At 41.4% G+C, this 274,869-nt stretch overlaps 1 protein-coding gene and 5 long non-coding RNA genes across 16 annotated transcripts, besides 10 other annotated features; 2 read left to right on the forward strand and 4 right to left on the reverse strand.

The window, feature by feature from the left end:
• Positions 5,000-6,158: an enhancer, noted in NCBI's record as "VISTA enhancer hs463". NCBI's record gives its function as "enhancer in: heart[5/6]" and the evidence as "EXISTENCE:transgenic organism evidence [ECO:0001131][PMID:17130149]".
• Positions 76,969-77,038: a silencer, noted in NCBI's record as "silent region_18095". NCBI's record gives its function as "represses an Ori minimal core promoter by ATAC-STARR-seq in GM12878 lymphoblastoid cells {active_cell/tissue: GM12878}" and the evidence as "EXISTENCE:reporter gene assay evidence [ECO:0000049][PMID:35858748]".
• Positions 114,627-115,127: an enhancer, noted in NCBI's record as "H3K4me1 hESC enhancer chr7:35614811-35615311 (GRCh37/hg19 assembly coordinates)". NCBI's record gives its function as "activates a minimal SCP1, AML or CMV promoter by ChIP-STARR-seq in primed H9 embryonic stem cells {active_cell/tissue: H9 hESC(primed)}" and the evidence as "EXISTENCE:reporter gene assay evidence [ECO:0000049][PMID:30033119]".
• On the reverse strand, positions 119,294-130,786 carry LOC124901614 (uncharacterized). The gene is made up of 2 exons (XR_007060283.1): positions 130,750-130,786; positions 119,294-120,375 (listed from the first exon to the last, which is right to left on the reverse strand). It is a non-coding gene; the product is annotated as an uncharacterized LOC124901614 (long non-coding RNA).
• A 2,632-nt stretch (positions 130,787-133,418) lies between these two features.
• LOC101928421 (uncharacterized) lies at positions 133,419-171,051 on the reverse strand. 6 transcript variants are annotated; one of them, XR_007060285.1, is made up of 5 exons: positions 160,535-171,051; positions 154,904-155,028; positions 149,096-149,217; positions 135,895-136,055; positions 133,419-134,176 (listed from the first exon to the last, which is right to left on the reverse strand). It is a non-coding gene; the product is annotated as an uncharacterized LOC101928421 (long non-coding RNA). The 6 variants fall into 6 exon arrangements; XR_007060284.1 differs by having other exon boundaries at positions 133,419-136,055; XR_001745169.3 differs by lacking the exons at positions 133,419-134,176; positions 135,895-136,055; positions 149,096-149,217 and adding an exon at positions 150,291-154,808 and having other exon boundaries at positions 160,535-163,602; positions 164,478-171,050.
• Positions 141,007-141,507: an enhancer, noted in NCBI's record as "H3K27ac hESC enhancer chr7:35641191-35641691 (GRCh37/hg19 assembly coordinates)". NCBI's record gives its function as "activates a minimal SCP1, AML or CMV promoter by ChIP-STARR-seq in naive H9 embryonic stem cells {active_cell/tissue: H9 hESC(naive)}" and the evidence as "EXISTENCE:reporter gene assay evidence [ECO:0000049][PMID:30033119]".
• Positions 171,052-172,084: 1,033 nt separating the features above from the next.
• Positions 172,085-234,561, reverse strand: HERPUD2 (HERPUD family member 2). 5 transcript variants are annotated; one of them, NM_022373.5, is made up of 9 exons: positions 234,227-234,561; positions 233,610-234,053; positions 212,627-212,704; positions 209,641-209,754; positions 206,860-207,014; positions 177,776-177,898; positions 174,561-174,884; positions 173,738-173,855; positions 172,085-173,277 (listed from the first exon to the last, which is right to left on the reverse strand). In NM_022373.5, the coding sequence occupies exons 2-9, from the start codon at positions 233,754-233,756 to the stop codon at positions 173,116-173,118; spliced, it is 1,221 nt and encodes a 406-aa protein (NP_071768.3). In that variant the 5' UTR covers positions 233,757-234,053; positions 234,227-234,561; the 3' UTR covers positions 172,085-173,115. The 5 variants fall into 5 exon arrangements, with proteins under 5 accessions (NP_071768.3, NP_001425001.1, NP_001424999.1 ...); NM_001438072.1 differs by having other exon boundaries at positions 233,610-234,561; NM_001438070.1 differs by lacking the exons at positions 209,641-209,754; positions 212,627-212,704.
• Positions 218,692-218,892: a silencer, noted in NCBI's record as "peak6479 fragment used in MPRA reporter construct". NCBI's record gives its function as "represses an SCP1 promoter by STARR-seq MPRAs in K562 erythroleukemia cells {active_cell/tissue: K562}" and the evidence as "EXISTENCE:reporter gene assay evidence [ECO:0000049][PMID:32103011]".
• Positions 233,700-234,587: an enhancer, noted in NCBI's record as "H3K27ac hESC enhancer chr7:35733884-35734771 (GRCh37/hg19 assembly coordinates)". NCBI's record gives its function as "activates a minimal SCP1, AML or CMV promoter by ChIP-STARR-seq in naive H9 embryonic stem cells {active_cell/tissue: H9 hESC(naive)}" and the evidence as "EXISTENCE:reporter gene assay evidence [ECO:0000049][PMID:30033119]".
• Positions 234,030-234,439: a silencer, noted in NCBI's record as "silent region_18096". NCBI's record gives its function as "represses an Ori minimal core promoter by ATAC-STARR-seq in GM12878 lymphoblastoid cells {active_cell/tissue: GM12878}" and the evidence as "EXISTENCE:reporter gene assay evidence [ECO:0000049][PMID:35858748]".
• Positions 234,632-238,839, forward strand: HERPUD2-AS1 (HERPUD2 antisense RNA 1). The gene has a single exon (NR_136255.1). It is a non-coding gene; the product is annotated as an HERPUD2 antisense RNA 1 (long non-coding RNA).
• Positions 238,840-255,862: 17,023 nt separating this feature from the next.
• Positions 255,863-259,138, forward strand: LINC03013 (long intergenic non-protein coding RNA 3013). Of its 2 annotated transcripts, NR_108082.1 has the most exons (3): positions 255,863-256,294; positions 256,457-256,554; positions 258,496-259,138. It is a non-coding gene; the product is annotated as a long intergenic non-protein coding RNA 3013 (long non-coding RNA). The 2 variants fall into 2 exon arrangements; NR_108083.1 differs by lacking the exon at positions 256,457-256,554.
• Positions 268,109-268,258: an enhancer, noted in NCBI's record as "active region_25839". NCBI's record gives its function as "activates an Ori minimal core promoter by ATAC-STARR-seq in GM12878 lymphoblastoid cells {active_cell/tissue: GM12878}" and the evidence as "EXISTENCE:reporter gene assay evidence [ECO:0000049][PMID:35858748]".
• Positions 268,709-268,808: an enhancer, noted in NCBI's record as "active region_25840". NCBI's record gives its function as "activates an Ori minimal core promoter by ATAC-STARR-seq in GM12878 lymphoblastoid cells {active_cell/tissue: GM12878}" and the evidence as "EXISTENCE:reporter gene assay evidence [ECO:0000049][PMID:35858748]".
• Positions 269,719-269,968: an enhancer, noted in NCBI's record as "active region_25841". NCBI's record gives its function as "activates an Ori minimal core promoter by ATAC-STARR-seq in GM12878 lymphoblastoid cells {active_cell/tissue: GM12878}" and the evidence as "EXISTENCE:reporter gene assay evidence [ECO:0000049][PMID:35858748]".
• Positions 271,388-273,135, reverse strand: LOC124901615 (uncharacterized). The gene is made up of 2 exons (XR_007060286.1): positions 272,165-273,135; positions 271,388-272,056 (listed from the first exon to the last, which is right to left on the reverse strand). It is a non-coding gene; the product is annotated as an uncharacterized LOC124901615 (long non-coding RNA).
• Positions 273,136-274,869: the final 1,734 nt, after the last annotated feature.

Here is a 274,869-nt window from a genome sequence, read left to right on the forward strand (position 1 = left end):
TTTTCCAAACACAACACTTCTAAGTGGTCTGTGCTATGCCTGGGTGGGCACTCCTAGGAAGGAGGAGGACTGAGGTGAAAATTGGATGAGATCAAGTGCACAGAAAGTGCTATATAAAGTAAATGTGCAAATTGAGTTCCCAGCACAGTGTTGGCCCAACAGTAGATGTTGATCACTGTCAATTGACTATTGATTGTTATATGATAAAACCGTCTTTCATATTCTAACTCTGGCAATCAAGATAGTGAACAGACAATCCACTATAAATAAAGTACAAATGTTTGATCTTAATTCATATCTTCATCAAGGTAAGGTGCAAGTTTCAGAACTTCTTATATCCCTCTATGATGAGAATGACTGAGTATTCATTTAACTGGAACATATAAGAAGATGAGCTTGGATTTTGTTGTTCTCTGCAATCAAGAGATAAATTAACCAGGAAAGTATTAAAATAGAAAGTAGTCTATTCCATCTCTTGATTATTGGTTGGCTTAAAGAATTGAATAGAATATGCCTGATTAAAATAATGTAGAATTTTAGATCTAAGATGCTATCTAATCCAGTATTTTCATTTAATACATGAGGAAACCAGGGTCCCAAGAAATTAAGAGACTGACTCAACAATACTAGTCTTTCAGAGTGAAGCCCCTGGTTTCCTGACTCCCAGATCTATGATCTTTCTTGTCGCCAGACGATCCCACAATTTTCTCTGTTGTGGATCTAGGACCTCAGCTGTACAGGGGAAAGCTGTGGTCATTTGCTATTAATTAGCTCAGCATCCATGGCTCTTTTAATGGGAGCCGTTGGTGTTCTGCCATCAGATGTAGGTAGTCCTTTAAAGCTGCTTCTTGCATCAGGATCTTCCAATGTGTTCTGATGGAAGAAACAAATTTGAAGACCTCACCAGGAGTGCCAATGGCCTGAGCTTCCACAAGCTCATGATATATGTGCTTTTGGAGGGTTCAAACATGCTCACCGGAGTCCCGCCCTTGATTTGGCCTGTTCAGAGAGAAACCAAGCCCTGGTTAGCCACTAAGAACCAAGGATGTCCGAAACAGTATTCCCTTACTAGGTTTGAACACCTATCTTCTCCTCAAGTTGAGCCTCCCCAGCGTGGAGTTTTGGAGACCTGCATTCTGTATTTCTTTATTATTCATCACAGTGCTATTTACTAAGACCTAATATGTAATAAGCATAATGTAAGGCCAGGGATAGAGAAATGGGTAAGCCATGACCTCTGCCCTGGAGAAACATGTTCTGTAGTTTGGAGACAGGCCTGGGAACAGCTCGTTCTATTGCAAGGGGTATGCACAGAGGAAGGTGCCTTTCCCTCTGCCTGTGAGATATTGGGCTGGTGTTTTTCTGGTGGACCAAGGTAGGGTGGGGATTCTGGGCAGCAGGAACAGCATGTACAAAGGCACAGAAGCATGCAAGAATGATACGTTGGTTGGATTGAGCCAATTTCATTTCTCAGCTATTCAACCCATGTCTCATAAATCTAAGGATTCACTGGAAAATGTGAGGGGCTGACATCAGACTCTGCAGAGCAGTCCAGAAGTCCTATGTTTACGTGGCCAGGACTACTGCCTTTTGCTGTGCCCATCCCTGGTGTCCATCCCACCACCATCAACCCATGAGAACAGAATATAGTGACAGAATTAACTCTGATCAGAATATGAGTAATGATTAATATTGCTACTTTGATCTGCCTCATCTGCTCCTTTCCCCAGCCCCAAGTGCTTGGGAACTCCCCTTCTTCTCCTACCATGCCCTCCTTCAAGGCTAACTGTTGACAATTCAATGTGGATTTAAGCCCTTATGTTCCGCCACTCAGAGCTATTGTTCTGTGAAATGAAAGTCTGCATATCCTTCCACAGGAGCTTCGGGGACCAAGGCATAAATGTGAGGGATGTTCTAGATAAGTGCCACCTTATATCCCCAACCTGCAACTCTGGTAAATCATGAATCTGGAGGGCAATGTCTATGGCAGCTTTGGAGTGCAGAAGGTCTAGGAGGGACCCTGGAGAGGGGCAGTGGAGCACTTGAGAAATGCAGGGGACACTGTTGGTCGGGACTCAGGGACAAGGAGTAGTTTTCACATTTACTCAGGTGATTGACCTAAAATCTTATTACTATTTATGAAACACCAGCCATGCTGAAAATATTAAATTTCACCATAGGAACTCGCATAAAAAAATTTTAGCAGAAAATATGGGTATATGCAACGGAAAAATCTGGCCAGACTTGGGGCCTAAGGGTATTGAATTTAATCAAACATTTTAAGGCATATATTTAAATGATCATATTGTTTTTATTTTTGATCTATTAATTACTAAATTACTATACTGTACCACTGACTGTGAGTTTTATAATAATAAATTTTTGCATATCTGAAATTAAATTTGTTTTTGTTATGATAGATAAGTAACTTTGAGTATTCTGTCAAACCCAACTTGCTAGTATCTTTAAAGGGATATTTGTACCTCTCCTTTTGGAGTGGAAACTCCAATAGGGTGAGGACTATTACACATTTGGCTTTGGTTCCTCTGGGATGTGTATAACTTCACGTCTGTTCTACATTCTCAAGCCTTTATACCTGTCTTATTATTATTTTTAAGGAGGGTTTTCTCAAGTTTCTTCTCCATATGACTGCTGTAATGTTTTGCAAGCTCTACTATTTTTCTTGCCATCTTCAATTGGATTTAATTCTGCTACTGCATTTGGAATTTTCTTGCCTTTTTTTCTTGTTTCAGCCAACACTTTTGCACACCACCTTCATCTCAGCCCATTCTAATTTTATAGCTTCCTGTTCCTGTTTCATAAAAGCCACACCACACCCTTATTATTGCAGACAGCAGGAAGGTTTGTTTTAGTCCACAATTCTCTATTTTATCTACTAGAATAACACTTTAGAGCCGTGAATCATCAGGTAAAGTCTCACTTTCCCATAATTTGTGGTACCTTTCTGTAGGCTCTTTATTGATTCTTTCTATTTCTTCATCCTTGAAAGAAAAGATTGTTATTTAAGCCTGGAATTTCCAGGAGCCCCCATCATTGCGTATTTAGCTCCTGGAACTTCCCTTCGAAGGTACACAGTTAAAAATCAGCCACTAACTCAATGTACAACACATGCAGGCCTTTGTTGTGAGTAATGCTGCTAGGTTGAAGTTAGATTTTCCTTGGTCCAACTATCAGGTTCTTTGGATAAGATACAGGTTTTATTCCTCTTGTGTACAGTTTAGAACATAAAAGATTACACCGCTTATCCAGAACTGTTCCCAGGGCTCTTCCTGACTCCACCCTGCTTCTGATGCTTCTCTTTAGGTATCTAAGTGAACCAAGATGCAATGTGCTTCCTCCATTCCCCTCTGCTGTGTGGGAACTATGGCTTCTGGATGGATGAAGATAAAGCTGGGCTGAAGGCGTGGTGTGAGGGGGAGGGGATGGCAGGGGACATCTGCGGAAAGACAGGACTCTGGCACCTCTACCTAACTTGGAAGATATTGGAAGAGAGACAGCCTGTTTTTCTAGTACTTGTCCCTGTGTCTCGAAGACAGGGGCATCAGCAGGAAGGTATTTAGGTTATTTCATATCTTCTCTTTTTGGATTTGGCAGTTTTAACTAAAGAAAGCATGCTCCAAAATTATTTCTCAATCCTTTCCTATTGGTATGGTAATTAATAGCAGTTCTCCCTAGAATTTAACATGTGGTCTTTGCTTATATTTTTAAAAATATCAGTACTTGCTTTTTGTTTGTCAGTTTATTTGTATTTACATGAGTTTTACACCAGCATTTCTGGGGAAAAGAGGGACATATCAGGCATCATAACACCAATTTAAAGCAGAAGTCCTTCCTCTAAATTTTAAATTCCATTGAATTTTAATTTTAACTTTTCTGGCTCAATGGCCATTGTAAATATACAAAATTGTACAGGGCTCTAACAAAGTGATTGTTTTTAGGCCATTAAAGTACAAAAGACAATGTCCCTACACTAAATTCTCCCAACCTATTGCTCTTTACAAAACTGTTTATTTTTTCTCTCTCCTCCCTAACATGTGTGTGGGCCTATCGTGTCTTATGGGTTTCCTCTAGAACCACTATGGCCCTCTTAATGTGAAGACCCTACAGGACTCTTGCTATTTCTGAAAGAGGGATCATAAAATCTCATGTGGGAAGAAATTTTTGGAAAAGGTCTAATACAGGCACCAGCATTATCCTTTCTCACCCAGTGGTCAGTTGTCCTCTGCTGCAACACCTCCAGCGTGGGGAATTCTCTACCTCCTGGGGCCATCAATTCCATCTCTGTGGGGCTCCGATTGTTACAAAGTCCTTCCCTATATTGAGCTGAAATGTGTCTTTCCTTTGTTATCCTCTTATTGCTCCTGGTTCCTCCACATATGGACTCAGTGTGTTACCTCTTCCATGTGAGCACCTGCCAGACACGGGGAGGTTTTATGCTCCTCCCCTGCCCCAAGTTCTCCCTTCTCTGGGACAAACAAGTTCAGGTCCTTCAATTACTCCTGCAAATCTCTGTAATGACTTAGTTGTGTCATGAGACTCATGGGAGTTCTTTGTTCATTTAATGGGAAGCAAGAAGAAGTTATCCTAAGCACCAAAAGGTGGAAGCACCCAAAAAGATGCCCATCAACTTGCTCTGGGTGTCATCAAAGGGCAAGACAGGACTTCCTAAATGAGATGGACAGGAAGCATTCCTGAGTAGCGCTGCTGTCCTCAATGAGATGAGATGGCCACTCACATTAGGTAAGGAAAGGAGAGTCCAATAAAAAGCCAATTCCAAAGGTGTGGCCAGGGTCAAAGGAAACCCCAAGGGAAGGTGCTGTCCTGGGGGCTGGTACTAATAGGATACCACCCCTAGGTCTGAAGGGGCAAGGGAGGCAGTGGTTACCGTAGAACACAGTACAAAGTTTATTGTTGGTCAAATGTTTCTATTACCCTCATTAAAATATATGAGCATGGATAAAAATTCTGTAGCTTATATTTTGCACCCTTGCTTTTAGACATTAATTGGCATTTGTTAAAACTGCTAAGAACACTTTGGTTTTCATTAAGCATCAAGCAAGACATAAACAAAGTAATCAAGATGGCTGAAGTGGGAGCAGGAGTGGGGCTGCTTTTTGGGACATATTTTAAAGGGGCCTGTGAGCAAGGGCCAAGCACCCTCCCCCTGCTCATGGAGGTGGCGATTTTATGTCCCTGTTTGGCTCAGGTCTGAAGCACAGCCTGGCTGAGAGGCAGCTGGCACGGGCCCAGGCACGATTGCATGCCTGCCCCTGTGGGCCCCACTTCCAGCAGGTCACCCGGTCTGTGTTGTCACCTTGAAACATTCTAGAGAGCTGTGAGCTTCAGAAGGTGAGGCTCTGGGGGCTGGGCTGGGGGCAGGGAAGGCAGCCACGCAGGGTGGCTGGAGAGCTTTTGACAGCCCCTAGCAGAGCCCAGCATCCCATTCCCGACGACGTGAGCCCCCCAGGCAGGCGCCGAGTGGATAAGAGTGTAGACAGCGAGGCCGGCCTGTGACGCTTGCCAGCACCTGCAGATAGCAGGCAAATAATTGGCACATGCTTAAAAAAAATTAAAAACCTCTTGGATGTGAGTATTTTCTAACAGCATCTGGCGGGAGTGCCCGGGAGGAATTTAATCAGCAAGAGTTGTTTAAATGGGGCTCCGCACAGGCCCCGGCCAGGCCCGCCATGAACTCGGCATCATGTGCCACCCCTGTCTGCTGAGAACATTCAATTTGTTAATTCTGCAGCTGGTGAGAGAGGTCAGATAGGAAAGTGACGATTGTTTTCTGACGTTCCAACCCCTGCTCACATCTTTCTAATTAATCCTTTTAGGAGCCACAGGAAGATTAAGAAGGAGAAAAGGTGAGGGAATCAAGTACCAGAGAAATTGATGGAAAGACAACGCTGCTGCCCTTCTCTTCTCAAATGGGATGGATGTGAGGAGCTGGGGGTGGGGAGAGAGAAAAAAAAATTGAGGACTGCTGCCTGCCACTCTTCTCGCTCAAAGGAAAATCATGCTCGGAAGACATGGGACCCAAAAGGGCCACTGGATCTTCTCCTATGGTGCCTGTCTCTTTTAAACAGGAGGCAGCAGCCCCTCTCCTGGTCTCCATCACTCAGTCTTGGACCATCAGGAGCCACTGAGGCCTCCCAAGCAGAGTGGCAACTATGCTGGGTGGGAACGTGACCTGCTGTTAAAGGCCCACAGTCATTAGAATTCTGTAAGAACATACCCTGGTAGCCAGAGGGCCTGGTTTGGTGTCCGGACCCCAACATGTCACGTTGCTCTGCCTAGCTGTGTGAGATGGGGCTGGTGTGCAGCTGTCTTCTGCTGGTCCTTCTAGATTCATTTTTCCTCCTGCTCCACCTTTTTTCTGCCATAGAGGCAGACCTCTGAGGGCCTCATCCATGGGCTCCTGCCCTCCAAGTCCGGCTGGTGGGGATCCCAGTAGATAGGAGGGAGAAACAGCAAGAGGCTGCTGGAGGCTGGCTGGAACTGGGGCAGGGACGCTCGTGCGCTTCCCCGAAGTCTCTCTTTTTAGGTCCTTTGCTGCTGCTAGCCCCAGGTCCTTGCAGTACCCCCTCTGCTTCCCCCTACCCACCCATGGCATGTATTTAGTGCCTTTGTGCATAAACACCTCTCAAATTATCCTGATTGAGGGTACTTCTTTCCACTGAGACATCAACACTGGTACCTGATGGATAAGGCAAGTCTGAGTTTGCACCTGGCCCCTATTCACAGTAAGGATGTGAGAAAGTTACTTAACCTCTCTGAGCATGGCTTGACTCATCCCTAAGATGGGGATGGATGATACTGAATCATAGCATTGTGATATAACCCGAACCAGGCACCTAATTAATACCCATTTCTTTGTTTATGAAAGTCTCAAGTTTAGGGGAAACAAAAAAAAAAGATCAGTAAAAGGTATAAAACAAAAGAATGCAATGAACACCAGAATCATCATCAAACCAAGACATTAAAATACTTTCCTGCCAGTGGGACCGCAGCCAAGTAGTGCTATTTGATACAGCATCCCTCTGTCCTGGTCAGAGGAGAGCCCTGCTCAGAACTGACTATCCATGGCAAGCATTGAGTGTGGAGCACCCACTCCACAGCCCCCAGTCCTTTCGCTCATGCTCCAACATAGTCATCCTGTAAATATTTGCTGAATCACCTTCTGTGTGCCTTGCCCTGTGCTAGGTCCTGGGGAACCATGGATCACTCAGACACAGCACCAGACTTCAAGGTGCTCACAGCCACTTGGGGAAATGAGCCCTAAATTCCTAGCTTTGATCAAACAATAAAATGCCACCAGGCATAAAGGTGGGAATGATTAATTCTGCTATTGGCATACGTGTGTGCATGTGGGTGTGCTGGGAAGGGAGGTCTGGGAAGGCTCCTCCAAGGCCTTGAAAGATGAGACTTCTGAAAACAGAAGAGCTCAGTGGGCAGAGGGAACCGGACGTGCAAAGGCACGGAGGCAGGAGAGAACACAGAGAAATCTGCCAACAAGTCCCAGTGGCTGGAATATGGAGTCCAAAGTACTGATGGCAGCAGGGATTCCACTAGAAGTAAAGATCAGTTTGCGAGAGGGAAAGGACCCGAAAAGCACTCTGAGAAATTTGGCTTTGATTCAGGAAGCAAAAAAGAAGTAGCAAGAATTCTTCATTCTGAGCGTTTTAGGGAGAAACGCTGGCACAATAAAGTGTGCAATTTTTGTAATCATCTGCCTTCTGATAGTAAGGCCCTATTCTCCTGGGTTGGCAGGAAATTTGTTCACAGCTATGTTTGAGACGACCCTCTTCCCAGCTCCCATCCAGGACCTTGTATGTTTTTGAGTCTTGCACAGACACAAGCCTCCAGGGGTCCCACAGAGCCATGTTCTCACAGTCCGGCCACCTCCCCAGGGGCTGCCATAGGGTGGGACTGGATCCCACACTATTTGTGCCATTCACTGACCAGAGACCTCTCCCCAGGATGGGGGTAAGCTTTCTCTTGTCCTTCTTTGACCCTTAGAATCCCTCTTTTCTCCACCTCCTCTACCCAATCTGCCATAAGCATTTACTGAACACAGGAGGAATCATAGACTTCCAGCAGTTTTTGTTTACGTGCTGCGTGCAAAAATTCCCCAAGGCAAGGAAATACAAGAGCCTAAGGACTCGTTTGGAATGTGCGAGAGGGCAAGCCCAGGGAGAGCTTCACAAATGAATATGTCCATGAAGCACACTGCCAGGCACACTTTCAAGGCTTTGATGTTATTACTACTAGGATAGTCCACATTCTGAGGCTGTCAAGTCATTATCTGGACAATGTCATCCCTCAAGGGCTTTTGGCAAAAGCTTTCAAATAACTGAAGTGACAGTAAGAATTTATAACATGAAATTTAGAATGAATTAATAGTCATCGCACCTAAAATATGTCTCTATCAGATCATGAACTTCTTCAGGGCAGAATATTCATTGTAATGGTCTTAGGCTTTAGAGTTTAAATTTTCATCTCTAAGTTACAAGACCTTGGGCACATTTTTTTGAATTCCCCAAGCCTCAGTTTTCTCATCAATGAAATGGGGCTATCCTTCTGGCATTGTGAGGATAACAGTACATAAAAGGGTCTGGCAGAGAAAGGCATCAAATAAATGCTGCCTGGAAGGATGGATGGATGGAAGGGCAGGTGGACAGACAGAAGGACATCTCAGCCCTTTGTTTTATTGTGGTCAGGCAGTACCAGCATCACATGCCTCAGTGTGTTATTTAAATATATGTTTTCGGTCATGACACCAGTGTGGGAACTTTGCACCTTGGAATAACATCTAAGCCTTTTGTGAGCTCTCAGTCAAGTGTAAGAAAAAGAAACATAAAAAGAAACACTGAGGGTGCAGAGAGAAGAGGTGGGGGTTCAATTACCTCATTATCAGGTGTAAGGACAGCACATTCTTCCATTCATTAGCACCCACTTGTGCCTGCCAGGAGAAGGCCAATCAGCTGCCATTTGCTGGGGCTCCAACAGAAGAGGTGACCCCAGAGATAGAAGATTGGGTGCAGGTTGCAGAGGACCAAGGAAGAAATTGTGGACTTGGACTTCCTTAAAGATGCAAAGGTCTGGTCCCCAGGGGCCTTTGCAGGGTAGCCTGAAGAAGCTGGCATATCATTTGGGCCATTGTTAATCATAATAAAGGTGCTCTTGAGGGCAATGAGAAGTCACAGAAATGGCAGGAAAGTAAATCTACCCAATGTGGTGGTGGACAAGTGGAGTAACTGTCCTGAGCAAGGAGTAGCAATCTCCAGGGCCCACGGCTGAGTGAGCAGAGCAGAAAAGGATTAAGATAGAGAGGGCTCCACCGTGACAAGCTGTGCAGCCTAAACACTGCACGGTACAGGTTATCAGGCTTTCCCTTTTTTCTGAAAAAAAGCATAAAATCTGGATATATATGCGAAATTTCCCAGGTTTAAGTGTTGGCTATGATTTCAAACATTTTCAAAACACCGTGTAGGTCAAACAAAGCACAAAGGCCATTGGTGACTCTCAGGCTGCCAGTGTCTCAATCAAACACCAAATCCAGGACATGAAGCAAGGGTGATGTCAAGGTCAAAGCCAGGGTCATTGTCGAAAATCACAGTGGAAGATGCCCTGCACCCACTGGAAAGAACTCCAGGGTCGGGAGCCAAGTTCAGAATGTAAAATGCACATGACATAATAGGTGATGGGGTTGTGAGAGGAGATTTAGTGAAGAGCAACTTATTTCTGGTAGATCCTATCTTGGCATGAAGGTGTGTTCCAAGTGTACCTTTCTAGTCACCTTGCAGCCTGGGTCAAATTTATTGCCCTAATAGGGCAATGGATTACCATTTTGTAGATGGTAATAATGAAGTTGTGGAGTGATGACCATTTTTATATATGTAGATTTTACCATTTTTTTTATTTCCCAAGGATACATATTTAGAAGTAAAATTACTAGTGCATTTGATTTATGCTGTAAATTGATTTCCAAAAGGGCTGTACCTTGTGTCAGAAATAGTGTTCACTAAATACTTAATATACTCCCTTACATTTCTAACCTCCTTGTAATTAGTTTAGGGTCATGTGATTAGTTCTGGCCAATGGACTATGAGGGGAAATGACACATGTCTAACATACACTTAAGAGAGGTGTTTCCATGCCTCCCTTCTACCTAGCAAAGCAGAACTAATAGCCATACATTAAGATAGTAGCATGGACCCCTGACTCACCAGATGGAAGACAGCTACAACAAGCACCCAATGGGCTTTGCAAGAGTGAAAAATAAGCTTCTTTGTTATGCCACTGATATTTTTATGTTACTTGTTATAGCGGCATAGCCTAACTCATCATGATTAACATATATTGCTTTATAATACCATCAGTAATAAGTATAAATATCATTTACACTCTACCTTAGCATTTGGCACCACCATTAAAAACATTTATTTTTTAAAAAAAGAAAAAATAAAACACAAAATGTATGCATTTACACACACACACACATACACACATATATATATATACACATACATATATACACAGGTATATACAGCTATGGAAAAAGCTATTCATATTGCTAGGATAATTTTTCTACCACTGTGTAATGTCATTATCCAACACTCCAAAGACCCATTCTCTCCCTTACAGAGAAGGAAAATCAGGAGTGCTGTTATTAAACTTAAAGGGATTCAGACTTAAGGAAAAAAATCCACTGAGTTCTAAGATTGTGACTACTTTTATATACCTAATTCTGGATTGTTTATAAAATTCTGAAGGAGGAACATTTTTTAAATTTTATTTTATTTTATTTTAAGTGCAGGATGTGCAGGTTTGTTAAATAGGTAGACGTGTGCCATGGTAGTTTGCTGCACCTATCAACCCATTACCTAGGTATTAAGCCCAGCATGCAGTAGCTATTTATCCTGATGTTCTCCCTCCCCCTACCCCACCCCCCGACAGGCTCCAGTGTGCATTGTTCCGCTCCCTGTGTCCATATGTTCTCATTGTTCATCTCCCACTTACAAGTGAGGACATGTGGTGGTTTTTTTCCTATTCCTGTGTTAGTTTGCTGAGGATAATGGCTTCCAACTCCATCCATGTCCCTGTAAAGGACATGATCTCATTCCTTTTTATGGCTGCATAGTATGATGGAGGATATTTTTAACATGGGTTAAATAAAACATTAATTATTCCTAAAATGAACAAAACTATTTATTTTAGCTTATTTAAGGGATGAAGTAGTGTTCCTAAGTTTTATTTAATCTTTCATTTCTGAGATCATTTGCAAGGTTAAATATTTTTTATGTTTATTAATTAGTTGCAATTCCTACTTTATAAATTATAAATTATTATTTGGTAATTGATGGAGTTTTTGATGTTTTCCATCATTAGATGAACACTTTATATAATAAAGATACTAAACTTTTCTCAATAAAATTTACTGACAATCTTTTCCAGTGTTTTTTGTCTTTATTTTGCATATCATTTTAATGGCAGTTGAGATTGTTTGCATAAAATCAATTGCAATTTTGACCTGTGAACTTCTTTCATTACTTTTAAATTTATAAATTCTTCCTCCACAAAAGCTCTGATAAATATTTAATTCAAATTTCCAATCTTTCCTAATATTTGATTTGAATTTATTTTGGTTTATAATAAAAATAATGGTCTAAGTAGCACTTTATTACAAAACGTTAATCTGTTATTTAACACATTGATAGGTAATTTTGGTTCTTTTTCTAAATTATAATGTCTATTTTATGAACTACTCAATTTAAATATAAAAGCTTATTTCTATACAATCTATTCCATTCTATTGACATTGCTATCATTGAATCAGTGCCACAATTTTAAATTATTGTAACTTTACCAGTGTGACTTAATACCAGGAAGGTATTGCCCCTTGCTCCATACTCTCCTTTTTCAGAGTCATCTTTCATTTTCCTGATTTAGCTCTTTTGTCATGTAAGATTTCGAATTGTTTTGTCATGTTGCCTGCAAAACATCCTGTATATGTTTTATTGGAACTGCATCTTGCCAATCTATGAATGGGAAAGGATAAACTATTCATGATACATTATCTTTTATTTAAAAATATGGTATGTCTTGCCATTTATTCAAGTCATCTTTTATATCTGTTTATAACCTTTTGTAATCTTATTTATATAGACTGAAGACTAAACAAATATACATTTAAATAATGATGTAAATTAACTACATGTATTTAAAGGACAGAGAATTTAAGCAGTGTGGGGGACTCTGCCCATGGTCCACTTACGGAGCACATCCTGGAGTGAAATGAGAGATTATTCTCAGCATCTCTCATGGTGTAGGCATCTCAGGGTGCTTGATGTGATATTGTGTTTATGTTGACTGTACAAGATTTCAGGTGAGAGCTCAGTTTGTGATTTAACTCCTATGTAACATATAGTTTTATTTGGGTTCATAAGCATCTGTTGTAAGGTCTATTCCCATGCAGTTTATATTTCTTTGGTTGCTATTCTAAGTGAGATCCCTTCTCATAATAGTCTCTTTCTCAGCAATTTTTACCTTTTCTCATTATAAGAGAAATTGCTGTTCTTTATATAAAATTATAAATACAGATATCAACAAGAAGACAAATTAAAAGCATTAGTTTAAAAAAATGACAAGACTAAGAAGCTTCAGGTATCATTTCCCCACAGAAACATTTAAAAAACAAAAAGCACCCAACTAAAATTTTGTGAGAGCTTTGGAAAATAGCCAAAAGTCAATGGCGACTAAACAAATGCCTGATCAAGAAAAAAAAACACATTAAAAACAGTTGGAAATTGTGTGATGTTTTTACTCACCCTAGTTCCCTCCTCTCCCCAGCATTGGTGCAGTCTTGGTCTGGAGAAGATAGCAACCCAGTTCACAATTCCCTCTCTGGAACCAGGGAGTACAGAGCAGAAGTTACTTGAATGTTTTAACCTGTCTGGGGGCTGCTGCCAGCAGGGCTGCACCCTGTGTTGCCTAACTTGGAGCTCAGGTGGAAAAGTGGCATAGCTTGGATCCGAGGCTAGGAAAAGTGGCCAAGAGTAGCAGGCATAGCTCATAAAACCTGCAGGGGGACTACAGACTTGCAGGTACCTGGGGCAAGAAAGTACAAATGGAGGCATACAATACATCACATAAGGCCTCTAAGAGAAATTAGGTGATACTCTTTGGAAAATTAAGACAGTGAAAATCAACTATGTTGATATGGTTTGGCTGTGTCTCCACCCAAATCTCATCTTGAATTGTAGCTCCCATAATTCCCACGTGTTGTGGGAGGGATCCAGTGGGAGATAATTGAATCATGGGGGCGGTTCCTCCATACCGTTCTCATGGTAGCAAATAAGTGTCACAAGATCTGATGGTTTTATAAGGGGAAACACGTTTCACTTGGTTCTCACTTCTGTCTCTTGTCTGCTGCCATGTAAGACATGCCTTTCACCTTCTGCCATGATTGTGAGGCCTTCCCAACCATGTGGAACTGTGAGTCCATTAAACCTCTTTTTCTTTATAAATTACCCAGTCTCGAGTATGTCATTATCAGCAGCATGAAAATGGACTAATACACATATACACAGGGAGACTGAAAAAGCCACACATTATGCTCAGAAAAAACCTGAGAGGACCTAAGCCTTCACCTTGGGCTGATTCCAAGGGTCAAATCATGCCCAGGTAATGAGTAGAGGAATGCCCTGGCACAGAGCCAATCTGCAAAGACTGTTAAAGGTGGCTGTTTTTCAACTGCCCAATTTTCAACAACAACAACAACAACAACAAAAAAATCACAAAGTATACAAGGAAATAGAAAAATATGACCCATTCAAAGGAACAAAATATACTTCTAGGAGCCATCCCTGAGGAAACACAGACATCAGACTTTCTAGACAAAGGCTTAAAAAATTTGTTCATAAATATGTTCAAAGAGCTCAAGGAAAACACAAGGAACTAAAAGAAATCAGAAAAATAATACATGAACAAAATAAGAATTTTAACAAAGAGATAGAAATTATAAAAAGAACCAAAAAGAAATCCTGCATCTAAAATATATAATAACTGAATTAAAGAAGTCACTAGAGTAATTCAACAGCAAATTTGAGATGGCAATAAAAAATAAAAATCAGCAAACTTGAAAATAGGACATTTGAAATTATCAAGTGTAAGCAGTTAAAAGCATTAAAAAGATGACAAGTGATCAAAGCCTAAGAGGACACCATTAATGGGCCAACATTTACATTCTGGGATTCCAAAAAAAAGAAGAAGATAGAAAAAGGCAAAAATTATCTGAAGCAATAATGGCTGAAAACTACCCAAATTTGAGGAAAGACATCAATTTACAAATCCAAGAAGCCCAATAAACACCAAGTATCATAAACCCAAAGATACACAGAGACACATAATGAAACTCTTGAAAGCCAAAGACAGAGAATGAGAATCTTGAAAGCAGCAAGAGAAAAGTGACATGTCACACATAAAGAATCATCAATAAGATTATTAGCCAATTTCTCAGCAGAAACCTTGGAGGCCTGAAGGCAGTGGGATGATATAGATAATTCTTTTTTTTGTTTGTTTGTTTTGTTTTTTGTTTTTTTTTTTGAGACGGAGTCTCGCTGTTGCCCGGGCTGGAGTGCAGTGGCACCATCTCAGCTCACTGCAAGCTCCGCCTCCCGGGTTCACACCATTCTCCTGCCTCAGCCTCCCGCGTAGCTGGGACTACAGGCACCCTCCACCTTGCCCGGCTAATTTTTTGTATTTTTAGTAGAGACGGGGTTTCACCGTGTTAGCCAGGATGGTCTCGATCTCCTGACCTCATGATCCGCCCACCTCGGCCTCCCAAAGTGCTGGGATTACAGGCGTGAGCCACCGCGCCCGGCTCTGTATCTGGAAAAACTGTCCAAAAAGGAGGGATAAATTAAGACATATTCAAATAAACAGAAGTAGATGGAGTTTATTACTACTAGGTCTGTCCTATAATAAATGCTAAAGGGAGCCTTTCAGGTTGAAACAAAAGGATGTTAGTAACTCGTCTCCATATAAAGATATAAAGATATCCAGTAAAGGTAAATATATCAGCGAATGTAATAGTATTATTATAATTTTGGTTTGTAACTCTACTTTTTGTTCTTATAGGTTTAAAAAAATCAAAAGCACAAAAGTTATTATAATTCTATGTTAACAAGTACACAATGCATGAAGATGTAATTTGTAACATAAACTGCAGACAGGGGACACAACTGTATAGGAATAGAGATTTTTGTATGCAATTTAAGTTAAGTAAGTATAAAATCAAAATAGGTTGTTATAACTTTAGGATATTTTATGTAATATCCATGATAACAATGAAGAAAATATCTGTAGAATATACATACAAAAAATGAGAAGGCTATCAAAATGTGTCACTTTAAAAAAAAAAACAACTAAACATAGAGGAAGATAGTAAGGGATAAAATAAGGAACAAAAAAGCTATAAAATATACAGAATACAAATAGCAAAATGACAAATACAAGTCCTTCCCCAACAGTAATTATTTTAAATGCAAATGGATTCAAGTTCCCAATCAAAATTGCATAGATTGGCAGAATAGAAAAAAAAAATCCAAATGAATGCTGCTTACAAGAGACTAACTTTAGATCCCGTGATACACTTAGGGTGGCTAAATTAATATCAGATATATTTTAAGCTGAAAACTGCTACCAGAGTCAATTCACCAAGAAGACATAACAGTTATAAAAATATATACACCAAACTTTAGAGCTCCAAAATATATGGAGCAACCAATGACAGCACTGAAAGGAGAAATAGAGAGCTCAACATTAGTAGTTGCAAGTTTCAATACTCCACTTTCAGTAATGGATAAAACAATGAGACAGAAGATTATAAGGAAACAGAGGACCTGAATGACACTATAGAGCAATTGGACCTAACAGACATATATGCAGAACTCTCCACTAAACAGCAGCAGAATACACATTTTTCTCAAATGCACATGAAACATTCTCCAGGATAGACCATATGTTGGACCACAAAACTCATCTTAATACTTTTTAAAAGATTGAAATTATAAAAAGCAATTACACAGAATTGCTTTTCTGATCACAATGGAATAAAATTAGAAATCAAAAACACAAAGAAAACTGGAAAATTCACAAATATGTGGAGTTTAGAAACACAAGTTTTGACATCCAAACCTTGTGATTTCCAAGAAGAAATCACAAAGGAAATTGGAAAATATTTGAAACCAAAGAAAATGAAAATGCAACACACAAAACTTACAGACAGTAGCAAAAGCAATGCTAGTAGGGAAATTTATATCTACAAACACTTATGCTGAAAAAGAAGAAAGATCTCAAATCAACAGCCTAACATTACAATGTAAGGAACTAGAGAAAAAAAGACCAAAAAGAAAAAGCCCTAGAAAACAAGAAAGAAGCTAACCCAAAAGATGGCAAAAAGAAAAAATAATAAAGATTAAGGTAGCAATAAATAAAATAGAGAAAATAGTGACTCCTGGTCTCAAAATGATAGCATAAAATCAAGTTGGCTTTACTCCCCTCTGTCTGCCACCCAGAAAACAAAAAACAAATATACAATCCTGAGATTATCACCAGCAATAACACAAAACTAATATATGAGAATGAGACACATTCTCCAAGACCACAGGGAAGTGAAAATACTCCAAGTAAATAGTAAGAGAATCATACTTCTGCATCTGTGACAACCCTTCCCCCATTCTGTGGAACCAAGCACAAGAAAAATTTCCCCCCAACTCATGGTTTCTATACTGGGAAAAGTGAGATCAAGATGGACAACCAATTTTTCCCAACATCTTAGGTTTCCCAGCAAGGCAACTGTCCCTGCCTTAACCCATCGCAAGTGCCAGAGGAGCAAAATGAGTCAAGGCAGCATAAGTCCCTCCTTAACCCATCACAAGTACCAGAGGAAGCATTGTAAGTGCCAGAGGAGAGAAATATCCCTGAAGACAGGCAGAGATAAAGCGGGGAGGTGGAACTACCAACCTCAGCTCTGACAACTCTGCTCTATAACTTGGCCAAAGGAGATGCCAAAACAGAGTAGCTATTCAACAACAACAAAGCCCCAGGGGCATGAACCCAGCCTTCCCACACTGCTGCGTTATGTTATTCCATTTCAGATCTCCCCCTTTTGGGTTGGGTAGCACTCTCGTAGTTCACTAAAGCCGAGACGAAGCTGGGATTAAGGTGCCACCTAGAGCCAAAAGACGCCAGTGACCTAGTGGTAAAGAATCTCTAAGAAAATATATCTAATAAAAACCGAAACAAGCCAGAGAGAGAAGCCTGGAATAAATAAATAATCCTTCAATGCAAAGACAAAGACATACAAAGAAGCAACAGCAAACAGGGACCTATGACCTCCCCAAATGAACAAAGCAAGGAACCAGTGACTGACCCTAATGAGAGAGTGATAACGAGAGCTCTTTGACAAAGAAATCAAAGTAGCAGTTTTAAGGAAACAGTGATCTCCAAGATGACACAGAAAAGCAATTCAGAAATTTATCAGAGAAATTTGACAAGGGGATTGAAATAATTTTTAAAATCAAACAAAAATCTTGGAACTGATAAATATATTTGTTGAACTGAAAAATTCATTAGAGGCTCTCAACAGCAGAATGGATCAAGCAAAGGAAAGAATCAGTGAGCTTGAAGACAGGCTATTAGAAAATACACAATCACAGGAGAAAACATGATGAAAAAAATAAAGACCACTTACAAGATATAGAAAATTACCTCAAAAGACCAGATCTAAGAACTATTAGTGTTCAAGAGAGAGTTAAGCAAGAGCAAGGGGTAGAAAATTTATTTAAAAAAATAATCACAGGAAACCTTCCTAAACTTCAGGAAGGTATAAATATCCAAGTCTAGGAAAGTCAGAGAATACCAAATAGATTTGACCCAAACAAGACTACTCCAAGGCATATAATAGTCAAATTCTCAAAGGTCAAGGACAAAGAGAAGATCCAAAAGCAGCAAAAAAAGAAAAAGCAAATAACATATAAGGGAGCTCCAATTCATTTGGCAACAAATTTATTAATGGAAATCATATAGGCCAGGAAGGAGTAAAGGACATTTTCAAACTGCTGGAAAACAAAACAAAACAAAACACACAACTGTCATCTAAGAATGCTGATTGCAGCAAAGCTTTCCTTCGAATATGAAGGAGATACAAAGCCTTTCCCAGATAAACAAAAGCTGAGAGAATTCACTACCACCAGGCCCATCTTATAAGAAATGCTAAAGAGAATTCTTCAGTTTGGAAGAAAAAAACACTAATGTGCAAAAAGAAGACATTTGAAAGTATAAAACCCACTGGTAAAGTTAAGTATACATGCAAGCCCAGAATATTATAACACTATAAATGCAGTGCACAATTCATTCATAATTCTAGTATAAAGCCCAAAAGACAAATATAGAAAAAACAATAACAGCTACAGCAACCTGGTAAGAGACAGGTAATATAAAAATATGTAAGTTGAGACAATTAAAAGTCAAAATGCAAGAGAGGGATGGAGTTAAAGTGCATTTTTTTGGTTTTGGTTTTTTCTTTGTTTCTATTCTTTTCTTTGTGATATAAGATAAGTTTTCATTGCTTTAAAATAACTCGTTATACCTACAAGATGTTTTATGTAAGCATCATGGTAACCACAGTGCAAAAAACCTATAATAGATTCACTAAAAATGAGAAGCATGAATCAAAACATACTACCAGGGAAAATCATTTAACCACAAAGACAGGAAGAAATAAAGAAAGGATGAGATGAGTTGCAAAACAACCAGAAAACAAGCAACAAAATGACAATAATAAAACTGTATATAAATGAACTCAATTCTCCAATTAAAAGCCATAAGGTGGCTGAATGGAAAAAGAAGCAAGACTAACTATCTTCTACCTGCAAGAAACCCACTTCACCTACAAGAAACACACTGCCTGAGAGTGAAGGAGTGAAAAAACATATTCCATGCAACTGGAAACCAAAATGAGCAGGAGTGGCTATACTTGTATCGGATAAAATAGACTACAAATGAAAGACTGTGTGTAAGAGACAAAGAAGGTCACTATATAACGATCAAGGGGTCGATTCAGCAAGAGGATGTAAGAATTATAAATATCTATGCACCCAACACCAGAGCTCCACTATATAAAGCAAACATTAATAGATCTAAAGGGAGAGATAGACTACATCACAATAATAGTTGGGAACTTTAACACTCCACTCTCAGTAATGGACAGATCATCCACAGAGAAAATCAACAAAGAAACAGCAGAGGTAAACTACACACTAGACCTAATGGGCCTAACTGACATTTACAGAAAATTCACCCACCTGCTACAGAATACACATTCCTTTCATCAGCATATGGAACATTCTCCAGAATAGATCATATCTTAGGCCACAAAATTCTGATGAAAATATTCAAAAAAGTAGGAATCATATCAAGCATCTTTTCTGATTACAATATAATAAAACAGACATCAGCAACAAGAGGAACCTCAGAAACTACACAAACACATTGAAATTAAACAGCATGGTCCTGAATGACCAATAGGTCAATGAAGAAATTAAGAAGGACTTTTTTTAAGTCTTCAAACAAATAAAAATAGAAATAAAACATATCAAAATCTATGAGACAAAGCAAAAGTAATACTAACAGGGAAGTTTGTAGCAATACACGCCTATCTCAAAAAGTAGAAGGTCGGGCATGGTGGCTCACACCCTGTAAGTCCTGTGCTTTGGGAAGCCGAGGCAGGAGGATTGCTTGAGGCCAGGAGTTTGAGACCAGCCTGGACAACATAGCAAGACCCCATCCTTATAAATTATTTTTTTAATTAGCCGAGTATGGTAGCATGTACCTGTGGTCCTAGCTAATCAGGAGGCAGAGGCAGGAAGATTACTTGAGCCCTGGAGTTTGAGGCTGTAGTGACTATGATCATGCCACTGCCCTCCAGCCTGGATGACAGAGTAAGACTTGGTCTCAAAATAAAATAAAATAAAATAAAAAATAAAGTAGAAAGACAGTATCTCAGTGGCTTGCACCAAGGCCACGGAGCCCTGCTGCCTGCCTGGGAAGCTGTAAGGGGCAGCATGTGGTTCACATTTCGGAGCCCAAAGTAGGACACACAGCTCAGCCTCTTTGCCAGGATGATAAAGGACAATGGGAAGAAACCAAAATTGCAGGGCCAAAAAAATTTCAGAGGCTTTAATAAAAACACAGGCTTTGAAGTTAGGAATGAGGCAAGCTCCGTAAGAGCCAAATCAAGACCCACAAATTGAATACATAGAAAGCGTGATAAATGGAGCCCCAATTAAAGAGCAGCTTGGCTGTCTGCTGGAGGCTTCGTGGGTGGCAGTCTTCCTTCCCTCTCCCTCTCTAGACTCTATTCATTCACCCCTTCCCTCCCCCAGCATTCATGGACATGCTCTCACCATGATGGATGGCTCACACAGGCTCTGCCCTCAACAGAGCTCAGGCAATTCACAGAGCTAAAGCTTCTTTGCCTTGCAAAAGAGGAGCAGTAACACATTAATAATAATAAAATAATTCATTTTATCATGCAAAAAGCAATCACCAGCACCTACCTATGCCAAACGCCTTCTGAGCCCTTTCTGGCTCCCTCCTTTGTGACCTTCCCTTTGCCTCCTCTCTCCATGCTTCTCCTACCCAACCTGAGCTCAGGCCATCCCAAATTCCTCCAAGCACATGCTTTTCCTTGTGCCTGCAATGCCCTCCCCTACCTTGTCTGAAAAACTCCCACCCACACTTCAAAACCTCACCTTGCAATCACCAGCCCCTGCCCCAGCCCCTTCAGCATCTTTCTATTTCTACGCTTATGTTGTATTATACAGCATCTACCTGTCCCCACCGGACCAGGAGCTCCTTGACTCTGAGGACCATGTCTTGCTCATCTCTGAATTCTCAGTGCCGAGCACAGTGCCTGGCACATGGTGGATACTCATTAAATGTGCACTAATAAATGAATAGGAAACACAAGGGTAAGATGTAGTTCCAGTTTGTTAGAAGAGGTATGATCCATATGCAAGTAACCACACCATAAGGAAAATGTAATGAAACCACAGGTGAACTATCTAGACAACTATCAGATTTCAGAGGATAAGAGAAATTATCTGAGCCTGGTGAGTAAGTGAAGGACACACATGAATAAAGCCATAAGAGTTGATGTAGAAGTTCCACAAGCAATTTTCTAGAACTCTCTGGGATGTTAGGGTCCCTGTTTGCCCTCTTGTATTCCTAGAGCAGGGAATGAATTTGACAGCTGGGGTGTGCGCGTGCTTTCAGGCAGTCTGGTCATGCTGGAGTTTAGGGAGAAGAAAGCCCGGTGTTGTGGGGAGAACGAAGGGACTAACTAGATATTGCAGAGTTTCTTTCCCCTCTGCTTGATAAAGGGACTACCTAGCATTGCAGAGCTTCTTTCTCCTTCTGTCCTGATGTTTTTTGCCTCCCTCATTCTTTCTGTTCAGGTGAAGCAGAGCAATTGGGCAGTTACAAGCTGACCCTTTGGAAACTGAATTCTGTCACAGATGGCCTGTGTCTGTATGTTATTTGAGGCTCAGATTCCTCCTCTGGAAGCAGGACATAAATGCCTACCTCAAAGGTATTGTAGGAATGAAACGGAACAGGCATGTCCTATCTGTCAGGGTTCAGAGCAGGAAGCAGAAACCACACTAGCCAGAAAGGGATTGAAGACAGGGAATTACACACTCACGAAAGCATGTGGAGGAGTGGGCTGGAGGCTGGGCCCTGGGGAGTTACTCCCAGAATGCACAACACTTGTTTCCCATGCCACAGTCAGGAGCATGGGGAATCAGAGGTCCCACCGCGAGAATGGTTAAGTTCCCAGCTATGAGGCTGCAGGCCAAATAATGGTCTCCCCTGACATGAATTCATGAGGGTGGGGGAGGCCCAGGTGGAGGTGGGGCAGCTTCCCATAGAAAGGCCTGGAAGGGGCGAGAGTGAGGACACACAGACCTGCATCTGAGCTCCATGGATACCAGCCCTTTAGGCAAGGACGAGGTGAGACGAGGCGGATCTCTTGTGTAAATCAAGCTAAAAGCAATACTGAACAATTCAAACAAATCAGTAAGTCCAACAAAGTTCATTTCCCATAGATGACCTATCAAATGCTTTTATTACAATACCAAATTCTTTCTCTGCAACCATTGGTTGCCCTAAGAACATGCTTGATCATCTACTGAGCACTGCCCAGAGACTCCAAGAACAAACTACATGAGACTTTGAGTGTTTCTGGAGGGCCTGTGTGTGGCCAGTGAGTGAAGCAACCAGAGAGATTTGGGCCCATCACAATTATTGAATATGATAAAAACCCACAGGGAAATGGTCTGGGGATATCTTGGACTTTATGGCATTTTAGACATAATTTGTGATGGTCTAGAGTTTCCTGAGGCAATATTTTTCTGCCTCATGAGCCAAAGGAGTAGACATTCAAGACCCTGAACTGGAATTACCCCTCCACTGTGAAGCTCCCCCATGGCCCCTGCAAGCCCCTCATCAGTAGTGAGACCAGTCCTTGCTGGGGAAGGCATTTGGCACAGAAGCAGCTGAAAACTGCCCCTGCCTTGCTCTCAACACTCACAACATCACTGTGCACATTCTATTCAGGCTTGGATTCCGGGAAAACCGTTCAGGAAAGAACCACACGGATAAAGACCCTGTTCTTTTCATTCACGTGGTACAGGGCAGCTCCTGAAAAACATGCAGAAAATCAATCTTCCCTTTCTTCCTTTCTCCTCCCTTCTTTCCTGCCTTCATTTTGTCTTCTTTCCTCCCTTTCCTTCCATCACTCTCTCCCTTCTCCTTTCCTTCTTTTCTTCCTTCCTTTCTCCAATTATTTTTTCAACAAATATTTATTATGCACCTGCTATAACCGAGAAATGTTCCAGGGCCTGGGCATAGAATAAGGCAAAAATCTATGTCCTTATTGAGCTTGCATTCTACTCTGGGTGACATGTCATAAACAAATATGGGACATCATACTGGGTAGTGATGAGCGATACAAAGAAACATGGAGCACAGTAACATGGATGGAGTGGGGCACAGAGAGAGTCTTTTAGATGAGGGCTTCAGGAAAGGCTTCTCTAAGGAGAAGGCAAGGCAGGGGGCAGCAGGTGCAAAGGCCCCAAGGCAGGGAAGTTCTGGCTAGGTTTGAGGAGCAGAAAGGTGGCCATTGTGGCTGCAACCAAATGAGTGAGGGGAAGGGAATACGTAGTTGGGCTGGAGGGCAACAAGGCTGGATCCTGCAGGACTTTATACTCCCTGACAAGGACTGGGCTTTTATTCAAGGGTAAGGAGCACTCTGGAGGTTATGAGCAAGGGAAGGAGATAATCTGACGCTCATTTTAAAAAATTCATTCTGTATACATGCTAAAGTATTTAGGGGGAAGAGTACTCATGTCTACAATCTACTTTGAAATGCGTCAAAAAACAAGATGGATTGAGGGACAGAGAGAAGAACAAAGAGATGGAGAGATCTATGATAAAAACAAATGCAGTAAAATGTTTGTAGTTGAATCTAGAGGTGGTATAAAAATATTCCTTAAAAAATTTATTCTTTTCTGTGTGAAAATTTTCATAATAAAGTGTTAAAGAGACATTCGCTCTGGCTGCTGCACGGGGACACACTGGAAGACAGAGTGGGTACCGGGAGGTGCCTGTGGCCACAGGCTATGGGCTGTGGACCAAGTAGGTGGCCAGGGATGAGGGGACTCATGAAATTAAAGAGCCTCCTATTTAATGGGAAATTACAATGGGAAAAGACAACAGAAAGTTTGTTTGAAAGGGCATTCGGGCATCAAGGAGTAAGTGGAATCAGTTGTGAGCTGGGACACAGCTAATGTAGGTGTGTAGGTGCCTCTTCAACCTGCTGTGTGGCCTTGAGCAAATGACCTGATCTCTCTGAGCCTCCATTTCCTACATAGTAAAATGAAGGTCCAGAATATACCATACAGTGTTCTTTTCAATAGTATCCCTCACATAATTGTACTAGGAGAAGGCTGGAAATGTAGTAGATACTTAATAAATGCGGGTTCTCCTAAAAGGGGGCATGGAGAGCACTTGAAAATAATTGGTGATATTAATAGCCACTTGAAACACAAACTCTGCTAGGTTAAAACAACAAAGATGACATTAATTCCACTAACATTAATTCCATATAATATCAATATTGTACTAAAACAAGGAAGGCGATCTGAAACTGCCATGATAAATTTTTTATAATTAAAAAAATCCTTAAATAACACAGGAGCCCTTAGTCAAGGAAGAAATAAAAGAAAATACATGAGGTTCCCCTTTAACCTCTGAGAGGACTCCTGGACATTTTCAAGCATAATGCATCAATCTGTATCCTCTAAGCCCTGCTTCCAGTCTATATAAACACACTTCGCTTCCAGTAGTCTTTCTGACTATTACTGACGTTAATAAAAAGAAGGAACAAATTTCAATCCAAAGCTTACAGTCATAGCCTCAACACTTTGTGATCTCACTATTGACTTTCCTATGTCTTCAAACTTTTAAATTTTGGCTAAACCCAAGAGTAAAAACTGCCAAAATGGTATAGACAATACATCCTTTTATAAAGGTATTGGAAAGTTCCTATGATATGTCCAGTAAATTGAAATTTCTGTGCCAAACCAGCTTGAATCAATTGATTACTCCAAGCTAAAACATTCCCTCCAATTCTCTTTCTTTCTCTCTTCTCATTCCTTTAACTCTCCCTTCCCCCAAATCCCCCTGGAATTGCCTCACTCTCCTGAAACCTCTGACTCAGCTGTATCAATAACAGGAAAAATAATTAGAAGTCAGGAGGTCAAATGCTCCAAATGCCCGTTTGACAATTTGCTCTTTTCCCACCAGTGCTTGGCGTCTTGGTTTCCTTGTGGGAGCAGTTTTTGTGAGTCCGAGTCACTCAGGTAGTGGAAAAACGGTCCAAGAGTGGCATTTTGAGCCTGGTAAGAATCCTGGTTCAAATTCCACACCGGGAGGAATGCTGTCAGTCAGGGCAGCTTGTCTGCTTTGCTACACAGGTCAGGGAACAGCGAAGAATCCAGGAGGCTTCTGTTGGGTACTAACTGAGATGCTTGCCCCACCCAACCTTGGTGATTTAATGTTCAGGGAGTTTTGATGTGTTTGATGACTTTAAAACACAATAATAATTACAGGATTAATTATCGTTTAAGATACCAGGCCCAGCGTTTTACGAGATTAACTCATTTGATCATCACAATAACCCCATAAAGTAGACACTAGTATTGTCTGTCTTTTGTAGATGAAGAAACCAAGGCACAAAAGGCAAAGAGACTGGCCCAAGATCACAAAACCAGTGAGTGGGAGGGCTGGGAGTTGAACATGGGCAGGCCAGATGCTTCACCACTACATTATATCTTTTCAAACTCAATCCAGTCTCCTCTTCCAGTACTGGTCACCCCACATTAGTTCCATTAACATCCCCAAGGCCAAGCCTCATGGCTGGTGATAAAACTGCTTACCTGTCCAGACACGGTAGCTCACACCTGTAATCCTAGCACTTGGGGAGGCCTAGGAGAGTGGATCGCTTGAGGCCAGGAGTTCAAGACCAGCCTGGCCAACATGGAGAAAACCCAGGGGTCTCTATTAAAAATATAAAAATTAGCCAGGCATGGTGGCACATGCCTGTTATCCCAGCTATTTGGGAGGTTGAGGCATGAGAATCGCTTGAACTTGGGAGCCGGAGGTTGCAGTGAGCCAAGATCACACCACTTTTCTCCAGCCTGGGTGACAGAGCAAGGATCTGTCTCAAAAACAAACAAACAAAAAAAACAAGAACAAAAATTGCCTACCCTGTGATCAGTTACATCTTCTGACTTAAACAGGTGCTGAGCATTTCCTAGCAATATATAAAAATAAAGTAATAAAAACAACAAACTTGAATCCTGCCAGAATTCAGACTTAAATGTCTATAGACACTGACAGACCGAGTTGGCCCCAATGAAGTCAGGAGGTCAAATGCTCCAAATGCCCCTTTGACAATTTGCTCCTTTTTCACCAGTACTTGGCGTCCTGGTTTCCTTGTGGGAGCAGTTTTTGTGAGTTTTGTGAGTCCAAGTCGCTCAGATAGTAGAAAAAAATAAATGATCCAAGAATGGCATTTTGGGCCTGGTAGGAATCCTGGTCTGAATTGAAGTCAGACCGTGGGAAAGACAGCAGAATCCCCTGAGCAAAACTTCATCATGAGGGGCAAGGAATCTGATGCTGCGGCCCAGCCCAGCTGTGGGACCCCACACGAGGAGTAAGTGAGATTCTGGGCACAAAATGACCCCAAATCCCTGACATATACATGCTGCTACTTAAGTGTCAGGTATATATCCTGGGATAAAAAAGGTGTGTCACTCGAAGGAGCTTGAAGAGTCTTGCTCTGCTCTCAGCTGATTTTAACATCAAGGGAGGTGGGGGTAGGTGTGGGAGTGGGAGGTGCTCGCACTCCCAGGAGAGCAACTTGGATTCCATGTGCAGAGCCTGAGAAGAGTTGCAGCTTTCTAGCACTGAAACTTGGGATGGCCTGCCAGCTGCAACTCCCCTGAGGGTGGTCAGGTTTCCTTGACCCTGAGCCTCAGAAAGCCCCAGTGGCCCAGCTCTTCCACCCTTGGGCAATGGTGTGGGCAGCAGGGTAGGGTTCAGCTCAGAGGGGCATCTCTGAGATACCTACAGGGCCATCTATTTACCAGCCATGGTAGCCAGCAATGACCAGAACTGATTCTCAGATGCATGCATGCGCCCCTCGAGCCTTTCCAGATAATGCAGCTCAGGGAGGGAAATTCTTCCCAAGACTGAAATGCTTACAGATCAGTTGGTTGGAACTCATAGCCTTCAAGGGCCCGTTTAATGCAGCCACCTCCCTACTCACTGGCTCGTGAAGCCTGAGTAGTCAGGACATGGACATTTCGAAGCTGGGGAATTCTGACTTTGATATTAAGTGGGTGCTGAAAACACAAGGCAAAGTGTCCATGTCTCTGGATTATATCTCTGGCCAGCTTCAAACCCCATGATTGTCTGCATGATACAACATAAGACTGGCATTAAAAAGCGCTATGGGAAAGAATAAAAGTGCTACAAGCACCTGCTCTTCTCCTAGGGACCCCTCCAGGCATCTGTTCATGCCAGTATGCCTCAGCTCCATGACATTCTGGGCACCATTTAATTCTGTCCTTGGCTCTTGCTCCTTTTCCCCCTCCCTGGATGAATTATCTGTTTTTGGCTGTCTATTTCAGTTCAATACTATGCACCACCTGTTCCAGTGTTGCAACTATGGGGGAGACCTTCCTGGTTCTGCAGCCCAGTGGGCCCTCCCCATGCCTAGGCTCCCTCCTTGGAGAGAAGGAGAATAGAATACAAAGAGCCTGGGTCTTCAGCATTTTAGAACCATCTTCTTGCATTGACCTGCGAATGCCAAAGCCTGCCCAGCCACACCCTGCAACTGGCAGTGAAGCCACTAACTCTGGATGAAGCCTGGTGTGGGTCTAGCTTAATCACAGGGACCATCTCAAGTCATCTGACTGGTCTTCATGTGCTGCTTTCCACCCGCCCAAACACCAGCTCACACAAGGCTCCTTCAAGGACTTGATTTAATACCTCTGCTTTACAACAGAGCAAAATGAGATTCACAGAGTCCATACAGCAAGTCAGGAGCAGAGCCACTGGAGTTACAATTCAGCTCTTAGCTGCTACAAACAGCCATGCTTATTCCTCTGCTTGTTTCCTCTGGGATTCAGTGAATGAACTTGAACCAGGCCTAGGAAGATCACCAGCCAAAAGGTTGTTTTCCACAGCATAACACACCTGGGAAGGGAAACCTAGAGAGCGGCATAGAATCTGCAAACCTGGCAGCCTGCAGATCTTTTCTCAAGTAGGAACCCTGAGGCAGAGGTGAAATCATTTTTATTTGGTCCTTTAATGCTTTAGTTTAGCTTTGGCATCAATCGTTCACCAATTTCCTTAAGTATTTGTGTCTCATATTTAATGAAATCATTTTCAATAACAATACCCCAGGATGTAGGATCTTGTGATGAGTCACAAATATAACCCTGTGTTTTAAATCTTTATTAGCAGCATCACAAATTATTGGTTCATTTACCAGGTGAAGTAAATTAACATCAGCTTTTATCATATTATGATAAATTATAAATAACTTACAGCTAAATAAAGTCTATCTCTTGCCAAGCTCCAATAACTCTGTAGTAAAATGACTGTCAGACCTCAATAGCTACCAGCATTGAACTATCTGATGTTGCCGACACGCTTCCATGAGGGAAACCCAAAACTATGCCCATTTCACAAGGTGACCTCTCCTATTAAATAGTAAGATGACAAGATCAGGTGAAATCCACATAGATAATCTTCCTTGCTCTGCAGACTGGCCTGTGCATTTATCTCCCCCTTGGAGACAAGAAAACATCCACAAAGTGAAGGTAAGGATTTGGAAATTGTATCAGTAGTCATTTCTGCTGTATACATCTTTTTTCTGCCATTCCCCTAAAGTCCTGGTAGGCATTTTCTTACCTTGACCTCAAACTTCTCCCTAAAGGGTAGCCAGCAACTTTTAGGGTCCAACTTTTGGATCAAACATGAGCACCTACACAGGTACCTCTGGACTCCCTGACACACGGCATCACCACCTCATTTTAGGGAGTTGAGACTCCTAACACCTGCAGGGCTAGTGTGAAAACCATGCTTCCATGCCCCTCAGCATCCTGGTACAAATTCCAGATTATTTTCATGGCAAAGCCTTTGGGGGTAAGTTTGGTGCTATTCCTGACAGTGAGGGATGCAGGATTTCAAAGTAGGCCTACCACCAGGGAAGAGAAGCCCCAGAGTTCATAAAGTCCCCTTAGTTGAGTCTTCCTGTGGGTGTGGCTGTCCCTAGACTTTCATTCATAGGCCAGGTTATAGGGCCTAACTTGGAATCTTCTGGTGTTTGAATTACCATGTGCAGCCCATCCCTTGTTGCTGACAGCATTATACCTTTGGGCTTTGGCCATGTGGCTGAGAGAAAACATACTGAGTTTCTACTATAAATTATGTACATGTTCCTCAAGTCTCTGGCTCTAAAGTCTAACCATCATGATCATTTTTAAAAAGTGTTTTTTATGTGTGTGAATTGGAAAGGCCAGGAATTTCCACAACGGTTCTGACTTTGAACTCTAATATATTTTTTAAATTAAACTAATTTAATTTTCTTTAAAGGATGAAAAGCCTCTTTTAAATCTAGATTTTAAAAAATTCTTATTTCACCATCTGTGATAGCTGTGTTACTTAGACCTTAGTTAATTTCCTACTTTTTTCCGTGTTTCTAAACAGTTGGTGAAAACATCTTCTTACTTTCTTACAAAATTATCTAATCATTGAAAAATCAATTTGTATATTTTTTGGCAAGTATCTTTTGGGTATGAGACATTTCATTTGTAATTTTGCTATAGGTCAAAAAGCTTGGTATTCCTTCCTAATGCCTCATATTTTTCTTAAAGTGAAACACGTTTCTTTCACTCTAAGAGAGGGATCATACTGACTTCAAATGGAGCTTGAAAGAATTCAATGAGATGTGTATACACTCCAACTACCAAAGACTTGGGCACATAATAGGTACTCCTGCCTTCAATATTTTCTGTAGCAAGAACATATTACCTAGTTGTTCTCAATTTCTGCTGAATCACCTGGGGATCTAGAAGGTGAAAACTGAGAGTCCTAGCAAAAACTAAGACTGACAGTGGCCAATCCCCCATGAATAAAGTTACTGGGATTGGGACTGATAAGTGTGCAAACCAAGTACCCACTGGGTGTAGATGTGATACCACCCAAAGGGACAGAAATTCAACTCGAGGAAAACACATTCCACATGTTTGATGAAAAACACTGAATTTCGCTAGATTTCTGCATGATGAAGGGTGAGTGCATTTTAAAACAGACCATTATGGAAAAACATGAAACAAATATTTGAGACCAAGAAAAAAGAAACACTGCATTGAATACTATGAGGAAGAGTGAACCTCTGAAAGGAATCTTCTGTCTGAACAAGAGGGCATTTTTCAGAGAGTGCTTGGCCTTCTTAATTAGATGTAAAAAAAGATTATCCATGTGTATGAAACAGAAAGCTAAATAAGGAAAAGACAGGCTGAGATAAAAAGACAACATGATGATAACTATAAAGGGAGATGAAAAAGACAATAGAGGAAACCCAAAAAGACAATGAAAGAATTAAAATCCTCATTGTGGGCAGCAGGGAGTAGATTAGAGGCTGCAAGAAACAGAACCAATATATGAAGGGTAAACTAGAGAAACTACCCCCAGAATGCAGAGGCCCACAAAGAGATGAAAATGAAAAAAGATATGAGAAGTCAGGAGGACAGGAAATTGACAATCACCTATAAACATTACAAGTGTCTTTGAGGTACAAAAAATTAAAACATTTTAATTAATGATATAATTTTTAAAGACATTTCCTGAGGGAAAGAGGATGTTCCACTGTTCAGGATGAAGGAGTCTTCACTAGTCCAAAATCAATGAAAATAAGCCCACGTCTACATATTTTTGGAAAAATATTTTAATTTCAATAACAAATTTTTAAAGTCCCACATATAGCTAAATTGCATGCAAAAGAGTAACACTTAAGCTGGCCTCAAGCAACTGTGCAATTCTGAGGACCAGAATACAAAATTCCACTACAAATTTCCAAGCAGGAAAAGGGTGATGGAAAATGCAGACAAAGTGTCTTTCATGTGGGAAGACATTCCAGTTATGTAGCATCCACGTGTCCTTACAGAGCAAAATGATTGAAGGCATGCACTAACAAAGACAGCAATCAAATTAGCAACCTTAAAGCATTTTCCTTCACTCAGTTGGGTGCAAGACTCAGGCAGTTATTTGGATTATGTGTTGCAGGTAGATTCTGCAAACTATTTGGTTGATGCAAAAGTAATTGTGGTTTTCATCATTACTTCAATGGCAAAAACTGCAATTAATTTTGCACCAATGTAATAGCATTAACCTGGCCTGTTAAAGTTCCTGCTTCTTTCCAATAATAGAAAATGTATTTCTAACTCCACATTCTTCCCTTCGTGTAGAGGGAAACCCCTTGCATTTCATGACCATGGGTTCCGTTCCATCACTTTCTAACAATGACAAAATGTTTTACACAGTTGGAATACTTTGTCAAGAGAAGCGTTCAAATAAATGCTTAAATGCAGCTTTGTGTAGCAGCATAGATGATCAATGCTTATCGTCCAAGAGCTGGAGTGATTTTGCATCTTTCAGAGTTATTTGTTTAATGAACTGAATCACTGGGCTTTCTAATTAATAAAGATCAGGAACGGATATCCTCATCATATAATCTTCCTGCCAGAAATTGTGAATTTCCTTCATTAAGTGTGCTTGAAAATCAAATACACAATATAATCTTGACTATGTTTAAAAATGGATAGAAAAAAAGCTGTCAAGACATATGCCAATAAATTAGCAGTGATTATACATCAGTGATAAAAGATGGGAAATCTTTTGCTTCTTTTTTTACTTTCAGTACATTTTCTAAATGACATGCACAATGTACCTTTAGCTTTATAATCAAAAAGAAATAAGCTTTTAATAACTATTATTTGTAATGTATTTTTCATCTAATTATAACTATGTGAAAAAATATGTAACTCAAAAGGATTAGCAATAAGTACACAAATGTGCTAACAGCAATGATATCTAGGTGGCAACATACAGGTTGAATTCGTTTTCTTCCTGCTACATTTCCATATTTCAAAATTCTCAATACTAGCAATAAATAACAGAAATTCAACATATGGATTTTTTTTTCTTTTTCTATCCTGGTCAAGAGCATCAAGAATGAAGACGATGTGGGTGAGCTGCACTTTTCGGGGTCTTCAAATGGGTCCTGCACTAGCGGCAGGAAAGCCACAGGCCTTCCTTCCTCCACAAAGTCTGGATGGCTACTGATCCAATCAAGTGGCTCCCTCGCCCCGAGTCCTCCTTTGTGGTCAGGACAGTGTCCTAGGATCTCCTGGCAAACAATTTCACTGAGCGTCCTTGAAGAATCCACAAGCCATGAGTACCTTCCTCATAAGCCATAGACTCCCCGGGACCCGCTCCGCTCAATCCTGGTGTGTGCCTCTCTCCTCCACCCAGGTCAGTAGGAGCTTGAGGAGGTGAGGGGGCCGGCCCTTGAGACCATCGCTGCAGTGTGTTTTCCTAAGCTAAGAAAAGCAGCCCCACTGACAGAAAGGTGAAATGTGAACTAAAAATAGAGTGGCGCTAGCCCAGGTCGTGGGGGTTGAGGCAGCAAACGGCAGACACAACAGAAGGGCTGGCTGAACTGAGGACAGACGGCTCCTCCCGCCCCCACATCTGTCTCCACCAGACCCTGTCTTCTGTGGCTTCCACCAATGCTTGGGGCGGACCTCAGAGCCCAGCATCTCTCTCTGTTTGTTCCAGAGCGCTGCTGGCATCCCAAGACGATTCCAAAGGGTTGGTTCAAGAAAGAGAAGCCACTCCTTTCTGTGGCTCTTGCTGGCTTAGGGAAAAGTCATTCTTACCTGGAGAATTGAAGAAGCCCTTGCTAAAACAGAACATTACCAGGGCCGGAAATGTCCAGTGGAGTTCCAGAAAAATGCATTCCACAACTGAAATCCCAAATCTGCTCTTGCTGGCCCAGCGAGGCTTTCCAGGAAAGAAGTCCCACTGGGCTTTGCTTGTACTATAAGCAGCAGACAGAATGGGAGCTAGTCTGGGATGAGACAGGCCACGCTTGAAAATTTCATTTTCTACATCTGTACACATGGGTGCGTTGCTACCACCGCATTGTAGCGCTGTGCCCGCTGCAGATGCCCGTGACTTGCTTCCTGTGAACAGCAAACACAAGTCACTGAAATTTCAAGATATAGCAGAAGGACCCAAATTATCCTTCGGGTGTTTGCTTTCTCTTTTAAAAAGTGTGCTACAGACTGATATCGATAAGCTAAAGATGCACATTGAAGCTCCTAAAAGAACTGCTTTTGGGGGTCTCAGCCAGAACCCCTGCAGCAAAGACAATTCTGTTTTGGGAGTTTCAATTGAACAGGTGTAGGTAGAGAGAAGGGACCCCAAGCAGATTATGAGGCCGCGCAGGACCAGCAATGGCAGAAGCCATGGTCAGCCCCAGCTCTGAAGGAACAGGAAGAAAATGCTGTTACCCACAATTTGTTACTGGTAAGGAATAAGAAGCAAGTAGGATTTCAAACTATTCAAATGCATGCAGAGCACAGGCCCATCACCATCACACCATACCACAGGAAGGCTAATGTGAGCAGGTGGCACAGGCTGCCGTGGCAGGCCACTCAGCTCAAATCCCTGTCTGCCCATCAGTGGTCCATACTCCAGCCCTCTAGCTCTGTATAAAAGTATCTAAAAGAAGCAAATCTATACACCTTGTTAAATCCTATATTGTCCCCATATAAATTCAACTTTGTCTAACTCAGGCCGCACTGATTTTCAACCCTGACTCAACAGTTTGAATCCACTCTATAGCTTAGTGATCGCAGAACCATTGTGAATTCTCTAACACTTCTGGCCTCAGGCATTTTGGATAAGGGCTGCTGCTTAGATTTTCATCATAAATCCTGGGAATGACTGGCTCCCGCCCCACTGCTCACTCCTCTTCCCCTCCAAGTTTCCAATCAGATGGAAACAAAGGACCTGCTCTATGATTATGGGGCCAGGTTTTGATATCCCTAATCCAGAGCTCTTTGGAAAAAGCTGAATTAGAGCTTGACCCTGAGGCTTAGGCCATTCATTCAGTTCCTGTTCTCTTGTCTTCTGATCGAAGATGAGTGGGCTGCAGGGTGACCCCAGGTTGCCTTGGCCACCAAGTCATATGGTCAGCAGAGGAGGAAACACAGAAAGACAATGTGGGTGGTCCACCCAGGGAATGCAGTGGGCTTACTATTACTATACGGGACAGGACCTAGAAACTGGGAGCATGGTGCAGAGTGCTGACCCTTACAGCCACCAACCCCAACTTAAAGTCAATAAGAGCCTACTAGGAACTCAGGTCTGAGACAAATCAGGTTAACGTTTTTCCAGGAGATGCAGTTAGTATGGGGGTTAACACTGGGGTGAAATCTTGGTAAGACAGAATTAAAGTTCCCTTTAGAACAGTTCCTTCCAGAGGCACCTTGCTTGAGCTGTTTAAAGACACACATTTAATTTCTCCAGCAGAAAATAAATTCATCAGGAGAAAAGAAAAGCCATGTTCAATGATGGACTACCCTTTTTCCAAGTCACCAAAGGAGATGGCCCACTTCTCAGTATAAAAATATACAATGTCTTACCTCCAAATGGCCCTTTACAATTTTTTAAAATCTTATCTTACTGTAGTAAGAACATTTAACATGAGATTTACCCCCTTAGCAAATCTGTGTTTTACATGGTGTCATTGACCATAGGCACAATGTCATGCAGCAGGTCTCGAGAATGGATTTATCTGCTTAACTAGAACTTGATGTCCATCAACTAGCAAACGCCCCATTTCCCCCTGCCCCCAGCCCCTGGCCACCACCATCCTACTTTCTGCATCTATGAGTTTGGCCACTTTAGATATCTCATAGAAGTGGAATCATGCAGCACTTGCCCCTCTGTGTCTGGCTTCTTTCACTTAGCATAATGTCCTCCAGGTTCATTCAAGTTGTTGCGTATTGCAGAATTTCCTTCTTTTTTATTAAAAGCACTTCCAGGGAGGTAATTTCCCACTGCACCTCTGACCACCTGCTGTGAAGTAGGCATGGCCACCAGTGGGGAGTAACGGAGAGGGGAGTGAAGGTCTGCTTTCCAGGCCCTCTAACCAGATGGCTGACCTCTGATCACCAGTTATGGTCTCTGAGCATCTGTTTCTTCTGTAAAATTAAGCGATTATATTAAATGCCACTAAGGTCTCTTCTGCCTTTGAGTGGTTACAATCCTGTGTGGATTAGATAATGCAGTGAACATGTGTCTAGGGGTGGTATCTATAGACATCCACATATGGATGTTTAAATGAATACATTTCCTCTCCAAGGTCTTTGACATTTGGGAAAAGAAGTTTGTTTAATGGTAGTTCCAACACTGAATTCCATAAGTAAAAAGCATTATTTTCAGCATCTTCCTCTGGTATGCTTTTTTGTTTTCCTTAGAAAATGCCATAATATAAATGTTAAGATCATTATAGAAAAGGAATCCTTCCTGATGAGCTTGGGATCCTATAGTAATTATATTAACCCGGGCCTTTTATTGCTGGTTAATGAAATTCTTTTAAAATTGAACCAGCTTCAAGTAAACTGATTTGCATTGATTTGGTGATGTATAGAGCTCAAGCCACTCTATGTATAAGCAAATTAAAAGCCTGAAGCCTGTATAGTCAGGCTGCATAGTCTCCGGCTGGAAAATTGATCCCATGATTCCCTCCAGGGACACTTTGCTTTGGGGTTGGTGCTGTTTAAAGGGACACAGTCAATTTCTTTGGCAGGAAATAAATTAATTAGGAGAAAAGAAAAATCTTGTTCGATGCTGGACTAAACCTTTTCCCAAGTCACCAAAGACAATTTTTCTAATGGAAAAATCATCTTGGATTCCTTCTAAGTCCATCTCACACCCCTGGAAATGACACAACAAAGGTGAAGCTTCTGTTGTAACTGAGCATCTTCCCAAGCTGCTCTCACTGCATATCCCACATGGCTCCTGGGTGGTTGGAGGTCTTGGGTAGGCTGGCCCTCCCCATCCATCCACCTGACGCACTGCAGCCTGGTGCTTTCTGTTCTCTCCTGCTTTCAGTGTCTCTTCTGCTCATGAGAATGGAGGGAGGACGAAGCAGAGAGCCTCAAAGAAGCCAGGACCAGGAACTGAGGAAGTAAGAGTATCACAGGAAATGCTCATATCCTCTCTCCCTCCCCAGGAGCATGCTACATGCAGGAACAGGAAGGAGAATTAGATTCAGTCCCTGCCCATGAAAATCTTGTGGTCTGCTATGGACTGAATGTTTGTGTCACCCCAAAATGTATATGTTGAAATCCTAGCCCCCAAAATGATGGTATTAGGAGGTGAGCCTTTTGGGAGGTGGTCAGGTCATGATGGAATGAGTGCCCTTAGGGAAGAGGCTCATGGGAGCCTGTTTGCCCCTTTTGCCCTGTGAGGTTGCAGTGAAAAGACGTCTGTCTATGGAGAAAGCAGGCCCTTGACAGACACGGAATCACCAGCACATTAATCTTGGATGTCCCAATCTCCAGAACTGTGAGAAATAAATTTCTGTTGTTTATAAGCCACCCAGTCTAAGGTATTTTGTTACAGCAGACCAAGCAGACTAAGGCATAGTCCAACTTGGGAGACAGATACGTAATCAAAAATTACAATGTAGTGTAATGAGGGCCATAAGAGATACATGTTTTATTAGTCTGTTTTCATGCTGCTAATAAAAACATACCTGAGACTGGGTAATTAATAAAGGAAAGAGGTTTAATTGACTCACAGCTTCACTTGGCTAGGGAGGCCTCACAATCATGGCTGAAGGTGAACGAGGAGCAAAGTCACGTCTTACATGGTGGCAGGCAAGAGAGCTTGTGTAAGGGAACTCCCCTTTATAAAACTATCAGATCTCATGAGACTTATTCACTGTCACAAGAACAGCATAGGAAAGAGCCACCCATGTGATTCAATTACCTCCCACCGGGTCCCTCCCACGACACATGGGAATTACGGGGCTACAGTTCAAGATGAGATTTGGGTGGGGACACAGCCAAACCATATTAAATGTCCAGTGTTCCATAAGAGCAGAGGAGAGAGCCAGAAAAGTCAGGGAACAGGGAAGTTTCAGAGAGGAGGCTACCTGGGGCAGGAAGTTTGGAAGGAGGACCAGGAATCTTCTGGTAGAGAAGAGGCAGGAGGAGTGTGAGCCAAGGGACCAGCAGGAAGGTGAGACCAGGGACACGAGGAAAGGGCCTGCTTCTCCGAGCTGTGGCCTGTTTGTGGTGCAGAGGGGAAATATATGAGGGACAGAGGCAGCCAGGCATGAAAGTATATGCACTCCCTCTAAGAGTTCGTTGAGCATTCTGACCAGTATTGCCTCCTTGAAAGAGAACTCCATGGGTAGAAAGATTGGACAAAGGAAAGCCAGCAATAATTTTATTTATATAAATATTTGCTGGGTACAGTGGCTCACACCTGTAATGCCTCCAATTTGGGAGGCTGAGGCAGGAGATTGCTTGAGCCCAGAAGTTCAAGGCCAGCCTGGGCAACATAGTGAGACCTTCCTTCTCTAAAACAATTTTTTAAAAATTAGCCAGGCATGGTCATCCATGCCTGTAGTCCTGGTTACTCGGGAGGCTGAGGTGGGAGGATCACTTGAGCCCAGGGGGTCGAGGCTACAGTGAGCTATCATCATACCACTGCACTCCAGCCTGGGTGACAGAGCAAGACCAGGTCCCAAAAACAAACAAACAAATTAAATAAATACTAGCCTTTGTTTGTTGTGCATTTATTTACATGCCCATCTCATTCTAAAAAGCCTTTGGAGTTTCCAGCCATACCCCAGACAGGAAAGAATGGTGGCCTGAAATAAACCACAGCAGTGAAAATGAGGAGGAAAGGCTGGATTCAACAGACGTCTCCAAGGTGGGTTTAATGGAACTTGGCACCCCGAAGTACAGGGCAAAGGAGAGGAAGGAGTCAAGTCTGGCCCAGTGGCTGGGGACACCATGAACACCAAGAGAGGAAATATAGCAGTGGCACAGGACTTAGTGGATGAGAAATAATAAAATATACACACATACAAAGAACAATGAGCTACACCTGGCATATACCAAGTCTGAGGTTTCCACAGGTCAAGGTAGTCAGTGGGAAGGTGTGGCTGAGGAGACTCCTGGGTGTGGGGGAGTTTCTGCTCAGTGGGGCAATGGAAACCACGAATTAACGGGCCCAGGAAGATCTAGAGAAAGAAAAGAGGAAGGCTTGGGCTGTGACTCTGTGAACTGTCAGGAGTTTTAGGGCAGACGAGAAGCTGAAGAAGACCCACCCATGGAACCCAAGGTTGGAGGCGTCGGAGAACCCCTGAGAGAGAGGATTGATTGCCACAGAAGCCGCATAGGGAGTTTCCAGCAGGACTGGATGATCACAGAGACCCAATAGGATCCAGACCCAACCTCGACCATTTGTGGTCACCACTGCCCATGGACAGAGCTGTTTCAGTGAAGCCATGGGTCAGAAGCCACACAGGAGAGCATGGACAGGGGTGGGAGGTGAGGTGTTGCGGGCCACAGAGCAGGGCTGAGAGTCAAGGGGAGCTGCGGGCAGCACTCCAGGGGAGGTGGGGCCTGCTAAGGACATTTATAAAAGGCCATAGGTACAAAGGTTAGCACAGAAAAATGATAAATGTTTGAGATTATGAATATGCTAATTACCCTGATTTGATCACTATACATTATATGTATTGTAACATCACAATGTACTCCACTAAGGTGAACAATGATCATTTGTCCATTTCAAAAATGTTTAGAAAGAAAAAGTTTTAAATGTGTTTTCAGATTTCTAAATTCCAATCCCTGGGCTGCCAGGGACTAGGTGAGTTTCCTTGGGAAAGTCACCTATGTTTTCTCAGCAAGACTCCACATTAACAGAGTGAGGGCAGTGCAGTACCTGCTTCCTTCGTTGTTCCAAGGGGTACATGAGACAACACACGGGAGTGCCTGTCTCTCAGGACGTGATGGACAAACGCCAGCCCTTGCTGCTATTACTAGGGAGAGGGCATTTAAGTATGTGTGCTGGTAAGGAGAACAAGTTCCAGATTTCACCCACAGACAGGGAGAAAATGATGGAAGATCTCAAAGGAGGTTGGACGGACTGGGGTCTGTAGTTTGGGTTTGGGAGTCTTAAAAAAGAGGGGGTGGCAGTTTTCAATGGGTGAAGGGAGTGAATCTGCAGGAAAAAGAACATATTAGGGGAGTTCATGCCTGAAGGCTTTGTTCTCCCTGGTCAAGTCAATGCAGGCACATTTTGGACTTCAGAGCAAATTCACCACTGGAGAACCTACGTGGCTGAAAAGCTGCCCCATGATGAGTCATGGGCCCCTCAGCCTACTATGGGGCTACCCCTGGCTCAGCTGCAGAAGAACCAGCTTGAGGCTTGCTCTAGAGTCCACAGCAGAAGTTAGAGCCTAAGCGCCCAGTCCACAGCTTTACCTTTTGATCTTCTCCTTTGTAAAGCTGCATTCATTCATTCCCTAATTCACTCACTCATTCAGTAGACACTTACTGAGTGCCTGCTCTGTGCCCCACACTCAAGGAACAAAAGTGCTTTTAAGAAGCTCACAGACTAGTAAGGAAGATTGACCTATGAACAAGTAATTAGTCCTGAAAACCTGTTTCTAAATTAACATACATAAGACTGGGAAGTGGAAGAGAAAAGTGATGAAAGGCAAAGAAAAGGAAGGAAGAAAGAGAAGAGTTTTTTGTTTGTTTTTTTTAGACAGAGTCTTGCTCTGTTGTCCAGGCTGGAGTGCAGTGGTGCAATCTTGGCTCACTGCAACCTCCACCTCCCGGGTTTAAGCAATTCTCATGCCTCAGCCCCCTGAGTAGCTGTGGTTACAGGCACCCACCACCACATCCAGCTAATTTTTGTATTTTTAGTAGAGACGAGGTTTCATCATGTTGGCCAAGCTGGTCTCAAACTCCTCATCTCAGGTGATCCGCCCACCTCGGCCTCCCAAAGTGCTGGGATTATAGGTGTGAGCCACCGCTCCTAGCCTGAGAAGAGACTTTATGTAGACTTGGGGAAGGTCAGGCAGAAATCACAAGTTCAGCTTTTCTCTTGGTTCTAGCTGTTTGCAGCTAGTGAGTCAACAGTTTGATCTGTGGCCAGTAAGAGTAACAATAAGCATCAGTCCATGCACCAGCTAGCATAGGTTCAATTATGCTGTGGTAATAACTACCCCAAAATCTCAGTGATGTAACACACTAGATTATTTCTAAGTCAAAGTTGCTATTTTCTCAAAGATCACACTTTTATGGACACTTTGTCCTTATTGACATGCCTAGATGAAAAGGACCAAGATGTGAAGGAGGAAAAGACATATTAGAAGTCAGCTGATACATAGGAAATACCTCCAAGTGATGAAAGACAGCATGAAATACAATTAAAGCGTCCTCAACATTTTCCTGTTAAAGCCAAAATGGGAGAGAATTGGCCTTATTTAATTGATTAGGACAAAGATACATAATTTATTGAAAAAGAATCATAGATTGAGCTTTCACTGTCACTTGTCATGATTCCTGAATTTAATACCTACTTTGTTCTCCATAGGATTAAAGAATGTTTTAAATTTTTATTCAATTTTCTTAGGGAATTGTAATTGTTATCTTGTTTATATAGTGGATTTCCATGGGATTACTCCCTGAAATTATTTGCATATGATTATATAGGGAAATTTAACCAACTAACCATATTTTAATGATTATTGTTTTGTAATACATAATTACCTATTAAAATTTGGTGTAAAACATACAGTAAATCTTGAAATAAAAACTTGAATCAGTTAGTCTGATCTAAATTCAATTAATTAATATTTTTTCTTTTACTGCCATTATATATCAACAATTTGGACTGCTAATGCAACTTTGGGAGGCTGAGGCAGGCAGATCACGAGGTCAGGAGTTCGAGACCAGCCTGACCAACACGGTGAAAACCCATCTCTACTACAAATACAAAAATTAACCAGGCGTGGTGGCAGGTGCCTATAATCCCAGCTACTTAGGAGGCTGAGGCAGGAGAATCGCTTGAACCCGGGAGGCAGAGGTTGCAGTGAGCCAAGAGTGCACCACTGTACTCCAGCTTGGGCAACAGAGTGAGACTCCATCTCAAAAAAAAAAAAAAAAAATACATTCACAAATAAAACTTTAAAAATGTGCATGCACATATTAAAAGTTAATTTGACTTAGATTTAAAAGTTTATGTATTTATCATTTAAAATGTAAAAAACAAGGTTAGTCTGGCACATGCATCTGGCAGTTCCCTGTAAGCAGTGTCTCAAAGATGTCGGTGGTTTACATCTTGCGTTTCCACCATCTCAAAACATACTTCTACCATCCCTAAGGCAGGGGAAGAAGACAGCCAGGGGCTCTCTCAGGAGTTTCTTCTGACCTCAGCTTAGAAGTGTCACCTGTCACTTCCACTCACAGTTGAATGGTTGCAGCTAGACACAAGGCCTTGTCCGACCTCAGAGGAGGCTGGGAAGTGTGGAGGATATTTGGCAAGCATAAATGTCTCTGTCACAGCCCTCTTCTCTCCTTCCAACCCTGCCAGGCAAAGCTTTATGCTGACCTTCCATGTTTAAGAAAACTCTCATCTTCTCCCTATAAATTCCCAGAGAAGTGCCCTGCTTAGGTTTATGCCCCACCAACTTTCTTTTGGCTTTAAACACATTGTCAAATTAATACATATAATTTGTATTAAAATCAGTGTTTGATCAGATATTGTATTATCATATAACATAGTATTAATGATACAGCATTATGGCATATATGTATTAGGATGGTGCAAAAGTGATTGCAGCCAATATTATTACATATGCTACAGTATTAAAAATTAATACTGAATGAATATAATTCAATTATTAACATAAAATTTATATATAATTAAATAATTCATATATAATTAATATAAAAATTTAGACATACTATACTTTTGGAAAATATCTGTCCTAATCATAAATTATTGCATTATACATGGGGAAAGCTCAGAGCAGAATCACAGAATTGGACCTAGAACTAAACTAGTTAAACCCTATAACTAATAAATTAATTCATTCAGTCCCCTCTTTAACACTCGCTAACAAGGAATTCACTAACACCTGGTAAGATGGGATGTTAGAACTGGTGCGAACTCAGAGAAAATTTTGAAGACAAACAAATTCATTTTTTGGATGAGGAGTGAAAAATGAGAGAATTTACATGGCTTCCTGAGACCTTACATAGTCACTGAGGCAGGCTGGAGCCACTGTTTCCAGCTCCTAGGCCACAGGGCTCCTCTCCAGCACCTGGAAAACCCTGCGTCAGAGCACACATGGTGAAAAAGGACGGCGAAATTCTCCATGCAAAGAGTGTTTTGAGTCTTGTATTTATATTCTACTCCAGGATGTGTCTATTTTCTTTTAATAGAAAATGTATTAAATCAGTTAAATTGGTCAGGCATGGTGGCTCACACCTGTAATCCCAGTGCTTTGGGAGGCCAAGGTAAGAGAATCACTTGAGGCCAGAAGTTCAAGACTAGCCTGGGCGACATAGCAAGACTCCCAAAACTACAAAAAAAAAACAAAAAAAAAAAACTAAACTAAACATTAGCCAGGCAGAGTGGTTCATGCCTGTAGTCCCAGCGGCTCTGTGGCAGAGGCAGGAGGATCACTAGAGCCCAGGCACTGGAGATTATGGTGAGCTATGATCATGCTGCTGCACTCTAGCCTGGGTGACACAGTGAGATCCCATCTGGAAAAAAAAAAAAAATTAATGATCTAAGAAGAGCTGCATGCTATTAACTTCATGGCTGCTGGTGGCCCTAGCCCACCTATGTACTATGCACCAATAGTACTCCTGCCCTCCTTGGAGAAGAAAATGTTAATCTCTGAATTAAAGCATTCCTCAGATTAATCCAACAAATGTTACTTTATGTACTCAACAAATGCTTCTTGAGTACCTACTGTGTGCCAGCTGCTGCCCTGAGCACTTACTGTCTATTATATTATCTTATTCAGCAACCCTGTACAGCAACCTGTACAGCAACCCTGTGAGGTATTATTTTCCCCATTTACAGATAAGGAAACATGTTTAAAGAAGTCAAACAAGTTGCCCCCAGGAAATGGGTGAGGACTGGAATTTGAATCCAGGTCTGGATTTACAACCCCTATCTGAGTCAAAACTCACTTGTTTGCAAGTAACATAGATCCAAAAAAACTCAGCTCCTGTAACTGGGGGAGTTAAAGCTAGCCCCAGTGACACATCACCATGTTTTGACTCAGCTTCCCTCTGACCTCTCTGGCTGCTGATGGCTCCCTTTGTACGGTGGGGACAATGGAGAAGGGGTTATGGGGGCCAAGGGAAATTCTCTCCCTTTGCATTCTGAACGTTCCCTGAAAATCACTAACAAGGGGCAAATTAACAGGAGAAAAGGCATACAGATTTACTTGGTCTTAGTTTTACATAACATGGGAGCCTTCAGAATGAAGACTCAAAGATACAGGGGAAATGGTCCATTTTTATGCTTAGGTTCAACAAAGTATGGACAGATGTGTGGAAATATGATTGGACAGAAAGGGTAGATTCAATGTGAATAGACAGAGCCAGGAAACCCACAAGGCCTGCCTGTCTAGATTCCTCCTGGCCTCTCTGAGCACACATTCCCTCCTTCTGGATGTGGGGCAGGAACCTCTCTGGAATGGGGTCTTATGACCTACACTCAAACAAGGTAGATGAGATAATTTCTTTATGGCCAGTTTTGCACAGAAAAGCAGGGGAAAGTTAGAGTAATACTTTTAGGTTTTGTGCCTGGCTTTGGGGCAAAGGAGTTCTGGTTTCTATGACCCGCCCTGGGGAAGAGGGATTCTAGTTTCTATGACTGTCCTTGAGAAACAATGAAACTAACAGACAAGGCAGCACGAGATGGTCAGAGAAAAACTCTTGCTTCGGAGGCTGCTGCTGAAGCCTTTATTTTGAGGTATTGTTTTCTGAGTCCCAACAGGGGCATAGCTCAATCTTACATCAAACCACCTCAACAGCCCAGAGGAAATTGAGAGGCCCGGAAGTCCACTGAATGATTCTGATTGGCCTGGGTCAGGCCAGCGCCCGTCTCAGAACCAATCATGGGGTCCAGGGGGTGGGATAACTGCACTTGGCCTGCCCTGGTCACGTGCCCACCCCAATGGCTGGAGTAAGGGTGAGTGGAAGTGGTTCTGGTCAGCAGCATTGCAGGACCATGCAATCCAATTGAGGGGATTGTTGGCAGATGATAAAGCAACAGCAATAGATGTCCTATCCAACTGTCCTGAGACAACTGAAAAATAACACTCATGATAAAAAAAAAATTGTATTGATCTTCAACGTCTTTCACTGCCCTTTGATAGAAGCAGGAAAGATTATTCAGCATACACCCATGCCTCTGATTTTACAATCACAGTTTTGTAGGATTCCCCAGGTAGCACAAGCAAAAGGGAAGGGAGTAAGGTGGGCCTCTCTCAGCACCGTCAACTGAGACCAGCCACTTACAGAGCTGAGCCCAGCTGCTGAAACCCCTGAGCTAATTTCCTTTGCAGGAAAACTGAAAGAAAGATTGCTTATCCCCATAATCTCTCCAAAGAGTGTTGTCACTCAGGTGCCTACCCCTCCCCTCGATGCCCCTTGCTCCAGGTGTCCCTTTGAGGGGTGCTCAACCCAAATCCTGAATGTGCAGACAGAAGGCAGGTAGAAGTTTGGCACCACTGAAGTCTGGGTTTCCAGGCCAAACTCCGCACTTGCCAATAACTATTTACATTACAGAAGCAAAAGCACAAAGCCCGGGGCCTCTCAGGGCTGCTTGGCTAACAAAGGGCCTTAATGAGCCCTGAGAATCCTGCTTTCCGAGCTGAACAAGTGGCTCAAGGTCAATATCGTCAGAATTCGGGGAGAAGACCTTGTTTTGACTGAAAGATCAAAGCAAGGGGCATTTTTGATCGGAATTGGCCAGACAAATATTTTAGCCTCCAATTTACTCTGATTATGCAGAACAGGTCTGAGAGGGTCACAGCCATTAGAAAGACGGTCACTCAGCCTGGCCAGGCTAAAGGGACAACAAGCCTTGTAGGAGAGTCCTGAGAGTGGAGAATGTTCCACCGGGTGGCCTGTGGGAAGTAACAGAGGCAGGGGAACCCCCAGCCCACTCGCTGAGCTTGTGACATGGTTGAGGAGGGGGTGCTGGGATGGAAGGGGCCTCAGGACCTCTGTTGTCCCTTAGCCGTGCTGCAGCTACCTGCCATACAGCCAGTTAACAGCCAGGTTGGAAGGACAATCAGGCCACCTGCTCCTACCGGGCCACTTGCACTTCTGCTGCTCCCTGCTGAAAATGCTCACAGTGGAACATAAAACCCACTGCACACTGCAAGCTCTAGGGAGACACTGACAAGAGCCTCAGGGCTGCCCCTGAGAAGCTGGTGTGAAGAGCCAGGAAAGGCCTGGAGAGGCCAATAAGAAAGGATGGTCCTCCAAGGGGCAAATGCACCAGGAGCGAGGCTCCCCTGGACGAGGTGGATGGAGCGTGTCCCTGGAAGATCCCCATGAGCACTGGATCCTGAGTCCGTCCTAGGAGGGCTTTCCTGACATAGCAGACATTGGCTGGACACTTACTCTGCAGCAGGCACCAGGCTTTTACATGAAGTTATTTACAGAATTCTCATAACCACTCTGCAATGCTGTCTCAATTTTATAATAAGGCACCTGAGAATCAAAGCTATACAATAACCTGCTCAAGTCAAGCCAGCAACTACGTCGCAGAAGCAGGATCAGAACCCAGACCTGTCTGTCTTCAGCGTCTTTGCAGAATCAAGCAGCTACTCTAACTTTCCTGTATAAACTATACCCAAAGGGTTGGTGCATTTTAGAAGATTCCAGCTAATACATAAAAAAGAAATGACAGATTTAGAATATCAGGATTTCACCACTCTGCAACCCCTAATGAAGAAATAGTTCTAGGCAATAATCATCAATGACTAAAGAAACTATTAGGCATAAAAACTGATGGGGAACCTTACATTGGATGGATCAACCCTAATATCACGAAAGAAGAAACTACCAGATGCTTCCCAATGTACTACAGTGGGGAGGTATGCACAATTACCAATCATCAAAAAATCAGACCTGGATCTAAACAAGATGCTAAATCTACTGCCAGTTTATAAGGAACCACAGGGGACAAAAGAACATCTTAAACTACACCACAGTTGATAAATGGAAAAATCCAAAATATGAGCAATTCTTCAGTTCAAAACGACCTGGCTCCTTCCACAAATAAATTGCTAGGAAGGAGGAAAGACAGAAGGAGCCACTTATAGATCAAAAGAAGCTTCAGAAACATCGACCAAATGAAATGTGTAGACCTTGTTTAGATGCCAATTCAAACAAATCTACTAGATAAAAGCATTTTTTAGACAATAGGGCATATTTGCATACTGGCTGGATATTCGATGACACCAAATGTATTAGTTTTCCATCGACATCATAACAAATGGTCATAATTTTAGCAGCTTAAAACAGCGCCCACTTGTTTTTGTTTTTTTAGACGGAGTGTCACTCTGTTGCCCAGGCTGGAATGCAGTGGCATGGTCCCAGCTCACTGCAACCTCTGTCTCCAGGATTCAAACGATTTTCTTGCCTCAGTCTCTTGAGTAGCTGGGATTACAAGCACGCGCCACCATGCCTGGCTAATTTTTGTATTTTGAGTAGAGACAGGGTTTCACCATGTTGGTCAGGTTGGTCTCGAACTCCTGACCTCAAATGATCTGCCCTCCTCGGCCTCCCAAAGTGCTAGGATTACAGGCGTGAGCCACCGGTCCTGGCCACTCGCTTGTTATCTCACAGTGCTATAGGTCAGAAGTGCAGGCACAGCATGGCTTGGCAGGGCCTCTGCCTACAGCTTCACAAGGCCACAGTCAAGGTGTCAGCAGGGTTGTGTTTGCTTCTGAAAGCTCCAGGGGAGAATCGTTTCGAGCCATTCAAGTTGTTGGCTGAATCCAGTTTCTGGTCGGTCTGAGTTGCCCGCTTCCTGGCACCCTTAGCTCTTCGAGGCCTCCTCTGGCTCTGAGCTCGGCCCCTCCATCTCAGAGCCAGCAGCCACTCAGCAAACCTTCCCCACACTCAGCATCCCTCCAACTTCCCCTCATGCTGCACTTCTCTCCTGCCTTCCTCCTCTTCTTCCAGTTGGAGATAGCTGTCTGCTTTTAGGGGCTCGTAGATTGGGCCTACCCAAATAACCCAGAATAATCTGCCTGTCTTTAAGTTCCCAATCTTCATTACATCTGCAGAGTCCCTCTTAGAAGGTATTTACGGTTTTCAGGGTATATGCTGTGGACATCTTTGTGGGGTGGGTATTAGGAACATTTAGAGATGAAATGATAAATTAACTGAGATTTGCTTAAAATACCCAATATGGGGGTCAGAGAGAGTAGGTGAAGCATGTTAGCCCTATTTGGATCATTGTTAGCCTGAGTGGCAGCTTCATAATGATACATTATTTATCTCCTCTGCTCTGAAATATGCATGAAATGATTTATAATTTATCAATAAGGTGGGAGTGCCTTCCATCACACCAGTGATCCTCAAACTTCAGGGGACACAGAATTACTAGAAAGCATATTAAACATGCAGATTTCCTGAGTCCTGTCTTGAGGATCTATCTGGGTTCAGCAGGTTTAGAATGGGATCCTGGGGATTCTGAGTGGAACTGACCAGGCCTTAAGAATCACTATACGATTACGGGAAGATTAATAAGAAAGCAATAAATATTAGGCACAAAAAAGTTAGAGACATTCAAAGAATAGACATATTGGATCAATAGGAGAAAACAAGGAAGTCTGCCTGAGAGGGATGATGTCTGAGTTAAGGACATCGAAGAGTGGACAGAATTTAATAGCATGAGATTTGAAATTTTCTTTTAAACCCTAGAGGCAAGAAAAGGCAGGGCACGGCTGAGACATACCAACTTGTCCAGCTTGGTTGAAGAATAAGATCAGGGAAAGGGAGGTGTAAAGTAGTGAAATTGAAGATGAGGTCTTGCTTTGCAGAGTCCTGAATGCTGGGGTTTGTATGTAAGTCAGCAAGCAAAGGAACTATTGATGGAGTCTGCCAAGTGGAATGACATGTTTGGTGTTATGCATTTTAGCTCAAATCCCCATTTCAGAATAAACCCCATTTGTTAATACCATCCTCTCTAATGTTGCTTAGAAAGTACTATAAAGCTTGGACATGGCATGGCTAATAACATGTTTGCCAAAACCAAGACCAGCACTCAGAAAGCCATGCACTTCTCTGTGGGGGCCTGCTGTGGGGTGGGGGTGGCTGAGCTTCAGTTCATTCCTTTCTGCTTCCTGCTTTTACAAACATACAGTGCAGAGTGATATGCTCACCTCCAGAGGGCAACAACCAAAGTGGCAAATGTATAACAGATCATCACGGCTGCTTTAAATCCTAACCAAATAAACTTCTTATTTTTCTAAGTATTGACTAAGCATGGTGTGGTTCAGGCCACTGTTTGGAAAGGTGGACTCAGCTTCACATTTTTCCTTGTATATTTTGACATTTCTGAGAGTGGACAATGGCATTGAGAAGGTTGGATCTGTGTTATTCCTCTGTGTAATGGAGAATGTAAATTATTACTCTTTCTTCTCTTCTAAAAGTGTCTCTTATGTGTCCAAGGAGAATCTTAAAGGCCCAGCATGCAGGGCAACATTTTTGCCCTTGTGAACTCAGAGTTCAGTGTTAAACAGTTATGTTTGTTACAAGTAAATAAATGCAAGAGGGCAGTGGACACACACGCATGCAGAGAAATACAAGCACACACACAGTTTTATCCGAATAGACAGGACCATATGTTTTTAATTGAATTGCATTGCATCTAAGACACTCCTGATTATAAGACATAGCATTAAACTATGATGTGGTATTGACTATAAAATGCACCATAATCTTAAGGATATTAAAATGTCAGTTGATGAAATACAGTATTTTTTTTTTGAGACGGAATCTCGCTCTGTTTCTCAGGCTGGAGTCCAGTGGCACGATCTCAGCTCACTGCAAGCTCCACCTCCCTGGCTCACACCATTCTCCTGCCTCAGCCTCCCAGGTAGCTGGGACTACAGGCGCCCACCACCATGCCCGGCTAATTTTTTGTATTTTTAGTAAAGACAGCGTTTTGTATTTTTAGTAAAGACAGTGTTAGCCAGGATGGTCTCGATCTCCTGACCTCGTGATCCACCCGCCTCGGCTTCCCAAAGTGCTGGGATTACAGGTGTGAGCCACCAAGCCCGGTTGAAATACAGTATTTTGTTAAAATTCTCCTCCAGAACAGGGCTCAAATGACACTTTCTGTAAGTGCTGTTATTAGTCATCTGCATTCACAGGAACGTGGAAGTTATCACCATTACCACAGCAAGGCACCTACCTCAAGTCACACAGCAAGAACTGAAATAAAGAGCACTGAATGTGGAATTAGGAAGCCTTGGTTCAGATACCAGCCCTGCCACTTCCTACTGTGCAAACTTAAGCCAGGCTTGCAAACTCCCTGGGTTTCAATTTCCTTATCTGTTACATGGGGATAATGATATTTACCAAACAAGACTGTTGTAAGAATAAAATCACAAACCCACACAAATTTTCCTAGCCCCAAATCTGTCATACACCAAGTGATTACAAAATGTAGAATCCAAATCCAAGTACTCATGCCACACATAATTAATGTCATGCACTGTGGAGGATGCATAATGGAATCAACAATCAGCAAAGTAAGTCCTTACTGAGATCTTACCATGAGAACTTGCCCTTAGTTTCCCATTATGTAACATGATGGTTCTCAAACTTGAGCATGGATCATGATCACCCAGAGGGTGATTGTTACATCACAGATTACCAGGCCCACTTCCAGAACTTCTGGCTCAATACATCTGAAGTGGGACCCAAGAATTTGCATTTCTAACGTCCCAGGTGATTCTGATGCTGCTGCTTCAGGTACCACACTTAGGAGAACCACTGATGTCAAGTGCAGTCTCTGCCCCAAGGAGCTCTTCGTCTAATTGAGGAAATAAGGAAAAACTCACAAGACATTCTAGCAAATAGCAAAGCCCCCTCTCTCATTATGGGTTGATGGGTGGGACCCAGATGATGGCTGCAGGAGGGGTTCAGGGGAGAGAGTGAGAATAGTGAAGGCTGGAGTGGCCATACCTCTGATAAGATTGGACAGGATCTTGGAGACTGGGCAGATTTTGTCCAGGATGCAGCAGGGTGAATCCTGACACTGTTAGGATACTGACTGGCTGGTGTCCATTGTGATTGGTCAGAGCCATGCCCATTAGGTAGCTTAGTTTGCTCCTTGATGGACAGATGTGGCAAGGGAGTCCAGGTAAAGGAACAAACACAGAGGAGGGAATGAGGGTTCTGGTTGGCAGGAAAACAAGCCAGATAGGGCAGAAGGCGGCACCAGGGAGAGGTGAAAGCAGCTGAGAGGGATGTTAGGAGGTGATGTGGTTGGGACTAGGGTCCATAAAAACAGTCTGGAGAGAGCAGTGCAGGTAGCAGGCATGCACATTCCAGGCACAAGGGATGAACTCCTAGAGTAGGGTCCTGGCAGTAAGACCAGAGAAGTAGAGACAGACAAAAACAATATTTAAAGAGCAGAAATCAACAGAGCTTACTGCATGGTTGGAAATGGGTTAAAATGAGGAGATTTTTGGCCAGGCGCGGTGCTCACGCCTGTAATCCCAGCACTTTGGGAGGCTGAGGCAGGCAGATCATGAGGTCAGAAGATCGAGACCATCCTGGCTAACATGGTGAAACCCTGTCTCCACTAAACATAAAAAAAAAATTAGCTGGGCATGGTAGCGGGCACCTGTAGTCCCAGCTACTCGGGAGGCTGAGGCAGGAGAATGGCGTGAACCCGGAAGGCGGAGGTTGCAGTGAGCTGAGATCGCGCCACTGCACTCCAGCCTGGGTGACAGAGAGAGACTCCGTCTCAAAATAAATAAATAAATACAAATGAGGGGATTTTTAAAGATAAGGCTGAATGACTTCAAAATGGTAGTGCCTTTGGAGAAAAAAATAACGACACTGGGAGAAAGAAGAGGTTTGTGAGGCATGAGGATGGACGCACGTGGTTTGAGATCGTGTGTGTTTGGGTGCTGACCACCAAGTGTGATCATCTGTTGGATCTTCTGAGATGTGCTGTCAAGCTCAGAGAAAGGACGGGATTCAAGGATATAGGAAGTTGTCAGTCTAGAGGTGTGAGCTGAAGCCAAGGAGGTATAAGGGAACCAAGGGAGGGACAATCAGGAGAAAACTTGACTGAATGTTGACAAATACCCAAAGTTAGGCAAGAGAAATACCAGGCAAAACCTCTTCTGATGAGCTCAACTACATGTATGAACTGCCTGGTGCGTGCCAGACCAGGAGAGTGATGCAGCAAAGAAGCTGATGTGGTCCCATCCCTGAAGGTACAGTTGCAAGGCAGGTGGATAGCATTCGTAATGTGAAAGATCTTAGATCACAAAAGTGGGCCTCCTAATTAGTGTGTGTGTGGTGATGGAGATCAGGGGAGGTATTCATGGATGGCTTCCTGGAGGACGAGATGTCTACACTGAGAATTGAAAGATGAGCAGAAGTAAGTTGATGAAGAACAATGAGAGGGCTTGTATTTTATTCAGAGATAAATGATTTTCAAAGGAAATAGAAACAATTTGGTTGGCTTTTAAATGATAGCATTTATTTTTGTTATTGCCTTTCATATTTTCTTTTTCTAAAATAGAAAAGCTTAAAAAATAAAACCAGGAGAATGTGGTATCAGCAGCCAAGAGAGAGTGGAGCTTTATAAATCGGCAGGTCTGTGTGCTGCTGAGCCTAAATGCACCCCTATACATCTTCTCCATGCATCTGAGAAAGCATTGGGCAATGAAGGAGTCAATGGTAACTTATGGCAAAAATCATCATTAAGGATAAAAGTGGCCATTACATAATGATGAAGGGAACAGACCTTCCAGCAAGATATAACAATCCTGAACTGTATGATCATAATGATGTAGTCTTGACTCATACAAAGCAACAATTGAGAGAATTACAGAAAGAAAAACATCAAAATCCACTATCAGAGCAAAAGATTTTAACATGGTTATTGAAGAAATACATAGAACACATGAACAAAAAATCAGCAAGTACACAGAAGATTTGGACATCCTGTGAACAAGCTAGATATGTATAAACCATGTCAACAATCAGAGAATATATTTTCAGATATGCATAAAACATACATATCATGTGTCACATCATGTACCAGGCTGCAAGGCAAGTCTCTCAAGGAATTTACAGTCTAGTAGAGAGATAAGTGACCCGTGGTCCACTTGACTTTGTGATCTGTTTCCTGATGAAATTTCAGGAACAAGAAACTAAAATCAATGAAATTGATTCACTCACTGGTGTGGTGTCCTCGAATGGCCTCCCTGGCCAAGCACTGGCCAGCCCTGCCTCCTTTTCTGGGCCACCTCCAGCCAGGGCTGGGTAGCTATCCCAGGGCTGGGTTCTGAACAGAGGCTGCCTCTGGGGAGGGGGGGACTCCAAATGCTGGGCCCACGGAATAAAATAGCCTGAAGGAACAAAACAGCCACTGACCCGATGGGAAAGAATAAAAGCCTCCTCTCCTCGACTTGGGCAGAAGGACGGTGAAAGAACATGCAAGCACAGTTGTGGATATTGTGATTGCTGATTTAATTTTTTTTTTCTTTTTTTAATGGGGCCTGAATTGTTTCCCTTCCCTGACCTGACCTGTACAATAAGAGTTTGCCGACCACAGGTCTAAAGAGAAAAAGTTCTCAAACTTTTAAAATCACTTTCATGTGGTGCTTCTAGTAACGTCTTGCAGGTGGAACACAGAAGGGAGGCATCTGGGCTGGGGCCTTCCCCAGCTGCAGAGCTGTTTATTTTTCTTCCCCCGATGAAGTTGACCTTGGCTTCATCACTTTCCATTCTGCACAGTTATTTAACTACTGCTCTTGTTACCATCAACATTTTCTCCTCTTAGACAAGATGCTCAAAATAAATGAGTTTTGGTACAACGACAAGAATCTAATATCTGTGGACATTTCTTCTCCTTGGGAACTTGCTGGTGATGTGTGTCTGGCCGTGTCACTCACCAGCATTGTTGTGATCCATCAGCATGGCCCTTGCTGCCATGGCAGCAGAGCAGAATAAGGCCCTGTCAGCCTGGGGGCCCCCAAATCCCATCCAGTAACCTGTTGCATAATCCTGATGAAAATACATTTCACCAGATTCTGCATCAACATGGGTGATGTTGGCCGGCATTTGGCTTTTCTTTGCAAACCAGACCTGAGAATGGGCCATGGAGTTCCCCCTGATGCATCCATACCAACCAATAAGATGTGCTAATTCTCCATGACAGAGATACTGACTGGTGGGGATTGAGGAGCTAGTGGTTGGGTGCATGGCAAGGAGTAACACACAGTAACCTAGCCCCCATCATGTGCAATCCAAGAGTGCCTTGTGTCTAAGAGGTTGTACCTCTAGGGCCTTTAGGAAAGTCTCAGGATGTCAGCACCCTCATGAATGACTCATGGTGTGCTCTGCCCAGCTGAAACATTAAAGATGATTTAGAGCTAGTGGGATGCATTTGTGGTTAGAGGGACCTCTTTAAGAGTCCAATTGCCAGCTTTTCTGGAGCTTTAAAACCTAGGGAGCTTGGACCAAGTTCAGATCCTTTAAAAACTGTGGATTTGATTTTTTTCTCCCCTCTCCCCACCCCTTCCACTGTTCCCCTTCTGCTTCCAGGTCTCCCTGCCCTTGGGCCTTCACGGGTCATCCCCATATGTTGTCTTCATAGCTCCCCCAAGGGTAACTTAGCAATATGGTAGACACCATTCGTGGAGTACCATTAACTGAACATGGTGCCAGGAGTCTCACAGACATACAAAATTTCTACATTTTTTATGTAGAAATTCTGCATTTTTAAAGATGAGGAAATTAGGTTACTTATCCCTAAACCACAGCAGTGATGAGAGAAACGACGTTGGCATCCAGGTTGGGCTGATCACACCCTCACCCTCCATGTTGCACTGTGCATACATCATCCTCCTTCTTGGCTTTTTCCTCCTCACCTATAAATGGAACTTCCTTCTCAGCTATGAATGAATCCACCTAAAGCAGTGGTTCTCAAAGTGTGGGCCCAGATCAACATCAACATCATCTAATAATAATACACATTATGAGACCCCATCCAAGAGTCCTACTGAATCAGAAATCAGGGGTGCAGCCCAGCAATTTGCGTTTTAACAAAACCCTGCAGAAGAGCTTGACATGTACCAAAGTTTGAGAACCACTGGGCCAAATTGTTCATACTACTATGTAGCTGATATTACCAAACTATGAAGCAGTTCTCTCTGGTTTCTATGAGAAAATACCTAAGACCCTAGAAGATTATAATTGTCTGGCTCTTCTGGCCATGTTTACAATGATTTTCCTTGGAAATTTGTCTTTCAGACAAATTTCACCCTCCCCTCATCAAGTTCAGCAGCACGAACTCAGGCAAGGACATGGGCCTCTTCTGGTCGACTGAGATGATCTGCCATTCTCAGCCACTGCCTAGAGTATTTTGTCACATCCATCTAGTGATTGAGGTTATTTCATTTGTATTGACTTTCTCAGTGGTAAATTATTAAAAATACCGGAAAAAAACATCTCCAAGAAAAAGCTTAGACGGAGACAGACAAAGTGAAATGGGGAGCGGGTGGGAGGGGGAGGAACAAAGAACTGGCTTTTTCAGGCAAATTGTAGGATGGGTTTTTATTTTATTTTGGTAAAATATACATAACATATATAACATTTTAACTATTTTAAGGTACAGTTCAGCGGCATTAAATACATTCACGATATTGTGTAACTATTACCACCATCCATCTCTAGAAGTTTTTAGCTTGCAGAATTGAAACTGTACCCATTAAACAATAATTTCCCATTCCCCTTTTTCCAGCCCCTGGTAACTGCATTCTACCTTCTGTTTCTCTGAGTTTGACTACTTTAGATACCTAATGTGGGTGGAATCAGGCAGTATTTGTCTTTCGTGACTGGTTCATTTCACTTAGCATAATGTCCTCAAGGTTCATCCATGTTGTAGTATGTGTCAGAATTTCCTTTCTTTTTATGAATGTGTAGTATTCTATTATATATGCCATATTTCATTTATCCATTCATCCATCAATGGACATTTGGGTTGTTCCCACCTTTTGACTACCATGAGTAGTGCTGCTATAATGTGGATGTACAAATATTTGTTCAAGTCCCTGCTTTTAATTTTTTGTGGATTTAAATATACCCAGAAGTGGAATTGCTAGATCATACGGTAATTCTCTAACTTTTTGAGGAACCATAGCTGCTGCTACACCATTTTACATTCACACCCAGCAATGCATCTGTATTAGTTAGGGCTCTGATTAATATAGAGAAAGAGAGAGAGAGAGAGAGAGTGTGTGTGTGTGTGTGTCTGCATGTGTATAGAGACAATATACATATAAAGAGTATATATATATATACACATTATCTTTCTGTATGCATATATATGTAGATAGATACATACATACATACATACATACATACATACATACATACATAAAGACAGAGAAAAAGATTTATTATAGGGAATTGGCTTACATGGTTATGGATGCTGAAAAGTCCCAAGATTTATAGTCAGCAAGCTGGAAACCCAGGAAAGGCAATGTGCCATATTTTGTAAGTTCCAGTCTAAAAGCCAGCAGGACATATAATAAAAGCCATTATAATAATAAATACAACAATAGAAGTCATTATTCAGACACACCCAGAATAATGTTTGCCCAAACATCTGGGGACCTCATGGCCAAGGCACATTGATGCAGAAAATTAACCATCACACTCGTAATTTTCTATTGCTTTTTTTTTTTTAATAATAGCCATCCAATGGGTGTGATGTTGACTAGTTTTTAAAGATGCTCCTCTCCACTTTTCAGGACCTAAAAGAAAAACATATTTGCTGGTGCCCCATTTTGTTTTTAAGTTCCAGTCCAAAAGCCAGGAGGATTAAGATCCAAGAAGAGCTGATATTTCAATTCAAGTCCAAAGGCAAGAAAAGATCAATGTCCCAGCTCCAGGCAGTCCAGCAGGAGAAGTTCTCTCTTATCAGCTTCTGGTTCTCTTCAGATCTTCAGTTGATGGGATGAGATCCAGCCACATTATGAAGGGCAATCTGCTTTACTCACTCTACTGATCCAAATGTTAATCACATCCAGAAACACCTCAGACACACCCAGAATCATGATTGCGTCTGGGGACCTCATGGCCCTGTCAAGTTGACATAGAAAATTAACCATTGCACTTGTAATTTTCTGTTGCTTTATTTTTTTTAATAATAGCCATCTAATGAGTGTAATGTTGAATAGCTTTTTCAAGATGCTTCTCTCCACTTTTCATGACCTAAAAGAAAAAAATATTTGCTAGTGCCGCATTTTGTTTCTTAGCATTTTAGACCTGAGGGTGCTTAAGAGATTGTCTAGCCTCATAGCATTCAAAGCGTTTTAACAGCAGAACTCCTTTTTTCCCCCCAAATTCAGTCTTAGTTGGAACTCTAAAATATAAAAGAGATAAAAGTAGAGGTGCTCTGGTTAATCCAAAGGTGGGGACACAGCCCCATCCCTAGCCTCCTTCTCTACCCCCAAACCCTGTAGAGCTCAAGACCCTTCCCCACCGCCTGGGGCTCTGCAGAACTCAGCTTCAAAACCACTGATCCAGGTGCAGGTGACAAAACTGAGGTCCATGTCTATCCCTCACCGGACTCCATGCTTTGTGAGAATGGGACAGCATTTGTCTCATTTACTTCTACAACATCAGCAGCGAGCACAGTGTTTGTTACACATAAGTGCTTCATATATCTATGTATTAAATGTCTGGCTGAATAGATAAGACCATGGATTGTCTAAAATCTAATGCCAAAGCTAATGCAAAATCCCATATTTGCTGCCTCTCATTTAGGGATCTATCTATTCAAGAGGTTCTCAAACTTGGGTGTAAATCAGAATCATACGGAGGGCTTGTTAAAACAGAAATTGCTAGGCCCCATCCCTAGAGTTTCTGTTTCAGTTAAGTCTGGGGTAGGGCCACCAAATCTGCATTTCTAACAAGCTCCCAGGTGATGCTAATGATGCTGTTCCAGGAAGGATATTTTGAGAACCACTGGCCTAGAAGAAACATCTAGTGACCAGAACTACAATGACATCTACAGCCTGCTTTATTTTTATCTCAAAATTCAATGTGGCCCCCTCAAACTATGATTAGATGCTGCAAATAATTATCATCTTTGCAATAAAGTCTCAATGCACTTTGAGAACCACTACTCTATATCAAGCTGCCTCAAATTCTGTATTTTATTTTATCCACATAAACCCAGGAAGACTTGCAGAGTTGGTCTTAAATTTGGCAATCTTCCCCCACTCTCATTTGCAATTAGATGGATTAAGAGCAAACCAGTTGAATTCATCCATCTTTCAGTGAACACTAGTATGCATCCCTGTGCAGATGTGAGGATATAAAGACCATAGGAACCAGTTCCTTCCCTTAAGAAACCTGATTTCTACCTTATCCAGATGCTTCTGGAATAAAGCCCCATCAGGAAAGGTGCACCCTATTTGATGTGAGCAAAGACTACAGAAGGGGAAGGGCCCAATTACCCTCTTGCATCCAGCGGGGTAGATGAGTACATGAGATGAGCGCTTTCCCAAGGTGAGTGGCCATGAAGGGGTGGTGGTCAGTACAAGCTGGAGTCCAAAGGCTAAAATCTCAGCAGCAGTGTGATAGTCACTCAGAAATTATAGATTCCATTCACTGGGGAATCACTAACCACTGACATGTGAAAATAAGGGATAAATGCCAAGGATCTATTTCAATGTAGGTTTTCATTTCAGGATCATGGAGAAGGACATATCTGGGCTCATTCATGTGGATGCATTTGGAGTCAGGGGTGGCAATCTGCACAGGAGAACACAGATGAGAGAAGCCAGGAAGTGTGAGTGCAGGAATGTGGGGGCAGGCATGCTGAGACAGAAAGAACCAGGGGACACTGAGAAGAGGCAGCAGCTACCTGTGTGTGGCCCTGCCTGGTTCCATCCTCCTATTTCTTCAAGAGAAAGCAGGAATCTAAATTTTTGTGTGAAATCTCCAAATTTCCTACTGAAAGCTCAATTTTTTTAACCTCTGCAGGCCAAATGGAATATTCAAGGGGCTGAACAGCACCCCAAGGTCACCAATTTATAAGCTTCATTCTCAGCGAAAGGCACAGTCAAAGCACATATTTAATAATTCCCACAAAAGAAAACCCATGCAAATGAAGACAATGAATATGAGAAGGATCCCAGAGGTGAGGTTCATGATGGTTTGGGGAAGAAAAATATTCAGGAGAAAGAGGGGCTATTTGGCTGAGAACTGAAAAAATTATCTGCATAGCCTGTCCACATTAATCAAATTTGCCAGATAATTGCTAGCCCTACTCCACAGAGCCTGTTAAGCATTCACTTTCACAGCTGTATCCTAAATTTAGCTCTGACTTCTGATAACTGAGACACTACTTTGGGTTTATTTTCTGAGCTGCTTCTGGCGAGCATCCAAGGCTCCGACACCCTCAGGGGTTGTGAAAAGAGACCACCTGAGTTCTGTCACCCCAGGACTGGCTTCCACGCCTAATGCTTCAGAGCCCCACAGAGAATGTGAGTGGCCACACTTGCCTGTGGCTAGTGGAGATGCCAAGAACTGGCTTATCCAACTACACAGATGGTTTGGAGCACTGATGGTGTATTTAGTCCATACTGTTAGTTCTAATTAATCCTCCATAAGAAATTCTTATTTTATGGAAGAGGTGATCAGAACTCAAAAATGTTCAACAACTTGGCCAAGGCTAAACCGCCAGGAAGTGGCACTGCTGGGATTTTTCCCTGGGTCTCCTGCATTTCTTTCGTACATCTCTACAGGCTGTTGCAGTGAAATAAATCTGAATTACCTCCCTACTAAAACGCTCTCAATAATTCTCTAGTAGGATGTATTGAAAACACAGCAAGATACAAAGTAAGGGGCTTATGGGCTGACAAGTTTAAATCTTGCAAACTGAAGCAAGTTACCCTATCACTTTGTTCCTCAGTCTTCTCATTTGTGAAGTGGAGATTGTATCTATGCAGAAGATGACATAAAGAATATATTAGTAACATATAAAAGAATCTAGCCCTGTGCCTGGCACAGATAAGGCACCCAATAAATGGGATTTTCTTTTTTCCAAACTTTAGGTGGATTGGGCAATTTCCACAAAATTGTGTTGGGCAAGCCACACACACACACACACACACACACACACCCCTTATGATCCCTGGCCACTCGGCAGAGTTGCCAAAGGTGGGCAGCCTCTGCCACACCCTTCTTTCACCCCAGAAAAGGAAAGAAGCCCCAGCTTCTTGTCCCAAACCTCAGAAATCTTGTAGACATCACCTCCAGGAGTTTTATTCCACAGAATACCGTTTGATTTGGTATGAGCAGGTCCTGAGTTCATAAAATTCCGAGTTAAGCAAAGTTAACCAGATTTCTTCCTACAGAACTTCTCAGAGCTTTTAAACGTTTTGTGATGCTCCAAAGAGAGCACAGAGTCTACAGCTTTACCCAGAGTTACTTCACCTCGGTGCATCTCTGTTGAGGTTAGACCATGCCACCCATCAGGACATCCCACCAAGTGGACCTTTTCCGGCCTCCCCTTATTTAAATGTCCATGGCTTACCCTTCTGCATGAATAGCATCCACTAACACTTAGGCCAGTGAGGTTTGGAGCTACATTTCACAGCCCCTGGCTCAAACTCCAGTAGAACTACCACGGGAGCCGAAAGACTTGGCAGCCGCTTCCGGAGACAAGGCGATAATAGGGAGGTAGAGCCATCTACAGGAGATGTTTGGTACTGCACAACAAGAGCTGCGAGGAGCGGGTGAGCAAAGGAACTGAAAGATGATTACAGGACATTCTACACCAAAAGTTTGGAAGCTCTTTATTAGAGCAACTGAAACTTCACAATGATTTCCCAGATATGTATTTTGTGTAGTATTTGGAACAACAGGTATTTCTCCAAAAAAAGTTAGGGCAATAGCATTTATGTCATAAGAACTCTGTCTGTTGGACCACATTTTGTGATAAAAAACAAAATGAGAAGCACGTTAATGTGCTTAGTAACAGATGTGCACAAATGTGTTCATGTTGATGAGAAGTCTCTCACAGAGCTCTCAGGGGTGAGGGTGAAGAGCAATGTGCTGGGGCAGATCCCTCCCGGCTCCTCTTGTTGCAAGGAATGAGGAGCCTGCCTTCACCCAACATCCAACACTATTCACCAGAGGCCTGGTACATACCAGACACTATGATACATGCCAGGTATAGCATGATGAGGATGACAGACCGTCCCCTGTTCCCAGCAACCCACAAGAGTGGGAGCAGCATTTCCAAGTATGAAAAATCTCAAAGATCATCTTATGAGGAATTCTGATTAAGAGGTTGTCTTAGTCCATTTTCTGTTGCTTATAACTCAGTGCCTGAAACTGGGGAACTTATAAGGAAAAGAAATGTATTTCTTACAGTTATGGAAGCTGAGGATTCTCAGACTGAGGGGCCTCATCTGGCGAGTATTCTTGCTGATGGGGACTCTCTGAAGAATCCCCGGATGGTGCCAGCTGTTACATGCTGGGGGGCTGAGCATGCTGATGTGCTAACTCAGGTCTCTCTTCCTCTCATTATAAAGCCACTAGTTCTCCTCCCACGATAACCCATTAATCCATTAACCCATTAATTCATTAACCCATGAATGGATTAATTCACTCATGACCCAATTGCCTCTTAAATGTCCCACCTCTCAATACTGCCCCACTGGGGACTGAGTTTCAACATGAGTTTTGGAAGGGAGAAACATTCCATTCGTAACAGAGGTCTTTCCAGATTTAAAGTTGAATTTTCCAACAAGAAGCAAAGGGGCCTGTTGCCTTCTGTTATGAGGGATAGTTGTACCCAAAGTAGTTATCATTTGTCTTTTCCAACAACTCAGCAGAAGGTGGGATCAGTGCCTTCTGAACACTTCCCATCTGAGAATATTTGTAGAGAAATTTAGTCTATTTCTATAAGAACATTTTCTCTAAGCCATTTGTGCATTTAAGACAAACTTCAATTATCTTGATGATTGATAGTTTATAATTAAATAAGTTAATAAAGGTTACAGTATTATCTGGAAATCCAAATATGAAGAATCTCAAAATGGTACTTATCATTTGGAGGGCTCTTAACCCATTCTATGCCTTGTTTTGTTTTCTTTCTTCTTTTACATCTATTTTGTGTTCCCACTATGACATATTTTATTTTTCTGTATAAGTTATCTTAAATCCTTTATAGAATAAATAAATAAAATATATGTTTTAATATTAAAACCTATTGTCAGAAGAGGGGCTTACTTGTATTATCTTGGATCATCTAGCTGAAGAATCTACAGAAAAACCTTGAATTCCAGCATTCTTATGTAGCCAGATCAACGGTAACACAGATACAGCCAAATAAAAGCTGGAAAGAACATTCAAATCCCAAAACCTCAAAGCACCACTTATTCCTGTAGTTGTGGAAAAGCAACATGGCTCTTAGTGTCAAAAGCCATAAAACTCACAAGATGACTTTGGCTCTAAAACAAGACAATTACAGACGACAAGACACTTTCTGGAGAAAAACGTTCAAGTCTAAATATCTTTTACCATTCATAAATGGAAGTCAGAAGAGTGGTTACCTTGGAGCTGGGGTGATAGATTGGAAAGGGGCATGAGGAAAACTTCTGGAATGCTCAGCTGTCCCATAGCTCAATCTGAGTGGTGGTTGCACAAGTGATGACTTAGTTTACAATCCAGTACTTAAGACTGGCACAACTGACATACTTTTACTATGTTATGTCTTGATTAAATTTATAATAATTAGATTTACTGTGTTACGCCTTAATAAAATTAAACGTGCTTTACTATATTATACCTTAATATGTATTAAGTTAATACATATTTATGTAGGATTTTAATTTCAGGAAACTTATTGAATCATAAGATAACCCAAAGAGAATTTTTAAGGGATTAAAATTCATTCATTATATTCTACATATAATCTATTTGCCAAAATAGGAAAATGAATACATGTTTTTTAAAAGTGTCCACTGAGACTAAGGATTAAAACCAAAGTGTGTCCTGCTTGGAAAGAATCAGCACATCTTGCCCCAAGTGAGGATCCCTCACAGACAGCCTAAGACTCTGCTCCCAGATGAGCGCCCCCGGGCTGGACACTGAGCCGCAGAGAGTTGGGCTACTGGGGGCTCTCCTCAGGAAGGAGTGGGAGCAGCTGGAGCCACAGGAGCAGCAGGTGTCCTGACAGCCCTACATCAGAGCTTTGTGTTTAGAAACTCCAGGAAGTCCTTGCTGCACTTGGAAATCTTCCCCTCGCCCCCAACTCCCACAAAGGGCCAGACAGCTTAGAGGGAGAGAAGAGCCCCTCCAAAGGCTCACCAAAATGTGCAGCTGTCTGTTCTTTACTGCTGTCCTGCGAGCCCTTAAGGCATTTCAACAATGAACATCTTGATTTTCTGTGAATTTATGGAAGAAAATGTGTCTTTTGAAACTGTACATAGTAGTATGCCCTTATCTGCAGGGAATAGTTCCAAGACCCCCAGTGAATGCCAGAAACTGCAGGCAGTACCCAACCCTATATATACTGTGTATTTTTACTATACATACTACCTGAGATAAACTTTAATTTATAAATTGGGCACAATATGAGATTAACAACCATAACTACTAATAAAATAGAACAATTATGACAACACGCTGTAATAAAAGTCATGTGAATGTGGTCTCCCTTTTTCTCTCTCTCTCTCTCAATGTCTTTCTGTACTGCATTCGTCCTTCTTCTTGTGGTGACGTGAGATGATACAGTGCCTATGGGATGACATGAAGTGAGGCGAATGACATAGGCATTGTGACATATCATTAGGCTACTACTGCCCTTCTGAAGATACATCAGAAGGAGGATCACCTGCTTTGGGTGATCACAGAGCATTGAGCCATGACGATGTAGATTGCTGTGCATCAGGAGCAGACAATGCTGATGTTTGGGGATCCTCGATAGTTGACGGGTTTTGTTGTTTTTTGTTTTTTTGCCATAACCTGCTGGAAGAACATTGCAATCAGTTGTTCTCTTTATTTTCAATTTATCGAAGTGTTGCTGCAGAGGTTGCAATCCTTCATTAAGAATATGAGGAATTTTAACACTGCATTCCATCCTAGGATCATATTCCATAATTTTGTCCTTTAATGTCTGTGTAATTTAAAACGCTTCAGCAAATTTCAATTATGACCACATTGCTGGTTCTGCTTCAGTTTTTTCTTCATCTTTCTCTGCAGATGACTCAAAATTCATCCATTTCCTCATCTGTTAACACTTCTTGATGGCCTTCAATATCTTCTTCCACTTCAGCAAGCATGTCAGCAACCCATCTCCACTAACTTGTCCTGCTGCACAAATGATTTTCCTAACTTCTCCATTGATCCCAGAGAAGCCTTTAAAATCATTCGTGACTTCACTCCATAAGTTCTTCCAGAAGGCATTTGCAATTTCTGGCTTTAATTCATCTGTTGTAGCTTTGATGAATGTTGTTCCATTAGCAATAGTGAATGGTTGTGCTGCAGTGTGTCTAGATTAACTTCTGCATCAATTGCTGATCAAATACAGTCATGCACCGATTAATGCTGTAGACACGTTCTGAGAAATGTGTCATAAGATGATTTCATCATTGAATGAACATCATAGAGTGCATTTACAGAGACCTGGATGGTAGAGCCTACTACGCACCTAGGCTGTATGGTATAACCTATTGCTCCTAGGCTACAAACCTGTACCACGTTACTGTACTGAATACTATAGCCAATTGTAACACAATGATAAGTATGTGTGCACCTAAACATAGAAAATGTACAGTAAAAACAGGGCATAAAAGATAAAAAAAAGTTGCACACCTGAAGAGGGCACTTATGATGAATAGAGGTTGCAGAACTGGAATTTGCTCCAGGTGAGTCAGTGAATGAGTGGTGGGTGAATGTGCAGCCTAGGACATTACTGTGCACTACTGCAGACTTTATCAACACTGTGCACTTATGCCACACTAAATTTATTTTAAGATTACTTTTATTTCTTCAATAATATATTAACCTTAGCTTACTATAACTTTTTGACTTTATAAACTTTTAATTTTTCTAAATTTTTTTACTCTCGTATTAACACTTAAAATACACATTGTACAGCTGTACAAAAATATTTTCTTATTTTATAAGATTCTTTCTTTTTTTGTTTTTTACTTTTTAATCTCTTTTGTTAAAAACTAACATACAAACACCTCCATGAGCCTAGGTAGGCCTACACAAGGTCAGGATTGTCAACATGGCTGTCTTCCACCTCCATATCTTGTCCAACTGGGTGGTCTTCAGGGGCAATAACATGCATGGAGTTGTCATCTCCTAGATGACAATGTGTTCTTCTGGAATGGACCTATCTGAGGCTGTTTGCACTTAACTTTTTCTGAATAAGTAGAAGAGGCACACTCTAAAATAATGATAAAAGGTATAATAAAGTAAAGACATAAACCAGTAACATGGTCACTTATTATCATTATCAAGTATTATGTACCGTGCATAGTTGCCTGTGCCTGACTTTTATGACTGGCAGCACAGTGGGTTTGTTTGTGCCAACAGCACTACAGCTTTGATGAATGTGAGTAATGCATTGCACCATGATGTTACCAAGGCTACAACATCACCAAGCAATAGGAACTTTTCAGCTCCAGTATAATTTTATGGGACCACCGTCATGTATTGGCTTTATTGTTGATCTAAATGTCATCACATAGTACATGACTGTACCAGGCAGGTGTACTTGACCTTGACAAAATGAATGATGCCTCGGTCAGGGGGCTGAAGAAATGAGGTTGTATTTGGAAGTAAAATGCAACATCGACATTTTCTTTTTCGTAGCAATCAGATTCAGGATGGCCAGGTGCATTGTCCATTCTTTTTTTTTTTTTTTTTTTTTTGAGACAGAGTCTCGCTCTGTCGCCCAGGCTGGAGTGCAGTGGCGTGATCTTGGCTCACTGCAAGCTCCGCCTCCCAGGTTCATGCCACTATCCTGCCTCAGCCTCCCAAGTAGCTGGGACTACAGGCACCCGCCACCACGCCCGGCTAATTTTTTGTATTTTTAGTAGAGACGGGGTTTCATCATGTTAGCCAGGATGGTCTCGATCTCCTGACCTCATGATCTGCCCCCCTCGGCCTCCCAAAGTGCTAGGATTACAGGCGTGAGCCACCGCGCCCGATCGCATTGTCTATTCTTAATAAGACTTTGAATTCCAACCCTGCCTTTTCCAAGTATTTTTTCACTTCTGGGATGAAGCATGGGTGGAACCATTCCATAAACAAGATGGTCATCACCCACACTTTCTGATCATGTTGCCAGAACACGGGCAAATTATTTTTGGTTGTGTGTGTGTGTGTGTGTGTGTGTGTGTGTGTGTGTGTTGAGATGGAGTCTCACTCCATTGCCCAGGCTGGAGTGCAGTGGCCTAATCCCAGCTCACTGCAACCTCCGCCTCCCAGGTTCAAGCGATTCTCCTGCCTCAGCCTCCTGAGTAGCTGGGACTACAGGCACGTGCCACCAAACCCAGCTAATTTTTGTATTTTTAGTAGAGACAGGGTTTCACCATGTTGGCCAGGCTGGTCTCAAACTTCTGACCTCAGGTAATCTACCCACCTCGGCCTCCCAAAGTGCTGGAATTACAGGCGTGAGCCACCATGCCTAGCCTGGTTTTGTTTTTTGACAGCGTGTGTATTCTTCGTTCTGTACACTACACCTGGCTTTATCATATGCCCTCAGCATTGCCACCTAATACCAGAGTCAATCTGTCCTTCCATGTTTTATGGTCTTGGTGCCTCCCTTGCACTTTTACGAATGTAGGTTCTACGGGACATCATCTCCCAGAAGAGCCCAGTTTCATTGCAGTTGAAAACTTGCTTTAGATGATATCCTTTCTCCTTAATTAATTTCCAACTCTGCCAGAAATGTAGCAGCATCTTCTTCATCTGCAAATGCAGCAACTCCAGCAATTTTTATATTTTTCAGTCCAAACCTATTCCTGAATCTGTGTAATCATCTCTTACTTGCAGTAAATGGCTTGGCGTCACCTGTTTCAGCGAATCCCTTGCTCATGTCTTGGTATCAGCTCAATGCTTTCTGGTGCAACCTGTTGCCATCGATTGCAACATATTTCTCCTCAAGTCTTCCACCCACAAATGTAACGCCTTTTTCATCTTAACTAAGCACTTATCATGCACTGTGGCCATAACTTTGGCAGTTTGAGGTGCAACAGAAAAATTCACACAAATTTCTTTTTCCCTCCTCACAATTTCATGGATAGATTTGTTCTTACCACAGATCTTAGTAATCTCAGCACAGGATTTCTTCCTTTCCTTATTAAGTTGAGAACTTTCACCTTTTTACACAAGGAAAGCACTTTGCAACTTCATTTTGGCATATCCGAATTGCCAGCATCAAGGAAGTCCTCCTTGCACTTGGAACTCCCCCGCCACACACAAAGGACTAGAGGGCTTAGAGGGAGAGAAGAGTGCTATTCTGGCGCTTTGAGGCATTATTAAATGAAATAAGGATTACTTGAACACAGCACTGCAACACCTTGACAGTTGACCTGACAGAAGCTACTACTAAATGACTGCCAGGTGGGTGGCATCTACATTGTGGATGGACGCCCTGGACAAAGGAGGATTTGTGTCCCGGGTAGGATAAAGCAAGACAGTATGGGACTTCACCACACGATCCAGAATGACATGAAATTTGAAACTTATGAATTGTTTATTTGGGGAATTTTCCATTTCGTATTGTCAGACTGAGATTTGTGGGTAACTGAAACCATGGAAAGCAAAACCTGACAGCAGTGAGAGAGGCTTCAATTCAAGTCAAATTAACAAGCATGCACTTGATGCCTTGGGCTGTGCAAAGTCCTGGAAAAACTGAGACCCACAAAAACACGGTTCCTGGGTACTGCCCAGTGTGGACTGCAGGCAGGGCAAATGAAGGATTACCTGTTGTGCTGGCCAGGTTACGTTCTTAGTGCTTGCTTGATAAGACCTGCATGTTGTAGGACATCCTACCATATTCTAACATAAAATATGATGAAGGCACTTAAAAAAAAAACTCCTCAAAATCCTGCCACCAGGGGCAACCACTCTTAGCCTCTTTCTTGCTTACCCCTTCCAGACCTCCCTGCTCAGCCTACATTCATTCATCATTGACCCTGTGCCTGGCACTCTGCTAAGGCTTTTTAATCTCACTGTATCCTCACCACAAAGCTGGGTGGCAAGTACTATTAGAAAAAGTGGTATTGATATGGGCATTGACAGGAGTGTCAACCCAGTTTTCCAGGCAAGGAGACAGAGAGGTTTAAGAAAGGTCATTAACTTGCCCAGTTGCCCAGCTGGGAAGTGGCAGGACACACTACCAGGACTTTCTGACTGCAAAGCCCAGCTCTTAGCCTCCACAGAGGGTGAGTCCTATTCCCAGTTCCAGCTGGGCCTCCAGGTGACCTGGAGGAGCTTGGGTAGAGAGAAGCAGATGGTTAGGGCAGGAACTGAGGCTGGGCAGAGAAAACATTGACGCTTTGTTAAGAAGTTTATGCTTCACCTGGAAGGCAATGAAGCACCTTCTAAGATTCTTAAGCATCAAAGTAACAAGGCCTGTTTTGTGTTCCAGAAAGATCCTGCTGGCAGCCATGGGAGTGGTTATGGGGCAGTGCCCTGCAACAGGGTGGGTGCTTGAGATAGTCCAGGTAGAGAAGCTTAGGGAGGGAGACCCAAGAAACCTGTCCTAAGTGGTATCACTGGGCTCCACAGCAGAATGGATGGATGTGAGAGACAAGGGAGAAAAAGAAATCAATAAGAGCCCTAGACCAGGGTCCTAAGTTCAGTGACCCACGGGATTCTGTTAAGGATGACCTTTTACCTGTACTAAGTGCTGTGCTAGGCCCGAGGGTGCAAAGATGAATTAAGCCTGAGTTCTTAACTGATTCACCTGACGTACTCCTGGGTGGGCTCATGACCAGACCACCTCGCACCGGGTTCCACTTGATGGAGAAGTGCAGGATGGTGAGGTCGCATGTGTACCTTCCAGGCTGACACAAACATGCCGTTTGAGGTGAAGGTCTGAAGTCGAAGGGTTAGACAACAGTTGGTTTCTAATCATTCACAAAAATATCTAGATGCTGTAACAAATTGTGGGGGAGGAAGAAAGAAACCATTTATTTCCATTTCTTTAATGCCATCAACATCAACTTTGAGTTTCCCTGTCCCAGATCTTGGTGTCATACAGGGCCACATTCAATCATATTTTTTAAAGGGTTATTATTTTAAACTCATCCAGACTTGAGCTCTTTGTGTTATTAGAAAAAACAATCTCAGACATACCTTTGGCAGAATTGAATAGTAGTATTAATGCAATTAAATCTAACTGAATAAGATTTCATAGACCCTGATATTTTATACATAGTGACTTAGCCCCTCTGGAGTGGAGACTTCTGTAATGGGAGCAGCTTTCAGCTTTTGGAAATCTTCCGGTAGCATCAATCTACGTAGAGGGAATCTTGAGTCACACACTCAGGTGAATGAGAATACTGCTTTCTCTGTTTCCCATCACTCCCCTTGACTTCTGACTCAGGGACATTGAAGCTCAGTCTTTCTGGGTGTTCAGCCTGCACCTCCCAAGTGTGAGACACAGGAGTCTCACTGGTACAGGTCACCCATGTGGTTTTTGACCACTGTCCGCAGGGCCTTGTCCATGCGGCATTTGGGTGTGGAATTTCCTCTGAGGTTGCCTTTGGCCATGTCTGCCTAGACTCAGGGTCACAAACTAAAAACCCACACCTCCGATGTGGCCTGCAGAGGCATTTGTTCTCTTTTGGCCTACATGATTTTTTTTAATTATTATTAAGAGATTTCACATTTTTTAAAAACCCAGATGTCTAGCATCTTGTAAGACCTGTAGGATGTGCCAACCCTGGACCCACATATTCTTAGGGCACCAGTCAGTGGGGGCCGAGCATCAGGTATCCCCATCAGAAAAGGCTGTGTTCCCCAGGCCGTCTTGTTCCTAGGATGCCCATGGACATCAACAGCCATGGTCACCCCTGCATCATTGCCCTGCACTTTTGTTTTTCTCATAGGAGAGAAATAGTTTCTGTACCTGTCGTAGATTGGGTTCCCCTGAAGCCAACCTCGAGCGAGATTACATGCAGGAAGTTAAGTAGGAAGTGCTCACTGGGTCAACTCTTGAGAAAGGAGAAACGAAGGTGCAGAACTGAGCAGAGAGAGAAGCTGTGCTACTATGCAGTCTCAACCATAGCCTCAGCCCACCCACAGAGAGCTGGGAAGCTACGTGGCCCTTTAGTTGTGGGGAAAGGATCCTGGGATTCATACTCTTGTACCCACCTGTCATTGGATACAGCTGTCCCTGGAAAGGAGTGTGACCTTGAACCAGGAAGATTTCTTCAGCTGACGGCAGTATCCAGCAGCACCCCCAGCACCCCCAGCACCCGAGGAGTCCATCCTTCAGTGGGAAGGGAGATCTGGATGGTGTATAACAGCATCACCTGTAGCACCCATGTGGGAAGAACCAGCAGGCAAGCAGGGGTGCTGCGGGCCCCTCTGCCCACTGATGCGAGGGTCCTGTAGGCATTTGGGTCAAGTAGCGTGGAAGGCAGACATTCTTCCTGGGGCTTCCACAAGAGCCCAGGGGAGCCGCCCCGGAGGCCTGCCCCCAGACCGCCACCACCAATGCCGCAAGAAGCTTCCCACAAGACTCCTCGCCATCATCTTTCAGCCCCTCTGCCGTTCCCTAAGGACAGGGACTTTTAGAATACAAGTCTAAAAGAATTGCTGATCACTTCCCTCCCTGCCACGAATCTCCCTGAAACAATGGACACAGAGACAGCTACTTGTTGGACTAGGAGGAAGGGAAATGAGAACATGCAGGGAGATAAGGAAAACATAACTGAATGTTGTTGGCTCTCTGCTTCCCCAAACCCTGGCCAGGATTCACAGACCAAGCAGCATGCAAGGCCTCACTCGACCCTACCAGCAGGACCATTCCCAGCCCCACTCCTCACTCCCTAGCTGAGTCCTGCAGCAGGGACTCTTTTCACTTTATTCTGAGAACCCTGACTCCACAGGGGCCTGAAAAGCAGCAGCACTCTGGCCAAGACTCAAAGACATGAGGGGACGCCTTGCTCACATCAACGAACAGGTTCGGTTCCCTTTTTCCTCCACCTGCTTCCTCCTCCTTACTCCTCCCCAGCCTCTGCCCTCTCCACATCACACCCTACCCTGCTCTGCTATTTTCTTTACTAGGTCCTACTAGCATTGCATTATAATTAGGGGGTAAACCAGAGGCTTCACCTGCCAGGAGATGGGGGATCAAGAAGGCCAAGTCAAGGCCATTATGTGAAGTGAAATAAGCCAGGCACAGAAAGACAAATGTTCTTCACATATTCTCACTTATTTGTGGAAGCAAAAAATTAACACAATTGTACTCATGAATATAGACAGTAGAAGGATGGTGACCAGAGGCTGGGAAGGGTAGTGGGGAGTGGGGAGAAGGAAGTGGGGATGGTTAATGGGCACAAAAAAGTAGTTAGAAAGAATAAGACATGGTATTTGCTAACACAATGGAATGATGATACTCAAAAATAATTTAATTGTACATTTTAAATAACTAAAAGGGTATAATTGGATTGTTTGTAACAGAAAAGATAAATGCTTGAGGGAATGGACACCCCGTTTTCCCTTATGTGATTATTATGCATTACCTACCTGTATCAAAATATCTCATGTACCCCATAAATGTATACACAGACTATGTACCCACACAAATTTTAAATTTAAAAGAAGGAAAATCAAGTCATCCTTCTTAGGGTTTCTGGCCAGTGTCCCCCCTCACTGCATTGTACTGCAGCTCCCTCTACCACTGTAGCCTTGTAGCCACAGTAGCCTGTGGGCCGATCTCGCCTGCCCATTCTTAGTGCACTTCTTGCCTGCACAGATCTAGTTGGCAGATTTGTAATTGTCTTTATCCACCCTTAGTGTATTTATATGGGGTATGGAGGGAAATACACACCTATAATTTATAGAAACTATGTATATAATAAAACAAAACAGAGCAGCCTGATACCTATGTTAGGAAATATATCCCCAGTTATCCAGCCACACCTAGACTATTATGTAGAGAAGAGGGTGAGTGGTCGACCTGGGTGCTCTACGTGGTGAAAGGGGGGTGCCCTTCCATAAACCGCATCTCAGAGGCTTTTGTCTCTGTCAGAATCTCTTTTCAATGGCCACAATTATTATGACATTTTTGTAAACGAGTTTGTGTGAAATGAGCAAAAGCTCCATCCAGGAAATGCCAAGTGTGGATGGTGGGTTTAAGGAAGAACAAGATGAGCACTTAGCTGCTGCCGGGGGTTGTGGGAGGCAATCCAGCAAGTTCCAAGGTGCCTGAGATTCAGGTAAGTGAGGAGGGAGCACATCGGACACTTATGGAAGGTGGGAAGGTGGTAGGACCACATTTGCCCTTTTCCAAACCTGGAGAGAAAAAAGATGTTCCCCCTGCCTTCAGCAGCTCTGACTCTGGAACAAGTAGCACAGACGACGAGCACTGATTGCATGCAGACTGGGAAGACGTGAGAGGAAAGTAGAGGACGTCATTGCAGCCCCAGGGAGAGGGGAACAAATAGGATCTGGCAGGCGGGAGTGGGGATTTGCAGGATGATTTCTGGAGAAGATGACAAGTGCTATGGGCTCTAGAGGATGAAAAAGACTTCAAGCAGAGGACATCTCTTCATGGCTGGGGTCAGAGGGACAGCCATTGTGCCAAGGACAATTCTCGGAATAACCACAGCCCATTCATCTCCCCCGTGCGGGGTGGAAGGAGGAATGGAAAGGAGGTGGATTGTGGAGAAGAGTCCTTCACAGGATTCTTCATCCTCCATCCTTCCCTAATATGACCCCAGTAAAATATAACATGAGACCAGTAGTGGTAAAGGGAGCTGTTTTCTTCATCTGCAAACCCAAAGTCGAAGCACAATGCCTCCACTTGCCTTTGATGTTCTGATAAAGATTGAATCTGCCAGGAAGGGCGATACCTGCCAGCTTCCCTTAGAAAATGAAGGCACAGACAGCTCATTAGGAAGACAAAATTATCTTGATTTAGTCAATTTCCGTTTCTCTCCAGTTCACCAAATTTGTATTAACTGTTATTGGGGAAACTAATTAACTTTTCTGCTCCTGGAATCAATTACTCATGCCCCTGGAATCAGGGGGATAGAGAGTCATTTCAAGAAATATATTTTGATTACCTACTATGTGCCAGGCATTGGTAGAGACCTGGAGATTCAAAGATGGAAAGCACACTCATCAGACTACCGGAGCTGCAAAGAAGAGAACGGCATAGGCCACCTTCTGCAATGGAAGTGAGTTGCATAGATCATAAAAGTATGCATTTAGCAGGAGTTGCCCTGATACACACATAGTCACCCAGATCCCAGAATTCCTGAACCAGGACCTGTGATAGGCATTGCAGAGAAGCACTGCCTGCAGCTGCCTTCAATGGGCCTCCTCCAGAACTCTGCCCACTACAAAGGCTGGGCTGGGGCTAAAGGAATTGCTTGGGGATATTCACTGTAAAAATCCTTTCAGCTCCACCATGCGTTTGAAATTTTTCACTAAAAAAAAAAAAAAAACGTGAGAGAGAAAGAAGAAAGATCTGTTTTTTAAACCAGTGCTTCTTAGACTTTAATATGCCTATGAATCATCTGGTGATCTTTTAAAACACTGATTCTGAATGGGGGAAAGGGCGCAGAATAGCCAGCTCCCAGGTTATTCCCAGTCCAGCAGCAGCACACTGCCAGGAGCAAGGCCAAACACAGCATGGTGACTGCGGTTAATAACAATGCATTGTATACTTAAAAATTGCTGAGAGAGTAGATTGTAAGTATTCTCACCACTAAAAAAGGAGTATGTGAGGCAATGCCTATGTTAATTAGCTTTATTAAGCCATTTCACAATGTATACATATTTTATTTTTTAGGTTACAGTCTAGCTTCAGGAGGTACACATGCAGGTTTGTTACAAAGGTATATTGTGTGATGCTGAGATTTGGAGTATAATTGATCCCATCACCCAGGTAGTGAGCATAGTATCAATGGGTTGTTTTCCAACCCTTGCCTGCCCCCCATCTCCCCTGTTTTGTACTCCAGTGTTTGTTGTTCTCATCTTTATGTCCTTGTGATATGGTTTGGCTCTGTGTCCCCACCCAAATCTCATCTCAAATTGTAATCCCACGTGTCAGGAGAGGGGCCTGATGGGAGGTGACTGAATAGTGGTGGCAGACTTCCCCTTGCTGATCTCATGATAGTGAATGAGATTTCACAAGATCTGGTTTTTTGAAAGTGTGAGGCACTTCCCCCTTTGTTCTGTCTTTCTCCTGCCACCACGTGAAGATGCGCTTGCTTTACTTTCATCCTCTGCCATGACTCTTACAGTCACTGAGGCCTCCCAGTCATGCTCCCTGTTAAGCCTGTGGAACTGTGAGTCAATTAAACTTCTTTACTGGCCGGGTGCAGTGGCTCACGCCTGTAATCTCAGCACTTTGGGAGGACGAGGCAGGCAGATCACCTGAGGTCAGGAATTCAAGACTGGCCTGGCCAACATGGTGAAACCCCGTCTCTACTAAAAATACAAAAAAAAAATTAGCTAAGCATGGTGATGGGCACCTGTAATCTCAGCTACTCGGGAAGCTGAGGCAGGAAAATCTCTTGAACCCAGGAGGCGGAGGTTGCAGTGAGCCGAGATCTTGCATTGCACTCCAGCGTAGGCAAGAAGAGTGAAACTCCGTCCCAGAAAAAAAAAAAAAAAAAAAAAACTTTTCTTCATAAATTACCCAGTCTCAGGTAATTCTTTGTAGCAGTGTGAGAACAGACTAATACACCATGTGTGCCCAATGTTTAGCTTATGAGTGAGAACATGCGGTATTTGGTTTTCTGTTTCTGCATTAGTTCACTTAGGATAATAGCCTCTAGCTGCATCCATGTTGCTGCAAAGGACATGATTTTGTTCTTGTTTGTAGCTGTATAGCATCCTATAGTGGACAATGTATACATATTTTGAAATATCAAGTGGTATACCATAAATATACACAATTTTTATTTTTAATGAAAAATAACTACTTTCTAAAAGGCCTAAAGTGCTACACTACAAAAAGGTGTGAGTGTGCTCCAACAGATCAGATCCATTGAGTATAATAGATACACTAGGTGAGGCAACTCTGAGTGGTGAGAAAGGGTGAAGAGCCCTTCCCAGGGGATGTGGAAAGCAAGGGGACCTGTGGCATTAAATACATGGTATTTGCAAGCAGAGATGGGGCTCCAAGGTGGGTCTCACCATTGGCTATTCATTAAAACCCTCCAGGGTAGGTTAAAAATTATGGCCCCACTCCAGTGATCATGATTTAACAGATCTCAGGTGCCCGGGCATAGAAAGTTTTGTTTTGCTTGTTTTTTGTTTGTTTGTTTTGAGATGGAGTTTCACTCTTGTCACCCAGGCTGGAGTGCAGTGGCACCATCTCGGCTCACTGCAAGCTCCGCCTCCCAGGTTCAAGCGATTCTCCTGCCTCAGCCTCCTGAGTAGCTGGGATTACAGGCGCACGCCACCACGACTGGCTAATTTTTTTGTGTGTTTAGTAGAGATGGGGTTTTGCAATGTTGGGCAGGCTGGTCTCGAACTCCTGACCTCAGGTGATCCACCTCCCTCGGCCTCCCAAAGTGCTGGGAATACAGGTGTCAGCCACCATGGCCAGTCAAAAATTTTTAGAAAACCTTTCTGGATAATTCTAATGCACACCCAGAGTTGACAACAGGTGTCCTGCACTGATTCTCACCTGTGTGTTCCGAGCTGGCAAGCTGAGATGCAGGTGTCCTTCGTGATGGGCTGTCTCCTTACTCTGCCTGCAAGGACTGAAGCTCAGCAGGGGTGAGAGTGATTTTCTTTACCCCACAGGGAGATTGGGCTGTGCGGCGCCACCCCCAGTCATGCCATCACGCAGCATGGGGCAGCCTTTCCTTTCATCATGCATTCTTGCAGCTGGCAAGGAATTTGGGACCCATAAGGCAGCAGTCAGCCCAAACCAAGGCCCGCAAGGGCCCTGTGACCTCCCTGCAGTCACTTTGCCAGGAAACAAACACACCAGGAGTGAGGTGAAGGCCCAGTACCTCCCAGACCAAGGCTCCCTCTAGGAAACCTGTGAGAACATACTTTTGACCATCAGGTGCAGATGTCCCCAGGCCCTCTCCAGGGGAAGAAAGGATTCTGTGGCCTCCATCCGTCTCACTAGAGCAGCGCTGAAGGGAGAAGGGGAAGGGAGCCGGGAGCTGCTTGATTAGCTCCTATACACCATGCACCTGGTCGGAAGCCATCCCAAGTACCATCTCTTCTAATCCTCACAGCATATGGGGACACCATGGTCTTGAGTGGTGGGTCTGGTTGTACCCATCTCCCCTGCTGGGCCCCCAGGGGGCCTCTCCAATGTAAGGGTAAAGAGTCCAGGCAAGAAGCTGGGTTTCCATTTCTGTTTGGAGACACCACTGGGTGGGCCAAGTTCTGAGGCCCACCAAGGACTGACAGCACCAGCCAGGGGCTCCCCTCCAACCTCCACCCCAAGACACACAGGAGCTTGATTCTATTTCACCAACCAAGGGCTCCTCCTACCCAAATCCACGTTCTAGTTACAGATAGCAGAGTCCACTAGAGGGTCATGAATCACTCCTATTATTTGCAGTTCTGAAACCAATCAGTCTAAAAGGTCAGCCATCCCTCGCATTGAGCACACTCTCATAGTTAGGCCACAGCAACCTGGGGACTCTGGCCCTGGCCCTTTGACCTGCCGCAGTGACTGCCTGTGTGCCAGTGGGAGATGGGACACAGAACAACCTTCTAGACAACAGGGCGCTGCTCCCAGTGGCTGCACGGCCCAAACCCATGACTGAAATCAGAAGAGAAGCCAAGTCCAGGACAAGAAATCCTCCCTATTGCCAAGCCAAACACGACGTCGTGGCAGCTAAGGCCTCGGCAGCACCTTCCCAAACTGTGGAGAAGGAAGCAGAGCCGCTCTCTCCCGTGAGATGTCAGACTCTCCCAGGCCACCAAAGGAAAGTCTAGTGGGTGGCACCTTCCCTGCACACCCCGGAGTAAGGGTGGGAACTGCTCATATCCTGGCATGAGTGAATGAGTGAGTGAATGAATGATACTCATTGATCTCTGCTCTGAACTAGGCACTGGGAAGGGGCCTTTTACAGGCTGCCTCAGTAAATCCTCACCGCAAAGTAGATGTAGTCTGGCCCCAAACAAGGCCCAAGGAGGCTGGCTAACCTGCCCATGTCACTCCGATAAGGGGCACATGACAGCCGGGGACCTGCAGGATATGTTAAGGGCCCTAGGCCAAGTGAACCCCCAGAAGGCCAAGGTCATTTCCTCCCAGCCACCGCCTTCTGAACTGGAGGACTGAGACACACCTGGAAAACAAAGCCCACAGACACACCCAAACCCCGAAGGAGAAAGAAGTGCGGACTGGGGACCTGCTTTCAGGACCGCCCAGGCTGACTCTGGGCCCGCGGCAGGGCGGGGCGGGGGGCGGGGGGGCGGAGTTGGGGGATAGGACTCGAGCACCCCCCGGGGCAGAGCATTGCCGGGTGAGCCGCATCCCTGCCTGGAACATATGAGAGGTGCGGGGTGTAGGGGAAGTGGGAGCACGCGGGGGGTCTGGGGAGGGGACAGACCGAAGGCAGAGACCACCGCGACAGACACCTATCGAACTTCACGCTAAGGACTGCTCGTTTTACTGATCCGGACTCAGCCCTTAGCGCTGGGCGGTACCACGCGCCGCCAGTGCGGATCATCTGGGCACTGGCGCCACCTAGTGCTGGCAGCGCGGCAATGGCCCTTTTACCGACTCGCGCGTCTATAGTGCGGCCTCACACAACCTCTGCGGAGTCCATGAGCCCTGGAGAGCACAAGTGGTTTGTTTAAGGATAGGGCAGAAATGGGCCAGGAGCTCAGCCTCCTAATCACCAGTCCTGGGGCCCCTACGGAGCACCTTGGTTCTCAACTGTGTGTGGGCTGCAACACAAGGGACAGGACCTTCCCAGACCAGAGCCACAGTTGCAGGCAGATGGTCTGCTCCCTCCCTCGGCCACCAGCTGTGCCCTCCTTTCATCTTATGAAAAATGTATCCCTAGGTTACAATTGAAAAGAAAATAAAACTTCCAGCAGTATCAGAAATCACAAGCCCTAACTGCAGTTGACACAACTAAATAAGGTTTCAGCAGTAAGATTGCTCCCTGAGGCCTCCGCAAGTCTAAAAATCTGCAAATCATGCACATCCCTGAACTTCTCATTTCACCCTCTTTACCCCTTATTCTGGAACGATGAAGGGGAAACACATGTGCATGGGTGCAATTATCATACAGCAATCTTTGCCTATGTGCTAATTTATAAGACAAGTGAATTGTCCACAAACCGTTGGTCCTTTAGCAATTACTAATGACCAATTGCCAATGGGCCAACACGTTGCCGAGCTGTTGTTCCGGAAGGTGGAAGCTCCCTGCTCTATGCCATGCGGCCCTCTCCTACAATGAGAACCATCAGGCAACCATCCACCCAAGCCTAGGCTCTCAGAACTTGCCTTAGAAGTCACTGCTTGACAGCCATCCTTTCCATAGGAAGGTGAACTGCGATTCCAACCAGTCAGCACATACTCCCTCCGTGGGAACAGACAGCTTGAATCCAGGCAGAGGAACAAGCTTTTGCTGTGCTGTGGTTCTCTGTTGAGGCTAGAGAGACTGGAATGCTCTTTCCCTAGATTTGCCCTCAATCTTCAAGGCCAGCGCCTCCAAGACATCTTCCCTGGCTCGCCCCTGCACAGCATGGTGGCCCCCCCAACCTCTCCTTCCTCCCACAGCACCCTGTAGTAAAATTCAAACAAAGCTTTCTGCTGAAACCTTCGCATGGCTTTCATTGCTCTGACAGAAACCAAAGCCACCCCCGCGGCCCTTCCTGGTCTGGTCTTGCCTCCCAGCCCCTCCCTCACTCCACGGCCTCTTTTCTTCTGCTCTCCAGCCCACCCACCTCCGCTCGGACCCTCGGTTTCACCTCCAAAGAGTCTAGTACACTCTGAGCCCTCAGCCTGAAATGCTCTTCCCTCCTCTGTCCGCCTGGTCACATCTCCTTGGGGAAGCCCTCCCCGACCTCCTTAAAGGGCCAGATCACCCTGTTGGAGGTTCTTTGGGCACCTTCATGGCACATGTTCATGTTCTTACTTGGCCAACATAAGCCCTGCCAGGGTTGAACATTCCAGGTTGGGTTTTGTTCATCTTCTACCCCACAGTTGCTGTGGCATTCCACAAGAATAATAGCCATGTTTATGGGGTACCTGCTCTGAGTTGAACCTTGTGGAAGTGCTTTAACCATGTCCTCTCCCTCATCTCAGAGCAACTGTAAAAGGGAGATCACCCACATTTCACAAAGGAAGACAAAGGGGATGAGTCACAGCTCACAGCTGTGAAGAAGCGGGGCTGGGATTTGAACCCAGGGGTTTCTGATGGCAAAGCCTGTACTCCTAGCTACTACTCTATATACCCTGCCTGTCCATTATAGCACCTGCCTCACCAGTACACTGTACTTACAACACCTCCCTCCAGGGAGCTCCCACCAGACAGAGCCCCTCACACCCTCTGTCCCATCCCCTACACTCTGCACATCACTCAGTGGCTGACACGGTAGAGATTCAGTATATGTCTGTTTGTTGAAACCAGGCCCGATAATATGAAAGCAAGGTTCTTTCTACACAGATGAATAGACTGAATGGCCAAAAACATCATTTGCCAAAGGTATTCTGGGAACAGCACTGTCTTGGGATGTTAATAAATGTGCGTCAAACGTGGGCTTCTATCAGCAGATAAAGGTGAGGAGGTAATCACAGTGAACAGACATCCACAGAGGCCCTGATGGTGGGGATTCTCGTCTTTCAAAGCTAATGTGTATTCAGAGCCCTGTGAGGGGGTTGGGGCAGGTGCCTTTTCCTCAAACAACCGTGATGCCAGAACCTTCTTTTCAGGGGGTCCAGTACCAGACTAGAGTCCCACAGAAACTCTAACCCACGGCACCACTTTTCCCCTCACTTTGTGAAGTGTGGGTGGCTCTGACATCTTCAGGATGGCACTGGTCCTGTGCGTGGCGATGGTAAATCTAATAAATAATTGAATATTCAATAACACTCAACTACAGGGGCTCTATCAAGTTCCAGCTTTTAAGTCTGGTTTATTCAGCCAGAAACAGCATGGCAGCTGCTTCTGCTGCCACCCTTCGTGGCATGGCTTTCCACTTTCTTGGTCTGTGGATCCACATTAGTGACGCAGAAATCCCCATGGGCCTCTTTTCCCAATGATTATGGCCGTAAACGCCTCACTGGAAAGTAAGAACAGGGAGGCTGCTTAAATGAACCACAAGGGAGGAGATACCAAGATGATATCTAGCTTTTTGGTTTTTTTGTTTTTTGTTTCTTTGTTTTTTATCCAAGACGGAGTCTTGCTCTGTCGCCCAGGCTTCCCTCTGAGGGAAGAATCCAAGACAGGACAACATCCATTCTTTCACTCAATATACATTTAGTGAACAAATGACAATTTTTATATTGTTAGTGTTTGCATCCTAGCTTTCTCTCTTTCAGCAGACATTTTTAAGTATTCTGTGTGCAAGATCTGGTGTGTTCATTGTTTTTCATGTCCTTGGTTTTAAGAGTTTAAGAGAATTCAATACAATTTGGGGAATATAAAGAACATCAGCTGGCACAGTGACTCACGCCTGTAATCCCAGCACTTTGGGAGGCCACAGCAGGAGAATCACTTGAGCCCAGGAGTTCAAGAGTAGCCTGGGCAACATAGTGAAACCCCAGGTCTACAAAAAAAAAATACAAAAATTAGCCAGGCATGGCGGCGCATGTCTGTAGTCCCCTCTACTACTTGGGGGGCTGAGGCGGGAGAATCGCTTGAGCCCAGAAGGTGGAGGCTGCAGTGAGCCAAAGTTGCACCACTGCACTCCAGCCTGGGCTACAGAGCAAGACCCCGTCAAAAAAAGAAAAAGAAAAAAGAACGTCAATGATATATCGGGGAATGAAAAGCCAACCAATCAATTGTATTCTCAAAGAGAGTTTGTGAATAAATTGTTTGGACCTCAGGACGTATTTCCTGGAGGAAATCTCAGACCGATCATGATTATAGTAAAATATAATGATAATAACAGATAGTAGAAATAATAATTCAGTGTTTACTATTTGCCTTGAAGTTCATTTTCTCATTCAATCCCTGAAATACTGTTATGAGTTAGCTCCGATGGTCATCTCCATTTTCCAGAGGAAGAAACTGAGGCTTGGAGAGATCAGGTAACTAATTTGAGGTCACATAACTGGTAAGTGGTAGGACACGACTCCAAGTCTGGCCTGTCTATCCAGAACCACATCAGCAAAAGCCTATGCAATGCCAGAGCTGTGCTGACATGTGGCAGGAAGTCACACAGTTATATTATAATTACAACATCTATTACAGGGATGTAACAGCATTTAATAAGCAAGCATTTTTTGTATCTCGAACATTAAAATTTTAGGGGGAGGAGTTTTATTTTGAGAATTTGATTTTCTACTAAAGAAATATTTCTTAACACAGAGTTTACACTTTCTGATTCCTGATTCCTACCATCCTATGCAGTGTTCATCTCAATAGATCATGGGGTATCACAGGAACCTTGAAAACAAGCCAAATACAAGTGAATTGGCCAAAGGAGCACAGGTTAGCTCTGCTCGCCACCCTCACAGCCAGGGCCCTGCAAGCAAAATGGGAGGAATGAATATAATGTCTGTCTGCAGGGCCTGAATTAACCAGGGAGCAAAATTAATCACTTAATAAATTCAAATTAATTGATAATCTGATTGATCAATTCAAATTAATCAGAGAAAGAAGAACATCCCAACAGAAAAACAAGAAAGTAAGATGAAAAAGCAATCCACAAAAGAATAAACATAAATAGGCCACGCGTGGTGGCTCATGCCTGTAATACCAGCACTTTGGGAGGCCAATTCAGGCGGATCATGAGGTCAGGAGATCAAGACCATCCTGGCTAACATGGTGAAATGCCGTCTCTACTATAAATACAAAAAAATTAGCCGGGTGTGGTGGTGGGCACCTGTGGTCCCAGCTACTTGGGAGGCTGAGGCAGAAGAATGGCATGAACCTGGGAAGCAGAGCTTGCAGTGAGCCGAGATCATGCCACTGCCCTCCAGCCTGGGCGACAGAGCGAGACTCCGTCTCAAAAAAAAAAAAAAAAAAAAAAAAAAGAATAAACATAAATGGCCCTAAACATATGCAGAATGCTAAAGTTGCCTGAGAATCACCAAGACACCAATTAAAATGAGATTCACTGGACCATTACACTGACAATGTTTAAGTTTGTTTATGTTTTTGTAAGATGGCAGTATTTGTGCAGATTCCTGGGTAAAGAACCTCCCTTTTTCCACTGGTGGTACAACTTTCCCATAGAACAACTTGGAAATATGCATTAAACACCTTTGCAAAGTGCATACCCACTCATTAAGGAAGTTTACTTCAAAGAACTTACTCTAAGGAAATAAACAAGGATATTTCCTAAAATTAGCTATAAGCAATATGTCACATATGATTTCATTTTTATAGAAAAAAAAATATACACACATCCTTAAGACAAAGTCTAGAAGAATATAAACCAAAAAATTAATGCTGGTTATCACTAGATTATAGGATTAGAACTGATTTTATATTTTATATTTTTTTCAATGAATATGTACTAATATTGCAATTTTTAAAAGATATATACTATAAAGGTATATATGATTCAAGCCAATCATATATATATATATATACATGCTTCAAGCCAAAGAACCCACGTTTTTGTGGGCAAAAACTGCATTCCGAGCTCTGAAGAGTGATATTGTTGAGTGAAAAAGCAAAGTACAGAACCGAAGTAGTTATCAACAACCACTTGTAAAAGGGGAGGAAAATACTCTCTGTATTGGCTTGGAGATGCATTTCAAAAACAACCTTGGAAGGGTATACCAGAAACAAACAATAGTAGTAACTTGTTTAAGAGAGCAAGAACTAAGCAGACTTTCAGAGAAAGAAAGAAGAAATTTCAGTGTTGTACTTAGAATTTTTGAACTTTGAACTGTGTGAATACATTACCTTCTCAAAAAAAGTAAAACATATATATTTTTTAAGTAACTTTTTTTCCTTGGGCCTTTTTCAGGACATATATGAGCTATATTCTACAATAAGCATTCTACTCTTGGAGTCTGCACCATTGGCTTAGGAGACCCTGTTTAAAAGCAAGACAGCCAGTGAGATTTCCTCATTTCTAACACTTATTTACCACACCCCACCCCAGAGCTATTTTTCAGAACATCTCTGAATGTGGCAATTGAAAGAAAGGGAGGAAGAGATAGAGAAAAGGAGGGGGAAGAGTTAGAACCGATGCCTCCTGCCTCCAACCCAGGAGACATCAATCTGCTCCCCAACAAACTCTATCCCTGCCCCACCTCACTCTCACCCCTATCAGAGACAACCTTGCCTCCAAGTATTTGGCAAAGGTTTTTACCATCTCTCCTAGGCAGCACACAGGGCACCAGACTTTAGAAACGCCAGCCTTGCTCAACATATCCCATTTCAGCCCTCCTGGAAGTATCTGCTTGATCAAATACACAAATCTCACCCATCCATCTTGACAGAATTTTTAATACAATGTCCTAGGAAGTGATTTGCGTGATAGAAAATACCATGAATCTAAACGTCTTACAAAATCCCTACGTGACTTTCGGCATGTTAAGAGTTTAAAAGTCATCACTCCTCTCCACACAAGAAAAAAGCTGAACTAACTGAAAATCAACAACTCTTCTTAGATCCCACCAGAGAACTGAGGTCACAGGGCAAACTACTGTCCTGAGGTTTGCAGAAACAGACAGGAGGATACAGATGGATCCAGGAGGATCCAGGAGGATCCAGGAGGATCCAGGAGGATACAGGAGGATCACAGGGACAAACCTCTACACAAACCAGTGCCAGGGTAGGGAAACCTGAACTGTAGTTGATGAATTGCTGGGGGCTCAGGGTGGACAAGCCTGAGAGATTAAAAACCCCAAGGGGCCCAGCCTCAGGGAGGCTCCCACACTTAGTTTTACCTCTGGGAGCCCTACCACGTTCTGATAGTGAAGCTAGGGGAAAAAATCCCCTCATGCTCCCAACAGGGAGAGGAAAAGAGGAGATATTTTGAAGCATACCAGATCATTCTGTTCTTCTTAACAGGTCTGGTAAGATAAACTATCTTACCACAGAATAATTGACTAGGGTTTTACCAAAGCCCAGTCGACCTAGGGTAAGAGAGATACCCAACTCCAGCCCCCTCTAGCCTGTCTGCATCATATATGGGAGCGGTGGGGGTGTGCAGGGAGAAGCACTTGTGAGGGTCACAGCCCAGGGCACAGGCTCACTGAAAGACTGAGACCTAATTGTCTACAGCACACTCCCCTCCCTGCACCTCACCACCACATCCCCTGAGCTCCTGCACCATAGCGAGGAACTACAACAGAAAGAGCTGCATGTCTCAGATCTTATCCAAGGAGAATTCTCTAGGGAAACACAAAGACAACAAAAAATACACAAATAAGGACACCAGAGGAAATTTTAGAGCCACACCACAGCTCTTACCAATACATGGGGCACCAACGTGTGACCCAAGCTCAGCCGGTTCAGTGCACCTGCCCTGGACTTTGACTCTTAAGCAAGTGAAAACCAGATTCAGGGATGGTTTAAACTTCATCCTGTCTGCCATGGTGGTGACATCAAATGTCCCAGGCCCAGCGTGGTGATGCTTCCTAGCTAGGTAGTGGCCTTGCTGTTGTTCCTACCACTCTGGCCTCCTTGGTTCCTGTCTATTTTCTGAGCAGGCTTTGATCTCTAGCCTGCCCGCTGACTCTGCAAGGTACCTAACAAACTTAAAATAAAAAAGTGTTCTTCTCTCTTTCTCTCTCTTAGAACTTCTCTTAACATCTCAGGGGACTCTAGTGTTTCTGGGAATACAGTGTGGATATTGCTGCATTCAAAGGGTAAACCATCAAGCCAGAGAGGCCTCTGCTGAGCAAACCACCAGCTGAGGGGAAATTACACAGGAGCTAGAAAGAAATTATTTAGGCAGTTAGTGAGGGTAAGAGAGTCCTCAGCAAGGTTTCCCTTTTAATAAAAAGCAGTCCCCAAATCATTTCTTTTCTAACAAAGAGCTGCCTGAAAAATCAAGCTGCAGACAGAGAAAAGCAAACTAGAAGCTCACATGGGTGAATGTCGGCAGCTGTGCCAACAGAAAAAGGCTACCTGGGGGCCAAGTATGCTCAACACGGAGGTTCCATCTTCCCTTTTCCATGCCAACCATGTGAAGAGTAAAGGAACAGGCAACATGGCACTGGCCAGATAGAGAACCCATGTGCATAATAAAAGATTAGGGTGGGGTGGCCAGCTTCTTCATGTACTATGTAAATGGCACACCTGGTCCAATTAATCTTTGGGCCCTGCTTAAATCAGATGCTGCCTCCTCAAGCTCATCTATAAAACCCTGTGCATTTCACCACGAAACCAGAAGACCACTCAGGAGCCCCTCTCTCTCTGCAGGAGAGAGGGCTTTTTCTCTTTCTCTTGCTTATTAAACCTCCACTGTTAAACTCACTCCTTGTGTGTCTGCATCCTTAATTTCCTTGGCATGAGGCTATGAACTTCAGGTATTACCCAAGATGAATGATGCCACTTCAGAAAGAAACATCAGGAGAAAGAACCTGCAGAAAAACCTGCAGCATTAGAGGCAAAGGGAGCTGCAGGACAACTCCAGGGAGCATCCTGACCAGGGCCTCTCACAGGGGTCCTCAGCCCTGGATACACATCAGAATCCCCTGAAGAGCTTAGAAAAACCAACCTCCACCCTCAGAGACTCTAAGTAGAGGGAGGGTCCAGGCATCCCACGGAGTCCATCTCCCCAGGTGAGGAGAGTATGCAGCCTGTGAGAACCATAGAGGCGGGGCTGATTACATCACACCGAGTGTCCCTCAGACACAGCAACTCATATGGCCAGAGAGAACCCCCAAGAAGACCCCATCTGCAGAAGACAGACCTTCTATGGGCTTCAGATTTCTGGCGGGGAAGCTCGCCTTCAACAGCTCTAACCACAAGAAGCGGTGGTTCTTTCAAGGGCAGGATGAGGAACAGGCAGAAAATGGTGTCTTTTCTGTCTTCATCGGAGCTGGGCCATTAAGCCAAAGTAGCTTCCTGTCTCCCAGAGACCTCACTCACCCCATCAAAAGCCAGAAACAGGATGAAGGATTGCAGTCTCTCACAATCAATCCATTTCACAGGATCTCCCTTTCATTTATTTCCTAAATAAATGGATTGGTTTGGGGATGGTTTCACTTCCAATCAGTCCTGTCAGCTCTCCATATCGTAAATTTGTATTTTCTTTTATAAAGCATTTGCCGTGTTCTTGTCTCTCGGATGTGGCTTTAGAGATGGGCATCCTGAAGACTTAAGTGTTCTGTTTTATTTTGTTGTTCTCTTTTAGGCTTTCTAGGTGCCCACTTTCCTGGCATCTCAGCCTTTATGTTAACGGTTCTCAAAGTTTGGTCCCAGGACCAGCAGCGGCAACATTGGGGAACTTGTTAAAAATGCAGGTTCTTGGGCCCACCTCAGTCCTGTTGAATCAGAAACTCTGAGAGGTGGGGGCGGCAATCTATGTTTTAACGACTACAATATGACGGCTTTAAATTATTTTGCTTAATAGCCTAAAAGCCCACATTCTGGAGAAAATATCCTGTGTCTTTAAGCCCTACCCTAGGCTATGATTTAATTATATGTGCAGAGGAGGGCAACCCACATCTGTGGAGTGGCTCACTTTGAAGCCTTACAACATCCCTAGAAGACTTGTCTTCATTTTAAAATGAAAAGTCAAGGTGTGAGGAGGCAAGTCACTTTGTCAAGGTCTCAGCTAGCCGGCAACAGAGCTGGGTGTCAAACCACATCTGCCCACTGTTAAAGCCCCTGCCCCTCTGCACTCTCCCTGCCCTGAGCTCCAGGACATCACAGCTGCTAAGGGGGACCCTGAGAGCTGGAAAGTAGGGAAGATCCTGGCCGATCCCTTGATTCTCTCAAACAACTGGCCTGGGCTGAATGGAGAGTGGGTAGGATGGACTGCAGCACAATCCAATCAGTTCGAGGTGAGGAAAGGCTTTACAACAAGCATCCTCTGTTTCCCTACCAGACTGCAAGGCACCCTCCCCCCAAAAGACACTTTCATTCATTCAACACACATTTGCTGAGCACCAGATGCTCTGCGGATTCTACGAATCAGAGTGGAGAGTGAGACTAAGGGCCCTGCCCTGTTCAATGGTAATGATAAGTCTACGTTTGGTGAGCACTTTCTATGCCCCAGGCACTGTGCAAAACAGTCTCATTTAATATTCACACTAGGCCTGTGAATTAGATAACATCTTTATCCCCTATTGAAGAATGAGCAAACTGAGACTCGGAAAAGCTATGCAGTGTCCCAGGGTTAAGCAGCTGGAAGTGGCAGCACCAGGATTAAGTTTAGATTCCTCTGACTCAAAGTCTGACCTCTTAACAAGATGCTGTGCCACCTAACAACATCTGTGTCCTCTACTGCTTGTGCATGTATGTGTGTTTTTAGAATAGTAATATATTGTTGTAAAACTGTGATCTTAGCCATTGCACAGGTCAGACCCTGACTTTCCTGGTCAGGGATTGTCTGTGGAAAGGATGCCAGAGCAGGAATCAGGATGCCTAACTCTCTGGGCCATAGGGGTCAAATTAAACAGGAGCAAAATCCAGAATCAATGATCAGAGCAGAGTTTGGGTTAAGGAGAGGACAAGAGGGACAAGAGGCTCCTTGGGCACCTGTGGAGAGGGAAGCCGGCAGGCTGCTCACTCCTCCGGCATGGGTCTCCTGGGTGACTCTCCTGCTTCAGGCATTGTCCCAGCTGAAGGGACTCTGAAATATTTCTAATATCTCCTCAGGCAGGTCTTTCCTCTCATTCTCCTCCCTTCCTTTCCCAAACTCACAATGAATGTGAGCAGCAACTGCGTGTGCATGCTCCTGCACAGAAACTTCAAGAGCAGACATGATTAGCCACGTGTCCTTATCCTGCTGCCATGGTCACGGAGCATAACTGGAGATGGAACCTCAGCCACGACAAACACAGCCCCCTGGCAAACTGCACTAGACAGGTAGCACAAGGCAGAACTAAACTCCTCTTGCATGAGGCCACTGAGATTTGGGGTGTTTGTCACCTAGCCTGTCCTGACTGATGGATTGTCTCTCTGGCAATTTGTCCTTTTTCTGCCTCCAAGAAGGTAGCACATTTGACATTCTCCAATAGCCAGAGGGTTGTGACCCTGGTTCTTCATAGCTTTCTGGTGTCCTCAGAACAACCCTTTCTCTGAGAGACCTTGAATGGCCTCTGTTCTTCCCAGCCAAACAACAACAACCAACCTTACATTCCCTCTGTCACCTGTCATTGAGTTCGGGTGGTTCAGGCCCCTATGGTCTCTCACCTGGGCCATTGCAAGCCTCCCAGTGACTGCCCTGTGCCTCGAATCTCCCTCCTATCTGCCTCCCTGTAGCTGCCAGAGTGGTCTGCCTAAACTGCAGGTGTGACTATGACCTCCACCCATTATCTCTCTCATCACCACCTGGATTAGGGGTCCAAGCTCATGGCCCAACATCCAAGACAAACAATCTTGTGTCTGGTCCTGTTTAGAAATAAATACATGTAGAACTAGGACTGGCGGAGGAAATATTTCACAGGGTGCGTGTTTTCTGAAGCCCAGGCCATTCTCTCACCAAGACTCTGTTTTCACTGCATGTTTATAAGGGAATAAAACCCAGCCGTGCACACACTCTGATCCAGAGCTTATATCCAACAGACCCACCATGTCTTAGAAGTGAGTTATCCAGCAATGGTGCTTAGCTCTAAAAATAAGCAGGCCACCACTGCCATGAGGAACAGGCTGTGAGCGAGCCATTCCTCCTCTGAAAACACGTTTCACCTTCTCCACCTGCCACCTTGTCAGCCATACTCTGCTTCTCCCTGGGATTACTGTCAAATGCTATTGCAGTGAGTGCAAATCTGACGATGAGCTCAGTTGCCTGTGTGCTGAGCCCAACACAGTCACAGTTTCTTTGACTGAGGTCTTGAAGCTTCTTGAGCAAGGGAGGAGGGCTCAAGGGCACTCACCCTGCTGGGACAGATCCATAACAGGGCCACCAACTGGACAGCTTTGACAGACAGCCCAGAATTTTCTGATTTTTTACACAGAGCCCAAAATTCCTCCTCTTAGAATTACTGTCCCTATTAAGGCAGTGTCGTTCTAGAAAACATCTTGCTTAGAGTAGGCAAGCCACAGAGGGAGCTGACATTCATTGAGTGCCTACTCTATGTATGCCAGGTCCATGCTAAGCACTTTGTGCACATTGTCTCATTTATTCCACATAACAAGCCTGTGGGTGAAGCACCATCACCATCCTCACCCTATTGTATGGATGAGGAAACTGAGGCCCAGAGAGTTTGTGAAAGTTGTCTTAGGCTGTAAAGCTAGTAAAAGGCAGGGGATGGATTCAAACCTAGTGATGAGCGCCTCACCTGGACCAATTCCTATATTCATCCTGCCCACTCATGTTTTCCCACGAAACTTTGAAAAAAGATTCCCTGGAGATAAAGACAAAATGTCTGTAAACCAGTGAGGTAGGAGAGGGACAAAAAAGGTCCGATTTTTAGTCAGGTCAAGTCTCTGTGGTGCATGAGGGATGGAGACTCTGAGAGATGGGATCTGGCGTGAAGGCCCCTTCATGCCCTGCAAAGCAAGAAGGGGGTTGAAAGCAGCAGGTGACGAAGCCTCAGCCTCACTCTACCCCTAGTGATAGAAGTACAAACACAGAGCTTGAGGCCTTAGGAGTAAGAAGATGTTCAGGCAGGTCCTGCTTTTGGAGAGAATGACTTTCTATTCAACTCCCCTCCTGGCACCAGAAACTTGGGAAATAAAGACTGCTAATGGAGAGGTCCCTTGCCAGGTAACATAAGGCACCTGCTCCTCTCTCTGGGCAGATTGTCCTCTCCCTGGAGGCAGGTCCAGGGCCCGGGCCGAGCCCCACCTCCCCCTGCGTCCCTCAGCCAACTGTCACCCCACAGGAGCAATCCCCAAAGGGCCCAATACAAGATGGCATCAACATTGCCCAAGCCAGGGGCACAGGCTTTTCTAGAAGGCCCACACATGACCCACCTCTGGCAGATTTTATACCACTTCTGGGGTGGCAATTATGGGATACACCTTGACTAATTTTTCACTGATGCAAACTCAGGCTTCCCTGCATTGATTCAGGAGATACATAATACAATTTTAGGGAAGTAGAAATGTTTACATTACGATCAGAATTGCCCACCAGCCCAGAGCTTGAATGCAGGCCACAACACCAGCGCCCCAGGAGGGCAGTGGGCGCCATGAATGTGAACAATTTGGGGAAGCTCTCAGTCTGCAGTCTCGGGCTTTTGCTACTGGGTAGACTTTGGATGCATCCATGTGTGCCATTGGTGTTGCCTGTCCTTTCCCTCATCCACCCCGCAGTGCACTCTAATCAGGACTGGAAAGTGAAGGCTAGGAGTCTGCTCAAAGATGTTTCTGAAAGGAAAAGTTGGACGGATCTCATGGTGAGTCCTGGGTGGTCTACAGATTCAAGTCTCCTGTGAGATTCATATGATCTGGGAGTTGAGGCTGCCAGGCAGCTACTTCTGCAGCAGAAGGGATCCATGGGGCTTTGGGGGAGGACCCCCAGGTACTGGCACATTTTCCATCTCAACCTGGGTGAGGTTACCCAGGCGCTCTTTTACGTAACCGAAATTTATTAAGGTATACATTTATGTTTTATGCCTAATGTGGGACATTTCTTGTATTTCCTAATTTTCTTTAAAACATGGCTTTAAGAAAAAGACAAGGTCTCCTGAAAGAAATGGAGTGTGTATGTCAGGAAATGTCTGTGGAAGGCAAATGGCAAGCTCTCTGAAGGAAAGAGGAATTTGATTTTGCTCTGTGGGGGGCAACGTCCAGGGGAGATCTACCCCTTCCAGGGCGTGTGGGCCATGTCTCCACATCCAAAGGGCTGCAGAGCCAGGCTACAGATGGCTTGGGGAGGGACCCAGGGATCTGAGTGGTCAATGTTGGCACTGGTGGGGGAGGCAGAGCGGCCGTGTGGCAGCTGCTGAAAGAAGAGCTGCTGGGGGCCCACCCAGGAGCCTGCCTCCCTGATCTTTGGACCATCACCACAGATTATGTGAGGTAAAATGTGTTCTTTATAAAGCCGCCTCTAACTTTTCATTAGCTTGCCTTGCTGTTTGTTTTTTTTTTTAACAAGAAAACTAATAATGAGAAACCACAGAGATCCCCAGGCTGGATTTGAGCCCCTTCAGGCGTGGCCAAATGTGGCTGAACTGGGACCAGATAAAGATGTTTACTGACAGCCTAATAAACAAATGGGCCCCATTGGATGTAACCTTGATGAATGGAGCATCCAGGTGTTTTCACTAATGGCAATAAGCACTACAACCCAAAGTATTTCTGATTCAAGTCTAATGCATTATTAGGCCATTAGAGGCTGAGCACAGAGAACCATTTGGACACAACCCTATCAATAATGCTGCTTCCCAGCCTGCATTTAGGCCTGGGGAATTAGTCATCCTGATATTCTATTTAATAAAAAACCTCAAGAAGAAGCATCAAAAATCACATTACATTTTAACAGGGTTACAGCAGCCCAGGAGAACCACAAGTTTAATTTTCATAAGAGCATTCATTCCTCAATTATGTCAAACATGAAAATGTAAATGGCAAATTTAATGCTAACAATATCCCTCAAAGCACATTGGCAGGTAAGGCACATTATGTTGAGTGGATGCTGGCTGCATATCAAGCAGCTCCTGAAGGGAGATTTGGGGGCTCAGAGAGGAGGGTGTTTCAGGCTACTTGGCTGGGCTGCCCCTGGGAGAGCTCCGTCTCCCATGCAAGGGGGGGACACGTGAGTCTTAAGGACACGGGCTCCCTGGTGCCCCCTCATGGCATTTCCTGTGGGTCCCAAAAGTTACTTTGTTCTCTGTGGCAGCAGCTGAAAGATGCTAATGGAGGCATTTCAGGGCCTAAAAATGAACAGAACTTCCAAGAGATTGTCAGGAATTTCATGGGGTGTGAGATGAGAATCTGTATTTGAAACAAAATTCCAGGTTAGGGTCTCTCCCTCCCTCAAGAACTAGACCTATTTTCTGGCCAAAGGCATGGCAGAAAGAAGGGAGTATTATTTCTATTTTTAACTGAAGCCACTGACAACAGCCACCAAAGCATTTCACTGTCTTTTTCCATAAAAAACAAAAATTGTCTTTGAAAGATGTCCATGCTGTATTGATGTTCTTTTAAAACAATCTATGGCAAACAAAAAAATCAAGTATTAATTGTGAATTGGTGAGTGCAGAGGAAAATATCTGAATGATTATACATCAAACTACGAAGAGTACCTCAGGGCATGTATTACATTTGTAAGCAAAAGATAATAATAATAAAGTTTAAAAAAAACAGCAGAGAATGTCCATTTATGAATAGAGCCATCTCTCTGATGATAAGTGGTCGTACCATTCCTTCTGAGTTGATCTGTGACTGGAATTAAGGCAGGATCATAAAATATGGGAGCAGAAAGAAGGCTCAGATGCAATCTGGTCTTATCCCTCTTTTTATTCTGGGGGAAGCTAAGACCCAGAGTGGTTCATTCATTCAACAAGAATTTACTAAGAGTCTGAAATGTGCCAGGCAGGACTTGAGGCTCTGGGCTTCTCTTCAGGGCTTGATCCAAGCCTCAGACTAAAGATGCCCCCGTGTAACATTCATCACTGATAACTGGATCCCATGTAACTCAACATATGACAGCAAATCTTACCATATAACTGTATTACTCTGTATGTAGAAGTCCCTATAGGGAAAACACAGTAAGGCATGCACATTAAGTTGATGCCAATAAACTTTTATTAGACAAATAACCCTGACAAGACATCATGATGGTTGCCAGACATATCAGGATGAAAAACACAAGCATTTCACAGTCTTGGGAGAAAGGCAGACGTGTAAACCAACAAGACAGTACAATGCCATATGTGTGCCTGGGTAAAAGTGCATGTCTGCTATGGCATGCTGCTGAGTGGGCAATAGTTGACTTTGCAGGGAGAGTGCAGGGAAGGCTTTGCTGGGATGATATCCAAGCTGGGTTTTGAACAATAAATAGCAATAGATAGCAAATATACCTAGTTATCTAGGCTCTGCACACTTTCTCATTTGAGTAAACAGATGCCAGAAATCAAAGGTAATTTAATTCAATTCTAAGCTTTGCTGGTGTTTTGTGAAGGAAGCCTGAGCAAATACAATTTTACAACCCACTGCCACACCCAAAATTCCCTTTTCCCATTGCTCTACATTTGTTCTCTCTCACATCCAAAGTCTGCACTGAAGCTTCTCTCTTCATGCCTCTCTCCCACCTGCCTACTGAAAACTCCCCACCAGAATCCGGCCCTCGTGGTCTTCATCTTGCTGTCCATCCTCCCTTTCCTTCCAAGTGTGTCTCTTCTTCTCTCTGGCAGGTAAATCTTGTCCGTGTTTGATACAAATCACCAGGGTCCCTTCTCAGTTCTGCCTCTTATGGCTCTAACAAAGCCAATGGATAGGGAAGGCAAAGACAGTGTTTGCCTTAGAGAGTGGGGTGCAGGAAAGTTGGTGAATGCTCACTTGGGGTGAATGACCCTGTCAACACTGACAGTGAGTCTGGGCAATGAGCTGGGCTGCTCTGTGAACGTGCACAAATCCCAGTGTCTAGGCTTCAGCTTGCGATAGACCAATCTGTCTTTTAGAGAAGTAGCAGTTGCCAGTGGACAATTCTGGGAGTGTCAAGCACCACTTATTGAGAAATCAAGGCTTCTGGAATGAAATTTTCCACTAAAAGCATTTTACAATTTCTCTTTCTACTTGTAATTATATTGGGAAAGAGGTGGGTGGAGTGAACTACAGATATCTTTTGAGCTACAGATATTTTATAGACTCATGAATTAGGAAAGTGCTTTATCCTACAGCCAAATTGTTAAAAATAAGATTGTCTCAGGCAGAAAGAGTGTGAATCTACCAAGACTGAACTTCTCAAGCTTTGCAAGGCAGTGTTTTGTTGACAATTTACTACAATCCTAATTTAGGAGCATGCAGATAACTGTGAGGTATTCCAATAGGCTGTGTGGAGTCATTATCCACCCCAAGGAGATTCGGTTCTAAGAGCAGGCAATTAAATAGCTTATTTCAGGCAAGAAGGCTGCTGTAAATGAGCTAATTCCATTACCTTCAATGCAGTGCTTATCTGGCCCTAAAGGATAGGCTCGGATAGCAAAGGAACCTCTTTACTGCTGGGACCAGAGAAGGCTCATGTACATCAAGGCTCAGCCTCAGAAGTGTCTGTACATAGAGGACACCGCCATTAGTTGGCCTAAATGCCACCACTTTGGTTTTAAACAAGGATTTTCTCATGTCATTTTCAGGAAGATACTGAGCTCTTCAAGGACAAGGATGGTATCCTTCATCTCTGAGCATATTCCAAGCTGCCCTGTTTTTAATCTAAGCCCTCACTTCCTAATCTCTAAAACTGGGGTAATGATACAAACTAGGAGCTGCAGAGAACACTATCAATCATGCACATAGAGCTCCTAAAACAAATCCTGGCATACGGCAGCCTGTCACTATACACATACCTAAATTGATAATGAAGAGGAGACTATTGCAAGAGGAATCATGGACATAAATTAGCCAGAAACATGTATCTCTATTGTTGCGTGTGCCATCTATAAGACACCATTTTCCATAGACAGAGAACATCAAAATACATAGCAGAGAAAAACAGTATTTCTGCAATATGTTCTACTGGTGTGAAATCTAATGTAGTGAAAATAACTGATATATATATAGAGAGAGAGAGTTAACTGTTTTATATAATTATATAATCAAGAGTTAACTATATATAAAAGTTATATAATTATGTAACTATAATCAATTAAGAGTCAATCATAATATAAAAAGTTATATAATTGATTATATAAGTATACAATTGATTACATAATTATATAATTGATTACATAATCAATTAACAGTTGACTATATATAACTGATATATAACTATGTAACTGATCAGTTATATAATTGATTACATAACTATAATCAATAACAGTTAACTATATATAACTATATAACTGATATATAACCATATAACTGACATATAACTATATCAGTTACATAATTATTAATTATAATCAATTAACAGTTAACTATATATAAATAACCATGATTATAATTATGGCCATTTTATAGATGGGAAAACTTAATAACATTTCAGAGGTTCAGCAATTTGTGGCAACTGTTCACAAGTATATAATAAGGCTTTTTATAGTAATAATAATATCTTTCAAGTACACACTATTTGCCAGGAACTTAATAAATAGTTTCAACAACCTCAATTATTAAGCTGGGGACTATTAACTCCATTTAACAGAGGAGGAAACAGAGGCTCATAGGAGGTAAGTGACAATGATCAGTAAGTGGCAGAGCCAGGTGGTCTGGTTCATCCCAAGGTGGTCCTGGCTGCAGAGCCTGCGTGATTTGTCTTGCCATTGGACTGTCGAAGTTGTGTGCGCGTGTTGTCTTAGGATTAGAGGAAGTCCCCTCTGTGGGTGTCAGCCTCAGGGAGCAGGATCTACATTCAGCTTTATGTTGCTCTCAAAGCTGAACAGTGCCCAGCACCAGGCAAGCACTCAACACATTCAGCACTTCTGTGCTCATGCCTGGGAAATGCTCCGTAAGCCTCAAGACTCTTTGCTGTACACACAGTAGATGACATTGGTTGGAAAGTGTATTAGTCAGGGTACTCCAGAGAAGCAGAGCAAATAGGAAATAGATACATATACATAGTACATATGTCTATGTAAATATACATGTATGTGTACAGATATATATATGGACAGTCATATGCCAGATAACAATATTTCAGTAAATGACGGATTACGTATATGACAGTGGTTCCATAAGATTATAAAACTATTTTCACTGTACCTTTTCTAAGTTCAGATACGTTATGCAGTTGCCTGCGGTATTTAGTACTATAACATACTGTACAGGTTTGTAGCCTAGGAGCAATAGGCTGTAACTTGTAGCCTAGGTGAGTAGTAGGCTACATCATCTAGGTTTGTGCAAATACACTATAGGATGTTTCAACAATGATGAAATCACCTAATGACTCATTTCACAGAACCTCGCCTAGTATTCCCTACATGACTGTATGTGTGCGTGTTGTACACATATATGTGTGTGTGTTTATGTCCTGATTTCTGACCCACAGAAACTCTAAGATACTAAGTATATTATTTCAAGGTGGTTGTTTTTGAGTAATTTTTCACACAGCAATAGATAGCTCATGTCCAAATGATCTAGGTTCTGCCTACTATTTGGTTTGAGCAAACATAGTCCAAAAACCAAAAATAATTAAAATCTGTTCCATCCTTCACTGGTAGTTTGTGAAGAAAGTCAAATCATGAGAAAAGATGGCCAGGGTGTTGAGAAAAGATCCCTGACAGTGCAAAGTGATGTTGCAAAGAAGAGGTGGATAAAAGTTCCCTTATTTGTCAGGGTAGGCTAACCTAGTAATAACCCCAAAATATCAGAAGATGAGCACAATACAAGTCTAGTGTTTCTCCTGCTAAGTCCAGTGTGGATTTTTTAAAGTACGTATAAACAAATAAGCTCCACCTCAACAGCCTCAGGGAAACTATGCCTCCAGAAACAAATTACCATAGTCCTGAGCCACTGCCACTCCTCTCAGAGGCTGAAGCCCACAGTGGGAGCCCAGCGCGAGAGGGTCCAGCTGCCCATTTCTCCCTGCTTCATGCCTTACTTTTCCCTTGAATGTGGTGCTCCAGGAAGTACCCCAGCTTGTTTGCTGGTTACATTTTGACAGCTTTAGAGTTTGCTTCAGCCACTTACATCCACCTCCTCTCAGCCCAGCCATGGCCTTCTTTGCCAGAACTCACCTGAAAGCCACTGGAGGGGCTCCGACTACACTCAAGCCCCTTTTCAGCTCAATGGATTTCACATGCTGAATGTCTCCATGCAGGAGCCATTGCAAATAAGATGGGAGAAATCCAACATCCCAAAACCAGGAGAATTTCTTTTAATTTAAAACACTTGGTTGCATTTTGAAAACTAGGTTTCCCGGCCATCTGCAAACAACACAGAATCAGAAGTTAATCATTTGCAGCAAAGCCCCTTGGACAAGAGTCCACATCCAGGAAATCAGTTACTCTTCATGATCCTGGCCTTTGGCAGCAAATGACGAGAGGCATCCTCCTGTCACCCGCCTGCAGGCAGCACTGGGGTAATCATGGAGAAGCATCAATTATGCAAACAGGAAGTTGAGCTGTAGGAAGCACGGATTGTACAAAGAGGAAGTGGGGCTGTAGGTTTGGAAGAAATAGAACAGAGCCAAACCACCCCATAATCTTCACAAACTAGACTTGTGTTCTCTATGGTCCCCTGTATTCCATACTGTGACCAGTGGGGCTACCATCTTCTCAGGGCCCTCACTAGATGCCTCAGAGTCCTCCTTCCCCTGCCCATCTTCTCTCATGCCTCTCAACAAACAAAGGCCTCTAAATTTTCATCTATCTTCTCTCTCATGGGAAGGCTTGGGAACCAGAGTGCCCCACACCTCCTCAGAAACCCATCCTGGAGGCAGCAGCTGAATTCCTGCACTCACTCTACCACCCTAAGCTAAGTCGACATAAGCAAACTCACCCCATTCTTTGCACCTGCAGACTTGATTGCACTAACCTGATACTGACCAGGAAGCTTGGAAGTGCATCTGATTACTAACCAGTATCAGGTTAGTGTAACCAGATACTAACCTCAGACCCTGGACCGTGGCACCTCCCTTGCATTAGTGGATGTTCATGTGGAGTTCCTAGGGGGCATTGGAACCCCACCCTGCAGACACACGTGACTTGTGTGTTTTTTGTTTGAATTTTTTTCATAGGAGACATCTGACTGCTTCTCCTTGGGCTTCCCTCCCGCACCTGATACTGACCAGTTTGTTCATGTAGCTGGAATTGTGTGGTTCACGTATTGTGGATCAGGCAATGGCATGGAGTGTGTGTGTGTGTGTGTGTGTGTGTGTAGTTGTTGTGTAAATAATTTTGTGAGGGAGAGTTGAGAGGCCTTTGTGAAGTTGAGAGGTGTGAGAGAAGGTAGGAAGGGGAAGGAAGTGCAGGTGAGTTTGAGGCATCTAGTGGGGATGCCTCGGAGTCACAAAGGCCTCTCACATCTTCCTCACACCTGCATTGATATGGTTAGGCTTTGTGTCCCCACCCAAATCTCATCTTGAATTGTAATCCCCATAATCCCCATGTGTCAAGGGAGAGACCAGGTGGAGGTGACTGGATCATGGGGGCGGTTTCCCCCATTCTGTTCTCGTGATAATGAGTGAGTTCTCACGTGATCTGATGGTTTCATGAGTGTTTGGCAGTTCTTCCTGTGTTCATTCTCCTTCCTGCCACCTTGTGAAGAAAGTGCCTTGCTTCCCCTTCACCTTCCACCATGATTCTAAGTTTCCTGAGGCCTCCCCAGCAATGCTGAACGGTGAGTCAATTAAACCTTTTTCCTTTATAAATTACCCAGTCTCGGACAGTTCTTATTAGCAGCATGAGAATGGACCAATACATGCGTCTAGAGCGAGGCCCCTCCTCCTCACCACCAGAGGCCTGGCTAAATTCAGGCCTTCCGAGTCTCTCACCTGGACTTCTGCAGCTTTCTCCTATCTGACTCTCCCACATCCGTCTGTCACATAGCTGTCACAGTTATTGTCCAAAAAAAGTCTGATCTGATCATGCTCCCTGCATAAAGCAGCCCTGGCCTCCTCACCAGGACTTAAAGGGCCTTCCACGTTTGCACCCCACCCCCCACCCCACTTTTCCTTTCCTCTCCAGCCTCCCCTTCCACCACACCATGGCACACAGGCCACCCCGGCCCAGAAGGACATCTTCCCTTCCTCAAGCATTGCCTTGGTTGTGCCTTGAGCACCCTGGCCTTGTCCCGTTTCTACCCCCCTGTCGAACTCCTACACAACTCTCAAAGCCCAGTTCTAAACAGGACTTCCTCTGTGCAACTCCTCTGGCATCCCCAGCAAGGCTCATTGCTCTGCCCCTTTGCTCTCCCAAGGCCTTTACCCCACTGACTCAGATGAGGGGTTAGGCTTCCCCACAACCTAACACAGTGCATTGCCCAGAGCAAGAACTTGGCATCTGTTGAGTGAGTGAGGGAAAAATGAAGGGAAGGAGGAATAAATGAAAGTCATTTTTGTTCCCTTGGAATTAAAAAAAAAGTTATCCTTATTCCTTATTTGTCAAAGAAATGCCAAACAAAGCAAACAGGCTAGTGTGAAAGTCAAGTTCTTTTATGCTTTTTTTGTCTACTACCTTCATATTTGCGATGTTGACTGTATTGGTATAAACTTCTGAGGGAAAAACTACACATTCATCAATGAAAAGTCTCCTAAACATTTCAAAAATCTAAGTTAAGTTAGATGGCCCCAAGGTTCTCAATGCCAAATCTAAAAGATACACAGCTTAACATAACACAAGAATAAATAATCCAAAGAATCTTTACTTATTAAAATAAAAGATAATTTTCTAGCAATCCCCAAAGCAAATTATTTAAACTTCTCTCCAAAACTTCTATGAAAACATACAGCAAAAAAAAGAAGAAAGAAAGAAAAGAAAAGAAAAGAAAAGAAAACTGAAGGCAAAGAGACAACCTACAATTTAATCCTAGAATCTAGAAAGAATTTCCACTAACTGTAAGAAATGGTAGAGCTGGGTTGAGAGACATGTACACTTTACCTAATGGCATACTCAGACTTTAATGAGAGAGAAATCACATGAAAACAGGAAGTTTCTTAATAAACTTTGTACACCCACCACTGTCTGTCCCTGGACTTCTTTATATATATATATGTATGTGTGTATATATATATATATACACACATACATATATATGTATATATATGTGTGTACATATATACATATATATGTATATATGTACACATATATGTATATATGTGCACATATATATACATATATATGTATATATGTATATATATGTGTGTGTGTGCGTGTGTGTGTGTATATGTGTATATATATGTATATATATATAAAACTATATATATATATATATATATATATATGTAGTTTTGCTCTTGTCACGCAGGCTGGAGTGCAATGGCATTATCTCGGCTCACTGCCACCTCCACCTCCTGGGTTCAAGCAGTTCTCCCACCTCAGCTTCCCAAGCAGCTGGGATTACAGGCACCCGCCACCACATCTGGCTAATTTTTGTATTTTTAGTAGAGATAGTGTTTCACAATGTTGGTCAGGCTGGTCTTGAACTCCTGACCTCAGATGATCTGCCCGCATCGGCCTCCCAAAGTGCTGGGATTACTGGTGTGAGCCACTGCACCCAACCCCTGGACTTCTAAATCCAGGCTGTGCAGCCATCAGTGTCCTGTTCAGCTACTGGGGTGTGGGGCGCCAGAATCCAGTTCCAGCCCCATATGCGCTGCCACCAGATACACTTTATAAATAGCTGCATTAAGTGTAATATAGGAAATTTTTGTAGCTTCTGATTAATTTTTCTGTGAACCTAAAACTCTAAAAAATAAAGTCTGTTGAAAAAAATCTATAATTTTTATTGAAGACCATGTCATAGGTAGTTATTACTGCTACGATTTGTTTGTTTGTTTTTATCTGCATTCATATTTACAGGAAATGCTAAATTACAGTTAGCTGTTGGTAAAATAAGGATGGAATATTTTTATTCTCTCCTACCCTACCTTCCCCCTACCCAAAAATCCTTAACCACCTTTTCAAAGCTACGGAGTAGATATAAATCCAACAGTAGAAGACAGAGAAGAAAAGATGTGTGTGATTTGCATTCTGGGAACTGTGGTACCAACAAATAAGGTATTGAAATTGGGTTACATAGACATGAAAAAGAGTTTTGCTTTGAGAAATCACTGAAAAATGAGGAAAAGGACCAGCTTCCAGAAGGTTCCACAGGTGAGCATAAGCCTGAACGTAACTCCTGTGATACCCAAGAGACAATGTCATAGACTCTTTGGTATCCTTCATAACTGTAATTTTTCTAGGACAGGAGCAGTAAGGATAGCACCAGCGTAGGTGGAAGGTAATAAGATTAGATCAGGAATTCTTAACCTGAAGTCCACAGACAGAATTCATGGCATTCATGAATTCAATGGGGAAAATATTACATCTTCATTTTACCAACAGCCAACTAAAATTTAGCCATTCCTTTCAGTATGAATGTAGGCAAAAAAAAGTAGTAATAATTATACCTGTGACATAGTCTTTAATAGAAATCACGAATGTTTACTATAGTAAATGGTCATTTGTATTTCTTCTTTTGAGAAGTGTTTAATCAGATTCTGAAGCTGTGAAACTCCTAGAAAAAAAAACATAGGGAAAAAGATTTTTGACATTGGTCTTAGCAAAGTTTTTTGGATATAACCTCAAAACACAGGCAACAAAAGGAAAAAGCAAAAATGGGATTGTATCAAACTAACAAGCTAACGAGCTTCTGTACAGCAAAGGAAACTATGAAGAATGAAGAGACAACCTACGGATCGGGAGAAAATATTTGCAAGTGGAGGATATTGCTAAGAATCATTTATACAGCTCATTACTTGCAGATATAGTAGTTACTAGAATTGCTGCAAGATATTTTTATTTAATATATGTAGGAAAAAGAACCTATATTTCCGTATCACAATAGTTTTAAAATATTTTGCTAAATAGATTTCCATTTTATTTGTTTCCTTGGAAAGTCTATTAGTTTATATTATGCATTTAGAAGTATTATTCTAATAAGTGGTTCACAGGCTTCCCTGGACTGCAAATGAAACATGGATAAGATGAAAAGAGAACCAGATAAGATAAGAAAAATGGAAAGGGGAAAAAATGTAATACCCAAGTTTAAATCCACATGAGAGGCAGCAAATAGAAGAATGGATTTGTAGCAAATTGAATCAGTGATGGAGAAAACAAATTAGTTGGATATCAAAAAGAAAAAGATACAAATGCATGAGAAAAATTGAGAAAATATAAGTGATATGAAGCATAGAAAACAAAAAGCTAATATATACATATTTCTTAAAAAGAAATACAAATAAAACTAAAATGATGACACATATTCTAATAAAAGTATGTCTAAACTGAAGACACTACTATGCATCTTGTAAGAATTTTTATTTTAATTTTCCAGCAAAATTAATGAAAAATAGACCCTCCTTATACATACCCTAAAAACCTTTAAATACAAAGAATAAATATATCTAGTACTCGATGTTCAAAAATAATTAAGCAGTGTATACAACATTTGAGGCAAACTTTTTGAGATCCAAACAGTTTATATCTGGCCAATTTCTTTTCATGTGCAAAAGCAACAGAAATGCCTGCTCTGATAGGCAATGGCTCAAAGGTAATCTTAGGCAAATCATTTCAAGACAGGAAAAATAGGGAAAATATCCCCAATACATTTTAACGATATGAACATATCCCTAATGAAAAAGAAAACAATAGTGCATAAAGAAAACCAACATCCATTTTCACTTATAATTCAGAAATCCTAAATAAAATGTGCATTGTGGTAGGTGCCCTTTCTTTCCTCCCCAACATCCATGCCTGTTCCTTTTCCTACTCACAGAGTTCACTTCTCACACTAGCAGGTGAAAATGCCAGATTCCCTCTTTCCATGCCTCACTTGCAGCTCAGGGCACAAGTAGAACCAGTTCTGACAAGTGAGACATGAGAAGAAAGTGTGTTTGGAATCTGAAAGACAGATAGTGCTCTCTAACAGAGATGTGGGAAAAGCCCTTCTTATGTCTATCTCATTTATGGCTGTTTTGGACATAGTTTCACAGGAAATGATTCTTACAGTCAGCTGCTGCAGCCATCTTCCAACTGTGAAGGAAAGGCCAAGACTGTTGCAGAGACTGAGTCAATTCTCTGATGAGCCGAAGCAAACTTAAAAATCAAACCTTCATACCCTTGGTATGGAAGATGATGGAATGATCACCATCCTTTACACCTAGTTAGTATTTCTTTCAGTATTCATACCCTAAGCACTATATCAAACAAATCATATGCAATAAACAAGTAGGATTTATTCTAGAAATGTGAGAATAGTCCAGCAACAGGAAATTATTGATATAACTTATGAGAGCAATACATCAAAGGAGAATGAAACATAATCATTTTGGTACAAATAGCACACATTTAGATCACACTTACAGTGTGCCAGGAATTATTTGCTTTGCATATACCAAGTCATTTAATTCTAAAAGAGTCCTGTGAAACAACTTATTATCACATTTTATAGATGAGAATACAGAGACATTTTTCACAAAAATAAAAAGCATCCTAAAATTCATGTAGAACCACAAAAGACCCTCAATTGTCAAAGCAATTCTGAGCAAAAAGAGTAAAGCTGAAGGCATCACACTTTCTAATTTCAAAACCTGCTTCAAAGTTATAATAATCAAAACAGCATGGTACTGGCACAAAAACAGACATATAGACCGAAAGAGCAGAATAGAGAGCTCAGAAATAAATGCCCTACAATTACAGTCAACTGATCTTTGACAAAGTTGCCAAGAACACACAATGGAGAAAGCGCAGTCTCTTCAATAAATGGTGTAGGGGAAATGGGACATTCACATTCAGAAGAATGAAATAGGATTCTTATCTCAGCTCATATACAAAAATCAACTCAAAATGGATAAAAACTTAAATATAAGACTTGAAACTATAAAACTCCTAGAAAAAAAACATAAAGAAAATGCTTCTTGACATTGGTCTTGGCAAATATTTTTGTATATGACCCCAAAAGCACAGGCAACTAAAGCAGAAATAAAAAATTGGATTGTATTAAACTAACAAACTTGTGTGCAGCAAAGGAAACAATCAATAGAGTAAAGAGACAAAGTATGTGTTGGAATAAAATATCTTCAAACCATACATCTGATAAGGAATTAATATTCAAAATATATAAGGAATTCAAACTCAATACCAAGAAAATAAGTAATCCAATTTTTAAAATAGGCAAAGAATCTGAATCAACGCTTCTCAAAAGAAGACATACAAAAGGCCCACAGGAATATGAAGAAAATGTTCATCATCATTAATCATCAGGATAATGCCAATTAAAACCACAGTAAGATGTCACCTAACATATGTTAGAATGGCTTTTATCAAAAAGACGAAAGATAAAAAGTGTTGGCAAAGATGCAGAGAAATGGGAACCCTTGTACACTGTTGGTGGGAATGTTATTTAGTACAGCCATTTGGAAAACTATATGGAGATTTCTCAAAAAATTAAAAATAGAACTACAACATAATCTAGCAATCCCACTTTGGGGTATATTTCCAAAGGAAATGAAATCAGTACCTGAAAAAGATATCTGCACTCCCGTGTTCATTGCAGCATTATTCACAGTAGCTGAGGTATGGAACCAACCTAAGTACTCAACAATGGATGGATTGATAAAGAAAATGTGGTATACACACACAATGGAATACTACTCAGCCTTAAAAAAAAGAAGGAAATCCTGATGTTTGCAACATGTATGACCTGGAAGACATTATGCTAAGCGAAATAAGCCAAACATAGAAAGAAAAGTACTGCATGATGTCACTTACATGTGAAATCTTAAAAAGTCGAACTCAGAAACAGAAAGTAAAATAATGCTTACCATAGGTTGAGATGGTGGGAGAGAACAGGGAGATCTTGGCCAAAGGGTGCAAAGGTTCAGTAGATAAGAGGAATAAGTTGTGGAGATCTACTGTACAACATGGTGACCATAATTAATAATAATGTACTATATATTTGAAAATGGCCAACTGAGTAGATTTTAAATGTTTTTGCCACAAAAAAAATAAGTATATGAAGCAATGGACATGTTAATTAGCTTGATTTAATCACTCCACAATGTATGCATGTATCAAAACACCACATCACATCTCATAAATATACATGATATTATTTTAAAAAGGAAATTATAAAACGTTACTGAGGAACAAGAAGAAAAGGCTACAAATAGAGAGGCACACATTCCTCTTTATCTGAGGAACACTTGATAATTTTTAAAATGCTAATTTATGACCACTGCCTCTGTGTTAAGACAGCAAAAATCATAAGGTTTTCCTCCAGGGTCCATTTGCTTCTGTCTGGTTCATGGAAACTGCTGCACTTTTAACGCTTCGGCCAGCCTGCAGAGGTCTGCAGCCATCACTGTGGGAGCCCACCAACCAGCAGGCAGGCCCAGATCCATCAGCGCCGCTGGAGCAAGGTCTTTGCACCTAAACAACAATGGAAGGTAGCTCCCTTTGGTATTTTCAAAGCCAGCATCCATGAAGGATGAGAGGTCATGTGGAAGGGCAGAAAGCAGCCGGGTAGCAGGACTGGTAGGGCTGCTCCAGGGACAGGATCTGGTGCTCGTATGTTCTGTGACTTGCTGCAGGCGACCTTGCATGGGCCCCATTTCCTCATCTATAAAATGGCAGCTGCATCCCTGGCTATCTCGCAGGGTTGTTGCAAGAGTCAGATGAGAAACCTGATATAAAAGTGGTTGGCAAAGTTTTATGGGATCTACAAATGGAAATGCAAGTGGATTCCAGTATACTATACCATGATCATCATGTATAGCTACAGAAATAAAATTGTTCTGATTTTTGTCTCTTCAAAATGCAAAAAAAAATGTATAGTGAATTGAATGGTAGCCCCCAAAAGATATGTCCCTAAAGAACGTGCTATTGTGACATTCTTTGGATAAAGGATCTTCATAGATATAATTAGGAGTCTTGAGATGAGGTCATCGTGGCTTATCCAGGAGAACTCTAAATCCAGTGACAAGCAAGACACAAACACAAATAGAGAAGGAGATGTGAAAATGGAGGCAGAGATTGGAGTTATGTGCTACAAGTCCAAGAATGCCTGGAGTCACTAGAAGCCAGGAGAGAGGCAAGGAACATATTCTCCCTCTGAAACTCCAGAAGACATCAACCCTGCTGACACCTTGATTTCAGACCTCTTGTCTCCAGGACTGTGAGAGAACAAAGATCTGTTGTTTTAAGCCACAGGTTGTGGTAACTTGTTACGGTAACCACAGGAAACCAATACAAATGGCTAGCTGGATGGTGGCCAAATCTGAAGCAGATGTTTGGAATGGGATATAGGGTATTCGCAAAATTCGATCTGAGGTCCCTAGTGGCACACCAAAGAAAGAAAGAGGCAACCTGAACTGATATCTAACAAGGGGTCTGTGTGTGACAGACAAACAGAAAAAAAGCATGCCCTAAAAAGAAGGATGCCATGGGCAAAGAGAACAGGGTCCGACTGTGAACCTTACATCAAAAGCCTCAAGGGAAGGTGTTCTGGGAATGCAGCATTTGCAGTCAAACTTCCATTCACTTAGGCCACCCTGACCCTGCAGAGTGAGCAGCAGCATGGGGTCATTCTGTTATCAGAGACAGCAGACTCTCCACCAGCACAAGAAGCCAGCTACAGGAAGGAGAAACTCTCCCAGGTAGTACATACAACAAAGAGGGGAGGATCAATAGAAAAGGGATCGTAGACAAAATCTCTTTTCAAGTCAGAAAAAAATTTTTTTAATTATTTACAGCTCTTGCCTACCCCTCAAAAAATTAAATATGTGTGTGTGTCAGTGTGTGTAATGGTTCCTAGGAACAGATTGGTATCTATCAGAGGTAAGAGGAAGAAGAGAATTTGTTATGGCAACCAGAGGAAACCAGCACAAATGGCTAACTGGTCACCATCCAAATGGTGGCCACAACCATTTGGATTCCCACAACCTGCCACTTAAAACAACAGATATTTATTCTCTCACAGTCCTGGAGACCAGAGGCCTGAAATCAAGGTGTCAGCAGGGTTGATGTCTTCTGGTGTTTTTGAGGGATAATCTGTTCCCTGCCTCTCTTTCTCTTGACTGAGAAACCTCAAGGGTTGTCTTTCTCAGATGATAGAGACTTGTGATTAAAAAACATTGTGTGCACAGGCATAATTAAGGCACATTTTTTAATATAGTGAAATGTCAGGATTGGATTTTACGTAGTTTACCGTAAGAACCTCTTCTCTGGGCTAGAGGAGAATTTTCCTCCAAGCTGGTAGACATTGCGGAACACAATTCAGCTTAGTCCCTCCTGATGGCAGTGTTTTGTCCCTATCAAGGACAACAAGGGCATTGCCTGAAGCCAGAATAGAGGCCAGTCAAGAACCTAGAATCCAGAGGAAAACACCTATCAGTAAGGTGCTTCAGGGGTGACTATCATAGCTTCCAAATGTATAAATTCTGTCTGTGTGACCGAAAGCGTGCCAGTTCTCTTAGCTCAGGACAAAGATCTGGAGGGCATATCAGCATATCCGAAGGCAGTGCTGTTAGAGGGAGATGTCAAACGGTAGAATGAGGGGAGAAGACTAGACTAGCGACTATTGAGTTCCTCTCATACGCTCAGTCCTACCTGCGGGTTTCCGGCTCATGCTCAGCTAGCCCCTGTGCTCACATCAGTCTCTGGTTTCTCCAAATTGTTATGTCTTTGGCCTCCCCAAGAATAACACAGTGGAAATTAGATAGCCATGGGGAAATGAGTTCCCGCCATCATGGGATAAACACCCCAAAAGGCACTGGTTTGGTTTCTGGAAAATGTTCAGTTCAAGCCTGAATGTGGGAAGAAGCAGGAATAGGGGGATGGAAGAAGGATCAGACTCTTCCTCCAGCAGAAGCTACTGTGGGTGGCTGGCCAGCAGTTAGCTCCAATTCAGGGCAGCAAGGCGATAAGGAAGGGACGGCCAACACAAACCAATAAATCTCTTCTTCCAAGCAACCTTTTATCTGAAAATGTCAAAAAAAAAAATCTAGACAGGAAATATGTAACCCTAAAGCAGTAGCCCGATACACTTATTAGCTGTAACTGAGTTTCCCAAAGATGCAAGATGAGTTAATTGAGTGCTCACGCTTAAAAGGGAGACCTTAACTGCAGGCCTCTTCTACCCATTTAAAACTTAGAAAATCACAGTGTTCCTGATGAGAATCAAGATAGGCGGACCACTTAAAGAAATACGCCCAGGAACCACTGGACACAAATACACCCAAACAGCTGGTCCCTCTTCTGTACCATTTTGTAAATAAGTTAATGTGGCTATTCCATGAGAAGGCACTAAATATGTAAGTTCTTGATGTATTTAATGCCCAAACAGGGCCCAGGATGCTAAGGCCTGACTCGTAATTTGTCTACTTGTTCAGTTATCACCTCTAAAGTGGTTCTTTCAACTTGATTGAGAAACCACAAATATACACTATGCAATGGCATATATATATATATATATATATATATATATATATATAATATTATATATATATATATATATATATATATATATATATATATAATATTATATATAACATATTTAAGGTTAACTTAAGCATAAATACATACATTCACAAATTACAAATACAAGTCAACAACATTGTGCTTCTAGAAGCTTCTCACTAGAGAACTTTGCCTGGTGTGATTAGACCAAGTAGGTTATCAACCAGTGCCCCATGGGGGACATGTGGCAATGTTTGGAGACATTTTTTATTGTCACAACTTGGAGATGGGGTGCTACTGGCATCTAGTGGGTAGACACCAGGGATGCTACTCAACAGCCTAAAATGCACAGGGCAGCCCCTCCCAGCAAAGAATTATTCCATCCAAAATGTCGGTACTGCCCAAATTGAGCATCGTGACATTGATCCTTTTTCCTTCATCATCTGGCTCCACATTTCACCAGTCTGGTCTCTCTCTGTCTTCCAGCTCTGCCACCAGTGAAAACAAGCAAGCAATTTTGAAATGACAGCAGCTTCCCTGACTCTCCACTTGTCAGTTCTTAGTTGCAAAGCACTGAATTCACTCCACCTAATTTAAACAGAAAATAAATCCATGGAAGGATGTCAAGTAGCTCATAGAATTTCCAGGGAGGCAGAGAGTTTACATTGAGGTGAAACAGCTGGAGCGATAGCCAAACCACAATCCAGCCGACACCACGTAGGCACCAATGGTGCCCTTGCCACCTCCGCTACTAAAAAATTAAGTCCACCCAGCGCCTATTCCTCTCATTGCCTGCTTCTGAATTGGAGTCTCACAGAGTTGGGTCTGATGGGTAGACATGACTGGGTGATATGTCTGTGGCCCAGATGCAAGAGGACGGATCAGTGAGCTGTAGCTTCTGTCTTGAAGAGGCAAGACGGATAGTGTAGAAAATTCTCCAAACACAAGAAAGATGTTCCAAAGATACTAGTGTCCACCAATATAACTAATGTCTACAGCAACCCCTTCCTCCAGGGCCAGTGCTCTGCCATCAAGCCCTGCTTCTACTCAGTTTTATGGCCTAGTTCTAAGTTCCTGATTCTGTATTATGCATCTGGGCCTCCAATGAACTAAAGACTCTATGTCCTGTTTTCCCTTCTTACTCCACTGTACGCCCTGCAGCCCGTTATATCCCAGCTTCTTCTTCTCCAAGGGAAAGAATGGGTGCTCGGGTCAGGAAAGCGTCGTTGGCAATTGGGAAGGCAGGTGGAGTCACTGCACCAAGTTCAACATCGCTGCACATGTGGATTTGTCCCTTTTGAGTTCTCCTCTTCTTGAGGCCCTTCCTGCCACATGTCTGCAGAAGTGAGGTGGCCCAGAGCCTACTTCCTCAGAGCACCTTCAGCCTTCTCTTGCTCTTTCCTTTTTTCTCTCTTTTTATTAGAAGTCAGAATTATGAATGTTTCTGGGCTACCCGAGCAGCCCATCTTTTTTTCCCTTTTGGATATTCTCATCTCTCGCAAGTTGAAGTCAGACTACTGCTCTGGCCTGAGAAGGTCTGCGGCAGGAGCAGAAGCAGAAGCCAGTTCTCCTTTTGGCACTGGGAGCACTCCTGTCTCTGTGCTTCTTTCTGCGGCACGCTGGCATGTGTGTGCATATGCATGTGTGTTTTGTGCACCTTCATGTCCATGGACTTTCCTTAGATCAAAGCAGTAAAATCAAGACTCCGGCTTGGGATTAGAGGAAATAGGGACTGCCTGCCTTTTAGTCTGCTTTGATTAAGGGCTACTGGAGGTAGCAATCCCAAATTCAAGTCCTGATCCTCCCTCTTAAAAACCATGCAAACTTGGGTGATTTACCTAACCTTGCTGAGTTACAGAGTTCTCAGCTGTAAATGAGATCACGAAGGCTTCCTCTGAGCCATCAGGACTGAATGAGAAGGCGCATGCAAAGTGCCTAGCACATCATGCACTGTGTCTCAGCATTCTGCTGGTCTCCTGGGAGGCCAGAAGACATGAATATTATTTTGTCTCATTTGGAAGCATTCATGCCACCTCTGAGGGCAACATATGTTTTTCCATCTCAAAATCATTACAGAATAGGGCTAGGAAGAAAGTGGTGAGGGGGGAGATTTCAAAGCCCTGAACAGAGAAGTCTGCTAGAGCAGTGCCCAATAAGATGTTGAGATCTCATGTCCAGTGGAGTGGTTTGCAAGAGTCCCTGCAAGTGTCCCTCATGAGTCCCGGGACAGGTGCTAGAGGTCATGGTTTGAGTGAACCTCCCTAGAAGTAACATCCTGGTCCAGAAAAAAATCTCCTGATCCCCAAAACTTTTCCCACCCATTCACTGGAAATTCTCCCTACAGGGAACACACATTTTCCTGTACAGTGAGAGAGCTTAAAATGCAAGTACTGTATATCCTCATTGTGAAATTGACTACTTACTGAAATTTATTTGTAAGTCCTAAAACTTGGGCACTTTCAAAGTGCATTCACAGACATGCATAGAGTGGCAACAAAATTTGAGTTGCAGACGCTCGTGCTCCCAGCTAAGGTGGAGCAAAGCAACCCTCTGCCTTCCTGTTTCAGCTCTTATGCTATAAATGAGCATCCTTTTCATGGTCTGTTTAGTGCCACTTTTTCACATTTTTGTGCTTTCTGTTGGTGGCCTCGCTGTTTGAGATGGCCCTCCTGCATGGTGCTGAACTGCTGTCTAGTGTTCCTAAATGCAGGAAGGTGAAAATACTTGTGTTGGATGAGATTCATTAGGGCATGAGTTACAGTACTGTTGGCCGTGAATTCAATATTAATGAGTCAACAATGCAGTACATCCAGAAAAGGAAGAGGAAACACACCCAACTGTGTATGAGTCCTCTCTGGAAAGTGCTAAAGTAACATCTACATTGCATGCTGAATCTACGGAAAACATTGAAAAGCACAACGTCTGTGGATTCACGAAATGACAACCAACCACAAAAAAGTGTAGTGGACAGACAGCATTGCTGTGAGGCTGAAAGCCAAAGAAATTTATGATCACATTATCATAATTAAAATATTATTTTATTATTCAAAACACTGCATTTAATTACCTGTTGGCAAGAAATACATATTTTTAAAAGTGTCTTCAGATAGAAACATAACATACAACAAGGTTACGTATTGATCAGCTGGTAAAAATGTTGTGACCAGAAACTCAAGAGACCCTCACACTGTATTTCCCCAGGAGTAAGTATTCCCTAATTCAGTGTTTGTGGCAACTTTGAAGGATGTAACTACTGTAAATAATAAGAATCAACAGTAGCACCTTAGGAACAGACTCTCAGAATCAATGTCACACTGAAGTATTAATTCCTGATGGTGTCTGCTTTCCTGAAAGCACATTTGAAAGGCTCACTGAATGCCTGGTAGGAGGTTCTCTGTAAAGAAATAGAGGAAGTCCTGAGGAAAGGAAAAGTGAGAGTAAAAGACCAACTTCTGCTTTCCCACAAGATTATAGCTGCAGCGAAATTGAAATGATTTGCCAGACCAAAGAGCTTAGTGACCATGGAACTTAGGCTTACAGTTCAGGTCTGTCCTCTCTTCCCTTGCTCCCAGAGTTTTAGAAAATTTTCTTCATGCCAGTGTTCAAGCATGCACTATGCATGCCAGTGGGCACACCAGCTGTGCCAGGACTGCCCATCCCCAGCTAGCCACCAGCTGAGTCTTGGAACAGAGGAATATCACACATGATTCAGCCTAAGAATAGTTTAGAAAACAGCCAGGCTGGAGAATGAGCAAATTCTTACCAATGAACCTGCTATTCTAGGGCTTAGGATCATTACTGATCCACTCAACGAAGAATGACATTTGGCCAGGTGCACTGGCTCACGCCTGTAATCCCAACACTCTGGGAGGCCGAGGGGGGTGCATCACGAAGTCAAGAATTGAGACCATCCTGGCCAACATGGTGAGACCCTATCTCTACTAAAAATACAAAAATTAGTTGGGCGTGGTGGCACACACCTGTAGTCCCAGCTACTCAGGAAGCTGAGGCAGGAGAATCATTTGAACCCGGGAAGCAGAGGTTGCAGTGAGCTGAGATTGCGCCACTGCACTCCAGCCTGGCAACAGAGCGAGACTCTGTCTCAAAAAAAAAAAAAAAAAAAAAAAAAAAAAGAATGACATTTCTCAGTCTGAAAGAACATGCACAAAAGTATATGCCTGGTAACATTAACAACAACAAAAATGATAACAGCAATATTTATTGAGTGCTTCTCCCATGCCACCCATTGGATTCAGTGTTTAATATGTTAGATAACTTGTAGAGCTTAGGGTACATCAGAGTTAAGCCAATTAGTGCAGCATTTTAAGGATGCTGGTTTGTACAGACAGGGAGGTTCCTTATAGGCAGTGTTATTTCTGTAAATCTCACATTGAAATGTATGTCCTGGCAATAGAGATCACTGACAACTTAGCAATGAATGTATTACATTATATTAATTATGGGATAAATACTTATTAAACACATATCATGAGAAAGAGGGTAGGCTGGGTCCTAAAGACACCAAGCAGAGCACAGTCTCTGTCTGCAAGAAATTTACAGCTGGCAGGGGAGAGGAGTCATAAACTAACTGAGAGGTAAGCAATGCCACTATAAGAAATGAACCACGGACATGCTGCCTTAGAGGTTTGGAGCAATTTCTTCTGCACAAGAGACACTGGGAGACTCTCAGAGGAGGGAACATTTAAACCTGACATAAAGAAAGGACTTGGTGACCAGGGGTTAAGGGGTGGAGTTCCAAAGGCAGGCAGAGTGAAAAGCAAGGGACAGTCTATCACTAGGCAGGAAGCCACACAGCAAGCGTGGAGAAGAGAGTGTCCAGTGTTTGTAATATTCCAAGCCCTGGGTTACAATGAGGAAGCAAAGATGATGAAGACGAGGCTCCTGGCCTTGAGGGGCTCAAGCTTTAGAGCAGTGCTTCTCAATGTGCCCATCCACGATAAGGAGCACACACCGAAATGAAAAGCAACCTGCTGATCCTTTTCTTAGGATAGTCTGGCTAAGAAACAAGTGAACTGGCCTAGCAACAGAAGTGATTTACATTTCAGCCCATGCTCACCCCATCACAGACCTGCAGCTGGTGTGCAAGCCATGCTTGGAGCCATACCTCTGCAGAGCAATGGCCTCCAGAATGAGTGCATGCAAGAAGACTTATTCAGGCACATAAAGAAAATATTAAAATTTCTTCTTACACAGGGCTTGAAATCTTTGAAGCCAGATGTTCTTTGGCTTACCAGCTTTTTTCTCTGATGCTAGAACGGCAAAATAGTGCATATGCCATGTATTTATTACACACCATACCGGCTGGGGGCAGTGGCTCACACCTGTAATCCCAGCAGTTTAGGAGGCCAAGGCAGGTGGATCATGAGGTCCAGAGATTGAGACCATCCTGGCCAACATGGTGAAACCCCGTCTCTACTAAAAATACAAAAATTAGCTAAGTGTGGTTGTGCGTACCTGTAGTCCCAACTATTTGGGAGGCTGAGGCAGGAGAATCGCTTGAACTCAGGAGGCAGAGATTGTAGTGAGCCGAGATGGTGCCATTACACTCCAGCCTGGGTGACAGAGTGAGACTCTGTCTCAAAAAGAAAGAGGAAAGACAAGAAAGAAAGAAAGAAAGAAAGAAAGAAAGAAAGAAAGAAAGAAAGGAAGGAAGGAAGGAAGGAAGGAAGGAAGGAAGGAAGGAAGGAAGGAAGGAAGGAAGGAAGGAAGGAAAGAAAAGGAAGGAAGAAAGAAAGAAAAGGAAGGAAGGAAGGAAGGAATTTACTCCCTATAAAGGGTGCAATATTGCTTTATTTCTGGTAAAGCTGATACTGGAGGCTGGACAAGGTGGCTCATACCTATAATCCCAGCACTTTAGGAGGCCGAGGTGGGTGGATCACTTAAGGTCAGGAGTTTGAGACCAGCCTGGCTAACCTGGTGAAATCCCATCTCTACTAAAAATACAAAAATTAGCCGAGCATGGTGGCACATGCTCATACATAATCCCAGCTACTTGGGAGGCTGAGGCAGGAGGATCAGTTGAAACTCGGAGGTGGAGGTTGCAGTGAACTGAAATTGCGCCATTGCACTCCAGCCTGGGAGACAGAGTGAGACTCCATCTCAAAACAACAACAACAACAACAACAACCACAACACACACACACACACACACAAACCCCTGATACTGGAGGACACAGCCTCCCCCATGGGTAGGTGGGTTCTGAATACTGAGTCTTGCAAGTAAACAGATGCACTCAGGAGCAGGACTGGCCTGGACAGGGGTTCCCCTGCAGAAGCAACACTTTCCAGTTAGAAGAATTGAAAGAAATATGTCCTTCCTGTTCACCAGAGAAAGGGGAGAGGAGGTCTCGGCTGGGCTGTGTCTCACCGATCACATCGTCATTCCTCCTTTCCAGGGGAGACAGAGAGAAAGGCAGAGTCTGGAAGGAAACACAGAGTCAGCAGAAGTACTCTATCCCTGCCCAAAGCCTCCAGCCAGGCGGAAGCTGGTGGGATCTCAGATGCCACCTGCCTGCCCTCAGCCTCCCTGCCACACTCCCCTGAGACACGCTCCCTGCCATTTGTTTCTCAATTGATCCATTGGTCCTGGAGGTCTGAGGCCAAGTCCAGGCCTCCCGTCCTCCCTCCACCTGCAGATCTAGCAGGACCCATAACAAGGCACAGGCGGGCCCTGTGACCCACTCTCCAGGGCTCTTGCCCCCTTGCATCTCTGCCCTGCTATAGCCAAGCTGTCAGCAGGGTCGCGGTTCTTGGAGGTCCCCCTCTTCTTGACTTCCGCACATCTGTAGGAAGCTCGTGGTGGGTGTTGGGTGAGGAGTGGGAATTGTGTAAACATGGCTGTCCTGCGGGCCTGCACATGCCTGCCCTTGACTTGCCAAGGAGAGCCCCTTAGCACAGCACTGGCCTCCAGGAAGCCAGGAGCCAGGGCCTCGGCAAAGCTAACCACCCTGCCCAGGGCACACACCAAGGAGCAGCAGGGCTGAGTGGGAATGTGGGTCTATCAGGCTCTGTCAGGGGCCCAGCTCCTCGCTCACCCACCATGCTCAGATGCAAATGTGCCAGGAGCACTGGCAATCTTCTGCAGTGAAACCTCACTTAAGGCAAACCTCCCACTGCTGGGACTCTGCTTATTTGTAAAATGGGACTAACACTTTCCTACCAGTGGAAATTGTGAGGATTTGGCAAGATGATCATAAGACCATGCAGACTAACATATTCTGGAAATTAAAATGTCATGTCAAATATAAGGGATTATTGTTACTGCTCCCATCATGATGGTCCTGAAACCCACAAAGTGAGAATGAGGGAAGTGATTTCTAACCATGCCACTGCCTCCCACTGCAGCCTAGAAAGGCCCAGTGACACCAGGAGCCCACCCTAAGGGGTTCAGGCATTGGCCAGCGACACTCCAGGTGCACAGCAGAGCCTCAAGGGGAAGGGAGCTCTGGCCCCCACCCACCTGCAAAAACAGAACTTGTCCCACTTTCCATGTCCTTCATTCCAGAAATAGCCAGGTGCCCTCCGTGGGTTGTGGGGAGCACTGTGGGCTGCTGTGTTTTGATTTTCCCCAGAAGTGATCAGAGAAGAGCAGTTCCAGAGCCAGCTGAGCAGGAATGGGGGTCGCGTTGAATTCTCCCCACTTAGCTAAACATTCTCCCTTGGTTAGCCTGGCTGAGTCTGGAAAAAGTAAATATTTTCAGAAAGTCAAGCCAGTGATTTTGTTTTCTAAATCTATGCTGGCATGGTGTCTGGAAAGAAGAAATATGGGTTCCGACGGGGTTTAGGGAACAGAAACTGGCACTTGAACACCAACTGTGTATCAGACACAAAGCTGGGCATGTTCACGTTCCTCTCCTTCCTTCTCACAGCAGCTCTGAAGGAAAGATGTCACAGTCATTTTATTGCAGATAAGGAAGAGAAGCTTGGAGAGGCTGGGCGGCCTGCTACAGTCACACAGGTGGCAAGCCACAGAACTGGGTCCAGACTCAGCCTGGCTGTTTACCATTCCCATGCCATTTCCAGGACACCCTGCTCTGCTGATCAATTTAAGATATCCCTTTTTTGCCGGATGGCCAAAGAACAGACAGACTGTAGAATGCCAGTGCCTCTTATTTTCTCTCTTTGTCTGTTCAAAAATATCATTATTTTTCTCCTTGCAGATTAGAAAAGTAGCCCCTTTGAATTAGCCGGGCATGGTGGTACGTGCCTGTAGTCCCAGCTACTCGGGAGGCTGAGGCAGGGGAATTGCTTGAACCAGGGAGGTGGAGGTTGCAGTGAGTCAAGATCGCACCACTGCACTCCAGCCTAGGTAACAGAGCGAGACCCCATCTCAAAAGAAAAGAAAAGAAAAGAAAAGAAGCCCCTTTGGACAATAAAACGATGGTGTTGACTTTGCCATCTCACCCTGTAATCACAATGAGCATGTATTAGCCTGTTCTCACGCTGCTAATAAAGACATACCCGAGACTGGGCAATTTGTAAAGGAATAAAGGAAAGAGGTTTAATTGACTCACAGTTCCACGTGGCTGGGGAGGCCTCACAATCATGGCTGAAGGTGAACGAGGAGAAAGTCACATCTTACATGGCAGCAGGCAAAAGAGCTTGTGCAGGGGAGCTCCCATTTATAAAACATCAGATCTCTTGAGACATATTAACTACCACGAGAACACTACGGGGGAAACCACTCCTATGATTCAACTATCTCCACCTGACCCTGCCCTTGACACATGGGGATTATTACAATTCAAGGTGAGATTTGGGTGGGGACATAGTCTAACTGTTTCAGAGCAATACCTTTAGAAGTTGGCATAGAGGTCCCTAGGTTACCTTGATTTCATTTTGTCCTCACTTGCTAGATTCAGGCTAGCATGTGATGCTGCTGAAAGGTGGAAGACAGCAATATCAGAGCAAATCAGCCAATTCCCAGAGGTGGTGCATCTGAGCCAGGGCCCAGCCATGATGATCACCAGGCGCTCCCTGGAGGAAGCCAGGCCGCTTTGACAACAGCAACAGGCTCAATGGTCTCTGCTCCTGTAGCCCAGGGAATGACAGGGGGTCTCTCTTGCTCAGGGTCATGTGTCCCTTTCCTTGACCCCCTTTCCTTGCCAGGACTTGTGATCCAATGTGAGAGGTGCTGGGTCCAGTTTAGACTTGAAATGAAAAGGTGGATTTGAAAAGGTCTTGAAGAAAGTGTTAAACATTGTTAAAGAGATTGAAAATGAGAAAGAGAGAGAAAAAAAAAGGAGAGAGAGAATAGTCACTTTGACCAGAGAAGGGGGACGCAGTTGAAACGCAGTCAACTCCTTATTTTTGTATGCATTGAAAATCTAAGGACTTTACAATAGAATCTTCTTTATGTCACTGGGCATTTGCCACATGGTAGACACTGGTTGCCCACCATACCCACATTATCTGGAGTAGGGTACTCCTTCCAAATCCATACTGCATATGCATTGATGCCTTTGGAGAGAAAACAGAGGAATGACAACGGCGAAGAAGAGGAGGAAAGGGATGGGTAAGGAGTCCTTGCTGCTGTAAAGGAGTCCAGCACTGACACACTCTAATCTGTTGAGATCATATTTTGCACTCTAAATTATTAATTTGCTGTGCCGGTTTCTACCCTGTGCTTAGGGCTATGCCTGGCATGTGGTAGGCTCTCAGTAAATATTTGTTGAAGTATATGAATAGACAAAACTTTTCTTTTTCACTTAAAGTTCTGGAATATATGTGCAGAACGTGCAGGTTTGTTATATGGTTATACATGTGCCATGGTGGTTTGCTGCACCTATCAACCCATCATCTGGGTTTTCAGCCCCGCATGCATTAGTATTTGTCCTAATGCTCTCCCCCTCCCTTTGCCCCCTATCCCTCGACAGGCCCTCGTGTGTGATGTTCCCCTCCGTGTGTCCATGTGTCTTCATTGTTCAACTCCCACTTATGAGTGAGAACATGTGTACACAAATCTTTTTTAGTGCGTCCAGAGATTGAAGTTTCTAGATTTACAAACCTTGACCCCACCTTAGTGGGAGGAGGCTTACCTGAGTGGCCAGCGGCAGCCCAGGATGACACCTATGCCTCTTTGTTAAGCACCAACACCACCAGTTTCAACAACACAGCTTTCCCCTAACCAAGAAGCCATTTCTGCACCTGCACAAGAAATATGGGCCCACTCCTCAGAGAAGAAGCTGGAAATCTGGACAAAAGGCCCTGTGACCTCCAATTGTCCACTTAACCCCACAGGGAAAAGTCTAGGAGAAAAGTATTTCACAAAAGCCAAAGCATGTGGCCAAGCTGTTAGCTCACTGAACTCATGCCTGGTGCCTTGTTGCAGGTATGAGTTCAACGTCTAGAAAGCATTCATGGAATGTAACTGATGGATGCATTTCTTCCCTCTAACTGCTGTGAAATAGTTCCCAAGCCTTCATGAACTGGTCTAATTTCAAAGCAGATTCCCTTAGAAGTTTCAAGTGGGCAGAATGAAGAAAAGAGTCAAGCATGAGTAAATCCAAAGCATGGTCAGGAACCAACTACTCAGAAACTACAAATATTAGAAATAAAGGCCGGGCATGGGTGGTTCACACCTGTAATCTCAGCACTTTGGGAGGCCGAGGTGGGTGGATCACCTGAGGTCAGGAGTTCAAGACAAGACTTCCCAACATGGCGAAACCCCGTCTCTACTAAAAATACAAAAGATTAGCCAGATGTGATGGCAGGTGCCTGTAATCCAAGCTGCTTGGGAGGCTGAGGCAGGAGAATTGCTTGAACCCGGGAGGTGGAGGTTGCAGTGAACCGAGATCATGCCGCTGCACTCCAGCTTGGGTGACAAGAGCAAAACTTCATCCCAAAAAAAAAGAAATAATATTTTTTGGCTGGGTGCAGTGGCTCATGTCTATAATCCCAACAGTTTGGGAAGCCAAGGTGGGAGGACTGCTTGAGCCCAAGAGTTTGAGACCAGCCTGGGCAACAAAGGGAGACCCCATCTCTACAAAAATAAAAAACATTAGTCAGGCATGGTGGCACATGCCTGGGGTCCCAGCTACTTGGGAGGCTGAGATGGGTGGATGCTTGGGCCCAGGAAGTCGAGGCTGCAGTGAGCCACGATTGTGCCACTGCACTCCAGCCTGGGCAAGACAGTGAAACCTTGACTCAAAATATATATGTGGATATATTTTTTTTTAACTACTATTTGCCTATATATTTAGATCTCACCTTCTTCCAATAAAGAGATTTAGGACACATACACATATATGCATATTCTTTCCATGGAAGGAATAGTGACAAGGAAAGATATTTGATTTAGGAGCAAGACAGCCTGGGTTCACATTCTGTTCTTCCCATAAATCAGCTGTATAGCCTTGGGCTAATGCCTCTGGCCTCAGTTTCCTAATTTGTAAAATAAAGATAATAATAGCACCTACCTCATAGGAATGTTGTGTGGAATGAACTCAACTTGAGGCTCAAAAAGAAGCATTACTCACCTCTATTGACCATTTATTAAATACCAACACTGTACTGGATACTCTTTCATACTTAAATTCAATACAACTCACAACAGCCTTATAAAGTAGGTATTACTAGTCACATTTCATACATGAAATACTAGACGCTCAGAGAGGTTGGTAATTTGGCCAAAACAACATAGACAATGGGAAAGGCTAATATTTGAATCCTGGTCTTCCCAAATAAAAAATAAAAAATAAACCAAGGCTGTAGACAACACTGCTTCCCAGATCCTGAGTCATCCCATGATGGTTCCTTGTTCTCATAATGAAGGGGATCGAACTGCCCTAAATGCCACCCCTCTGAATTCTCACAATGAAGGAATTTCTACACATGTGGAAGATAACATTCAAATTTAATGCCTATTAAGAAAGACCACATTGGTAGAAACAGACTTTACACAATGCAAGAAGACCACAACCATCACTGAAAACACCACCCTTTCCCAATCCTTAGGGATTGCTTGTGTAGGTTGGCCTGAGTTCCAAAGGCTGTTGTCTGTAACACCCTCGTTAATTCACAAGCTAGCACAGTACAAGATCGTGTAATAGTATTTACATGGACTCAGTCAATGATAGGCTTTACTATTAACTCATTTTATCTTCAAAACTACATTATAAAATACTTATCTCCATTTTACAGAAGGGGAACCCAAAACTTAGAGAACAAAGCTACCAAATAGCTGAATTCATTATGTATTGCTGTATTATGAATTACTCCAAAACTTTCTAGCTTAAATCGATAATAAGCATTAATTGCATCACACAGTCTCTGTGGATCAGAAGTTTGAAAATGCCTTGGATGGGTGATTCTAGCTTAGGATTTCTCATGAGGTTGCAGTCAGGATGTCAACTGGGACCACAGTCATTGGAAGGCTTGACTGGGGATGGAGGATCTGCTTCCAAAGTAGCTCACTCACATAGCTGGCATGCTGACACTGGCTGTTGCTGGGAGGCCTCAGTCACACTCCATATGGGCCACTCCACAGGCTGCTTGAGTATCCTCATGTCATGGCAGCTGGCTTCCCTCAGAGTGAATGATCCAAAATTCAGAGAGCTAAATAGAAGTTTATCCTTTTTAGATAAACTAATAGATATCATTTTTAGATATCCTTTTTCATATCCCTCTATAATTCAGCCTTGGAAGCCACATAGTGTCACCTCAATCACATTCTATTGTTTAGGAGAAAATCATTAAGTCCAGCCCACTTTCAATGGAAGAAGTCGACTCCATTTTTTTAGGGGAAGTACATCAGAGAATTTACGACATATTTTTAAATCATCTCAGAGGCAGAACTGGAATTCTCATTTATCCCTTTCTAATTTAGAACTCCAGGACTTTTCATGATATCTAAGGCAGGAAAAATGTGGCATCACTATTTCCACAGTTCACTTCCACCTCCATAGCAGATGTCATGAGCAACCCCAGAACTCATTCTGCCACAGCTGGACCTGGCCTCAGAATCTCTCTCGTGCCATCCCCATGGAAGTCACCACCCATCAGATGGAGCTGGCACACAAGTAGAAATTTAGTGCATTCCTGCCTATACCAGAGCTATAGAGAGAAACTTACAGGTACGTTAAATTTCATTATCTTAGAGTCCCTAATTTTATGAATCACCTCTGAGACACTCTATAAAACAAGATTTGTAATAATAAACCCCTCTCCCAAAAATTCTCTAAAAAGGAAAATGCTTTAGGAAACCTCGTGTTCTAACTTTTAGAAGGTCTTCTCAATTCCAGAACTCCACTGTAATTATGCACTCTCACCCCACCCCAGTAATGTCATTTATGCCTCTAATGACAGGAAGAGAGGCCTGCGGGTAGCATCTGCCGTTTTCTCTACTTGGTACAGTGTTTGTCACCCACAGATGCACACTGGCATCGCCAGTGCAGAGGCCTTGTCCCCATCCCGGAGACTCTGATGTAACTGATATGAGGCCGGGGGACTTTTCAAGGCTCCCCAGGTGATTGTAATGTTCAGCCAGTCTGAGAACAACTGACTTAGCGCTTCATTTTCATTGCCACATAAGTGATTCTCTGTGCAATCATTAAACTCTGCCACCTTGTAATTGGTTAAATGAGCATATTAATAGAACTTAGAGAGTGATGAATCCCCAGGCTATATTCAACACTTACTGCTCTTTTTCAAAATGTCAATCTCAATTCGACTTTGGATTGCCCTTCCTCAGGGCATTTCCATTAAATGAACCAACCCATCTGATTCAATAAAAACCCAATTATTTTGCACATTTATGAGACTTTGACACACTTTTCAGAATCACCTCCAGAACTACCTCTGTTTCACACAATGTTCATATCCCTCTATAATCATCCCAGGTCCACAAAAACATAAGATCACCCTGAAGCAAACATAAAATTCTGCTGATCTGGGAGTTTATAATAGTTTTTCAGTAAACAGTCTTCTCATACCTACATAGTAAACACTTACTTTCCTAGGTTAGTAGCTAGGAATTTTTAGATTAGCTCGATAACCTAAATATCAAAATGCCACTCCTCTTTCAAATATCACATCTATCCTAAAAGGGAGATTTTTTAATGTGAAAAAAAGGTTTTATTATTGTTTTGTTATTGCTATTGTTGTTGTTCATATCTTTTAACTTCTCTTGAAATCGTACATAAAAACATCTTAAGTTTTTTTAACTTGTATTTTTAAGTCAGGGGTACATATGCAGGTTTTTTATATAGGTAAACATGTGTCATGGGAGTTTGTTGTACAGATTATCTCCTCACTCAGGTATTAAGCCTAGTACCCATTAGTTATTTTTCTGATCCTCTCCCTCCTCCCACCCTCCACCCTCTTAAAGACTCCAGTGTGTGTTGTTTCCCTCTATGGGTCCATGTGCTCGCATCATTAAGCTCCCACTTATAAGTGAGAGCCTGTGGTATTTGGTTTTCTGTTCCTGTGTTAGTTTGCTAAGGATGATGGCCTCCAGCTCCATCCATGTCTGTGCAAAGGACATAAACCCATTCTTTTTATGGCTGTATAGTATTCCATGGTCTATATGTGCCACATTTTCTTTATCCAGTCTGTCATTGATGGACATTTAGATTGAATCCATGTCTTTGCTATTGTGAATAATGCTACAATGAACATACATGTGTATGTGTCTTTGTAACAGAATGATTTACATCCCTTTGGATATATACCCAGTAATGAGGTTGCTGAGTTGAATGGAATTTCTGTCTTTAGGTCTTTGAGGAATCACCACACTGTCTTCCACAATGGTTGAACTAATTTACACTTCCACCAACAGTGTATAAGTGTTCCTTTTTTTAAAAGGGTGGTATTTTTAACGGAAACGTTTTCATCTGTACACCTTAGCCAAGGCAAGGACAGGCCATCACCATAAGATATTGAAGACTTCTAGGGGTAGAGGATGGCAGCAGTTCCCTTAACACAGTTCCCACATTTTATCACACATAGAGATTACCCGGGCAGCTAATAAAAGTTCCCTCACCAGGTTGCACCTCATATAGTTTAATCAGAATCACCAGAGGCACAAGACAGGCATTTGTGAATTTTATAGAATTTGATAAAGTTTCCCAGGTGATGCCTACATACCACAAAGTTTAGAAACTACTGTCTTAACTCTTTATGCTAAATCTTTACAGATCTTTAAGAAGAAATAATTTTCTACATCCCTAAGCTGTTTTAAGAAAAAAAAGTCTACTCAGATTTGAGATATTTGCAAATAAAAGTTCATTTACTGGAATAGACTGTGTTGCACAGTAAGGCACTTGAGAAATCTAAATGTCTCCTTATTTGCTAAGTTTTAAAATTAAAACAGAACACATCAGAACATATTCTTCAATAAATTTTTCAGTGAATTATTACCCTTTGGACTTGGAGCTTAAACAAAATTATACTTTATAGTTTATAAGTGGGCTCTTCTTTCTCCCTTTACTGTAGTTAGCTGACTTCTCTAGTTATGACACAAATGTTTCACAACTAAAGATCAAATACAAATTGATACTAAATATCAGATATTTCATCATGAAAAATAAATTGCTTAGATTTCAATCGTAAAGGATAAGCATTTATTAGCTTAACTCACAAAATTACCATCTACATCACTTTTCATTTTTTTAATCTTAGGCTACTGCCTTGAGATCTCATGCATGTAGCTGCTTTATGTAATTTATTCTTGTATGGTATCCTTATTTTTAATGTGTGTGTGTCTTATCTCACAAAGACCTGTAAGAGAAAGGATCATGTATATCAACAAATATTTATTGAGCATCTGCTATGTGCCTGGATCTATATTAGCTCAGTTTTCCCATAGCTGTACTATTCAATTTGCAGTTTACAAGTTGTTATTCAGTAGTAAAATCAACTTAGTGGCCTAACCACCTTTTTTGTTAATGACATAGTATAAAATGGAAGCAAATAGGAAGGAATAGCAAGTAGCAGCATGCTTCTCGCATAGTGAGAATAAGTTTTGGCTGGGTGCTGTGGCTCATGCCTGTAATCTCAACACTTTGGGAGCCTAAGGCAGGAGGAATGCTTGAGCCCAGGAGTTCAAGACCAGCCTGGGCCACAGAGTGGGACCCTGTCTCTGCAAAAAAAATTTAAAAATTAGCTGGACGTGGTGGCACGTGCCTGTGATCCCAGCTACTCAGGAGGGAGGTTGAGGCAAGAGGAATGCTTGCACCAAGGAGGTCGAGGCTGCAGTGATCTCTGCTCATGCTACTGCACTCCAGCCTGGGCAACAAAGTAAGGCCACCTTAAGAAAGAAAAAAAGAAAGGAAGAAAGGAAGAAAGAAAGAGAGAGAGAGAAAGAAAGAAAGAGAAAGAAAGAGAGAGAGAGAGAAAGGAAGGAAGGAAGGAAGGAAGGAAGGAAGGAAGGAAGGAAGAAAGAAAGAAAGAAAGAAAAAGAAAGAAAGAAAGAGGAAAAAATAAAAGAAAGAAAGGAAAAGAAAACAGAGAATAAGTTTCATTTAGCGATACTTTTTTTTGCTAAATGAAACAAAGGCGTGTGTGTGTGTGTGTGTGTGTGTATAGTTAGGTAGGTAGGTAAAATGGGTCTTGATGTAAAATGTTTTTCTTCATTTAAAAGGTTTGGAATGCATGCTATAGAACAGTATTCTGTGTGTCACAGCGTTCTATAAATATTTATGGATTAAATGGTTAAAGTCAAAATTCTTAGAATTGAATTTTTGTTTATTTGTTTTAGTGGGTTAAAAAAAAAAGCTGGCAGCAGCTTCTCAGGCTAGAAGAACAGAAAGTCACCTTGGAACAGATATTCATTTAGCAACTTTGAGCACTTGAGGAGTCTCTTATCCGTATGTAAACATAAAGAGCTGAGGCCTCCTGTTGGGAGAAAAGAGTTCAAGACCTCTGGCCTGAAGGACTGATTCTCTCTGGTGTGCAGAGCTGGTTTGCAGGGAAAGTGTGTCTCTTTGTCTAAGTGCCAAGAAGCCACCTGAGACAGTAAGAGATGGAGCCCTGACTTTCCATTTAGAGGTTCAAAAGACCTGATACAGTCCTAGCCAAGGTCCATGGACAGCAGAGGGGAATCTGGGCTGGCTTAGAGGCTGTTAGATAGAGATGACCTCTGCACAGCAACATGGAAGAGGCTTTGACCCAGAGAAACTGTGCTTTCTGCTTAGCAGGACTGGGGGACACCTTAGAAAATCACACAGAAAAAATAATAGAGATATGACAGTGATTAATATGCTAAACTTTTTTTAGATGCATACCAATTATTTTCAGGACTGAAACTCACACACAATCTGTGATATTCAGGTATATTATAACTTACTAATAGCTACTAATTGTCCATCAGACCCTGCATCCCCGTGATGTACCATGGGAACTTGTCAAAAAGAGTTATGGCACCATCACAAAAAGACAGACCACTTCCATGCCCATGATGGAAGAACACAGTGGCACCTGCACACTGGTCTTGTCAAGCAAAAATCAAACCTGAAACTGATCAAAGCATCAGATCTGACTACTAGATTATAGTAAATATGGAGGAGAAGGGAACAATGCCACAGGTGCACTCCACAAAATACAGACTGTGGGACAGGACAGACAGCCCATCTTCTCCAACAAATACATTGCAGGAGAAAAATAGAAGAGAAGAATCTAGATTAAATGACTCTTAAGAGGCACAGCAATGGATTGCAATACTACTCATATCCTGATTTTAACAAACCACAAAATATAATTTGAGAAATCAGGAAAATTGGAACACGGATTGGATAATCATTTAATTATAGTAAGGGACTGTTGATTTTGACAGATTTTATGTTGGTACTATGATTATGTTCATTAAGAGTCTTTTAGAATTACATTCTGAAAAGCTATGAATGTAAATATAGTCTTGCATCAAAACATGTGGTGGGGAGAAATATCAATGCAAAAACATTGACCATAAGTGGATATTAGTCATAGCTGGAGACGGGTACTGGGATTTTATTATTCTGTTTCTATATGCATATGTTTGGAATTTTTCATTTTCCAAAAGCCCGGTCTTTTGTGCAGGCAGTGTGGACCATGTCACTTTGCAGCTTCTGTTCTATCGCATCCTCAACTCCATCCCCTTCCAACCTGATGAAGAGACTCAAAACAAGCTTTTCATTTCATTCAGTGCACTGAAGACTGTACCAGAAATCAGAGACTTAAACAAAGCATAAGAACTGACAATATGTGTAAAATTCCTAGGATTGTGATCAATGCAGTGATTCATGCTTGCTGTTGTGCATATAATACATATTCTATATGCAATTTATTTACACTTTAAATTTATTCAGTGGCTTCACCTCAATGAAATGAGAGGAATATAGCCACATTCAAAGTCTACCTAGAGTTCCACACAGTGTTTCAGTAAAATGAATCATTTTGTTTCACTGCAAGGCACACCATTTCAATGCTGAAAAGACATGTATAAATTGATTCAATCCATCAATCTCTGGGTGCTTAAAAATATGCTAAGCACAAGTAAGTAAAATATAATGATTTTACTATGGAATTATAATAAAGTTCTACCTGCATCAGTAGTATGTCACAGGAACCATGAATTGCCACGTTGATTCAAGAGTAGAGATTCAAAATGTTGGAATTCAGAGTGGACATTACAGTAACTTAAACGAATTTTAAAATATTACTTGAAAGTGCAAAATGCAACTGGGGTGCAAAGACATTAAAGATACATTTAAGAATAAGCCACCAACACCCTTGACTCATGAAGGTGACAGACTTCAGACAATCTGGTTAACCATTTGCATGAATGTGTGATGATGGATAGAATGTACAGAAATGTATACAGGAATTGTGTCTCTGCTTCTATTATGTTTCTCTCTCAAAATGCTTAGAAGTGGAAGGTTATATTTGGCACACTTGCTTCCTTATTGAGTCATTGCAATATTTTCATATAATTTTCTTTCCAAATCAATATTTACACACATTTTAATAAAATAACCTGCGTTCTCCGTCGTTTAAATTGTAGCATGAATCTTCAGTGGCCTTCTCTTATTATTATAAGAGGCAATAATTTGGCAAAAGGTTTTGTTACTGCAAAGGGAAGAAGTGTCTTTGGGGGCTTTTTTCCCATCTATTTTCTTCCTTTCTGCAAGCTATCATTTGACAGACACTTAGACATTCTGTGATAAGCAGGAGCACTTCCTCAGGAACAGGCTCCACAGGTCTGAAAAGTAGCCTTCTTGCAGAGGAATATTACCTTGTTTTTAAAGATCTGAAGAAGGGTTAGGAGAAAGAATTGACAATCACTTTCTAGGCTAGTTGAATTCCACTTAGAAGAACCAACTTTGTTTTCAATCTTTGTGCCTCAAAAGATGGGAAGCTTTATTCTTGCCTGGAATTTTTTTTATCTCCCTTCCAGGGATAAGTAAGTTACCAGATACCTGCAGTGCGTTGAGCTATTTTACCAATATTTGCTCAGGTGTCTTCTCAGGTTCTTCCAGAGTTTTTTATTTCTTACAGCTATTGTTTTTCTATGCAGATTATAATAATTATAGAAACTTTAAATATTTTGTAACTAACGATTTGATTTGAGATCAACATAAACCATAATCTAAGTTCAGCACAGCAGTTTAGTGTACAGGAGTGATATGGTTTGGCTCTGTGTCCCCACTCAAATCTCATGTTGAATTGTAATCCCCAGTGTTGGGGGAGGAACCTGGTGGGAGGTGATTGGATCACGGGGGCAGTTTCCCCCTTGCTGTTCTCCCGATAGTGAGTGCGTTCTCATGAGATCTGATGGTTTAAAGTGTGTGACACTTCCCCCCTCACTCTTTCTCTCTCTCCTGCTGCCATGTGAAGAAGGTGCTTTCTTCTTCTTCACCTTCCACCATGACTGTAAATTTCCTAAGATTTCCCAATCATGCTTCCTGTTAAGCCTGTGGAAGTATGAGACAATTAAACCTCTTTTCTTCACAAATTACCCAGTCTCAGGTAGTTCTTTCCAGCAGTGTGAGAACGGACTAATACAATGAGAAAAAAACCAGGACTGGAAACCAGATGACCTGAATTCAAGTTCCAGCCGTATCACTAGCTACCTGTGTGATCCTGAGCAAGTGAGTTATTTCATCTATAAAATGAAGAACTCAGAAGATGTTTTTACCTCTTTTAGATGTTTAGACCTGTGATGGTTAATATTAGGTGTCAACTTGATTGGATTAAAGGATGCATAGATGGCTGGTAAAGTATTGTTTCTGGGTGTGCCTGTGAAGGCATTGCCAGAGGAGATTAACATTTGATTCAATGGACTGGGAGAGGAAGCCCCACCCTCAATGTGGGTGGGCACCATCCACTTGTTTGCCAGTGAGGCTAAAACAAAGCAGGTGGAAGAAGGTGGGATGAGCTGGCTTGGTGAGTTCTGGCGTTCATCTTTCTCCCATGCTGGATGCTTCTTCCCATTCCTCCTGCCCTTGGACATCAGGCTCCAGGTTCTTTGGCCTTTGGACTCTTGGACTTACACCAGTGGTTTGCTGGGAGATCTAGGGCCTTTGGCCACAGACTGAAGGCTGCACTGTCGGCTTCCCTACACTTGAGGCTTTTGGACTCAGACTGATCCACTACCAACTTTTTTCTTCCTCAGCTTGCAGATGGCCTATGGTGGGACTTTCTCTTGCGATCATGTGAGCCGATTCTCATTAATAAACTTCCTTTCATATATACATATATCCTGTTAGTTCTGTCCCTCTGGAGAACCGTGACTAATATAAGACCTAAACATCTAGTGCTAAAATTATGTGATTTTGGCTTAGAACTGTCTCACAAGACCTTCTGCTATACTCTGTGAACCAGCTATTCACACACAAGCCACAGCCCCCCAACAACTTCTCTCTCTTTCTCTCTCTCTCTTCTTTCTCTCTCTCTCTCTTTCTCTCTTTCTCTCTCCTTCCTCAGTGATGGTCTGGAAAGCTAACATTCTTGGTTTTCAGACCCCCTTGTGCTTAAGTGGGATGGCCAAGTTCTTTCTAGCCAAAGACATTAGTTGAAATCTCTTGGAGAAACTTTCAGGAAAGCTTTTTTGTTGTTGGTTAAAAAAAAAAAAAAAAAAGACCTGGTGGTGTGACATCCCTTCTGCCTTTCATTTCTTCTTCCATCTTCCTGATTGTGATGTGACCGTGAGCCCAAAGCCTCAGCAGCAATCTTTGACCATAAACACAAATGTGAGGGCTAAGGCTGGACTCTACTGCGTGTGGAGGGCAAATATGAAAAGAGCCTACTTTACAAATGCACCACTGAACCGTCATCCCAGACCCAGCTGGCCTACAATCACATTCTTGTTGCCTGAAACAAATAAATATTTACCTGTTGAAAGCACTGTTAATTGGGCTTCCTGCAAGCTGCAAATGAATGCAGCCCTAACAAACCTTAAACACAATTATTTTTCCAGGATAGTACCAATTTTAGAAAGACTTCATTACACTTTAAAATGAATCCTACCGCTTGGAATCAGTTTCCATTTCCCTTCACCTTTGTTTCAAGCTTCTATAACTCCCACTCAGTGTTCAAGACCCCACTTATGCCCCTCTGTCTTGACTCCTCCAAGTAGAGCCCATCACAGCCTCTTTGGTGCCACTTTCACAACTGGCACTCACTTTTATTTTTGTCCCCATCTCATTGTACTATGATTCATTTAGTCTACCTTTCATCCTATCTAAACCAAGAGTCTCCACGGACAGATACATTTTATGTAGCTTTGTTTACCACAGATACGGCTCCGAACCTGGTACATAATATATGTTCAACAAAAGGTAGTTTAATTTTGGATAAATACATTCACTTACTCATAATCATTAATATCATAATCATTTAGCAAACTCATCACTTATGTGGAAGTGACTGGGGACAACTGAACCTCATGTTGATTGTTCTATCCACAGACCTAAATCTGCATAATTGTATATAGACTCACTGCTCCTATCATCTACCTCTAAATACATTATACACTTAACTTTCTTTTCATTTATTTATTTTTTTTCTATAGGTTATGGGGGTACAGGTGGTATTCGGTTACATGCGTAAGTCCTTTAGTGGTGATTTGTGAGATTTTGGTGCACCCATCACCGAGCAGTATTCACTGCACCCTATTTGTAGTCTTTTATCGCTCATCCCCTCTCTCACCCTTCCCCCTAAGTCCCTGAAGTTTAACTTTCAAAAGGAGCTTCTTTACAGTGTAAAAGCTATGCTGAACTCAGCTACCCTCCCACCTTTCTGATGCTTTGTAAGCAGCAGTAGGATTGATCCTGGCTTTGTTCATTACTTTAAGGGAAATAAAAGATGTTATGATGGCCCTGAAACTCGTGGGAATGAAAATTGGAGAGCTATTCACAAACAGTGCTCAATAAACATTTATTATGCCTGGGAGGGATGCATTATACCTTCCTGGGACAGTGTATATTACAAATGGAGGACACAGCAAGATATTAATTCTTTCTGATCTATTGATTGCCTTGGAACAACACGGGAAGAAGACATTCGGAATTGCAGGATTGTGTGTGTTTAGGCAGGAATTATCCTTAAAAAGGTCAAATAAGTAATTGGGATGTAATAGGATTGTGTGAGATTACATTAAAGCCTACAGTTATTCAGTTTATTACATTTTGCTATAAGCCACTAAAATGTCTATCTATCCAGGCAAATTGAAGCTGATTCAGTTATGTTTAAGAATGCTCAGAAAATTAATATTTTAGTGGCCTCATTACTGAAGCTATGGATAAAACATGTTTTCTTTCTCAAGGAAAGTGGTCTTGCCCAGGAAAAGATGCATGATTGAGAAAAACATTCTGGGAGGCCGAGGTGGGCAGATCACCTGAAGTAAAGCATTTGAGACCAGCCTGGCCAACATGGCGAAACCCCATCTACTAAAAAAATAAATAAAATGAAATAAATTAGCCAGGTGTGGTGGTGTGCACCTATAATCCCAGCTACCTGGGAGGCTGAGGCATGAAAATCACTTGAACCTGGGAGGTGGAGGTTGTGGTAAGCCGAGATCACGCCACTGCACTCCAGCCTGGGGACACAGTGAGACTCTGTCTCAGAAAAAAAAGAAAAAAGAAAGGGTTAGTGAGGTGACAGGTATTAGAAACATACTGGTTCTAACTTGAGACTTTTTCATTGACACAATAATAAAGATAACTTATGTTTTCCTTATTATATGATTGAACATTGTGTCCATGTACCATGTGAAGTCCTTGCAAATACCATTAGATGCGCACACCCTAAGGCATGAGTGTAGCAGAAAGAGCACAGGTTGGCTGGGCGCAGTGGCTAATGTCTGTAATCCCAGCACTTTGGGAGGCCAAGGTGGGTGGATCACAAGGTCAGAAGTTCAAGACCAGCCTGGCCAATATGGTGAAATCCCATCTCTACTAAAAAATACAAAAATTAGCTTGGTGTGGTGGTGCGCACCTGTAATCCCAGCTACTCAGGAGGCTGAGGCAGGAGAACCGCTTGAACCCAGGAGACGGAGGTTGTAGTGAGCCGAGATGGTGCCATTGCACTCCAACCTGGGTGACAGAGCAAGACTCTGTCTCAAAAAAGAAAGAAAGAAGAAAGGAAAGAAAGAAAGAAAGAAAGAAAGAAAGAAAGAAAGAAAGAAAGAAAGAAAGAAAGAAAGAAAGAAAGAAAGAAAGAAAGAAAGAAAAAGAGCAAGCACAGATTTTGAAGCTAGACAGAGCTGGATATAAACTCTAACTCTAGCAACCCCACCTACTGTGTAACCTGGACAAGTTCTCTTATCTCTATGCTTCAGTTTCCTTATCTTTGAAATAAGATAACACAGTACCACAACAGCATACAATTACATAGTAGAATGTCATAATGCTGAAGTGTAAAGATGACCATAGTTTGAAACGGTTTAAAATAGCTTTACCTGTCAACTTGGCTAGGCTGAGCCATGCTTCCCAGAATTCCTTTCTGGTTCAGGTGGGCCTCAAGAGATGTTTTACATGAGATTTGGAGGGTGAAAGTGAAGTGGCAGCCATTTTGATTTGTATGCTTAGGTTATTATAATAGAAAAATCCAAGTAAAAGCCACTAAACGGATTCTACCGATAAGAATTTAAGCAAACCAAAAGCAGTGTCTCATTCCTGGAGGGACTGTAGAGAATTAGTGCCACCATAGGACCCCTGAAAGATCAGAGGTGATTATTCCTACCAATCCCCATTTGACTTGCTGATTTGACCTGTGCGGTAAACAGAATGGCAGTGAATTATCAGAAATTTAATCAGATGGTGACTCCAATTTTCAGAAGTTTACTTAGATGGTGACACAATTGCTGTTATTCCAAACATAGTTTCAATTGCTGGAGTAAATCAATACATCCCTTAGCACCTGACATGCTGCTATTGGTCTGGCGAATACTCTCTGTTCTCTGCTGTTAGTAGACATCACCAAAAGTAATTTGCTTTCAGCTGAGAAGGCCAGCAATTTTCCTTGGCTGTCCTATTGCCGGGGTATATCAACTCTCCAGCCCTAGTGTATAGGATGTGGATCATATTTTTCATGCTGCAGAACATTGTTCTGGTCAATTGCATTGATGATGTTATGTTGACTGGATCTGATGAAGAGGAAGAAATGACTTCTAGCTGCATTGGTAAGATATCACCAAAAAATCCACAAATAGCATACAAAAAAAATCATACAATTATGCTACAAAAAAAATCAGAAGCTTTCTATCTTAAAAATTGAAGGATTCAATGGTCTAAGGCATATCAACATATTCCTTCCATGTTGAAGGGCATGTTGCTGTATCTGGCCCCTCCTACCACTAAGAAAGAGGCACAACCCCTGGTGAACCTCTCTGGGTTTGGGAAGCAATATATTCCTCATTCAGGCATGTTATTCCACCCATCTACCTAGTGAGCCACAAAGCTTCCAGTGCTGAGTGGGATCCACAAGAGAGAGAGTTCTGCAATAGGTCCAGGCTGATGTGCAGGCTTCTCATTTGGGACATAGAACCCATAAGAACTGACGCTACTTGAAGGGTCAGTGGCAAATAGGGATTCTGCGTGGAGTGTTTGGCAGATCTCTCTAGGGTAAATCATAGTGAAGACTCAAAGGATTTGGGGGAAAATCTGTGGTTCTCTGCTGATAACTACTCTCCTTTAGAGAAACAGCTTTTAGATTTCTGCCGGGCCTTAGTAGAGACAAAGTTACTCATGGGCCACCCATCACCATGTGCCTTGAGCTGCATGTCATGTGTTGGGTGCTTTCTAACCCACCAAGCCATAAAGTTGAGAATACGAAGCAGTGCTCCATCATTAAGCGGAAGTGGTATATATGGACCGAGCTCCAGCAGGTGCCTATGCCCTCGCCCCGGCTCCACTGGCCCTCAGAAGCCCCGGCCCCCTCCCCTTTCTACACTGCATTTTCTCTCTCTCAACCCATGTGTATGGCCTCATGGGGAGTCCTCTATGATCACTTGACTGATGGGGAAGAAACAGGCTTGTCGGACTGGCAGTTCTGCCTGATATCTAGACACCACCTAGGAGTGGGCGGCAGCACTTCCACCCCACTTTGAGACAGCTCTGAAAGGCAGTAGTGAAAGGAAATCCTCCCAGTGCGCAGGACTATAAGTACCGTGTCTGTTCATTTTGCCTTGGAGAGATGGCCGGGGGCAGGCAGCGCACCACTCAGTGAGTCCTCTTCAACTCAGGGTGGCTTTCCTGCACATGACTTCCAACAGCTGATTCTGGAGGTTAGCGCCCCCTAGAGGAGACTCCGGCGTCTCATATTCCCTTTTATCAGACCTGAGGTTGTCAGTGGATTTACATTTTTCCTTAATCAACAGACTAGTTCTGTGCCAACTGCCTCCCGCTTAACATAAAGCCAACTTTTAGCTAAATAAAAACTTCTGAATGCTTTTTGAATACAAATAAGAGATCTATGAAAAATCTAGCCATAGCTTCACATGTCACTGATTCCCAGGGACAGAAGTAGTCAGAGCTTGGACTTTAGATGTCACAGTCCCTCCCTGCTCACCTTCCCAAGGACTACTTCCAAGGATAGCTGCACAGAGGGTCACGGCCCAGGATGGCCCTGAAGCCCATCCCTGAAAGGTCCCCTGGAGGAGACTGCTTTGCTATTTAGAATGTGTCTGAGAAAGCAACCAGGGCTTAGGGATGAGTAAGCACCCCCACCTCTTCATTTGCTCATGGGAAAGATGCACATTTCATGGCATATTTGACACACAAACAGTCCCTGGCACTGGGAATGCAAAACAGAAGAAATATGTCGGGATGGGTGGGAAAAGGGGGTCAGGGAGAAGACTCACCACAGTTCCTCGTTCGACTTAGGCCACACCAATGACTGGTTCTCCTCTTCCTCCAGACAGCCAAGACAAGCGGGGACAGGACTAGGAATCAGAAATGCCCCCTAAAGTTCAGACTCAGCTGGAGGAAGGGTGGTTTATACCCACAGCAGCCCTTTCACAGAGTTTGCAACATTATTGCTAAGGCTTCAGTAATTCACCTATCAAAGGGACAATTTTTGCTATAATTTTTGCCATGTACTACCAATATTATAACACTTTTATTTAAGTAAATGTGTATTAAAAGTTTCTTTATATCCACTGCTTTGCATTTTTAAAATATAAAATATGGGCATATGCAAAAATATAGCCATAAATGACAGATAAGTATAAAATTAAATATAAATTTTAAAATACATTATTAAGTTTGAGAGAGACCTTGTGCCTGCAATCATTCTACACCTGAGAAACACCCTCTCTTTGCTGAAAAAGGAGATAAGAGAATGCCAGGGAGATGTGAGAAAGGATAGGCACTGATCTGAGGCCTTCTCCTCCACGCAGTCAGAAAGATCACTGTAAAATTTTCTTGCAACATTCAGAGCTAGGGAGAGCTGGATATAAATTTTAGGTCTGCAATTTCATGTGTAACTTCTTTCTCTGTGCTTCAGTTCCTTTCCTCATCCGGAAAATGAGCTTAACAAAGGACCACAGTGACATATGGAAATGCAGTACAATGTGCATACGATTTTCAAATGCACGCTGAAATGTCAAGTCATCTATTGCTTTGAAATGTTTCAGGAAAAAAAGAGACAGAGATAGAAGTAAATATAGGAAAATGTCAACTGTTCTATCTAGCAGGTACATATAGGGACGTCCACTGTACTAGTCTTTCAGCGTTTCCTTATGTCCCCATGTATGCAACTATGAGAGAAAGGAAGGAGGGAGCTGGATGTGCTGGGCAGTCCCAGGGCAAAGGTATTCTTCGCTGAATCTGTCCGGCCATCTCCCAAGGTCCCAGGGCTCTGTGCTGTTTCCCAGTCGCTGATGTGGGCTCCAGGATGAACCCTTGGGGTGGCTCTGTGGTGTGTGTGGAGTGTGGCCTTGTGGAGCCATGGCTACAGGATGGTGCTCAGGGTGCCCTCTGTGCAGCGCCCCTTGGAGAATGTCCTTAGGAAAGTGAGTAGGGAGGTTGCCATGACCCAACTCAACCTGAGCCTGACCTCGACTTCCTCCCCCTCTTGTGAGAGTCTGGGACATGTGCAGCCATATGTAGACTTTTCATAGCTTTTTTTTTTTAAGATATATTAATCTGCTGAAATCCAACCTTATGTTAAAAGAGAGACACAGCTAAAAGAAAAACACGTCCCACTGATTCAGGAGAAATGCAAAACCACTGATAATCTCAGCTCTGACAAAAGGGAGGCTGTGGAGCTAGAATCTTCCTTAAAGAGCATTGGCCTTTAGAATGTCAGCAGGAACTTGCAACCTGCCAGAAAACCCTGAGAGCTGAAGAGGGTCAACTTAGTTCCTTAGGAGGACCTGTAGGAAGAGAAGTCCAGGCCCAGAACAAGAGGAGACAGCTGAAGTCAGGGGAAAGGTCCAGTTTCTGGAAGAGGAACTATGAGTCATCCCACAGGAAATAGCTCTTCCAAACAGAGCACTGGTACACAGCTGGTCCCTCACAGCAAGGGGGCCTCCCTAATCTGAAGACAGAGCTCCCCCTCGGAAGTTATGTCTGAGTACAAACACGAGAATACTGGAAATACTATAAAAACCATCCAATTTCTTCCTCTCTCCCACCTAAGCTGCCAGGTTATGCTCACCCCGCTCCTCCTTCCATCCAAGGAACTGTGTATGATATTTCAAGGCCTCATTTTCCTCCTCCCTCCTTGCCTCTTTCTCTTCCTTTCTCTCCTTCTTCCAGACGCCATGCATGGATCCCACCACTGCCACCACTGTCAAGATCTCACCCAGACTTCACAGCCTGAAAATAGAAATGTGTGCCTGCAAAATTAATTCAGTCTTCAAACAAATCAACGATTGCACTTCCCAAAACTATACCAGGAAACTTGGAGCTTTCCTTTGTCTTGCTTAGAAAAAAAATTAATTTTGCCTCTTTCCTTATTAGTTTATGCAGCTGCTGCTGCTTAAGAGATTATATTTTTGCTAGATGAAGCTATAATATTCAGAGATTTATAAATGATATCATTTACAAAATGATTATATATAATTACTTTTTATTTTGCCCTTTAGAGAGTATAAAAACTGTATTTTAATTTTAATTATGTGTACATTATAACCTTAACAATAACGTGAGTAGTATGAGTATCAGCAATAGAAAAAAAATATTTTTCACTTTAAATGTTGTCTTTGTTTGCCCAAATGCTATATTATAGTTAAAAGGCAAATGTAAAAACTGTTTCATACCTATATAAATATTGATTGGCTTTAAAAAACACTTACATGAATTCTTTTCTTCAAAACATTCCTTTCTAATATTCCTCAAAGCAGCTCACTTACACTCAGCATATGTAACAAAACTTATCCATAAAACGAAATTACAAAAGGGAATCTTTGTACAGATCCAGACCAAATAGCCACAATGTATAAAACACATTATCAAAATGAAATTGATTAAGTTGTGAAGCCTTCAGAATGATTTCTAACAGTACTAAATAGTTTATAAATACTTAGTAGATAGTTTACGTATCTGTGAAAAGGAGCTAGTAATGGGAACCTCTCATCAAGAGAGTCATTGTATGGTAATTAAATAGAATTGTAAAAACAGATGCTATTTTAAAGTATTTAATCTTATAAAACTTCTTTTAATATTACAAACAAAACAGAAAGAACTAATACATTAATTAAAATCATAAACTTTAGCAACTTTAAGACCTAAGACCAATATTAAATTGAATCAATAAATAATTTTTGATACCTAGACAATTCCTAAGAACAGGATTCAAAAGACTTATAAGACTTAATATAATTTTAATTTACCCTTATTTCTTGAGATGGCTACAAATTAACAGCGTATGCAAATGACTTTTATGATTACATACATTTGTTTTGCTATCTTAAATTTGTTGAAATTAGCTAAAATTTTAAAACAATTCAACAGTTTTCTAGTTTTCTTTTGTGTTTGGGGAAAAAAGCAGGTTACTTTAGCTACACATAATAATATAAATGGTTGAGTAGACTAGTGCAATAATTACAGAAAAAAGGACTAGGTATATAAGATAATTGATGTGATTTGATTGTTAAAATCATTACAATGTATTAAGATGATATAGTATAATATATATTATTTTAACATATATCAACAGATCAATTATATTTTAAAGTTATAGTTAAAATATTTACATTTATCATTTATTTTTATGTTTATTTACATGCATATACCTAAATACAGCCATGAAGATTTATTTATCTTTCCCTGCAAATTGTTACATAAATAATATATAAATTAGTAAAATTAGAAGTAGAGGGTTGGGTTCTTCTTCTTTTTTTTTTTTTTTTCTAAAAGTGACTATCATTCTATAAGGTCTGTGCCCCATACAGTATTACTCTTAAGTACAACTACCTCTACAGAGAAGGCCCCAAATAAACTAGTTAAATTGACTAGTTAATGGAGAATTCATGCTACAGTCAACACTCCTTGTGTCATCAACATATGTACAATTGGAGAGATGGAATAGTCTGTGATTAGACTGAAAGAAAGGGGCATGATCTAGATCCCTAGAGTAGACCCACTCAGACTTTGACTCATGTTTTCATGGCCTGGGGTTAGTCGCCTGGTCCCCTGGCCTTGGAAAACTAATGAATAGTCATTTTGTCTTTCATAATTGCCTAGAAACCACTTGACTGATGCATCTTGTACTGAGTCTAAAATGCATAACCATTGTCATGTCAGATCACTCAACAACTCATCTGATAACAAAAGGAATAAGAGGTACTAATTTGTCCAAATACAAAGAATGTTCTCTAGACAGCCTCCCAACAGGCAGAATCTCAGTAATGGTGAAAAAACCTCAATATCATGGATTAATTACCTGTGGTCTAACTTCATCTGCTGTTGGCCAAAAGTGAGAATTACAAGAAAAACATATCCAAAAGCCATCAGCTTGCACTAACAGCGAGACCATGATGTTCTACTGGAGATAAACAATTTCACAGAACACCGACATCAGATGAATTCAATGTGGGACCATGATAGAGTAGGAAAAAAGTCAAATCCCTTGGAAATTATATCTTAGTACAAACATAAGAATACTGGAATTACTATAAAAACAATCCAATTTCTTCCTCTTTCAGCTCACATGAGTGGCCATTGCCTTTTTGCCAATTACATCTTCAGTTCCATTCCATTTCTCCCACTTCCAGGTAAAATATTAAGTTGTCCATGCATAGATTTAATTTTACTTCCTGAGAGTATCCAACCTAGGAGAGTACCCTGCTTCTTCAAACACCCCCCAAAATCACCTAACAGGCTTAAATCCTGAAATGCTTCCTGATTTCCTCATGGTGTGTGGTCTCCTTTGTTGCAGCAAGTAACACAGGCAAATTTGTTCCACTGCAGATGTATTCCTTCGCAGTTTTGATTGACAGGCAATGATACCACCAACAGCTACACTGAGACATTTGATCCAAAAATGATCAAAAGCCAGTGAATACAGAAAAAAAGTGAGAAACAGCAATAATAATTTTCACACACCAGACATGTGCCAGAAGGTATTTTCACATTTGCCTTTATCTCACACATCAATTCTATGAAAGCGTTCTCATTAGAGTAATTTTATAGCTCAACACATTAAGCTCAGAGAGTATAAAAGGCTTGCTCAAGGTAATTTTCATATCACATCTACATTTGCATATATTGTATAGCATTTTTAGCTATGAAATGCTAAGGCTAAAATTCAATTTTAGGTTTCCCCAGCTCTCAAATCTTTCCCTCTATAACATGATACCTCCAAATACTATTACATTGTTTTAATCAGATTCAAGAACAAATTCTTCTGACTATGTTCATGACAGCTTCAACAAAAATCCAAGAGACCTGTTAAATTTACTGATGGAATTCTGGAGGGTAAGAGTGACAGCTGTTGGTAAGAGGAAATACGGTGCTAAAGAGAAGTGTTTGGGGGTCAGAGGAAATTGAGGAACTATATTGGGAGATGGATAAAGGAAAGAGGAGCAGCCTGGAGCCATGAAAGGAGAACTAAACTTCCTCCTGCATTAGATGATGTATTAAGGATTAAAACTGATGGGTCATGGAAATAGCTGTATTTCTTTTTTTTTTTTTTTCTTGAGACTGAGTCTTGCTCTATGGCCCAGGCTGGAGTGCAGTGGCATGATGTTGGCTCACTGCAACCTCCATCTCTCAAGTTGAAGTGATTCTCGTGCCTCAGCCTCTCAAGTAGCTGGGATTACAGGTGCCTACGACCACACCTGGCTAATTTTTCTATTTTTAGTAGAGACGAGGTGTCACCATGTTGGCCAGGCTGGTCTTTAACTCCTGACATCAGGTGATCCACTTGCCTCGGCCTCCCAAAGTGCGGGATCACAGGTATGAGCCACCACGTCTGGCCCCTTTCCCATATTTCAATCCAATAATCCTGATTCTGGAAATTTATCCTAAGTAATAACTTAGCAAATAAAATATACATATATATGTAGAAATGTTCATTGTAACATATATTTGCAAAGATTTGGAAATAGCATACACATCCAACAATAAGGAAATAAAATAGCACATTTTATGCTTTATACCATGCAATATTATACAACATAAAAATATAATTGTGAATAATATATGAATAGAAAAATGCTTAATTCCTAAGGTTCAATTACACACAAATCAGAAAACAAATAAGCAGGAAAAAATAAAATATATGTGAGAGTCACACACAAAGCTGCTGGAGAAACCTTCCATCTGCTCTAAGGAGTCATTCCCTACCCTAAAGGGAGACATCAGCCACCTGGACCAGATGCTTAGCTGCCACAAGAGGACACCTGGAACCAGCCCCAAGAACTTTGCTTGAGGGCATCTGAAAGAAAGATCAGCCACCATGGTCCTTCCCCGAGGTTACCAGGGCTCTGGGAGTTGCCTCTCCAACTGCTACTGAGAAGGGCCCACACCTTACATGCTCAACTGCTAAATAATCTACAGCTTTCCTCTGATGGCCCTCCTTCTTCAAAGGAAGGACCAATTCCATTATACCACACATCCCATTTGCTTCAGTCCTCAGCATAATCAGAGACGTGCTTACCCCACACTGATCTGATCTGTAGTGCCCCAATAGGACCTAATCTCCTACTCTCTTCATCCTCCCAAATTAACCACCTCTCATCAGCAAAATCACTTTTAATCTCCACCCATACCATAAAAGTTATTTTTTTTTGAGAGGTCTCCTTCTGGTTGCCCAGGCTGGAGTGCAGTGGTGTGATCTTGGCTGACTGCAACCTCTGCCTCCCATATCCAAGCAATTCTCCTGCCTAGCCTCCCAAGTAGCTGGGATTACAGGTGTGAACCACCATTCCTGGCAAATTTTTGTATTTTTAGTAGAGATGGGGTTTCACCATGTTGGCCAGGCTGGTCTCAAACTCCTGAGCTCAGGTGATACACCTGCCTTGGCCTCCCAAAGTACTGGGATTACAGGCGTGTGCCACCACGTCCAGCTAGTTTTTGCATTTTTAGTAGAGACAGGGTTCCACCATGTTGGCCAGGCTGGTCTCAAACTCCTGACCTCAGGTGATCTGCCCATCTCAAGATCCCAAAGTGCTGGGATTACAGGCATGCGCCACTACTCCCAGCCTGTTTTCCCTTTTTTCTTCTGACTGAAACTTGGCTGGCACTGGAGGACATGCTTTACCTGAGCTCCCTTAAAAGATGCACTCTCTGATTTCCATTATGACCCTGCAAGCAAGTGGCAGTGACGCAGGATTTTTTCAGTGCTGCTTGGCCAGCTGGATATATCCACAGCTGGCAAAACACATACCTGAGCCTCACTCAGCCCTGGGCTCACAACAGGAGGCACCCTGGCCATTCGATGAGCCAGGCCACACCTGGCTTGTACTCTAACTGGACCCCGTGTTCACCACAGGATCCACACTCAGCCCACAGCTGGGCCAGGCTGGGGGTGCCTTGACCTGCCTCCGCCCTGTGCGTTGGCATCCCAACAAGGGGAATGTGGTGGCACTTGAAAAGGGATGCCAGTGACCCTGAAGCCCCAAAGGGGATGCTATAGCCTTTTTCATGCCCACATTCGGTGGGTCTCAAGTTCTTGTTCCATGTCCAAGAAGAATGAGGTTATGCTACAGCCAAAGGGTGAGCACAGCAGAGAGTTTTACTGAGTGACAGCTCTCAGCAGAGAGCGGACCCAGAGAAGGCAGCCCCCTACCTGAAGTTGGGTAGCTCCCCTGACCTGAAGGCAGGCAGTCCCCACCAAGTGTGGCTGAGTCCAGGACTTTTCTGGGCTCAGAATCGGGGAGTGCATGCTGATTGGTTTATGAGTATGCAAGAAAGGCTAAAACAAAGGCACCACTCAAAGGTAGGTAAGAAACACAGTGCAAGAAACCACTTAGGGAAGAGTAGGTATATGTAAAATAGGTGGAAGGTGGGGATTAATCAGAGGAAAGCATGCCAAACGAAAAGAGAGGTTCTCAATTTGGTCCATGGATTTATCCAAGACTTGTAGCTTGGATTTCAGGCTTTGAACTGTCTTTGGTTTGAAGGGGGGTTTCATTGGGGACCCGCCCCATCGGCCTAGGCATTTGACTGCCTCTGCCACTATCAGCAAAGTGAGGTGGACCTCACCTGAAGGGCACTGGAGTTGAGGAAATCAAGCATCTGGAGCAACAGGTTATTGGACTCATAACTTGAGGGCACAGTGAGTTGCCCAAAGTTCTACATGAACAACCATGTAGAGAAAGCCAGTGATCCAAGTACTAAATGCACCAATTCAAGACGGGGGGTGTGGGGCATTGGAAGGTGTTGAGTAGATGGCTGCAGTGGATAAGAGAAAAGGTTTGATTTTTTAGTCTGAGGTTTTTGAAGGTGAAATAGCTTGGAAGTGGCATTGAGGAGCAAGTTGATCTCCATGTCTTGAGGTACCTAGGTTGTTGAAGACAAAGCAGTCAACATATGTGAGTGCAAGGTGGATGCTCACATCTCACTCCCACTAAATCGATGAACTGGTCTGCATTTGTACTCTATATTCCATTTTCACGGCCTAACAAATATCCCTGAACAAACCAAAGATAATCCTTCCCCTTGCAGTCTGCACCTCATTCTCTCTTGACTTCTCATTGTTAAGTAAAATCTTCTGCCATTATTCCCTCTCCTTCTGGCATCATCCATTTCTCCCACAGAGAAGAACATTCCCATGAGCCTACAAACATATTGTTTTTAAATCTTTCCTAAATTCCAAGAACAGATATATATTTTATTCCATTTATCTGTTCCCTTCAACACAAATTCCTCAAGAGATTTGTCACCATCTCCTCTTCCTCTTTAACCACTGTAATCATGATTCTGTCCCCACTGCACCAAGAAAGCAGCTCTTATCAAACATATGGTCAAAGCTAATATCAATTTCTTGTCCCCATCTCACTGATTGCAGTTGACACTTTTTTTTTTCTGAGATGTTTGAGACAGAGTCTCACTCTGCTGCCCAGGCTGGAGTGCAGCGGCACGATCTTGGCTCACTGCAACCTCTGCCTCCCAGGTTCAAGCGATTCTCCCACCTCAGCCTCCCAAGTAGCTGGGATTACAAGCACACACCACCACACCTGGTTAATTTTTGTATTTTTAGTAGAGATGGGGTTTCACTACGTTGGCCAGGCTGGTCTCAAACTCCTGACCTCAAGTGATCCACCCACCTAGCACCTCCCAAAGTGCTGGGACTACAGGTGTAAGCCACCCCACCCTGGTGACATTTTTAGAATATTTCTTCCTTAGGTTTCTTTGATAGCAAACTCACTAGATATTTTGTCTCACCAGTTGTTCATTTTCTCTCCTTCGCTAGACTCTGCTCCTCTCCCAGAACTTTAAATTATTACATGCCACGTTCTTGGTCTTCATTTATCTATCTCCTCTCTCTCTCTCTAAGAAATCTCACCCATTCTCACTGCCTTAGAAACTATCTGCACTCTGGCTCTGAAATCTATATCTCCAACCTAATCCCTCCTGATTTCCAGGCTTGTAAATCCAACTGTTGACTCAGCATCTCCACTTGTCTAATAGACATCTCGCACTTAAAAGAAATCTTGATCCACCCTTCCCCACTCTAACCTATTCCATCCTGTCTTCCCCACCTAAGGAAATGAGGCCACCACCCACTCAGTTGCTCAGCCTGAAAACCTCCAAGTCATCCTTGTTTCTCTTCTTCCCCTCATAGCCCATGTCCATCAACAAACACTATCAGCTCTCGCCCCACAATACATGTCGCAAGTGTGACCCCTTCTTACCACCTCCACTTCTCACACTCAGCCCAGCCACCCTTGGATGCCACCTGCAGCACTGCAATGGCCTCTGGATGTGTCTCCCTATCTTCATTCTGGCCCCCCAGTACCCTCCCACTGTGCATTTATCATCTTGTCACAGCTAGAGTGAGCTTTACAAATAGAAAATATATATGTATAATATTGCATTTATGAAAAGATGTTCAATCTCAGCAAGCCACTAAACATTTTGAAATTAAAATAACACATTGCTCAATGTAGTGCTTGGCACAAAGTGACTTCTCAATGAATATTTATTGTATACATGAAAAACAATTTTTCATTTACGAATTGGCAAAACTTTTTAAGTATAAATGTACAGTATTAGCAAGGGCTCAGAGAAATGGCACTCTTCACACTTCTGGAGAGACCGTGTGTTTTTTTTCAGGAAATTTGTCTCAAAAGTCTCAGAAATGCCCATATATTTTGAGCAATTACTTTCATATCTAAATTTTCAATTTAAGAATTTGACTAAGGATGTGCACAAAGTTGTAACTACTGCATCTTTGATGTAACCAGATGAAACCTTTAGAAACCAGTTGGTGTCTTGGTGTGTCCATTTGCTTGTTTTGTCTGTCACTCTAGATGGGTTGAGGGTTAATAAAAAGGATTTTTGTCATGTGACACAGAAATGTTTTCCAGGCCTTTGTCCTAAGAGAGGTCAATGTTTCACAACCCTGACTTGAGTTCACTAGTCTGGGGTGGGGCCTAGGAAGGATATTTTTAAAGTTCCTTACAGAGTTCTCAAAGTAGTCTACTGAGAAGCATTGACCTGGATTTTCCTCACCCACAGCAAGAAGGGTTGTTCCTCACACTGCAGTTTTCTGAGAGGAGCCCCCCCAGTGACCTTGCCTGCGATGGGCATGGCTATGTGGGAACGGAAGGGGCTACATCCTAAGCCCCCCTGACTTGACAGGAGCAACCAAGAATCCTGGGCCAGATCATCAGTCATTAGGGGAAAGCCTCATGCACTCTTCGCTTATAGAACAAGCCTCTTTTCCATAAAGCAATATTATTTGAAGGGGAACTTTTTTCAGACTCCATCCAAATTGCCACCACATCCAAAATCTAGTACCTAAATTAGTTAGACTTTCTGTGCATATTTTAGAATATTGCCTGTCACATGGTGTTACGAACTGAATCTGTACCCCCAACATTCACATGTTGAAATCCTACCCCCTAATGTGTTGGTAGAGATGACTCTCTTTGAAAGGTAATTAGATCATGAACCTGGAGCCCTCACGAATGGAATGGGATTCGTGCCCTTACAGCTCTCTTGATCTGTTTTCCCCATGTGAGGACACAGTGAGAAGATGGCCATATGGAAACCAGGAAGAAGGCACCGAATCAGCTGGAACCTTGATCTTGGACTTCCCAGCCTCCAGAACTGTGATAAATACATATTTTTCTTTAGGACCTCCAGTTTATGGTATATTTGTTATAGCAGCCTGAATGGACTAAGATACATTGTAAAGTTCACTTTCCTCTACTATAAAATGGGTGGGGAATAAAATGGGATAACAAATTGCAAAGTACCTTATCCATATTAGCTGGCAACATTTTTCAGGTTAGAAGAAGAGTATGAAATCAAGCTACACAGTTACTCCTCCCCTTGCCTTCTTTTCCCCATTGCTACACCTGCCTTGCTTCATTTTGCAGCCTGATCTTGCCTGCAGAGATGTAAGGCAGGGCTTTGCACAACCTGCAGAGGTTGCAGGATGAATGCCAGGATGGGGAGCCTGAGTCAGCTCCTCCTTTGGATCTTCCCCTGGCCTCTCCCACCATTACCACTTCTCCCCCAAGGACATGCAGGGGTCAATTACAAGAGCACGGTGACTCATTGGCAGGAAAAACATGGACACTCTGAATTAGAACAAACATCTCTGCCTGTGGTCATTTGCTCTCCCTCAGGCTTCTGAGAGGGATCTGGAGACAGCTTCAGGTGGGCTATTCTGGGCTCTACAGAGCCCTGGGGTGGCAGACAGGCCAGGCTGCCCAGGCACTGGGCACACTATCTTCCGGACCAATTGCTGGCTCTGGGTTCACCTTTCCTTGCCATCAGATGACCAGAGAAAAGATCAAGGCAGAACAGATGTTGGACCTTCCTAGAGCCTCTGTCTAAAATCAAAGGGGACTTCCTCTTACTGACCCCATCTATCTCAGTAAGAGAAGGAGCAGCTCCTCTCTTGTTCCCAAACATCAGTATTTTGGCTAGAAAAACACCAATTTATATTCAGTAATCCAGGCCTTTTAAGTGACAATTTAACCTTTCCACGTTCAAGGATGGATTTTTTTTGTTTCATTTATAAAAATTCATTATTGAATAGAAAGAGGGTATATTAATTTCCGGTTACTGCTATAACATTAGCACCCACTTAGAGGCTTTGAAGGACACAAGTGCATTGTCTCACAATTCTAGAGGCCAGAAGTCAGACATTGATCATCCTGGGCTAAAATCAAGGCGTCAGCAGGACTGTGTCCTCCTGGAGGCTCTAGGAAAGAATCTTTCTCTGCTTTTTCCAGCTCTTTGTGGTCCCTTTCCCCATTTTCAAAGCCAGCGGTGGAGCATCTTCAAACCTCTCTCTCATTTTGACCTCCTCTTCTGCTTCCCTCTCCCACCTTAAAGGACCCTAACAATTACATTAGACTTGCTTCAGTAATCCAAAATAATTTCCCAATCATAAGGTCAGTTGATTAGCCACTTAATTCTTTCTGCGACCTTCATTCCCCCTTGCCATGTCACATGATATATCACAGGTTCAGGGGATTAGGATATAGAGATTGTTGGGGGGGTCATCATTCTACCTACCACAGGGATTATACAACATTTTGGTTTGGCTGCTAAGCAAATGATGACCCTGCCTACCTACCTACAGATGAGCCTTCAAACTTCAAAAGAGGGCCTCAGGCCCCAGACAAGGAGCAAGACTTCCCAACACTATCAGGGCACTTTCTGGTGACAATAGTCAGAGTAGTTAGGAATCAGCGTTGATGATATTTAGGTGACTAAGGTAGCATGATCAGAGCCCAGGTAAGTATTTTGTCCTTGGACAAAAAGTAGGTCTGTGTCTACTTAAAGCAGTCCGGAAGGAGGAGGCCAGAGCTTGAGTTCTGAGGCCATCTGAGCATCAAAGTTAGAAAAACAAAGTTCGAACACAAAATCCATGTGGCAAAAGTAGGGCTGACACTGTGAGACCAAATCCCTGGCAAAAGCCAAGAGCAACGAGAGTGAAACTGGAATTTAGCATCCAAAACTGAGCCCACTGAGCTAACGCACTGCTGTGTGCCCTATTTGCCATCTGCCCTTATGGTGTTGGGCAGGTCAGCCTGGCTTAAGGATACAGGGTTTGGCTGACATCATTTTTCTCAGAGATGACATCATTTTTCTCAGAGATGACATTAGAACTACATTATTCTTTTGATTCACTTTTGTTGTCTCCCCAAAATTAAAGAAGCTCAGCGGTTAGAAGATGACCATGCCTATTAGTAATCCTGATGTGGAAGTGGCATTTGGACCTCCTGGCTGGACTCTCTTCCCCACCAGCTCCAGCATCTTTGCAGGTTACTGAAGTGTTTACAAGCTGAAGAGAAATAAAATAAAAACCTGGCATCTTAATGCATGCCACTCACACCTTTTCAAACAAGTTCATATTTCATGGAGTCCCCCTTCATCCAGGTATCATAGTGCATTTCCTTCGCTGCAATAACGGAATTACATCAGTGTAGGAAACAGAATACTATCAGAGTGTTACAGGAAAACCTCCATTTTTTTCCACTGTGGCTCAGAGAAAAGAGGGTTAGCATTCAGTCTCTGACTAATGTGCTTGCTAGATTTGAGGAGCAACACAAACCTCAGCTGATTTTGTGGTAAAGTGTTATCTAAGTCCATGTCTTTTTTATTGAGGATACAAAGAGCTCTAATATTTAGCCATAATTTCTAAGATGATACAAGCAAGGGAAAATTGAATGGAAGGAAAGCAAACCCAAATAAATAAACGGTATTGCATACCAGATATGAGCCTGTGTGTTTCACATGCTTTTTCATGCACCCTTCACACTAATCCTAGGAGATGGTGATTATTCTACCCATTTTAAGTGAGCACCTGAGGCTCACACAGAGTATAAATGACTTGCCCAAGGTGATTTTTAAAGCACATGCCTACAGGCTTAAAATTTCTTTACATTTTAGCTAGTAAGGGGTAAGACTAAAATACACACTTAAATCTCTCTGATCCCCCGTAACTTTTCCTCTATTACATAATTCTCCTAAATATTATTGTTACTTTGTTAGTTTTCTAACCAGAGTCCACAGCAAAATTCTGAATATCCTCAATGGTGGCTTTAGTGCAAATACAAGAGACGTGTTAAAATTACTGGTGGACTTCCAGAAGGGTAGGGTTTGGCTGGTAGTGAGAGGAAACGTGGCTCTGAGAAAGAGCATTGGGGAAATGGGGGAGATTAGGGGTCCTGGTGGGAGAGGGAGAAAGGGGAGCTGTCTGGAACAGTAGAAGGAGGATTGAACTTGACTCCGGATTCGATGAGGCATCAGGGACTAAAACAAAAGAATCAATGAAATGGCTTTATACCTTTTATATTCTGATGCAGCAGTTGAAATCCTGGAAATGTATCTATCCTAAGGGATAATTTAGCAAATATATAAGCACACACATATACACAAAAATGTTCATTGCAACATATATTTATAAAGATTTAGAAATGTCATACAAGTCCAAGAGTATAGACATAAATTAGCAAATCTTTATACTTTTCCATCATGCCATGTTCTATTTTAAATGTATAATTTGTATGTATTTAAATAAAGAAAAATGCTTATAAGATTCACTTTTAAAAATCAGAAAATAGAGAAGCAGGGAAAAATCTTCACAAAACATATACGAAAGATAGTGTCTTGGGCTGTGGAAAGAACAGGCTTCTGCTGCTGTGAGTCCCTCCTTACCGGCAGAGAGAGACTGATCCCCTGAACCAGCGTCCACAACACAGCACATATCTCCCAGCCCCTAAGACGGGCAGGCCTGGAAACTTGGCCCAGCATTCCTGAGCTTCCAGCAGAGGAAGACCAGCCACCACCCCCTCTTCCCAGCCACTATACCTCAGGCTCCTGCCTTCTCCAGCTCAGAAAGTAAGGCCACAGCCCACTCAGTTGCTCAGCCTGAAAGCCTCCAAGTCATCCTTGATTCCCCTCATAGCTCACATGCAATCCATCAGCAAATGCTGTTAGCCCCACCTCTGCAATACATCCCAAACCTAACCCCTTCTCATGGTCCCCACTTCTCACACTTGCACCACTGCAATGGCCTCTGGACATATCTGTCTGCCGTTCTGGCCCCCTCCCCCTCCAACCATCCACTCTCACCACAGCTAGAGTGAGCTTTACACAAAAGAATTGGGAGGCCGAGGCGGTGGATCACTTGAGGTCAGGAGACGGAGGCCATCCTGGCTAACATGGTGAAACCCTGTCTCTACTAAAAATAAAAAAAATTAGCCAAGTATGGTGGCACGTACCTGTAGTCCCAGCCACTTGGGAGGCTGAGGCAGGAGAATCGCTTGAACCTGGAAAGTGGAGGTTGCAGTGAGCTGAGATTGCGCCACTGCATTCCAGCCTGGGCAACAGAGCAAGGCTCCGTCTCAAAAAAAAAAAGGAATTATAATTAGCTACCAGGTATATGAAAATATGCTGAATCTCAATGAAGAGCGACACACTTTCAAATTAAAGTAACACTGTCCAATGGAGTAATGGCATATAGGAAACACTCAAGAAATATGTATCGCAGACATGAAAAACTACATGTTCATCTACCAAATGGAGAAAGATTTTTAAACTGAAAATTTCCAGAATTGAAAGGGCCCAAATAATCACAACCTTTTTCACTTCTAGTGAAATTGTGACTTTTTTTTTAAGTCTCAAAATATCCTGTAACTTCAAATCTAAAATTTTAACCTAAGGATTTAATTAAGGAAATAAGCAAAATGGTATCTTCTGCATCTTTTCGACAACAGGCTTAGACATTGAGAAATGAAGAAATTAGTGCCTTGTTTGCTCATTTCTTTATCCTTTCTGGCTGCCTTTGGGAGGAGAAGAAGGACATGTGTTTTCTCCCAGGAGGCCTTTGTCCTAGGACACTTGATGTGAATCCTGGCTGCATTTAAAATAATCTAGAAAGTTGAAATACATACCTATTACCAGGCTCTATCCCCAGAGATTCCAATTTCATTTGGCCTACGGTGGGGCCCAGACAGGTTATTTTTTTAAGTCTCTGGGGGATTCTCACAGCAGCCAGGCTGAGAGGGACAGGCCTGGGGGCCCTTCCTCCTCCAGGAAACAGGGCTCCTCCCTTCTCCATATTGTAGGTCTCTGACAGGAGCCTCCCAGAGGTGACCAGACCCCAGATGGACACAGCTGCATGGGAACCTAAAAAAGGCTGGAACCTAAGCCCTCTACCTTGAGAACAGCCATGAGGAGTCCTGTGGCCAGGCCAGCAGTTGACAGGGAATGTCCCTACAATTAGCTTGCTGTGAGCTTACTTAAACAACAGTGCCAAAACATAGGCCGAGTACCTGGGCTCCACCCGCAGTAGTGGAGGTGGTGCCTAAAGAATGCTCATGATCCCAGGCCTCTCCCAGCCATGTTCTTGAGCTCATAAGATTCCAGGTCCCAGATTAATTCAAAGATGATTGATGAAGTCACAAAAGTCACTCATTCACTCAGCAAATATTTATTGAGCATCTACTTTGTACCAGGCACTGATCTAAACACTGGAGATACATCAGCAAATAAAAGACCACAGCGACATCACTAGCAGGGAGAGCCATGGATTAAGCACTAAATGTAATCTGCAAGTAAAACATACAGTCTCCTAGATGGTGATGGGGACTCGGGTAAATAGAGAAATGTAGGGGTGGGTGTGTGCGGAGGAAAGCTCAGGGAAATAAGAGTAGGTCCTGAACCCTGAGGTGGGAGCCTGCCAAAGGTGTTCAGGAACCAGCAGGAGGGTAGGGTGGCTGGAGAGGAGGGGCTGAGGAGAGGGCATGATTGGGGGTAGGTCAGAGAGGTGCATAGGGGAGCTTTGGCTTTTACTCCACGTGGAATGGAAGCCACTGCGAGGTGTTGAGCACGAGAGGAAGGAACCAGATGAGAATATTGCCAAACAGAACTTGGGCCCAGCTACCTGGCACAGCAAAGCCAAACACTGATATCAGGATTTACGGCAAGAAAAAGTGAGGCATTTATTGCAAAGCGCCAAGCAAGGAGAATTGGGCAGCTCATGCTTAACACCAGAACTCCCCACTGGCTGACAGATAAGGGTTTTTCTAAGGCAGTGATATAGTTTGTATATTTCTCCCTGCCCAAATCTCATGTTGAATTATAATCCCAGGTATTGGAGGTGGGGCCTGGTGGGAGGTGACTGGATTGTAGGGGTAGATTTCTCATGAATGGCTTGGGCCATCCCCTTGGTGCTGAGTGAGCTCTCGCCCTGAGTTCACATGAGATCTGGTTCTTTAATGGTGTGTGGCACCTACCCCCACCAATCCCTCTCTCTCAATCTCTCTCTCTCTCTCTCTCCTGCTTTTGCCATGTGAGGTACCTGCCCCCCTTTCACATTCCACCATGACTGTAAGCTTCCTGAGGCCACCTGAGAAGCCAAGCAGATGCCAGCATCATGCTTCCTGCACAGCCTGCAGAACTGTGAACCAATTAAACCTCTTTTCTTTATAAATTACCAGTCACAGGTATTACTTTATAGCAATGCAAGAACTGCCTAATATAGACAGGAAGGCAGAGGTTACAGGCAAAGTCATCAATCAACAAAATGAAGCTATACATTGGCTTGGCCTAAAAAAGGCAGGACATCCTGAAACGGGGTTGGGAGGACTAAAGGTCATAGGTGAATTCAAAGATTTCCTGACTTGTGATTGATTAAGCTTTGTTTAAAAACTTGGGGTCAGTCAAAAGGAATGTTGAGCTCTGGCCTGTGGGCATGACTTCCTCTGGGCACCTCAGGAAGAAATTTAGAATAAGTGGCAGGCAGAGTTCAGTCCTTGTTCCCCCTTATCTGAGGTCTACAGGCCGGCAGATGGCATTTTCCATTTGCTGGGGGTCCAGGTTTATAAAAAACAACTCAAAGACATATGTGAAGATGTTACCTTTAGTTTCTATAGGGAACGAAAGAGTTTGTAGCTCTAGCTTCCTTGGCTGTTGTTTAAAATTACTATTGGCCAGGCACAGTGGCTCATGCCTGTAATCCCAATACTTTGGGAGGCCGGGGTGGGCAGGTCACCTGAGGTCGGGAGTTTGAGACCAGCCTGACCAACATGGAGAAACCCTGTCTCTACTAAAAATACAAAATTAGCCAGGCGTGGTGGCGCAACCCTGTAATCTCAGCTACTTGGGAAGCTGAGGCAGGAGAATCTCTTGAACCTGGGAGGCAGAGGTCATGGTGAGCTGAGAAGGTGCCATTGCACTCCAGCCTGGGCAACAAGAGCGAAACTCTGTCTTAAAAAAAAAAAAAAAAAAAAAAGCTACTGTTCACCTTTTTTTTTTTTTTTTTTTTTTTTTGAGATGGAGTTGCGCTCTGTCGCCCAGGCTGGAGTGCAGTGGCGCAGTCTTGGCTCACTGCAAGCTCCGCCTCCCGGGTTCACGCCATTCTCCTGCCTCAGCCTCCCGAGTAGCTGGGACTACCGGCACCCGCCACCACTCCCCGCTAATTTTTTTTATTTTTAGTAGAGATGAGGTTTCCCCATCTTGGCCAGGCTAGTCTCAAACTGCTGACCTCAGGTGATCCACCTGCCTCGGCCTCCCAAAGTGCCAAGTCTTTATTGTAAACCATTACTGGCTGCCTGAATTCTAAAATTCTTAGGACTTAAGAAGCAACAAGCCATGATTGACTAATCAGTTGAAAAAAAAAAAAAAACAGGTCAAGATGGACCCATCCTGAGGCTCAATCCCAAATGCCAGTCTCCTTTCTGTACCCTCAAGTGCACCTGTCTGGCTTGAAAACAAATTCCCTCTATTTGGCCTCAAGCTAAGCTAACAGAGCAAACAATTCCTTCTACCCAGGCCTCTGCTTTGTTCCAGGGCTTGTGTTTTACTGGGGCCAGGGCCCTGGAGCCACCCTCAGGGATGAGATTTCTCCTTCTCATGAAGGAAGCAGTGTTGAAAGCAAAGTATTTGATTCCTGTTCTTGAGGCCTAAACATTTAACTGTAAAGTATGTAAACTGTGTTCTGGAATTCTGGCTATGGTATGTATCAAGCTACATAAACAACATGCCATCTCGTCTCTCCACGTAACACAGAGGTACAGAGAGGCTGAGATAAAGAAACACATAAATAGGTGGTTAGCTGTGATATTAAAATAAGGGAATCACTGGGAGAATTTCTGTGCTGCTGGAAATTAGAGCTGCCATTGTATAAAAGCTGCATACATTTTGACTTGATATCACCATCAGTTAAGCAGTGGTTATAATATTTTGTCCTGGAAATGTATAAAGTTAAGAGACTACTTGTTTTTCCAGGAGACAGCTTTCCGAAAAATGTTAAAGCAGATTTTCATAAATAAATTATTAGGCACACCTCTATTTTTTTCTATAGCAATGATCACTTTTTACCATAATAGATGTACTTATTTACTTATTTTTTGCACTTACTATTTATTGACTCTTTTATATAAATTTACATAATTTACTTATTTGGTGCATTTATTGATTATTGACTCTTTCCCTCTACTACAGTGTGTAGTTCTTTGAGGCAGATGGAGACCGGTGCATGTGGTGGGTGTTGCTGCTGCTGTGGTTGTTGGCCCAGGACACAGCTAAAAACTCAACCCAGGTCTTCCTGGCTCCACATCTGGAGGTCTATTTTCTCCCCAACTCTAGCCGTGTAGGTGCAGGGCGCCAACCCTAATTCTTTATTACCCTAAAGGTGTTACAGGACTATTTAATTCACAAACAGGGAAGAGATTCTCCCTTTACCAAGCCTCTTCTATTGCAGTTCTCAGTTGCTGTGATGTTCTCCATGCAGACATGGCCTGATCTACTATTTCAACCTTAACATTTCTCAACCACTAAGAAATTTTAGTTTAGTTTTGAATCCCAAGCACCCGGGACACTGGAATAGTGATCATGGAGGAAAGGCAAGTTCTAACCTTTCTAATGAAGGAACAAGAAAACAAAAGCCCAAACCTTTATTGTAAATCATGACAGGGTGCCCAAATCGAACACAAAATGTAATTTTACATTTTATGTAAAATTGGATGCTATTTTTGAATACCACTGGGTGCTTGGAATTCAAACATAAACCAAACCCCTGCATTAATTGCCCATAGAAATTGATCCTGTAATCAATATCCCTCTGAAAATTTACACTAGATCTCTAGCTTTATGTTTTGAATCAATCTCACATTGAACTCACAACGTGACACCAGTTTCTGGTGTTTGTCTTTAAGATAAGCAGGCATAGGGCCTATACTACACCAGGTCTCCAGAGTTTTTATTAAAAGTGTCTTATCTTACATGTACTGTAAGTGAACAGGTGCTCACATCCCATAGGGCACTGGGAAAAGGATCCTTGAGTGCAAAATGTCACAGGTTGCACAAATCCCATTGTCATTTCAAGGAGACTCCTCACTACATTCCTAACCAAAAAGCCAAATTGAATTATTATAGAATTCTGGAATGAACCTCCTAATCCTTTCACAAATCTCTGTCCATCTGCTTCCATCTGACCACACTGGTATATGATCCACCCATGTGAAGACTCTTACTCAGACAAATCATTGGAGATTTTTAGTCAGAGTATAATTTATGTACCAAGTCAAAATATCTATCTGGAAAATATTAGAAAAAGTCAATATAACGAAAAGCTTTCCCTTGTCTCTTTCTTGAAATTCTTCTCTAGCTTAACCTAATTTCCTAAGTCACTTAGAGGCCTTTAAACAAAATGAAATCTTAATGATGTCTCTGCCATGAATAATTAATTGTTGGTGTACAATCTTCTCAACAAAATCCATTCTCATTAGATTAGAGGTTTCCGCAAGATACATGAGTTCATTATGGACATTTTTACATCCTTCTTGTATCTTTCTTTCTTTGTCCATTTTATCTGTGCTGTGATCTGAGATTCCATCACCCTGACAGCCTTCCAAAGAGAAGCAGTGGTCAGGCAATTAAAGACCTTTGAGAAGTGGTAACGTCTTCCTGCTTCAAAACATGGCAGCGTAACTGGAGAGGAAACAATGAACAGTGAAGGCTTGAACTGACCATGGTGGTTTGGTCTTTCAGTGGGAAAGAGGAGGATCTGGGGAAGACAGACTTACCTGTCCTCTTAGAAACTTCTACATCCATCAGTCTTCTGTCTCATGAGAAAGCCTTGAAGACCAGAAAGTCCTGGGAAGAAAGGAACATTGCACCAACCGAACCTCTTGTGTTTTCTTTTCAGATGCTGAAATGCAAGGTCATAGACACAATGGAGAAACTTTAGAGGCCATTTCCTGCTCATTGGACAAATAGCTGGCCACTGCCATGAGTTACAGGTCTAGCCACTGTGCTTCTATGAACTTTGTCCCCATCCCCTTCCCAATCCCTCCTTTTCATTCTTCCCTCCTCCATCCTCACATACAAATGTGTTCAATTGTTCCAACTGTATTGCTGAACCAAGTCAGATTTATTAAATCTATGTTTGAATTTAAAAGCCTAATCTGGAAGAAGAAAAGAATCTCATATACAACTTCAAACACGTTTGAATTTTTCCTCCTAGACATAAAGTATATACACTGGATTATGCCTAAATTACTGTATTTTAAAGTAATGATTCAAAGAACAGTTAGGCATAGGACAGGCTTTGCAGATGTCAGGCACAGAGTTCTTTGTTTCATACATTTTTTACATAGCTATAATCACCCAAGAGACACAATCCTGTATCCTGTTCTTGCTCATCTGTCATGTACATTTTTGAGGTTATAACATTGTTTCTACAAACATCAATTAGAAATATTGCATGGCACTCCATCGAGTCGATACACTCTATTTCAATAAACCATGGTCTTTTCCTTCCATTTTTTAACTACTGTTAATAATGGTGCAATAAGCGTCCTTATGTAAAAAGCTTTTCTGATATTTAGGATTATTTCCTTAGATTCAGCTCTTCTAAGTGGAACTGCTGGATAAAGGAGAATACTTAGGTTTTTGAGATATGCTGTGAAATAGCTTTTCCAAAACACTGTTCGACTTTATGTTCCCACATATACTGTCAGCTGGACCAAAGTGAAAAAGATCAATGAACTTGCAGTTTCAGGTGGTCACAATGTACATAAGAGACTGACTTTAAATATTTATTATGAAATGTACAGTACATACAGAAAAGTATATAAAAATTATATGGTTTAAAGAATAATAATGGCCGGGCACAGTGGTTCACACCTGTAATCCCAGCACTTTGGGAGGCCCAGGGTGGGCAGATCACCTGAGGTCAGGTGTTCAAGACCAGCCTGGCCAACTTGGAGAAACCCCGTGTCTACTAAAAATGCAAAAATAAGCCGGGCGTGTTGACACATGCCTGTAATCTCAGCTACTCAGGAGGCTGAGACAGGATAATCACTTGAACCCAGAAGGCAGAGGTTGCAGTGAGCCAAGATTGTGCCACTGCACTCCAGCCTGGGTGATAGAGCAAGACTTTGTCTCAAAATAATAATAATAATAATAAAATTAACACCCATGTACCCACTATCCAGTTTAAGAAATAGAATATTATGACCACATTAGCAGCCCCTCTTGTGCCTGCATTAGTGTATCACAGCAGCTACAGACAGATCTCAAAATGTCATTGATGTAAAACACACACACACATACATTGATGTCCCTCTCACATCACGGTCCATGCAGGCTCAGGAGCTGTCCTTGCCACCTCCAACAGTAATTTAAGACCCTGGCTCTGGCCCCATTGAAACACAAGCTCTGGAACAAATTTAGGACTGTTAAGAGTCTTAACAGTAATTTAAGACTCATCATTTCACCACCTTGGAATTTTTGCTTTTAGTTAAGTAGAATAAATAAGAGAGGACACAGAGAACTTACATCTGCTTTTAACTGCCTTTCTCAAGGAGTGACACATCTCTGCCTTCTTTGGTAAGAGCTGCCACACGGCCTCGACTTAACTCTAAAGGGGGTTGGAAATGTGGCCTCCTTTATGTCTGAACAATACTGTCCATCACACATTGCCTCTGCCACAGTGTCCTTATCCCCGACAGATAACCCCTTCCTGCCTTCTGTGTTAGTCACTCCCTTGCTTTTCTTTAAATAGTGTTGTAAAAATTGCCTAGGAAGCACAAGTCTGTGTAAGAGAAGGAAAATATCAACGCTATTCTACAAGGGTTCCCAACAGAAGAGAAGGTGGAAAAATGGGCATCACAGGCTGGCTTCCGCTTCCCTGAGAATCTATGAGAGCCCTTTCTAGGGATGTCTGCAGGCAAGGTTATGGCTAAGTCATGGAAACCATAAATTAACACATCTGGAGCATCAGACAGAACTATAATTTGAACCACCTACTAGACACCTGTCAGAAAGAGCTTCGGAGGGAGGAGGCTGCTCGGCATTTTCTTCTAAATTCACAGCGCTCCTCTGTCAGCCCTCAGGAGGAGTTCAGAGCTAACCCAAGCATCAAGGGGAGAGCAGTAGCTTTAATAGCACTGAGCCAAGAGAAGAAACAGGACCAGCCTCCCCCAGGCATTCTTCCTCGGGTCTCACAGACAGTACTAAGACAGCAGGGATCTTGCGATGATGGCCCTCAACTCACAGAGGCTGCCTTCCAGCTCCACTGTTGGCCACCAGCCTGGGAGCTCCCTTCATCATCAGCCTATGGGTTTCCTTCACCTCTCTCCTGCTTTGAATCTCCAGATTCCAGTGCCCCCAGCTCTTTATTCCTTGGTTTACTCTTTATCATTTGTTATTCTTTGAACATAGGGAGCTTTCATTATTTTAAAGTTGTAACTCATAACTCCAATGTCTGGAGTCCTGACGGCCTTTTCTATTGTCATTCTTTCTGCCAGAAACATACCGTCCAGCAGCTTCTTAAGAAATGGTGCGTGACAGGTACGTTTTTTGAGAAAATACATAGGCATTTTTGAGTTTGCAACATGTTTTTTACAACCATCATAGAATGGCAGCATGACATTCCATTGAGTGTACTATGGTTTGGCTGTGTCCCCACCCAAATCTCATCTTGGATTATAATCCCCATAATCCCCATGTGTTGTGGGAGGGACCCAGTGGGAAGTAATTGAATCATGGGGTGGTTTCCCCATGCTGTTCTCATGATAGTGAGTTCTCACGAGATCTGATGGTTTTATAAGTGTCTGGCATTTCCCCTGCTGGCTCTCATTGTCTCTCCTGCTGCCCTGTGAAGAGGTGCCTTCCACCATGATTGTAAGTTTCCTGAGGCCTCCCCAGGCATGCAGAACTGTGAGTCAATTAAATCTCTTTTCTTTATAAATTACCCAGTCTCGGGTATTTCCTTGTAGCAATCTGAAAATGGACTAATACAGAGTGGATACATCCTATTTTACCATACCATGCCCTTTTTAAAGATACTTTATATTGTTTTTCATTTTTCACTACTATTAGTAAAGCTGCAATGAGCATCTTTCCACATATGGATGCCCTCCATGAACAAGGTAACCTGGTGGGCACTATGGAGAAAAAGTAAGGACACAGTTTAGTGGGCACAAAACAAGAAAATGACAGCAAAGGGAAGCAAGTATATATCTACACACACACACACACGCACACACACACACACACACACACGCATGCCTAACAGAGAAGCATGTGATTATGTTTTCCTAAGAGTCTGGGGTACAAAATGCCCTCCGGCAAAAACTAAAGTTCTCTGAGGTCTTTGTGTGTGACTTAATTACACATGCTAATTTTCCGTTTTAATCCATAATTATCATGATGGTTTTGACATTGAATAATAATCTTTTAAATTACTTACCAGTTACCTCATCTGTGGCACCAATTTTAGTTGCTACTTCTCTGAAACCTCCACATCCGTGCCCTATACAATCCATCTCTCAGGTTCCAGTCCAGCATCCAAACCTGGACCCCTCCTCCTGGAAGTCTGTCTTCCGCTGTTCCTCCCTTTTGCCTCCAACTCATCGTATTTAGAACTGAAACAGCATCCCCGATCCACCTCAGATCTGCCTCTAACCCTTATTCCAGCCTAGGATATGAAGATTCTATTTCCATTATAAATCTACCAGATATCAGCCAATTTAATTAGGTGGAAGACTTTTATTCTGTGGAGGTTTCTCACAAAAAAACAAGCGAAGGTGGCTAAAGTATTACCAAGGGACTGTTGCCCTCTGCCCTTTGACAGGAGTAAGCGAGGACTCTTCGTCATTCTAGAGGGGTTCAGAGTACCCAGAGGGCCCAGAAGCCCCAGCAGTGACTGGCATGGGAAAGAAAAATGGCGGGAAGTACAGGATGACAGGAAAAAAGAGAGAGTCAAACACTTCTCTCTGAACACAACTTTGTAAAAGGACTGGGCTACAAGGAACCCAGTCTTTTATTCAAATTACTTCTCATTACTTAACTGAAACTCAGTTTCCTCAGTTGTAAAACAGTAATAACAGCTGTCCACCTTGAAGACATGTTATTGTTTAATTCTTACATTTAATAAATATTTCTAGAATATTATCTGTAGAGTTGGTGCTAAGGATATCACAATAACAGGACATAGTTCCTGCCTTCAGGGTCCCTGTGGTCTGCTTGTAAGAGAGACCCAAGGAAAGAGGCAATCACACTATAGTAGAATAAGTGTTTCCCAGGTATGCACAAAATGAGATCATGACTTTATAGTGCTTAGCAAATGTTAGAGTGTTGTACAAATATTGGCTTTATTAGTACTGGGCACTCCTGATCCTATTCAGGGATCTCTAACTACTCTTGCTCTGTTCCTCCCCACCAAGCCACGAAGCAGAAGGCCAGCCTTGGTACCCACAGCCTCTTCTAAAGACAACTGATGCTAAAGCCTCTGCTGAAGGGGCAGGACCAAATGAGCCTGGCAACTGATCCCACCTCACTCTCAGGCAGCAGGTGATGGAACTGCGTTGACACTAAGCCCAGGCAACCCGTCAATATGCTGACTTTTGACACATGATATTGTCTAGCAAGAAACTTTGTGTTGAGACAGTCAGGTTCCTTCTTTTGAGAATTTTAACTTGGAAACACAGATAGGAATCCAGCAGTCAACAACAGGGCTGAAACTGGAAAAATGCATAGAACCAAGACATGAGGCAGAAATGGGAGGATGAAGGATCATAACAGGCAGCGGTTACTAAGAAGCTATAAGTAGAGAAAAGTATACCAAGCAGAGGGAAAGACTGAAAACATCTGCAGTGAGAGGATTGTGGAAAAGATGCACAAAGAAAACTGATGCTGGCCGGGCGCGGTGGCTCACGCCTGTAATCCCAGCACTTTGGGAGGCTGAGGCAGGTGGATTACCTGAGATCAGGAGTTCGAGACCAGCCTGGCCAACATGGTGAAACCCCGTCTCTATTATAAATACAAAAATTCCCTGGGCATCGTGGTGTACACCTGTAATCCCAGCTACTCAGGAGCCCATGGCAGGAGACTCACTTCAACCCAGGAGGCGGAGGTTGCAGTGAGCTGGGATTATGCCACTGCACTCCAGCCTGGGCAACAGAGAAAGACACCATCTCAAAAAAAAACCAAAAAAAAAAAAAAAAAAAAGGAAAAAAAAAGAAAACTGACGCTATTATAGACACCTTAGGCCATGAGGGCAGCGACAGCGGGTATGGCTGGTCCTGCAGGTGACTTTCCACTTCCCCTGCTCCTTCCTCTTTTATTTATATTTTCCTACCAAAAAAAAAATGAAACCTTACAAAGCCAAACTGAAAAGATGCCTTTGAGCACACAAAAATCATACTCACTCTAAAGTCTATTGACTGATTGAATTCTCAGATACATTTCTTCTTTCACTGTTTTTAAAATTACCGTCTTCTATATGCAAAATCTAGAAGGAAAAATACAATTAATTTTCATGACATCACATACTATTTTACTATTTGTTTGCAGGCCATCAACAAACTTCCCTTATGAGAAAATCCTAACTGTAATCAAGAAAGCAAATATCTCCCAAAAGCTCATTGGAGAAATGGCTGATTCTAGCACTGGAGCAGAAAATATACAAGATGAGCCTGGAACATCTTATTATGCCAGGAAATAAGCAAGTGCTCAAAAGAAAAGTCTCAATGATGGGGATATATCAAAGGAACACAACATCACTAATTAGCATGGAAATGCAGATCAAAACCACAATGAGATATCATCTCACTCCAGTTAAAATGGCTATGATCAAAAAGACAGAAAATAACATGCTTGAGGCCATGAAGAAAGGGCAAGCTTGTACACATAGGTGAAAATATAAATTAGTATAACCACTATGGAAAACAGTGTGGAGGTTCCTCAGAAAGCTAAAAATAGAGCCACCATATGATCCAGGAATCCTGCTACTGGGTATCTATCCAAAAGAAAGGAAACCAGTATACCAGAGATATCTGCACTCCCATATTTACTGCAGCACTATTCACAATAGCAAAAATGTAGAATCAACCTAAGTATCCATCAACAGATGAATGGATTAAAAAATGTGGCATATAGACACAATAAAGTACTATTCAGCCATGAAAAGGAATGAAATCTTGTCACTTGCAGCAACATGAATGAAACAGGAAGACATTATGTTAAATGAAATAAATCAGGCACAGAAACACAAATATCACATGTTCTCACTCTCATGGGAGAGCTAAAAAGTGGATCTCAAGAAGATAGTAGATTGGTGGTTACCAGAGGCCAGGAAAGGGTGAGGGGGAGGCAGGAAGAGAAGTTGGTTAATGGGTACAAAAATACAGTTAGATAAAAGAAATAAGTTCTCGTGTTTGATAGCACAGTACAATGACTATAGTTAACAAGAACTTACTGTGTATTTCAAAATAGCAAGAAAGGAAGATTTGGAATGTTCCCAACACACAGAAATGATAAATTTGAGGTGATGGATATCCCAATTACCCTGATTTGAGTACACATTATATGCTCGGATCAAAATGACACATGTACCACATTAATATGTACAATTATTATACAGCAATTAAATAGGAACATAGGAGCCACCTGAAAGAGCTCCCAATGGCCAAAGCTGAAACAATTTTAGCAATAAAATAAAGTCATATTGGATTAAAACCCAATGTATAAAATAAATATCCATGAGTCTATACTAACACAAATAAATGGATTGAATAAATAAATAATTGGGAGGCAAGAGATAAATCCCTCCATAGAGAAGAATTCCAAATAATTTACGTAGATACTCCATCCTCAAAGCAGTGAGGCATAACTCCCTGCTCCTTCTTGGCTGCACACAGTGACTTCCTTCCAAAGAGCTCAGTGTGGAAGGCAGGTGGGAATTACTTTACAGTGGGGAAACCTGACAAATACTACCAGGTGGCCAGGTGGTGAAGGTCAATATCATGTGTTTCTTTTTTGAGATGGAGTCTCGCTGTGTCACCCAGGCTGGAGTGCAGTGGCACAGTCTTGGCCTACTGCAGCCTCTGCCTCCTGGGTTCAAGCAATTCCCCTGCCTCAGCCTCCTGAGCAGCCTGCCACCACACCCAGCTAATTTTTATGGACTGCCACCATGCCCAGAGATACTATGTATTCTTGATATGATATGACGAAAATGGCACATTACCCCTGTTGTCTTCCTCCTAAAAACACATAGCCCCAGTTTAATCATGAGAAAAATATCAGACAAATCCCAAATCAAGAGACATCCTATAAAAATACTCCACCCATACTCCTCAAAAATATCAAGGACATCAAAAACAAAGAAATCTGAGAAATTGTCACACCCTAGAGTAGCATAAATAGACATGACATCTAAATTTAATGTGATATCTTGGAATCCTGGAGGGGATTCTGGAACAGAAAAGAGACATTAGATAGACTAAGGAAATCCAAATAAAGTATGGACTTCAGTTAATCATGATGTATCAATAATGGTCCATTAATTGCAACAAATATCCCCTACTAAGGTAAGCTGATAATATAGGGGGAACTGGCTGCAGAGAATATGGTAACTCTGTATCATCTTTGCAATTTTTCTGAAACTCTAAAACTGTTCTAAAATTAAAAGTTCATTTTTGAAAGTTAAAGAAGTTAAAGAAAAATATCAAAAGCAGCATTAAGCAATTGGGGCCATCTTTATCTATATGTTTTTGTTTTAGACAGTAATGATTAGATCCCTGTAATAAAAGACAAGGTCTGGAAAAAAAAAAAGTCTCCCAAGAGAATTGCTAAGTAGGGCGTTGGAATAAGGTGTTATCTTACTAAGCAAATACTATGGCCATAGAGGTGGATTGTCTGCTGATTTATTCTAAAGTAGAGGCTGCCAAAAATTTAAATAGCTCTTGCCCAAAATGTAATGGTCTAATTCAACTACCAGGAGCCACCTCTGGACACAGAAAGCGAGACAGCAGAGCTCAATGCTTAACTCCTACAGGAACTTCATTCCTCTGTCTGGTGCCAACAGTACCTTTGAGCCACCTGTAAAAGTGGCCAGGCTTATTCTCTATATTTTTCTATATGTTTGAAATATTCCATAATAATGTTAAGAACATTTTTGTAATTTTTATTAGCTTTCAATTTTGAAATAATTTCCAACTTGATGAGAAAAGTTGCAAAAATAGCACAAAGAATTCCCACATACCCTTTACCCAGCTTCCCCAAATGTTAACACTCTGCATAGTTATAGTACAGTGATCAAAACCAAGAAATTAACATCGAAGCAATACTATTAGCTCACCGACAGATTGCATCAAAAAGTTACCAATCGTCCCACTGAGCTCCTTTTTCTGGTTCAGGACCCACGGTGCATTCACAGCTGCCATGTCTCCCGCCTCCTCCAGTCTGGGGCAGTTCCTCGGCCTTTGTCTTTCATGACCTTGACATTTTTGAAGAGTCAGTGTAAAATCATTTAAACTCATTGAGTTTATGACAATCTCCCTAAAACTGTTCTGAACTGAAGGCAGCTCTTCAGCGAGTTGCCAGGCCGTCAGGGAGCAACCTTGATACAGTTTCTCAAGCTGGACAACTCTGCAGCCTCTGCAGCCCCCAGAGGGGCAGGAAGCGCATGGGAAAGTGGCACAAGGGCGGGACTGCACCTCACTGGGATTCCGGACAACCAGTATCCTGAGCACCTAACAAGGCGCCAAGCTCCCACGTGCCTAGGTACCTCCTCTACTCGTAGGAGCTCTGAGGAGGTGGGTGGGTGTGTGCTCCAATCCACTCGCTAGGGCTCGGTGGGACCAGGAGTTCACGGTTGTGTGAGCAAAACCCAGACGCCAGTACTGCACATCCTGGAGCCACCTGGTGGCTACAGTCTCCAGCTTTCTCAGGGCCCGAGAGTATCCTGTCTTCCATGTTTTTTTCACGCTCTGGTAAGGTAGCATCCTTCCCTCCAGGGTCTCCAAGCCCTGAAGTAACCTTCCTCCAAGGGCCACCGCGGAAGAGATGTGCAGTGTTACAGCACCATCTAGTGCTAAAAATAGTACAGTGCAGCCATAGCATCCCTGCTGCTCCAGTCACAGCTCCTGGGGGTGTAATTAATAATTTAGCAACCTGTCAAGATTTAACAAGTTGACTCTAATTTCACGGTGTGACAAGCCAGTCTGGTTTACCAAGGAAGAGGCATTGGAGTCAGATGAATCCCTTGTCTGCCCTTACCAATGTGTCTTGCTCTGTCTCTGACAGTCCAAACCTTATTTTCCTCATAGTTAAAATGGGACTAATACTGTATTCAACATTGTTATAATGTACCTGGATAAGTCCTGGGATGATAGAAAGTCCCAATAAGCATGTATTGCTTCTCATCCTCCTCCTTACCCTCTTGTATACAGAGGATTTCCATGACAACCTGGAGCCGTTAAAATGGAAGGGACTCTCCTCCATGAGGTGTGATGTTCATCCAAAGAGCCGGACAAACTATAAAACCCTGAGGCCACTCCATGGTTAGGAGCCGGGACTCGGAATCTGAATTGGCTTATTTTGAATACCAGCTCTGATGGTTGCTGGTTTTTCCATCTGTAAAATGGCGATGGTAGTGATGATGCCTGTCTCCTAAGGCTGTTGTGAGGATTAAATAAATTAATACCTACAAAGCACTTAGAAGGCAATAATGTCGTAAGTGTGAGCTATCATTAATAACATTTCTTAGCAATCTGGACCCAAAAAAGGCAGGAGGTGGGGGAAGGCTCAGAGCCACCATTTATTTGATTTATAAAAGAAAATGTTCCACTTCTTGTCCTTTTGAATAGTACTCTACCTCTCATGTTTTCCCCTAAACACACACACACATACGCACACAATCTTCAAATATTTAGAGTCTGGCTCCTCTTCGACCAACTCCAAGTCTCAGTTAGCTTCCTGGGCCATCTCCAAGGTGAGGCAGGGCCACAGGCAGCCCATCTGAGCCTCACAGACAGCCCAAATACCTCAGCCATCGGTATAGTACTGGTAAAGCAAGCCCTTTATCATTATGAAATATCCTTCATACTCTGGTAATACCTGAAAGTTCACTTCGTGTACTAAATACACCAGCTTCCTTTTGGTTAATACTTGCATGATAGTCCTTTTTCCATCCTTTTACTTTCCATCTTTCTGTATCCTTGTTTAAGGTATGTTGTTTTTAAGTCTCAGAGAATTATATTTGTTCTTTATCCAGGGTGATAATAATATTGCCTTTGAATTGGAATATTTAGTCCACATATGCTTGATGTAGAGATTGATGCATGTGGGTGTTTGTTTTCTATTTGTTCCCATCTGTTCTATGCGCCTTTTTTTCTTTTTGCCTTCCTTTGGATTATTTTATTTCATATTCTCCTTCTGTTATCTTGTTAGTTTTACATACTCTTATTCTTTTACAAAATACCGTAGAAACTGAAACATGTACCCCTGATTTATTAATTTCTAATATAAATCAGTGCCTCCACCATTTTCACTTTCAAGACAATTCAAGGACTTCAGAATACTTTAATTCCATTTACCCAGGGGTCCACAGTCCCCAGGCTGTGAACCAGTACTGGTCAGTGGCCTGTCAGGAACTGGGCTGCACAGCAAGAGATGGGTGGCAAGCCAGCAAGCATTACCGCCTGAGCTCCACCTCCTGTCAGACCAACAGCAGCATTAGATTCTCATAGGAGCGCTAACCCTATTGTGAACTGTGCATGTGAGGGATCTAGGTTGTGCACTCCTTATGAGAATCTAATGCCTGATGATTTAAGGTGGGACAGTGTCATCCCAACACCATGCTCCCAATCCCTCCACCCCTCCACCCACTGTCTGGGAAAAAATTATCTTCCACAAAACTGGTCTCTGGTGCCAGAAATGTTGGGGACCCCTACATTTACCTCCCTCCACACTTAACGTGCTTCTCTTGGTGATGTATTTTAGTTCTTTATATATTTAAGACCCCAGAAAGTAAAAAGTTGTTTCACACATTCAATATTTATTTAGTTTTATACACATACTTACCCTTTCCATTGCCTTTCAATGCCTTTCTGCACCTCCAGCTGTGGTCAGTGATCATTTTCCTTCTGCTCCAACAACACCCTTTAGTACTTTCCTTTCATACTTTTGGTACTTTTCATTGGTGGCAAATTCTATTTTCCTTTGTCTGGACGTGTCTTTGGAAGGATATTTTTGCCTCATAGTCTTCTAGGTTGACTATTATTTTCTTGAAGCTCTTTGAAAACACCATTCCATTTTCCACTATCATTACTTCTGCTGAAAATTCCCTCTCAAGGCTTGCTGTTGCTCCTTTGAAAGTAATATATATTTTTCCTCTGGCTACTTTTAAAATTAGTCTTTGTTTTCCAGTAGTTTTACTATGAAGTAATTAAGTATAACTTTCATTGTAACTTATCCTGCTTAGAGGTCAACAGCATTTCTTATTTATGTGGCTTAATGTCTTTCATTAATTTGGGAACAACCTTAACCATTAACTCTTCGAATAGTTGTCTTCCTATTTACCCCCAGCACCAGTCTGGATATTTTCTTATCTTTCATTTCATTACCTATCTCTTAAGTTGTGTCTATCAGAGCCATCTACTGATTTCTTAAATTGTTATATTATTTTTCAATTCTAGAATTTTAAACATAGTGTCCAGTTCTCTCCTGAAGTTGTTCCATTTGGTCATTTAATTCATGAACATTTTAATCATAGTTATTGTAAGACACCGGTCAGATAATGTTAACTACGTGAATTTCCTGGAGGTCTGTTTCTATTGTTCACTTTCTCATTGTTGGTCGAATCTTGTGTTTTTGCATTCCTATTTCTTAAGCAGACTTTGAAAACAATTAATAGAGAAAATTTGAGAAATTAGACCATGTCCTCCTTCAGAGGGGCTTTGTTTTTGCTTCTGGCTATCCACTAGATCTGAGGCTGGGCTTCAGTCCTTGTGAGGACAGGCCCATAACCAATTCACCTTTAATCAAAGAGTAGCTCTTTGGGGTCCCACGAGAAAGTCTGGGGTGTTTTCCAGGGCTGCTTCTACTTGGACCCCAACTCTAATTTTTGGTCTGCATTAGTCTTCTACAAATTCTGTTCAGTTTCTCAGCCCCTGCCCTTGAATTAGCAAGTCCCTTGAGGGGGAAACGAACAGTATCAAATGTAGGTCTCTCGAATATTAGCCCTTGCTTTCTCAACAGCCCTCTGATCCCTGAATAGGTATGTATATTCTGGCTTTTGTCCTTTCCTCAGCAGAAGAGTTGGTGCAAAACAAGCTAATCTCCCTTTGCTCAAGGCTGAACTCTCCACATTCCTTATTTGCATAATTAATTAATCTTGGAGTCCATGGTCTAGAGTAGAATAGACTTGGGTTCAAGTCTCCATTGTGTTACTTACTAGCTGTGTGTTTTCAGGTGAGCTATTTAACTTCTTAAAGTCTTAGTGTCCCATCTGGAGAATGGAAGCAACAATGGTACCTACCTTGAGTTATTTTAAGGATTTTTTAAGATGCAGGCATAGCATTTAGCACAGAGCCAGGAATACAGCAAATATTTAAACATAAATAACATCAAGCATTAAAGCATTCCAAGTAACAGTTGTTATCATTATGTAATGGAAAGGATGGCACAACAGCAGCCTGTCTCCCATGCACCCCCTGTGAAAGAGTAACTACCTGGGGGAAGATCCTATACAGGTCTAAGTTTTTCCCCCTTGCTCATCCTATGGCTTTGGAACACTTGGATGAAACAGCTTACTGCACCACATCAAATGGTTTGTGCAGGTGTTGGTATGCTCTTTTTGGAAAGCAGATCAATTGGAGGAAGGGTCAGAATTTAGCAGTAGGATCAAAAAAGTAAGCTTTGGCAACAAGACCCATGAAACTGGTCCCCTACACTATGGCCTCCAGGGTTTATCCCCAAAGTGTAATGGGAGGACAGGTGCAACCACTGGGGTTTGCTCTGGAAAGAGGAGACAGGTCTTTTGCTGTCCTGCCCGTATCAGGGTTGAGACTTCATTGTGCTTGGGAAAGGTTTTCCACTTACTAAGAATTCTGGACAGTAAAGGGGCCCTAGAGGCTTTGACACAGGAACCCTGAGTAATTATTCTCTGCTCTCTTGTAAGAAAAACATTTCTTTCGAATATTCCATAATTTTTAATAAAAGGCTTGCATTGTTCACAACACATTCAAGAAGTATTATCATTGATTTTGCTTTTTGAAATGTTTAAATATTGAAACATCCAAAATACTAATGTGGATAAAATACAACAAACTTGCTTTGTACCCACCATGTGTTTGGTTTCTATCACTTTCCCAAGCTGCAGTTCCAATGTGCAATGCTAGCAATACCACCGGCAGAGGTGAGCCAGCTGGCCAAATTGGGCCTCCCAGGAATGATCTGGTAGATGAGAACACCACAAGCCAGAGCCTGGCAGTTTTGCACATCCAGCAACACCATTCCAGATACTGCAGGCCTCAGGGTCTGACGTACACTGGACTTCGAAAAAGCTGATGTATCACGTCATATTGTAGTCTTTTAACGGTGAGGCAAGGCCGGACGCAGTGGCTCACGCCTGTAATCCCAGCACTTTGGGAGGCCGAGGCAGGTGGATCAGGAGGTCAGGAGTTCAGGACCAGCCTGGCCAAAATGGTGAAACCCCATCTCTATTAAAAATACAAAAATTAGCTGGGCGTGTTGGCAGGCGCTTGTAATCCCAGCTACTTGGGAGGCTGAGGCAGAGGTTGCAGTGAGCCGAAATAGTGCCACTGCACTCCAGCCTGGGCGATAGAGTGAGACTCCGTCTCAAAACAAACAAGCAAACAACAACAACAAAAAAACACAGAGGCAAGAACTGCCACTGGGACTGTGTATTTGAAGCTCCAAATATGGCCTTTCCTGCCACTAATTTGAAAAGCCTAATTTCAATAGCGATGGTAGAAAGAGCCAAGGAAAATAGTTACAATACTGGTGAGCTGTGGCATCTAATTATGTCACCAAAGTATGATGTGAATGTCTCCAATTCTCCAGCCCTCCAGATCACCCTTTTCTTTTACCTATCTAACATAAATCTGACCCTCTCACTGTAGGTCTAGTCTTTATGGTAATGTATAATAATGTAAGAAGTCCTAGAAGTGTTTATATTCCAGAAACATATATCCTGGTTGTTACTAGTCACAATCTGGCCTTGAGACCAGTGTTTGGATTACCCCAGCCACCTAGGTACCATCTGGCCCCAGTATGGACACAGTCCCTCCCTGAATCATCCAAAACACAGCTCACATTGGGCTGTAGTTCTTGACAAAGACTTAATGAATGTGAGGCTAACAGAAGGGAATTAACAATGTAGGAAAAATAACAGTGGCTCACGCATTTCAGTGTTCTTAGAACCTGTGACATCCCTTCACAGGAGTTTATAACCAGGACCTTTCTCCTTAGGCCCCACCCTGCTGCTAGGAGGCAGGGACTTGCTCATTTCCTCCAGAGGGGTGTCCCCACAATGCTGCCCACCCCCAGTGAGATCTACAGCTCCAATTATCTTCTCTCCAACTTCCAACAGAAATGAAACTGATCAGTCTCACAATTAACTCTGCATCCTCTCCCCACCCTGTACCTGGCTTTAGGCTCTGACCCATGGGGCATTTCTGCCAGCTTTGATAGTTTATCTATTTAGCTCCCAGGTTAAAATCCAGACCTTTCTTCTGGATGCAATAATTACATCAGTCTTGAAATAAGCCATCCCTAATCATGGACCCAAACAGTGTTCAAATGTGGCCATAGCTCACTCTGCTGAACATCTGCTAATTCTGATTTTTTTCCTAGTAACCAACAATGCAATGAATATCTGGAAAGCTAAATCTCACACATGCATGACATCCTTTCAAACTTCTGCTGGCACTCATCCAGGACTGAACTAAATACCAGGTTCTCCCCAACTTCATCCCTTCTATATGGTGAGAGAAACAAGGAAATAAATGTAAACTGCAACAGTGTTAAAGGCAAAGTAATAAACTGTGCTTCCAGGGAAAAGCCTCCCAAAGAATTGGCAATTATGCTGAGATCTGATGAGTCATTAGTGCTAGTGAGGCAAAGAAGGAAGAAACTGTGTGTGTTTGCAGCAAAAAGAACAGCAATTTAAAAAGTCCGGGGCTGGAAGGTGCAGGAATTGGAAGAGCAGCCTAGCTAAACCAGGAATTAAGGAGGAGCTCAAACTGACAGGAGGCGAGAGCACAACCTTTCAGGATTTTGTAAGCCATGTTCATTAGTCTGATTTGTATTCTAGGAATAAGAGGATGACAGTGAATGATCTGTGCACATTTTGAAAATCTGATACTTGCTGGAAAGGCTATATTCTGTTTTACATTCCCCTACAGTTTCACCAACACTAAATATCATCTTAAGAATATGGTAGTTTTAACTACTGGATACTACCTTTTTTCATCTTTATTACCCATTTCCTATTGGAGTGCTTTTTTTTTTTTTTTACTGGATACAAATTATTTTTTACTGGAATGAATTTAAGACTTCATTTATTACCTTTTCTATCTTTTGTGCTCTAATTATTTGCCTTTAAATTACTTATGTCAAAACATTATATACTCAGCAATCTTTAAAGATTCTGCCATAAAAGTGTTCTCTCACTCCAATGTTATATATTCACCCACATTTTCTTAGTATTTCCACGATTTGATTGTTCATATTCAATCATGTCTTGAAATTTATAAATAGAAATCTAACTTTACTTTTCAAACGCTTAACTAAGCAGTCATCCCTGATAATGTCACTTTTATCATTGTAAGTAAACAAATCAGAAAATAATTTATTGATGTTTTCTTAATCTTCTACTGTTATCTAATCATATATAAATATATATAAATATATAAATTATATATATAAATATATAAATATATATAAATAAATTATATATATAAATATATATAAATATATAAATTATATAAAAATATATAAATTATATATATAAATTATATAAATATATAAATTATATATATAAATTATATAAATATATAAATTATATATATAAATTATATATAAATATATAAATTATATATATATATTATATATAAATTATATATAAAAATTATATATAAATATATAAATATATAAATTATATATAAATATATAAATATATAAATTATATATAAATATATAAATTATATAATATATAAATATATAAATTATATATAAATATATAAATATATAAATTATATATAAATATATATAAATTATATAATATATATTTATATATTTTTATATTTATATATATAATTGTATAATATATATTTATATATAATTATATATTTTTATATTTATATTTACATATAAATATATATAATTATATAATATATATTATATATTTATATTTATATGTAAATATATAAATATAATATATAATTATATATAATATATAAATTATATATAAATATATACAAATTATATATATAAATATATATTATAATTATATATAATTATATAAAAATATACAAATTTTTATATAATCATATATAAATCATATATATAATCATATATATATAATCATATATAAATCATATATATAATCATATATATATAATCATATATATATATTTTTTCCCCTGGGCCACTACCACATTCATAATTTTATAATGTATTTCATGTGATATAAAGTTCTCCCACACATATTTGTTTTATTTAGCTATCCCATAAGAAACTTACTGCCTTCTCATGATACATTAAATTGGCTTTCACAGGGATTTTTAAATAAACTAATGAGGTTTCAATCTAACTAGGAGATATCCATCTGGAATGGAAAGAGGTGTAAATGACCTTTAAGACTTCAGCAACCCTTCCAAACAACTACTAAAATTTACATAAATGTTTGCATGTAATGGGTGAAGAGTTTGAACAAATATCCCATAAAACTGTTTACCATAATTGACTTTTTATTTAAAAAATTACACGGAGCAATTTCCAGCTTATCTTTTTTTATAAAAGTACTGCCTATATCAAACATTTTATATCACGTTAATTCCATTGAAGAGCTGCCTTTTTCTGTTAAGGTACTGATTCCAATTGATGGGATACATGCCCTTAATACAGAAAGTTTCCATTATTTATTCAAATATCAAAATTAAGATTATTGAGAAGTTTATTGCTTTATGGCTGGGCAAGATGCTACTAGCACATTTTAGGTAAATAATATTCTTTATTAAAAACTATGAGGTCATTCTGTTTAAAACTTTCAAGATAATTCACGGAAAACAGATATATCTATTCAAATTAAACATTAAAGGGCCAGGCTACTAGCTATAGACATTTATATGTGAAGCAGCTCTTTTTTTTTTTTTTCTGAGACCGAGTCTCACTCTGTCGCCCAGGGTGGAGTGCAGTGGCCCAATCTCAGCTCACTGCAACCTCCGCCTCCTGGGTTCAGGCAATTCTCCTGCCTGAGCCCCCCAAGTAGCTGGGATTACAGGCGCGTGACACCACACCCGGCTAATTTTTTTGTATTTTTAGTTAAGATGGGGTTTCGCCATGTTTGCCAGGCTGGTCTCGAACTCCTGACCTCAAGTAACCCACCCGCCTCGGCCTCCCAAAGTGCTGGGATTACAGACGTGAGCCATGGCGCCCGGCCAATGAAGCAGCTCTTTAAAGAAATAAGACATGAAAATAGGTCTGTCCTGGTATACTACACATAATTGAAATGAGTAACACCTGGAAGACCAATATTGTTACGCTATGTTCTGTTAGGATCTTTAAAAAAAAAAAAAAAAAACTCAGATATTTAGTAGTCCATTCGTGCTTAAAATATTCATATGCATGAGAAGCCTAAAGAAAAAAAACACCTCTGTACATGATGATCAAAAGAAAGTTATAAATTTTTTTGAAATTGCACTGTTATTTAAACCACTTTCCTGAAGTCAGACCCTCCTTGTAGCTGGCACAGTTTTTCAGGTCAATTGGCAACCTGGGGAGGCCCCTCTGGTATTAGTGAAGTAAAGAAGGTGGTGATGAAAGACCAAGCTGAAGCCATTAATCCAGGCCTTTGAATTGCACTGGCATCTTCACCTCCATCTTCTCCACTCTCATCTTCAAGCCCATCATCCATAAGACGCTCCTTTCAAGCAAAACAAGAAAGATACTCCTGAGTGATATGAACGAGCATTAGCTCATAATAGAATACAGTTAAATTCTTTGTAGAACAAAGGACTATGAAGTGGTATGTATGTGGTCATTAGAAATCTTTAAGGCCAAAATTGATAAATTCCTCACTGTTCCGTAAAGGGGACAACTGCCAATGCAATACAATAAATTCTTACCATGTGTATAATTTTATTTCTAGGCTATTTTCAAGAAAAAAAAAGTTACTTCTTCCCATTTAGTTATAATATATGACTGATTCAGTATAATATTCTAAGTTCTCCCAAATGAAACCACCACAATTTATATGTTAGTTTTCTTTCATGTGCCATTTCACAAATACTTATGGAACATCCAACATTCTTTCATCATGTTGGTCCCATACCGTGCTGGGAAAATCTCAGTATCTTAAGTATACAAAAGCTTCAATCACATACCATTTCTTCAAGTTCCAAGTTGTTTGCATTTTGCCCATCATTGTTAACTTCGGCATTATTGTTGGGAGCCTGCTGATGACCTCCTTCTTGCCTAAAAGGAAACCATCCAGCTTGGTGTCTGTTCAGTAAAATAAAGAGAAAATAAAATAAGTCACAGTTGTTTTTATTTGTAACACTATAAAATGTTATTAGTGTCCTATAAGAGAAAAATGATTAAAACTATAATAAATAAAAAGACCAAATCTCCCACTTCAGGACAGGGAACTACCCTTTTCAAAGCAACGACAGCAAAAGAAAACCAACCCAAATCTCTAAGTCTATCATGGACTCCACTGGCTCTATGTTAGTTATTAAAACATATCAGGAATCATAAATCTTTTCTGGTACTTTTCAAAATGAAATACAACTTAGATATTTGTTTGCCCCTTGGAGAGAAGGGAGCAGGGGAAAAATAGTCTACTTATGAAAAAAATCTGGCTTATACCTATAGAACTTACTATTGGTAATTCTAATGAAAGAGGATGACCTTATGCAGGAGTGCATCATACACTTGTTAAGTTCGAAATAATGGATAGAGTATGTCTCACTGAATGAACAACTTTTATAAAATACAGTAAACAAAAAATCTGCTTCTAAATAATTCTGATAAACATTCTCACTCAACAAAACCTTCCCTTGCTTTTGGCATCAAAAACATGCCAGATATCTAAAGCCCAGCATTCATATTCCTTCACTCAACATTCACAACAGACTACCCTACACCAGATTCTGTGCTGAACAGTTGCAGAAATTAAACCACAAAAAGTTAATGAACATCACTCACAAATAAACCAGTAGCATGGCTCCCATTACCATGATAAACCGACTAAAAGAAGAATAGAAGTATACAATGCTAAGGAGAATCGCAGCTCGTGAGAACGTGTACATCCAGTCTAGCCAGTCTCGATTGAAGTCTTCTTCATTTAGTACTGGACCTCCCTGTGCATTCATTTGAACATTCTCATTCATGGGTCGATTTTCTTGGGCCACTAGGTTTGGAGCTGGTGGGGGTTCTTCTCCAGGAACATGTGCCAAATTTAGAGGCTGTGAAGTAGTAGGCTGGGTTGGGTTGACATTTGATGTGGCCTGAGCTGAAACTGCAGCTTGACTGAAATAGTCACCAAAATAAATATTAAAAAGAAAAAAAAACTTTACCATACCATATTTTTTTAAACTTCTTGGGGAGCTATATGTATTTTTCATAAACCTAATATGGAATATCCCAACTCCTGCACCACATTTCTTAGGTAAGCACAAATTCCAATGGAAAAGTGGAGCCAAGGTTGATGGTAGATGTCGCACAGGAAAGGATGTTCTCTCAGCCTGCTATTGTAAGATGACAGGGGAAGGCAAAAGACGTGAGAGCAGCCATGTTAACCACTCCTCTCTCTTTCAATAAATTACCTTAACAGCTAATGAGATGTCCAAACCTTTTCATGAATGCCCCCTTTTGTTATTCTACATGGGATGAATACTCCCAAGCTCACCACCTACCTCTCCCTCAGACCCACGTTTTGAAAGGCTTGTCTAAAAATATATACTATTATTATACTGTGTGTCTACTGTCAGTGATAAATGATTTGTATTAGTATCCTAAAATCCTAAATACATCTCAGATAACAACCCTTCCACCCCAATACTGATTTGGAAGAACTCCAACTGGGGACCACTGATCCTTGTCAAGTTAGAAAGAATTGTGATTCTGAGGTTTGCTTATATAATTTGATTGCTTAAAATTTCCCAGTAAAGAATAAATTTCCTAGTAAAGTGATAATATATCTTGGATTTGCTTTAAATTATCCAACAGAAGGAAGAAAGTTGTAAAATAAGACTGACATGAATTGATAAATGTCAAAGCTGGGTGATAGGTACACATGGATTCCTTTTACTACCCTACCTTGTTATGTTTTTAAATTTTTCTACAATAAGAAGTTAATAATCAAGAGAGCACAAGAAAGTTAAATAAGTGGTTCCCAGGCTACAAAATCCTATTTAAGCCAGTATGCTAATACCTTGTACCTGTATAGGGCTTTTTAGTTTAGAAAACACTTCCTACTTCATGAATATTCTGATACACAGGTGAGTTACATTACTTTAAAGGGGAGAAACTAAGGCTCTCAAGTTAAATGATGCACATAAGAGTATATGATTTAGCAGCAAGCATAATAAGCCCCCCTTATCTTACACAGTTCTTGTGAGGTTCACAAACGAGACAAGGTGGGGTACAGCATCCAGCAGAGTACTGAGCACAAAGCAGTCACTCAAATGATAACCATTACCATGGCAACATGTAAGGTATGAACATCCTGTCTGGAGCCAAGGGCTTATGAAAGAGAGCCTTAGGATACGAGGTTCATAAAGCAGCTTAGCTTTATGGGGAAAGGTCTGGAGGAAGGACAAGGATGTAGACTTCACAGTGGGCAAGAGAATCAGTGGATATCTGGGTGGCTGCAGGAATGACTGACTTAATTATGTGTTAAGAAATGTAACCTGGCAAACCGGGCATGGTGGCTCATGCCTGTAATCCCGGCACTTTGGGTGGTCAAGGCAGGCAGATGGATCCCTTGAGGCCAGGAGTTCAAGATCAGCCTGGCCAATGTGGCAAAACCCCTGTCTGTACTAAAAATACAAAAATTACCCAGATGTGGTGGCACATATCTGTAATCTCGGCTACTGCGAGGCTGAGGCACAAGAATCGCTTGAACCCGGGAGGCGGAGGTTGCAGTGAACCAAGATTATGCCACTGCACTCTAGCCTAGGTAACAGAGTGAGACTCTGTCTCAAAAAAAAAGAAAGAAAGAAAGAAAGAAAGATAGATAGATAGATAGATAGATAGATAGATAGATAGATAGATAAAAGAAATGTAACCCAGCAGCAGTATAAGGAAATACAGTAAAAAGACTAAAAGGAGAAAGAGCTATTGAAGTCAAGTGGACTTAGAATGAGAAAAGATCTGGGTGAAACATTGGAGGTAGCATATGGGGAAGGACAAAAGCTCTATTAACTCTTCATAAAATACTGCTTTCAGGAATAACAGAAGCCAGAATCAAAGCTGTTTATGGTTAAGAGCTTGAGTAATAAGAAGAGAGCTAGTATGACTGACGAAGAAGTGAGAAAGGAGAAGGCACTTAAAGAACAGAGGAATTGAATTTTAGATGTACTGAATTTGAGGTAAAGGCTCATTCCCCTATGGAAATCTTCCAACAATAAAGCAGAGACACAGGATGAAGCACAGGAGATGAAGAACCAGGATTCATCCACAGAGAGCTAACAACTAAGACCACGCAAAAAAGAAATCCAAGAGAACTACCCCAACAACTAAATCCCATCCTCTCTACCGACTATGAGTGCTGAGAAGCACGTAGTAACAAATACGTGATGAACTGAGAAAGAAATGTTAATAAAATGAGCTATTAAAGGACACAGAAAGAGTGACCAGAAAGATAAAAAAGGTACGGAAGACAAAAGAATCACAGAAACAAGGAGAGGAGAATGGTAAAGAGAAGCTAATCCATGTTAAATGAATGCAGAATGAGTTGAGGAGAATGAAGGCTGAGAAAGTGTCCTCAATGCTAGGACTGTTCCATGCTGACCAGAATCAAAACGGACTAAATACTGAGAGTCAAGTAAGCATATTAGCTGCACTTGAGCCCTACATAAGCTATGGCCTCCCTGACATGATTCTATTCCTTTACTCATTTGACTAACTCTTCATGTATATTTGCTGCCTTCCAGTGAAACATTCCTAAGTTTTCTCCTCTTAAATTTATAAAATGTTATATTAAAAATCTGAATACTGCTAAATGTAATTAGGGAAGACAGGGAGGAGCCAAGGGCAGGGTTAGTTCATGTGAACTGGAGGTGAACCCTTTTTCCTTTAGTCAAAACAACATTAAATACATAAACAAATGAAATGCCAAATCAACTTACTTAGGATAAAAAGAAAATAAAGCAAATAACACACTGAGTAACTTAAAAAATGAACTCAGATTAACTTACTACTGCATATAATACTGATGAGCATACATCTGTTGCCACCATAGCATCTGCAGTGGGCTAAACGCGGGATACACTGGGAATCCAGGTGGAGCAGCTTGCCCAGGAAATTGGTTGTCTACATTTCTGCAAGAAATAAATAATGAGCTCTTTTAATGCTCTAGCAGCTAAAAGTATTATTCTAAATTTTCATTTCTGAACCCCAAGTCAACCATTGACAGAATATATTTAAATCTCACTGAAAAGAAAAATACTTACTTTCAACGATTCTTCAAATAAGACAATATGTCTTACATAAGTTGACCCAGGGCCCAACTATATAGAATAACTAACATTTCAGTCCAGTTTTAAAGGGAAAACAAAGAGAAACACCACAAAATGTACATCCAATCTAAACATTTATTATCTTCCCATTTCATTACATGAAGCCAAAAATACCTTCATTTTAAGTACATTTTCCTTAAGAAACAAAGCCCTAAAATAAATTTCATGACAAAATATTTTGGGGAATGGTGAAATAGACAAATGATATTTTATATTAGTAATAAACTATTATTAAAATATAGCAGCTATGAGCTGTAAAATAAAAAAGAACATTACAAAAACCTGTAAAATATTCTGTAAAGAGACAAGATTAGTAGAACATGTTCACATATACATTCTTAAAGTAGGTTAAAATTTTATTTCTTTTTTTTTTTTTGAGACGGAATCTCGCTCTTTCGCCCAGGCTGGAGTGCAGTGGCGTGATCTCGGCTCAGTGAAACCTCTGCCTCCTGGATTCAAGCAATTCTCCTGCCTCAGTCTCCCAAGTAGCTGGGACTACAGGCACGCGCCACCACACCTGGCTAATTTTTTTTTTGTATTTTTAGTAGAGACAGGGTTTCACTGTGTTGGCCAGGCTGGTCTCGAACTCCTGACCTCAGGTGATCCGCCCGCCTTGGACTCCCAGAGTGGCAGGATTACAGACATGAGCCACTGCGCCTGGCCAAATTCTATTAATTCAGTAAAACTTGTGGAAGGTCACATTTAACTTCTCCATACTTCAGTTTCCTCACTTCTAAAATGGATCTAATAATAGAATCTTCCTCACAGGATTCTTATCCTGTATTCATGAAATGTTAGCTAGTTTTATTTTTACTCTCCCCCATTCCAACACCGAACATGATGCCAAAGTGTATAATGTGAGATTTGTAGAAAATCACATATATCAAGACAACTACAGAGATAAACAGGTAAGAAAATGCACAATTCTTTGTGAATTTGCTAACTCTTCTTCACATTACTTGATTTTTATCTTTAGCTGATACTAGTTTGGTCTATCCAGAGTGAGACAAGAATAAATTCATTAGCTATAATTTTATATTCTAAAGACTGTTTACACATACAATTGGTAATAATTGATTATAGAAACCTAACTTAGAAGAGCCTGGGGAGCTAAGCCTTATCAACAGGCTATACTTAAAGAAACGTGGTGCTAGGTAAGGCATCACCTTCCCCACATATTACCTGAACTTTCCTTATTCTTGATGGAGCAGTGGCAGCCACATAGGGTCCCATCCTCAAAAGACCCTTCAATCTCCTAATATTTTATATATATTTCCTTCATATAGGGTCCTATATAAGGGGGAAAAAACTTCAGCTCTCTTGGACACAGGACAACAGATGACACAGCACCTCCCCACCTCAAAAAAAGCAAACCTCAACCCAGTTATTCCTTTAAAAAGATGTCAGTTAGTGAGCAACTCTGGAGAGAAAGCCATACCACTGAGGCAGAGAAGTATTTTAAAAACATTTGTTTTGTACAACTCAGCATTTACACCAGGGAGCTGATGCATCTCTGAGCAAATCTATAAAACTACCTAAATCAAGTATTACAGCAATATGCTGTATCTAGATGTATATTTTAAATTTTATTAGTATTTCCCATTATGAAAAAACCCATCCCCTTGAAAGTAAATCTCCACCAATCTCTATCATTAATAAGAATGTCAAACAAGTCTGTTACTTCAACTGTAAAATGGGAAGGCTGGAGTTTGTCACTGTTTTTAAAGCTCAAGGGAGAAAAGCCACTAACCATTACTTTTTTAAAAAGTTATAGCTTCCCATGTCACCCTCCTGCATGCTGCCCAAAACATATGGAGAATATAAGGTGATTGTTGAAAATATGTTGCCAAAATAAATAAATAACCTCCCCAAGTATTCTTCCCTTTTTCCCTAATAAGTTAGAAAACTACTGGACGATATAATTGCCAAATACATCCCAGGCCCAAGAGGACATACTATAATTTTCAGTTGTGTTCATTACCCTCAGACAAGATGGTATGCATTTGGTATTCTCCAGAAACAAGGAATAAAGGATCTGATGCTAAATTATAAAGTTATTAATAAAATATATAGGAATAGATACAATGAAACACATTACTTAAGAATTTAATATATGTTAGAGGATGCATCATTAAACAACAAGTTAAAGAGAACTGTTATTTAATGCTAGGGAAAAAGATGATCAAATCTGTGGGGAAAAGGAGTTTAAAAGCTTCATCTCATTCTGTATATTCAAATAACAGAGCTGAAATAAAGTATTAAGAGTGAAACCACAGATAGCCTAGAAGAAACTAGAATTATTTACCAACCCTTTGGAGGAAGGACTTTCCTAACTTAAGTAACAGAAGAAAGAAGAAAAAAAATCAACATATTTGACAACAAAATTTAAAGAGAAATGGCTAAGAAATGTTGCAATAAATTGTAGTTAATATGTTTTCTATATAAAGAACTGATAGAATAATCATTAGGATATCAACTATTAATTAAAGCAAAGATAGCTTTTTTAAGTTTGTTTGCCAAGGTAGAAAAGATTAAATAAAAATATCCATTATTGGCAAGAGGTACAGGTAAAACCTAACTCTTTGATTGCTAGTGGCAGTATAAATTGGAATAAGCCGTTAAAACACAATTACAAAATTAAAGACCTTTAAAAATGTTTTGCTCTATGGAAAAAAAATTCTAGCTCATGGATAAGAAGAATCAATATCATTAAAATGGCCATATTATCCAAGGCAATTTGTAGATTCAATGCAATCCCTATGAAACTACCAATGACATTTTTCACAGAACTAGAAAAAACTATTTTAAAATCCTTATGGAACCAAAAAAGAGCCTGAATAGCCAAGGCAATCCCAGGCAAAAGGAAGAAAGATGGAGGCATCATGTTACCTGACTTCAAACTACTGCAGGTCTACAGTAACCAAACCAGCACAGTACTGGTACAAAAACAGACACACAGACCAATGGAACAAAATAGCCCGGAAATAAGGCTGCACACCTACAACTGTCTGATCTTTGATAAAGCTAACAAAAAACAAGCAATGGGAAAACTATTCAATAAATGGTGCTAGGATAATTGGCTAGTCATATGCAGAGGATTGAAACTGGACCCACCTTCCTTACATCACAGACAAAAAATCAACTCAAGATGGTTTAAAGACTTACATGTAAAACTCAAAACTATAAAAATCCTGTAAGACAACCTAGGCAATACCATTCTGGACACAGGAATGGGGAAAGATTTCATGACAAAGATGCCAAAGCAATTGCAACAAAAGCAAAAATTGACACATGGGATCTAATTAAACTTAAGAGCTTCTGCACAGCAAAAGAAACTATCACCAGAGTAAACAAATACCCTACAGAATGGAAGAAAATATTTGCAAACTATACATCAGACAAAGGTCTAATATCTAGCATCTATAAAGAACTTAAACAATTTTAAAAGAATAGAAAAACATTTAAAAAGTGGGCAAAGGACATGAACACACACTTTTCAAAAGAAGATATACATGTGGCCAACAAGCAAATGAAAAAAAGCTCAACATCACTGATCACTACAGAAATGCAAATCAAAACCATAATGAGATACCATATCACACCAGTCAGAATAGCTACTATTAAAAAGTTAAAAAATAACAGATGCTGGCAAGGTTGCAGAGAAAAGTGAACACTTCTACACTGTTGGTGGGAGTGTAAATTAGTTCAACCATTGTGGAAAGCAGAGTGGTGATTCCTCAAAGAGCTAAAAACAGAACTACCATTTGACCCAGCAATTCCATTACTGGGTATATACCCAAAGAAATATAAATCATTCTATCATAAAGACATATGCATGTGAATGTTCATACAGCACTATTCACAATAGCAAAGACACAGAATCAACCTCAATGCTCATCAATGACAGATTGGATAAAGAAAAAGTACATATACACCATGGAACACTAAACAGTCATAAAAGAAAATGAGATCATGTCTTTTGCGGGAACATGGATGGAGCTGGAGGTCATTATCCTTAGGAAACTAACGCACGAACAGAAAACCAAATACCGCATGTTCTCACTTATTAGTGGGAGCTAAATGATGAGAACACATGGACACAAAGAGGAGAATAACAGACACTTCAGCGTACTTGAGAGTGGAGGGTGGGAGGAGGGAGAGTATCAGAAAAAATAACTACTGGGTACTAGGCTTAGTACCTGGGTGACCAAATAATCTGTAAAACAAACCTCCATGACACGAGTTTACCTATGTAACAAATCTGACCGTGTACCCGTGAACCCAAAAGTTTTTCAAAAAGCTTTGCTCTTATGCCCAACTGCCCAAGTAATTCTATTTTTGAAAATTAGCTTATAGAAATATGAAATATGGAAAAAAACTTCACATCTCTGCCCTTTAATAAAACCTTTATACATACTCCCACTTCCAGCCTGCTGTCCTCTAATAATAGAGAGAAACTGGAGACAGGGACAATAGCTCATTAATTTTTTTAAAAATAGAGGATGTTATCATAGCACTTATCGCCACGTTGAAACTGCCTTTTTAACCGCACACCTATGTAGACATTTACTCTCTGACCTATCTACTTTGGCCCATTCCTACTGTAAGACACAAATCTATCCTAAATACAGCAAAGCCAAAATATAACAAAAACATGAAGGGATGTTTCCACAAAACTATTCATCAAACACTATTTATAATAGCAAAGATTGCAAATAACTCAAATATTTGTCAATATGAGGTTGGATGTCACAGTTTATGCACTGAATGAATTAGTATGCGGCTATAAAAAGGAATGAAGATCTCTCTCTACTCCTATGGAGTGACTTCTTAGATATTTACATGAAATTTTGTTGAAAAACAATGTTAAGAAGAATATGCATAATAACATTTGTATAAGAATGAGGATATATTTATATGTGTGTATACATATATGTGTGTACACACACACACACACACTTTCATGAATTTTCCACAAAGAAACCAATGGAAAAAATAATAATAAAAATAAAATAATAAATTATTATGGAAAGGAAGAGAACAAGATGAGTGAAGAAAATGAAAATAAGCCTCTCTGAATGTATCTTGTTTTGACACTGGAACACTAATAATGTTTTATGTAATTAAAAAAAACTAAACTAAAAAGAAAAAATAGAAAGCTGTTAAAAAAAAAAAACTAAAGAAGTTTCATGTTTAATAGTATAACCACACAGAGAATTATTCTACTGACTTCAAAACAATATTTTAACTATCCCTAGTAGGGTAACTACTAAATACAAAAAGAACAATGAAAGTTTTAAACCACATTCAGTGATCTTACAAAAGCGGAAATAGTACTGCTATTTTAAAACTATTTGAAAAACATAAGCATATATACATACAAATAAAGCAAATAAGTAATTATGCTAATTCATTAGGGACTAGGATGTTTTAGCATAGAAGATATATAAATACACATACCAAAGATGATTTGTGAAAACTCTTTAACTTTTAACCTAAATTTGATATATCAGTATGAACTCATGATTCTTTTTTCCTTTTTTCTAAAACATACATAGCACCACCCACCCATGGGATAATTCCTTTAAAAAAAAAAAAAAGATGAACCTTAATTGAATTTAATCAGGCCCTAGATCTAACTACCAGTTTACAGGCAATATAGGATAAAGAAAAATGCTAAATGACACCATGAGAACTTAGTCAGCTATATTTAGACCACTGTGGGAAATAACACAGAACAACTACAGAAAGAGTATGAAGAAAGAAAAGAAAGGAAAAGGGAATTAGATTAGAAAAGCTTTAAGAAACATCAACCTGCCAGGGGCAGTGGCTCATGCCTGTAATCCCAGAACTCTGGGAGCCTGAGGCAGGTGGATTGCTTGAGCTCAGGAGTTGGAGACCAGCCTGGCCAACATGGTGAAACCCCATCTCTACTAAAAATACAAAAATTAGCCAGTGTGGAGACGTGTGCCTATAGTCCCAGCTACTCAGGAGGCTGACACAGGAGAATCACTTGAACCCAGGAGGCAGAGGTTCCAGTGAGCCAAGATCGCACCACTGCACTCTAGCCTGGGGGAAACAGTGAGGCTCTGTCTCAACAAAAAAAGAAAGGAAACATCAACCAAATGCACTATGTCAGTCTCTTCAAATACTCATTCAATCAAAATAACTATAAAAAGACATCTGAGACACTCAGGGAAAACTGAACACAAAGTGAATACTAGATGATATTGAAGATTTTTAAATTTTGTTGAGATTTCTAATGGTATTGTGATTAAGATTTTTTAAAGCCCATAGCTACCATATCTGTTACAAATACACACTGTTTACAGATAAAATTATAAGGTCTAGGTTTTGTTTTAAACTCTAGCCCAAGGATAAAAAAGGAAACAGAAGGGGAACTAGATGAACAATGGTAGTTTGCTGATTGTTGAAGTTAGGTATTAGCTGCACTGGGGTTCATTACAATATCTTCTGTACTTTGTGAATGTTTAAAAAGTACAATAAAGTCTTTAAAAATAAAAAAGCAGTATATAAAAATACTGACTGTTTAACCTAAATATCCATCAGCAGGGACTGGTTCATTAAATTATAGTAATCTGTATAATAGAATGCTGTGCAATTAATAAAGAATGAGACAGCTGGGCTTCCCTATAGTCATAGATACTCGGGAGGCTGAGGCAGGAGGACTGCTTGAGCCCAGGAGTTCAGGGAAGTCTGGGCGATATAGTGAGATCCCATCTCTAACAAAATAAAAATAAAAACTAAAAAATATATATTATATAAACAAAGAATGGGACAGCTCTTGTGTATTAATGTGGTGCAGTTGTTAATATATTTAGTGAAAAAACAAGATATAGGCTAGTGTGTACAGTAAGCCCTCACTTCCATTGTCAATAGGTTCTTGGAAACTGTGACTTTAAACAAAATGATGTATAACAGGTCCTGGAATAATGTCATATTTTTATAACATTAATGAAAAAAAAGTTGGTTTTGTTAATATTGTTTCACTTAAAGTTGCAGTTTCCAAGACCCTATCGTGATTTTAAGTGAGGACTTACTGCATAGAAAGTATGCCATTATGTGTTAAAATAAACACACATATACACATGCACGCACATACACACATACTTGTGTAAGCACATTTTATCTCTAGAATAATACAGGGGAAACAGCTAATAATGGTTGCCTCTAAGGAGGGCAAGTGGTGTAAGACATAGAAATGAAACTCTTACATACTTTTGTTTCGTTTTGTTTTGAACACGGTACCACTCACATGTATTACCTCTTAGAAAATAATTTTAAAAATAAATTGCCTGTTTAATCTACTGTCTCTCTGACCAGTCTCTGTGTTCCTAAGAATAGGGAATGGGCTTTATCCATTATTACTGTATCTCTAGCATCTAGCACAATAAATATGTTTTGAACAACTTCATATGAGCATTAAGAAAATATTGAAAATAAAATACTGATTATAAGCAACTATTTAATCTAGTAATTTGTAAATTCCACTTAATTATTCAACATTAAATGAAAACATGTAAGGTTACCAACACAGTAAAAATTTCAACTATATTAAATAAAAACATTTACAAAGTAAAGGATAATGAGCTGGGCACAGTGGTTCAAGCCTATAATCCTAGCTACTTGGGAGGCTGAGATGGTAGGACTGCTTGAAGCCAGGAGTTTGAGACCAGCCTAAGCAACATAACGAGACCCTATCTCTAAAAAAAAAAATTCAATTAGCTGGGCATGGTGGCACATGTCTGAAGTCCCAGCTACTCAGGAAGCTGAGGTGGGAGGATCAGTTGAAACCAGAAGTTCAAGGCTGCAGTGAGCTATGATGGCACCACCACACTCCAGCCTCATCGACAGAGTGAGACTCCATCTATTTAAAAAAAGAAAAAGCAAGCAAGCATACTGGAAGAAAATACAAAATGTTAAATTAATTGTCTTCTTTTTTTGGCAAAAAGCAAAATAAAATAGCAGAAACATGAGGAAAATGTAACTATTTGGAATGTGTAATATGCCTGTCCCCATAGAAAATGTCATATTCTTTATGCAAGGAAAACTGAGTAAGATAATAACCTGGTTTCTCCCTCTGCCCCTAGGAAATTCACAATGAGGAAACAGCTGAAATAAACAAGCTGGAGGAAATCACAGCTGGTGGCAGAAGTTCTGACAGCTTGTTTTTTTCTTTTCAGATCGGCTATACTAGTTAGCACTGTAGGATAATAACAGAAAAAAGGGAGCAAGGCAAATTCACTGAAACACATAAAATTACTGGAGTACCTTAGAAATTATGAAAAAAAAACCAAGAAGGAGAAAGACTGTCATTCACAATTATATACTTGAAAGCTATACCAAAATACAATCATCGTAGGTTTTAAAAAGTTAAAATTACAGAGGAGAAGAGATTAAAGGAACTGGAAACTTCAGGAACAAACTTTCACAGGAAACTTGTTAAATTAGCCTTGCTTCCCCCACCACTCCATACAAGCGACCAAGCAGCAACCTCATGGAATCCCCACTGTGTTCCCAGAAGCCTCCTTTTCAAGACTCTGCGATTGCTTTATTCTCCCTATTAACCCCCTTCAAGGCAGCTCAAATGTTATCACCTCTGAAGCCCTTCCCACTCCTCCAAGCAGAGATAGTCCCACCCTCCTCCAGGCTCCCTCAGCATTTTTTTCGAGGCCATGACAGCCCATCAGCAGATGGTAATTCATTTGCCTATCTGACCTACTTTCAGTGAGAAAGTACAGAATTCATTTTCCTCTCCTGAGTGCCTAGTACACAGCAGATTCTAAAGTAAACATTTACTGAATGAAGTCACAGGGTCTTCATGCAAATAGATTTGCTCACACAGTCACCAATACTTAAAATCTGACGGGTAGATCTGACCAGAAAAAAGTTTTGAATTGTGGTTGGAGGTGGGACACTGCCATTATGAACAAAGTCAAAATACGAATGATAACCTAGGAAAGAACAGTGAAACAAATGATAGACAAAATAGTCACTTCGGCAATGCTGTTAAGAATATAGGCCTCCAAGTTAAAAATGGATTTGAATTCTAGTTCTGCTATTGTGAACTTAGGCAAACTGCATAACCTTTAAGTCTCATTCTCCTCATCCATAAGTGGCAGATAACAGTGCTGAGACCAGAGTTTTTATAAAATGTAGTGAAGTAAGGCACATATAGGTGCTTAATACAATGCCTAACTTCTGCTAATGCTCAATAAGTATTAGTTATTAATATCCTTTTGGATAAAGTGTGGTAAATGAATTTTTAAAGATAACCACCACACCAACAAATAAGCAACTCACAAAACATAAAGAATGCCTCTTTATCATGTCTCAGATTAAAACAAGGACATTCCAACTTATCACGTTAGCAAGTACATATCTGTACAAGTAAAGAGACTCAGGATCTTCAACATTACCGAGAAAGTAAACTGGTACAACTTTACTGCAATTTTGCAAGTCTTTAAGGGCCTCAAAAATCTTAAGAACACTTTTGATTCAGGAATTCCCTTTGTCACAATTTATCCTAAAATAATAACTGCTAATATGTAAGCATACATATTTAAGAATGCTGATTATGGTAATATTTCACGGGAATAAAACTGACCAAATATTTATGGTAAAAGATCGCCCCAGTTCTTCAGTCTTCTATAACAGGATTATACATGCATACTATGTGCCCCTCAGTGGCAAAGCTGGTTTACGCTGGCTTACCTGGCTCATAACAGTAGACTGCTGAGCCATGATGGGAGTATTTACACCAGAGAAATCAGCAAATGCTACAAATCTAGGGCTTTATTTCCCTCACCCCCACCAAAGCCAGCTGTTAAGCATTTACCAGCACAGCACCTGATGTAATTTTGCAATACTTCCCCCTCTCAATGCTGCTGACCTGTTGAGAGTGGCCATGTGATTGCTTTGGCCAATGTAGTATTAGTAAATGTGACAGATAGAAGACTTCAAATGTGCTCAGTCATTAGCTTGCCCTCTTGTCTTCCTGTCATTTGCCATGAGAAGAATGTGTGCCACGAAATTACTGATCTAAAGAGAATGAGAAACTTGAAACGGCCCTGAACTCAATCTACAATCCAAGAAAGAGCTGCACCAGTGACTAAAAGATCTGTGAACAAGAAAAATAAAATGTATTGTAAGCCACTGATATTTTGAGGTTAGCATGCAGCAAAACTAACTAATACGCTCTCCATCAATATATGTGTGAACAAATTAGTAAACCTACATAAAGAAAAATCATACAGACTTTAAATGTTGTGGATTTATGGCCGGGAGCAGTGGCTCACGCCTGTAATCCCAGCACTTTGGGAGGCCCAGGCAGGCAGATCACAAGGTCAGGAGATCAAGACCATCCTGACTAACATGGTGAAACCCCGTCTCTACTAAAAATACAAAAAATTAGCCAGGCGTGGTGGCAGGCGCCTGTAGTCCCAGCTACTTGGGAGGCTAAGGCAGGAGAATGGCGTGAACCTGGGAGGCAGAGCTTGCAGTGAGCTGAGATTGCGCCACTGCACTCCAGCCTGGGCGACAGAGCGAGACTCCATCTCTGAAAAAAAAAAAAAAAAGTTGTGGATTTATATTTGACCTGGAAATATGTCCAAGCTGTATTATGTTTTTTTTTAAGTTTACAAAACAAACAGTGTGATGTTTCTATTTTAAAAGCACACACAGAAGTGTTTAGAAGGATAGTTACTAAAACGTTAGTAATCGTTGTCAACAAAAAGTGTGAAACGGTGTAAAATATTTGAAGAGATTTATTCTGAGCCAAATACGAGTGACCGATGGTCTGTGACACAGCCCTCAGGAGATCCTGAGAACATGTGCCCAAGGTGGTCAGGGGATACCCTAGTTTTATACATTTTAGGGAGACATGGGACATCAAAAAGATGTGAAATATATATTGGTTTGGTCCAGAAAGGCAGGATAACTCAAAGCAGGGGCTTCCAGGTTATAGGCAGATTTTTAAAAAATATTATTGGCAATTGGGTGAATTATTATCAATAGAAAGGAATGTCTGAGTTATGATAAGGGGTTGTAGAGACCAAAGTTTTATCATATAGATAAAGCTCCAGGTAGCAGCCTTCAGAGAGAATAGATTGTAAGTATTTCTTATCAGACTTAAGGTCTGTGTTGATGTTAAATGCTGGTCGGCTTTTCCTGAATTCCAAAAGGGAAGAGGGTATAATGAGGGATGTCCCACCCTCCCTTCCCATCATGGCCTGAACCAGTTTTTCAGGTTCACTATGGAGTTTCCGGGCTAAGAGGAGAGGTCCACTCAGATGGTTGGGGGACTTGAGAATTTTATTTTTGGTTTATATGGTTATTTCTGAGTGCTGGGCTACAAGAAATTTTTACTTTTAAAAAATCAGACAATAGGGATTCTAAGAGAGGCTTCATGACGGCTAACTAGAGGCATCTGATACTCACCTCCTCCACAAAAAAAGAACAAAAATACTAAGTAGATGATCACACTTCCAGTAGATCACCTAAGGGAGAATGCTGGAATTCAATAGAGAAGTGACAGGAAACACCTACGGCAAAGAAGGAGAGGGAAGCAAGGCAGCCTGCTGCACTGGATGGGCTGGGAGCCTGGAAAGGCTCCCCAGTGCAGGGAAAGGTTAAGTGGGGACCCCCAGCAGTCTACATTCCCACTGCAGACTCCTGTAATCCTAGCCACAAGAGAGACCCTTAATGCACACGGGCCCCGAGACTAACAGGAGACCACATGAAGGCACTGCTCAAGAGGAGTTCACAATGGGTCCCACACACCTCCTAATTCCTAAGTAGCTACAGCAAGGCACCATTTTCAGAGTCCAACCCCCAGCGGGCTGCATCCTGCCCTGGGGCCCAAGAACTCCGGTACCTCACATCCCTGGAGCTTCACTGAGATCCCCTGTGCATGAGGGATAACTGATGTATCTTGGGCCACAGTGCAAGACATTGTCAGCAACCCCACACCTGTGAACGGTGCTACTGAGCATTTACAAGCACCCTGAGGACAGGCTACCAGCTTGCAGCTGCCATCTGAGACCAAAGTGTACCCCCCCACCAATTTACGACTGTTGTCATTGAAAGCAACCCAGCCCTCCCAGTAACAGGCTGCAGTGCATCTCCCGAGCACTGTACTGGAAGTCTGGGGATCACGCCATCCTCGCCTACCAGAACCAGCAGCTGCACAAACCACCAGGGAGCCTGAGATCAAGCCAGCCTGGCCCAGTTCCACCCACCTCCAGTGGCTGAGCATGCCATCCAGGGGCCTGTGGATTGCACCATCCACAACTGTTGGCACCTGAGTACTCCTCCCAGAGGCCTGAGGACCCAATCTGCCACTACTACCACAGCAGACACCCATGTGCATGCACTACCTGTGGGCTTGGCAACTGGCCCACCCAACCCATTGCAGTCATCACCAACACCACCACAGACTGCTTGGGAGCCAGAGGTTTGTCCCACCAATATTACTGCCATAATCCATGGCATATCCACTGCCTAGGGGCCCGATGACATGCCAAACTGCCCAGCCCACCACTGTCACTGATGGCATCCAAACAAGCTGACTGGAGGCCCCCCAAGAATTGGCCCACCTGGACCATCTCACACTGGTGCCAGCGTATGCCACACTGGGGCCTAAGGACAGGCATACTCAGCCTACCACTGCCATCGCTGGGACCTAAAGATTGGCCCACCTGACACCCCTGTCCCCAGCAAAACTTCACCACAGCCTCCACTAAAAACCACACCCTAAGACACTGAGAAAATCAAACACTACTGACACTGTTCCTGACAAAATTCATACAGAGACTACACTATGGTATACATACAGAATCAAAGCCAAAGTGGCCTACCCGAACACCACCATAGACCCATCTTTAGGAAAAAGTGCCCCCACTACAAAAGCAAATGCAAAAAACTGAAGAAGGACTGTTATACCACATGCACAGATATCAACATAAGGATAGAAGAAACATGAAAAAGCAAGGAAATATGACACTTCCAAAAGGACGTAATTCTCCAGCAATGGATTCCAGTGAAAAAAAAAATTGTGAAATCCAGAAAACTAATTCAAAATAATGATATTAAAGAAGCAAGAGAATTCAGATAAACAATATAAAAAAAAATCTGAAAAACAATTCAGGATACAAATGAGAAATTTACCAAAGACACAGATATCATTAAAAAGCACCTGAGGAGAGTGAAAATCACCTGGTGACCACTGAACAGGCTTAGAGATAAAAACTTCTTATCTGAGCAATTTAGAAGGCAGCAAAGACTACCTGGTGACCATCAAACAGGTCATCCAGAGGCAAAACTCCTTATCTGGGGAATTTAGAGGTAATCAAACCTCCCTAGTATCTAAAGTCAGCATATGATTCCAGGCCTCTTTCAATTTTTATAAGTAACTAAAATTTCTATACATTTCTGGAATGCCATACTGAAACTAATTTTACAACCCTAAGCTACTGTCTTAAAGCCTATAAATGCTCCTAAGGAAAATCCACCACGGTGCGCTCAGTCCTCTCACTGAGGCACCCCACTGCACCGTTTTGCAGCGTTCTTCCTTTCTAATAAAGTTTCCTTTTTCAAACCTGTACTGTTGTCAGTAAATTCTTTTTACCAACCTGCAAGTTGACCACTTCCTGGTGCCAGGGCTCTGACACCTCGCCCAACAATCCTCAAATAGATACAATTCAAAAAGGTCTTCTCCACAACACATTATAGTCAAACTGTCAAAGGCAAAGAGAGAATTCTAAAAACAGCAAGAGAAAAGCATCCAGTCACTTAATGCTTAGAACCCCCAGCAGACTATCAGCAGATTTCTCAGCAGAAACCTTACAGGCCAGGAGAGAATAGGCAGATATATTTGAAGTGAAGAAAGAAAGAGAAAAAGAAAAGAAAAAAGGAAAGAAAGGCAGGAAGGAAAGAAAGGAAGGAAAGGAAGAAAAGGAAGGAGAGGGTGGGAGAAAGGGAGGAAGGGAGGGAAGAGAGGGAGGGAGGGGAAGGGAAGGGAGAGAAGGGAGAGAAGGAAGGAAAGGAAGGAACGTTTCTGCCAAGGATACTATACCCAGCAAAGTTATCCTTCATAAATGAAGGAGAAATAAAGTCTTTCCCAGACAAGAAAAAGCTGAAGGAACCCATTACCACTAGGCCGGCCCTCCAAGAAATAATTAAGGGAGCCCTATACCCGGAAGGAAACACATCAAAATATAAAACCCACTGGTAGAGCAAATACACAAATAAAAAAGAGAAAGAATTTATATGTCACCACTACAGAAAACCACCAACCACAATGAAAAACAACATGAGAGAAAGAAAGGAAGAAATGCTATACAAAAACCAGAAATCAATTACTAAAATGACAGGAATAAGCCCTGTCATATCAATAATAATCCTGAATACAAATGAATTAAACTTATCACTTAAAAGATACAGAGGGGCTGAAAGAATTTTTTTAAATGATCCAACCACATGCTGCCTACAAGAAATTCATCTCAACTGTAAATGCACAGACTGAAAGTAAGGGATGGAAAAAGATATTCCAAGTGAACAAAAATCAAAAGCAAACAAGAACATCTATCCTTATAACAGATAAAACAGACTTTAATTTAAAAACAGTAACAACAAAGAAGGTCATTATATAATGATAAAGGGATCAATTCAACAAAAAGATATAACAATTCTAAACATAAACGAATCCAACACCAGACCACTCAGCTCTATCAAGAAAACATGATCAGACCTAAAGGGAGGGACAGAATCCAATACAATAAGTGCTAGGGACATCAACACCCAACTCTCAGCATTACACAGATCATCTAGAGAAACACTGGATTCAAACTGCACTTTAGACCAAATGGACATAACAGACATTTACAGAACATTTCATCCAACAGGTATAGAATACACATTCTTCTCATCAGCCCATGGACCATTCTCCAGAATAGACTGTATGTTAGGCCACAAAACAAGTCTCAAAAAATTTTTAAAAATCAAAATCATATCAAGTATCTTTTATGACCACAACGGAATAACACTAGAAATCAGTAACAAGAGAAACTTTGGAAACTGTACAAAATACATGGAAATTAAACAACATGCTCCTAAATGACCATTGGGCCAAGGAAGAAATTAAGGAGGAGATAAAAAATGTTTGTGGTGTGTAGTGGTATGTGCCTGTAATCCCAGCTACTCAGGAGGCTGAGGCAGAAGGACTGTTTCAGCCCAGGAGTTCTGCAGTGAGCTAGGATCACACACCACACTCCAGCCTGGTCAACAGAGTGAGACTGTCTCTAAAACAACAACAAAAAGTTCTCGAAACAAATGAAAGTCAAAAAACAATATACCAAAACCTATGGAATACAACAAAAGTGGTGCTAAGAGAGATGTTTATAGCAATAAATGCTCACATCAAAAAAGTAGGAAGATTTTAAATAAACAATCCAAAAATACACCCCCAAGAACTAGAAAAGCAAGAACCACCTAACCCAAAATTAGTAGAGGGAAAGAAATAATAAAGATCAGGATAGACTGAAAAAACACAATACAAAAGATCAACAAAATAAAAACTTGGCTTTTTGAAAAGATAAAATCAATAAACCACTATCTAGGTAACAAAGAAAAAAAAAGACCCATATAAATAAAGTCAGATATGAAAAAGGAAACCTTACAACTGATACCACAGAAATATAAAAGAGAAATCATCAAGATATTATGAACAACTACACACTAATACATCAGAAAACCAAGCTATTATGAACAACTACACACTAATACATTAGAAAACCTAGAGAAAATGGGTAAATTCTTAGATACACACAGCCTGCCAAGATTGAATCAGGAAGAAACAGAAAACCTGAACAGACCAATAATGAGTAATGAGATTGAATCAGTAATTAAAAAAAAAAAAAAAAAAAATCTCCCAACAAAGAAAAGTCCAGGATTGGATGGCTTCGCTGCCAAATTTGACCAAAACTTTTTTTTTTTTTTTTTTTAAAGACAGAATCATGCTCTGTTGCCCAGGCTGGAGTGCAGTGGCGCAATCTTGGCTGACTGCAACCTCCACCTTCTGGGTCCAAGTGATTCTCATGCTTCAGCTACCTGAACAGCTGGGATTACAGGCATACACCACTACATCCAACTAATTTTTGTGGGTTTTATTTATTTATTTATTTGAGATAGAGTCTCACTCTGTTGCCCAGGCTGAAGTGCAGTGGCGCAATCTCAGCTCACTGCAACATCCACCTCCTGGGTTCAAGCGATGCTCCTGCCTCAGCCTCCAGAGTAGCTGGGATTATAGGCATGCACCACGACGCCCAGCTAATTTTTGCATTAGTAGAGACAGGGTTTCACAATGTTGGCCAGGCTGGTCTCAAAACTTCTGGCCTCAAGCAATCCACCCACCTCAGCCTCCCAATGTGCTGGGATTACACGCATGAGCCACTGTGCCCAGCCTTGACCAATCTTATAAAGAAGAATTAACACCAATTCTCCTCAAACTACTCCAAAACATTGAAGAGGAGGGAATTCTACAAGGCATTAACCTGATACTAAAACCAGAGAAGGACACAACAAAAACAACAAAAAACTACAGGTCAACGATGAACACAGACACAAAAATCCTCAACAAAATACAGCAAACCAAATCCAACAGCACATCAAAAAGAGAATACATCATCATCAAATGGGATTTATCCCAGGGATGCAAGAATGATTCAATAGATGCAAATCAATAAACATGATACATCACATCAACAGAATGAAGGACAAAAACCATATGATCATCTCAACATCCCTTCATAATAAAAGCTCTCAACAAACTAGGCATAGACGGAACATATCTCAACATAAAAAAGACCATATATAACAAACCCACAGCTAACATCATACTGAGTAAGTAAATCTGAAAGCCTTTCCTCTAAGAGCTGGAAAAAGACAAGGATCCCCACTTTCACCAGTCTTTTTCAACACAGTACTGGGAGTCCTAGCCAGAGCCATCAAGCAAGAGAAAGTAAGAAAAGGCAGCCAAATTGGAAAAGAGGAAGTCAAACCATCCCTCTTTGTAGATAAAGACTCCACCAATAAACTTTTAGATTTGGAAAGTTACAGGATACAAAGTCAAAATACAAAAATCAGTAACATTTTTACACACCAAAAACAAACTAGCTAAGAAAGAAATCGAGCCGAGTGTGGTGGCTCACGCCTGTAATCCCAGCACTTTGGGAGGCCGAGGTGGGCAGATCACCTGAGGTCAGGAGTTTGAGACCAGCCTGGCCATAATGGTGAAACTCTGCCTCTACTAAAAATACAAAAAATTAGCCGGGCATCATGGCAGACACCTGTAATCCCACTTACTTGGGAGGCTGAGGCAGGAGAATCTCTTGAACCAGAGAGACAGAGGTTGCAGTAAGCTGAGATTGTGCCACTGCACTCCAGACTGGGCAACAAGAGTGAAACTTCATTTCAAAAAAATAAAATTAAAAAAAGAAATAAATAAATACATCAAGAAGACAATCCCCCTTACAATAGCTACAAAAAAATACAATAAAATACTTAGGAATAAATTTAACCAAGTAGGTTAAAGACCTCTATAAGGAAAACTATAAAACACTAATGAAAGAAATTGAAGAGGATATAAACAACTGGAAAGACACCCTATGCTCATGAATCAGAAGAGCTCATATCATTAAAATTACCATATTACCCAAAGCAATCTATAAATTCAATGAAAATACCAATGTCATTTTTTACAGAATTAGAAAAAAAATCCTAAAATTCATATAGAACAAAAAAAGAGCCTGAACAGTGAAAGTAATCCTGAACAAAAGAACAAAGCTGGAGGCATCACACAATTTGACTTGAAAATATATTACAAGGCTATAGTAACCAAAATAGCATGGTATTGGTATAAAAATAGACACAGAAGACCAATGGAACATAACAGAGAAGACAGAAATAAATCCAGGTAGTTACAACTAACTGATTTTCCTTTTTTCTTTTTTCTGAATGTTTCTCAAAAAGCCAACTGATTTTCAACAAAGGTGTCAAGAACATACACTGGGGAAAGAACACCCTCCCTTCGATAAATGGTGCTGGAAAAACTGGCTAGCCATATGCAGAAGAATAAAACTGAACCCCTTTCTCTCACCATATAAAAAAATCAACTCAAGACAGATTAAAGACTTAAACTTTGAAGACCTGAAATATAAAACTACTAAAAGAAAACAGGGGAAACACTTCAGGATATAGGTCCCATCAAAAATTTTACGGCTAAGACATCTAGAACACAGACAACAAAAACAAAAATAGACAAATGAGACTATATTAAACTAAAAAGCATAGCAAATGAAGCAATCAACAGAGTGAAGAGGCAACTGCTGAATGGGAGAAAATACCTGCAAACTATTCAGCTGACAAGGAACTAATATGTAGAATATACAAAGAACTCATATAACTCTTCTTACAGTTAATAAAACAAATAATCCCATTAAAAAGTAAGCAAAGGACATGAATAGCTATTTCTCAAGGAAGACATACAATGGCAAACAGGTATATGAAAAAAATGCTCAACATGACTCAGTAGGGAAATGCAAATCAAAACCACAATGAAACTTAATTTTACCCCTGTTAGAATGGCTATTACTAAAAAGACAAAAAAACAATAGATACTGGCTAGGATGGGGAGAAAAGGGACCTCTTATACACTGTTGGTAGGAATGTAAATTAGTACAGCCACTATGGAAAACAATATGGAGATTTCTCAAAAAACTAAACACAGTTTGGGTGTGGTAGCTCATACGTGTAATTCCAGTACTTTGGGAGGCCGAGGTGGGAGAATCGCTTGAGCCCAGGAGTATGATCATGCTGCTGCACTCCAGCCTGGGCAACAGAGCAAGACCTTCTCTCAAAAAAAAAAAAAAAAAAAAAAGGCCGGGCGCGGTGGCTCACGAGCCTGTAATCCCAGCACTTTGGGAGGCCGAGGAGGGCGGATCACAAGGTCAGGAGATCGAGACCATCCTGGCTAACACTGTGAAACCCCGTCTCTACTAAAAAATACAAAAAAAAAAAAAAATTAGCCAGGTGCTGTGGCGGGCGCCTGTAGTCCCTGCTACTAGGGAGGCTGAGGCAGGAGGTGAATGGCAGGAACCTGGGAGGTGGAGCTTGCAGTGAGCCGAGATCGCGCCACTGCACTCCAGCCTGGGAGACACAGCGAGACTCTGTCTCAAAAAAAAAAAAGAAAAAAACCACTACACATAAAACTACCCTATGATCCAGCAATCCCACTACTAGCTGGCTATTTATCCAAAGGAAAAGTATGTCAAAGATACCTGCACTCCCATGTTTACTGCAGCACTGTTCAGAATAGCAAAGATGGAATCAATCTAAGTGTTCATTAATGGGCAAATAAGAAAATGTGCTATATATAGACAATAGAACACTATTTCACCGTAAAAGAGGATGAAATCCTGTCATTTGCAGCAACACAAATGGCACTGGAGGTCATTATGTTATGTGAAATAAGCCAGGCCAGAAAAAACACATATTTCATATTCTCACTCATATATGGAAGCTAAGTAAGTTCCTCTCATGGAGGTAGAGAGTAGATTGATAGACACAAGGGGCTAGGAAGGGTGCTGGGAGTGGTGGGGGTGAGGTGATGAAGGGAAGATGAAAAGTTGGTTAATGGGTATAAATACAGCAGAGTAGGCTGACTATAGTTAGCAACAATGCTGTAAATTTCAAAACAGCTACAAGGGCAGACTTGAAATCTTACCAACACACAGAAATGATAAATACTCTAGGTGATGGATACCGTAAATACCCTGACTTGATCATTACACATTCTATGCATGTGTAATGATCATCACATGAACTCCATAAATATGTGCAAATAACAATTTTAAAAATAAATTATAACAAAACAGACAATATAGATGGGTACAATAAGTAGCTTTTCAGATTTGTTATAAAACAAGGCTGTTACTATTTCAGCAGGAAAAACTGAATGTACAAAACTGGGTGTTTTATAAACCAGCCAGTAATTGTTAGAGTAAATAAACCACACAACAGACTGAGTCCAAAAACAGTCAAGACTTACAAATGGAACTTTGTAAATGAACAGCCAGTGTTGTAGGTAATGTATTGCTTTGTCCTTCTCATGTTTTCTCAGGAGCTAGGTAGGCAAATAATCAACTACATTTGGATTTCCCAAAGTGAGGTTCCCAGGGTATTGTTAGATTGGCAGACTTCTGAACACCATCTCAAAACTAGTGATTCAAAACCTCAGGGAGTAGGGACCAGAAATGAGCAATTTTCAGTTTTAATACACTCACTAAATATTGAGAACGCTAACCTACATGGTGGTAAACAACACATGCAGACTAGCTAATTATAAGCTATACATAAATTTGAAAACAAAGAGCAGAGCTGTTTTATTTTGATAGCAAATTGTTCAAGGTCACTAAATTACTGCTCTTGCACATTTTAAGGCTAAGACTATGTTAAATAAAATTTACTTAAAGTATAAAGCCTTCATCAGAAAAAATGACAACTATGAGAATAAGTCAAATCATGTTCATTGTTGAACTGAATAACCTAATTACTGAACCGTCACATCAATTGCTTTATAAATCAACAAATACTCTCTCCAAATATAAACACTTATTTTCTAGCACCTAACACAAGCATTCATTTGACTGTTTTAGTGTACCATACACAGAGATGCTTATAAATGTTTGCTGAATGTACAACATTCACTTATAAGGATGAAAGAATTTATAAGTAATTGCTAATATATCACTATGTACCAGTTACTGTTTTAATCACTTTATGGACACTAACTCTTTTAAACCACATAGAAATCCTGTAAGAGTTCTATTATCCCCCAAATAATGAGAAAATGGAAGCACAGTAGAGAAGAGACTTGCCCAAACTAGTCACAAAATTCAAACCCAGATTCACAAGATTCAAACCCAGGCAGGCTGGCTCCAGAATCTGTATAATCATTAAGCTATACTGCCTTCATTATTAAAAATAAAATATAATTCATCTAGTAATATATTCCCTAGGTGAAGCTCAAATATCTTTGTTGCTCAGTACTTTAACACTCACTTTTGGCAAAATATTTGAGATTTTTCTTTTTTTTCTTTTTTCCTGTTCTATTTCATCTTTATTTTTTTTATTCCTTTATTTTATTTTATTTTACTTTAAGTTCTAGGGTACATGTTCACAACATGCAGGTTACATATGTATACATGTGCCATGTTGGTCTGCTGCACCCATTAACTCGTCATCTACATTAGGTATATCTCCTAAGCTATCCCTCCCCACTCCCCCAACCCCACAACAGGCCCCAGTGTGTGATGTTCCCCACCCTGTGTCCATGGGTTCTCATTGTTCAGTTCCCACCTATGAGTGAGAACATACGGTGTTTTGTTTTCTGTCCTTGCGATAGTTTGCTCAGAATGATGGTTTCCAGCTTCATCCATGTCCCTATGAAGGACATCAACGTATCCTTTTTTATGGCGGCATAGTATTCCATGGTGTATATGTGCCACATTTTCTTAATCCAGTCTATCATTGATGGACATTTGGGTTGGTTCCAAGCCTTTGCTATTGTGAACAGTGCCACAATAAACATACGTGTGCATATGTCTTTATACCAGCATGATTTATAATCATTTGGGTATATGCCCAGTAATGGGATGGCTGGGTCAAATGGTATTTCTAGTTCTAGATCCTTGAGGAATCGCCACACTGTCTTCCACAATGGTTGAACTAGTTTACAGTCCCACCAACAGTGTAAAAGCATTCCTATTTCTCCACATCCTCTCCAGCACCTGTTGTTTCCTGACTTTTTAATGATCGCCATTCTAACTGGTGTGAGATGGCATCTCGTTGTGGTTTTGATTTGCATTTCGCTGATGGTCAGTGATGATGAGCATTTTTTCATGTGTCTATTGGCTGCATAAATGTCTTCTTTTGAGAAGTGCCTGTTCATATACTTTGCCCACTTGTTGATGGGGTTGTTGGATTTTTTCTTGTAAATTTGTTTAAGTTCTTCATAGATTCTGGATATTAGCCCTTTGTCAGATGGGTATATTATAAAAATTTTCTCCCATTCCGTAGGTTGCCTGTTCACTCTGATGGTAGTTTATTTTGCTGGGCAGAAGCTCTTTAGTTTAATTAGATCCCATTGGTCAATTTTGGCTTTTGATGCCATTGCTTTTGGTGTTTTAGACATGAAGTCCTTGCCCATGCCTATGTCCTGAATGGTATTGCCTAGGTTTTCTTCTTGGGTTTTTATGGTTTTAGGTCTAACATTTAAGTCTTTAATCCATCTTGAATTAATTTTTGTACAAGGTGTAAGGAAGGGATCTAGTTTCAGCTTTCTAGATATGGTTAGCCAGTTTCCCCAGCACCATTTATAAAATAGGGAATCCTTTCCCCATTTCTTGTTTTCGTCAGGTTTGTGAAAGATCAGATGGCTGTAGATGTGTGGTATTATTTCCAAGGGCTCTATTCTGTTCCACTAGTCTATATCTCTGTTTTGGTACCAGTACCATGCTGTTTTGGTTACTGTAGCCTTGTAGTATAGTTTGAGGTCAGGTAGCGTGATGCCTCCAACTTTGTTCTTTTGGCTTAGGACTGACTTGGCAATGCGGGCTCTTTTTTGGTTCCATATGAACTTTAGTTTTTTCCAATTCTGTGAAGAAAGTCATTGGTAGCTTGATGGGGATGGCATTGAATCTATGAATTACCTTGGGCAGTATGGCCATTTTCACGATATTGATTCTTCCTATCCATGAGCATGGAATGTTCTTCCATTTGTTTGTGTCCTCTTTTATTTCGCTGAGCAGTGGTTTGTAGTTCTCCTTGAAGAGGTCGTTCACATCCCTTGTAATTTGGATTCCTAGGTATTTTATTCTCTTTGAAGCAATTGTGAATGGGAGTTCACTCATGATTTGGCTCTCTGTCTGTCTGTTATTGGTGTATAGGAATGCTTGTGAATTTTGCACATTGATTTTGTATCCTGAGACTTTGCTGAAGTTGCTTATCAGCTTAAGGAGATTTTGGGCTGAGATGATAGGGTTTTCTAAATATACAATCATGTCATCTGCAAACAGGGACAATTTGACTTCCTCATTTCCTAATTGAATACCCTTTATTGCTTTCTCTTGCCTGATTGCCCTGGCCAGAACTTCCAACACTACGTTGAAAAGGAGTGGTGAGAGACGGCATCCCTGTCTTGTGCCAGTTTTCAAAGGGAATGCTTCCAGTTTTTGCCCATTCAGTATGATATTGGCTGTGGGTGTGTCATAAACAGCTTTTACTATTTTGAGATACGTCCCATCAATACCTAATTTATTGAGAGTTTTTAGCATGAAGAGCTGTTGAATTTTGTAAAGGCCTTTTCTGCATCTATTGAGATAATCATGTGGTTTCTGTCTTTAGTTCTGTTTATAGGATGGATTATGTTTATGGATTTGCATATGTTAAACCAGCCTTGCATCCCAGGGATGAAACTGACTTGATCGTGGTGGATAAGCTTTTTGATGTGCTGCTGGATTCAGCTTGCCAGTATTTTATTGAGGATTTTTACATCGATGTTCATCGGGGATATTGGTCTAAAATTCTCTTTTTTTGTTGTGTCTCTGCCAGGCTTTGGTATCAGGATGATACTGGCCTCATAAAATGAATTAGGGAGGATCCCCTCTTTTTCTATTGATTGGAATAGTTTCAGAAGGAATGGAACCAGCCCCTCTTTGTACCTCTGGTAGAATTCAGCTGTGAATCCGTCTGGTCTTGGACTTTTTTTGGTTGGTAGGCTATTAATTATTGCCTCAATTTCAGAACCCGTTATTGGTCTATTCAGGGATTCAACTTCTTCCTGGTTTAGTCTTGGGAGGGTGTATGTGTCGAGGAATTTATCCATTTCTTCTAGATTTTCTAGTTTATTTGCGTAGAGGTGTTTATAGTACTCTCTGATGGCCATATTTCTGTGGGATCAGTGGTGATATCCCCTTTATCATTTTTTATTGTGTCTATTTGATTCTTCTCGCTTTTGTTCTTTATTAGTCTTGCTAGTGGTCTATCAATTTTGTTGATCTTTTCAAAAAACCAGCTCCTGGCTTCATTGATATTTTTGAAGGGTTTTTTGTGTCTATCTCCTTCAGTTCTGCTCTGATCTTAGTTATTTCTTGCCTTCTGCCAGCTTTTGAATGTGTTTGGTCTTCCTTCTCTAGTTCTTTTAATTGTGATGTTAGGGTGTCAATTTTAGATCTCTCCTGCTTTCTCTTGTGGGCATTTAGTGCTATAAATTTCCCTCTACACACTGTATTAAATGTGTCCCAGAGATTCTGGTATGTTGTGTCTTTGTTCTCATTGATTTCAAAGAACATCTTTATTTCTGCCTTCATTTCGTTATGTACCCAGTAGTCATTCAGGAGCAGGTTGTTCAGTTTCCATGTAGTTGAGCGGTTTTGACTGAGTTTCTTAATTCTGAGCTTTAGTTTGATTGCACTGTGGTCTGAGAGACAGTTTGTTATAATTTCTGTTCTTTTACTGAGTAAATTTGTTATAATTTACTGTTCTTTTATTTGCTGAGGAGTGCTTTACTTCCAACTATGTGGTCAATTTTGGAGTAAGTGTGATGTGGTGCTGACAAGAATGTATATTCTGTTGTTTTGGAGTGGAGAGTTCTGCAGGTGTCTATTAGGTCTGCTTGGTGCAGAGCTGAGTTCAATTCCTGGATATCCTTATTAACTTTCTGTCTCGTTGATCTGTCTAATGTTGACAGTGGGGTGTTAAAGTCTCCCATTATTATTGCGTGGGAGTCTAAGTCTCTTTGTAGGTCTTTAAGGACTTGCTTTATGAATCTGGGTCCTCCTGTATTGGGTGCATATATATTTAAGATAGTTAGCTCCTCTTGTTGAATTGATCCCTTTACCATTATGTAATGGCCTTTTGTCTCTTTTGATCTGTTGGTTTAAAGTCTGTTTTATCAGAGACTAGGACTGCAATCCCTGCCTTTTTTTTGTTTTCCATTTGCTTGGTAGATCTTCCTCCATCCCTTTATTTTGAGCCTATGTGTGTCTCTGCACGTGAGATGGGTTTCCTGAATACAGCAGATGGGTCTTGACTCTATCCAATTTGCCAGTCTGTGTCTTTTAATTGGAGCATTTAGCCCATTTACATTTAAGGTTAATATTATTATGTGTGAATTTGAGCCTGTCATTATGATGTTAGCTGGTTATTTTGCTCATTAGTTGATGCAGTTTCTCCCTAGTATAGATGGTCTTTACAATTTGGCATGTTTTTGCAGGGCTGGTACCGGTTGTTCCTTTCCGTGTTTTAGTGCTTCCTTCAGGAGCTCTTGTAAGGCAGGCCTGGTTGTGACAAAATCTCTCAGCATTTGTTTGTCTGTAAAGGATTTTATTTCTCCGTCACTTATGAAGCTGAGTTTGGCTGAATATGAAATTCTGGGTTGAAAATTCTTTTAAGAATATTGAATATTGGCCCCCACTCTCTTCTGGCTTGTAGAGTTTCTGCCGAGAGATCAGCTATTAGTCTGATGGGTTTCCCTTTGTGGGTAATGAGACCTTTCTCTCTGGCTGCCCTTAACATTTTTTTCTTCATTTCAACTTTGGTGAATCTGACAATTATGTGTCTTGGAATTGCTATTCTCGAGGAGTATCTTTGTGGTGTTCTCTGTATTTCCTGAATTTGAATGTTGGCCTGCCTCACTAGGTTGGGGAAGTTCTCCTGGATGATATCCTGAAGAGTGCTTTCCAACTTGGTTGCATTCTCCCCATCACTTTCAGGTACACCAATCAGATGTAGATTTGGTCTTCTCACATAGTCCCATATTTCTTGGAGGCTTTGTTCATTTCTTTTTACTCTTTTTTCTCTAAACTTCTCTTCTCACTTCATTTCATTCATTTGATCTTCAATCACTGATACCCTTTCTTCCATTTAATCAAATCAGCTACTGAAGCTTGTGCATGCATCACGTAGTTCTTGTGCCATGGTTTTCAGCTCCATCAGGTCATTTATGGACTTATCTATGCTGTTTATTCTCGTTAGCCATTTGTCTACTCTTTTTTCAAGGTTTTTAAGCTTCTTTGTGATGGGTTCAAACATCCTCCTTTAGCTGGGAGAAGTTTGTTATTACCGATTGTCTGAAGCCGCCTTCTCTCGACTCGTCAAAGTCATTCTCCATACAGCTTTGTTCCGCTGCTGGCAAGGAGCTCATGTTGCTGCCTAATCCTTCCTCTGGAAGCTTCATCTCAGAGGGGCACCCAGCCTTATGAAGTGCCAGTCGCCCCCCTACTGGGAGATGCCTCCCAGTTAGGCTACTCGGGGGTCAGGGACCCACTTGAGGAGGCAGTCTGTCTGTTCTCAGATCTCAAACTCAGTGCTGGGAGAACCACTACTCTCTTCAAAGCTGTCACACAGGGACATTTAAGTCTGCAGAAGTTTCTGCTGCCTTCTGTTCAGCTATGCCCTGCCCCTAGAGGTGGAGTCTACAGAGGCAGGGAGGCCTCCTTGAGCTGAGGTGGGCTCCACCCAGTTCGAGCTTCCTGGCCACTTTGTTTATGTACTCGAGCCTCGGCAATGGCAGATGCCCCTCCCTCAGCCTTGCTGTCGCCTTGCAGTTTGATCTCAGACTGCTGTGCTAGCAATGAGCAGGGCTCCTTGGGCATGGGACCCTCTGAGCCAGGCGCGGGATATAATCTCCTGGTGAGCCGTTTGCTAAGGCCATTGGAAAAGTGCAGTATTAGGGTGGGAGTATCCCGATTTTCCAGGTGCAGTCTCTCACGGCTTCCCTTTTGTAGTAAAGGGAATTCCCCGACCCCTTGCGCTTCCCAGGTGAGGCGATGCCCCGCCCTGCTCCATGGGCTGCACCTATTTGTCTGGCAAGCCCCAGTGAGATGAACCTGGTACCTCAGTTGGAAATGCAGAAATCGCCCATCTTCTGCATCGTTCATGCTGGGAGCTGCAGACTGGAGCTGTTCCTATTCGGCCATCTTGGCGCCACCTATTTCAGATTTTTCTAATCAGCTTAATATACTTCGAAGAGCTGAATGCTTTTGTCTTTTATGTTTATTAATTTTCTCAATAGCCTAGTTTAGAGAAATTATTAATCTTTTACCAATGTATCTATGGTCTTATTCTGAAGACCTGTAATCTTATAAGCTTGATTTGTTTATTACAAAATATATTCACTGTAAGTAAGAGAAAGAGTTATAAATTTTATCCAGAGATAACCACTATTAATGTGGCACTATATATTTTTCCAGGCTTATTTATAATACTCCCACCTTCCACCACTACCACCAAATAAAATAAGTAAAATCACTCTGTATAAACTGAGAGGAACTTACTCTGTGAAAAAGAAAGGAAGTGAATTACTGTCATAAGACAAAGTATTTGAAGCTACTGTTCCATAATATAAACCCTGAGAACACTGCTTTTTACAAGTAAATCTTGGTTTATATTAATAGTAATCACTTTCTGAAAACAAAAATAGTTTCACAGGTACTTTATGAAAGTCTACAACCAGCCTCATCTAAACATTTATTTTGAAAGAAAAGGCTTCACATTTAAGAAATCTGAGACAAATTAGTTCTCTTCTATTTGCTATATATTCAGCTTTGTTTTTCTGTATTAATAACTGAATTAAGTTTAAAGTTCTAAGTAAAAAGTACCTGAGTGTTTATGCCGTCCTGTTGAGCACAGCAGTCAATAGCTACTCCTTGGTTACACCACCTACATTACAATTCTGAGGTCCTAGCCATATTCTCATTTCTAGCTCCATCATCATGGATCCAGACCAGTGCCACACACTGCAGCCCCATGGCTTGATACGCAACACAGAAATTATCACTATCTGTTACTCAAGCTTCCTTTACCTCAAAAATAACAAACAATAATACCCCAGTAAAACAGTCTGCTTTCACACACAACCCTGGTCCAAACCATGTTCTCCAAGATCCTACTCTCTAAGCTGCTTTACCTGTGGCTGCATTTCCTCTGGAAGTGCCTAACCCAAGGGGCCTGCTGTAATTGCTAAATATAGGGTGACTATGGCAAGCTTCTTAAGAAAACTGCTTTATAAAACTCTCAATACAACAAAGATTCTGGACAACATGCAGCAAGATTAGCATATCCCTGTAATACATCATGGTTTTACTCTAGCACAGTTGTTACCAAGTTGATTAGAAACACTTGTGGAACGTTTAAAAACTTTTAAAAACAGATTGCTGGGCTCTGTACTCTTTCAAGTATACCTTCACTCAACCACATTCCCCTAAACACTAAATTGAGTAGATCTATAGTGAGACTGAGTAAAAAAAAATTAGTTACGTAGATCCTTGCTATTCAAAGTGTAGTCCAAACATCAGAAGCATTAGCATCATCTGGGAGCTTGTCAGAAATGCAGATTCTCAGGCCCCATCATACCTATTGAATACAAACCTGCAGCTCAACAAGGTCTCCCGGTGATTAGGACAAACATTCAAGATTGAAAGCACTGCCCTACATGATTCTCATGTGCAGCCAGGTTTGAAAAGCAGTGCTCTTCTTAACCCTCTAGTTCTCAAAATACAAAATCAAATATATGAATAAATTTAAAATGTACTTTAATTACTGCAAAGAGGCTATAGTGAAACTCAAAAGCAATTCATTTTTAGGGGGCCCCAATCACATTCCATAGCTACCACAATTTCACTTACCCTTGCATTACATATGGAAACTGGTGACTCTGTGCTTGGTCAGTTTGTGCTTGTGGAAGGGTACGCTGCCTCAATCCTTCTGAGGAAGAACCCACAGCTAAAGACAAGGTTTCTTGACCAGATGATGGAGTTGTTGATCCTGAATGATCTGAACTCTACAAATAAAAATGTAATTTTTAAAAGGAGATTTAGTTCTTTACAATCATAAAATTACAGGCACATTACTAAAAACGTATTCATGAAATCCCTCTGCAAAATAACATTTCAGAAATTTACTGTTTTACATCGTGTGTCCAGTATAAGTAGATATTTTAATTTTAGTACGTCAAAACTTATCAAAACTGCTTAATTAAACTAAAATATTCCATTTTTTCAACTAGAAATGGCCGAGGAGCAGAATAATAATATACAAAAACAGCATATTAAATTCTGAGGATTAAGTTAATGCATAAAAAGCTCTTTTCACATGATTAAATTAATGCATGCAAAGCTCCTTTCATGATGCCTAACACATACATTTATTGAAAGTGTTCAATAAATGGTACTAATTACTGAGTCATTTAAACAGTTACTATGTGCCAAGTACTGTACAACATGCTATTGTTAACATATTGATTTAAAGTAATGAGAAACAGGCTAGAAATCCTAGAAATCAAAAGATCTAAAATCTAGTGTTATCTCTGACATTAACAAGAGTTATAACCTTAAAGGTTCACTTAACCTCTCAGAGTTTCCACTTTCCTACAGAAAATGAGATTGGACTAAATTTTCAAGATTCCTTTCAGTTCTAGAATTCTATTAGTTTATAGAAATCACCAACAAATATTGCTTTTTTACAAAATGAACTACGAGAATCAAGATGTTAATCAGTATTTTTTTATTCTCATGCTCAAATCTTTTTATTCTCGTGCTCATGGATTCAGTAACCATAAACAATATAACTCCCTGAAGACCATCCCAATTTGTTTGAAAATAGTTTGTCAAGTGTTTCATGTACATTTAAAACACAATTACATTTTACATAAATTATAGTTCTTCCACTTTAAAAAGCTAGGTACAGTATTATTTTAACATCCTTCCTTTAACAATTTTGTTAAATTGTATTTTACCCGTACTGCCTTCCTATTGACAGGATGTCTTTTTGCATGACTCCCATGCTAAGTCCTGCAATGTGAAAGGTCCAAAACTGTCTTTTGCAAAACAGTCCACACCAGTCTTTTGCAAGACTAACAAAAACTTTTAAAATGTTACTTCACACACAATAGATATCAAATATCTTACTAAGGAGTCCGGATTCTTAGGAACATAAACTGGGAAAGGTTTCTTTTTCAGCAAGATTTCTCATTAAATGGGCCATCATAATACGGTGTTCATTAATACAATTATTAGAAGAAAAGCCTAGTCATTTGGCAGCACAACCTAATTTCTCTAGAACTAATGATTTCTGACCTTATTAGGTAATTATTTTATGATTAGATCTTTAAAATATTTTCAAGTCCCTTGAAATTTCTGAACCATGAAAAATTAAGGTGAATTCAACTTAACATTCCTTTGATACTTTTCAGGCTTTCATAACACTGAAAAAAACAAATATACACACTAATGACACAAAATCATGGCTGAGCAACCCACTGGACAAGTCAAAGTCAGAGGGTTCTTTCCCAACAAAAATTGAAGCAATGCAACTGTGTCCGACGACTACAAAAAAAAACTCTGTGCCAATGCCAATGTCTGTGCCTTTCCATGCCAAGGCAGGAAACATACAAAGACCCTTGGGTGTTTTGACAAGGCATATTTTATTTAGTTTAATGTAAGCTAAATTCCCATGGCTGGTACTAGGAAATAGTTACCATTAAGAGAATACAAATTAAATACAGCAACTGGAGAAGCTAGTTTCTTAAAGAAGCAGTTAACTAGTATCTATTGAGAGAGTTTTCAACTAGCTCCCACCCCTGTCACTTGTGCTCTCTTTCAAGCTTTGGCTGGAGTCTTGACAAGGAAAGCATACTTAGCAGTAGAAAAGTTCCCTGACTGCTCAAGAAGTTGAAAGCAAGCTTCCACTCATCCAATCCTCTCACCTGCAAAGGTGTCATAGAAAGCTTTTATGGGAAATCAAAAATAACATAAAAGGATTGGGGACAATGTTTTTGAAATTTGTAGAAAATGTCTAAATTGAGAAGGTCAACTATTACAAAACATTTCCAAAACAATTTTAGGCAGATGGAAAAATAAGGATGGAGGAATGAATACCCAAGTCTGAAAGAGATTAATACATTAAGTATTTCCTCCCCAAGCAGGTGGAATGTACACCCAAATCCAGTCATTTTTAAAAAACAAAATCCTTGACCAAGTCATCTACTTCAAGAAGATTTAGGGTACTTAAATTTTAAACAATTTAATCCACCTTGAATAAAATATACTATTTTAAATACCTGGCATATTTCTGAAACGTCATTGGCCTAAGAGTTTATATTATATAACCGTAACATAATTCCGTTTTCTGAGTATTCCAGTAATTAAACCTTTGAAGATTAAATCTATTACTGACCTGCCATACAGCAAATTATAACTCAAGGTGAATAGACTTCAAGGGATAACACTGCGTATTAGATCTTTCAAAATGGTAAACTTTACAAAATGCCTAACTTTAGTTCAAAACACAATCTCAAAATTCACAAGCTCCAATTGTTCTGTTTTTCATTTAGTTTTTAGAGGCAAAAAATAAGACGACGACGAAAAAAAAAGAAAAGTTCAATGTTTACTCCTCCCAAAACAACTCACAGAATTGCTGCTGGATGCCAATGCTTCATGACTTTCTCTATTGGTGCTGGATTTTGGAGAACTGGGAGGAGTCCGAGAAGTACATACTAGATGAACCATATGATACTCATCTTGCTAAAATTAAAGAAGATTACATTTAAAGGGTAGTACTACAAAATGTACAGTTCAAAAAGTCAGTAGCTAAACTGAAATACCTAAAACTTAGGTCCCTTTCGAGCCTAGCCATTTAATTACTGATAAATTGTTATCATTTGAAGGTAAATTTGTCATTTTATTTGTGATCCTTTTGAATTCAATATTTTCTCCATACTTGGAAAATGATCTAAATACTCTGCAATTGCTGGGTTAAAAAATTATTTTGCATACGAAGCAGTCTTAAAGCAAACAATGTTGTGAAAGTTGTAACAGCACAATCTATAATTTCAGCATGAAAACATCTAGCACCTTAAACTTTTTACAGTTTACATATTTCCATCACTTGAGGCTTAGCAACTATAAAATAAACTCAAATAACTTCATCATAATCACATTTGCCTTAATTTTAGCAAGGTGATTTTTTTTACTCTTTTTTTCAGTCAAAAACTATTTTTATCTATAACACCTATACGCAGATATAAAGCATACATTTAAACTATATTCTGTAAATATCCCATGTTTTTCCATAAACCTAGAAATATGACTGAAGAAAAATATTCCAAATAACGATTAGGGTTGGCATTTTAGCTTAGTGAGATCATAAGCATATTTATTTATACTTAGACATAAAGCCAGCAAATAAGATGGGGAAAGGAAAGAAGGAATAAAGGAGGACAGAGAACAATGAAGGATGAGTCAGCTAGTTTTTTAAAAAGAAAAGAACAGAATGACAAAGAAAAAGGAGCAGAAAGAAAGATAACCAAATGGGGAGAAAGGGAAACAAAGCTACTAGAAACTATGAATGTATCACTTGCCTACCATGAACCTATAATTGTGCTTAATTTGGAGACAAATCCAAGAAAGGGTACAACAGGCCCTTCCTTAAAGAGGCTCATGATATTGTTAAGAGGGTAGACTAGTGCACTACAGCACAATTAGAGAAACACAGAGAACAGTCTTTTTTTCATGAAACTGAGAAGCCCAACCTTAATTGCTTTAGGAGTTTGGAGGAAGGAGTTACTAAGGGTTAGAATGCTAAAGAAAGGCTTCAGAGACAGCATGACAGAAGGTACGCCTGGCAAAGGAGGTTGAAGACACTCCTAATTTTCAACGTCTCCCTTAGCTTCTTAATACAGAATATTAACAAGCATACAAGTATAAGATGTTGATCCTTAGAAACCTAGTTCCAAAAGGTCATTATTAATCACAATTAATTCACAGAATTTATTTATCTTGGGAATGTTTCTATAAAACATTTTGTGACTAAATAGGTAAAGCTAATGGCAGTATTTAACTGAAAAAAGTAAAGGGGTACATTGACTTTAATAAAAACAGTTGAAAGAACTATTCAAAACATAAATGTATTACTCAAAATGTTTTATATAGGGGCACAAGAGTTCTTTGACTGAAGCAGTTTTTATTTTAAGTTGTTTGGCCTGAAACCATTCCTGGCAGCAAAAATCTTTTTAAAAGTCTTCATGTGTAGATTTAAGCTATCCTTGGCATAAAATAATTAATATATCTATATTTCAAAGAGCAGATGGCAGAAAGGACTATACCGAAATATATTTTATTTCTGAGCACCAGCATAAAAACAAGAGAAAAAAAAAGAACAGCCAGAATACAGAGGTTTTTAGGGCTATTCTAAGTGATACTATACTGGTGGAGACATGTCATTATATATTTGCCAAAACTCATAGAAAGTGCAACACCAAGAGTGAACCCTAACATAAACTACTGACTTTGGGTGATAATGTATGTCAATGTAAGCTCACTGATTGTAACAAATGTACTACTTTGGTGTGGGATGCTGATAGTGGGGCAGGCTGTGCCTATGTGGGGTCAGAGAATGTAAGAGAAATTGCTGTACTTTCTGTTCAATTTTGCTATAAACCTAAAACAGCTCTAAAAAATTGTTTAAAAAAAAAAAAGAGGAAAGAAAGAAAAAAAAACCTGCTGCAAATTCCACTATTTTTGAGGGAGTGGGTATTACACCATGTTAGCAATTTGAAACTACATATTGCCAATAACAGCAAGAAGTCACATTGGCAAAGCTAAAATGTCAACTGTCTAAGCAGAAGGAATATACTAATATATTTTTTTAAAGTTTCCCATAGGTGATCATAAACATACAGGAGAAGATACAGATCTTCTAAATTAGATAAGGAATATCCACAACAACAGTTAGAGTTAAGTCAAAGATCTAAGGCAAAACAAAGAAGAAATTCAATTCTGCTATACCCACCAACAAAAAGCAACATTTCAAATGCTGAAAAGCTCTATAAGTATAAATTCCACAAATGAACATAAGCTAAAAGCTACCACTAAAATAACTAGCCTTCAAGTTGATTTTATTGAAAATATTGAAATATAAAAATGTATTGAAATATATCTTAGCTCTCAGCACCCACAAAGTTTGCTAACTGATGGACCAGTTAATTTCCTCCTGAAATTAAACTCCCAACTCAAGCAATTTGTATAAAAATATCATGCAGCTGGCAAAAAGGAGATTAAGAGGAAAGACTGTTATCAATGAAAATCCGTCACCACTACTGAACATTCTACTTCTACACTACTGACGTCAATAGCATTTTCTTACAAAAAATGACAAACACCTGAACATGAATACATAATCGTACTTCAGATTTAACTATCAGATGGATATACAGAACTGTTACCTAAACTAATAAGAAACTATCATGTTACTTTCTAATTTATCTTTACTTGTTACACCACGCAAAGGGATTGATTTTAAGTATCTAAAAACTGAACTGGTTGAATAAAATTTCAGAACATATCTCCTCTCACATTCTGAATGTATCTGGTATCAAATAGTGGTAGAAAAGCTTACTTTTCTGAGAATGTCTTTCAGCTGCAGATGATCGGGAAGCAGTCTGCCCGAATACACCAATCTCTGATCCTTCGTCAACTAAGAAATGGGACAAAGAAAAGAATTCAACTTTTCTAATTATGCAAATTGAAGGTTGGGAATAACATGCCTAATTATGGGTAAAATAAAACTCCCTTTAGGCACAAGTAAGCAGAAAACTGACACAATTTAAGAATTTTTGTTTTTCCAAATTCTACTTAAGAAAAAAACATTTAAGAGTTCAGCAAATGGTAGTGTATCTATTGTAGCTATAATAAAGTACAGATAATTAATACATTTAAAAACCTGAGGAGGGGGAACAGGTAGATAAATTGGAAGTCTGTCTTTTCAACTGTAATGCAATGCATATATGACTATCATTAAAAAATCTTCAAGACTATATAAATGAGAAAGTGGTTGGCCTTATATTAATCGTCAACAGTAGGATAAAATTTCGATGTCACCAGAATCATTTTGCCTTATTTTGTCAATTTTTCATCTAAGATAATATACAAGACTTACTTTCTTCCTTACTAATATTGTGCAGAACAATTTATTGGTTTTAATTCAAGAGCCATTTAGATTTAGTTATAAATTTACTTACTATTCTAATTATTATTCCTGCCACTATCACAAATACCTTTGTTAAGTTTTTCAAAAACACAAGACTAAAGAAAAATCAACACAAGTGCATGGAGAGTCAGTTGCCATCTCTATACGCAACCAGAATATGAAATTACGTAAAATTAAAGCGTCTGTATATACTCCACATAAGGCCTACTTCATAACTGCAAAACAGGTGAATGTTCTTTGAATTTTATCAAAACAAATACTAGCTATATCAGTAATTGTTAAATATGCCAAATCCAAGTCACAACTATAACAATTTTTAAGACTATGTATTCAACATGGCTACTACAAAAGGGTCTTCTTATATTAAAATTAGCCATAATAGAAATTATCATACTAAGATCTGTGGTTCAGGCATCCTTACACACCAAAGGTATAGCTATCCTTCCAAGATACTTAACCATTACACATATTCCAGTTTCTCCTGGAAGCATTTTGGAGTGTGCCATTCCTCAAATGCACATGTACAAACTCCTATATATAAACAATCAAATACAGTGCACAGGTTTTAAAATCATAAGTCTTACAACCTATATATATATATATATATATATATAGAGAGAGAGAGAGAGAGAGAGAGAGAGAGAGAGAGAGAGAGAGAGAGAGAGAGAGAGAGGAGCACTGTGGTATCGTAAAATGTATAAAATGTATTTGGTTTTCATGCTGTTTCCTGCCGAACAGCTCCTAAAATCCTTGGAATCTTCAGAAAGATGAGTATCTTTAGTGTGCTAATAAGACAACTGGTGGCTGGGGGACCCTACAATTTAACAGGGGAACCAACAAAGTGATTAGAAGGTTGCAACTTTCAGTCCCACCCCCACCCCCAACCTCCAGAGAGGGAGAGTGGCTTAAGGTTGAGTTGACAAACCAATGACCAATGATTTAATCAATCACGCCTACCTAACGAAGCTTCCATAAAACCCAAAAGGACTGAGTTCTGAGAGCTCCAGCACAGTAGAATGAGTCGAAGTTCCTCAAGAGTGGATGGGCCCAGAAAGGGCATGGAAGCTCTGAGCCCTTTCTCCAAGAACTCGTCCTATGCATCTCTCTTCCATTTGTATCCTTTGTAATAATATCCTTTGTAAGTGAGCAAATGTAAGTAACATGTTTCCTTGAGTTCTGTGAGCTGCACTAACAAATTAATTGAACCCCAGGAGGGGGTCACGGGAACCCCAATTTATAACCAGTTGGTCAAAAACACAGACCACAACCTGTGCTTGGGACCACATATGAAGGGGGGCAGTCTTGTGGGATTGAGCCCTCAACCTGTGGAATCTATCCCCAGGTAGATAGTGTCAGAAGTACACTGAATTAAAGGACATTCAGCTGATGTCCTCTGGAGAATTATCTGCAGAACTCCTTGTTGTTGGAGAGAAATCCCCACACATTTTGGGGACCAGACATTACAGAAGCATTCTGTATTGCGTGTTGTGAGAGCATAGTAGGAGAAACTCAGTTAGTTTTTTCCTATATCCATATAGGCACTGAATGGCAAACTATATGACCATAAGTTGAATGCTAAATATATAATCAATGATTTAATTCCTGCCCAAAATGAATTATCCAATGCTTTATAAATCTCTATAATGTACTTATTACAATTTGAACCTAAAGAAGTTTCTTGTATTACAGTCATCATAAACTATCACTTTTTTACCAGACCAAACATTTAATAAATAGATACTTTTACGTCATATCATCACTCTGCATAAAGGACATCAGTCTCTTTTTGTGAATTTTTTTCCTTTATAAAAATTATCAAACATACATACAGTGGAGGGAATAAAATGAACCCCCAGGTACCATCTTCAAGAACTCTCAAGTACCCAGCTTCAACAATTACCAAATTTTGCTATTCTTGTCTCATCCATCCCTCATTTCTTTTCTTCAAAGAGAATACTGTATTTTAATCTTTTTTTTAAAAAAATGTAGAGACGGGGTCTCACTCTGTTTTCCAGGCTGAAGTGCAGTGGCTATTCACAGGTGCGATCATGGTACACACTGCAGCCCCGAACTCCTGGGCTCAAGTAATCCTCCCGCCTCAGCCTCTGGAGTAGCTGGGACTCCAGATATATGCCACTGTACCCAGCTGAGTACTGTATTTTAAAGCAATATTACACATCATTTCTCTTCACCTGTACAAATTTAGTAAGTTTTATAATAACCATAATGTTACCACATTCAACAAATAATTCCTTAATATGTAATATCCAATGCAGCTCAACTCTTCCCACTTGCCCAAAAATGCTTTTTAAAGATGATTTGAATCAGAATCCAAATAAGGTTCACACACAAAATTTGACTGTTATGCCTCTTTTAATCTTTTAACAGTTTCTATTTTTAAAAAATTTTTCCCAGGCTATTTATGTGTTGAAGAAATTGTCTCGTAGAACTTTCCAGTCTGATTAGGCAAACTGTATCTTCCTGGTATTGCTCAGCATATTCCTGTAGTTCCTATACAATGTAGTTAGATCTAGAGGGCTGATCAAATTCCAATTCCTTTTTGTATGACAAGAGGACTTTTGACAAGGGGAACCTCAAATTGCACATTTTTGACCAGTAGGAGTCCCTACAAGGTGGCTCCTGCATCACTTTAACATGACCTCTGTCTCTAATAGTAGCTTCCTTGCTCTCAGGCACAAAATGCCCCAGAAGTTCATCTTACACATTTCATGCCCCAGACCTAGAATCAGCCATTGCTCCAGGATCCATGATTCATTTTAATGGGAAATGGTATCTAAAGACCAAAATCTGGGAGCTAGGAGTACTGATTTTTACTTGTCATTACTTCTTCAGTAAGCAGAGCTAGAAAATATGTATTTTTATAAAGAGAAACTTAAATCCTGAGTTCACTGTGACATTTCCAATTAAATAGTATTCACTCATTTTATTTGTATCTTCTCTCACCCTGAAAATCTTTCTTGCTAATGACACTAATAAATACCTGCCATTAGCAAATGTACTAATTTGTTTTATCCTACTACATGTAATCTCAAATTAACAATAACAAGATTGTTACTAACAATATTGAACAAAGTTTAAGATTTCTCATTGATCTTCTCTGTCCTTAGGATATAGGTCACTAGTCAAAATACAGTGTTTCAAAGTTACTTGAAATAATAATTCTTGTAACTGTGTCATCATCCTGACATTTTTAAATTCTTGTTTTCATTTAGAGATTTCTCTATTTTTTTATAATTATATCTAACAAAAAATGGCAATAAGGTAAAAACTATAAACAAGGTGCATTCAAAGAGGCTTTAGTTCTGTCCTTGTCCCCTCTATGATTTTGGATTGCCCTTACAATGCTTAACAACATAACAAAGCTGAATACACACATACTCCTATTTTCCTCCTTTTCTTACATAAAAAGTAGTACAGTATACTTACTCTATTGCATCTTGTTTTCTCACTTAATAAACCAGGGAGATTACTGCTTAGCAGCATAAAAATATTTTCCCCATTCTTTTTAACAAATGCACAATCCTCCATTATATGAAAGTACTATAGTTTGTTAATGGATATTTGAGCGTTTCTAGGCTTTCATTATTACGTATAGTGTCCTCCCTTCATATTATTCTATTTATCTCTATATTTCCCCATAGCATCCTGCAATAAGGAGATCATTAATGACATTGATAAAGGTAATCTTGATGGTGTAGCAGGGTAAAAACCTAATTGGAATTGATTCAAGAGAAAAGGAGAGACACGTAGAGATAGCAAATATATACAACTTATAAACAGTTTTGCACTTAAAGGAAGAAATAGGACAATAGCTAGAACGGAAATGGGATCAAGAGAGGGTCTTCCTTTTGGTTTGTTTTATTCTTTTGTGCTTTTGTTTTCTTCAAGAGAGAAATAATGTGTTTATATGCCAACAGAAGTAATTCAGTAGAAAGGAAAAAACTGATGATGCAAGAGAGAAAAACAATTTCAAGAGCAATGTCCTTCAGCAGCTAATAAGGGATGGGGGTCTTGTGTAGAGGAGTTGGACTTACAGAACAATATGACAGATGTAGCTAAAGAGATGCTAAGAAACTTATACAAGATCCCATCACCAGCACTCTGTGCCTCAGTTTCCTTATCTGTAAGTTAAGAGCGATAATAGATTGTATCTCACATGGCTTAATTTTCATAACAACGGAAATGCACATAAACTAGAACAGAACACAAAGCCTACTGAGTATTCAGTTAACATCAGGTGCAAATTTCTAGTACCTGCTCCTCCCACATCATGCAGTTTCATGAGGCTCTAATGAGATTATGGAAAAGTACAGAAAAGTTGAATGACTAACAGCAGGCTGTGTATGTTCATTATGCATAAGAACATGATTTGGATGCTGCTAAAACAGGTTGGGTTAAAGTTGCAATGACTGTCACTTCACATTATTAAAAAAAAAAAAACAAAGTTCCAATTCACATTAGAACTTTCAAGTCTCAGTTTTTTTGTTGTTGCTTTTTTTTTGTTTTGAGACAGAGTGTCACTCTGTCACCCAGGCTGGAGTGCAGTGGCACGATCTTGGCTCACTGCAACCTCTAACTCCCAGGTTCAAACAATTCTCCTGCCTCAGCCTTCGGAGTAGCTGGGATTACAGTCGTGCACCACCACACCCTGCTAATTTTTGTATATTTAGTAGAGATGGGATTTCACCATGTTGGCCAGGCTGGTCTCAAACTCCTGGCCTCAAGTGATCCGCCCGCCTCAGCCCCCTAAAGCGCTGGGATTACAGGCGCGAGCCACCACGCCCAGCCTAAAGTCTCAGTTTAAAATGACATTTATAAATCACAAAAGGAAATCTTTTAATTAATTTTGCCTTCTCTACGAGAAAAAATACTTTGATGTTAGTCAAAGAAGTCCATATCCAAAACATAAGTTATCTAACTTATGTTTTTTTATTTTTGGTTAAAGAATGTAGTATTTACCAACTACTTCTAGATGTTAATATATTATCTGCTTTCTACATGGGTAATCTCCATTTTCCTATTAAACTGTAAAAGTAATGGAATTTGTCAGATATTTTATCACAAGCATCACTTCTAAGCAAGATAGGGAAAAAATATGCTGGAAAACTCAGTATTTGGGACTACTGATCAAAATACATATAAATGGAGTACACTGGCAATCCTACTTAAAATGTTTACTCCCATAATTTGTTAGTAGACAGGTTTAAAACAAATTTTTCACGGAAACAATAGGTCACTTTCAGTCAGAGACTTCAAAAGCCAAAGCTTGGAAAACTTTGCAATGCAATACAAGTTAAATAAATTTAGGAAGATCATTTAGTTAAAAATAGAGGTACTGAAATCTCATGATGGCTATAAAGTGATTATCCAGATTATTGATAATATTAATTTTTTATCCAGAAAAAAACTCAGAAGATTTTGAGAATTCCTAGTCCCAGAACTATGGGTCCCACGCATACAAATAATTATTAAATTTAAAAGCTAGCACATATTGTATTTAACCCAAAATACAGCTAACTGAAGTAGTATGACTAGTATCCCAGAAAGAGACTGGTAATCCCTTATCTCCAAGTCCTTCTTTTTTAAAACCACCTACACCTACTAAACAGAACAGTTAGGCAATAGCTAAGCAAGTCTGTCAGCAGTAGGAGGAAAAGATGCAATAGCACCCAGCAAAAGTTTCTGACTTTTGAAAGGAGAAAGACAGACACCGCAGCCTTTATCATTTGCTTCTCTGGAAGAGGAATCAAGGTTTAGAAAAACCATTAGTAGGCCTGTGTACATTTCATTCATATCACTGGTTTTTGCCCTGCCAGAGTCTGCTAAATTTCCCATCCAATTCTAAACATTAGGGTTCTTCAGACAAGTTGCAAATTTGTCTCTCTGTCCAAGGCCTCACCCTCTCAGACCCAGATTCATATACCCAACTGCTATGAGATTTGACATCTTCATATATTTTAATAGGCAACTCAAATTCTACAATGCATTTCAATTCCCAATTCCCTAAATCCTTCCTCTTACTTCTTCCCTATCCCATAACAACCTGTGACCAGTTGTTTAAGCCAAAAACCTGGGCATCATCCTCAACTTTTCTTTCTTTTGCCTTGCCTCCCATATCTAACCATTGTCAAATCCTATAGACTCTATCTCCAAAAGTTCCTCTCAGATCAGTCTACTTCTTTCTACCTACACTGCCATTACCCTAATCTAAACCATCGTCTCCTGCCTGGGCATCTGCAATAGTCTTTTAATTGGTTTTCTTGCTTCCATTCTACAGTCAGCAGCTCCAGTGATCTTTTAAAAACTTAAATCAGCCAGGCATGGTGGTTCATACCTGTAATCCCAGCACTTTGGGAGGCTGAGGCAGAAGGACTGCTTGAGCCCAGGAGTTCAAGACCAGCCTGGGCAACATAGCAAGACTCCATCTCCTCAAAATTTTTTTTAAATGTAGCCAGGTGTGGTAGGGCATGCTTGTAGTTCCAGCTGCTTGGGAGGCTGAGGTGAGAGGATCACTTGAGCCCAGGAGTTCGAGGCTGCAGTGAGCTATGATCACTCCCACTGCACTCTAGCCTGGGTGACAGAGGAAGACCCTGTCTCAAAAAACCAAAAAACAAAAACAACAAAACAAACAAAACAAACTTAGATCAATCCTGTCACTCTCTGATGGATTCCCACTACAATGGATTTAATTCAAATTCCTTTCCATGGCCAGATCTGGCTTCTGTCTCTCTCCAAACTCCCCGACAGTATTCTTTCCTCCTTACTCACTAGCCAAACTGACATTCACTTAGCTCCCAAGCTCTCTCAATTCAGACACCCTGCCTGCTGTATTCTCCCCCAGCTCTTGCATACCTGACTCTTAATCACCTTTTAGATTTCAGTTTTAAAATCATCCCCTCAGTGAGGTCTTCCTTGACTTACAAATCTACAGTAGAGTATTCCCTCTCACACATCCTGTTTATATCCTTTGTAACACAAACCACAACCTGTAATTATGTCAACATGTGTTTTTTTCTCTTAAATAAAAGTGCCAAGAACAAAGGGTCCGTAGCCATCTTGCTTGTCACTGTGTTCCCACAGCCCACTACTGTGCCTCACAGAGTATATGCTAAGTGTAGATCTGCTAAATGAGGTGTTATGAGTCCAAAACTGCTTACACAGACTTGGAGAAACCACCTAATTTGAAGTTTGTTAAATTAGTTATTTTACATGTAATCGTGAAAAACAGAAATGAAATATTCAGTCTATGAATCACAACATTAAAACACTTGCTGGTGCTAAATTTATCTGATTCACTTCTACAAATGATACTGATATTAGCAAATTATGATAAAGAAGCAATCATATATTAGTATTTTAGTATTTTTTCTTTAAATTAATAGTCAACTTTGAATAAATGATTTTATCTTTCCACAGCAAGGTCACATCAATTTTCAGAAATGTAGAACATACAAATGTAACAAAATTACATAGTAGCCCCCAAAATACATAAAGCAAAAACAAGTATGGGCAAGGATGTAGAGAAACTAGACCCTTCCTACATTGCTGGTAGGAATGTAAATGGGTTCAGCCACTGTGAAAAAAAGTCTGGCAGTGTCTCAGAAAGTTAAACATACAGTTACCCTATGACACAATATATACCCAGTTCCATTGCTAGGTACATACCAAAAATGATGGAAAACATATGTGCACATAAAAACTTGTACAAGAATGTTCATAGCATAATTATTCTTAATAGTCAAAAAAAAGTAGAAACAACCCAAATGTCTATCAGCTGACAAATGGGTAAACAAAATATGGTGTATATAAATATATGCACACACGGAATATTATTCAGCCACAAAAAGGAATGAAATACTGACACATGCTATAATGTAGATGAGCCTTGTAAACATTATGCTAAGTTAAAGATAGGAGGCACAAAAATCCATATGATTCTTTTTATATGAAATGTCTAGACTATGCAAATCCATAGAAACAGAAAGTAGAAAAAAAAAGAAACAGAAAGTAGATTAGCACACTGGAAGAAAAAAGAATGGGGAGTGACTGCCAATAGGTATGGAGTTTCTGGGGTGATGAAAATATTCTAGAATTAGGCAGTGATTATGACAGCACAACTTTGTGAAGTACTAAAAACCACTGGGTCATATACTTTAAAGGGCAAATTTTACAGTATGTGAATTATACCTGCATTAAGAAAAACTGTTACTTTCAATTGAATATCCAAATGCCTTCAAATAATCTGAAGTTTTTGGTTTTTTGTCACCCAGGCTGGAGTACAGTGGCATGGTATCAGCTCACTGCAACCTCTGCCTCCTGAGGCTCAAGTGATCCTCCCACCCCAGCCTCCTGAGTAGCTGGGACTACAGGCATGCGTTATCACGCCTGGCTAATTTTTGTGTGTGTGTGTGTATATATAGATATATACACATACACACGTGTGTGTGTGTATATATAGATATATACACATACACACGTGTGTGTGTGTATATATAGATATATACACATACACACGTGTGTGTGTGTGTGTGTGTGTGTGTGTGTGTATATATATATATATATATATATATATATACTTAATCGGCATACAAGGGACATACCTCAATATAATAAAAGCCATCCATGACAAACCCACAGCCAACATAATACTGAATGGGGAAAAGTTGAAAACATTCCCTCTGAGAACTGGAACAAGACAAGGATGTCCACTCTCACCACTCCTTTCCAACATAGTACTCTAAATCCTAGCCAGACCAATCAGACAAGAGAAAGAAATAAAGGGCATCCAAATCGGTAAAGAGGAAGTCGAACTGTCGCTGTTTGACAATTATATGATCGTTTACCTAGAAAATCCAAAGACTCCTCCAGAAAGAAAGTTCCTAGAACTAATAAAAGAATTCAGCAAAATTTCCAGATACAAAATTAATGTACACAAATCAGTAGCACTTTTATATACCAACAGCAACCAAGCGGAGAATCAAAACGAGAACTCAACCCCTTTTACAACAGCTGCAAAAAAAAAAAAAAATACTTAGGAATATACCTAACCAAGGAGGCAAAAGACCTCTACAAGGAAAAACAACAAAACACTGGTGAAAGAAATCATAGACAACACAAACAAACAGAAACACACCCCATGCTCATGGATGAGTAGAATCAATATTGTAAAAATGACCCTACTGCCAAAAGCAATCTACAAATTCAACGCAATTCCCATCAAAATACCACCATCATTCTTCACAGATGTAGAAAAAAAAATTCTAAAATTCATATGGAACCAAAGAAGAGCCCACATAGCCAAAGCAAGACTAAGCAAAAAGAACAAATCTGGAGGCATCACATTACCTGGTTTCAAACTATACTACAAGGCCATAGTCACCAAAACAACATGGTACTGATACAAAAACAGGCACATAGACCAATGGAAGGACTAGAGAACACAAAAATAAACCCAAATACTTACAGCCAACTGATCTTTGACAAAGCAAACAAAAACAAGAATTGGGGAAAGGACACCCTTTTCCACAAATTGTGATGGGATAATTGGCTAGTCACATGTAGAAGAATGAAACTGGATCCTCATATTTCACCTTATACAAAAATCAACTCAAGATGGATTAAGGACTTAAATCTAAGACCTGAAGCTATAAAAATTATAGATGATAATATTGGAAAAGCCCTTCTAGACACTGCCTTAGGCAAGGATTTCATGACCAAGAACCCAAAAGCAAATGCAATAAAAGCAAAGATAAATTGCTGGGACTTAATTAAACTAAAGAACTTCTGCATAGCAAAAGGAATAGTCAGCAGAGTAGACAACCCACAGAGTGGGACAAACCTTCATAATCTAATCATCTAACAAAGGACTAATATCCGGTATCTACAATGAACTCAAACAAATCAACAAGAAAAAAAAATCCCATCAAAAAGTGGGCTAAGGACATGACAATTCTCAAAAGAAGATATACAAATGGCCAACAAACATATGAAAAGATGCTCAACATTACTAATGATCAGGGAAATGCAAATCAAAACTACAATGCAATACCACCTTACTGCTGCAGGAATGGCCATAATCAAAAAAATCAAAAAATAATAGATGTTGGCGTGGCAGCGGTGAACAGGGAACACTTGTACAATGCTGGTGGGAATATAAACTAGTACAACCGTTATGGAAAACAGTGTGGAGATTCCTTAAAGAACTAAAAGTAGAACTACCATTTGATCCAGCAATCCCACTATTGGGTATCTACCCAGAGGAAAAGAAGTCATTATACAAAAAAGATATTTGTGGCCAGACACGGTGCCTCATGCCTGTAATCCCAGCACTTTGGGAGGCCGAGGCGGGTGGATCATGAGGTCAGGAGATCAACACCACCCTGGCTAACACGGTGAAACCCTGTCTCTACTAAAAATACAAAAACAAAATTAGCCAGGCATGGTGGCGGGAACCTGCAGTCCCAGCTACTCGGGAGGCTGAGGCAGGAGAATGGCGTGAACCCGGGAGGCGGAGCTTCCAGTGGGCCGAGATCGCACCACTGCACTCCAGCCTGGGTGATGGAGCAAGACTCCACCTCAAAAAAGAAAAAGAAAAAAAAAAAAGATACTTGCACAAATATTTATAGCAGCACAATCTGCAACTGCAAAAACGTGGAACCAACCCAAATGCCCATCAATCAACAAATGGATAAAGAAACTGTGAGAGACAGATATATATATATATATACATATGTGACGGACTACTACTCAGCCCTAAAAAAGAACGAATTAATGGCATTTGCAGCAACCTGGATGAGACTGGAGACTATTATTCTAAGTGAAGTACTCAGAAATGGAAAACCAAACATTGTATGTTCTCACTCATAAATGGGAGTTAAAGCTATGAGGATACAAAGGCATAAGAATGACACGATGGACTTTGGGACTCAGCGGGAAAGGGTGAGAAGGGGGTGAGGGATAAAAGACCACAAACAGGGTGCAGTGTATACTGCCCGGGTGATGGGTACACCAGAATATCATAAATCACCACTAAAGAACTTACTCATGTAACCAAACACCACCTGTTACCCAATAACCTATGGAAATAAAAAATAAAATAAAAGGAAAAGTATTCTATATTTTTACAGTAATTGAAAACAGAAAAACTGGCCAGGCATGGTTTCTCACACCTGTAATCCCAGCACTTTGGGAGGCCAAAACAGATGAATCGCTAGAGCCCAGGAGTTCCAGACCAGCCTGGGCAACATAGTGAGACCCTGTCTCTACAAAATATACTAAAGTTAGCTGGGCATGGTGGTGCATGCCTGTAGTCCCAGCTACTTAGTAGGCTGGGGTAGGAGGATCACTTTAGCCCAAGAGGCAGAGAGGTGAGCCAAGGTCGTGCCACTGTCCTCCAACCTGGCAACAGAGGGAGAGACTGTCTCAAAAAAAAAAAACAGAAAAGAAAACAGAAACATTATTAATTTTTTCATGTGCCTAAACTAGGTAAAAAGTAACACTTGGAATTTTTTTTGTTTTTTTTTTTTTTTGGAGATAGAGTCTTGCTCTGTCACCCAGGCTGGAGTACAGTGGCATGAGCTCAGCTCCCAGCAACCTCCGCCTCCCAGGCTTAAGCAATTCTCGTGCCTCAGCCTCCCGAGTAGCTGGGATTACAGGCGCGTGCCACTATGCCCAGCTAATTTTTTTGTATTTTTAGTAGAGACAGGGTTTCTCCATGTTGACCAGGCTGGTCTCGAACTCCTGACCTCAGGTGATCTGCCCATTTCAGCCTCCCAAAGTGCTGAGATTACAGGCATGAGCCACTGTGCCTGGCCGGAAATTTTTTATGCCATTAAAAAACTGCCTCTTCAGTTTAAATATCAATGAATTTAATTTAAATATCAGGGCTGGGTGCAGTGGTTCACGCCTGTAATCCCAGCACTTTGGGAGGCCCAGCTGGGAGGATCACTTGAGGTCAGGAGTTCCAGACCAGTCTGGCCAACATGGTGGAAACCTCATCTCTACTAAAAATACGTGGCAGCAGCAGGTGTGGTGGCAGGTGTGGAAGGCTGAGGCTGGAGAATCGCTTGAACCTGGGAGGCGGAGGTTGCGGTGAGCCAGGGTTGTGCCACTGCACTCCAGCCTGGACAACAGAGCGAGACCCTGTCTCTAAATAAATAAATAAATAAATAAATAAATAACTTAAATATCAGGAAAATCATGTGTTAGACCTAATAACAAATGACAATAATCAACTGAATTTTCAACTAGTTATTTTGGTATTGTAAGCTACAGCATTAGGAAAAGCAGAGACTTTGAGATCTCAACTCAATTTGACTTGTAAAAAGTAATATAATGTTATTTATCCAGCCCTGCTAATATCATTACCTTTTTCTTTTTCTTTTCTTTTTTTTTTGAGACAGAGTCTTACTCTGTCGCCCAGGCTGGAGTGCAGTGGCGCGATCTCAGCTCACTACAAACTCTGCCTCCCAGGTTCATGCCATTCTCCTGCGTCACGTCCCAAGTAGCTGGGACTACAGGTGCCTGCCACCACGCCCGGCTAATTTTTTATATTTTTAGTAGAGACGGGGTTTCACCGTGTTAGCCAGCATGGTCTCGATCTCCTGATCTCATGATCCGCCCACCTCGGCCTCCCAAAGTGCTGGGATTACAGGCGTCAGCGCAGCGCCCGGCCTAACATTATCTTTTAGCTTGATTAAAAACCCATTTCCACCCGGCTAAAACGGTGAAACCCCGTCTCTACTAAAAATACAAAAAATTAGCCGGGCGTAGTGGCGGGCGCCTGTAGTCCCAGCTACTTGGGAGGCTGAGGCAGGAGAATGGCGTGAACCCGGGAGGCGGAGCTTGCAGTGAGCCGAGATCCCGCCACTGCACTCCAGCCTGGGCGACAGAACGACACTCCGTCTCAAAAAAAAAAAAAAAAAAAAAAAAAAACCAAACCCATTTCCAGGCCAGGGGTGGTGGCTCACGCCTGTAATTCCAGCACTTTGGGAGGCTGGGGGGGGGGGGGTGGGGGGGTGGGGGGGGGCGCGAGTCACGAGGTCAGGAGTTCGAGACCAGCCTGGCTAACATGGTGAAACCCCGTCTCTACTGAAAATACAGAAAAATTAGGTGGGCAGGCGCCTGTAATCCCAGCTACTGAGGAGGCTGAGGCAGGACAATCACTTGAACCCAGGAGGCAGAGGTTGCAGTGAGCTGAGATCACGCCACTGCACTCCAGCCCAGACGACAGTGCGAGACTCTGTCTCAAAAAAGCAAACCAAAACAAACCCATTTCTATATTAGTTAGGGTAATGATAGTTGCTATAACAAATCCCAAGATCTCAGTAGCTTAACACAATAAAAGTTCATTCGTTTCTCAATTTAAAAAACATTGCATGGTACCCTTCTAATATAAGAATTCAGAAGACTCAGGGTTCACAAATCTAAACGTACTAGTTAAATTGTCAATTTAAAGATTCTAATGATAAGATACTGGCTCCACAGAGTAACATATAAATATAATTGGCCTCTCCATTACCACCACCACTATTCTTCCTGGTACTCACCCCTACATCCAATAGTCAGCAAATTCTATCAGGTTCACTACTTTCACCACCAATACTTCACCCTAAATGAAGCCTGGTCACAGATGGCAGTGCAGAATCAGCCAAATAATAAGACAAAGAACAAGTTGGAAACATCCTGATGTACTCTGAGTGGCCCAGAAACAGAAATATCCCACTTCAAATAAACAGCTGCTTAACTAGCTGGCCGAGAAAACCTCTGCTACCCACTTAACAGACATTGCTAAAAACCAAGGTGAGGAAAGCTCACTTGCTGGTATAACAGGTTAAAATAAGTCCTAACCTGGACTTTTTTGTTGTTTCTAAAAGGTTTATGTATATGCCATTATTGAAAGTGTCTGACCCTTTAATGTTTAACCAAATATCAGAAACAGATCAAATATCATACATCCTTAACACATTTAAAATATCTCCTGGAGTCTGATAAATGGGTTTAAAGCCAACAATACTTTTATATTTCAAGAAAGTCACCTAGTTAGTATCAAATGATTAAATTTTTTATGTCAAGGATTAAATGGGTCTTTCAATTATGTATGGCTTAAAAATCATGTTCCTAGTATATCCAACTTCAGCATAATCAAATTTCATATGCTAATTTAAAAATATTAATTAAAAATTTTAAAATATCTATCATCTTAATAGTTCAGTAAAGGCAATCTTCAACTTACAGGTTAGTTCAATGAACTATAATCTAGTCCTTTAAAAGTAGTAACTATTAAGTACTTACATATAGTTCAGTCACAAATATCAAATAGCTTTAAAGAGCTGGGTCCCAGGAAGTGCACAAAATATCATTTCTGTGGGAAATGAATTCTGTAAATTTGTACTAGAACACATCTCCTTCCCATTTCCCACTAAAAGCATCCAATCTAAAAACCCTGAAAATTCAGAAACACTATAAATAGAGGCACAGTCACCCAAACTGCCTCTACCCCTTATCTCCTTGCAGTAACAGTAAGCAAAACTGTACCTACAGAATATTACAGAGTAATGTTCTCTGGAACTCCAAAGAGATATTCCCAGCTTAACTGCTTCCACTCATGGGTAGAGATATATGATATTCACACACCAAGTGATGTACACCTCTGATGTTCAATAGAGCCTGTCAAAGTATATGACTATGGTTCACACCAACTGGTAGACTGTGAAGACAGGACAAAGATATGTGCGCTGCAGTCTTAAGATATTATGCATCTAATCTTTCCTATAATTTATCAGAATAAAGAGATATAACCACACATTAAGCTAAGTGTTAGCACCATAGTAAGGCTGTTATCCATTTATCTACAGCCTTTAGACAACAAACCAGCCAAACATATAAATCTCTTTTTATAGCTCAACTGGTTCTTTTTAGTTTACAAGTATATAACTGAGATGGCTGAGTCCCTAAATGCCTTTCTTCATCTTATTATACATAACCATCACATATGATGTGTACAGTAAGTCCAACCTGGGTTCAAATTCTAATTCCACTCCTTAGAGTCTGACCTAAGCAAAAAAAAAAATCACCAAGCCTCGGTTTCTTCATCTATAAAGTAGAGCTAATTATAAACCTTACATCATAAGAAGTCTAGGAGGAATATATGTGATAAAGCATATCAAATGCTTATTATAATGCCTGGTACACATGGCAAACACTTAGTAAATGGCAAAGTCAGAGCAGTTAAATAAAAGCATTCTAGACAATCAAAGCAGAATTTATTATGTTAAAAAAAGAAACTTAAGCTAAAAGTTCTACAAAAATTCTATCTGGAAAGTATTGAGAAATGATTAAACATTACCTTCATAATAATGTTATTATATTTTCCAAAAAGACATAAGGCTACAAATACATTAAGCAATAAAATTTTAGTGAGCAGTCATTCAAAACTTTTAGTCTGTTTTTCATCAACTTTCACATTCGATAGTACCCTTTGTTCAAAAGAGGTTTTAAAATCTTGAACTATATTCCCAGGCGACATGAAACCCTCTTAAATGTATTAAAATCTTATAAGACAATAGTTTTATAAAACAAAAATTATTTTGTTTATGGATTATAGCCCCTTTAAATCAACAATTCCAAAATGGTTAAACAAGTAGACTTTTTAAAATGACCTAAGTAAGGTAATAGGAAATTACAAAACTAAGAGAGATAAAATTTCAAATGATATAAGCTATTTCTACCTGTAATGAAAGTAAGACTTCTGATTGCAGGCAATTTGGTTATGGAGTGTTATAATCTCACAACAGAACCTATATATACAATTGGTTCTATTCTTGCTTCTTTAATTCTAATAGAATCTGAGAGTAAAGGAACAGTTTGAAAAAACAGCACAAACCTGCTTAACTGATCAGGAGAGGTAGATAAGAAAATGACTGCTTTGGTTTAACAGTATGAACAGCAAAGACAGAGGAAATCTGCCCAGAACTGAGGGACACAATCAGAGGTATTTTGACCCCAAGACTGAAAAATGGAGAGCCAAGCCATGCAAGCCCCAAAAAGGTTTGCCTTCAAAACTGAATTCAGAGTGAGTCAGGTCCATCTTAGTGACTGCTTGTTCATGAGAACAGATATAGTAAGAGAATGAGAAAGGTACCTAAGTGGACTTGGATATTCATATTTTTAAAATTTTTCTCTAGGATGATCCATCTATTATCAACCGTTTTGGTATTTACATCTATAATAACTAAGTCTAAACTCAGATTAAAGTCTGAAACTCAAGTAAAAGTGGTCTTCTTGCCAAGTATCTTCACCACCAAACAGCAATTACCTAAATTTTAGAATTATTTCACAGTGCAGCCCAATTTCAGGATCTGAAAAACTAGTCATGAAGTGATGTCAAATGTCATATTACAACTCACAATTATCTATATATTCTGTAATATAAACTAGTGCACTTCCCATTTCCTAAACCAAGTCTTAAACCAATTATCAATATCATTCAAAGTTAACTCCAAAACAGCTCAACTCCACATCCGAGGTTTTTAATTATGACTTTGTGAACATTTTCACAAATATGGCAACTGCCTAAATTCCTAACCAGAAAACACCTTTCCCTTCACAGATCATTAAGGATCTATAATCTTTTTACCTAATACTGTATTACTAAGTAATATACTAATATAAAACAAAGTCATCAGTGCAAACATTAACTCCAAAAGAATAGTTAAGGCCGGGAGTGGTGGCTCATGCCTGTAATCCCAACACTTCGGGAGGCCGAGGTGGGTGGATTACCTGAGGTCAGGACTTTGATACCAGCCTGACCAACATGGTAAAACCCCATCTCTACTAAAAATACAAAATTAGCCGGGCGTGGTGTCACATGCCTGTAATCCCAGCGACTTGGGAGGCTGAGGCAGGAGAATTGCTTGAAGGCGGGAGGCAGAGGTTGCAGTGAGCCGAGATAGCGCCATTGCACTCCAGCCTGGGAAACAAAAGCGAAACTCCGTCTCAAAAAAAAAAAAGAACGGTATAAAAAAGGAAGCTATCAGAGTCTGATTCTTGTCTGCTTAAAACTGTAATCAACTCTTTAAGAAAACTTAAATGTCCCCGTGAATCTTTTCTTGAAACAGCTACACATTCCCCTAACCCCTACTCCAGAGATGATCATTCCCTTCCTGTGTTCCTATGCAACACACAGAACATCCCTCCTGTATAATACTAGTCACATACTATTACGCTTATTTACTTACATGTCACTGGATCTGAGCTTCACAAAAGCAAAGGACTCTTACCATCATCTTCACACTTAGCATAAATATTCAAATGCTAGGCCAATAAAATCCTAGTTATATAAATAAATGAAGACCCAAAAAAATGTGCTTTGAGGGGGAGGGGTACATTTGTTCTAAGTTTGCTAGGGGAGGGAGAAGTGAATTTAATATACCCATATGGAGACTGTGATTAGTCAAATCAATATCTGACCATGAAGCTAGGATCCCAAGATTTTACAACTTCATAGAGTTCAGCCAGAATTCCATTAACAGCATATAGACATATGACCTATCTTTGTAGGATCCTAAAAGGACAATCTCAAATTTCCATTCTTTCCCCTCTAGCAGCACCAATTTATTTTCCTAGAAGCCACTGCCCACAGGAACAAAGTCCCTCCACCTACTCCTGACCCATCAGATCCAATTAGAGCAATGTTGATGAGAGCCATCAACTTTTTACTTACTGGGGCACTCCTGTTCCTACAAAGCACTGGAGCCCTACTCTGCTAAGTCCACACACTGATAATGAAAGTAGGCATATGTGCAAGGAAGATGCACAAGAAATTATCTCTGTTAAACATAACAGCACTTGAAAACTAAAACACAGAATCAATGTTTAGTCATTGCAGGCGGTCAGAAAAACCTAAACTTCCTTTATAATATTACTTAATAGCAAACTGTGCTGAATTCTAAATAATGACCTTACAAAGTAAACTTTTAGGACTCCAACTCCTATGCTGAGGACTACCTATGGCTTTGCGATACCATTAAACTGCTGCTCAACAACTGTGATGCTTCAAATCAATTCTCACGTGATAAGAATGTAAACTTACTAAATCTAGTAACTATACAAAGTTTTCAGTGAAATTCTATGACGATAAACACACATACCCCCACCGCTCCAGAGCTCCACCCACTCAACCTAGAAATGAAAGTCAGACATTACAATTCACTTAAAGAAAACTTGTCAAAGGAGAAAAAAAGGTTTGCCATGTTAATCATTAATAGGCTGCATAGTATTTGGTTTAGCCTCCAAAAGTGTCTCCAGTGTGGCTACAGGAGGCAGGCAGTTTGGGAAGGAGTTCTGTAACAGATCTCATCCTCAGACAGCTAACTAATGCACAGCGGCACTGACATCCTCCACTAGTGATCAGTGCTGCACAGGCAGACCTCCTGCCAAAAGCAGGCCTCTTCATGGGTAGATAAGGCAGACAGGCTTCCCACTCCCGTCTCAGGTACTTTTTTTTAAAAAAGCTTTAGAAAAAAGTCTATAAACTGCAGACTAGGTCCCTTTTGGTTTAATAGTACAATGTAAAGATCTCGCCTACGTACATACCAGAGCATATATTTGCTATGAACAGTATTATGGAAGTCTATGACTTTCAATTGACTATCCTAAAAACCTATTTTCCACTTCAAAAATGTGTGAAACTAATCATATGCAACAGGAAATCTTTTGTAATCAAGGTATTTTCAAACAGATTCTTACTCCCTGTGTAAATCTTAACTTTCAAACAAAAGATGTGAATAAACAGGGGCTCTAACTAGTTTAAGTACTTAAATTCCTCAGGGTTTTTTTTCCCTCCTACTAAAAATATTTGTATCACAAAGTACTGATAAACACAGCTAATGCCGATTAAGAGTTGTTTTTCTAAACCTCCTGTTTTTGCAATAACCGTCCTATTTCTGTGGTTCTTCTGCAAGTCTAAAAGCCTAACTAAACTTAATACTACAACACTGAAATGCTCATAATTCATTAATATCGTAATATAGATCAAGTGTCTTCCTTAACTTAGGTGCATAAAACAAGTGTTAAGTGTAGAAAGCATAGTTGCCTTCCAACAGATCCATGCTTAAATGTACCTGATGCCAAAAGTTATTTCCCACCCTAAAATCCGACCCTCTTTATTAAACAAAAGTTTTAGTAATTAAACACTACTTATTCAAGAATAAAAAATGTATACAGTGGAGAATGCGAAAGCCTCACTTTCATATACAGTACTCTACATGACGGTATACTTCTTTTCTAAACTATTCCAAGACTCCTTGATTACCAACCACGGCCTTTCAAATCTGACTTTGGGGACAGATGGAGCTGTACTGTCTATATTTTATTTATTATCTCTGCAATATCCAGTTATGATTCAGAATGGAACACAGAATGGAAAAGCCATATGAGAGGGATGCACCAAATGGTGGTGGGGTGGAGGGCAGTTCTCTTTTAAACTAATGTCCATGTATCCTCTACAGGAGAAAAATGTTGAAAGGGGTTGTGGTGAAAACGAATCTACAACTTATAATTCTTTGGTCCTTGAAACATATATAGTAACCTTGAAAGTATAATTTTTATAGGGGACACATACTTATTTCTAAGAAAAAAAAATCTTCAATTTCTGTTTAAGTTTCTGGGCCAAGTGTTGAAAGTAAAATGGAATTTTAGTGTAATAAGCAATAAAAGCTCTGATACGGGTTGTAGTGCTTTATCTTTTTTTTTTTTAAGAAAGGATATATCTCTCACTCGCATATTAGGTTGATGACTTTAAGTCCAAAGAAAGTAGTCCCTTTTCCATGCCTGCCAATTCTTTGAGACAGAGTCTCACTGTGCCACTCAGGCTGGAGGGCAGTGGTGCGATCTTGGCTCACTGCAACCTCCGCCTCCCGGGTTCAAGCGATTCTCCTGCCTCAGCCTCCTGAGTAGCTGGGATTACAAGCATGCGCCACCACGCCCAGCTAATTTTTGTATTTTCAGTAGACATAGGGTTTCACCATGTTGGTAAGGCTGGTCTCGAACTCCTGACCTCGTGATCCGCCCGCCTTGGCCTCCCAAAGTGCTGGGATTACAGGTGTGAGCCACCGCGCCCGGTCTTTGCCTGCCAATTCTTAAGTCCCTTGATATTTCTGCTTCCTCTTACTAATTAACTGAACCTCATCAGGAAAATATTAATGATGGTTCGAACACTCAGGAGACACAACCTCAGAACTCAAAATACCTCGCGGTCTACCAAAAGAGACCTATTTGATTCAAGACTGGAGGGGAGAAGCAGGAAAAAGGAGGGTACACGGCACGAAAAGCTGCTGGTCAGAGCAGCTGCCCCCAGCTTTTACACACTTACTGGTTTGCTAGGGTAAACGTTAGATAGATGCGTTTTTAGTTTCCCCACGGTCCAGTTCAAGAAGCAGCTAATAGTCTGGTCACTGTATTTCTGATTCGGTGCTTTAATGATGAGGGTCACAGGAATCTCCATCCCACTTTGGTCCATGGTGCCCCCAAAGTCAGACAGAGTCCAGAGGAGCGGCAGTTAAGCCCAAAAGAGCCGAGATGGTCACCGCCGGCGCGACTGGGATGAGGACAGAAGTGAGTTCTTAGTATTCCGTGTCCAAGTCAGTTACAAGTGCACTGGAGGATACGAAGCCCATTGCCGGTACCAAGGATGGACTGAGGTGGTGGCGACTGCGACGGTGGGGTCTGGGTGCCCGGCCGTGGAGGCAGCTCTCCCCGCCAGGTCCGGGCTCCGCCGGGCTCCGGACTGTGGAGGCCGTCGTGAGGAGAAAGGAAGCTATACGAAGGAAGGGTGGGAGGGATGAGGGCACAACGGCCGGCCCGGGGTCACTGCCCCGCCCCACCGCGACCCCCAAGCTGGAACGCAACAAGGCCCCTACGCCACGGCCCCGCGGTGCGGATCGGGGAAGCAGCTGGGCCGCTCAGGGCGGTCAGCGGGCACTGGGGTACCTGAGAGAAGGCCGCGGGGCCCGCCACCGCCGCCCTCCGCGCCCAGGCAGGGCCGCCAGCCACACCGTCCGGCCAGGCGTTTTCCGTGGCAGCCGCTCCCTTCCTGCTGCGCGGCGACCGGCACGGCCCAGCCCCGGGTCTCGCGAGGAGGCGCGGGTGAAAGGGAGAGAAGCTGACCGAAGGCGCGGCCCGGCTCTCCGCCTGACCCCTCAGTCTGGACAGCGCAGGGTGGCGGCAAGGCAGGGCTGGGCCGGGGGCGGCCCAGGCGACTACAGGTAGCAGGAGGGCGGGGACGAGAGCCGTTGCGCCACCGCTGGCGCGCCGGTTTTGTTGTTATTGCGAGGATTGTCTGGGGCCCCTTTAAGCCGGAACAGGCAGGGCGGAAGTGCGTCACCGGCGGCACGCCCCTGCACATGGACCTCCCCCGTCCCCGCCATCCCTGCCGATCCTGTTGCTGCCGCCTTCCCGCCGTGCTCGGGCTGCCCGGGACTCTAGCCGCCAGGCTTCGCGTCGCCCAGCGGCAGATCGGGCTCCTGGGAGCCTCTCCCCTGGCCGTTTGCTCGGCCTCGGCCCCAGCTGCCCTGGGGCCTAGCCACTAGCTCCCCTGGCGCTAGCCTACCCTGTCTTGACCGCACCCTGAAGATTTGGGAAGTCTTTCTCCATCCCAAGAGTCGTCTCTGCAAAAGTTGGTGTCCTTCCTGGTGCTGAACCACGCTTCTGCTCAAAATGTGTTGAGCGTCGTCTGTCTGCAAAGCACGGTGCCAGGAGCTTTGGTGGAGAAGGCATGGGGTACATGTGTAAAGAGTACAGGCTTTTGGTTAAACCTGAAGTCCTCCTCTACTTTCTGGGGGACCCTGGCCGTCCTTGCTGAGCCTCCGTTGACTTCTCTAATGGGGACGGTAATGCCTACCTGACCACAAGCTGATGAGTAAATGAGCTATGAGTGCAAAGTGTGGTGCAGTTCTGGCGTGTGCCAGCCTCTCAAGTGTCAGTTTCCGTCTCATTCCTCTTAATCTTCACTAAAATGGACAAGTATTCATTGAGCACCTAATGCGTGTTCAGTATGGTGGGAGATGAGGGATGACAGTATTATTTTTCTATTTTATAGGTTAGACATAGAACAAAAGGTTGAGTCTATTGCCCATAGCCGAACTTTTCTTCATTTTCTACTGTGGTTTAGAAGTCGGTATAGTAAGTTAAGGGTTGTTAGATGTGCATTTTCACAGCTCCCAGCTTCCACTTAGGAGTAGATAACATAGGGGACTTTGCGAGCTGGTCTCTTTCCCTCTTAGCTTCAGAAGGGCTTCGAGGTAGCCACCACTGAATTAGTTGAGAGACAAGGCACCCCTACGGAGGAAATCTCAACTGCACAACCCCTACTGTGCCCCAATTCAGCAGGAAGCAGTTAGAGCGGTGGTCAAACCTCCCCAATAGCACTTGGGTTTTCCTGTTGAGAGGGGGTACTGAGAGACAGGACTAGTTGGATTTCCTAGGCTGGCTAAGAATCCCTAAGCCTAGCTGGGAAATTGACCACGTCCACCTTTAAACACGGGGCTTGCAATTTAGCTCACACCCGACCAATCAGGTAGTAAAGAGAGCTCACTAAAATGCTAATTAGGGAAAAACAGGAGGTAAAGAAGTAGCCAATCATCTATCGCCTGAGAGCACAACAGGAGGGACAATGATCAGGATATAAACCCAGGCATTCAAGCCAGCGGTGGCTACCCTCTTTGGGTCCCCTCCCTTTGTATGGAAGCTCTGTTTTCACTCTATTAAATCTTGCAATTGCACACTTTTCTGGTACGTGTGTGTCACAGCTCAAGCTGAGCTTTCGCTCACCGTCCACCACTGCTGTCTGCCGCTGTCACAGACCCACAGCTGACTTCCATCCCTCTGGATCCAGCGAGGCGCCCATTGCTGCTCCTGATCGGGCTAAAGGCTTGCCCTTGTTCCTGCAGGGCTAAGTGCCCAGGTTCGTCCTAATCTAGCTAAACACTAGTCACTGGGTTCCACGATTCTCTTCCATGACCCACAGCTTCTAATAGAGCTATAACACTCGCCGCTTGGCCCAAGATTCCATTCCTTGGAATCCATGAGGCCAAGAACCCCAGGTCAGAGAACACAAGACTTGCCACCATCTCGGAAGTGGCCCGTCACCATCTTGGAAGCGACCTGCCACCATCTTGGGAACTTGGGGAGCAAGGACCCCCAGTAACATAGTGACCAGGAGGAAATTCTTCCTCTCAACAGCTAATGCAGCAGGATCTCTTACACCGTACCCTCCCTCACCTTGCTCTTGCTCTTCATGGTAGAACACGTACCATATCTTAGCTGTACTCTATCAACTGCGCATCTGAAGTAAAGAGTGAAGTCTTCTTTGTTTCCAGTCATGGAGCAACAACTTGCTATGATACTGGCCTTCTGTAGCTGACTCTTCTTTGTCTACCCAGGCACTCTAATGGAACTTTAATTCTAGCTAAAGTTATTTTCTCAGACTCCTTTGAAGCAAGGGGCAGCCATTTGACACACTTCAAGCCAATGAGTTGAATGTTGAACTTATTGCTGAGGCTTCTAAGAAAGCATATAGATGGAAGGGCTCTGCGAATCAGAGCTCATCTTTGCCCTACACCTGTCTTCCAGGAGGAACGTGAAGAGCTACAGCACTCATAGTTCAGTCATGAAACAACAAACAGGAGAACAATGGCCTGCATTCCAAGGATGGCAGAGCAGAAAACTGTAAAGAGGCTGGGCATTTGATGGCATTGTGGTGCCACCAGACAAGCCCTAAGCTATCTTCCCTAAGACTTCTTGTTTTGGGTCAAATTCCTGTTTAAGCCAGGAAGTTTTCACAACCTTCACCACCCAGTCCTGCAGCTGTTGTCTCATGCTTGTGACTCAGACTTCCAGGAATCCTTTAGAAGTGATGTGGTGATCTCGTTTGGCACTATGCAATGTACACTATTAATGAAGGTACCCTAATAATTATAAATATTAAGACAGAATGTGCATTTCACAGTGATTTAAACACTCTTTAACACTCTTTAAAACAGTCCATCAAAGGTTCGCTAACACAGAGAAAAACATTTAAAATTGTAATAAAGGCTGGGCGCAGTGGCTTGCCTCTAATCCCAGCACTTCAGGAGGCCGAGGCAGGCAGATTGCTTGAGCTCAGGACTTTAAGACCAGACTGGGCAACACGGAGAAACCCCGTCTCTACAAAAAAATTCAAAAATAAGCCGGGCGTGGTGGTGCACGCCTGTGTTCCCAGCTACTCTGAAGGCTGAGGTGGGAGGATTGCTTGAACCCAGAAGGTAGAGGTTGCAGTGAGCTGAGACCATACCATGCACTCCAGCCTGGGTGATAGAGTGAGACTCTGTCTCAAGAAAGAATAAAAAGTAAAAATAAAATTGTAATGAACATTCAAGAAATTGAAATATACGGGTACAAAGATGATATAGTATCAGAAAAAATGATTTTTTTTAAATTTTACAGCCACTTGAATTAAGTACCTAAAAATGCTTTTGATGCTGTTGAGCTTGGCTATGATAACAACAGTATGTAAATATTCCACTTTTGTTAAAATATGTATAAACAGGTATGTGTACAGAGCAGTGTATGAAAGGGTGGTCCCCAGAATATTGATAGTGTTTGACGTGGAATTTGGGCTAGGAAAAATAATTACCAATGAGGAGATACAAGATAGCAGCAGTTAGGGAGAGGCCGTCCATGCAGCTGCCTATTTAAATCACTGTCCATGTTAACAGATAAGAACTGGAAATGTCAAAGAACAATTGCCCAGCTCAGTTACCATCTGCTACTAAAGATAGCCCCAGCTGGGTGCGATGGCTCACACCTGTAATCCCAACACTTTGGGAGGCTGAGGCAGGTGGATCACCTGAGGTCAGGAATTCAAGACCAGCCTGGCCAACATGGTGAAACCCCATCTCTACTAAAAATACAAAAAATTAGCTAGGTGTGGTGGTGCATGCCTGTAATCCCAGCCACTAGGGAGGCTAAGGCAGGAGAATTGCTTGAACTCTGGCAGCAGAGGTTGCAGTGAGCTGAGATTGTGCCACTGCACTCCAGCCTGGTCGACAGAGTGAGACTCAGTCTCAAAAAAAAAAAGCCCGTAATGAGAACTCTCAAGAGTACCATGGTAATATAATATGGTAATAGATAATAAAAGAGTCATGATCATTAATAATAAATATAATACTTCTACTTCAACTGAGGAATGGAAAACTAAACATCATATGTTCTCATATGTCCCTAAGCTATGAGGATGCAAAGGCATAAGAATGATACAATGGACTTTGGGGACTTTCAGGGAAAGGGTGAGAAGGGCGTAAGGGATAAAAGACTACAAATTGGGTTCAGTATATACTGCTCGGGTGATGGGTGCACCAAAATCTTAAAAATCGCCAAAGAACTTATGTAACTAAATACCACCTGTTCCCCAAAAAACTATGGAAATTAAAAATTAAAAAATAAGTATAATTTCTGCTTTAGCGATATTAACTATTCAGTACACAATAAGTGAGTTTAGCAATTCAGTGATTTCTGACTGTTGGGTAGCTCTCTTTGTTAACAAATAAAATATAAATTTGAAGAAACTTATTTGTAAATAATGGTTTTCTGTGAATTAATGGGATGTTTGTTTACTTCCACTTCTTCTTTGAGGTGTAAAAGAGAACAGCTAGAAAACACATATTGTGGCTGGGGCGGTGGCTCACACCTGTAATCCCAGCACTTTGGGAGACCGAGGCGAGCGGGTCACTTGAGGTCAGGAGGTTGAGACCAGCCTGGCCAACATGATGAAACCCCGTCTCTACTAAAAATACAAAAATTAGCTGGACATGGTGGCACGCACCTGTAGTCCCAGCTATTCAGGAAGCTGAGGCAGGAGAATCGCTTGAACCCGGGAGGCAGAGGTTGCAGTGAGCCAAGATCACACCACTGTACTCCAGCTTGAGTGACAGAGTGAGACCTCCATCTTGGGGAAAAACAGTAAAAAAAAAAAAAATTGATTCATTCAGTGAGATTACAGTTTCCTTTAAAAATTCAAAGTAAGTGCTTGTCACTGAGCTTTTCTTACTGAAATTTGGAGTACCTTCCAGGAAGCTAAAATACTTTTATGATGTTGAATAGTATAGTTTGAGTTTGTTAGCTCTCTTGGAAGGAAAGACTTCAAGTGATGATCTTGCGGTTTCAAGTTTCAGAGATGATGTTGGCCATCTGGCTTCTGATTCCATTCATTTCTACTTTCACCATCCTTGTCATTTTTTAAAGAGACTGTGTCACAAAGCATCTAATCAAATCTTAATCAAGTTTATTGTTTTTAAAAAATGAAAACCTACATTGGAAGCCTAAGAAAATTAGCTCATTTCAACACTCTACTTTAAAAATCGTAAATGGTCCCAGATGTTTGATCACAAGTCATCTTGTAGGAAATGAAACAAAACCATTCATTAAATCCCAAATGGTGTTTTGAATTATATGTCATCTAATGAATTCTTAGAACAGTCTCGAGAGATAATGAGGACACTGAAGCTCAGAAAGGGTAAGTATCCTGCCCAAAATCACACAGTAAGTTCCAAATAGAGCTCTGTCCCCACTGTAATGCACACACTTTCCACTACACTGAACTTTATTACTTAAAGATAATCATGGGTAACAAGACACATTCAGGAGGAAAAGGCTTTCAGGAACATCTTAGAGATCATCTAGATCAGTCTTCTAGGTACTGCCAGAATGAATCAGTCTTACCACATCTCTGAAGGGTGATCAGCCAATTGACATAGCTCTTTCCAGAGACAAGGAGCACCATAGTTTTTACTGCAACATGACAGGTTGTTAAACAGCCATGGTGTTTATAAGTGAATTGAAATTTGCATTCCTATAATTTGTCATTGGGCCTACAATGATCAATCCAAAATGTGTTTACTCTTATTCCACATGCCAGCCCTTCAAATAGACAGCTGTAAAATGCTCTTTATATCTTCTGCAGACTAAATAGCCTTAGATCCTTCAACAATTCTTTAGTTTCCAGATCTTTCAGAATAGTGACTCACCTTTGAACACACTAGTTTGTAAATTCCCCCATAAATTATGAACACAATAGGCACAGTAGTTCATACAGATTGTGATTTCCCTATAATAGTCTTCATAAAGACACGTCTGTATTTCTATTAGTTTGTTAATAGAAATCTACCTAATCTGGTTTAGCAGTTGAGTTTCCTGCTTTTCAGGAACTCTATGTCTAGTCAGTATTTACAGTGACCATTTGGCTAAGAGAGAAACCTCTTGTTTCTCTGATGATTCAATCTAGTGACTTATTTAGGATAACAATTGGAGAATATCGTAGCTAAATACCATCTCACTGAGGCTCTTTTAGGTGACCAGAGAAGTAGTAAGGGAAAGAGGGCAAATCACTTACACTGTTCACCCTTTGAGAATTTTTACCTAAGGGTATGTGTTAGTTGTCTATTGCTGTAAAACAAATTGCCTCCAAAACTGTGGGTCAGAAATTTGGGAGCAGCTTAACTGGGAGTCCTGGTTTGAGGCTCTCATGGCATTGCAGTCAAGATTTCAGGTGGCATTCAGTCATCTGAAGACTTGATTGGGACTGGAAGATCTACTTTCCAGATGTCTCACTCATAAGGCTGGCATGCTGGTGCTGGTTATTAGTGTGAAGTCTCAGTTCCTCCCCATGTGGGCCTCTCTATAGAACTGCCTGAGCATCCTCAAAACATGGCAGCTGGATTCCCCCAGAATGAGAGATCCAAAAGACCAATGCAAAAGCTGCAATGCCTTTTATGACTTAATCTTGGAAATTACATAAATACTGTCACCTGCATTGTGTTCTTTAGTCACACAGACCAGCCCTGAATCAGTTTGGGAGGAGAGTAAATATGGGCATGAATACCCAGAGATAAGGACTGTTAGTCTCATATTGGAGGCCAGCTTACCAAATGTACTTTACCAAAGCATGGCAGGTCTAATAGATACCTTTTTCCTTCTGTATACTACTATCCAATTCCAAATCCCAATACCTGTGTTGCGACTGTTTCACAACTGCTTGCCCTTCAACTGGCATTCAGCCTCTCTCTTTCTAAAGGCCTTTCACCTCCAAATTTAGAACTATCTTAACACTATTCCATATTTCTCAAATGTTTGTCATTATTGTTAAAAAGCAAATATAGTTTAACAGTTTGGAAAAACATTTCCTACTACATTCAAATAAAGTTAAGAAAATATCAGTAAATTGAAACAAACCTGGAGAAGAGTCATTGGCCTATCCCAGGGGTTCTTAATCTGGGTTCAGAGATAGATGGCCAACATGTGTATACTCCTGAATTGTCTGTAATACTGTGTGCATGTGTACACATGGCATTTATCTAAAGGAGAGCCCATAGCTTTTATCAGCTTCTCAAAGAGGCCATTTGTAATGCCTTTCAGAACCCCAGTGAAATTCAGTCCTCACTATGAGGTTTTTCCAGTTAAAGGCAATGGGTTACTAAGCCAATTACCAGATTATGCCCTCAAGGCTCCAGATATACCCATCATTGTCTGCTTTGTGATAATATAGATAAGTCCTGTAAAAAATTCTTTTCCAGCAGGCATGACATTAAGCTTTGTCAGTAGAGAGCATTGGGGGGACACTAGAGAAAGAAATTTCTCTACCTGTACAGTGTAGTATGCTCCTTTAGGCAGGTTGTTACAGTGCATGTGGCTTCTGTAGCACCCAGTTCCAGCAGTGCCCAGTGGCCAACAGTGTGTAGCACCTTCCACGGACAACTTCTCCAGAAACCCTCTCAGGTAACTTTGCAGGCAACTGCTATGAAGAGCTTTCCCCTGGCACCCGTCAAGTGGCTCTGCACTGGAGTACCATTAGTACCACTAGTGCCACTGGTATAACACCCTCTGTGAATGGCTTCCCCTCACGCCCCTTGGCCAGCTTTGCAGCCTCAGCAAATTCTCTGACATTCAATGAGCCTGAGTCACTGAACTTCGTCAATGAGAGTTTCTCATCCCTAAGGGCAGTGGCTGCTCCCTATATCTGCTATTCCTATGTTCTTTAGAATTTGCTTTCCTTCTCACTAGCCATCTCCTCCTTATTACTCTATTCTCTGTTATAAATGATAATTATTTTCTTTTTTTTTTTTTGAGATGGAGTCTCGCTGTCTGTCACCCAGGCTGGAGTACAGTAGCACGATCTTGGCTCACTGCAGCCTCTGCCTTCCGGACTCCAGCGATTCTCCTGCCTCAGCCTCTGGGTAGCTGGGATTACAGGCACATGCCACCATGCCTGGCTAACTTTTGTATTTTTAATAGAGACATGGTTTCACCATGTTGGCCAAGCTGTCTCAAACTCCTGACCTCAAGTGATCCACCTGCCTTGGCATCCCAAAGTGCTGGGATTACAGGCATAAGCCACTGCGCCCAGCCTATAAGTGATAATTCTTTATACTTAACCTTCCATGTTCAAAATGTGGTGTGGTTTCTCTCTCTTAGTTGGACCCTGGTTGATACAGCATTGGTATGAGAGGTGGTCCCAGGAGATGGACAATGAAGATAAAATTTAAGAATTGGTTTGGTCATTCCTTTGGCTGAGCTCTTCCTCAGAGGGAAATTAGATGCTAGAAATCCATGGCATGCAGGGGCATTACAATTGGTCAGACTACTACCGTCTGTGGTTGATTGTGATGACATGCCAACTGAAGCAAGTGACTGCCTCAGCAGTTGATGCATTTGACAATTAGGGCAATGAAGATGACAATAAGGACAGTGGTATGGGATAGATCCTTCTGAGTGCCCTTAAGCACCTGTAGGTAGAAAATGACAACCTTATGTCTTTCAGTTCTCAGGTCAAGTCACAGACTATGACCAGAACTACAAAGAACCTTTTAGTTCTTGCAGGCATAGGGGTGATACTGTTGAAAATCAAGCACTAAATTTCATTTTAAGGGTTGCTGAATTATAGTAACAGTTAAATTCACGGTCACATCACTATGTATATATGTACACACATATGGGTATATGTACACACATGTACATATATATATATATTATAGGTCATTGATTGGAAAAGAATGGAGACCTGAAAATTGGAATAGGGCCATCTCCTTGGACCCAGATGATGCTGACAATCTTGAAACTCCAGGTCACTCTAAGCTTTGCCTATTCGCGAAAGTAGCTTGCCTTCTGGAGACTAACCTTTCTTTGCCTGAAAACTCTGTGATAACCTCACTTGGGGCAGAGTCCTTAAAAGAGGATGTTCCTTCTCAAGACCTACCATAACCACTCGCTATCGCCACTAGACCTATAACTACAGTTACATCTCAGCATGCCCCACAGGGACAGGTACACACTATGACCCAGGAAGAACTAGCTGACACACCAAAAGAATTGTAAGACTTTGCTAATATATATTGGCAGAAATCTGGGGAATATATCCTAAGGGTGTTAGACCAAGGAGGGTAAAATAAAGAGCCAGCTTGCTATGCTTGTACTTGCTAGAGATTCCAGATTTCATGTGTTAGCTCATCCAGCTGAAGGTGGCTCTTACAATTTATTGGTGTATTGACTGAAACTTGGACTCAAAGACAGCCTACATTTAATACAGCTGAGATGCCAGAGCTTTCCTGGCATCATGTGGAGAAAGCAATCCAAGGACTTAGGGAGATAGGAATGTTAAACTGTATCAAGTGTTACCGGCACACCCTTCTCCTTCCACTGTTCCATGAGAAGGCCCATAAGACACTCTCTTCACTAAGGCATTGAGAGGTACATTAGTAAAAGGGAGCACCTGCATTTTTGTAAAGCTCTGTGGTTGCTCTTTGTAGACCAGGTGGGAGTATAGGGATGCCACCATTTAGATGAACTTCCTAGTTGTGCCACTTGAGAGACAGCACTATGGAAGGCTGGGGATATGTTTTACAGGATGAAGTATATTCTTTGAATTCAAGACCATTGCATGCAGAAAGGCATGCAGATTCAAGCTCAACTGCAAAAATACTTAATGTCCATTATTTACATTAATATTTGTCTCAGTCACTATTATAAAGGACACAAAGGATAGTGAGATATACTTGCCTTCAAAGAGTTTGCAATCTAGTAGGAGAAAATAAGACACACATGCAAGTGACTATAAAACAAAATAGAGTAAAGGAGGTATCCCAGGCCCTTGTGTACACCAACCACCTTATGTCTCAGCCAAAAGTGGAAGAAGGAAGTGAGGAAAGGGTGTGATCTGCTATATCAAATTTAGCTGGGGCCATTTGCAAAATGGAAACAGTGCTTTGACAGGATTCTTCCTTTCCTTAGTCTTTTCCAGCTTTTCCTCACATTTTCCCAGAGTATACCTTCCTTAAAACTTCATCTACTTTTTTTTTTTTTGAGATGGAGTCTTGCACTGTTGCCCAGGCTGGAGTGCAGTGGCACTATCTCGGCTCACTGCAACCTCCGCCTCCCAGGTTCAAGTAATTCTCCTTGCCTCAGCCTCCCAAGTAGCTTGGATAACAAGTGCCCGCCACCAAACCTGGCTAATTTTTTTTTTTTTTGGATTTTTAATAGAGACGGGGTTTCACTATGTTGGTCGGGCTGGTCTCGAACTCCTGACCTCATGATCCGCCTGCCTTGGCCTCCCAAAGTGCTGGGATTACAGGCATGAGCCACCGCGCCTGGCCAAAACCTCATCTACTGCCCTTCCTCAGGCCCAGCTGAGACTCCTTCAGTTTGGCAACTGGGAAAAGAGACCCAGCTGTGCCCCAGGAAATAAGATGGACCCCAAATGACCAGGCATACATATCTACCTTCCCCATATCAATGTCTGTGTCCCCACTGCCATTATTAACAACAACCTCATTCTTTTTCATCACACTCCCACTGTCTCTTCCCATGTCACTTCCAGTATCTACAGCAACTTCTTTATGTTGGTAGTACCTTCCTAATTAATTTTGTTAAAGTTCTGAGGCCAGATCTAGGATCAGCAGAATAACTGGTTAGTTTGATTGACAAGGGTAAGGAATAGGGAATGACAGCTAAGTCAAGTACTTCAAATACTACATGCTAGAAACCCATTTCCTTCATTCATTCTAAGGATTTAGCACTCCAGAGTTACAAACTTTTATACTTCCTGTCTTATCTTGAAAATTTTCCAAAAACATGCATAACACATTTTAAATAGTTATATAACTGGTGAAGAGAAAAGGCCAAAGTTCTTGAGAAAAATCTTGGCTGAGTTTGCATTTTTTCTCCATCTTAGTTTTTTTGTGTATTTCCTTTCATGACTCCCTATGGTTTGTAAAGTTGGTTGAATCTTTGAAAAAGCAAGCTAGCTTTGACTAAGAAAACTTGTTAAATTTCAGGCTTTAGAGAGTAATGGGACAGCTTCCTGAGTATAATGTTTGTAACATTCATTTTTAAAGAATGCAGGAGTTTATCTCCCTGAAGAGATTTATGTTTTACAACTTTGATATTGTCCAGTACTAAAATGCTCAGTTCTGTTGCAAGAATGTGTAATTAGGATAAAACAACTTAACATTAGTGGAGTTCCTATTACAGATGTGGAGTGTGCTAGGTGTTTTATGATGATCTCTTTGAATCCCTTTAAGATAAGCCCTGAGTCTCTCCACTTTCAAACTTGTCCTATCCTGTCCTTAGACACTGTGAAATCTAATAATGCATTTACTATATGGTAATGACTTTTTTTTTTTTTTTGAGATGGAGTCTTGCTCTCTTTCCCAGGTTGTAGTGCAGTGGCGTGATCTCGGCTCACTGCAACCTCCACCTCCCAGGTTCAAGCGATTCTCCTGCCTCAGCCTCCCGAGTAGCTGGGACTACAGGCATGTGCCACCACACCCGGCTAATTTTTGTATTTTTTTAGAGATGGGGTTTTGCTATTTTGGCCAGGCTGGTCTCAAACCCCTGATCTCAGGTGATCTGCCTGCCTTGGCCTCCCAAAGTGCTGGGATTACAAGGGTGAGCCACCACCCCTGGCTGGTAATGACTTAAGTCTGTCTCCCTCACTAGACTATGTGCTCCCTGAGGCTAGATATTGTGCCTTAGCCATTTCAATATCATTGTTGCCTAGCACAATCCTTTTTGCAGAGCAACAATAAATATTACGGACTAAATTATAATACTTAGTTTACAGAGGGAAATGAGCTGTAGGGAAGTTACCTGCCTAAGTTCGACAGTTAGTAATTGATAGAGCTGTTGATACTAAAGCCCTTGACTCCTTTCTTTCTTTTCTTTCTTTTCTGTCTCTCTCTCTCTCTCTTTCTCTCTTTCTTTCTGACAAGGTCTCTCTCTGTCACCCAGGCTGGAGTGCAGTGGCGCGATCTCAGCTCATTGCAACTCCGCCTCCCGGGTTCAAGCAATTCTTGTGTCTCAGCCTCCCAGGTAGCTAGGATCACAGCCATGAGCCACCACGCCTGGCTAATTTTTTTTGTATTTTTAGTAGAGATGGGGTTTCACCATTTGGCCAGGCTGGTCTCAAACTCCTGGCCTCAAGCAGTCCACCCGCCTCAGCCTCCCAAAGTGCTGGGATTACAGGCGTAAGCCACCGCGCCCGGCTGCCCTTGACTTTTATTCACAGTATTTCTATTTAAGAGCATGCAGTTCTATAGGGTTTTGTATGCCCATTTTACATCCTCTATCTTGTGAGCAATAATAGTAATATGTCTGGGAGAGTCTGAGCCACATTCAGGAGGAGATTTGGCAAAAAGAGTTAAGGAAAAAGCCACAGAAGCATCATGGGTACAAAGTTTAGAAGCAATGGGGGGGCATCGGTCTTTACACATCTGTTAGGAATGTCATGCAGCTAAAAGCAGCATCCCTGATAAACCTGTTTGGTATCTACTCGGCAAAACGGAGAAAACCCATAGGAATTTCAGCATTGTACCTGTCTTGTCTCTTGTACACATTCCTCTCTCATTTAATGGTTGGTCATACCAGAGGCCATTTTCCTGCTAACTCCTTCTCCGCCAAACTCAGTATTTTAATGTACTAGTTGTTATTGCACATATAACTAGAATCTTCTATAATTATTATATGTTTGTAGCTTTTCTCTTGTGTCTGTGAAAGTCATTCTTTGGTTAACATAACCATCTTTTATTCACTTTCACCCAAAATTACAGTTCATAGCATACTTCAGGAAGGGAAAATGTTGAGGCATCCTCTTTATAAACCACCTAAATTTCTAAGGATGCCAGGGAATCAATGGTGGTAAATAAGCTTAAAGAAAGAAAAGAAGTCTCAGCTTAACTTGAGACTCAATTTTGCTCAGATTCATTTGAGAGATGACACTTTTTGATTCCCACCATTTATATATATATTAGTTTCTTTTTTCCTTTCACTCTTTCTTTATTTTTGTTTCATTTTGTTTTGTTTTGTTTCTTTTTTGAGATGGAGTCTCACTCTGTCACCCAGGCTGGAGTGCAGTGTCACGATCACAGCTCACTGCAGCCTCATCCTTCTGGGCTCAAGTGATCCTCCCACCTCAGCCTCCTGAGTAGCTGGGGCTACAGGCGCATGACCCCATGCCCGGCTAATTTTTTTTTATTTATTTTTTGTAGAGATAGGGTTTTGTCCTGTTGCCAAGGCTGGTCTTGAACTCCTGGGCTCAAGCCATCCACCCACCTTGGACCACAAAATGCTGGGATTACAGGCATGAGCCACCACAGCCAGCCTAGTTTCCAGTCTTTTCATATTTCCCTTAGAATCTCCATTTTGTATACACAATCTCATTTTTACTTATCATGAACAAAAACCATTTTTAGATTGCTGTTTCATAGGCTTTTAAAAATCAGGTATGGGCCGGGTGCGGTGGCTCACGCCTGTAATCCCAGCACTTTGGGAGGCCGAGGCCGGCGGATCACTTGAGGTTGGGAGTTCGAGTCCAGTCTGACCAACATGGAGAAACCCTGTCTCTACTAAAAATACAAAATTAGCTGGGAGTGGTGGCACATGCCTGTAATCCCAGCTACTTGGGAGGCTGAGGCAGGAGAATTACTTGAAACCAGGAGGCAGAGGTTGTGGTGAGCCATGGTCGCACCATTGCACTCCAGCCTGGGCAACAAGAGCGAAACTCCATCTCAAAAAAAATTATATATATATATATTCCATGCATTAAGAAGAATTTCTAGAACTATATAAACCAAAGTGTGGAGTGAAATTGTAGTGGGCATTTTATTTCTTTTTGTTTATATTTTCTACTTTTTCTAAGTGAACTCATTTTACTATTTTGATTAAAAAAAAAAGCTATTTAAAAGAAATTTTAAGTTCATTTATTCCTTCATTCAGTAGCAAGTCTTGGCATTATTTCTCAGTTTGAGCCTTTTAAAAAATAATAATAAAATATACATTTTACAAGAACAACCAGATTCTCTTCATAGCCCTTACATTTTGAACTAATGTATTTTATTTGTTGACAGTTTGGGTGAAGTCAGAGAGACATTTTCAAGTTTAAATTTCAAATTTCAAGTGTTAATTTCTATATAAAATCCTTTCCTAAATCAAAATTTTTACTTCAATAAAATGGATCTACCTTTATGTTTTGAAAAACTATGATTTTTAAAAATGAATTAGGCAAGATTGAATATTTTTCTTTTACTGTATTTTTAAATGTTGCTTATTCACAAATCCTTCCATCCTTCAGATTAAGGCCTAATTTGTGAGTAATATTCAAGTCATTAATTTCACAATTACTATTACATTATTAAATTTCTATTTAGAGGTACTTAGTGTCATATTTTCAAAAGGAAATAGACACATCTAAAACAAGAAACAGGAAACGCAGCATGAAATGTACCATTGCGGTGGTTAACCACAGTAGCCACTGGGTGTCTCCACTGCTTCACACCAGTCACTATCTCTGATGGAAGTTTCCAACGAAAACAGGAGATGAAGAGCAAAGCTTTATTTACAGAATTCTTAATTAGGAACTGATGCAGCATTTACATGCCAGACATTTTATTTAGAAACAGTTCTGCTCATGTAGGCAATATTTTCTTGCATTCTTTGATAACTGGGCATTTGATTTGCCAAGGAGAGGAAGGGAAACATTTATTATTTTTCTTAACATCCTATCATTTCCTATTCCAATTTTTAAATCGGAAACAAAGATTCTTCATTTGCGACATCTTGGCTATTTTCATAGCTACCATTTTCAGAGTTCTATAATGAAATAACTCTACTAAAAGCAAGAAAATTTACCACTAGACAGGAATATGGTATGTTTTCCTTTTGGAAAAGTAGAAAACTATATTGCTGGTAGCTTTCTACCTCTGAGAAATGTCACTGTGCCCCAAAAGAGCTAGTGAATAGAAGAAAAAGACAGGAATCAGCCACAGAGTAGTAGAACTGGCCTCTGGGTAGGTGATCTTTAAAGTTAACTCTCCACCAGGCAGGGTGGCTCACGCCTGTAATCCCAACATTTTGGGAGGAGGTATGCAGATCACTTGAGCTCAGGAGTTCCAGACCAGCCTGGGCAACATATGAAACCCCATCTCTACTAAAAATACAAAAATTAGCCAGGTGCGGTGGCGCACACCTGTAGTCCCAGCTATTCAAGAGGCTGAGGTGGGAGAATTGCTTGAGCTCAGGAGGTTGAGGTTGCAGTGACCATGTCACTGCACACCAGCCTGAGCAACAAAGCTTGTCTCAAAAAAAAAAAAAAAAAAAAAAAACAACAAAAAAAAAAAACTAACCATTCCTGGGATTGCAGATCTAAACCTTGGGACTGACTATAATTTAGAAACTTAACCTCAGTTTATATTTCTAGATGCCATTAAATTTGCAATTTGTTCATTTAGGGTACATTTTTTTCTTCATCTTGCCTTCTTTTAGTTTAATTTTTCCACTCCAAACCTACCGCTTTCTTCTGTGTTCTCAGTTTCTTCTGCCATCTACCATTCCCATTTTTATTTTTCCTTCGCTGCCCCTTTTCATTTGCTTGGTTGAGTAGATAAATTTTGAATGAAAGTCATTGTTTTTCAAAAATCCTACCTTAGCCTCAAATCATTCCATCAGAAGAAAGGAATTCTAGAAATTTAACATAAATAGTTCAAAGTTTAAGATGCTCCCTAAACACAAATACAATTGCATACGTCCCCTAGTATTCACTGTGATATAATAAACTGACTATATAACTGATTTACTTATCTGCTTAAGGAAACTAATGAATGGTGGAATCAGAAGAACAAACTTCGAATTCAAACAGCAACAAAATTATAGACAACATATTTTTGATTCTACAAACTACAAATAGAGTAGCCAAACACAGAACTTGGTGTAGGTGACAGAACTTCAAGACGGAAAGTAGAATTTAAATATCAAGTTCACATTATCAGGAAAAGATATAGTTATGAGTTAAAGAATACATTGTTTTAAATATTCAAATAAATGAGGGGGAAGAAGTAATATAAGATTATGGATCCCAGATTTGACATTAATTTCATATCATGTACTTAATTCACAGAGTTCTCTGCAGAAGGGGAAAGGATTAAGGAATCTCATAGGTGATCAGGGAGAGAGTGGATCTCAGCTATCTTCTACCAAGTGAAGACAGATCCACACAAAACCCTACATAGCCTTCTGCAATTTGCTATTTTTACCTAACATTTTATTTTTAAGATTAAATACTACATTTATTTTTTTTAATATAGTAATGCTACATTTACCATCAGTCTTCGTTCGCTTTAATTTAGACCTGAAGCTCAGTTTTCCCTATTTTTGCTTGTTCACTGCACAGTCTGGCCACATAAAAATTTACATCTACTGGAGAAAATGAAGGATTGCAGACAATTTCTTGAAATGCAGCTATGATTTTAATCTTATCTGTTTAGCATGAAGAAACAGATTAAGAAGAAAGGCATATTTTCAGAATTTATTATATAGTTTTGAAAGATAAAGACATATGTATGTTTATGTTCATCGCAGCACTACTCACAATAGCAAAGACATGGAATCAACCTAAATGCCCATCAGTGGTTGACTGGATAAATAAAATATGGTACATATATACTATGGAAACCTATGCAGCCATAAAAAAGAATGAGATCATATCTTTTGCAGGGACGTGGATGGAGCTGGAGGCCATTATCTTAAGTAAACTAACACAGAACAAAATGCCAAATACACAATGTTCCCACTTATAAGTGGGAGCTAAACAACAAGAACACATGGATACTAGAAGGGGAACAACAGACACTGGGGCCTACTTGAGGGGGAAGTGGGGAGGAGGGAGGGAATCACAAAAGAATACCAATCAGGTAATATGTTTATTACCCAAGTGACAAAATTATTTGTACAAAAAACCCCTGTGACACACAGTCTACCTATATAACAAACTTGCACATGTATCCCTGAACCTAAAATACAAAAAACAAAAAGCAAAATAAAAATAATCTAAGCTATTCAAGTAATGACCCAAAAGTTCTTCTATATGTTAGGAAGACCAGTAAATGCATTACTAAGCAGCTAGGCTGAGATAAGGGTGAGAGAAAGAGAGCTTTGGTGCTAGGATTTAATGGTCCTGTAGTCTAGTCCTGACTCTGCTGTCACAGTTTATTTAACTTCTTTGGGCTCTCAATTTTCTCTATAACATTAATCAGTTGGCCAGGCTCAGTGGCTAAAGTCTGTAATACCAGCACTTTGGGAGGCCGAGGGGGGTGCGGATCACCTGAGGTCAGGAGATCAAGACCAGCCTGGCCAACATGGTGAAACCCCATCTCAACCAAAAATACAAAAATTAGCTGGGTGTGGTGGCACGCGCCTGTAATCCCAGCTACTCAGGAGGCTGAGGCAGGAGAATCGCTTGAACGTGGGAAGCAGAAGTTGCAGTGAGCCAGGATCATGCCACCGCACTCCAGCCTGGGCAACAGAGTGAGGCTCTGTCTCAATAAATAAAATAAAATAAAATATAAAATAAAATAAAATAAATAATAAAATAATAAAATAAAATAAAATAAATAAAATAAAATAAAATAAATCTGTTGGACCAGATGTCCTTGGTGCTAATTTTCAATGATCTGTGACATCATAAAATAAAAAATATAAAGACTAAAAATTTATTCTAGCTCACATGCTTTCATTTTCTGTATGAAATAAATTTTCATTATGATATGTTGGTGAAGAAAGTACATAGTGTATTAGTACCCATTTCTCAGGACACAGAGTATATTTAACTAACTTATTATATAGCCATGTAATTTTGCCTACATTGCACATTTTGTTCACATCTATACTTTATTTACTTCTGAGTCCTTGCTGATAGGCCTCTCTCCTGATTATGATATTGCTTTTGTGGTGAAATAGGATCCACTTCCATGATCTGTGCATTGGAGATTCAGGAGCACATTGTAGAGACTTCTCGATGTAGGTGAATGATAAGGACTACGGATGTAGGCATACTGTGTTAGAATCACCTGCAGATTATTTGGCAGTTTTTAAAATTATTCCTGGGTCCTTCTGTTATAAGGATAGGGCCCTTTACTAAAGCTGCAAGCTGCAGAATCCTCCTCAATCTTTTTATTTTTTAGCTTTTATTTTTTTTAAGCTACTCCTGCTGGAATGGGAACCTCCTCAATCTTTATCAGGAAAACAACAATAACAATCGAATTTTAGAGGTTTTTTGAATTCCTGATCACAGATACAAATAATTAGTGGTCTGGAAAGTAGTTAAGTGTAATAAAAAATATAATGTTCCTTATAACATTGAGAGCTTTATAGTAACACAAAGGATGCCACACCCAACCCACCTCACTCATCCTCCCGCTGTTAACAACCCTGGTCCGCAATTTCAAAAGAAATGGCCTAAAATTCTTTTTAAACCATCATTTACGTTGAAGCCAATTTAAAAGTGTGATCAGGGATATAGACAACACAAGTGCTAGAGCTATAAAATAAATTTTGGTGATTGCCCAGGCATTTAATATCTTTTTTTAACCAATATTCCCTTTCTAAAAATATAAATTTATATGAATAATGGATTATTTATAATGATTTGTCTTTGAGTAACCCTTTTCCCCTTCTTTGTCATAGAGGGAATAATCCTAATTTATTGCTGGGGGAGTTGTCCTATATTGTCTTATTTCAAAAAGAAACAATCTACTTTTGTGAAAAGCCATCCTAGCATGTAACATTTTAGCACACTGTTTCTCAAGATGTTTGCACTCACAGACACCAATTGTATCATGTCTTTGGGATATGATAAAATTATGTTTAAAATTCATGTTAAAGCTATAGGGTTTTTTTTTTTTTCTGATCTACGTATCAGCCTTACCTCCACGGACTTCACTAATTATATTTAAGGAATTAGAAAACTTCCTTCCTTAATTTTATTCTCATTAATTTTTCTAGGACATTTATTAAATAAAATGGGTTGTTAAAGTATGTTAAGTGTGTAGGGCATGTAACCAGTCAAATGTCAAGGTTCTGAGTAGGTTGGATTTCATGGTCAAGGATAATCTCTTTTAATATTCACAATCTCATTCTTACATATTCCCATCTCCCCTAAGTCTTTCATTTCACTTCTATTCATTCCTACTTACTCCTACTAATATCTCCGTTTAGATTCTCTCATCTGACCTTTCCCACACCTCTTGCCCCACAGTAAGTTTTATTTTCCCCTCTTAACACTAATCACATCTACTCTGATTTGTAGACATTTTTCACCTAAAGCCCAGCAAAGGAAACACTGTCAACCTGTCAAAAAAAAGTGCTGCAATTGTGGAGGACAGATAAACAGGTGGTAACAAAAGCATTCTAGTGAATCTGAGCCAGGCTGGGAACCTGCTGGGCTGGCCTGACTCAGAGGTGGTAAGAGAAGGCAACAGGAGGCAGGAGGCAGCCCCATCACTGTCCGTTCCCAGAGCAGGAATGAGGAGGGTGCTCCCCACCCCAAGGCAGCAAGGGGGAAAATTCTCTAAGGAAGAGTCCCAGCAAGATCAAATATCAGTGCCATGTCCAAGGGGTTAGAGAAATAACCAAAGTCAGTGTGGTAGGGCCATGAGTTTACCTTATGGTTTGGCTTTATGTGGGTATATGGAAGTGCCAGCAGTGAGCTGAGAGCTGCCAAGAGAGGCAGAAAGCAGGTGTGTCAGAGATTTGGGGCCTCAATGGAAGTGAAATGTGATGGCAGAAGAAGACACCACAGGAGTTGTTGAGGCATTGGTTAGGAAGTGAACAGCAGAACTGGCAGAGGCTGCTGGGCCTGTTGGGGTACCAGGAGTGACAGAGAAGACTGGCAGCTGCAGAGCAGGACAGACCAGATTGGCCAGTACAACAGCAGAGGGCCATGTTGGGCTTTGACTCAGGAATCCTGGTGGAGGCAATGATGAGAGAGAAGAGATAAAACACACTAGGTAAGCCAAGGTAGTTGTCAGGATAGAAGGAGACAGGCAGGCCAGATGGCTGTTAACCGTGTGGTGTGTCCCAACTTTCCAGCATCAATTTAATGGCCAAATTAAAATGTAAGTCAACTTAAGCCAAGGTCAATTTTAATCCTATGCTTTGCTGGTGATACAGAATCATTAACGGTATCAATAATGCCCACATTCAACTCATTCTACAATGGGGGCAATTGTAATTTTGGTCTGGATATGTTTAACAAAATGGAAAGGAAGAAGGCAAAACCACGGAACTATTTTTTTTTTTTCTTTAGACGGAGTCTTGCTCTATCTGTCACCCAGGCTGGAGTACAGTGGTGCGATCTTGGCTCACTGCAGCCTCCGCCTCCTGGGTTCAGGCAATTCTACTGCCTCAGCCTCCCGAGCAGCTGGGATTACAGGTGTGTGCCGCCACGCCCTGCTAATTTTTGTATTTTTAGTAGAGACGGGGTTTTACCATGTTGGCCAGATGGTCTTGATCTCCTGACCTCAGGTGATCCGCCCGCCTCAGCCTCCCAAAGTGTTGGAATTACAGGCGTGAGCCACCATTCCCAGCTGGAACTATTTTTTTAAACTGATGCACATTAATAAGATTTAGAAAATCTTGAGATTTAATGGACAGTGTTGAGATTCATATAACTTTATGTTGAGAATTCTCTTTCCAGGAATTATTTATTTCAGTTAGTCACATTTTTATCTTCTACTGAAGTGTAAACTTAATTTAGTGTAAATAACTACCATTTGAATACTAACATAATCTTTTTATTTGTATAAAAAATACAAAAAGATTGTTTATGTGTGTGTACACATATGTGTCAAGACTAAAAATTAAGCACGGGGTAAAGTCTTTGGCAAAGGACAAATAGTCGGCAAGTTCACAGATTAGAATTTAGAATTCCATCATGAAGTGGACTAAATTGTTAGTTTAAAGAAGACTGTGAGTGTCAGCACATAAAAAGGTAATCCTGTCTCAATTGTAGCTACAGATTGCAAGTCCTGTGTCAATTCAAATTTTTGCCAGCAGATACTAATGACTTCATTGAAAGCAGATGTTTAGAAATGAAAGTATAAACACAACCCCAGTTGATTAATATGCTTATTGTATTTCCTTGTTGTGAGTCTAGCGAATATTTGATTATCTTTAAGTTGATCCATAGTATATTCAACAGTCTCATGAGAACATAATTTTTGTTGATGATTTGTCCAAAGTTTCTATCAATCCATCTTAGCAGCAGAGCCAAGTGTTAGAGTTATTGCTGCCTGAGTTATAACAGCTGCCCTGGGAATCTTGTCTGAACAACAAGTTAACTGCTGTTCCCAGTTATATCTGGTCTTTCCCACCCCCAAACATACACAAAAGATTTTTGTCATTCTTGGCACTGGACAACAGAAGTGATAAGACATGCCAGCAGAACTCTAAAGGCAGAATGTCCTTCCACCTGTTTTATGCTGTAAGACAAACTTCCAAGTGCGAGGCAGTGTGGAGGGCTGTTGCCTTGAATGGCAGCTGAATGCACCAGCGGGATCCTTGGCAGCAATGCCCAGGCACTGAAGTCGGGCATTCAGGAGAGCTAAATGGAGAAAAGAAACTTGAGCAAACTGCTTCCTGGAACACTGAGAACCTGAATGGGAAATTAAGAAGAACCAGATTCTTTCTATTCTTCCACCAGCCAAGGTCAGATTTCCAAACTTCTATTGATTCTAATCTTTCCCAAACAGTGCTGTGGCAATGTATGAAAGTAATAAAAATAATCCTTTTTCTGTTAAAAAAAAAATTGCTGTTACTTGCTGTTTTGTTATGCTTTTGCTGGAGATTTTCCCACCCATCTTAAAGCAGCAACTTCAGGATGGGGGAATCAAGCAAAACCATGGTGAAGAGATTCATTTAAAGAGGACAAGTGATTTATTCTACATCTCAGGAGACAGTTCCTTAAGGTGAGAGGTGTTGCCTATGCCAACTTGCTTATTGCCTCTTTTGATGTTATCTTAGCAATAAGCTGGGGCTAATCGTCCCCAGTTTGGGAGACTTTGAGGCAGGGCTAACTGCCACAGTAAAAGACCCATTAACAGTAAGGAGGGTAAATGGATAGCAAAAAACCTAGGAGAATCCACAGGCTTTTGTTAATTTTATTCTATCTGCCTGGTGTTTCTGGAACTCTAGTTTCAAAGTTAGAATACCCAGAATCCCAGCAGCTGAGGAAAGTAATAACCAGTGTCTGGGGGCGAGGGTGGGGAGGGAAGCGAGGGTATAAAGAGGATGAGAATTCTTCTAGTTATTTTCAGTTTTTACTGAAACTGAAGCTTTCCTGAAACTTTAAGTTTTTAGGAAACTTAAAGATAATTGTTTGTTTACTTAAAATACAGCCTCAAGGATACTTTTAGTTTAAAAAAATTTCTTGACTACTTGATTTCCTCTTGGGAAGATTATTATTTAACAAAAATATGTATTTATAAACAAAATATTTCAGAACAGGAGTCTGTGGAGAAATAGTCTTAAAAGGACTTTTCAGCAGTGATAAGATAAGAAACACTGCCCTAAAGAAAACTGTTGGCTGGGCGCGGTGGCTCATGCCTGTAATCCCAGCACTCTGTGAGGCCAAGGTGGGCGGATTACCTGAGGTCAGGAGTTCGAGACCAGCTTGGCCAACATGGTGAAACCCCGTCTCTACTAAACACACACACAAAAAAAATTAGCCAGGCATGATGGCGCATGACTGTAATCCCAACTACTTGGAAGGCTGAGGCAGGAGAATCGCTTGAACCCGGGAGGTAGAGGTTGCAGTGAGCCAATATCGCACCATTGCACTCCAGCCTGGGCAACAGGAGCAAAACTCCATCTCAAAAATAAATAAATAAATTAATTAATTTAATTTAATTGTTTAAGGGGTGTCATTTTCCAAATTGTTTTTATGAAAAATTTACAAACAGTGGCTAGTGTCCCATTGTACTGTGTATCTAATTCAGTAAAAGTACTGAAGATTCAAAAAGATTGTTAGAGTGGTTGTGGAAAATTCCAGAGCTGCTGTCACCAGCAGAGCCTTCCTTTACTGAGTGTCTCAGTGCCAGTATAACAAATCCTAGACACTGGCTTTATTGGCCAGTGGTGCAAAGAAATAGTAAAAATTCAATAAAAATATTGCTTGAACCAGGAAGCCTCCTCATAGAGTTGTGGACTCTTCAGAGAGGTTTTACCAAAGTAAGGGCAGAATGTGTATACCGTCTTTCAGGGATTCAAGAAATGTAGGCAACAATGTCTATTATTAGCCCTCCTCTCCTTCCATGAGCAAAACCCAAATTACTTGTTTTTAATTGGCACAAAAGCACATTCAATCATTACATTATCAGACATTGTTCATGTACCTATCATATGCCAGGCTGTGTGCTAAGAGCTGGGGATCTGAAGATGAATAAAATGTACCCTGCCACAATCAGGATTGGCAACAACTGACCTAGGTGGCTCACCTGCATTGTCTGGATAACAAGCCAATTGGCACCTGAGGCCCCCAACCTTATCCCCACAGGAGGGGTTCGTCCAAACTGCTCATGAGACCAGTTTCTCCCTTCCACAGACCCCAGTGCCTTCAGGTGCTGAAAGTTGACTTTCCCAGGCAACTCAGAGAGCTGGTGTCTAACCCCACACTGATGTTACTCAATAAGTCTGATTACCCTCCCACCCACTAGGTTGTTCTCACTCTTGCCCTATAAGAAGGAGAGCAGCAAGGGGACAAGGAATGCCCACCGATGGTGTGTCCAATAGATAACTTTGGCCCATCTCTTATCTTTATTTGTTAATTCTTGCTTTGTAACTTTCCCCCAATAGAGCCCATGAGATTTCATGGAAATCATCACAAAATAACAAACCTTTTTGCGTGACAGGTGATGAGCACAAAAGGATCCATCTTATACAGTGCTTGCCAGCTTCCATAATACTACTCACCACGATGTTGAAATCACCTGTTCCAGAACCAGTCCTGTCCTTTGACAAGAAGGATTTAATTATCAGTAGTGGTGGGGACTGGCTGGAGAGAGGAAAAACACTTCAAGGACTCTGCCACCTTTCGTAGATGGAGAGTGCAAAGTTTGTACCATGGAACTCCTTCTCTAACAGTTACTCTGTGGCAGTGCCTATTTCAAACCTCCCTTAACTTCTGATTGTATAGATGTTTGTTTCATTTGTTCATCTGTTTGTTCACTTAGTCAGAGATGTTTTAAGCCTTAAGAGAAATAGTGGACTAGAAAATGCCTTGGAAAAGTACAAAGTTCAATCCAAGTAAACTGTTTTTAAACTAGGAATTTATGAAGCCTAAAATATAAAATGTATATACATGGATATGCTCTGAAGTGAGGTAGAGGGGTAGAAATCAACATTGTGATATTGTACTATAGTTTTGCAAGATGTTACCATTGGGGGAAAATGTTTGAAGGGTATACGGGATATCTCTGCCTTATTTCTTACAACTGCATGTGAATCTACAGTTATCTCAAAATAAAAATTTAATTAACAATTGATTACAATTAACAGCATTAATTTCTTATCCTGTCATTTTCCTTCTCCTGAAATTGCAGAATAGCCAAACAGAAACCTACCCATGACCACCATCTGAGATTCTTTGGTGCCCGTATTAGTGGACATAGGCAGGTGTATCAGGAGGCATCCAGTCACGCATACTGGAAGATACTGACTCAACTGATTTAAGCAAAGGAAAATACAGTGTATTATATAATGAGACATCTTGAGTAGGGTAGTCCTAGGGTCAGTTGATTCAGCAGCTTGATTGATAATCAAGGGCCCAAATTCTTTCCCACTTTCTACCCTGCCATCCTCAGCCTATCAGTTTCGTCCTCCAGCTGGCTTAAAGGTAGTTGCAAGGTGGCTGCTATCATGCCATGCAAAATGCAAATGCAAAAAGTATGCAGATACAAAAAGTATCTCTTTTCATAAGTCTCATTTTAAGGGCAAGGAAAAACCTGCAGGCCTTTCTGCCACTCTCTTGACCCACTTACTTAACTGTGGAACAAGTCACAAACACCTGTTTAAGTGGATCACTTGGCCAGGAGGGAGAGATTGCCATTATCCTTAGATGGAGGAGAATGGGGGTGGGGGTTGTTATGCCTGAACATAATCAGTGCTCTGCCAGTGAGTAAGAGCAGAGATGGGGTGATTAATAGGCAACCCCTCACCAAGGAGCCATTGTAAAGCTTCAGGCCAGTTCAGAAGGTGATGAAGATGGAAAGCCTCCAAAGCAACCAGAACAACCAGAAGGAACACGCTTTTACAGCTTGCTTCTGATTCCACACCGCGAGGACAATGGGTCCAGCATGCCACACTGATCCAGGAACTTAGAACTAAGTAAGAAGCAAGGGAGAGAGGCTGCTATAGCTGAAACCCAGAGAATGAACTTTCTCCCAGGAGGTTGCAAGGGCTGCCCTTGTAAAAGATCCTGTCCTGGGTTTAAAGGTTAGCAAATTTTCTGTTTTGTTTTGCTTTGACTGCATGAGGGTTGAGTTAAAGTGAAATAATATTTAAGACTTATTTTTTAAATAAGATATTTTATGTTTTTATTTTTGTTTTTTTTTTTTTTTTTGGTTGGTAGAGACAGGGTCTCACTGTGTTGCCCAGGCTGGTTTTGAACACCTGGGCTTCTAATCCTCCTGCCTCAGCCTCCCAAAGTGCTAGCATCACAGGCATGTGCCACCACACCCAACCCCTTAAAAGTCTTTTTACAAATGAGAACATGAACAATTGCCTTTCAGATTATTTCCTGGTCATCAAAGATTTCTTTCTTTATTTACATAAAGGGGACAGGGGTCAGTCTGTGTATTGGAAGATGTGCCCATATTTGGTCACATATTGGAAGAGTACAAAATTGCCCAAATAAGGGATATTTATTGCCTTCCTGACTGCAGACTCAAGGAGGCAGGAACTTTGACATTTTCTCCAATGCCTATCTGTATCCACATTGCCTGTAACATAGTATATGCTCAATAAATATTGATTGAACTAATTAAAAAATGTCATTCTCTACTCCCAAACTATAAAAACCTGGAAGGGTATATTCTTGCTGGATGGGAGCCTGAAGAAGACAGGAAGGGAGCTAAAGATATCTCTCTTAGTCATTCTCTGTGTCCGACATATGCCCACATGTATAGTCCTAAATGCCACTGTCTCTCAGTTGGTTTCTATCAGGACCTAAGCCCTGTGGAGACAGCAGCTTGCAGAGTCTCTAGCCCAGGGAAGCAAGAGGTGGGCCAGATGGAATCCCCCAGCTCAGGGAAGGTCTTACCTATCCATGCATTTGAGGAAGGAGGAAGTGGGACAGTCATTCACCAGTCTAAATCTTACTGCTAAAACTAGACCGAGTGCTACATCTCCAAATCTGGAGGGCCAGGATATCTGTCACACAGGCAGGCCAAAAATTGTTCTTCCCAGGGTGGGGACAGTGGAAGCCATATAAACACTTGCCAATTAGTTCATCTACATTTTAAAAAGGTGCAGAAAATTCTTGTTCCTTTCCGCTGGAGGAACTTTACAAATGACCTTGACAAAAACCCCTCAAAACCTATAGAACCAAATTTTATTATAACGCTCTTTTTATTCCCTTGCTTCTATTTCCTCCTTTCTCTTCTTTTTCTATTTCTTTTCCTTTCTCTTTCTTTACATTTCTCCCTCTTTCTTCCTGCTTGTCCAGCTTTTCTTCCTCTTCCCCCTTTAAGGTGATACTTTGGGACTGAAAGTATATTTTAATATTTATCTAAAGCAGTTGTTTCTTTGTCCATGGTTCCCTGACCCTTCACAGAAAATAATTCTTCCATCCTAAATTGACTTTTATGATAGTTATCTAAAGATTTAAGGATCCAAATATGTACAAGTCAAATACAATAAAAGGAAAAAAATCATTTAAAGACTAACATTTAAGCATTTTAGCCTCTACTATTTTAAAATTAGAGTTCAACTCGATGCCATTTATATTTGAACTCCTAAAATTACAACCATCATCTGCATTTTACAGGCTTCCCCTATCTATGCAGACATTTCCTGTTCTGTCTTCTCTTTCCCCAGAGACCCATTACAACTTGCTTATCGTTGGGTAGAGGTTATATCCAGGGAAGAGGGAACCGAGGAGAAGTGGAGGAAAGGAGGAAGGCATGAGATGTTGGCCCTAACCTAGATTGGTATGTTTACTCTCATCCGACTGGGTTGACTTTAGAATGAAAATGTTTTCCCACTTAATTAATTTAAAATTAGTTATTCAAATATGTTTTTCAAAACTCAGTACAATTATGTATATCACACTTGTGCAAAACATCACCAATTCTCAAACCCCAGATCTACAGATCTGAGGTCAGCAATTCCAGCTAACACTTATATAGTGCTTCCCATGTGCCAGACACTGTGCAAAGCGTTTCATGTGTATTGACTCATTTCATCCTTCAACAGCCCTGCAAGGCAGGTATTAGTCAGCTTGGGCTGCCATAACAAAACACCATGGACTAGGTGGCTTAAACAACGAACATTTATTTTCTTACAGTTCCAGAGACTGGAAGTTCAAGACCAAGGTATAGCAGAGCTGGTGTCTGGTGAGGGCTCTCCTCGTAGGTGGCAGACAGCTGCCTTCTCACTGTGTGCTCACCTGGCCTTTCCTCTGTGTTCCTCAGAGTGAGTGAGCTCTCTGGTGTCTCTTCTTATGAAGATACTAATTTATGGGATCAGGGCTCCATCTTTAACACCTCATTCAACCTTAATTACTTTCTTAGAGCCACCATATCCATATCCAAATACAGCTACATTGGGGGTTAGGGGTTCAACATATGCATTTTGGGGGACACAAACATTCAGTCCACAATGGTAGGTAATATTGTACTCCCTATTTCTCAGGTTAGGAAACTGAGGCCACACTGATTGAGTAATTTGCCCAATGTCACACAAATAATAAGTGTCAATACTGGGACTTGAACGCCAGCATCCATACTTTTAACCACTATGCTGTGCTCTCTCTCATCATGAGTCATGACGATGATCACGTTAGATTGTGTTAGATGATGTTAGATCATGAGTCATGATCTAACATCTAGCAACCCATCAACATCATCAACATCTAACAAATCCAATCCTTTGAACCTATTATAGAATCATCAGAGCTTTACCACGCTTTTTAGAAAAAATTTCCCTACAAGAATACAGTCTCTCACTATTATTATTATATTAGAGATAGATTTCTATATTATCAAATTTAGAGCAAATAACTTATATTTGCTATCAACTAGCTCTTAAAATGATTATATCTTGATTACTCTAGTAAACAAACATCATCTATTTCTCTCTACATTTAAACTATTAAAACTCAACAATAAGAAAACAACTCATTTGAACAGTGGGCAAAAGATCTTGACAAGACATGTCATCAAAGAAGATATGCAGATAGCAAATAAGCATATGAAAAGATGCTTCACATCATATGTCATCAGGAAAATGCCAATTAAAACAACAGTGAGATACCACTACACAAACCTATAGGAATGGCCAAAATCCAGAATATGACAACCCCAGATGCTGCCAAGGGTGAGGAGCAACAGGAATTCTCATTCATTGCTGGTGGGAATGCAAAATGGTACAGCCACTTTGGGAAACATGTTGGCAGTTACTTATGAAACTAAGTTTCTATATCATAACACAAGTAGATATAAATATAACCAGTGGTAGGGTTTTTTTAGAGGCTGTATTATTTTTTAAGAATTTAAAGCTTTAAACCCAAATTTCTACTCAGAAAGATGAGCATTGTAATTTGATGAGATTACCCTTAGAATTCTTGCCAGTCAATGACTGCTTTTACACCAACTTACAGATTGTGCTGTGTTCAAATACATACTGAGGGGAATCTGATGAACTGACTGGCAACAGTCTTCAAATTCTTAAAGGTGAGGGGAAGAGTGCATCAGGTAAGAGCAAAGCTCCCGGAATCGGGATATCCAGGTCTGAATCTTGACTCTGCTGTGTCCTTGAGTGAGCTACTCAACTTGTCTACACCTCAGTTTCTTCATTCGTAAAATGAAGCTATGGTAGCTTCTACCTTATATGACGATTGACTGATAGGCTCCATGTTGAGTGTAAATTAAATAGTGCCTGGATAAGTACTCACTAAAGAATCGTGTTTTTTTTTTATTGTAAATTTCCAAAGAGAATGTTTTATACTTTTTAAAAAGTGTTTTTATTCCCCAATGCCCCTAACAGGAAATGACACCATCATTGTTACATGAGAAAATGATAAATGTTTTGAGAGGTCAATGTTCCACCCCAACTCATTCTCAGTGTTACTATTTTCACCAGGAAACAGTAGAAGTGACACAGGAGGTGGCCAGGGAAGTGCTGGGTAGACAAGGGTGGGGTTCCTGGCGAGGGCTCCACCCTCAGGCTTGTGCCCATGGACCTAAGTAAGAACAGGCACCCGTGTTTTCATGCCCAAATGTTGCATTTTCCAAGACCACTCTGGCCTGCCACACCCCCATCCTGTGCCCATAAAAACCCTGAGACCCTAGCGGGCGTGGACACAAGCAGTTGGACGTTGAGAGGAGCAGAGGAGCAGAAGAGCGCACCGACAGACACCAGCAGACAACAGCAGGCCATTGAGGCAAGACGATGCAGAAAATTCGGTCGGGGCAGTCAGAGGAGAGTCCAGCCGCTGGACAGCCTGACTCCAGGGGAAGACCGCCTTCCCACTCCATCCCCCTTCTGGCTCCCCATCCACCTTGCTGAGAGCAACCTCCACCACACAATAAAACCTTGCACCGATCTTCCAAGCCTACATGTTATCCGATTCTTTCCGGTACGCTAGGGCAAGAACTGAGGATACAGAGGCCCTCTGTCCTTGTCATACGGCAGAGGGTCTAATTGAGCTGGTTAACACAAGTTGCCTGCAGACGGCAAAACTGAAAGAGCACACTGTAACACATGCCCACTGGGGCTTCAGGAGCTGTAAATACTCAACCCTAGGCACTGCTGTGAGGTCGGAGCTCCATGGGTACCTTTTAACCACAAGTTTCAGCATTTCTTTTCAAGGAGAACTTATGTCTGGAAATATGGATGGAAGATGAACCGAGGACTCGTCTTTAACACCGCATGCTACTCTACTAAAGACTGAGAAAAATGTCAGTTGTCCGGAGCTCCCCACGACCTGTCTGCATGCTCCCCCTAGGGGTTTGAGCAGTGGGACACTGAACATGCGAGCCGCACATCTGTCGCATGTCCTGCCAGGGAGATAAGGAAACTTTCTGTTTCAGAAGTTCTACTTTGAGGCAAAACCAGGCCTCACATGGGCAAGAACATTGCTAGACCTCAGGCCTTGCTCTTAAACAGCAGCTGCGTACCCCAGCCCTGCACGGGAAGTGGGGAGGAGCTCTTGCTTCTTCCCACAACAAACAGGTTCTCACCTGTGCAGCTCCTGTGAATTACATGACATCAATGTGTATGTAGGTTCTTTTTTTATTTTTTTTTTATTTTTACTATTTTTATTTTTATTTTTTGAGATGGAGTCTTGCTCTTTCACCCAGGCCGGACTGCAGTGGCGCTATCTCGGCTCACTGCAAGCTCCGCCTCCCGGGTTCATGCCATTCTCCTGCCTCAGCCTCCTGAGTAGCTGGGATTACAGGCGCCTGCCACCACGCCCGGCTAATTTTTTGTATTTTTAGTAGAGATGGGTTTTCACCGTGTTAGTCAAGATGGTCTCGATCTCCTGACCTCGTGATCTGCCCGCCTCGGCCTCCCAAAGTGCTGGGATTACAGGCGTGAGCCACCGCACCCGGCCAATGTGTATGTAGGTTCTATCTTTTAGGGAAAGACACTGTAATGTGGAGCATTTCTCTTCAGAATCTACTTAAAACCAGATATTTCAGTTATTAGAGTGAATTAAAACTATTAAGTAGCACATAAAATATATTTTGACCAGTCAAACCTAATTGTAGACTGTTAGTGTAGACACCCATCAGCACACCTACACTCTCACAGACACAAGAGTATCTGTTTGTCTCTGTTGATATGGTTGGGAAGTTTTGCTTTGTGACCTGGGGAGTAGAACCAAGTGTTGCTGAGAGAGCTAAGAACCAAGAGGAGGAGGTTGGAAGGATGGTATGGATTCTCTTCCTTCCTAGCTCTTTGGATTTGGTTTTAGACCCCAATGGTTAGATGCATAAGAGCCAGAAAGCAGGGAAACTGTCCACAAAAAACCCTTTATGGTTCTCAGTTCCAAGCATCATTGCTTCAGCTCCCAGGTGACAAAGTGTAGCTCAGTGCTGAGATGAGAGGCCATTTTCCCTGCTTGTGCATAAAACCCCCTCTGCTTTGACAACCTGAGGACTGGCTGGGCTGGCAGGCCACTACAAGATGCATGGCACTAGCTTCCTCTTCTTAGGTGAGAGTCACCTGGGGTATGGACAGTGGGTCCGGCACTGGGGGAAGCACAGCAACCGCCCTAACAGACTCCTCCCAGAATCTCACACACTTCCAATGGACCAGCTTTCCCTCACCCCCACCAGGCAGCACAGGGCAGGACTGTGTTTTGAGCTTAATCAGCACTGCTTTCATGATGGGCTGTGACAACACTGAGGATTTCCATGTGGCCCTGCAGAAAGCAGACCTGGAGGAACCAGAGCAGGAGAGAAAGGACCAGGTGGATCCATGCGGTTATGGCAGCTGGTTTATAAACACGAATGACACACCCCATTGGAGACGCCCAGAAATAGCTGGAGGACACTGAGGTCAAGCTAAGAGTATGTTGTTACCTTTGTAATTTGGACATCAAAAGGAAATGTAACCTGATTTTATATGGTCTGGAGAGACCTGGACATGCTGTAATTAAACTATAATTGCAATTAATGGGCTACTTTGTGAGTAACCTAATCTCATGAAAAAAATGGGTGGCTTACAATAAAATAAGGAGATTGGTGACTTATAATAAAATAAGGGGATGACAGCCATAGCTGAAACATCTATAAATTTGGAAAACCAAGACTCAAGCAAAAAACATTTGAATTGAATTATGCAAAAAAGAGGAAAAATACAAGCTCTGGAAGAATGAAGCCTGCGCCATGGGTACCTTTTAACCACAAGGTTCAGCATTTCTTTTCAAGGAGAACTTATGGCTGGAAATATGGATGGAAGCTGAACAAAGGACTTGTCTTGAACATTGCACACTACTATACTAAAGACTGAGAAAAATGTCAGTTGTTCCTATCAAAGGATGAGGGGGTTGATGGACATCAGCACCTTTGGCATCATTGTTGATTCCAGAGTGTCCTTAGTTTTTGAGCCACCTCCAAGCAGCCTTGTCAATCACTGCAAGATGCATGCCACTGGCTTCCCCCTCTCAGGCGAGAGCCACCTGGGGTACAGACAGTGGGTCCAGCACTGTGGGAGGCATGGCGACAGCCCTCACAGACTCCTCCCATAATTTACACACACTTCCAATAGACTGGCGACCCCCACACCCCCACCAGGTTCCAATGAGAAACACTTTCTAAAGAACTCTCTCTTGTTAGAACAGCTTCCCTGAGCACAGGAACCAGGGAAGCAATCAGCATCAGCTCAGCTTGACTGTCCCCTACTGCCTGTGCATGTCCCTCCAGTAACTAAGCTGTTTTTACTCAACTTTTGGGTGTTAGCTGGTGAGTCATGGCCTCAAGGGAGCCTACACTGACTAGACTAGGCCTGGTGTTGCCCTCTTTACTTCTTCATAATGAGTAAAGGTTGACACAAATTGTGTATTTAATTATTGCAGATAACACAGAGAGGGATCATGCCCATATTGATAGCCCTTCAAGGCCTAGCATAGTGCCTGGAACATGGTAAATAGTAACATTTATGAATGTCAGCATCTCTGCAGAGCTTTCCCTACATGGATTACAGCTTAGGCTAAAGCACTTGATATATTGCCCACTCCTGCTGTTAATATTTTTAACTAGTTATTTTTCATATTATATAAGCAACATGTGAATACAAGTTCATTGTAAAAAAAATCAAACTCATATAAAAGCTATAGTCTTTTATATGTAAATGATGCCACAATAAAGCTACTTTTTAAAAAGCCGCGATCCTCCTTCACAACTCCACACCAGCCCAGTCCCATTCCTTTCCCAGACACACACTCCACTCTTAACAGTTTCATGTGTAAACTTCTAGATCTTCTTCTGTGTGTTTTCATACATGTACATATCTTCATACATTATGTGCTTTCATACATGTATATTCAGATGAATACTCATATATTTGTGTTTTTGCACATATATACATTGTGCACATACATTCAGAGTGTTTTAGTCAGAGTGCAATCAGAAGGCAGAGCAGTGCTAGATATGACATTGCAAGCAGAGGGAATTTAACAGAGATGGTGGGGGAGTTCAGTGGCCACAGAACAGCAGGAAGCCACTATCAACCCTGGAGCTGGAGGGACAGAGGGAGGAAGCAGAGTTACCAGAGCCCAGGAGCTTGGGTCAACTGGAAGAATCTGGGACCATGGCAGCACTTCCAGCTAAATCTGGAGCAGTAGAGGAAGAGGCTATCTGACAGTAGGTGGAGACATGGACGAAACCTATCAGACACCATGTGAAGCAGGGAGAAAGGGAGACATAACCTGTCTTCTTCCCTCCTCTCATTCTCCAGTGTCTGTCACTGGCTCTCCTTAGCCAGTCTGGAAATGAGCCTGGAAAATGTAGTTCCCAAGGATACAAAGCCCAGATAGAGGATGGTCTGGAATGGATCTGAGAGCAAGCAGACAAAAGGCCAGCACATGAAGTTGAAAATAAAACACATAAATAGCATCATGGTATATGTAATGTTCTAAATTTATCACTTACCATTTTTACAGAGATAAAATCTGGTTAAAATGGCCATTGAGAGCAGGCTTGATCCACAGAATGAAAGGTACAGCAGGAGAGCACAGAGGCAGACAGCAAGGAAAGACATGCTACAGAAGGGCAGCCCAGGGGCTGGGGTGGGTGCAGGTCTTGTTCCTTGGGAACCAGGCCTGATCTGCTCTGCAGAGTGGGAGGAGGGCAGGAGTATGAGATGACCATTGCCCAGCAGTAGTATCAAAGACTCAGAGAGTTTACAGCCTGAAGGAAACTTAGGTCTCCCATTTCAACTCATGACTTCTACAGAATAAGGAACTGAAAAGCAGAAAGTGATGGGCCCGGCAACCCAAAGTATCTCAGCTAGTTTTTTTTTTTTTTGTCATTTTTGGTTTTTTGGGGCATGGTGGAGGAGGTGTTAGGGGACAGTTTAGCACCAATGCCTCCTCTTCCTGCTGTGAGTCACCGAGCAGCCTAGCAGAAAAGCTGTGAGGAGAAATGAGAAGCTCTAGAGGCAATCAAGCTCATCTGTCCTGCTGGGGGGCCAGTGTTAGACACCTGACATGTCTTAAAAGCGGAGTCACCAAAGGACATCTTTTTCTTAGAAACTCCCCTAGCCTCCAGAGTCTGGTTTTAAACTGTCTGTGGCATAATCTCAGAGCCTCCAGCAGGTCTCAGGGACTGTGCTAGATACAAAGATGAATGAGATAAGATAATGAACAAGAGACATATTTCCAGGAGCTCTGAGCCTCACAGGGAATCAGAAGTGAATAAAAGGGAGCATGATGCAATGTGATAAATATAATACCTATGGCACAGAAGAGGAGTTGATAATTGCTGGGGGAAGCAAGAGCAGGGAGCTGGGAAAAGAAAGCTTCACAAAGGTAACCGCAGGGAAAGTGTTGAAGGAGGAATAGGAGCTTTTCAGAACACTAACCCCAATGTTAATAACTGAATTAGACCAACCTTCCCCAAAGACCACTATTATTCCTCAAGGATTTACACAGAAACTGTTCTTATCCCATTTACCTCTTATTACATAATGGGAACCCCCCACCCACCCACACACACACACACATATTTGAAAGTATATGATAGATGAAATGAGTTCACTGCCCCATCAACCATGATCGGCAGGGCCAGATTAAGATCTTCAGAGACTCTGGGCACTGCAAAGTTGATGGTGCTTCCATACGTAATTTAATGTAGGAAACAATGCCATCATGCACATGCCTGTAAAGAAGTCCAGCAAAGTTCTGGTTTTTCCTACAATGACACATTTTAGATGTTTTTCAAAATATCAAATAGCCAACATCACCCATGTAATGGTACTGGGATTCTTTTGGTGCCCCTGCTCTGCCAGTGCCCATGCCTGCTTATGGGTGACCCTGCACTGATGAGGCAGCCCCTTCCCACGCCAGAAACCCCAGGTGGGGTTGGCCTCATAAGTTCATATTCCTATTCTTAACCAAATGGACTTAAAGTTGTTCTTTCACTTCCCCATATATCACATGCATTATGACTTTGTTCTTTATCCCTTTCTGTCAACAAACACTCAACCTGCAACCCACGAAGGCCGTCTGAAGGTCTAGTGGTCTGGTTAACCATAAAGAAAGACTGGTGTGAGAAATGCTATTTTCTTATACTAAGCTCAGCTGCTTGTAGCAAGAGGAAGACCATGTGACAGTGAGGTGTTTATGAGCACAGGCTTTAAAAACAGCCATGGTTTAGCCGGGCGCAGTGGTTCATGCATGTAATCCCAGCACTTTGGGAGGCTGAGGTGGGCAGATCATGAGGTCAGGAGCTCGAGTCCAGCCTGACCAACATGGTGAAATCCCATCTCTACTAAAAAAAATACAAAAATTAGCCAGGCATGGTGGCACACGCCTGTAATCCCAGTTACTCAGGAGGCTGAGGCAGGAGAATCGCTTGAAACCTGAGAGGCAGAGATTGCAGTGAGCCAAGATCGCGCCACTGCACTCTAGCCTGGGAGACAGAGCAAAACTCCATCAGAAAAAAAAAAAGAAAAAAGAAAAAACAGCCATGGCTGGGTTCAACATTTGCTCTTTCACTTAACCATACGATCTTGGGCAAGTTACTTTACACCTGTAAATCCAAATTTTATCATCTATAAAATGTGCTTAATAATAGCACCAGCCGGGCGTGGTGGCTCGCGCCTGTAATCTCAGCACTTTGGGAGGCCGAGGCAGGTAGATCACCTGAGGTCAGGAGTTCGAGATCAGCCTGGCCAACATGGTGAAAACTCATCTCTACTAAAAATACAAAAATTAGCCGGGGGTGGTGGCGGGCACCTGTAATCCCAGCTACTCGGGAGGCTGAAGCAGGAGAATAGCTGAACCCAGGAGGCAGAGGTTGCAGTGAGCCAAGATTGCGCCACTGCGCTCTAGTCTGGGTGACAAGAGCAAAACTCTGTCTCAAAAAAAAAAAAAAAAAAAACAGCACCTACCTCCTTACCTCATGAAGTAATTTGTTGAACAAATATTTAGTATACTCTTACTATGTGCCAGGCACTATCCTTGAACAGGGGATACAGCAGTGAGCAAACAAAATCTTTGCCCTAGAGCTTACATTCCAGAGGAAAAAGATAGACAAAAAAAAAAATAGATATCATGTATATATTTAATTATATATAATTATATATCATGTTACAAGGAAAGAGCTAGGCAGCATTGGGGAGAGCTTTCATTTTAGATGGAGTGACCAAGAGCCTGAGTGATAAGGTGACTCTATGGACATGAAAGTGACAGGTAGGCACCAGGGGGACAGCCTTCCAGGCAGGGGGAACAGTCTGCACAGAGGCCCTGAGGCAGAAGCAAGCCTGAATGTTTGAGGAACAGTGAGTATGGCTGGAGTCAACCGAAGGTGGAGCACAGTGGAGGAAAATGAGGTCAGAGAGTAGGAGACTGAAGGGTTTTGAGCACAAGGGTGGCACGGCATGACACGTGTTTTAATAGAATCTCTCTGGCTGCTGGGTTGAGAATACACTTAAGGAGGGTAAGGGTGGAGACAAGGAAACCAATTAAGAAACGACTACCATGATCCAGGTGAGAGATGATGCATGTGATGTCCTTACCTTAGCACCTGACATGAAACCAACTCTGGATAAGGATTCTCATTAGTGTCCTATTGTGACCCGAATCCACACATGCATAGCTGGCAAAGGAAGATCTCAGATTTGTTTTCTTTTCTGCATCTTTCTCAACCATCCATCTACTACCATCATCATCATTTTCCCTAATCTTCTTAAACCCCATCCTTAATATTCTTCCCCCTTTCTTCTCTCTCTGCCTCCTTCTCATTCTGTTATCTTCCTTTTATTACTATAATGTTTTTTCTGGGCACAGTTTTGAAGATTTGTTTTGAATCTTGAAGAGAGAGCAGCAAGCCTTTTGGCCTATGGATTCTAAGAGTCACATTCCAACAGGTGATATCAAAAGGACAAGGAAGCAGGGAGGGGTGACTTGCACGGAAGGTGCCCAGTGAGATGTCTCTGCCATGGAGATTGTGCTGATGCCACAAGCAAAGCGTTTGTACCCCTCTCATCCACAAGAGAAGTCCCTCCGGGTATTTCAGATGATACCTGAAAGGATGATAAGGCAGGGAATCAGAGGCTGACACCGCTATTGGATGGACTGGGGGAGTGAAGACCAAAAGGTCATTTTCAGGAAAAAAATAAATTAGGAAGTACAGGGATAAGACAGAAGCCACCACCAATAACTCCACACCTACAGCTCCAAAGCATGTGATTCAGAAGGATCCTTGTTGATATTGGCCATCACCTTGTGTCACAATACCAGGTGAGTTGTCACAGTGGAAAGCAGGGGTATTCCCAGAAGCCATTCTGACAATGGGACTAGTAGAAATGACTTAACTATACACAGAATTGTCTATGAATCACATAAATGTATCCCACAAAAGTCAAACTAAATATGTCCCCAACTCAACTTCCCCTTGGCCAGAGCCCCAGGATACCCTTGGCCACTCTAATCCCCCACAAGATGACAAAAGGAAAGTCAGAGGCCTCAAGTAATTGTGATTTAAAATCCCTTTTGCCAATTTTACAAAAACCATCTGACCCAGTGTACACATTGCCTGGGCCTGGGAAGGGGTTCTGCAAGGGAGAACTTCAGAAACTTAACCTCCTGGAAAATCAGCTTTTGCCTAGAACAGAAGTAATTTACCTTCATGCCCAGAGAACTGATTCTATTATAGGAAGGGGATTTATTAGCCATTGTTTGTAGCAATAATGTTTTATTCAGCTTAGAACTTGCTAATAATATTACTAGATGATTAATTAATACAGTTTGAATTACTAGATAAGGAGCCACTTTTTGTAACATTTACACTCTGACTTCTGATTCACTCCCTTTTAAATCAGTCAGTCCCAAACTCATTCATTCGACAAAAATTTATTGAGGGCATACTTTCTGCAGGCACTGTGCTAAACTCAAATGGTGGGGAAAGTAAACACAGACCCTGCCTCCATGGGACCCTCAGGGGAGGAGACACATAAACAAATAATCAGACAAGTATATAGCCACTGGGCTAGACAGGAAAAGTTCAGGGTCCTGTGAGAGTAGGACAGGGGGTCCTAACCTAGTGGGGGTGACAGGAAAGACTGAGATCTGAAGGATTCATTCTTTCAACAATTATTTTTGAATGCCTACCTCTTGTCCAAACAGTGCTAAGGCCTGGAATAAGGTAAGCAAAAGCTGCAGAGTTCCTGTCTTCTGTCTTCCTAGAACTGGAGGAGACATTGTCAGATAATCCGATTGCATCTGTCTGTAAATTACAACCTAATAATGGCCTCCATGAAGGGGGATGCAGGGGCATATGTGAGGATATGTAAGGAGGGTTGGCGCAGCAGGGACAGGCTTTCTAAAGGGGGCCACAGGGTTCTGAGAGCCAGAGACAGAGTTAAATGGATGGGTAAGAAGGGGGGAAGGCATCTGGGAGTATTCCAAGCAAAAGGAACGGTGAGCAAGGGCCCGGGAGTGGGAGAGAGCACGTAGGAGGGAGAAAAAGACAAAAAGAGCCCTGTGTGGCTGGGGTGGCTCCAGGTGAAAGTACAACTACATGGGGCTGGATAAATAAGAATGGGCTGGTGTGCCTCAAACTCATGGGAGCACCGGAAAAGTTTGGAGCAGTGGAGAGGCATGGCCCAACTGGCATTTAAAGGGAACACTCTGGCTGCAGCAAGAATATTGGATTACAAGGGTTGCTTTGGCAGTAACTGCATCCTAATTACTTCCCTCTTTCTCACTTTCTTTTCCAGTGGCCGCAGAGATTTAAATAAATGCATCCCAGATACAGAGTTAAAAGCATGCCAACAATGAGGGCTGTGTGGTTTGGAGAAGAGCAGAAGAGCACACTGCTTTCAGTCAGGCAGAGGCAGATTAGATTGCCTGCCACCTCCAGTGGGATGGTGGCTCCGGACAGTCACTCACCTTCTCTAAAACCCACCTCCACCTAGTCTATAAAATGCAGAGAACGAACAATGCCTACTCCACTGAATTGTATGAGCATTAGAAAGGGTGTGTGCAAATCACCTGACATTTGGCAGAATTCATTACATGCCAGCTGTTATTGAAAGTAATTGAAATGTTGTCAAGCTAGTCAGAGGAAGATTTCTAACTAAAAGCTATACTAGCGAAAGCACTGAGAATAGAGTGTGATATCTCCTATTAAAAAACACATACGTATACATAATACATGTATGTAAATACTCAATATTTTTATAGATAGTTGTCTAATGAGATCATTAAAATATATACATATACATAATAAAGTTGAAAAGTTTTCTCAATAAATAAAATATATACATATACACAATAAAGTTGAAAAGTTTTCTCAATAAATTATATTGTACAAGAATTGCCTTAGATTTGGGCTTTTCCTGTATGCAATCATGCCCTGGAGGAACTGAGCTCATTTCTTAGCCTGTCTATCTATCCCCAACATTAACTTCTCGAAAATGATTTTATTTATCTCTTTCTCCAGAGCCTACTATGGAGCCTGGCACTCAGTAGTAGGTGCTCAGTAAATACTTGCAGAATGGAAAAATAGCTAAATAACAAATGAATAAATTTATTAATCTGTCAACTGTATTTTATAAACCCAAATCAAGACACATCGTCTGTTATATGGAATATGAGTGTCTTAGAGAGAACTTGACATGAAATATTTGAAATTCAGACTGTCCTGGAAAATTCAGGACATATGATCAGCATATATCCTCAAATAGCTGAACATCTTTTAAAGGAGTTGCAACAAATAACTATAACAGGTTCCACTGTGGGCTTGTGTTACACTTATTTTTGAACATAAAAATTGTTCCAAGTCCTATGTTCGTGGTAGAAGCAACAACCTAGAAGATTTTAAAGGAGTTCTGTT

Source organism: Homo sapiens, chromosome 7 (genome assembly GCF_000001405.40).
Source record: "Homo sapiens chromosome 7, GRCh38.p14 Primary Assembly".
Lineage (NCBI taxonomy): Eukaryota > Metazoa > Chordata > Mammalia > Primates > Hominidae > Homo > Homo sapiens.

What these genes read in the sequence shown, in the direction of transcription:
- HERPUD2 (NM_022373.5), bottom strand. Translation starts at nt 233,756, where the DNA reads ATGGACCAAAGTGGGATGGAGATTCCTGTGACCCTCATCATTAAAGCA. An exon ending in ACGTTTACCCTAGCAAACCA is followed by an intron (nt 212,705 to 233,609) that starts GTAAGTGTGTAA and finishes CCCATTTCTTAG; the next exon opens with TTGACGAAGGATCAGAGATT. An exon ending in TTTCCATATGTAATGCAAGG is followed by an intron (nt 177,899 to 206,859) that starts GTAAGTGAAATT and finishes TATTTCTTGCAG; the next exon opens with AAATGTAGACAACCAATTTC.